The 288,358-nt window shown below is 36.5% G+C and overlaps 9 protein-coding genes and 1 pseudogene across 15 annotated transcripts; 8 read left to right on the top strand and 2 right to left on the bottom strand.

Moving 5' to 3' along the window:
• The first annotated feature begins 91,929 nt into the window (after positions 1 to 91,929).
• On the top strand, positions 91,930 to 96,582 carry LOC122137499 (neurogranin-like). Its single transcript, XM_042724946.1, has 3 exons — positions 91,930 to 92,089; positions 95,063 to 95,209; positions 96,089 to 96,582. The coding sequence occupies exons 1-3, from the start codon at positions 92,075 to 92,077 to the stop codon at positions 96,107 to 96,109; spliced, it is 183 nt and encodes a 60-aa protein (XP_042580880.1). The 5' UTR covers positions 91,930 to 92,074; the 3' UTR covers positions 96,110 to 96,582.
• A 6,826-nt stretch (positions 96,583 to 103,408) lies between these two features.
• LOC109065113 (hepatocyte cell adhesion molecule-like) lies at positions 103,409 to 111,109 on the top strand. The gene is made up of 7 exons (XM_019082125.2): positions 103,409 to 103,721; positions 108,009 to 108,350; positions 108,441 to 108,722; positions 108,812 to 108,905; positions 109,002 to 109,087; positions 110,135 to 110,205; positions 110,538 to 111,109. Exons 1-7 carry the CDS (start codon positions 103,634 to 103,636, stop codon positions 110,865 to 110,867), a joined length of 1,293 nt encoding a protein of 430 aa, XP_018937670.1. The 5' UTR covers positions 103,409 to 103,633; the 3' UTR covers positions 110,868 to 111,109.
• A 3,689-nt stretch (positions 111,110 to 114,798) lies between these two features.
• LOC109058024 (coiled-coil domain-containing protein 15-like) lies at positions 114,799 to 125,141 on the top strand. Its single transcript, XM_042723403.1, has 11 exons — positions 114,799 to 114,918; positions 115,004 to 115,015; positions 115,262 to 115,411; positions 115,565 to 115,643; positions 115,708 to 115,919; positions 116,009 to 116,185; positions 118,662 to 118,757; positions 119,857 to 119,960; positions 121,175 to 121,396; positions 122,284 to 122,431; positions 124,818 to 125,141. Exons 1-11 carry the CDS (start codon positions 114,799 to 114,801, stop codon positions 124,848 to 124,850), a joined length of 1,353 nt encoding a protein of 450 aa, XP_042579337.1. The 3' UTR covers positions 124,851 to 125,141.
• Positions 125,142 to 126,220: 1,079 nt separating this feature from the next.
• On the top strand, positions 126,221 to 139,146 carry LOC109058025 (glucose-6-phosphate exchanger SLC37A2). The gene is made up of 18 exons (XM_042724945.1): positions 126,221 to 126,830; positions 127,483 to 127,564; positions 127,742 to 127,832; positions 128,440 to 128,518; positions 128,607 to 128,742; positions 129,172 to 129,248; positions 130,136 to 130,302; positions 130,594 to 130,631; positions 131,669 to 131,806; positions 132,367 to 132,457; positions 132,536 to 132,598; positions 135,540 to 135,625; positions 136,118 to 136,166; positions 136,697 to 136,770; positions 136,964 to 137,042; positions 137,302 to 137,399; positions 137,545 to 137,609; positions 138,769 to 139,146. The coding sequence occupies exons 1-18, from the start codon at positions 126,775 to 126,777 to the stop codon at positions 138,782 to 138,784; spliced, it is 1,485 nt and encodes a 494-aa protein (XP_042580879.1). The 5' UTR covers positions 126,221 to 126,774; the 3' UTR covers positions 138,785 to 139,146.
• A 2,574-nt stretch (positions 139,147 to 141,720) lies between these two features.
• On the top strand, positions 141,721 to 149,242 carry LOC109058021 (high affinity cGMP-specific 3',5'-cyclic phosphodiesterase 9A-like). Its single transcript, XM_042723402.1, has 18 exons — positions 141,721 to 141,880; positions 142,068 to 142,144; positions 143,392 to 143,462; positions 143,548 to 143,625; positions 143,764 to 143,807; positions 143,946 to 144,000; positions 144,108 to 144,178; positions 144,258 to 144,345; positions 144,446 to 144,527; positions 145,159 to 145,233; positions 145,777 to 145,863; positions 145,947 to 146,051; positions 146,127 to 146,209; positions 146,348 to 146,504; positions 147,573 to 147,686; positions 147,770 to 147,985; positions 148,393 to 148,476; positions 149,129 to 149,242. Exons 2-18 carry the CDS (start codon positions 142,076 to 142,078, stop codon positions 149,240 to 149,242), a joined length of 1,593 nt encoding a protein of 530 aa, XP_042579336.1. The 5' UTR covers positions 141,721 to 141,880; positions 142,068 to 142,075.
• Positions 149,243 to 161,506: 12,264 nt separating this feature from the next.
• LOC109058018 (POU domain, class 2, transcription factor 3-like) lies at positions 161,507 to 174,492 on the top strand. Of its 3 annotated transcripts, XM_042724943.1 has the most exons (14): positions 161,507 to 161,568; positions 162,762 to 162,848; positions 163,235 to 163,291; positions 165,233 to 165,264; positions 165,733 to 165,834; positions 169,913 to 170,018; positions 170,146 to 170,234; positions 170,448 to 170,621; positions 171,301 to 171,442; positions 171,572 to 171,705; positions 172,701 to 172,865; positions 173,730 to 173,772; positions 173,968 to 174,082; positions 174,183 to 174,492. In XM_042724943.1, exons 3-14 carry the CDS (start codon positions 163,243 to 163,245, stop codon positions 174,220 to 174,222), a joined length of 1,191 nt encoding a protein of 396 aa, XP_042580877.1. In that variant the 5' UTR covers positions 161,507 to 161,568; positions 162,762 to 162,848; positions 163,235 to 163,242; the 3' UTR covers positions 174,223 to 174,492. The 3 variants fall into 3 exon arrangements, with proteins under 3 accessions (XP_042580877.1, XP_042580876.1, XP_042580878.1); XM_042724942.1 differs by lacking the exon at positions 161,507 to 161,568 and having other exon boundaries at positions 162,685 to 162,848; XM_042724944.1 differs by lacking the exons at positions 161,507 to 161,568; positions 162,762 to 162,848 and having other exon boundaries at positions 162,923 to 163,291.
• A 4,264-nt stretch (positions 174,493 to 178,756) lies between these two features.
• On the top strand, positions 178,757 to 181,443 carry LOC109084465 (forkhead box protein N5-like). The gene is made up of 6 exons (XM_042724941.1): positions 178,757 to 178,990; positions 179,080 to 179,199; positions 179,651 to 179,883; positions 180,050 to 180,318; positions 181,024 to 181,256; positions 181,341 to 181,443. The coding sequence occupies exons 1-6, from the start codon at positions 178,870 to 178,872 to the stop codon at positions 181,367 to 181,369; spliced, it is 1,005 nt and encodes a 334-aa protein (XP_042580875.1). The 5' UTR covers positions 178,757 to 178,869; the 3' UTR covers positions 181,370 to 181,443.
• A 1,391-nt stretch (positions 181,444 to 182,834) lies between these two features.
• LOC109107724 lies at positions 182,835 to 186,641 on the top strand (annotated as a pseudogene).
• An 84-nt stretch (positions 186,642 to 186,725) lies between these two features.
• Positions 186,726 to 263,243, bottom strand: LOC109107386 (rho guanine nucleotide exchange factor 12-like). Of its 5 annotated transcripts, none has more exons than XM_042724935.1 (39): positions 261,808 to 263,243; positions 227,445 to 227,465; positions 223,776 to 223,870; positions 215,511 to 215,609; positions 215,131 to 215,180; positions 213,821 to 213,878; positions 213,536 to 213,729; positions 211,841 to 211,960; positions 208,910 to 209,038; positions 208,672 to 208,797; positions 208,502 to 208,594; positions 207,113 to 207,223; positions 206,859 to 206,951; positions 206,710 to 206,752; positions 206,335 to 206,467; positions 206,063 to 206,200; positions 205,036 to 205,068; positions 204,093 to 204,207; positions 203,895 to 204,000; positions 202,432 to 202,638; positions 200,370 to 200,514; positions 198,810 to 198,845; positions 197,697 to 197,851; positions 194,261 to 194,407; positions 194,081 to 194,166; positions 193,741 to 193,866; positions 193,440 to 193,554; positions 192,573 to 192,673; positions 192,415 to 192,492; positions 191,998 to 192,073; positions 191,671 to 191,838; positions 191,427 to 191,514; positions 191,130 to 191,207; positions 190,950 to 191,044; positions 190,514 to 190,771; positions 190,103 to 190,345; positions 189,345 to 189,562; positions 188,196 to 188,271; positions 186,726 to 188,097 (listed from the first exon to the last, which is right to left on the bottom strand). In XM_042724935.1, exons 1-39 carry the CDS (start codon positions 261,837 to 261,839, stop codon positions 188,087 to 188,089), a joined length of 4,296 nt encoding a protein of 1,431 aa, XP_042580869.1. In that variant the 5' UTR covers positions 261,840 to 263,243; the 3' UTR covers positions 186,726 to 188,086. The 5 variants fall into 5 exon arrangements, with proteins under 5 accessions (XP_042580869.1, XP_042580870.1, XP_042580874.1 ...); XM_042724936.1 differs by having other exon boundaries at positions 197,697 to 197,848; XM_042724940.1 differs by lacking the exon at positions 261,808 to 263,243 and adding an exon at positions 258,513 to 258,772.
• Positions 263,244 to 264,579: 1,336 nt separating this feature from the next.
• Positions 264,580 to 272,230, bottom strand: LOC109071927 (TLC domain-containing protein 5-like). Its single transcript, XM_019088229.2, has 3 exons — positions 272,041 to 272,230; positions 268,566 to 268,765; positions 264,580 to 265,448 (listed from the first exon to the last, which is right to left on the bottom strand). The coding sequence occupies exons 1-3, from the start codon at positions 272,058 to 272,060 to the stop codon at positions 264,916 to 264,918; spliced, it is 753 nt and encodes a 250-aa protein (XP_018943774.2). The 5' UTR covers positions 272,061 to 272,230; the 3' UTR covers positions 264,580 to 264,915.
• Between the last annotated feature and the right edge of the window lie 16,128 nt (positions 272,231 to 288,358).

Raw genomic sequence — 288,358 nt, 5'->3', positions numbered from 1 at the left:
AAGATGTTTGTGTGCTACCAGGGACGGGGAGCGGCTGGAAACTAGCGACCTCTCCTGGTTAAAGATAGTATTAACATCATAAACTGAAAGCAATCTTCACGTGACTTACATTTCAAATATATACTGTATATATATATATTAGGGAGGGGAAATGGCTAATAAGCCTATAAGTACTTCTCTGCAGCCATCTACTAGTGGTAATTTAATGTCTTTTTTAAATTTTTAAATAAGTCTTTTCTTTCCTACACCATGCAACTTTTAGTTTTATAAATGGGGGCAACCTATGAAGCATGAACAAACAATGACATCACATTAAAAATAACTTTCAAATTCAAATTCAAAGTTGTGTCAGGCATTTAAAAACACTCAAACATTAGACCATTTCTGCCCCAAGTTGTTCCTGTAGATTTATATGTTAAATCCATGGTGAATGGTGGCGATTTGTTTATTCAACAGTATTTTTCCTGGCTTCCACATCAGTGGCGTTTGTTCTGATATCTAGCTTTAGCAGAATTCTGTGCTGAATTTGAATGCTTCTCACAAGATTTCACAGAGGTGTGATTGATTCTGTGGCGAATTCGACTGCTTTCTTCACTGTAGGCCTATCTTCCAGTGCTGTGTATAATGGTGTTGCATCGCATGATTGAGATCAGCCCACGGCTCCAGCCCAAGCAGATAAATGGTCTGCGCTGCGTAGCTCAAAGGAGTAGCGTGAATTCATTCTGCTTTCGGTTTGTTTGTCCAATGTAGCTCTTGTAAATCGGTCATGAAGAGAATGCAAGGTTAACATCATTCCATTTTTGGAACCTTTCTTTGACTGAATGCACATTCCGATGACGTCACGGGGCGCGTCTAAGCCCAAAATTTGCAGAAAATCAGTGGCAATTCTCAAAATTTGCGAGCTCTTGCAAAAATGGTAGAGTTTGCTTGATTTTGCAATAAATTCAGCGATCGCAAAATCCTGGAGGGATTGACTTTATGTAACAAAGACACTTAGTAGTAAGTACAGTAACACCGCCTCGGAGTTATGAGTTTCCAACTGTCGGTATACTTGAAAGAGGCAGAAAATGCCCCTAATGCTACCTGGCAACCCTCCTGTTCTCGTTTCTGCAGTAGAGTTCCACATAGCTTCAGGCCTTGGTTGGGAAGAAGCTGTTGCCCCATTTCCAGACACCCAGAAAACAGAAACGGATATGTACCCATTTTTATCCCATTTTTCAGCCTTATATCATATGCTTTTGGCTCAGATAAAAATATTATCATGTACTCATGGCAAGGTTAATTCACTGTTCCGTTGAAACTAAAGTGACCAGAGGAATGATGTTGCAAGGGCAGCTCTTTGTACATATACCTTGTATTCTTTGGTTCAGATTTCAGATGTCAGCATCTTCTAAGGCAACTCCGCATGTTTTGCCATCATAGTAATAAAATAATCCCATTACATTCCTGCAAATCATGCCTCCAGAGACATGCTCGACTTCAGGGGGTATACAAGAGTAGGCTATTAAACTGCTAGTATCAGTAGGCTAGCACCCCAGTATTATCATTATTCAGAATACTGTACTAAAAGACATTAATATTGATTGTAAAGTTACATAAAATGTTTTAGCAGAGACAGATATTCACGTAGATTTATTGTACAGGGAAGAAGGGAGCTATAGAGCAGAGAGCAACACAAAAATAATATGAGTCACAACCTAATAACTCAATAGTATGTTCAGTTTTGGAATTTTTCAACAAATATATTGTACTAATTTTAACATTTAGGCACATTATAAAATGTGTCTTAATATGCTACCAGTCAAAAGGTTTTGATCAGTAAGATTTTTTAATGTTTTTTAGAGCAGTCTCTTTTGCTCACCAAGCCTGCATTTATTTAATCCAAAATACAGCAAAAACAATAATATTGTGAAACATTTTTATTAAGATAACTGATTTCTATTTGTATATGCAGTATTTTAAAATGTGATTTATTCTTGTGATTTCAAAGCTGAATTTTCAGCATCATTACTCCAGTCTTCAGTGTCACATGATACTTCAGAAATCATTCTAATGCTGATTTGCTGCTAAAAAAAAGAAAAGAAAAAAAAAACCACTTATTATTATTATTATGTTGAAAACAGGGTAGATTTTTTTCTATGATGAATAAAAAGTTCAGAAGAACAGACTTTTGTAACATAATGTCTTTATCATCACGTTTGATCAATTTAAAGCATCCTTGTTAAATAAAAGTAATTTCTATAATTCCCCTTGTATTGTTATTATATTATTTCAAGATGAACATCTACTGGACTTAAGAGATTTGTTTACTTGATTACCTATAATTTTTTTGTTTGTTTGTTTTTTGAAAAAAATATGACATCAGGCTTTTGAAGAATGTTTATTTGCACACCGCTCAATGCATTGTAGTAATTAGCTCAAAAAGGGGAAATATTATGATTAATTATAACTGGTTATAAATAATTAGAAATATTTAGATTAGATTTTAGAATTAACTGTAGCAGAATCAAAATGACAATTATTTAATTTGTTCATCCACTAAGCAGACAGTATAATCATTTAACAATTCTAGGAAAGATTATCTTCCTGGCCAAGAAAGAACAGCTTTCCTACTTTATACAGTAATACCACTAACTTAGTATATACAGTAGCAAGATCAATGTTCAGTGACTCTAAATTGTAAGCAGCACACAGAGGCAACTGATCTTGAATATAAGGAATTTAATAAATGAAACTACAGACAACATACAAATGAACTAAGTAGAACAGATTAATGCAAAAATAAGAAAAGAGTGAGAGAGAAGAATAAAAGAATGGTAGTATTTAATATCAACAATCTAATGAGAATCAGAGAATCAACCCTTGATAAAGGGACCCAAACTTAGACATGCATCTAACTTCTTGGACACTGTTACTTGCACTGGCTTTGTTGCTGAACAAGAGTCTGGATACGGTATACAACGGAAGTTCTTTGATGAGTTCGTTAGGAGTGAGCTGAAGGCATTCATCGGGTTCTTCTGAAGATCAGAGGGTCCACAATGAATTGACAAAGTTATTTGAAAATAAACACTGCAAGAATGTCAGACCCAGATGTCATAGAGATGTCATTGTGTCTTTCTCAAAGGGTTTGAGCAAGGATTGGTTTGGGTTAGGGACTTTTAATGGTTCCCCAATCACACCCATCTTTGGTGGAGTGGCCAATACAAGGTGTGAATTTTGAGCGGGAGAATTCTTGTCTCCATTAACAGCCCATTAGCATGTTTATGGAGTATCTGTACAATATAATATACACCAAAGTGTGGTAAAAAAGAGCATGGTGCAAGTTATGGTGACGTACTATACACCATTAACCTGTTCAAGCAAAATGATGCTGTCATGTCAAAATCTCTGAGGAAAACATTTCAAAAACATTTTGAATATGCCACAAAAAATTTAGGCTGTTCTGAAGGCAAAAGGGGGTCCACAGTGTGGAGTGACAACTGATATTTATATGCATTTTCAGTAGTCTGATTTAATATATTAGACTACTTAAAATGCATCCACTTAAAACGCATCCATGTTACCAAACGCTGCCTTAAGTCGCTGGGGTATATTTGTAGCAATAGCCAAAAATACATTGTATGGGTCAAAATGATATATTTATCTTTTATGCCAAAAATCATTAAGATATTAAGTAAAGATCATGTTCCATGAAAATATTTTGCAAATTTCCTACCATAAATATATAAAAACTTATTTTTTGATTAGTAATATGCATTGCTAAGAACTTAATTTGGACAACTTTAAAGGTGATTTTCTCAATAGTTAGATTTTTTTGCACCCTCTGATTCCAGATTTTATAAATAGTTGTATCTCAGCCAAATATTGACTTTACAAGCCTTGAATTTGAGCTCCATATTTTCACTTTGTCTGATACAGAACCTAAAACAAATACAAAAACGTTTTAAAAAAGATTTTCTTTTATATTTGTCTAAACATTCAGTTATATTTATATATAAAGTGACATGACATACAGCCAAGTATGGTGACCTGCATTTAACCCATCCAAAGTGCACACACACACCATGAACACACACCCGGAGCAGTGGGTAGCCATTTATGCTGCGGCACCTAGGGAGCAGTTGGGGGTTCGGTGCCTTGCTCAAGGGCATCTCAGTCGTGGTATTGCTGGGCCGAGACTTGAACCCACAATCTTAGGGTTAGGAGTCATACTGTCACGGTTGGTAAACCGTGATCTCTGGGTTTTGCACTTTGTGGTGAAGTCGGTGTGTTTCATGTCTGCACTGATTTTTTTGTGGGCGTCTCCGTTAATTATCATCAGCAACAGCTGTCACTCATTACTCACTCTCTATATAATGGCTTGTCTTACGTCTTGTGTTTGTGAGATCGTTTGATGTCGTTTCCCCTGTCTGTTGGCTTCAGTGTTGTCTGCGTTTGGATGTTCGTGTTTTCCCGGAACCTCATCCACTCTCTGCACTATCACTCTGCCACAAAGACTTACCTTTGGCTCTATTCCCCGCAGTTCCTGTGCCGTCCTCTCCTGCTGCCTTCTCACCGTCATCATCCGGATTCCTCACCACCTCACCACCATCTTGGATTGTCGTCTTCCCAGCATCATTGTCTCATTCCTGTTTGTTTGTTTATTTTCATTAAATTGTATAACTCGCTATTGTTTCCAGTCCTTCATTCACCCCGCCGTCACACAAACTCTCTTTAACCATTAGGCCACAACTTCCCAGATATATATATATTCTGTCCTACCTGTCAACCAACAAAATGAGAAAATTCCAAATTTAAGGCTGCAGTAAAGTTGGTTTAAACGACTGTCCAAATTCTAGTCATTTATGAGCGTTATATGCATTTCTGTTCTGCTGTAGTTTATGGCAATGACATTTGGTTTATGTTCTTTTACAGCTCCTTTTGGAATAAAAGAAAGTTATTCTTCTTGTTTTTCCTCTCAGTGCTAAATGTTCATACACATTATGCAAACTATCACTGATAGTCAGGTTGAACTGTACAACCTCAATACCTTACAGATATTTTTGAGCTTGAACAAATTCTATGTTGAAAGGAAAAAAATACCTTGAATGAAATTACATGAAACAGCCCACTCCCCAAGAGGATTTACCTTTGAAAGCTTGTTTAATTCCCTAACATAAATTATTTCATTAGATTGTCTTCCATAGACAAAACAGTTCTTTTGTTGTAAAAATAAATAAAACTTAAGACAATGTAGGGCGGTCAGGGTACTGAGCATTCTCTGGTGCTTTGGTGCTGGCAGAGTGGATTAGGATTGTTTTATACAATTGACTAATTACAATACTTGTTGACCTTTTTTATATAAAAATATTTTACTGTTTAAAATTGGCTGGGTGAAGACAAGAAAAAAAATCACCATAGGACTTGGATGAAACAGTAAGGATTGTGACATTCAACTCCAAGGAACAACCAACATGGGAATGTGACCTAAATGTGCCTGTACAGTTTCACACGATGTGTAACACCTGCAACAAGGTTTGATGTGAACTGTTTGTATATCACAAGATCTTTGAGTCCAGCATCACAGGAAACACTGCTAATGTTTGTCCTGTGTAATTTATGCTTGCAATAACAATAAACACACACAGGAGTGCTGTGTTTTAATGTTTTATTCAGCGTTTGAGTTCAGCAAAGGTTCAAGTAATGAGACCCAGTAAGCAGAGATTCAGCTCATCTCCCCTTAAGATAAGCACTTCAAGGAGATTCAGTTCTCTATCGATACTTCACTCGTACTGCGTCTGCTAAGATGCTTTGGGGAAAACTTTTTTTCCCGGAATACTGAAGCCTTTTTCAATCACGCAGTGTAACTGCACAGCCATTGGTTCGTGCAGTGTATTAAAAATGAACCTATGGTGACACAGCCCGCCAGAGCCCACCAATATGTGCGGAGCATCTGGCTACATAAGCGTGCAATTCGCCATAGGATCCTCAGGTTACTTTGACTAAAGTGTCGACCGAGTCATGCAGCTACATAGCACGGCCAGCAACACAGTACTCGTTCCCGTATCTCAGGGAACCGAGGTTACGTTAGTAACCGAGTACGTTCCCTATTGATACTGTGTTTTGCTCTCGATGGCGCCGCAGACGGCTGCTTCAGTGCTTGGCTCTCCAGTCTTTGTGCTGTTTTTGTTCGTTTTTCCTGTTTTTTGTTTGTCAAACATGATCAGTTTCACCAGGGATGAACTGCTGAACATTCGGCAGAACACACCACAAAATCTTTTACCGGATTTCAATTATTCGGACGTTTTACTGAAAGTTGTTGTCGGTGGAGCAGCGGCGCTGATCAAATGTTTCAAGAAGCGCAGACGGAGGAAGCGAGCAGGTGCGCTCATTAGACTTAGGAAGCGCGGATTTCGAATGCCGTTGCCTAGCATCCATCTGGCAAATCTCCGCTCTCTACCCAACAAACGGATGAAATCCTTCTGCTCTCCCGGACAAATAAGGATTTCTCACACTCTGCTGCTCTTAACTGCAAGCCATTCTATTCACCACGGGAGTTTCACTCCTTCATTCTGGTGAGTGTTTACATCCCTCCGCAAGCGCACGTTAGCCTGGCTTTACAGAAACTCTATGATCAGATCACGGAGACAGAACAACAACACCCGGACTCTGTTTTAATCATTCTTGGGGACTTTAATAAAGCCAATCTCTCCCGTGAACTGCCAAAATACAGACAGCATGTTACATAAGCAACCGGGTCTGAGCGATCGCATGCCGGCACTGTACCCGCGTGCTCGCTCTCCCCGCTGCAATTTGATCCGCCACAGAAGGGCAGTGAGCTGCGCTTACTGAAACAGAATGATTACTCAGAGCATGAGTCTTGCACTTCTCCGCTCGCGGACCGCCTTCAATGAGGTAGCCCCGCTCTCCTGTTTCTCCTCTCTCAGCAAGCCTCAGAGAGAGAAACAGCGAAGTCTGGGAGCTAATCAACCATTTCTGAGTGATCTCACGCCGACACAGAGCTTGCGTGTTCACTCTGCCCACTGTACTTTGATCCGGGTCTTACACATGGAGATCAGCACCCTTTGTTCCATCGAGTGGCTCAATCTTCCTAGGTGGATTGAAGCAGAAAGCTGTCACTAACAGCTTCGAATTTGTGTGTGTCCCCATGGCTGCGCTCACAGAGACAGATTGCTTTTACCACGAAAGCAAGTGTGCCCCTTTTCGTTCGCAGAAGGCGGCCCCTCTCATGTTTCTCTCCTCCCAGATACCTCGGAGGAAGCAACGGCAAGCTCACGGGTTGAGTGATCAGCTGAGCAATTTCATGCTGGCACACATCATGCGTGCTTGATCTGCCAGTGTGTGTTACACATGAGGATCAGTGCCCCACATTACACTGAGCAGCTTAATCCTCCTAGAAAGATCAAAGCAGTACGCTGCCAGCTTCGCATTTGTGCCTGTGTCGCTGAGCCCCGCCTCCCCCACTCTTGTGTTTCTCTCCTCCCAGTTACTTGGAGGAAGAAATGGCGAACTTTCGGGGATGGGCGATCAGGCATGAGTGATTTAACGACGGCAAAGCCCCCGCGTGCATCACTCTCCACAGAGCTCTTTGATCTGCCAGTGTGTATACACGTGAGGATCGGCACAGAATGCTGTCACCAATGATTCAATATCCCTGTCAGCTTCGTATTTGAATGCGCCTCTCGCCTGGGCCCATTCACTCGAAGACCCCTGCGATTCAGCTGCGTGGATCCCATGAATTCAATTGGCGATAGGAGCCATAGAAATGGTTCCCCCAGCTCAAAGTGAGTCAGGATTTCACAGCCGCTATTTCCTCGTCCTCAAAAAAGATGGCAATCTAAGGCCCATTCTCAATCTCAGGCACCTGAACCTCACCCTCATGAAATGGATGTTCATGATTACATTTATACAGGTCATCTCACAAGTGTGCCCAGGGGATTTGTTCTTTTTGCTGGATCTGAAAGTTGCCTACTTTCACATCCAGATAGCCCCCCCCACCACAGATGATTTTTGAGATTCGCCTTCGAGGGAATGGCATATCAATACACAGACTGGACTGTCCCTAGCTCCTCGCACTTCTATGAAGTGCATGGATGCGGCTCTTTCTCCGCTGAGACAGATGGGAATCTGCATTTTGTATTACCTCGATGACTGGCTCATCTTGGCCCAGTTGGAGGATGAGCTACTATTTCACAGATCCTTCCTCCTCAGCCACTTAGAATGCCTGGCATTCAGGGTCAATTTTGCCAAGAGCGCGCTGTCCACCAGCCAATGGATATCGTTCCTGGGAACAGTTCTTGACTCAGCCTGATAGTCATGCCAGATTGTGCACTGGCTATTCAGCAGATCGTGGCCTCATTCAAGGATGGAGCCCCTCGACCTCTCAAGACATTTCAGAAAATGCTGGGCCACATGGCCTCCGTGTCTCCGGTACTTCAACTAGGGCCTGCTTCACATGTGGTCCTTTCAGTGCTGGCTGAAACAGCAAGTACCATTTCCACGCCTGGCATCTCGGACACCTTCATGTCAAGGTGGACCAGGCCTGCGTAGCAGCTCTGGCCTCTTGGAAAGATTCTCGGTGGATGGAAAGTGGCGTACTCCAGGGAATAATCTGCAGAAGGAAGGTGGTCTCAACAGACGCTTCCAGCACGGGTGTGCCGGGCAAGTTGAATCAAGGAGCGGACATGCTATCTTAGAGCAACATCTCCACAGAAGAGTGCAGGCTCCACCCACACATGGTTCAAAGAATCTGGGAGATCTTCAGCAAGGCAGAAGTTGACCTCTTTGCCTCAGAACGCAACTCTTACTGCCCTATTTAGTTTTCAAAGGACAGGGATGCATTGGCCCACGACTGGCCCAACCTCTTCCTTTATGCCTTTCCTCTGATCACCCTGATCCCACAGGTAATGAGTGGAAAATGCAAAGTTCTGTTGGTGGTCCCGCTCTGGAGGACCCAACACTGGTTCGCAGAGCTGTCTCAGCTGCTGCTACCAGCCAACTTCTCACCGAGAGCTCCCCATCCCCCTGAGACAAGACCTCCTCTCTCAGGCGAACAGAATGATATGGTACCCCCAGCCCGAGCTGTGGGCCCTGTATGGAGATAGAATTGTTGCTTGATTCCAAATAAATAGATTATTATCCACAAATAAATGTAAATAGATTTAAAAATATTAAACATATTGACAAATAAATATAATGAGATCCACAAATAAATCTTAAAGTTTCACAAATTTTTTTGCAATTGATTTGCAAATAAAAAACATATTCACAAATATATATTTGTGTCACAACCACAACTTTGTCTGGCATTTATTTGTGAATTGCGTCCCGTGCATTTGTAGATAGCTGCATTTGCGAATTGTGAAACATTTCTTGCGTCAAGACGTGCTGACAATCCACAAATACGTGGACTCCACCCACCGTCTACTCAAGCCAATCAGATAACAGCCACATTTTGCTGACCAATCGTAGCACAATCTCGCTATAGCCAATCACGTTTTGCTTTACAATCAGGGCGGTCTCGTCCTGAGATAACGTCATTCATCTGCTTTGGCTCAAATAGGTAATATAAGGGCCATAAAAGGGGTAACGTTACAGTAAAAGATGTTTAAAATTGGATTTCGTTAGACCATTAGACTGTGTATCATGCCAACCAAGCCAGAGTATTTTATGTTGCGTGCCTTTGAAAATGAAAGTGAAACAGTGCTTGATGAAGTGTAGTAGGTTAGACTAGTGCGCATTTACAGTTCGTTATTTTACTGTATTCAGTTTATTAAATAAATATAAATTATAAATGTATAAAAAGTTACATTTCGAATGATTACAAAATTCAAGATATGGGAGCAGAAAATGTCCATTTATATAATTTATTTAATATTGTTTATATAAATATAATTTATATATATATATATATATATATATATATATATATATATATATATATATATATATATATATATATATATATATATATATATATATATATATTACATTTAATCATTTAGCAGACCACAACAAAATCATGCTACCACAACAAAATTAACAACTGTTGTGACGCTCGGACACTCTTCAAAACTTTCTCTTCTCTTCTTAATCCGCCTCCACCTCCTCCTCCATCGACTCTTACAGGTGACGACTTTGCAGTTTTCTTCACAAATAAGAAAAGAACCATCAGTGACCAATTCTCCACACCGCAGACTGAGGATAACTTCACAACGACTAATGCACACTCTCTTTCCTCCTTCTCTCCACTCTCAGAGACGGACGTTTCCAAACTTCTCCTGTCCAGTCATCCTACCACTTGCCCACTTGATCCGATCCCCACTCACCTCCTTCCAGCAATTTCTTCTTCAGTCATACCTTCACTTACTCACATTATCAACTCTCTTCACTCTGGAACATTTCCCTCAGCATTTAAGCAGGCTCGGGTAAGCCCATTGCTGAAGAAACCATCTCTAAATCCAGCACTTCTATAAAACTACAGACCGGTATCCCTTCTTGCATTCATTGCAAAGACACTTGAACGAGCTGTGTTCAACCAGCTCTCTATGTTTCTTGTACAGACAACCTCCTGGACAGCAACCAATCTGGCTTCAAAAGCAGCCATTCAATTGAGACTGCCCTGCTCTCAGTTACTGAAGCCCTGCGACTGGCAAGAGCAGCTTCAAAATCCTCAGTACTCATTTTGCTGGACCTGTCTGCTGCTTTTGACACCGTTAATCACAAGATTCTCCTGTCCACCCTCAGAAAGATGGCCATCTCTGGAACCGCACTCCAGTGGTTTAAGTCCTACCTTTCTGATAGATCCTTCATGGTGTCTTGGAGGGGTGATATCGCTGTCATCCCCCACCAGCTTTGAACTGAGTCTGTTTGAGCTGGGTCAGTTGCACACGGTGTTGTGTGCGGTGGGTTTATCGGCCTCCCAAATTTAACAAAGACTTTTTAACGGACTTCTCTGTGTTTTTGGCGGATATTATGCCTAAATATGACCGGGTCCTTATTGTTGGTGATTGTAATATTCATGTATGCTGCCCTGAGAATCCATTAGCGAGAGACCGTGCCACCCGTGCTTCCAGACAGCAGTGTCGAAGAGCTGAGAGAAAGTGGAAAAAGGACAAATTACAAGTGTCTTTTCAAATATTGAGGGATCGCTGGCGCCGTTACCAATCCACTGTGAGAGAGGCTAAAAGAAAATATTTTTCTGATATTGTCCTGTTGAACTCCTGCAAGCCTCGTGTTTTGTTTAAGGTTATTAATTCTGCTCTGAATTGATGCTTCCCTGGCTGTGTGTGAAAACTTTCTCCATTTCTTCATTGATAAAGTATTTTCTGCCAGAGCACTTATTTCACCCCCTGGTTTCGATCCTTCAGTGTTTGTCCCCTGCTCTGCTGTTCTAGACACTTTTGAGCCTGTGACTCTGCCCTTTGTGCAGGAGATTGTTGATCATCTTATTCTGTTTTGTTTTTTTGGTTGTTTTTTCCCTCCTCGACTTCCTAAAGAGATTTTCCTGACTATTGGACCATCATTTACTACAGTTATTAATAGCAGTCTGTCCTAGGGAGTGGTTCCTGTTAATTTTAAACATGCCGTTGTGCAGCCCTTGTTGAAAAAACCTGGGCTGGATCCTACTGTTTTGGCTAATTTTAGGCCTATTTCCAAATTGCCTTTCCTTTCTAAAATTTTGGAAAAGATTGTCTATTCCCAGCTCATGGACTTTATAAATGAACATAATATTATTGAGATTTTCCAATCCGGTTTTAAAACATTACATAGCAACGAATCAGCACTTTTAAGAGTCTTTAATGACATTTTTTTAGCTACTGACTCGGGTCACTGTGTTGTCCTTGTACTTTCAGATTTGACTGCTGCTTTTGATACAGTAGATCATGAAATACTGATTACTCGTTTGGAGCAGTGGGTGGGCATCAGGGGTACAGCGTTAGAATGGTTTAGGTCCTACTTGTCCCAGCGAACTTTCTGTGTTGGCCTTGCTGACTCTGTTTCCTCGACTGCTCCCTTGTCACATGGGGTGCCACAGGGCTCTGTGCTTGGCCCTCTCTTATTTTCCCTCTATCTACTCCCACTTGGTTCAATTCTTAGGAAGCATGGTATTTATTTTCATTGCTATGCAGATGACAGTCAGATCTATGTCCCTCTTAGAAAGTCAGACTCCTACTGTGTTAAGCCATTTGTAGCGTGTTTACATGACATTAAGCCCTGGATGTCTCTTAATTTTTTAAATTTTAATGAAAAAAGACAGAAGTCATGGTCTTTAGTGGTAGTGGCACTTCTGTGACCCCGTTGGTTGATCTGGGTTCCTTAGCACAGTATCACAAGCAAATTATTACTAATCTAGGGGTAAAGGTGGACACTGACTTTAAGTTTGACAACCAGATTAACGCCGTAGTGAAGTCCAGCTTTTTCCAGTTAAGGCAGCTGGCAAAAAGTAAACTTCTAAGTGGTCCTTCAGAAACAGCACTTTGAGACAGTAATTCACGCCTTTGTGACCACTCGGCTGGATTACTGCAATGCACTTTATTTGGGGGTTAATGGGTCCTCCATTGCCCATCTGCAACTGTTTCAAAATGCTGCTGCTCGTCTTTTAACTGGCACAAGAAAGTATGAGCACATTTCACCTATTTTAGCTTCACTTCACTGGCTGCCTGTGCATTTTAGGATTCAATTTAAACTACTCTTATTTGCTTTTAAAGCCTTGAATGGCCTTGCCCCACCGTATCTCACCGAGTTGCTGCACCCCTACATTCCCAACCGCTCTCTCAGGTCAGCTGACCAGCTGCTCCTGACAGTGCCTAGAACTAGGCTAAAACTCAGAGGAGAAAGAGCTTTTGCTGTTGCAGCTCCAAAACTATGGAATGCATTGCCATTACACATCAGACAAGTCTCCTCACTGTTTCATTTTAAATCTCTGCTTAAAACCCATCTCTTTACTCTGGCTTTTAACACCAGGTAATCGTGATTAATGTGATTTAAATGTGTTGTGTGTGCAGTGCATTTTATTTATTTATTTTATTTTATTTCTATAATTTCATGTTGTTTTATCTTATTCTATTACTTTTATTTTATTGTGTTTATCTTTTTATCCTATTGTGTCTTTTATTGTTGTGGTGTACAGCACTTTGGAAACCTTGTGTTATTTAAATTGTGCTATATAAATAAAGCGGATTGGATTGGATTGGCTCAGTACTTGGACCACTTCTCTTCTCCATCTACATGACGTCATTAGGATCTGTCATTCAGAAGCATGGCTTTTCCTATCACTGCTACACTGATGACACTCAACTCTACTTCTCATTCCAACCAGATGACCCGATGGTAGTTGCTCGCATTTCAGCCTGTCTGAGTGACATTTCTAGCTGGATGAATGACCATCACCTTTAGCTCAACCTTACTGAGACTGAACTGCTGGTGGTTCCAGCTAACCCATTGTTTGATCACAACTTCTCTATACAGCTGGGTTCGTCAACCATAACTCCTTCCAGGACAGCCAGAAACCTAGGAGTTGTGATGGATCATCAGTTAAGCTTCACAGACCATATTGCTACAATGACCCGGTCCTGCAGATTTGCCTTATACAACATTAGGAAGATTAGACCCTTCCTGTCAGAGCAAGCCTGCTAAATTGTTGTGGTAGTTCTTGTTTTCTCTAGACTGGACTATTGTAATGCTCTCCTGGCGGGCCTTCCTGCATGTACTATCAAGCCTCTGCAACTGATCCAGAATGCAGCAGCGAGGGTCGTCTTCAATGAGCCAAAAACAGCTCATGTTACTCCTCTCCTCATCAGGTTACACTAGCTACCAGTAGCTGCTCGCATCAAATTCAAGGTACTGATGCTTGCCTACAAGACGACCACTGGCACGGCACCAACATATCTAAGCTCATTAGTTAAATCTTATGCGCCCTCCAGAAGTTTGCGCTCTGCAAGTGAACGACGCCTTGTGGTGCCATCCCAAAGATGTTCAAAATCACTCTCACCAACCTTTTCCTGAACTGCGCCCAGCTGGTGGAATGACCTCCCGATCTCTATTCGAACAGCTGAGTCTTTACTCATTTTCAAAAATCATCTAAAGACTCATCTTTTTCGCTTGCACTTAACCAACTAATACTAGTACTTACCTTTTCTTTTCTTGTCTATCATATTGATGGAAAAAAAAAAAAAAAAAAAACCCTGGCTACGTGTTCTGTACTAGACTAACTGAGACTTGTCATAGTACTTGTATACCATTGTTGTTCTCTTGTTGATCTGATTGCTTCCGTTGTTCTCATTTGTAAGTCCCTTTGGATAAAAGCGTCTGCTAAATGATTAAATGTAAATGTAATATATAAACATAATTAATATATATATATATATATATATATATATATATATATATATATATATATATATATATATATATATAAATATATATATATATCAATGTCGTTTCTTCTCTCCAAAAATCAAAATGATTTCAAATGTAGTATTAAAATTATGTGTTAATTAATATACAGTTCAATAAACAAAAAGTGAATTAAGAGACTTTTAGACACCATATTCCTTGTTTTTGCTCTATTTCGACAACAAAAATAACTCCTCTCTTTTCATTTTTTTTATAATTTCAAATGTCACTATTCGACATTTTATATGTTTAAAATATCAAAACATTATCTATGCATTTTTAACTGCAGGTTAATGACCTGCCCAACTCAATCTGAGTACCTGAGTCCTTGGCCATCTTCAAGAATCGGCTAAAAACACATCTCTTTCATCTTTATTTGACCCTCTAACTCTAGCACTCTCTATTCTAATTCTATTCTTAAAAAAAACACTTGTCCCTTTTAGACTTGCACTCTATTCACTTGCTGTTTGTTTTCTTAAAAAATGTCTAATCTTTTTGTATTCTATCTGTTTTCTTTTCATTTATTATAGAATTATTTTTGGATGAAAGTACATCTAATTTTAGTTTGCTAATTTCTTTTTCTATTCTATCTGTTTTCTTTTTATTTATTATATTATTTAAAAGCCCTTGCTATTTGTACTGTGTTAAGCTAACTGAGACTTGTTATAGCACTTGCATATCATTGCTCTTTTGTTGATTTTGATTGCTTCCATTGTCCTCATTTGTAAGTCGCTTTGAATAAAAGCGTCTGCTAAATGACTAAATGTAAATGTAAAGTTAAACCATCCCGTGTCCCTCTGCTGTATTAAACAGTGTGACATCTAAATGCCACTTCAGATGCACTTCTGTGTTTCCTCTTGCAAAGATTAATTTAATTGATATTTATACCATTTGCTCGGTAACAGCACAAATGTCTAATTATTCTAATTGACAAATTATATGCAAGAATTTGACTCAGAAAGGTGATGCACACTTTAAGAAAAAAATGGCTTTATAAATGTAAAAAATGCTTCTAAAAGGTAATATATATATATATATATATATATATATATATATATATATTTATATATATATATATATATATATATATATATATATATATATATATAAGCTTATTTTATATTTAATTTCTATCACTGGTGTGAACTGACCATCACAGAATATCAAACCTTCATACATCGTTAGATCCACATAGCAGCTCAAATACATCGGCTTGACTGAAAAACTGGGAAATGCTGTTGTGTGACTGCAATTTAACCTATTACACAAACAAATGTTTATTATGAGGTTGAGTTCAGTTATTTATTAGTCAGTTACTTATTGACGCTTTTATTTCCATATTGAATAACATGACGCTTCCATAATTTGAATCCAGTATAGCGTTGTTCCCATAGCCATGATTTAAAGCTCTGTTTCTCTGGCATTTTCAAAGGCACGCCACATAAAATACTGTAGCTTGGTTGGCATGATACACAGTCTAATGGTCTAACGAAAGCCAATTTTAAACATCTTTTACTGTAACGTTACCCCTTTTATGGCCCTTATATTACCTATTTGAGCCAAAGCAGATGAATGACGTTATCTCAGGACGAGACCGCCCTGATTGTAAAGCAAAACGTGATTGGCTATAGCGAGATCGTGCTACGAATGGTCAGCGAAATGTGGCTGTTATCTGATTGGCTTGAGTAGACGGTGGGTGGAGTCCACGACGTATCTGTGGATTGTCAGCACGTCTTGACGCAAGAAATGTTTCACAATTCGCAAATGCACAGGACGCGATTCACAAATGCATGCAGCTATCTACAAATGCACAGGACGCGATTCACAAATAAATTCCAGACAAAGTTGTGGTTGTGACATAAATATATATTTGTGAATATGTTTTTTATTTGCAAATCTCATTTTAATTATTTGTGAATTTAATTCTTATTTGTGAAACTTTAAGATTTATTTGTGGATCTCATTATATTTATTTGTCAATATGTTTAATATTTTTAAATCTCTTTACATTTATTTGTGGATCATAATCTATTTATTTGGAATTAAGCAACAATTCTATCTCCATAGCCCTGCATCTCTGGCCTCTCGATGGGAGCCTGCGGACCCTCCCAGTGAGCATGCTAAACACAAGCGTGACAAGCGTGACTGAAGCGCTGCAAGCAGATAGCTGTATATATGATTTCATTGTTGTTGTTGTTATTTTGTTTTCAGATTTTTTGTTTTGTTTTCTGTCTTTTTATAATGTTTTTGGAATTGTTGTTGTGTTTTCTGAATTGTTATTTTGTTTTTTAAAATTGCATTAGCATTTGTAATTTGTTAATTTGTTTTCAGAATTGTGATTTGTTTTGCACTTCTTGGCCACCATAGAAAACAGACAGAAATGTCACAGTTCTCCTCTGATGCATGTAAATCCACTATCCACGTCTGGACATTGTAAGTAGGTAAACTAAATAAACTAGTAAGATTGTTTACCTTTAACACAGTTTGCGTTCTAAAATACACAGTGCCAGAAGTGCCTGTATAACATCCATGTATCAGAATATCCTGGTTAATTTGACTGATGTACTGAATGCTGAGAGAATCCACATTGTAATATCAGCATTATTGCAGTAACAGATTCCCCTAACAATCTCAGCAAAATAAACATGCCTCGGTGAGTCTTTATTTGTTAATCTGGACAGAAATTGTGTCTGGAGAAGAAGAAAATTACACAATGTAGTCACATTATAACATGGTAAGCTTGAGAGAATTCCAATACAAACAGATCAGATGGCACAGAGACACAGATCATTCATATAGGCTATATATGATTTTATTTTTATTTTTTATTTTTTGCAAACACATTCTCAAAGCACTCTTGACATGCTTTCCTCTTCACGTTCCACCTTCCACTGATTATCAAATCAAAAACAAACAGTCCTGTCCCAAACTCACAGTTGAGGATATCACTATTCAAATGGTCAAACAAAACAGAGCAATGTTCCAAAAGTCCTATATTAATATTACAGAATGGCTATTGTGCAGTTGTTTTTGTATTTTAAAATTACTAAGGAGTATATATATATATATATATATATATATATATATATATATATATTTTTTTTTTTATTTTACTTCAAATAATAACATAAAAATTTGATATAATAAATTAATTCTAAATATGCAACTCCAATAAATTCAGTTTGTCAATATGCTCCCAAACCTCTGAAATGAGGCAGCTTTTATTTAGTTATGTTAACAAAATATAAAAAGGGTTGGTTTATGTTTTTAAATTGACCTGCAGGAAACACTTTGAATAAAAACTTTTCATATGATCTTTCTTCTTAATTGCTCTCTGTGCTGACATATTACTGCCCTTATATCAAGTAAACACACACACACTATCAGAGATAAACACAAAAGGTTTTGTGTCTCGAGGTGGATCATGAATCCAGAATAAGCCTATGAGAGTTACTCCACTGTGCCACGACATATTGAGCTGTGCCTGTGGCAGTCCTTCCTTGGGAGAAATTGCAGAAAAGAGAAAGTGCTCTCACCTCCAATTATGTTCCCATCTAGTTCCTCTCTCACTGGCTCAACTCCATCTGTCTGTCTTTTTCTGATTTCATACCTCCAGGTCACTGAGTGATACCTGAGGAATAGATTTAGTCCAGTCTGGTTGAGCAAACTGTTTCTAAATACTGCACAGGGACATTTGTTTGCACTTTGTGCTACAGCCTCCCCTGCTGTAGTGAGGGAGCAGTGGGTTATGGTATTTTGCTAAATGTTTGGGCATTGGGGTTGTCAGGTCACTTTCTTCATTACTTTTTGCTCAGGGGCAGATGAGCCAGGCAACCTGCAAATGTGAAAGTGCTGCATTGGCTAGAACAACCGGGAACAAGAAGAAACTTGTCGACACCAGACTAAAAGAAACAATGAGTCACAACAAAAAGTTGACCAAATCAAATGTCAACCAAGTCTCATTGGATATACATTACGGTAACGCATTACATTACAACCCGCAAAGACCTACGTAAGCATACTGAATTCACGGTGTACGTTTCTTCTGTACATTTTCATAAGTGTACCTATAAAGTACGTACAGTACGTGTATAAGGGAACATTGTGTTACCTTTGGGTAATAAGGGTGTAACAACCAAATATGCAACCTGCAAAGAACTGCATATGTAAACTGAAGTTATGGTGTATGTTTCGGTAATTATAGTGTTCCTAGGTATAAGGGAACAATGTGTTAAGGGCATAGCAACCAGATATACAAATGATTTATAATGGAATTATAAACTTAACCGGTACCTATTCTATTACTATGCCAGGCATAAATCGTACATTTGGTGTTCAGTATATAGGCTACATAAGCTTTTTAAAATTAACATTTTAGAGTACAGCACACAATTTACAACGCAAGTAAACAGAATTTACAGTGTAACTTTTTTGTAATTATAGTGTATCTATTCAGTACCTCCGTGTAGGTATAAGGGAATAATATGCAATGTTTGGGGAATAAGCGGGTAACAACCTGTAAAATTACAAATTATTTATACTTTAAGTATTTTGAAACTAAGGGGTACCTATTCTAATATTACGTGATATGTATGGCCTAAACAACAGTCTTATATTTGGAGTGATTTAGAAAGGCGATACACTTTTTATCATTTTATATTGGCATTTTATTATAGGCCTTGGTATTTTTTAACCATGAGGTACATATTCTATTATTAAAGGATACGTGATGGAGATTACTGAACAATACAATTAGACATCTAGTGAAATTATTTAATGAGTTTCAGCTATGATTTATAATTCACGAGTCCACTCACCTTATGAAAGCGTATTCGTCGATCTCAGCTGAGTCACACCAACAACTTCCCAACACCACTTTCACCAAATAACTTTGCATGATATACCATCAAGGTTCAGTGCAGCTTTAAACAAGCTTACCTCTTTCCAGCTGTTTGCAGAAAATACATGATATGACATCTGTATTTCAGTGGATGTATACTGTGACGCTTTTATAGCCAAAAAAAAGAGAGTTTAATTCGGACATCAAACAATTAAAATAAAACTAGTGCAATATTTTTCTCTGTAATTACTATGCAAATATACTCTTGTTCTGTGTTTGTCCGAATTGTTCCTCCCTTGTTCCATGTAGTTACAGGGTAAATACAACATTTGCGGGCTGTAAATTAAAGTGGTGCTTATTACCTCCCTGTTTCATGTAGTACAGTAGTAGTACAGGGCGATGCCCCGGATGGAACAGATGTTTGCGAGCTATCTGGTGCGGCATCATCCTTAAAGGCTCCGGCATTGCCCTCCAAGCCATTATGAAGAGGTATATGGCAGCAAGTCAGGCTGGTGCGTGTCTGCACACCATGGAGGTGTTACAGGTGTACCAAGCATTCCAAGTTTAAGGCACTTGGTTTTGATTAGAATTCTCTTAGGTGGGTTCAGTCCTAGCTTGATGATAGATGCCAGAGGGTTGACATTAAGGGTATATTGTCTATTCCTTTATTTATTAACTGTGGAGTTCCTCAAGGGAGTATTTTAGGTCCCTTATTTGTTTTCTTTTATGTATAAATGATCTTAAAGCACCATGTTCAGAGGAACTTATTCTGTATGCAGATGATGCGGCAGTTTTAGTGTTTCACCAGGATTAGGGGGTTGTAGAGGAAAATATGACTTTGCAGCTACAGGTGATGTCTAAATGGTTTTTAGATAATAAACTATCCCTACATGCAGGAAAGACTGAGGCCATATCTAGAAAGGTATTTATAAAAATATGTGGTAAAATTAGTTTTTTAGCGAGGCAAGCCGGTTTATTAGATGTTCATTCTTTAAAATTATTAGCAGGTGCCTTGATTCAACCCCATTTTGATTTTGCTTCCTCCTTTTGGTGTAGTAGTTGTTCCCAAGTTATGAAGAATAAATTGCAAAAGCTTCAAAACAAATTAGTTTGGATCATTTTAAAAGTGCATTCTAGATCGCATTTGCATAGTGAAAGTTTTAAGGGAATTTACATTGTGAAAGTTTTAAGTGGTTTTTTTTTTTTAAAAATGGGTATGATGCATAGAATTGTCAATAATGTGGTTCCAAGTTATTTAGAAAATTACTTTTATATGGTGAGTCAACAGCATTCCTATAAAACTAGGAGTAGCTATTTTTATCATTGTCCATGTAAATGTAAGACTTTGGTGGGGAAAAATAATTTTTTATATACTAGTGCTATAGCATGGAATAAATTACCAGTTTCAATAAAGGGAGTAAAAGATTTTTTGAGTTTTAAAAGATTGGTAAAAAGATGGGGTTTGATGAGGGTAGTTAGCGTATTTTGTGGTGATTTTGTTGTCAATTGTGTCAATTAGCTGTGTTTTAATTTCAATTGTGATTTTTATGTTTAATTGGTAAATTATCGCTAATATGTTGATAATAATTTGATTTTATAATATGATCAGAACAAGAAGTCAACACTCTCTTGAGGAAGGAGGCCATCGAGGTGGTCCCTCCTCATGACAGGGAGTCTGGGTTCTACAGCCAGTACTTCATTGTTCCGAAGAAGGATGGGGGGGCTGCGTCTCATATTAGATCTATGTCAGTTGAATCGCTCCCGAAGATTACCAATATCCGGTTCTTCCTTTCGGCCTTGCACTCTCACCCCATACTTTCACAAAGTGTGTGGATGCTGCTCTGGCTCCCCTGTGACTCCAGGGCATCGGCATACTGAATTACATTGACAATTGGTTGATTTTGGCTCAATCAGAGGAGATGACGGTTTAAAAAAGAAAAACTGAAATATCACATGGTCCTAAGTATTCAGACCCTTTGCTCAGTATATAGTAGAAGCACACTTTTGATCTAATACAGCCATGAGTCTTTTTGGGAAAGATACAACAAGTTTTTCACACCTGGATTTGGGGATCCTCTGCCATTCCTCCTTGCAGATCCTCTCCAGTTCTTTCAGGTTGGATGGTAAACGCTGGTGGACAGCCATTTTCAGGTCTCTCCAGAGATGCTCAATTGGGTTTAAGTCGGGGCTCTGGCTGGGCCATTCAAGAACAGTCACGGAGTTGTTGTGAAGCCACTCCTTCATTATTTTAGCTGTGTGCTTGGGTCATTTTCTTGTTGGAAGGTGAAGTTTCTGCCCAGTCTGAGGTCCTGAGCACTCTGGAGAAGGTTTTCGTCCAGGATATCACTGTACTTGGCCGCATTCATCTTTCCTTCGATTGCAACCAGTCGTCCTGTCCCTGCAGCTGAAAAACACCCCCACAGCATGGTGCTGCCACCACCATGCTTCACTGTTGGGACTGTATTGGACAGGTGATGAGCAGTGCCTGGTTTTCTCCACACATACCGCTTAGAATTAAGGCCAAAAAGTTCTATCTTGGTCTCATCAGACCAGAGAATCTTATTTCTCTGTTGACTTTCTACAACTTTTCTGTTGAATCTTATTTCTCTGTTGACTTTCTACAACTTTCTCCCATCTCCCGACTGCATCTCTGGAGCTCAGCCACGGTGATCTTTGGGTTCTTCTTTACCTCTTTCACCAAGGCTCTTCTCCCCGATAGGTCAGTTTGGCCTGACGGCCAGCTCTAGGAAGGGTTCTGGTCGTCCCAAACGTCTTCCATTTAAGGATTATGGAGGCCACTGTGCTCTTAGGAACCTTAAGTGCGGCAGAAATTTTTTTGTAACCTTGGTCAGATCTGTGCCTTGCCACAATTCTGTCTCTGAGCTCTTCAGGCAGTTCCTTTGACCTCATGATTCTCATTTGCTCTGACATGCACTGTGAGCTGTAAGGTCGTATATAGACAGGTGTGTGGCTTTCCTAATCAAGTCCAGTCAGTATAATCAAACACAGCTGGACTCAAATGAAGGTGTAGAACCATCTCAAGGATGATCAGAAGAAATCGACAGCAGCTGAGTTAAATATATGAGTGTCACAGCAAAGGGTCTGAATACTTAGGACCATGTGATATTTCAATTTTTCTTTTTTAATAAATCTGCAGAAATGTCAACAATTCTGTGTTTTTCTGTCAATATGGGGTACTGTGTGTAGCAGCTAATTAATGAGGAAATTAATTAATGATTGAGTGAAAAATTTAAGGGGGTCTGAATACTTTCCGTACCCACTATGTGTATATATATATATATATATATATATATATATATATATATATATATATATATATACATATGTGTGTGTTAATTTATAATATGTGTGCATGTGCCTGGTTGCAGCCCAATATGGGTATCATGTCAGTTCTTATATGGTCACATAAAAAAAGTATAGATAAAGATCAAGTATAGTTAAGATTAAGTAAAATAAATAGGCTTATCAATTTTTGAAAGAGAGAAGAAAAAACTTACCACATCTGTTGTTGACATGAAAGGCTGTATGTCCAATCTTGATATAGAGTAGCCAAAATGGGCACTTTGTTGTGTGACATGCCCTCACCCTTAAAAACTGCAAACAAAATTACAAAGGAAAAATACAAACCAGAATATATTAAATGCAGATTCAGTGGCAACAAGGGGCATGTTTTTTTTATTTATTTTTTTGTTACTTATTTTAATGAGTTGTTTATCGTGAATTATTGGCTTGCAAAAGCATTCAATTTTGTATGCTAAACAATTTTAGTGTTGTGTCGGGTTGCCACTTGACATCTAATTTGAGATTTGAGTTCTGAAGCAAAACCACTGTGAATTAATGTGCCCAAATTGTTTATTTATATTTTTTCAAAACTTCAAACTGTCTAAGCTATTTCACTTTTCAGGTGACTTTGTCTAATTAGACACACATTCCTTGCAATTAACTGACAAGTTCCTCCAATTATTTCTTCAGTTTAACCACATTTGAATACTGATTACTTCTTGTGTACTTCTTGTGTACTCAGAGCATAGAGTGTTATTTCAATATTTATATACTATTATAGGTTTGTATTATTGTTTTGTATTAGCTTTTATTATAATATTTTCAGGGTTTATTTATTTACTTATTTATTTTAGTAATTTTTTACTACTGTAATTTTTTATTAGTTTGTGTGTGTGTGTGTGTGTGTGTGTGTGTGTGTGTGTGTGTGTGTGTGTGTGTTATTTCAGTTGTTAAGTTTATAACTGAAACTTTTCAGAAACTTTTAATTAGTTGCCAAGCCAACATTTTTCATTTTTTATTTAGTTTTTTTAACTAATAGTTAAATTTCATTTTAGTTCAGCTTTATCTCAAACAACAAAAATGTTGCTAACACTGCAATAAGGTTCCATTTGTTATCATTTATCAACTACATTAGCTAATTTAATCTAACAAATAAAAATACATTTCACACTCTAAAAAACACTGGGTAAAAAACAACCCAATTTGGGTAGTTTTTAACTCAAGGGCTGTGTAAATATAGGACAGAACACATGTTGGGTTAATTTTGCCCAGCAAATTTGGTTGTTTATTTAACCCAGCATAATGGGTTGATTTAATATAGTTTTTACTATAGCTATGATTTTTACTATAATAAGCTACTAGCTTATTTTTTTTACTTAAGATATTAAATAATGTTTATAGAAAATTTACATTAACTTAAATCCTCTAAACTTTTGTAAAATACGCCACACAGCTACTGGTTTGCATGATAACTTCATTTTAGCCTATATCATTTGCAGTATTGTTTATGTCCTTTTTAATACATTGGATATACATATTGTCTATTTTTAAACTCGTTTAACAAACATTATAAGTAAAAGTTAAATATTAAACAGAAGTTATTCATGTGTAATCAACCAGTCTCTGATAATCTGTTTCCACCGTAATGGCACTGGTTTTTCGTGCCCGAGCTGGAATTGTGTTCAGCGGGGAACTGCTAACGGCTAAGACTGCCGACCTCCATAACCTGCCCATTAACAAACAGTAAACAACTCTGAGGACATATTTTAACATCCAAAGTATTTATATTCTGTATCTTTATAAATAAAATCATTTATTTTATGCAAAGGCTTTTCCATTACGCTCGTTTAGATGACTCACACCACGTGCCTGTATGAGGCTTTGCATAAAACTGAATGATATACAGCACAGTAACAATTTTATAGATAAAATAAAATGTACACAAACCTCTATTTTACCAAAGAAATGCATTAATTTGATGGCGCTTAGAACTGCTCTCTCCTGAAGAAGACATGAAATCCCCGCGATAAATAACTCAACCACTGGGTTACGTCTGACCCAGGATCTGAGTAACACAAAAACTACTCAAACATTGGGTTGTTAATAATGTATTAACTAACTTTAACTAATGGGACCTTATTCTATAGTCAAAGTTTTACCAATATTTTAATAGTTTTAGTTTAGTATACATTACTAATCCTGCACAGACCAGACCATAACATCATTCCTTTCACAAAGTACAACTGTTAACATTAGTTCTCATGTCATTTGAAACTGTATTTTGATGTGTTTTAAACACAATAATTCACACAAAGACCACCTTGGTTTAATTACAGAATTAATTTCAGAAAGAAAAAAAGTCATGACTCCAAAAGTCATGCAAGTCATATTTTTGGCCTTTTTTCCACATTTATTAGACAGGACAGTATAAAGGCAGGAAACAGTGAGAGTAAAGAGAGGAACAGGACTGGGAAAAGACCTCATGCTGGCACTCATACTGGGATCACCCAAACTGCAGCTGCACCATATGTTGGAGCACTGTACACAAGGTTATTAATTCGACATTATAAGATAGCTTTGTGTGAAGAAAAGACCCTGGTTTAAATTGATATTCATGAATAATCCAGTGAGCTGTCAGATAGTTGAAGTGGAATCAATGAACGAATCATTCTTTTTAGCTTGTTCTTTTTGGTAATTAATTTGCCATCCAACATTCAACGTCTCAATGATCCAGTCAAAGCATTTCTTGAGCTAACAGCTCACTGAAGGGAAGAACTATGCATCTGACAAAATTATCATATGGATTCATAAACCTTGAAATATAGATTCCTATGGAACACTTTAAAGGTGGTTTTTGACATTATTTAGACCTTATTTTACCACAGAAGAAAGTAAGTTGTATAGGGTTTGAATGAAATGAAAGAGAGTAAATGACAATTTTTATTCTTGGCTGAATTATCCCTTTTAAAATAGCTTAAATTAAATTAAATAAGTCATCTCTTTCAGGCAGACATGGCCTCTCTCATGTCCTGTTATTTTATTATCACCACACAACATATGTAACATGACTACTGACTAGTTGGACTGGAGCTCAGCAGGAAGGAAAATTTGATTCCTGCAGAGACTAAACCACTCAATCAGAATAACCATTTAAAGATTCCTTGTTGTACAGTAGATAAGTAATTTCCAATTTAGGAACATTTCTAAAGATGTGAGCCACAGGCAGCGTGGTGTCACACTCTTTGCACTGTAGATGCAGTTTGCCTTGCTGCAAAACACTTCATGTGGATGTGAAGGTCAGTGCAAGCCACAGGAGATCATTTTAGGCAGCGTTCATTTGGGTTTGTTTTTTAGTTTTTTGACAGTTGATATATTTTTATCGTTTTTCACAGTTACTCTATCATTCTCTCATTCTGTCATTTTCAAGAGTCAAGACAGAGATCACTTAAATTGGGGGTTACTCCCTGCCAGTGGCAAAAGGATTACATTAAAGAGAATTCTTTCTGTGAAAGCTTCCAGCATTTTTTTGATACAGAGCAGAGTGACATCCTTGAATTCTGGATTAAGCATCTAGCGACAAAACCTGTCAGAGCACAGCAGAAGAAAAGCATAACTGTATCTCTGGCACAACGTTGTAAATGTCTGGTATAGGTCCTGCACCTACAGTATGCATCCATAAAAGTCTGGGTAGGCTAGAATTATTTTATGGATTTCACTGTAACGCAGAGTGGGCGTATGAGTGATGGAGCAGAGGAGTGTGTGTCTGAGAACTGTGTCACCACTTTTGGTCATGTTTGAGTTGAAATGAACCAAAAGCCTGCAAGGGAGGTGATTTTAAATGTGAGAACTTTGCTCATTTAAATAAAAGCTGTCTCCTTTAAAATCTGTGCTGTCAGGATGTAAGATTTTGATATCCAGTTCCTGCATCTGTGTCCACATCTTTCTTTACAGTATTAATAGAGGATGTGTTTGTTACTAGTAATAATATTAATATAGATTATCAAAAAAATGCACATTTTTTAATTTATGTAAAAATTTACTACAATATATATATATATATATATATATATATATATATATATATATATATATATATGTGTGTGTATAAAATGAAAATTTGATGAAAATGTTCTCACTGTCTGACTATCCAAAATGTAGATGAAGTTCTCTATCCATAACATTGCTTTTAAAATTATATACAGTACTGTTGTCACCGTTACATTCTGTTTTGGTTGAGATTTCCCTGTGTTTCTGTTTTACCAGCCTGTGAAGTAGTTTTCCAGTGTTCTGATTAGTTCAGTCTTTGTCTGTTCTTGATTTGGATTTGTGTTGCTGAATGTTGGATTTACTCCTAGATTCTTGATTAAATACCCTTTTGACTCTGTTCCTTAGCCAGCTCACATGTTACAGGATAGCAGACCCACTAATTAGTAAAATATAGTGGTGTTTTTCTTTAGTTTCATTTCTTTTTTCTCCTATGCCTGCAGCAGTTGGACCATTCACTGAAGGAACATACCAGGGACTTTTTAGATCTGGTGTGCCTTATGCACAGTAGAGTAAGGCACACCTGCCAGTGAAATGTCCCCGAGAGGATTTTGAGTCTCCGCTGTTTCCGTCCAGCTCTCCTATGTCTCCTGGGTCTCCGCTGGTTTCGTCCAGCTCTCCTGTGTCTCCTAAGCTCCCTGTGACTTCTAAGCTTGCACCCAGTCTCCCTCTCCCGCTTCCTCCTCTAAAACCAGCCAGTTCCTCACTGCACTACAAAGTGTGATATATCAGGTGTCTACCATTTTGTATTGCTGTCCAAATTCTGAGATAACAAGTTAATTCCCTACATTCTTTCACTACTTTTACCCACAATCCTCTCTGATTGTACCAATGTACACCCACTGAAGCACTATTTCCCATAATCCTATGCGGAGAGGACTGTGCTGGAAGAGATACCGGGAGCGAGTTAGTTTGAATGAGAGATGCAGTTTACTTCTTTCTTTTTTCTGCTTTAATGTTTATTTCTTTGCATTATTAATATTAAAATGAATGCTGTCAAATGATTAATCATGATTAATGGCATCACGAATAAAAGTTTTTGTTTATGTATTATATGTGCGTGTACTGTGTATATTTATTATGTATATAAATACACACACATACAGTATGTATTTTGAAAAGATTTACATGTATTTACAAATATACAAATATAACATTTTTCTTAAATATATACATACATGTGTGTGTATACATAATAAATATACACAGTACACAGATATATATTACATAAACAAAAACTTTTATTTTGGATGCAATTAATTGTTTGACAGCACTAATTAAAATACTGGTAGCCAATGTTGATATTTCAAATCACCAAAACAAATATGCCCCTACCCCAAAAGGGTCTGGCCCCTATTTTGATAGCTCCGCCCCACACATATGTACACAACACAGGCAACGATTATATTGGAATCTGCTGTATTATTATCTGGTGTATTAAACATGTTATCTTACTATTCAGACACACTTTGGGAGCTGACGCTTGAAAAAGAAAGTGGAGGATGTTTAGACGCTCCAGGCTTATAGGGTGTGTAAATGAATGTGTCTTTATCATAGCTGAAGGGAACGGCAATACAATTGCAGATGAACAAACAAGTGAACATGACATACAAGCATATTTAAGCAAAATCTAGCATATATTAGTTCTTTGAAACCAATGTTACTCACCTATCGAGAAGAAACAAAGCAACCTCAGCGTCCAGTCGCAGGCCTTCCCACTCCTTGAGTCCTCTCCAGCGCTGGAAAGCTGATCCGAAATTTACATGGGTCTTACTTCTTGCCTTATCGTAAGCCTTCTTTTGTTCTGCAGATGTTTTCCTCTTTTGTTTTTTTATCTGTCATCTTTCTGTCGTCGCTCGTCTTGGCTAATGTCCGTCCTGTGTACTGAGTGCTCTCTTGTCCCCATCATGAGTAGACACGCCCCTTACTGCTGATTGGCTACAAGTTTGTTTTGGTACTCAACCCGAATCAGTTTTCTAAAGCATTTTTGAAAAAATACATACCCCACATTTAATGCCTAAATAGCCATTTAGGCAGTTTAATGTTTTACTAATTTACTGAGGTGGAGTTGTTGTTACCTTACAAGAGATGATGGAGATGTGATGATAATTTGGTGGATGATTAAAAAAAATATTAATTAATCACAGTAGGTAGCATAATGTAAAATTAATGGTCACCTGAGGGCACTCTAAAACCATTGTCATCTTATCTAGAGTGCAAACCCCTGCTCAAAGCTTCAAGATACTAAAAATAATATATACATAAAATTGTGTATGTTATATGTGGATGTGTAATATGTGTTTATTTTTGTTGCCAGCATTTTAATAGTAGGCTATTTAATTATAATGAACATATTAAGCATTAAACAAATTAGGTCTAATACCATCAATGAAACCACAAAGCTGGCGCGGAGGTATGTATAATTACACTATAAAGTCATCATGAGTGTTGTTGTTATTAATATTATTTTCTAAAATAAGGTACATGTAATATAGTAGTACACATGTGACAAAGATGTTTCTGCTACAGCTCAAATACCTAAGTGTCTGAAATTATTCTCTTCATTTCGTTCACTCCTTTCTAATATAGGCCTAGTGCACTATCTAAGCAAGGTACGAGAGGCCATGCTGTATTGTGAATAAGTCACGGTTGAAAGGTGTTGTTAGGCACAACGTGAAACGGTTACCACACAATAAAATATATTAAAACCAAAAAATTTAAGAAATGATACGTTACTTTTTGTAGCGAGTTTGTTGAATGGTGTCCTTCCGCTAAAGAAATACTCTGACAGTAACAGTAAATGGCAAGAGAAAGTTCCGATATGCCTCATCTAATGGAGCTCAAATAAAAACAGAGGATAGGAACTCTTCTCACCCGCTGTGCCATTTATTTTTTAACACCATATTTTCTCACACACATACATTCTGCTTATCTCAGCATGAGAAAACGTTTTTTAGTTTAAAACAGACCAATTTGCGAGTCATTAAATAAATAACAAACAGTTGCTTCAGCTGAAATACATAATACATGGAATAGTTTTGACACTATATTATTGATTGTTTATGTTTCTATGGGTGGTTGCTAAGGGTGTTGTGCAGTGATACACAAAACTGTTGGGTGAAGCGGTCTTAGCTGTGCTTTTAGTGTGAATAAAACACAGCTGCTGACCAACACAAATGAGGACTGGAACTAACCATTTTATAAATAGAGATTAGTGAATGAGTGAACGAGTGAGCGATTTCGGACAAAGCTGTTAGTTTCTTTTCGACAGAAGAAGGAAAGACATTTGATTCATTTTAAAATCTAATTAAACTGCAGGGCATTTTATGCACCTTCTCTGAAAAGCCTCTTTGCTGGATGCTTCCTATGTAATAGTGATTTTCAGGGAGGCAAATACATATTATAATTATGATATTATTCAAGGATGTGACATTTGAAAACTCTTTTGTAAGTTGCATCTACCATGGAGATGAGTCAGAGTACAGGAAGTTGGTGCTGGTGGTGAAGCTGGTGTGTACAGTATGTGGTGCAGGAAACAACAGCTGATCAAACACAGCAACAGGAGGCTGTGGATTTCTGATGCACCAGAGCCACAAACAACTGGACAAGACAGACAACTCAGATGCACTTTGCAATGCAGCAGCCTCTTCTTGCTGGGTTGAGCAGCAAAGAGCTTGTAGAATTAACAATCTCATCTCTATGTTTTTTGTCCTTGAGCATTTTTGTTCACCTGACTATTTCACCTTGGTATAAGAAAAACAGGATCTTTTCTGCCTGCAGCCATCAGACCAAACAACGTTGCCGCAAACTTATCTTGCAGTGGTTGTCTTTATGTTACTTCTATGTCGCTTAAAGCAAGAGTAAGAACCAAGTATATGTAATTTTTTTCTTTGAAGAAGTTGCCACTTAATGGAAAAATATTAAATATTAATTATTAATTAACTATAAAATATTTATTAACAGTGTTGTGCAAGTTACACTGAAAATGTAATCAAATTACTGATTGCTGATTACTCCTTTTAAAAGTAATCACGTTACTGTTCTGATTACTTACTTTATTTCAAAAGTAATTAGTATTCAGTAACATGAAAATTAGTTCTCTATGAAATTTATGAAATCTCAGCATACTCCCCCCCAATAAATATTTGTTATTAAAGCATCAATATTCACAGAACAGTGATATTTTTAACTACAGCAAGTGGCTGCTGCGTGCATGGTTTGGCATGGCAGAATGCCAGCAAAGAGCGCTGTATTTATCATCTCTAAAAGATATCTCAGTTCATTGCAGTCTCACAAATCTCTGTTATAACACAATAAATATATGCATAATGATTCTTTCATAATGTCTACAATTCATGTGTTATAATGAGAGGATTCGTGAGCACGCAAATTTCAGCACTGCATTGCTCAACACTGCAAACACATGTTAGAGCCTAAATAGAAACTCTGCCTACGCTTGCACCTGTTAATCGTTTATATGTTATATTAGGTCATGTTGCTTTTGTGCAATAGATGAATAACAATTTATTTGTTTTAGATATTTTATGTTTAGATATTTATATTTTCCATGAGTTCCGTGAGTCATTTTATTCTCCCGCATCCCGCATACACATGAGTCGCACTCGCCTATCAAGTCTTGTCCCGCGCTGCTCTCTGTTGTGCCGGACTCGGGTCTCGCGGGAGCAGGCCTCTAATCCACTGGCACTTGACTCGACAATGCGTGTGCTACATCCTTTTTACAATCTCTAGATTATAAAACATTGCATTCTGTCAGCAATATAACGCGGCAGTAACGTATAGAGACCTCGGCTTGTAACTATACTCTAATTACTTTTTTGAAAATTATAGCGCGTTAAATTACAGTAACACATTACTAAGTAATGCCTTACTGCCCAACACTGTTTATTACTACTACACTATTTCTAGGTCACTTATCAAACAAGTGACTTTGTGACACTGATCATGTGAACTTTGTAAAAAAAATTATATAATTGTGACTAAAACAAATCTAAAGTTTTGGCATGAAACTCTAGATGGTGCAGTCTGATAGGCCAACTCAATCTGACATAATGATATCATCACATGGCACAGCTGATTGGTTCTCTCCTGTATAGGTAGCCAATGAGCTTGCTGCTCAACATTCAAATAATTGGCTTGTGCTTGCCATAGCAGTTGCACCGCACTTCAGAAACCCTTCACCTTCCCCAGCTCCACCTGTATCTATCTGCTTAGGGGTGATTCATGGATGCTATAGGGGTTATTTCATATATGTTATATGTGCAGCAACAGTATTTCTCACATGCTCACAGCAGCATGTCTGTGGATGTATTGGCAGTAGCAAGTCTCAGTACAATTCTATTCCGCCAAGACCAAACAACATTATTATTTTTTTTTGTCTGTGGAACAAAAGTTAAATGTTTCCAGAATAGTTATCATGGTAGTGATAATTACATAAATTATAAACCAAGTATGAAAAATGTCTTGTACCAATTTGTACCAAGGGGGTGTTTTGCCCCACAGGTGAGGTAAAGTGTCTTACATAGCCATTTGCTTTATACATTTACAGCAAAATCTCAGTACAGGCAGTTTTAGCTTAAAATTAAAAAGATAATCAATAATTATGAATTAAACTGATAATAGTTTATTTAAAAAAAAAATATTGTTAACTGGTGCTAACTGGCTAGCTTACTAGCTACCTGATGCTAACGTGAGGTAATCTTTAAATGTAAAATCCAAATATTTTTATTCAACAAACTAGTTAACTTGTGGGATTGCTCCAAGGAAAATACAGCAGAAAATACATGTATAATATGTGCCTGTTTCACTGCACAAGATCTAAAGCACCCTGCTGTTTTCTGAGACTTTGTTGTGGAAAATCATCTTTTCTTTCCTATTCCTCAGTGTCATATTTACATAATGTATTTATTTCACATACATGCTGTGAATAATATTAACTAAGCAACAGAGTGCCACAGACCAGTATTCTGATTGATTGTCCTTCTGCTTTTCAAATTATTTTTAATTTTCTTTTATTATTATTATTTTTTTTTTATCTGGTTGCCAGGTGCATACAGCTGAAGTTAGAGATGCTTTCTCCTGTTCCAATTGCACATTTTATCAGCTTCAGTGTAATTGTAGTGACTGCAGAGCACAGCAGTGTAGGCATTGTGGAAATTTCTCTCAATTTAGTGCAGTCACTGTTTGATGAGCATGAACAATGTTATGTATGATGCACTTCATAAAGCCACTCTGTTCAAATTTGACCCCCATACTTTCACATAAAACAGTTTGCGGCAGAAATTCTCATGTGGACTTGAAACAAAACCTTCATGTTTGCACGAAGGACTCTGTTCGGACCTTAATAAATGTTAAGAAGGTTAAGTCTTGTTAGATTCATTAACATTTCAAATCAATTTACGACAGTCATTTACCTTACCATCTCCTGGCTCCTCCTGCTCTGGGCTCTTCCTTGGCTTCTCCCTCCATCTACTCCATCCTGGCCCTATGAAACATGTCCCTTTCCCATTGCCTGATCCTTGCCTGTCCCATGCCCACTTCCTACCTCCTCTGTTGGACTTCTTGTAACAAGGGAGGGGGCGATCTGTCATGGTTATATTCTGTTTTGGTTCAGTTTTTGTGTTCTCATTTTCCTGAGTTCTCTTGTTATTAGTTTCCATGGTTATGAATTAGTTTCACATCTGTTGTTTTTTTTTTTTCACTGATTGTTCTGACCTATTATTTAAGCCCTGTATTTTGCAGCATTTCCTCAATTCTGGGATTAATGTTATTGTTGTTGGTTTCCTGTGATTTTCTGTATGTTATTAAAGGACATTAGTTGTTTTTCTACTAGTGCGTCATGTGCTTTATATAGTCAGTGTAGCAGTGACATATGGTCAATAAGGAGAAACAACTCCAAGTAATGCTATATGCTACCCCTGTCAACAGGGAAATCTTGACAACTATTAATTGATCACTGAAAAGAAGGGTACACAGCAACTTAGGGTGTATTCACACCTGTCTTGTTTGGTTCGACTGAATAGAACTCAAGTTAGTTTCCCCTCTTGGTGCGGATCTTTTTGGGAGGTGTTAATACAGCAGTCGCACTCGGTGTGGACTAAACAACCGTACCAAGACTAGGGCTGTGTTTATATGTATGTGTGTTTGTATGGTGCGTATCACGATACAGAGGCCATGATACGATATGTTTCACGATGCGGGACTGCACTGAATTTCATTTCAGCAGAATTTAGTAAAACAGCTGTTTATTAAACACAGCATACTATAGGGCCATTTCTATATTTATTTAGGGCCAAATCTATATTTAACCCTTTGAGCGATACGGTCTCACATATGGGATTTAGGATGTTTGGTGACGTCGCATAACTGCCAAATTCAAACTGTGGTTTCGCGCGCTGGCTGGCGCTGAGCCAGAGAGAGACGTGCACTGCTTTTGTCATATTATCACAACTATGCAGTGTTATTAACCACATAATGTATATTTTAGGTTTCAGACATTTAAATACATATAAATACTATTAAAACAATACATTTAGAGATACACACACGTCTATGGGAGCAACGGTAACAATCCATTCAAATTTAATTTGCAGATGTTTTATTTTATCAGATACACATAGTGTAAGTAACTATAAAGTTCACTCTATTCTTCACCCAGTTCACCCACCACTTATTACATGTATTTTGGGAGAGATTGATGAATTCACATGCTGTAAATCTGACTGACAGGACTCTCTGCACTGGAGCGCCAACAAACATAGCGGCGCCCATCTTACATTACAGATCACGATCAAGATCATTTAGAAAGGTTTTTAAACTACAAAACACTCATTTACACATATTTAAGAAGTGGAATATCAGATTGTTCATGACATGGTATGCAAGTTTGTGAATATTTTAAATAAAAAAAGGAAAAACTAAATAAAAGCAATCCATCTGTCATAGTGTTATTGTAGATGCGGTGTGTCACGTGACAAGACTGACACGTCGCCATGGAAACAGTAAGAGGAACGTTCTAAAATAACAGTCGCCTTAAAAAAAAACTCACTCTGGGGGGACCGCTAGAATATTTTAAACTCACCACTGTAGCGTGAACCAGACAAATTAAAGATTCGATCGGGAGCCTGGTTGAAACATGAGCCGAATTCCACAGAAAGGCAGGATGTTGTAAATCAACTCCCAGCACCACAGTCTGATAACCGACCAACTCTTTCACAGAACAGCTTTCAACATTAACACCATTAGAACAATTATTGACAATTTCAATTCGAAGAAGAGATTGTCTAATTTGGGGCAAGTAATCGAAGAGATGGACAGTCTGACACTCACATGTAAAGCCATAACAGAGAAAACAAGATCGTTGGATTGACTTCCCCACCACCTAGCAAAACCAGACTGAAATTCCTAAGGAGACCTGTTAACCCCTCTGGTCTCCACAGGACATATCCTTACTCCCCAGAATGGCACAGAGAATGCCTTCCAATGCATATATGCACCAAAATGAACTCAAAAAAGACTTCTAAATGGATATCAGTCCATTGCTCAACTCCATATCATACATGTAACCCATACATTTGATTATAATGTTTCTAATCACTTATTGTGTATGTCTTTTTAAATAACTCTTGAATAGCTTAAGGGATCATATTCATGTTTAGTATGTGTGTGTTCGAATCTTCTTGCTTGAAACGTTTCTGACCATCAGTTATTTGTCAAATGTATCATATTCTTGTTATAGGAATCATGTCCAAATTATACTCTGCAAGAGCGGGAAAATTCGTACCATTGTGCTTGATAAGATAACATATGATTTATGAATGGGTGGGACAAAAACATCGCAACACACAGAGAAAAGACAATATCTAATTGGTCAAGACAACATTTGAGGTGTGGGCAAAAGGCCAGTTTAAATACTCAGGACACCATCAAATTTTGCTTTTAGCTTTGCTTGTAGTTTAGCTTTTAGTCATGCTTTGTCATCACTTTTAGCGTTCTTCGAGCACTGTTCCAGCATGCTTCGGCCTTCACGCCTGCTGCTACTTAGCCATGATGAGAAGAAACACCACCTAGTCTCGTCAAACTTTACTTCTTTTCTTTTCCGTTTGAGAGTTTTGTGTTCTGAGTTAAGTTTTGTAACGCCGTGTCTCCGAGTCTGACCTCGCGTGCCCGTCTGAAACTTCAACCAGCCCACAACTCTGCATCTTCAGCCAACGCCCAACCACGGGCTTCCCAAGACGTCACTTTCAACGACTACTGAACTTCCAGCCAGTCAGCAACTTCGGGAAACCCCCTTTTCAGCGACAACAAAGGGAACCCCGTTAAACAGGCAACGCAAGTAACCTCCAGACTCACATCTGTACTGGTGTTATCTAATATAATTTTTAACCTCATTGAGGAACTCAGTGCGAGGGTTAATTAAGTGATTAAATGGTTGTTCATGTCTATGCAATTTCACGTATTGCTGTAAACTTGGGATTTCACATTTTCATTCTCTTAAACTCACTCTTTCCTAACGTTCTATCCTCCTGCAACTTGTGTGAATGTGTGAGTGCGTGTGCTTATGTGTTAGATTAGTTTATATGTGTTAGATTTATCTAATAAAGCCTTATTTATATTGAAAAGAGAAGTATCTTGTGTTTTGTGCTCACAAGTTAATGTCTTAAACTGCCGATCTTGTGACTGTGCTAATTAATAGTGTTTTCACTATACTTTGGATATAAATATCCAGCACAGATTTGATGTTAAACGGCTCGTTCAGTGAATCGCTGGCCGTTTCAGTGATCAGCCGTGAAACAGTGATTCTGTTCAAATTCCCTTTAAAATCTTAAATGATTCCCTTTGAGCTAAATTGACCTGTTTCCCTTACACCACTGAAAAGGTAAAAAAAAAAATCATCTTTACATTGCTGGTAGGTTATCACCAGAGCCGGACAGTAACGGAGTACATTTACTTGAGTACAGTACTTAAATACAATTTTGAGGGATCTGTACTTTACTCGAGTATCATATTTGGGGAGTACTCATGACTTTACTCAAGTACATTTGAGAGGCAAATATTGTACAGTACTCTTTACTCCGCTACATTTCTATCCATAACCGTAAGTACCCCTTACTTCTTCGGCCCCGTCCACACGGAGCTTACCCCAGTCCGATCTTTTTTTTCCTCGTCTCAAGAAATATCCGCGTCCACACGAAACCGCAAACCGATGTAGTATACATGCCAGACCAGCATGTGGCGCTGTAATTCTGCCACAGAGATACACTAAAAACGGAGAAGAAGACTTGGACTATGCTCATAAACCTTGCGCGTGGTACACAAATGAACATGAACAATACATTTATTAATCTGTGTTAATGTTAGTTAATAAAAAGACAATCGTTCAGTGTTTGGTCATGTTTTTGTTGCTGTTACATGACGTAGCGGTGTCTGATTAGGGCGAGACGTGGGCTGATGACTTCATCATTTCAGAAAATATACGGATTCGCCGTCCAGACGAAAACGCAAAGGCGGCGTTTTCAAACTTATTCAGTCTGGGACGGATTCCGTGTGGACGAAACGCCTATTCGATAAAAAAAATTGTGCGACGGAAAAAAAAGAAAAATCTCGGAAATTTATTGTTTCCCTCTTAAACGTGATTGGATTGTGCAGGCGCCACTGATTGGGACACAGCCTATCAGCAATCCCCTTCAGCTATCCGCCAAAGACTTCATGACATTTCATTGAATTGAAGTACAGTACACACACACACACACAGACACGCACACAGAGTTGTCACACATAGATTGTGTGTGTGAGAATGGTGTTATTCAGCTGAAAGTATTTTCTCCTGCCTTTGCCTGTATGTCTGTGAGAGGAAGGGACTCAATACTGTCACTCAAATTAGCTGAATATTATTTTTCCTTCTTTGTACGCTGACCTAAACAGCTGATTAGCTGATTTTCTTTAATCATTATTATTTTCTCTTCTATGCTGCGTGTATAACACGGTCAGGTTCAGAGGTGTGTCAGAACTGTTTTTATACAGTCTATGGTCAGAACATTGCTATATTGCCTTCTTTGCTGATTTAGGTTTATTGATTTGATTGATGAAAAAACAGAGAAACTCACATGTACATACAATTCTTAGCTGAATTTTCTTTTCTGATATTACGCATTAATGTAAGCTGAGCATTTGCTTTGATGTTCTTGAGTATGTGGTGTGTTTAACATAGTCAGGTTCAAATGTGGGTGCAAAAATTCCATTAAAACTCTAGCAGAGGTTTGTCAGAGCGTTGCCATTGTGCGCAAGTGAGAAATGTTAAATAAAGCAACATGGTAAAAAGATGAAAATGACTTGATTTTACTTTCATTTCCTTTTACATTCTCCAAGGTATTAACATTAAAATGTTACATAACTCCATGTAGGACGTTTCTGTACATAAATGTAAGCACTGTGGCAGTAGTAATGCAATATTTAGAAAATGTACTCTTGATACTCAAGTACTTTTAAAAACAAGTACTTTAGTACTTTTACTTAAGTAGACATCTGACTGTAGTTCTTTTACTTGTACTTGAGTAAAATTTAGCAGGGGGTATCTGTACTTTTACTCAAGTAATGAAGCTGTGTACTCTGTCCGCCTCTGGTTATCACTGCACAAATTAACGACCTTTCTACATTTAAAAAAAAAAAATTAGAAGAGTTTTAAACTAATGCGCTATCTTTTTATCAAATAAAATAGTTAAATGGCTCAAGAGCTAAATTATCTTTCTCAACAAGGAGCTGGTAACATCATTGTTTCTAAAGGTATTAAAGCCATAACTTCACTGTTGATACGCAGCAAAATGGTGGTAATTCGTACAGCCTCTCTCTCTCACTCTCTCTCTCTCTCTCTCTCGTAGTGAATTACACTTTTCTGAGAATAGAATATTTAAGTGGATATCGCTAGAGCCCGGGATGGCGAGAGAGACGGTCGGGCTAGTTTGTTTGGTGTGTTCCACTCGTCGGCTCTGGTCGGGCTCACATCAGCGGCAGTTTGTTGAATTGGCGTCGGGCCATTGGCGAAAGTGAGAGCTCTGATTGGATGAAGGCGGTACAGACAGAAGGCTGTATAAATGTTACGTGATCTTTCCCAATCATTGTAATACGCAAATGTTTTCATAACATCTTGAGCTGCTTAAAATGATTAAAGTTATCAACGTTACTGATATTCAAAATGGTAAGCAAGTGCTGCTTTGTTTACATTTCGTATATCTGTGTTTATCTCGTATATCTTTGTTTCAGTTTTTCCTTTTGAATGACGAATATATACTATAATAGCTGTTGATATGAACAGCTCATTCCTCTCACGCAAGCGCAGAACGCATGTGTTAATTTGCAGTCGGCTGTAGTCTGTGCGGTGTGTTCCAGCGCAGCTTTTTGGTCCGACGCTGCAGACGCGAGGCGACGACACCTTCGGCTTTCATCACCGCTAGTTCTTTGAAGTCGGCTTGGTGTATCCCGGCCTTAAACTGCAAGCTTGCCGATGTTTTCTGTTTTCAGGAGGATTTATCATTCTGGGAGAGAGAGCGCATGCACAGGCTTGACAGGTTGACAAAGATAAGTAGATCACTTAGCAGACATTTCCATACTGTGCAAGTGGGAAGCTCTGTCTCGGGATTATGTCTCTTTATATCAGGCAACCCAGGTTACATTCCTCTGCTGCCAGACTGAAGCCTATATATTATGTTCTATTCATTGTTTTTTAGAAACCTTGCACTTTTCTACTCCATTTTAAATGTGTTCTTGTATTCAAATTAAACAGGGTCTACTGCTGCACACGTGCCATAATATAATATTGTATCATAATACTTGTATCGTCAAATCTCTGTGACGATACATCGTCGCATCGAAGTATCGAACACAGCACTAACCAAGACCCTGCTGAAGAGGTGGTCTCGGTCCACTTCCAAACGAACTCTGGTACGGTTCTTTTAAGGTATGAATATAACCCGACCTTGACCCGACCCAATTGCAGAAATCATGCGATGTATTGTTATAGATCAGTGGAGCATCTTGTTCCTGGAGATCTACCTTCCTACACAGTTCCAACTATGATTAAAGAAACCTGTCTGTATTTATCAAGTGCTCCTTCAGATCCTAACCAGTTGGTTCAGGTGTATATTTCTGACTAACTTTTTGCACTTTTGATTACAAATATTTGTTTAGTTATCACAAAAACTCATTATATTTTGTTGTACAGTAGATCATTAAACCGTTAGTTGCCTCAGAAGTTTGTCCGTTTCATGAGGTGCCTTTCTGGCAGCGAGCCTAAGTTTTCAGATGCAGCCATAGTGTGGGCTAAGTGAGGGCTGTCTGTGCAGGGCCAGCACTAAGGGGCCAACGTTTTGCCAATGAGCAAAATCTGCACTGGCAGCAAGCTGTGGGCCTTTAGGCTAGCCCTAAGTGGGCCTGTAAAGGGTCGGTGGAGGCTTGTTTGCAGGCTTCCTTAATAAAGAAGATGCATTACAAATCTAAATATAAAAATATAAACAACAAAAACAAACAATTAAATACAACCAAAGCATATACAACTGACCAACAAATTTAAACAAAACATAACGAGTAAAGCAAACAGCCACCAATAAAAAACAAACAGCTAAAATACAAATTTGCACCAAACAAAAGAAATAGAACAAGCTAAAGGACAAACTTCAGCAAAATAAATGTAGCCTACAAAACCAAACATAAAACAAACAGAAACAGTTTAAAACAAATTAACAACCAAGATAAACAAACAAATACTCACTAAAGCAGGATTAATTAAGAAACCAGATGATCAACACACGTTGAAGAGCCAGTGCAGTCATGGAGAAAACGATACCGACAAAGCAGCAGCACCAGCAAATGTCCCCCCGCAGGGCTTCGTTACACACAATGGGTCCAAATCAGATTATTCCTCCTAAGAAATAGAATTAAATCATTTATCACATAAAAAGAATCTGCCTCAATATCGGTTATTTCACATACCTTAATGTTATCATTGTTACTATGAATCCAATCGCTTGCAGCCGCGAACACAATAGGACATCAATGCACGAATTCATCACAGGATTACACAGAGAGAACGTTGAGGAAGAAAGAGAGAAAAGCCGCTGCCAACTAACGCATCTTGATGCTGCAGAAAATCTGCTCAAAGGGGTAATATGAATAATCAATCATAACTAGTTATGATTAATTATAAATATTTAGATCCGCTGTTAGTATTTACTTGACATCTCAGTGTCAGCTGTCTGTCAATTCTAAGAAAGTTACTTTCTCCTGCATTTGGACCCAGTCCTTGTTTTTCTATGGTGCTCCCTTACCGCACTGTGACAGAATTCAGCCAGCAAACATGGGTCCAGCAGGGAAACTCTTCAACATCCGTCAGGGAGACCAGAGTATTTAGGAGTACGCTGGGGACTTCTTTGGAGTGGCTCATTGGTCGGTGACTGGGGAGGCCTGGCCAAGCCCTTCAAGTCCCTGATGCCATTTTGGGTCCCCAAGGAGTCACTGGAGGACCACATTATCCTGGCTCTGCATTTGAGCGGCTCAGCCTTCAGGGTGAAGTTAGCTGAGGAGCCCACTCACAGTTCTCCGTAAGCGGCAATCCAAGGGGCATCAGAGGCCTCATCTGTCGCACTCAGTACCTCACGCCCATTCCGGGAGCTTCCCGGGCTGATACGCAATGTGCAGGAAAGCCCCTGAGGTGGCGGTGTCCACTCACAATCCCCCCCAGGTGGCGGTGTCCTCTCACAAAGCTCCAGAAGCAGTGGTGTCTGCTCACAGCCCTCCTGAGGCGGGGTTGTCCGTTCACAGTTCCCCCGAGGCGGCGGTGTCCACTCACAAAGCTCCAGAAGCAGCAGTGACCGCTCACAAATCTCTCAGGGCGGCGGTGTCCACTCAAGTTCCCCTGAGGCGGCGTGTCCGCTCACAGTTCCCCTGAGGTGGCGTTGTCCACTCACAATGCTCACGTGGTGGCAGCAGAGCTTGTTTCAGACCTTCCCAAAGCGGCGGAGCCCACTGATGTTTCCTCCGAGGCAGCGGGGCTCTTTTCAGCCTTCCCGAAGCAGCAGTGTCTGCTCGCACTTCCTCCAAGGCAGTGGAACTCGCCTCTGGTTTTCCCAAATTGGCAGTGCTCGCCTCTGGGGCTCCCGATGCGGCGGAGCCCGACTTTGCCCATTCCAAGGTGGCAGCTCCATACATACCGCTGTGGTGGTCACTGGTTCTGCCCTGGGTCCCCATCCCGCCAGCTCTGCCTCAGTCCTCATGTCCTCCTCCAGCACATGGACCTGATGTCATACCCAGATGTCAAGGCTTTGAGAGTCCCATTCTATGGTACTGTTAGATGGATTTAAAAAAAAAAAAATAAATAATAATATAGTTTTGTGCACTGTGTCATTTACATTTCACTAGGTTAAAATAATATCATTTATAATAAAATCAATTATGCTTGATTTATTTGTAACACATTAACCTCAAAACCTTTTCAGCTTTCTCTTTCTGCAAATTGTATTGTGTAGTGATACGATGACAGCACCCAAAATACTATCAAACACTCCAACGCAGCTCCATTCTTCGCGAAAGATGTATAAAAAGGCACACAGGGAACAAAAACCTCGAAAAATGATATACAACCTGGCAAATGTTTTTTCGCATGGGACTAATATTATCACAGGACCTCGGTGTTCTGCAAAATATGATAGGTCATTTGTGGAGGAACTTTTACTTTACAAATTACAGACATGGCTGATTTGCACGGGATTAAGATCACAGACAACCTCCGCAATTATTACAAATGATTGGAGGTCACCAGGTAATACTAATCCTGTGCGAATACTATAGGGCTTATGTTTGATACTTGCACGTCTTGTCTGTCTGAAAGATAGTCCTGATGCAATCTGAAGCCTCAACTTGATCCTTGCTGAAGTTGGTTCTGGTGCGCACCCGGGTTCGACTGATGCCAATGTTCGGTTCGTTTGGATGATGTGAACGATGTCTTCCGAACTCAGGTGCGCACCTGCGAATCATACCCAGGTCTGCTTAAAAAAGGGTGATCTGGGGTATGGTTCATGTGAACTCCGGTAGGTTCGCTGCTGATGTAAATGCAATCATACCAAATTGCGGAAGTGAACCACTATTAATGACGCATTACAGGTTTTTTTACAATCATTTTTGCACTAATAACAGAAACTTCATGTCATTTTTCAAAACTCTAGACATATAATTCACAACCAATGATCAAAATTCATATTTTCCAAAACACTTAACACTTTTTTCAAATGCTTGGATACAATACGCATGAACCAAAGATCTTTTGTTCATTGAATTAAACTTAACATGAAAGTTACAAAGAAAATTACTATTTCAAAATGCAACTCACGCATTACATCTGAATTGAGTGTCTATATATTTCATTACAACGATCTAACTATCAATTGATACAGCTGCTCAAAATGCTATGTAACTTTTGCATTGCTCCTGAAGCATAGTTTTAATGGAAAATGATGAACAAAAATTAAATGTTTAGATTCTGAAAGTGGAGCAACTGAGTATGTTCAGGTATGATCAGTTTCAAGATGCCTGTTGTTGGGAGAAAATAAATCCCCAAAAATTCTATATCATTGTTATCAGTATTTGTTTTTCCTACAATACAGTTAATGTCTTTTTAGAGGGTGATAGAGCTGGAAGCTGATGAAAGCCATTATTATTTTTGGATGAGGGAGGCTTTAACCTGGCCATGACATGGAGAAGAGGTTGAGAGTAGCCCAGAATGATGTTCGCTGGGTGGCCTGGCCCCCACTGAATGTGATTTTGAGGAGGCCAGAATTCCTAACAACAGCACCAAGTGCAATCATGGTTTCAGGCCCATCCACAGTTTATCGCCTTTTATTTACCCACATACTCCCCTTTCCTTCACAATAGGCACCCTCACAAACAAGTCACTCTTCCCCAGGCCATGAATTATGCATGCAATGACATCACAGGAGACCAATGTCAGGCCTTTATTTGCCATGCCAGAAGATGCAGATTTTCCAAGATTTCAGCTGCAGTAATGAAAACATACATTATGATGTGGCCAAAAACCTGTGGCCAAATCCACAAGACAGGGTTGATAAAAACATAGAAGTGCAGTGAGGAACACAGTTGACATTTTACTGTAGGCCTACTGTAGCTTTTGTTTTGTTTTGTTTTGTTTTGTTTATCTTTTTTTCTTATATTTTTTTTTCTTATTTAAAGTTTTTTGAAAAACCTGCTGTGCTCATGAAATCCTGAATCATTTCATCAATAATTTTCACATTTTGTTTAATGATTCAAGTGTCTGTACTTTTCTCTCTAGTATATTACTATGATGTATGAATGTGGAGAACCATAATAAAAGTTGCATTATGTGTTTTGAACAACTATATTTAATGATTGTATTAACAACTTAACAGTGTAACTATGGGTTTGTTGTGTGTGAGTGATCTAAAAATGTTTCTATGATATTTCATACGTTTTTTGAACCAATGCTTCTGCAAATGCAAGGCTTTATTTAAAGATATGAACGCAAAAGGCAACGTTTTGAAGACTGGACAGCCTGTGTTACAAATAATGTTTAAAAAAATTTGTGTCTAGAGTTTTGAAAAATGACATTAAGGTTCTGTTATTAGTGCAAAAATGATTGTAAAAGAAAAACTGTATTTGATAAAAATGTGTGTTTGTGTGTGTTTCACTCACTTTCCTGATGAGCATGACTGACGTGCTGCAAACAGTGTGCTTTATATCTAATTTCTGTTTGTCTTCAGTGTTCTTTAGAGCAATTGCAGTACATTCGCAAGACAGATGTAAGTGCCGTTATGTACCGAAGCTTTGTAAACAAAACGAATGGTTCAAAAACGTTTATTTATAAGGTTGCAGAGAGCAATGTTATGCATTTGCCGCCTTCTCCTGTGCCATCGTTACTAAGCAATGGGGTAAACAGCTGCTGGCTTGAAACCGTGGTTCGGACCCAAATAAATTAATGTGAACACATTCCACAACTCAGGTTCAGATTAGGCAAGCGAACCAAGTGTGAAAGCACCCTGAGTCAGAGGATATTGAAGTGGAAAGACTAGGCTGAAGCCTGGCACAAGCTTAGGTTGGGTTCTTGAGGACTCTTAGCTCTGCATTTTGCCCAGGAGTGTCACCATTTGAATAAAGCCGGGCTCATACTGTGCGATTTTTAAAAGTCCTTTAGGATTGTACTTTTCACACTGTATGAACCTGATGATCATGTCACACTGTGGGATCTCAGTTGTCATTAATGTCAGACTGTACAACTGTCAAGACGCGTTAAAAACTGGTGCGTGCAATAAAACTTGTCCAGAGTTCTACATTATCAACCCATACACGGTCAGCGACCGCGAGCTGCATTGCACTTGGGGCTGTAATGTTGACTATCATTAAAAGAATATGAATTGCGGCAATACTGGTGTATTTACGAAAAATAGTGCAAGCAGCACACACCTACATGAAAACAGCGGTGCAATTTGTGTTTTTCACAGCAAATGCAACGTATAATATGAATTCTGTGAGCGGTGGATGAGAGCGTGGCGTTTATGCGGTTAGAAGAGCTCTCTAGCATTAATTCTGATAATGACATATCTTGAAAAACGACAGTTTGATGTTCGTCGTAGGAGAAGTCACACTGCAGGACTGTGCGCCAAATCATCTGACACTGCCAGAATTTTGTCTGAGGTAAAATTTGATCGCAACAGCCATTAATCGGTTGTCTCTGAACATGTCAAACCAGAGATCAAAGACTACGGATTTTATCTTAGGAATATAGGAATCTTTTAGGATTTTTGAAATTTGTCTCAGACGATCAAAATCATGGGCAAAACCGCACATTGTGAGCCAGGCTTAACTCTGATTTTGTGATCTTTTAAACTGTGAGGATGTCTCACCCTTCAGGAGGCGAGTGATTAAATTTTACCTCAGATCAAATTTTACCTCAGATGAAATTCTGGCAGTGTCAGAAGATTTGGCGCACAGTCCTGCAGTGTGACTTCTCTGAGGGAAGGTTTATGACCCTTTGTCCTCAGGCATATGTTTTGCATATGGACTTTGATTGAATGTTGATGAAGAAACTATTAAAGATTCCGGTAACACTAATACCTTCCATTGGTATCAATATATAATATAAATGAACATTTAGACCATTAAAAATTCAGCTGAAAGATACTAAACATGGCAAACCTGTGATCTCTGTTAACAATAGTATGCCATTCTAAAGTGTTAATATTTAAAGAGTTTGTATCAATACATAAGCAAAACACTATAAGAAGAAAAATAATGAGATGGTGAAAATTGGGTACATGTCCCTACATTTCTCAAGTGGTTATATCTAGAAGGAGATAGATAGAATAAGGATGGCCTGTTTAGTACAAGGGTACATTTGTCTGTTTCAAAGTGAATTTAGAGTGAAAACTCTACATTCCATTGAGTTGTATATCAGTCTTATCTTGATGTGTGTCTTTGTTACCACGCTAACCAGAGGCCTGGTTCTCCCTACCACATGTTTTGCTTGTTGGGGAGTAGTATTGTCCACTATTTGTTAAATATAACAAATACTCATGTGTCTGATCCACCTCAATCATTACAATGCTAACGAGTTACCAAACAACTACTGACACACAAGCGTGCCCTAAAATTTTCTTTTATATATATACACTGAAATCATGTGATTGGACAACTCATGCATTGCTTATTAATGTAATATACACAGTTCCTCTCACTGCACCAGCAACAATATCCCTAAGTAAAGTTAGTCTAATCTGGCCTTGTTTGCACCTTGTGGTGAGCACTCTGTATTTGCTCTTGTGAAGTCTTCTCTTGATTGTAGACTTTGACAGTGACACATCTACCTCCTGGAGAGTGTTTTTCACTTGGCTGGATGTTGGAGAGGGTTTTTCTTTACTATGGAAAGGATCCTTCGATAATCCACTACTGTTGTCCTCTGTGGACCCAATTTTGATGTGACCCTCAAATTAAGGACCAGAGTGTGCACTTTAAGCCCATATTCATTATATAACTGTAACTTGAATATGTTTTGGTCAGCAGTTAAAATAATAAAAACTGTGCCTGTGTCCAAATATATGGACCTAACTGTATGTATATAAGAATTTTTTTTATGAAACCTTCTGTCCTTATTGGTTCCTGGGATATTTTTTTCCATCATTTGTTTCTGACACCTCACTAGTTCTAGTGCATCAAACACGTATGTTTGAGCTTCAGTTTACCATATTTGATGTGCTCTATGTATTTCATGTGCACTGATCCAAGTGGCTGTGTCTCTTCGGAAAGCTACCATTCACTTAATATGGATTTATTTTATGATGTCTTTATGATTTTGAAGCAGTGTGTGTGTGTGTGTGTGTGTGTGTGTGTGTGTGTGTGTGTGTGTGTGTGTGTGTGTGTAAACTTTCAATGGAGAGACAAAAAAACCTCTCTGTTTTCATGAAAAATATATAAAAGAAAAAAAATTGGGGGGGGGGGGGGTCTTGTTTGATAGCTCTGGTCACCATTTACTTTCATTTTATGGAAGAAAGTAACTTACGGCTCATTTCAACCAAGTGGTACAGGTCAGTACGGTACAGTACGATTCGGGTCAGTACACCCTGAACCAGCTTGCGCTTCCACTGCCAACAGTACCCTAACTTGACAGACATGGTGTATGCTGGGAAGTAGCAATCAACGTCATTCTTGCCCGAAAAAGAAAGCGTTATGTTGTCTGTGTGTATGTGTGTGAAAATATAAAATTGTAAAATAACCTGTTATATTTTTTTGTGTTTGTGCACTCTGATGTAAACAAGCTCAACACACATGAGAAGCATGGCAGAACAAGTGAAGGAGATGCTTCATTCCCCTTGTAGCACACGCAAGTGATGATTCTCTGTCAACCAATCAAAGTACCCCAGTGAGTTTATCTCCGCCTTATAGGTACCGAACTACTGTGCTAGGTACCCCAATAGAAAGGTACCAAAAAAGTGGTAATGTACAGTTCGCTATTTTGATATCATTCACAACTTCTGACAATGGAAATGGATATAATTGCATACCCTACTGTACTGAACCAAACCGAACCAAACTGCACAGTTGTAAAAAAAACCATTAGACAAAACAAAAGTCACATGTGTTGAATGCACATTTTGGATTTTTTGTCCTTTACAGGGCACACCAAATTTCATGTCATTGAGCTTTTTACTAACGAGCTAAAGGTTGAAATCAGGTGTCAGGTGTGTAAGATTACATCCAAAATATGCAGCAGTGGGGGTCCTAGAGGACAGGTTTGAAAAAACACTATTGTTTTCAGAATTAGACTGAAGATTTTCACAATATTGGCTATGCTGTTGTCTGGCATCACTCAATATGTCTGTTAAGCCAGCCTCACCTGCTTCCTGATCTAAATCCAAATTCATGTGGTGTCACCCAGCAGACAGATCTTTTCCATCTCTGTGGTGCTCTACTCAGTACTCTAGTCAATACTGCCCATGTTTCCATCTATCCTGCCCATCTGGGCCTTGCACAAGTTGCAGCCAACAGAAAAGATTAACGATGACACATGTCATGCCAAAGAAGCCATTCTCATCTGTTTCCAGGAGATGCATGTGTTTGCACAGCTACAATGAAAACAAATGGTATCTTTAATGCGATTCGAATGCCAGTTAGCATGAGATGAAGATCATGGTGTGATTTGAGCAAACCCTAATTTGAAAGAACACAGTGATTGGAAATTGTCCCAAATACAGAGTGGCTTGCTACTATGTCATTGTGAATTAACAAGGTGAATTAAAGGTCGTCATCACTGTCACCATACAACAGCCCCCTATTACAGGTCTGAAAAGGGCTCCATCTTCCACCCATCTCAGCCATTTATGGTGTACAAAGCCAGGTAACAAGTCTGCAAATCAATTTAATTGAAATCTGTGCTGGGAGTGGACATTTAAGGGTATTTACAGAATAATAAATTATGGAGAGAACTCTGATTTATGCTGGCGTTTGTGACCAGTTACATTTGCCTGTGGTTTTTATCGCTCCAGTTAAGGTTGTATAACTGAAAGTGCACTAAATGTGGGTACACAATTAATTTTTAATGCAAGGGTGCAGTGCAACATAATTTCACATCTGGCAACTTTGGATATTGCAACACAATACAAAAGGGTATTAAAGTTCAAAAAGTATATGTAAATGGCTTTACTCTGTAAAGTAACAACCACTTGGTTTGAGAACATTAATCATTCAAAAAGGTCAGCTGCAGATGGGGGGACAACATAAAAAAGCAATAAGAGCAGATTCTGAACCTCAGCCTGCTCACATCAAAAGCTACAATCATATCTTTGGACTAAAAATATTTTAGGGTTAGGGATCTCAAAATCTCACCCCTACACTTTCAAAAAAAAAAAAAAGATACAAAACTGTCATTGTGGTGGTTCACTTTCAAAAGATACTAATAAGTCCTTTAAAGCACTAAATGTGTGTTGGCAGTGTGCCTTTCTTTGTGACGTCACATGGATAGGCCCCTCCCACGATAGTTTGATTGACAGTGGCGTTTCAGCACAGACTGGATTGGCGTCTTACCTTAGACCCGCCCTGAGGGAGCTGTCATCAGTCCGCCACTGTTTCGACGCTGGACCAGATGTAGACAAGAATGTCTTCTAAGCGATTTAAGTGGTTTGTTGTTGGATATAATAATGAAGATAGCAGTCATCATTTACTCTCGACATCTCAGCCGCTGAAGACACAGTGGATTATGTTTGTTTTTGAAGGGAATGCATCCCCGATCTACATAAATGTGCCTATCTTCGCGTGAATCATTCGTGATCCAGCTTCACCAACAGAAGAAGTGAGTATATGTCAGACTCTGTTCCATGTTTTGTGTGTGTTCCTGTCCCCATTGTGTTCTTTCCAGGTGTTCCCCATTTGCATTGATTTCATTCTAGGTGTTTCCTATGTGTTTCTATTGAACCCAGGTGTGTCTTGTCATCCCCTCCTCCTGTCATGTCTTTAAATAGTGTTCCAGGTCTTGAATTCCTTTGTGTTCCCTCACAGTAGCAGCAAACCATGACAGAATACCGGACCCAACTGTAAGCGGCACCCCCTCTCCCCGCATTTATTTTCCGTTTTTCTGAAAAGTGTTTTGTTTGTTTTTCCCGTGCATTTCTCCTCGTCCTAAAGGAGGAGCGAGCGAGGTTTATTGCCGTGGCTCAAACGAGCCCCAGCCCAATCGTGTTCATGAGGGCGTTTGTGCCACTTGCCCTCACCAGCTCCCTCAAGGGGGAAACCCTTGCGATGCTGTTCCGGATCGGGATGATGTTCCATCATCCCACGGAGCTCCCAGACATCACCGACCTCGACTAGAATGAGACAGTCATCCGGTGTCTGGAGAGTTTCCAATCCCGATCCGGAACCCCTCCGCCGGCTGTTCCTAAATCAAGCCCACTGCTGTCCGCGGCTCACCCAAGCAAGCCAGTTGTTAAGGTGGCAAGCCAAAAGGATGTTTATGTGGCAAGTCCAAAGGACTTTAATGTAGCAAGCCCAAAGGACGTTAATGTGACAAGCCTGCCAGCCCCAAATCTCACTCCAGTGCCCGCTCCTTGTAAGCGCCTTCTAGAGTACCCTCCAGTGCCCACTCCTCAAAACTGCCTTCCAGAGTGCCCTCAAGTGCCCGCTTCTCCAGAGCTCGCTCCAGTGTGAGCTCCAGCCCTTGAGCTCACTCCAGTGTCAGCTCCAGCCCCAAAACTCACTCCAGTGCCAGCTCTCGAAAGCGCCTTGCTGTCCCTGCTCCTCCAGAGCGCCCTCCAGTGCCAGCACCATGAAAGTGCTATCCTGTTCCCAAGTTAAGCCCAGGATGGGCTCCTGTTCCTGAGTATAACCCACGGAGGGCTCCTGATCCCAAGGAGAGCCCAGGAAGGGCTCCTGATCCCCCGTTAAGCCCAGGGAGGGCTCCAGCCAAGTGGGGGCTGGGAGACCTCAGAGGCTGCTCTGCTATTGTCTCCGAAGTCCCCAGATCCACCATGACCTCCCAAGTCCCCTGATCTGCAATGGCCTCCCAAGTCTCCTGATCTGCCAAATGCATAGAATTAAATTATAAGTTGAGATTTTAAAGAAGCTTTTTGAAGCTTTTTTGAAACTTTTTTAAGCATTGTTAGGCTGTAAGGAAATCTTAACTTCAGATCACATATACTGACAGTAAGACTAAAGGCTCGCACTGCTCCAACATCAAAAGGCTATTGAGTTTTGGGTGTTAAATGTCTTCTTATTTGTTAGAGCAGTGTGAAAAAGCCAGCTGAGAATACAACACTGAGTCTAACATCTACTTGTTACATATATTTTTAGCAGTGGAACAAGCAACAGTGGGTAAAATTGCAAAGTTAAAGCAAAAGGGATATTATGTTCTAATAATAATTATTTCCCTCCATCTTTAAATACCTTTTCCAGCACCTCAGACAGAGGGGTCTTTAGAGATCTCAGAGCTTTGGCAAATTCTTCATGCCATCTGCTTGGGTTTTCATAAAGCCGTTGTTTACCACACTGTAATTTCGGTAGTTTCTAAACTTCATCTTCAGAGCTCTTCAGAATCTTACAGAAGGTTTCTGTAGTTTTACTTTGCTGAAGGTATAAGATTAGCCCTCTAGAGATATAATGACATTCAGAAGAGGGAGGTGGCTCATACACCTGACATACACCTGCACCAACACATCCAAACACTTTAACCCTTTAGCGCGTACGATCACACCGGTGTGATCAGTCTTGGCTGGTCCCTGAAGCGTACGATCACACCGGTGTGATTAGAACTTTCAGTGCGTCACGTCATCAACTGCTAAATTTAAATCCACTTTCGCGCTTTGGCTGGCGCAGAGCCAGATCGGATGCGCTGAGCACTGGACATATTATCACAAATATTCAGTGTTTTCAACCATATAATTCTTATTTTAGGTTTCAGATATTTAAAAACACATAAGTACTTGCAAAACCATACATTTACAGTTTGTAAAATACACGCTGATGTCTATGGAAACGGCAATAATGACCCTAACAAATATAATTTGACTACATGTTTTTATTGATATCATAAACAGATTGTGTAGGTAACTATAAAGTTTACTCTGCCCTTCTCCGAGTTTACCGGAGACCTACTTTAATGTGTTTCGGGAGGAAAGGATGAATTTGCGTGTTGTAAATCCCACAGCTCGGATTCAGCGTGAACTAACATGGTGGCGCCCATCACATGGTATAGATTAATTAACACGGTTGATATAAAAGTGTTTAAACTACCAAATATATTTACTTGCATATATTTTAGAATCGGAATATCAGATATACCATAATATAGTGAGCATGTTTGTGAATATTTTGAATAACACAGGAAAAACGAAATAAAAGCGATCCATGTGTCATAACGATCTATTTTGGCTTTGGTGTGTCACATGACAAGGATGACGCGTCGCCATGGAAACAGTAAGGCGGCACACTCTAAATAACGGTCGCCTGAAAAAGAACTCACGCCGGGGTCTCAGCTTGAATATTTTAACTCACGTGCGAAAGGGTTAAATAGGAAGAGAAAAGGGACAGAATTAGGATTGGAACTAGATAGAATAACATATTACAGAATTTTGCACATCATCATACTTTAAGAGAGGAACTCCCTTGTGAAAATGAAGTGTATTTAATTATATATAGAATAACAAAATAATGATTCCATGAGGGGGTTTTCTTAGTGAGGTCACAAAATAACCATTTTGGGAACCCAAAATGACCTTTTATTGAACAGTAAAGAAAAAAAAAAAAATTTCTTTGTGTGAAGAACATTTTAATAGTCCAAAATTATCTTAACCAAACTGCAAAATGAAGCACTGCAATTTTTTTCTAGTAATGGATTTATTAAAATTAAATATTAACATCAAATCTATAGGTGTGTTCTCTATTGATTTTAAAACGCATTCAGCTGTAGATGCACAAATATGCTAATGAAAATACATGTTTATTGCAATTATTCAAAAGGGGTTTTGTTTTATATATATTGTGTATATCTAAACAAAATAAAAATTGTTATCCAACACCTGCTATCTGTCAGGATTATGGACCTGTTTTGCCCCTGTTTCTGTTCTGGTTTCTCCTTATTTGATCATGTTCCTGTCCTTGTTTAGTTTGATTATGTTCCTATGTACCTGTGTTTCCGCAATTATCCTTTGTATTTAAATCTCTGCCTTTGCGTTCAGTGTTTGTCGGATCTACTTGTTTTCCATGTGTGTTGCTCAAGCTCCTGTTGTGGATTATTCCCAGTGTTTCCTTGATTAATTAAAGACTGTTAAACTGTTCCTCGTGCCTCCAGCATGCTCCCTGAACAGCGTAGCATGACACTATCACCCATGAGAAAAAAATGAATTGCCCCTTTAAACTTAAAATCTGTTTGTGCCACCTTTAGCACCAAGGACTGCAAACAAACTTTGTTGATAACTACAGATCATATATATATATAGAAGGTTGAATCCATGCCTGAAAAGCTCCTGTCTCAACATCTCCACAGGCCTGTTCCTTTGAAGCTGGTGATGTTGTTCTGGACCACCATGTCAACAATGCTCTTTTTTGTTTCAAAATTTTATTGATTGTCTTTTTTAATTATATATAAATTTGTTTGTGAAAATGTGTGTTGTTATTTTTTGATTATGAAAGAGTTTGTACATTTAGGAGTTGTAATCTGTACTATCAACAATCATAGTGCAACACTTTATTAGTGTTTTGACATCATATTTGTGTCATGCTTTACAAAAGTGTTGACACTGTTGAATAGCATAGCACATGTACTTGATTCTAAATTTAACTGTAGAGTGTTTTCTGAAATTACATTTAAAGTTTATGTATTTTCAAATTTACTAAATTATGATTTCATCATTACAAATGTTTAATTACTAATATGTAATAAATACATGATATACAAGTTTCAATATGACATTTTAATATTTAGTTTATCATAAATGCTTGTCAGTACATTCAGCAGCATATTTAAACCAGGGCTTGGGGAAAAAAATTACAAATTCAGTCAGTTCACTCAGAGCAGAATCAATATTTTAACGTTTCTGTTCTTGCATTCCTCTGTATTATTACCATTCCGTAACTGGTTAGAGTAAAAGAAAACTGGTTAATAACGTTATTTTTTTAAAAACAATTTTCTTTGCCTATATAATACAGTTTTTCTCAACTACTAACACACTATAACAGATTCATTTGGCCCAATTTTACAAACCATTCATACAGTTCTATAAAAAAAAGACACGTTTCTCAAAACTTTTAACACATTCCACCTGTTTGCAGACACGTTTCAATTTGCTCAGTGTTTTCTGCAAAACTCTACACAGAAACGCCATCATTTTGCAAAGGCTTAATCATGTTCTCATTCAGAAAACACATACACATAATATAATTAACTCAAGCTGTCACAAGCTGAACACAATCAACACACAATTATGCATGTGTTAACACTAAGTAGCAAAATTGATGACACAACCATCAGAATTTCAGGTTATATATAAAGGGTCACAGGTGATTATTTGCTTTGGAAAATGGACCCTAATGGTGAAATAGCAGAAAGAGGTTGGAGACAGAGAGGAAGGGGAAGGGGAAGAGGAAGAGGAAGAGGAAGAGGAAGAGGAAGAGGAAGAGGAAGAGACCAAAGACCATTTATTCCTGATTACATTTTTTCTCGATTGTTTAAACACATTTCTTGAAACTATGCCTCATATTCTCAAAACAGTAAACACAAATCCATAATGTCTCACCCAATTACCCAAACAACCTATTTTCAGGTCAAAATGAAACTCTACACTCAAAACCATTCACTCTTGCTGAAAAACCAAACTTTGCTCTCAAAAACACAAACACTACAACATAGTCTTACACACTGATGAGATAAATTCAAAACAATACTACAAAAAACAAAAACCAGTAATAAGTCGTTGCTTGTGGTTCTCCCCCTCAAAGAACATTTGACATGATGAGCATGTGTGTATTTGCACATTTTCTATTCCTTAATGTACTGTACAGTACAATACACCAAAAAACATCAACAAAATATTCGGCCCCAGCACATCTTTGGTCTGGGACAGACATCACAGGCTATACTGGCCCTAGCCAGGCAGCGGGAGTAAAATCCTCTTGCATGACTGATCCACCCCTGTCACACATCAACTGTAATGTCTAGTCAGGCTTCTTCCATTCTATCATCTCTGTGTCCTACAAAAATAGAAGTACTAATTTTACAAGAGTACTTTTTACAAAATGGAAGCAGACAGAAACTCTATCTGTATGTTAGGCAATTTGATGCATGTGTTGTAACAGTGTACAGCTTTCAAAAGTTACAGTAGAGTACACTGAGGTACACCTACCTGTTTTCCTCCCTGAATATTCTTATGATCGAGGCAACGGTGAGGCAACTTAAGTTTGGCTGAACTCATTGCCCAGCCTCCCTCATAGTCATACCATGGACAAGGACATGGTCAACTAGTGGCACAAATTTCATCTGAGACTCCTTGTCTCCATTGCCCCTCATCCTTGTCCTCCTCATCTTTCTCTTCCTTCACCTCTTCCCTCACTCCTACCTGCTCTTGTTCATCCTCTTCCTCCTCTTCCTCCTCTCTGGTGTCCTCAACCTTTTCAATCACGTCTCTCTGGATCCATTGTTCCAAAACTGAATGAACTGAATGGGGCTCTTTTATCTATCTATTGAAGGTTCTGACTGGTGTGTGATAAATTTTGACTCTTAGTGTTTCCACGTTTCCACGTGGGTATCTGTGTGCTAATTGAGCTCAAGTTATGCTAACTTGAGTGAACAGTATTGAATGCTAGTGCTTTATAAATGACCACATAGTGTAAGAACTGAGAAATGTAGGGATTTGTGTGTAGAGTTTTGCAGTAAGAGTTCACCAAATCTGACTCATGTGTTAAAGCAGGGGAATAGTGTTTATAGTTCAGCAAAATGGGTGTGCTTTCTGAAAAATGCCATTATGGTCTTGAAATTTTAGCTCAAAAGCCTGCGTATAGTGTTTAAGCAATCGAGAAAAACTGTAAATACTGGCAGCACTAGTTCACCATGTTCTTGCACATGGGATGACCATGTGGAAAGCTTGCCAGCGAGTTCAACCGAATGTGAGCAGATTCACAGTCGCATCTATCATTCGAACATTTAGAGAAGAAAACATGTACCTGGTATTTCCCAAAGACACTGTGCAGTAATCTACAGGGTTTTTATACAATTTAGATATACAGTTACAGATTTTCTTGATTGCTAACACACTATAACTGATTCGTTTGGCACAATTTACCAAACCATTCATACAGTTCCGGAAACAAAGACACGTTTCTCAAAACTTTTAACACATTTCACCATTTGCTTTTCAGCAAAACTCTACACAAGAATGGCATCATTTTGCACAGGTTTAACCATGTTCTCATTTAGAAAACACAAACACATAATATAACTACCTCAAGAATCACAAATTGAAAATAAACAGCACACATTTATCCACGTGTGAACATTAAGTAGCAAAACTGATGACACACCAGTCAGAATCTCAGTATGATATAAAAAGCAGTACAGGTGATTATGTGATTTGGAATTGAAAGAGGAAGGGAAAAGAAAAATGAAGGGGACGGGGTAAAAGAACATTTATTTCTGATGAAATACACAGCACTGTAGTTGATCATGTTCTTGTGCACGAGGACAGCTGGCCAACAGGCTCATCTACAGGCTTTCAATACTACTTACAGATAAAATATAATGACAGAACTGCAGTACTTCAGATGAGAGAACTTTTACTTTTTATATATATATGTACAGTAAATACTGAAGCACAAATTGTACATCCTCAAACTCATACTGTAACTGCTGAATTGATTTGTAGCCAAGTACTTCTTACATGTACTGTATTTTTGCAGAACTAAGACATGACTCTATACTCTGTTGTGTGTTCATATGCAATTCTGTGGTATTTGACCTTTTACTTTCTAGTGCTTTTCATCTACTGTATTGTAAGATCTCTTTACAGCAGTGTAATGAAAATAATATTTTCTTACTGTAAAGCTTTTTGTTGAATATCACTGTATCTGGTATATTTACTGTAACATGTATCTGCTCTAATTATGTTGTATACTGTAATAGACACTGAGCTGTAAAATGATACCTGATTGCCAAAAGAAGTGTGGAATTAATTGCATTTAAAATAAATTCACACTATTTGACATTTTCTTATACAGTTTTTCTCAATTGCTAACACACTATAACTGATTCATTTGACCCAATTTTCCAAACCACTTATACAGGTCTTGAAACAAAGATATGTTTCTCAAAACTTTTAACACATTTCACCTGTTTGCACACACATTCCAGTTTGCTCAGTGTTTTCTGCAAATTTCTACACAAAAACAACACCATTTTGGACAGGTTTAACCATGTTCTCATTCAGAAAACACAAACACACAATGTATTTAACTCGAGCATCAAAAATGAACTCAAACAGTGAACATTTGTTCATGTGTGAACATTCAGTCACAAAACTGAAGACACAGCAGTCAGAATCTCAGGATGATATGCACAGGAGAATAAGTGATTATGAGTTTTGGAAAATGAATCCTGGTAGTGGGAAACAAAGAAGAATAGGAGGGGAATATAAAAATGAAGGGGATGAGGTCAAAGGTAATTTGTTCCTGATGAAATACAAAGCACTATAGTTGAGCATGTTCTTCTGTATGCACTGACCATGAGGGAAGTTGGCCTACAGGCTCATCTACAGGGTTTCAATACTACTTACACAATACACATACAATATAATTACAGTACATAGCAGCACTACTACTACACTACAGAACTTTCATTATTCTATGTACAGTAAATACTCATGTTGTACACCCTCAAACTCATTACTGTTGAATTGATTTGTAACCAATTATGTATTGTATTTGTGCAGAACTGAGAGAAGACTGTCTAGGGGAGGCAGAGAAGTATATAACATAAATAATAACAAATAAGTATACTACCATTACTGTAATGCAAATTGGCAGAGGGTGCTGAATTTATGAATGAATGAATGAATTTACAGTTTTTCTCGATTGCTAACAATTCAAGAAACAATTCACCATCTCACAACTACACATCAACTTGTGCAAACTTCAAACTTCCCGGTCAAAATCAAATACTTTAGTCAAAAACATGTTCTCTTTTGTCAGACTCAAACTTTGGCCTCAGAAGACACACAAACCTGTCAAATACATACACTACTTCACTGCCTAGAGAACGCTAGTTAGATCAATTCAAAACACTTTTACAAAAACCTCCTTTTGGGAAACAGGAATCATTTTGCTAGTCAATGTCTGTTACAGTATACAACATAGATAGAGGGGTGCAGATACAAAAAAATTCAGCAATAAACTTTAAGAAAAGTTTTCTTCCATTACACTATTGTATAAAAGATCTTACAGTAAATGAAAAGCATTACAAGAGATAAGTTCAAGGCTAAACAACTGAATATACAGTAAAGACACATTTGAATATACTGTCAGTTACTTTACAGAAATTAATAAATAATGAATGAATGTATAAATAAGTAAATACTATAAATAAATGCATTAATTCATTCATTCATTCATTGGTAGTAACCTTATTTGTTATAGCAGTTTCTAAGTCTTCTGAAAAAAAAAGCTTTCTCTGCCTTCCCTAGACAGTCGTCTCTCAGTTCTGCACAAATACAGTACATATTTGGCTACAAATCAATTCAACAGTTATGAGTGTACAGCGTGTGTAAGTAGTATTGAAAACTTGTAGATGAGCCTGTAGGCCAACTTCCCTCATGGTCAGTGCATGCAGAAGAACATGCTCAACTAGTTCTTTGTATTTCATCAGGAACAAATGGCCTTTGACATCATCCCTTTCAATTTTATTTTCCCCTCCTATTCCTCTTTGTCTCCCACTACGAGGATTCATGTTCCAAAACTCATAATCACTTGTTCTCTTGTTCATATCATCCTAAGACTCTGACCTGTGTCATCAGTTTTGCTGAATGATAAATGTGTGCTGAGTTAATTTTTTGATATTGAGTTAATTATATTTTGTGTTTTCTGAATGAGAACATGGTTAAAACTGTGCAAAATGATGGCGTTTTTGTGTAGAGTTTTGCAGAAAACACTGAGCTAATTGGAACATGTGTGCAAACAGGTGAAATGTGTTAAAAGTTTTGAGAAACGTGTCTTTGTTTCGAGAACTTTATTTGAGCTTTGTTAGATTGTGTGGGGTGAATAGTTTATAGTGTTTTTGGAATGTATTAATACTTTGATTATGTATTTATTTCATATTTTTTATTTATTTTATTTTATTTATACTGTAACAGACATTGACTAGCAAGAGGATTCCTATTTCCCAAAAGTAGGTATTTGTAAAAGTGTTTTCTTTTGATATCGATTGATCTCACTAGTGTTCTCTAGGGAGTGAAGTAGTCTGTGGATTTGATAGGTTTGTGTATCATCTGAAGTCTGACAAAAGAGAACATGTTTTTGACTAAAGTATTTGATTTTGACTTGGAAGTCTGAAGTTTGCACAAGTTAGTGTGTAGTTTTGAGATTTTTTTATAGTTGTGAGAAAATTTTTAATTGTTTCATGAATTGTGTGTTAGCAATAGAGACAAACTTTAATTGCAAATAACATGCAGTTAAGGGTCTGAAAACATGACATTGAGTTTTCACTTTAGTATATTATTTCCATAATAAGTACTCTTTTTTTATAAGCATGTTAAAGTATATTTTTAATAAGGCTCTGTAATCAGAACTAGCCAGCCCATCATAAAATATTAGCTAAACATGTAAAATTCCAGTAGATTGGACATTTTCATGGGAAGGAAAAATTGTACCATCTTGCAGTAAAAAAGAAATGTTAGAATAAAATAATGAGCAAATATTGGTGTTGCACATTACTACAATTCATAAATAACTTCAAAGTATTGGCTTAATTTTGTTTTTAGGATAAATGTACTTTCCATTATGAGTGGTTTGAATGGCACTTTATTTTACAGTATGTATACTTACATGTACTTACAGTGTACTTGCCTAAGAAAGTACTGTAATATAAGGTAACTGCATAAGGTTAGGTTTAGGGGTAGGTTCAGAACAGGACTGTTAAATAAAGTGCTACTGTGGTTTGTAGGTTTCCTAAAATTGGTTGCATATGACAGCGTATAACATCAGTACCTTATATTTTTTTAAACAACTGTTTCAACAGGAGGTCAGAAAATGTCTTATTCTGTGACTAAAAAAGACAACCCTGCCAGGTAATTAGAGGACATGAGAAAATGATCAGAAGAGATCCAATTCATATTAAAGGGATAGTTCACCCAAAAATCAAAATTATGTCATTAATGACTCACCCTCATGTCGTTCCAAACCCGTGAGACCTCCGTTCATCTTTGGAACACAGTATAAGATATTTTAGATTTAGTCCGAGAGCTTTCTGTTCCTCCATTGAGAATGTATGTACGGTATACTGTCCACGTCCAGAAAGGTAATAAAAACATCTTCAAAGTAGTCCATGTGACATCAGAGGGTCCGTTAGAATTTTTTTTGAAGCATCGAAAATACATTTTGGTCCAAAAATATCAAAAAACTACGACTTTATTCAGCAATGACTTCTCTCCCGGGTCTGTTATGAGCACATTCACAGCACATCCGGTTCGCGAACGAATCACTCGATGTAACCGGATCTTCTTGAACCAGTTCACCAAATCGAACTGAATCGTTTGAAACGGTTCGCGTCAACAATAAGCATTAATCCACAAATGACTTAAGCTGTTAACTTTTTTAACATGGCTGACACTCCCTCTGAGTTCAAATAAACCAATATCCCGGAGTAATTCATTTACTCAAACAGTACACTGACTGAACCGAGCAAGATAACGAACGAAACATTGACTCGTTCTCGAGTCAAGAACCGTTTCTGTCGGATGCATCCGATTCGAGAACCGAGGAGCTGATGATACTGCGCATGCGTGATTCAGCGTGAAGCAGACTGACACACAGCGCGTCTGAACTGAACTGGTTCTTTTGGTGATTGATTCTGAACTGATTCTGTGCTAATGTTATGAGCGCGGGTAAACCGAAGGCTTGAATCAAGGGCAATCATCGCCAATTAAGTCATTTCGTCGAGCGCAAAAGAACTGGTGAACCGTTTTCAGCAACCGGTTTATTGAATCAAACTGTCCGAAAGAACCGGTTCGCGGAGAAGAACAGAACTTCCCATCACTACCGGTGATCCGAAAACCGATGCAACCGGTTCTTGACTCGAGAACGAGTCAATGTTTCGTTCGTTATCCGGCTCGGTCATCAGTTCAGTCAGTGTACTGTTTGAGTAAATGAATTACTCCGGGATATTGATTTTTTTTGAACTCAGAGGGAGTGTCAGCCATGTTAAAAAAAGTTAACAGCTTAAGTCATTTGTGGATTAATGCTTATTGTTGATGCGAACCGTTTCAAACGATTCAGTTCGATTTGGTGAACTGGTTCAAGAAGATCCGGTTACATCGAGTGATTCGTTCGGCGAACCGGATGTGCTGTGAACGCGCTCATAACAGACCCGGGAGAGAAGTCAATGCTGAATAAAGTCGTAGTTTTTGATATTTTTTGAACCAAAATGTATTTTCGATGCTTCAAAAAATTCTAACGGACCCTCTGATGTCACATGGACTACTTTGAAGATGTTTTTTATTACTTTTCTGGACGTGGACAGTATACCGTACATACATTCTCAATGGAGGGACAGAAAGCTCTCGGACTAAATCTAAAATATCTTATACTGTGTTCCGAAGATGAACGGAGGTCTCACGGGTTTGGAACGACATGAGGGTGAGTCATTAATGACATAATTTTGATTTTTGGGTGAACTATCCCTTTAAATTGTGCTGAGAGAACTGCTGAAAAACAAACACATCCCACATACTCACCTTAACTGTACAGGCCACTTACTTTGCTATTTAACTACAAAATTCCAGCACTCAGCGTCATTTGTACGGAACACAGTCATTCTAACAGGCATCTCACCCACTGAATGTCACAGTATTTTTCAAATTCAGTTATTATGATTGAGAGAACAAACTAAACTATAATAAAGTTGGCTACTAGCTGAAACTACAATGCAGATATAAACACTTGAAATGTTGCCACAGATCTGTCCAGAAAAATCTCATTAAACACATTTGCATTTTTTCTCATTAAAGCCTTGAGTATTAAACTAGTCATTAAAACAACCAAAGTGGTTCTTTTGTAAGTCTTCTCGTCTTTTGAGGTGTCAGTCATGGCCATGCAGTAATTTGTGCTTTGTGCAATGAACCCACGCAGGAAGTCAGTAAAAATAACACTGTAAATGGTCAGAGCCATTTAGAGAGCATGATGGTCAACGTCATGCTGCCCGCACAAATGCTTGATTGCTGTTATATAAAGTCAGTAATATAGATATTCACTGAAGGACTCCAAGGACTCACAGATAACATAGCCAAATAGTGGAGGCAATAATGTGAATGCTGTTAATAATGCAAGAACTTGAAAATTACTCAGACGTCAGTGAAGCTTTCCAAGAAAAAAGTCTTCCGAGAGAGAAAGCATTTAAAAAGAAAATGTTACTTTCAGAGATACCAAGGAAACTTTCACAACTTTTTATGTTATAATTTAGTTCAGAACAATGGCGTAGGTCTCGATTCAAATCTAAATGTAAATCAAATGTGCAAGTAAGCAAGCCGGATCAAGGTGCACAGTAACCCCCCAAAAAATACCGCACCATCCAGGCATGCATTTGTCTTCCACTGATAGTGACCTCATCCCAAAACCTCTGGTGATTAGAATTCGGTGCATTCAGCAACTTGAGAAAGTTAAGACAAATGTAACTTATTTAGTCAATGATCAGCTTTCGAGAGTGATAGCAAATACAAAAGACAGTGATCTCACATGATCCATCTCCAGTGACAAAACGATTGGAAGGAAATTTGATCCTTGCTGTTAGCAATTTTCTAATTTTATATGACATGCCTCTGACCATGTACAGGGACATTTTTAAGAAAAGTGAAAAAGCTTATCTGACATCATGAGAAGTTTAAATTACTGAACAGCCTGTAAAATGAACAAATAAATTAGTTGTTATTTGGACATTAATAATTTGTTTGTAAAATGTGCTACATGTATTAAAGCAAGCAAAATCATATAAGTCATTAGATGTAGTGAAAGCATGCACTATAGCTAAATACCTTTCTGATATTTAAAAAATATATATTTAGACTGTGAAGAAACAGCACATATGTCATGCAATCCACAGAAATACACATGTGTGGACAGGGTATAAGACAGCAGTGGTATTTCCTTGGCAGCAGTTGGTATGGATGCTCAGGTGGAGGCAACCAATTCCAACAGAGAGAGAAAATGGAAAGAAAATCAAAGCTGAATAAAAAAAGGAGATATTAAAAGACAATTTACTATGGAAGTAAAAAGGAAAACTGTTCTGCAAGGTTAAACAGAAATGTGAAAATGGCCTTCTTCTTCTTGTTCTTTTTATTTTTATTTATTTATTTATTTGGTGGGAGTACTTACGTACTTATCATTTAGACCTTCTGGTTTCAGTCCTGACTCAGACTCAACCCTTTTCTGGTCTCAGCCTGGACACATACTGTATGAGCTGGTCTTGACTAAAATACTGAATGTGTATATACTCTGAAACTGTAGGTGAGATCTACACAATGCTACAACAATCAAGTCAGAAGGCAATTACTGTATGTCCATATTTTATCATTACATTCCCATAGCAAAAAACAAGTGTCTTTTCTCTTGGTTTACATCAGGACCACAGCAGCAGCATACAGAAGTTTGTCTTCCATAACATCACAACCCATCACGATCTCATCACCAGCACAAACCTTTCAATCAGTCTGAAGCAAATAACTGGCACAAATACATTAATAATGCTCATCTTTGCCACCCATCACTAAATAATTCCTTCTTCTCAGCTTGTCCTTGAGGCTGCTGGATGATGATGATGATGAGACAGCTGTTCTGGATGATTCAGAGAACATGCCTCTCTGCTCCCCATCATTTTCTTGCAATTGACAGTATGTTGGAAAACCTGCAATATACTATACAGGACCCTGTTTTCACAGGCTCAATATTATATATCAGTGTGAAATTTTGTTCAGGTTCAGTTATTTGTCATTTGACAGACACTTTTTAATCCAAAGCATGTTAAACACACACTTATGACAGGGGCAGTCACCTTGAAGCATTCTGGGGTTAAGCACTTTGCTCAAGGGCACAATGATGGTTTTGTATTTATCACCACCTCCAAGGTCTGAACATACAACTGTTGGTTTATCAGCCAAAATCTTGAGCCACTGCATGAAATACAAGTGTATCCCCATCAGCTGGAAACAATGGGAATGGCCTAATTGACCATAGCACAATGGCAACAATGTACTGTTAGAATGGCACAGTAAATGTTCAGCAACAGACACCCAATCAGAAACTGAACATGTGAGTCATATCACAAACATTGTACCATAACAAAAACCATGCAGGTCGTAAAACAGCCAAGGATGATTTCTGTGTCTACAGTTTTGACAAAAAAGATATTACAGGGAAAAAAAAAAACTTCTTTTTTTTTACATGGTTACACTGGTTTTGGACTACATATTTTGCTTCCATAATATGTCTTATATCAGATTATATTGAAAAGAAAACTTCCAAAATACACATAAGTGTTCAGTTTATGAAACTATCTATATGCCGTTGAATTGCAAAACCTCTTTAAAAGCTTTAAAAATATATATATATATATATATTTTAATACACCAGAAATCTATGTACACCAAAATTTCCAGTTTAATTCCTGTCTATATTCTTAAGATTTTTAAAGAGGGGCTTGTTAATAGGCTACATTCATTAAGATTGTTTTATATAACTGAGGTTCAGAGTTCAGTGGTGCATGGGGAAAAAGAGGTGGGGGGGGCAAGGTCGGGAGGAAGTTCAGCTTCCTGACAGCCTGATGAATGATGCTGTCCTTCAGTCTGCTGGTCCTGGTCTGGAGACTCCGCAATCTCCTCCCTGATGGCAGCAGACTGAAGAAGCTGTTTGTTGGGAGGGTGGGATCACCTACGATGCAGAGGGCTTTACGGGTGAGACGGGTTCCATAAATGTCCTGGAGGGAGGGGAGGGTTCTCAGCTGCTCTCACTATGCGTTGAAGAGTCTTCCAGCAGGACGCGTTGCAGGCGCCATACCACACAGTGCTCGTCAGAATGCTCTCAATGGTGCCTCTGTAGAAGGTGCACATGATGTGGGCCGGGGCTTTGGCTCTTCTCAGTTTGCGAAGAAATTAGAGACGCTGCTGTGCTTTCTTTGCCAGTGCCAGGTCCAGGAGAGGTGCTCTGTGATGTGCACACCCAGGAACTTGGTGATGCTCACTCTCTCCACAGTCGCACCATTGATGGTCAGAGGAGCATGCTGAGTGTCCACTCTCCTGAAGTCAACAACAATCTCCTTCGTCCTCTCTACATTCAGAGAGAGATTGTTGTCACTGCACCACCCGGCCAGGCGGCTCACCTCGCTCGTGTAGTTTGTCTCATCTCTGTTGCTAATGAGACCCACCACAGTCGTGTCATCCACAAACTTAATAAAGGTGTAGGAGTTGTGTGACAGTGTGCAGTCGTGGGTCAGCAGAGTGAAGAGGAGAAGGCTCAGCACACATCGTTGGGGGGCCCCAGTGATGGTGCTGGATGTGTTGCCGCCGACCCGTACTGCCTGAGGAAAGTCTAGAAAGTCTAACAGCCAGTTGCACAGTGAAGTGTTGAGCCCCAGCTGGACTAGTTTGTTAATGAGCTGTTGAGGGATGATTGTGTTGAATGCTGAACTGAAGTCTATGAACAGCATTCTGAAGTATGAGTCTTTTTTTCTCTAGATGTGTGTATGCTGAGTGGAGGGTAGTGGCGATGGCATCATCGGTCGAGCCGTTGGACCAATATGCAAACTGGAAGGGGTCCAAGGAGGGGGGGGGGGGGGGGGGGGGGCGGGGGGGGGGGGGGGCAGACTTGATGTGGTGTGTGACTAGCCTTTCAAAGCACTTCATGAGAATAGAGGTAAGTGCACTGGACAGTAGTCATTGAAGCAAGATGGAGACGGCTTCTTCGGGACGGGAATGATGGTGGTAGCTTTGATGCATGTGGGAACAACAGCCTGACTAAGCGAGATGTTGAAAATGTCTGTGAAGACATCAGAGAGTTCCACTGCACAGTCTCTCAGTACATGCCCAGGAATGTTGTCAGGACCCGGAGCTTTGCATGCGTTTATCCTGCTCTGGGATCACCTGGTCGCCGAGAGGAGGTGGAGTCTTCTGTGCAGTGGTGCTGTTTTGTGCCTCAAAGCGAGCGAAGAATGCATTTAGCTCATTCAGCATGGAGATGGTGCTGTCACAGGTCTACGGTGGGGGCTTGTAGTCCGTAATGGTCTGTATCCCCTGCCACAGGCTCCAAGTGTCTCTGCTGTCACTGAATCGATGAGCTATCCTCCTGGAGTCTCTCAGCCTCTTAGCCTCTCTGATGCCGCAGGATAGGTTGGCCCTGGCTGTCCTCAGGCCCACCTCATCTCCAGCTCTGAAGGCAGCGTTCCGAGTCTTCAGGAGTCTGTAGACCTCCCCTGTAATCCACAGCTTCTGGTTGGCCCAGACAGTAATGGTCTTTGTGACTGTTACATCATCAATACACTTAGTAGGTAGTGACAGTCTCTGAGTACTCTTGGAGGTCTATGGAGTTATTGTATGTGGCAGCCTGCTTAAACATATTCCAGTAAGTGGTGTCAAAACAGTCTTGAAGAGCCTCTGATGACCCTTCAGGCCACACTTGTATCTGTTTATGAACTGGTTTGGTGACTTTAACGAGCAGTCTGTATACAGGCATTAGCATGACAGTGATGTGGTCTGAGGCACAGAGGTGGGAGAAGGGGAGGGCTTGGAAGCTCCTTTCTGGGTGGTGTAAACAAAATCCAAAATGTTTTTACCTTGTGTTGGAAAGTTAGTGTGTTGGTGTATTTTTGGGAACACACTCTTTAAGTCTGCGTAGTTGAAATCCCCAGCCAAGACGAGAAAAGCATCAGGGTGGGCTGTCTGCTGCTCACTGATGTGCTGGTACAGTTCATTCAGTGCCTCACTCCTGTTGTTGATGTTGGAGCATGGAGGATTGTAAACAGCAATGAGCAGTATGGCTGAATATTCCCTCGGCAGATAGAACAGCCGGCACATAATAATCATAAACTCCACCAGGGGTGAGCAGTGTTTGCAGACCACAACAGCATCGCGGCACCAGGCATCATTGATGTAAACAGAAAGCCCGCTCCATAGCATGTCAGCTCTCCGAGCTGAATAGCGCAGTCTGGAACGCTGTTGCTGAGCCATGTTTCCATGAACACAAAAACACAACAGTCTCCTACAGTCCTCTGAGTTGAGCGTAGTAATCGGATGTAGTCCAGTTTATTGTCCAAAGAGCGTTTGTTAGCCAATACAATGGTGGGGATAGCTGGCTTGTGTGGGTTAGCCATTAGTCTAACCCAGATACCTCTGCACTTACCCCTCTTCTGCTTCCTCTCACGCCGCTTGTGGCGCCTCTGCTGTGGGCGAGATAGAGCAGTGGGGGTCGGTGATGGTGAAGGCCTCCAGAGCAGACCGAGATCCCGCAGCTCTTTGGTGTGTGCAGAGTTTAACTCTAAAACAGTGGTTCTGCTGACATCGAGCAGAAACTCACGACTGTATGCGCGCTTAAAGACAGGTAGATGCGATGAAGACTTACAAAAACACTGCGACTCACAAGACAAAAAACACAAAAACACCGATCTGACAGGAGTGCGGGAGTGAGAGACGCCGCCGTCTTGAGCCATATTAAAACGTGCATCACATGGCTCCGGGAAGTGAATAAAGGCCTCCTGTAGCAAACCAATGCATTTGTGTAAGAAAATTATCCATATTTAAAATGATATAAACACCTTTTTCTCACTTTTGCTAACTGTCGTAGGTGGAAGCCATTCCGGCGGATGATGTATGCATTGTGCATGTGCTAGTGATAAATGATGAACAAGGAAGTGCGGTCACAAATTAGAAGCACAAAATGAGGATTTGTAAAGAAAAATGTCAGAGGATTTCGATATAAGCCAAGAGGAGACTAGTTTTCCTTTGGTAATGTAAGGAAACTTTGCTTCCTTTGCTCCTTTAAACAAACATTGGTTTTCACGAGACTCACTGGCGCATGCGCAGCGCTGACCTCCTACGTCATTAGCCCGGAGCTGCTTCCATGTACAACTGTTGGCGCAAGCTACATTAAAGTGATTATTATGTTTTGAATGTGGATATTTTTCTTACAAAAATGCATCGATTTGCTACAGGAGGCCACTTTTTTTACGGATGGGCACTTTTTATTTAACTTCTTTAACTTCTTTATTTAACTTGCATGCAACACCTGCTGAGTGCCATGATACAGCTTGAAAGATCAAAGACAATTTTTAATATAACTCCAACTGGATTCGTCAGAAAGAAGAAAGTCATATACACCTATGATGACTTAGGGTTGAGTAATTTATAGGCTAATTTTCATTTTTGGGTGAACTAACCCTTTAAGCAAACATTCACGCACTCCCGCACGTCCTGCTTACAGATCGTTTCTCCCAATCAGTCAGCAGGATGGATGTGCTTTATTTGACTGCTTTTGGACTGTTGAACAAAAACAGCCGCCTACTCCCATTCTAACGCTTGGAAGAGCCAGGACAATTTTTTATATAACTCTGACTGGATTTGTCTGAAAAAAGAAAGTCATACACCTAGGATGCCTCGAGGGTGAGTAAAACAATTTTCATTTTTGGGTGAACTAACCCTTTAAGGAGTGATGAAAAGAGACATCTAAAAACCCCTCTGTAAAAACCTTTTACTCTAATTTGTTGACAAAATGAAACAAGAATTTTGAACCTGATTATTCAATGTTCAGTCTTCTGCTCTGAAAATATATTAAAATATATTAAAGGGCACATTTAATTATATAATGCATCATTTGCATATTTAAACATAACAAACTTGCAAACTTGTACTACAAAACAATTGTCTTATGTACTATGATTTATTAACAAGGAGTTTATAGGATAGTCATATCAATTACAGTAGCTAAAACTTTTACTCTATTCACCTGCAGGTGTCTTGTTCTAAACCGGTTGCATGCTGTATTTATCCAGTCATGGTAGTTGGACACTGCAAATATGCAAATCAAGGTCAGTTTACACCAAGACGAATGTTCTGTGCTAAAAATTTGGTGTGATAAATATTTTAAATTTAAAAGAATGGCTGTTAATATGTTGTTGTTGTATTTTTTGTTGTTTTTTTGTGTTTTTTTTTTTTTTTTTCTAGAGTCATATGCCCAGAGCCACTGCTCTTACATAATCTACGACATGGTGCTCATGAAAAAAAAAAAAACTTCTTTGCTAAGCAACAGTATGTTGTGAATAAAACTGGAATAGTGTATAAAACATATGCAAATAAAGTACCTTTTTCCTTCTAATTATTCAAGAGAACAAAATATTTACTTCCTAGGAAACTGGCACAAAATATCAGTAATAAAATGATAAAAAGTTGCTTCAACCGTGAAAGCCTATGAGTTTTTTCCCTACATAATAAGAAACTTGTGCCTCAAAGCACACAGATGAAATGCAACAACAAACACTGCCATGTTATCTTTTGGAGGCATTAGAGACAGTTCTGGGAGGTAATTATACCGGATCGTTTTGATTAAAGGCTTTGGCTTAGGCATTTCAGAAAGACCAAAACAATATCTGAGACTGTGTACAATAATACAGTCTTTTTTGTTCCACATCCTGGAATTGACTCAGTAAATGTGCTTCCATTGTAGTTTTATGTAAAAATACATGAATGGAAACATAGTAAATGAATGGCAGAGAATGAGGAATTGACTCTTGTCGCTGTACTTTTGTATTTTGTGTTGTCCGGAAAACACCACAGTGAATACAAACATCTGAATCCCAGCATCTTTGGCCGTAGGCAGGGAAACTCCCTGAACGGATCCTTTAGTGAACCTTTAAATGATAAATAAGCAAATGACAAAAGAATTGCATTTGGCTCAACTGCTGTCACAGTGTATGCAGCCAAACAAGCAGCAAAAAGCAATTTAGTCATAATAGCGCTTGGAGTATTTCCCTTTGGTATCTATCAGCTTTTACAGTCCCCTGTGCAGGTATCCACACTAAAACAAATAAGCCAGAATGTGTGATGTACATGCAACATTTAACTCAAAGAATTGTTTCCCTAAGCTTTGGCATGTCCTAATGAATAGAAGTTTCTGAAAAGCCTCAGGATGACAGTTAGTATTTTTGTTTGACTCTTGAAATTACACAGTGGTAATGTTCAGGCGAACAGGTCATTTCATTATGTTGGCCACATATAAAATCTCTCCAGTATAATTACAAGGGCCAGTATGATAATCATGGTAATTCTGCCAAAACCATGGGTCAAACAGTCTTAAATCCACCCACGGAGGATTTTATAGCAATAAAAACATATGATTTATTTTAATCTAATGTATTTAAATGCTGTTTTTTTATACAATATTTTGAAATCGTAAGCCATACATTTTTCACAGGCACACAATTGTGGCTGACACTGTCAGTGTCAGTGACTCTTATTTGCTTCACTTTCTAACCTTCCCACATCTCTGATGTGAAGACATCAATTACACAATCTCCCAGTCGTGCTATTCGTAGTCTAAACTTCTATTCTCTCCTATTGGGATGGGATTTTACAGCGCTGACAACCAGGTGTTAATTTATTTCACAATAACCAGCACAGCACGATGCCCTCGACTCCAACTGGCCCTCAGAACATACTATTAGGAATTCCCCTTTCTCACATGCTACTGGGGAGGGGGGCATTATTGATGTTCTTTTTGTTTAAGCTCAAAAAGCCAACACAACTTATGGGAAATTCGAGTTACTTCATAAAAGGAGTCTGTCTTGTTTGGCTAGTTCTGGGAAGCCTGTGCAAGCATTCCATGGGGCTGCAAGATGACTAGGATAAAATCTGGGTTCAAAAGTGTTTCCCCTATAGCTTAACTCTAGAAAGCCTACTGTACAGTTTCATATTTGAATGTGTAAGTCTTCTAAATTAACAACACAATCAAAACCAGTTGTACACAATCTACAACATGCCTTCTGTCATCTGATTTATACTTTATAATTTTTATGAAGTAAAAGGCCTTTTGATAATCATAAAATATGTCCACCTTCAGGTCATTGTACATGTGTCTTTTTGCTGTGGAATGTTTACTGATTTTTATAAAGTAAGAACAACGTTCATTGCAGTTTCAAGATGAACACTTACTGGACTGAAACAAATCACGAAAGTAAATAATTTGAATAAATGAATAAATAAATAAATAAAAATAATGAAAATAAAAATTACACTCACTAAAAAAAACATGTTTACGTGTTATGCAAGCATTAACTGACATCAGAGAACCATCAACATGCAAAAGTGTTGAAATTATTGTAATGCCTTAACCTAGTAGAAACTTCTCGTGTTTATTACCATCCTATGAGGAATCACAGAATACTGTATTCCTCAACTGTTAGTCACTTTGGATAAAGCATCTGCCAAATCAATAAATGTAAATGTTAATATTAACTTAAAATGAACTTGGGGGATACATCAAGTAAATATTTTAGGTCAAAGTTCTTTTGCTAATTCTTCAGTTTGAGAATTCCTGCTCCACTGGATCCACAGAATGACGAAGCAGTTTAAAATATTAGCCTGCTTTGCTCCCATTGAGTCTACAGTTACAGAAATTAACTGCCTTAATTATGCTAACTACCTTAATTATGGTCCAGAGCCGTAGAGAGATCTCTCTATGGCTTTGGATTGGTCTACCATGTACAGCGCATGTCGGAAACAAAACGCCAATTGCCTTGACAGAATGACAGCCCTGGAGACTTGTCAATGCATAGAAAAGATTGTAAGGATTATAGTTTACCAACTCGAGCTGGATTCTGATGATGAAACGGTTGAAGTGGTTGATTGACAAGAGACAGATTTACAAGCACTGGAGTAGGACATTTCTCAGTGGTAAGTGTCAAGTGTTGACAAGTTTGTGGTAATTATGAGATGTGATCAAACAAATTTTCTCTCACAGTGAAGGATACAGCATCTTCTCGAAATGATGTTAACCACATAGAAACTTTACTGTTTGTGGTCAGGCAAGTTGGTGACCTAAAACGTGGGCGGACATTTTGCAAATGTGTTACTTCGTGACATAGAGCCATAACAGAATAAGATTCAAATTCCTGACAACTCGTTTCGGCAATTGCGAGTTGACTCTTTTTTTGACAGATAATAACTTTGTCTATCGTGCACTGTAGGTGTCACAACTTTGCAGATAGTTTATGTTCACATACAGCTACATGACACACTGCATGAAAGGTAATAGTCGAAAAGGCATAATAGGGGCACATTAAATGAATAAGAATGCTAACAAATGACTTTCTCCAGGTGTCATAAATCTATGCAAACTCCATAGAGTCTATTGGGGTTGTAAATATACCTTTTTCAGTATTTTCATATTAAAATATTTTATGTGTATTAAAGAAAGACATTCATTACATTGATTGCTCTTTAATCTTTTTTTAAATTCATAATTTGTCCATTATGTTTTTGTTTTCACAAAAAGTCACCAGTTTCTTTTCTTGTAAGAATATATTTATTTCACCCATGTCCAGAAGACAAAATGAACAAGACATTCATTAATTTATACTTCTCACTTCCTTACCTCTCAAGAAAGAAAGCCTCAGCCCATTTTCATTACTCCCAGTGCCTTAGTTGAAGGAAAGGACTAGTGGGCTTTTCAAGAGCTTCATGACATTCAGCAAAATAGCTTGGTGTGGAGGCCATGTATTTAATGCAGTTCCAACATCACAAAAGCATATGTTGCAATCTACCTCAAGTGCTATAACCATTTTATCCTCGTTTTCTGTTTGAATGTGCTGTGAGGTGAATTATTGTGCCTGTGGTACATTAACTACAAAGCAAAACAAAGCTCTTGGATGACTGTGACCTTCAGATGTATTTTTTTTTCAACAGATTGAAAATGTCAAAACATGTTAAGTTATACCTCTTAATGAAGATTACATATAACATACTCATGTTTTTGAGGTGTAAATTAGTTACACAATTAGTGCTTCATTGGTACATGGCAGTGGTAATATCAGAGTGCAATACTATTTGATATAGCCTACCATTTTTTTGTACTCCAAGGGTAGGTTAGATTTATAGGGTAAGATATGATAAAATTATGGTACGATTTAAGGGTTTTAGTGTAAATGTTTGTTTTTATAATGTTCCTTTCATCTTGTGTTACATGAAATTCACTTTGCAGCCTAAAAAGTATTTAAAGAAAATGATAAGCCAGTCAAGAAGACCTTTTTGCTCTTTTTATGCTCTTTCAAAAGGAGACCACCTGTGCAACCTTAAAAGACTTAATTTTCTGGTACAATAGACACACTCTAATAGATCAATGCTGCTGCCATTCAAAGGAAACAGGGGAGTTGGAAGCAGAGAAAACAACTTGATGCGAAAAACCTAGCAAATCTTGGTCTAAAGAAGCCGATTACAACCAGTGTTCATTGTGTTGTAGTTGTAGTTGTTGTTACTATTGTTGAGTTGTTGCAATAAGTTATGCAAGAAGGTATTTGATGGCCTAATACTGTACAACTGTTAACTTTGGCCATGCCCTTTAGTTTAAGTTGCTAACATTGTTGTCCCCATCTTATGTCAAAGACATTTTTTCTTCTAACTCTTAAAAACCATGCCACACAACTAATTTTCTCCAACACAAAAGAAACCGGCAGAGTATCAAAAAATAGGGCTGAACTTAAAAACCACGCTGTAAGAAGCTGTTAAACAACCACTACTCAAAGTTCTCAGTGTAAATGGGTCTTGGATGAGCCCTGAATCCTGATACGCTGATGCTCTTTAAAATCAATATACAGTAGCTGAGTTAGCCTCATAGCGGATTTTTAAGGAAACACCTAGTGTTTAAGTTAATAAAACACATGAGTACACTGTGGCCGTGTGCAGAATGGTATTTCCTTTTTTATTACTGAATACTGCACAGTATATACTCTATACTGCCTACTATTTATTAAAATAGTACGTGAAACTGCACACAATAGAAAAAAAAAAAATTCAAACATGACCTTATTAGGTTTCATGTTTAATTCAGTGAATAGCAGTTATTCTAACTAAATCCAGTTATAATCATTTTTGAATTGGCAGTCCAATCATATTATGATTCAAATCATAGTTGATTTACTCTCCAATTCACTCATAATTTTGTAAATGGAAAGTTAAGTGCACTGCAATGTGGGAAATATTTTTTGCAGTATGTTCTGTATTGCTACAGTATGTAACCTACCAGTAGAGTAAAGAAAATGTATTTCATTACTTTAAACAACTTTGAACATTTGGTAGCAAACATTGTCAGTGTGATTCTTCCTATGAACAGCCATTATTAATATGCAACACATCAAATAGCACCATGTTTGTCTTTTCATGTAACAGCATCAACAGCCAACATGCTGTGATGGTTTCTCCATGCCAGTGTAATGAAATGTACATATGAAAATATCAAGCATTTAATCATACCCATGTCTGAAAGCAACTTAAGACTAAAGGAATAGTTCACTCTAAAAATAAAAAAATAATAATATTTGCTGAACATTTACTCAAATTTACTATTCAAACTGTTGTTTGTCTTTTATTTCTAATAATGCTTTCTCCTAAACAAGAACGACTTAATGTTCTAAAATGTACCTTATACAAAACGACAAACTTATTTACAAAATAGCTGTGGACTATAGAACAATGAAATGTTTATTTTCCATAATACAGATTTAAACAGTCAATATATTGACTAAAACCTCTTTTTATGTCTATTCAGTGCTTTTGTCTGTCACAGCAATTTCTTTGAATCATTTGATATTTTCTCAGAAAATATTAACATATTAGATTGAAATATTAGATTTTGGTCACACTTATGTTTGGGGACCAGTTCTCACTATTAACTAACTCTTGAACTCCGAAACTCCAAAATAGTTAGCAAGGTAGTTGTCAAGTTTAGGTACTGGGTAGGATTAAGAGATAAAGAGGATATAAAATATGTCCGTGCAGGCTATGGAATTAACGTGATTTATAAGTAGTGTAAAAAAAAAAAAGGCCAGTATGCTAGTAAAATGCATGCTGATAAGCAACTAGTTATGAAAATTGAGAATAAGAATTGGTCCCTAAACTAAAGTGTTATTATTATTATTATTATTATTATTATTATTATTATTATTATTATTATTATTATTATTATTATTATCATTGTTGTTGTTATTATTGATTTGAAATGGATTGACAGGCCTAAAGATGTTCAGCTTATTTAACATCTACAATATTTTATTCATTTCAGAACTGTATTTGTAAAAACATGTTTTAGGGCTCACTGATTGTATTTTCCATCATGTAATATTGATCGGACACCTATCCGTTATTTGGCTTTCTCATCATTGGTGACTTGATTTATTTGTTTTGGTCAGGCCCACATAAACAGATGCACAAACACTCTTGGCCAGGAGAGAATCATTATAAGGTCTCATAAGCATTTATTATGTCTCCTGCATGGTAGAGAGAACAACAGCCCCTGTATCAGTGGCTAATGAGATAGAAGAGAATAAAGCGCAGGTTTTGCACGGGTCACTCAAAAGCGTCTGCTGCTGATTACATTTGCTTCCATGTGCTTGATATATTTATCAGCCTGGTGAAAAAGAAAAAGTATCCCATGCAAGCCTGTAGAGATTTAATCCAAAGTATAAATAAAGCTGAGGACTGTGTGGCTCTTAAGTGCATTACCATTTCAATCGCACCCAATTTTAGTTTTCATTTTCTTTGTAATGTTTTGGCTGTACTGCAAATCCACCTGTGTTTTGGCAAGACAAAGACTGAGATGCACTTCGCCATCCACATCAAACAGATTAGCACATTCAGGCTGACACAGAAAGGGTTTGGTATCATGCTGTGACTGTGAACAGATCTGAGATCTTCCCGTGCATTTGTGGTAATGTATGCAGTTTTCCCCTCAAAGCCTAAGTATTTATTGTGCCATGAGTGGGGGATAAGTTATTCCCAAATACACCAAAAGCTGTTTGTTGCTTGCAATTGAATCTCATGCAAGAGTGTTTTTGACTGAATTCACATTGAAGTTAGTTTTGTGTGTGAAGGTTCATCACAAGGCATAATTAATGCATAAACACTACTTTAAAAGTGTTACCAAGATTTTTGTTGTAACCCGCATTGATTTTCATTACTATAAAAGAAAATGTTTACATTTACATTTAATCATTTAGCAGAATTAGAATACAGAGTGCTAGAGTTATAGGGTCAAATAAAGATGGAAGAGATGTGTTTTTAGCCGATTCTTGAAGATGGCATACAAATAAGCTTTTAATGATTTGTTGGTCTGTTCATTTAAACTTTAGGTGAATTTTAATGTAAAAGTTCAGTACCTCTACCTCTACCTCTTCCAGTCAGACGAATTAATGCCTTGTGCGAAAAAGGGTTAATGCGAATTATTGGAGATGGAAATGCATTTTGCGAATAAATTCCTCCAAGCGCATCAAAAATGTCATGTGATTTTGCGCTATGGGATGGTAAATCCTGACTAACCAGTGGACTGATCTTGTTCCACAGCATCTGAAATGTTCTTATGGTCATTTGGAAATGTCCGTGCAAAGTCTGTCATCAAAGTATTTCTGTATAATTGCCTCCCAGAACTGTTAAACGACTGCATTCCCAAACAGCAGCATCCACCTCCAAAAGCAATAACCTGCTCAAAAGTCTGCTCATTCTGAGGTGCAAGTAATTTATAATATAGGAAAATTATTATATTCAGTAGCTTCTCCTACTTTTCTTAGTGATGTATAGTGCCAGTTTATCAGGAAGTGATTATTTTGTTCTCTTTGACTTGTTGGATGGAAACGGTGCTTGTTCGCAAATGTTTTGTGCGATATTACAATTTTGCGCATACATTACATTCGTAACTTTGGATGGAAACCCAGGTATTGATTGCTTTGTAAAGATAGCGTGACTGACTAAGGAACAGAGCGTGTCAGTGGTAAAAGACAGTCACAGCAAAAGACATTTTGTTCTTAATAACTTTCACGGTTTTAAAACAGCAGCTGAACCAGGAGATGATTCAGAAGGAAGAAATGGCCAGAAAGAGAGAGAGATTTTTACACCGTTGGGATCTAACAAAAAGACATGCAGGTCACTGTTTATGATATATATATATATATATATATATATCAAGAATGATCACATTATGCATAAAAACTGCTTATTGAAAATGTTATTATTTTATTATATTATTATTTAATATATTTAATTAATCATTGATTTTTGCATATATATATATATATATATATATATATATATATATATATATATATATATATATATATATAATAATAATTATAGTGTGTGTGTGTGTGTGTGTGTGTGTGTGTGTGTATATACCTTGCTAGTACCGGGTTGGACCCCCTTTTGCCTTCAGAACTGCCTTTATTCTTTGTGGCATAAATTCAACAAGGTGTTGGAAACATTCCTCAGAGATGTTGGTCCATATTGACATGATAGCATCACGCAGTTGCTGCAGATTTGTCGGCTGCACATCCATGATGTGAATCTCCTGTTCCACCACATCCCAAAGCTGCTCTATTGGATTAAGATCTGGTGACTGTGGAGGCCATTTTAGTAAAGTGAACTCATTGTCATGTTCAAGACTCCAGTCTGAGATGATTTGAGCTTTGTGACATGTGAAATGTGATAAATATGCATTCTATGAGAATGTCTTGGTTTCAGTTTTGACATAAACAACATCTTCTCCACACTGATGGTCCCGTTTTCTGCAACATATCGAATGGACAACGTAGCAGTGCCGCATCTAGTGGGTTCAACTGGATAGGCTAACAAAAGCATTAAAATGCAATGACACTTACATCGCTATCGCATTTCATGCGCCTCTGATAAGGCTGTTTGATGGCTGATGCAAACCTAAAATTCGAATGTGGATTTTTTTTTTTTTTTTTTAACAGCCCTAACTCCTAATACCAGCCCTTTCTTCCCCATTCTGATGCTCGGTTTGAACTTCAGCAAGTTGTCTTCACCATGTCTAGATGCATAAATGCATTGAGTTGCTGCCACGCGATTGGCTGATTAGAAATTTGTGTTACCAAGCAATAGAACAGGTGTACCTAATAAAGTGGCAGGTGAGTATACAGTATGTGTGTGTGTGTGTGTGTGTGTGTGTGTGTGTGTGTGTGTGCATATATATATATATATATATATATATATATATATATATATATATATATATATATATATATATATATATATATATATATATATATATATATATGTGCAAAAATCTATGTTAACACTTTATAATAGATGGTAATGATAAAAAATACATGCAAAAAAATAAAACATAAAATATGAAACATTTGTGTTCTTGACAGGTTTTGTGAAATCCTCCCTGTTATCGTATATGCTGCATCTGTTCACCCATACTGTAAAAAAGCATGTCAAGCATAAGCTGATCCACGGAACTAGAAGTAGGTGGTTTTGCTGTGCTAAAAGAAGAGAGCTGCCATACAAGAACATGCCCATTGTTCTACTGACACATCACCATGGTTACTCTTGGGTCCTACTTGCTTGCCTTAAAGAAAAGCCCACCTCTCTTTCTGACTATATCAGGGTCAACCAAAAATAGGCACAACTTATGGAAATGGCTTTCAGGATAAAAGTCATCTTTTAGCTAGTGGAAAATGAGATCTATAGTTGGCTATGTAAGTGTATTTATTGTTCTGCAGTTCCCGGAACTCAAAATGTTGCCTTTCCAAAATGGGCAATCAGTTATAATGACTCGCATTAAAATTTCCTTATGAACACTGCCCATGAGAGCTGCTGATTGGGATATTTTTTGATGACAGGATAAAAATAAATTTCCAGACACCATATTCAAGGGGCATTTAAGGACACTTCTACTTCTGAAGCAGTTTAGTCAGTGTAAAATCTTGGTGTAATAGGCAAGAGCTACTCTGGAATAAATGGATTCGTCAGGGCTTCTTTGCCAGCTAATTGATTGTAAACAATGCTCTTGTACTAGACAGTAAATGCCCTCCTTGAAGGAATATTAGTAGACAGTGTGTGGGATTAGTATTGAGCTTAGCATTACAGACTGAAATACTGAATCCAGGCTCAAACTGAGGGAGTAGTGCTTTTCTACAGCTCCACACATTTGTCCTCATGCAAATGGTACCTGAATCATCTTGTGCTCCTTTTCAATTTTTTTGTTTTAGATGAATATACATATCAAAGAGTATCGCAGACCTTTTAGTTTTTGACAGTGTGAAATATTGAGGGATTAAAGTTGTTTTATATTACATTTAAAGTTAATGTTTTGAATGTACTAAACTCTAACATCATCATTACAAATATTTTTAAATATATGACATTCATGTTTCAATAGAAATGACATTAAAATAGCCTATATTTTAGTTTACCATAAATGCTTGTCAGTACATACATTAGTACACGTCAGCCATATTTTTAAAGAAATTCAGAAAGAACACATGGTAGTCAGCCTAACAGCCTACACAGCTTATAAAGGATCATGCTTTTTTGTTTTATTATTTTACTTTATTGTATTATTTTATTTTATTTTTTAATACTGTATGTATGTGTGCATTAAAAATATCATTCCGGCAATAAGAATTGCACTGAGTCAAATGAAGATAAAGATGTGTTCTTGCGACTGGAGTGTTTATTGAACCAATCAGATAAGAGTAAATCGAAAGTCAGCGAAAGCCTCATTTGATTGGCTGCATGAAGAAGGTCCCGCCTTCCACTCACGCTTGCAAATCTGAAATCAGTGACAAATCATTGTGCCAAAACTGCAAGTGCAAAGACCCAGAAGTGCATCTGGTTATTTAGAGAGCATTTTGCCCTATGCACACAAGAAGTAATTTAGACATTTGCAACAGTTTATTTTTTACACACACATTGATTTTATGCAGTCAATCTGTTTTCCAGTTTTTGATACGATTGTTTTCGCTTGCAAAATGATTTGCACAGGCTTGAAATACTGTTGGCTGTATTTGGGCGGATCAACAGTGCGATAAAGTGTAAGCGTATAGATCATATTTATTTTGCCTTAGCATGAAGTTGCAGTTTCACAATACATGAATTACACTTACAAAAAGGCCGCAGATCTCTTTTTTTTTCTTACACTTGAAACGTAATTTACACTTTTACAAATATTTTCTTGCAAATGCAAAATTAATTTACATACATATTATCTTTTTATTTCACAATTCTTACCCTGCTAATGCAAATCTTTTAGGCATCATTTTATCTCCATGCATATCACAATGTTAGTTTAAATGTTTAACCTAGATAAATGTGTTATTACCAGTATGGTGTTTATAGTAGGTTTCTACTGAGGGGGCCCCCCACTCACGTTTTTTTTCTGATAACAATGGAAACAACTTAAAATACGCAATCATTTTTGCTCATATAGATAATAGTAACATATCATTCAAAACTGTAAAAGGTCTACTTTTATTTGTGACTCACAATAACAACAAAACATTGTACTTTTGTAAAATAAAGAAAACAAACAGGATGCGCTTTCTACCTTCTCGTTCACCACTCATAGACACAAGAAACATATCTATAGAAAACTTTAAATGTCTACTTTAAAATGAAAACTGAATTTAAAAAAAAAATCTTATTATGTAATCCATTTTAATTTCTCTCTGAAGGTGCGTCTACTGTACTGAACAAATTCATCTTTGCAGCTGATACTGACTCAGAAAACCCTAGTTTATTAATAAATAATAAAAATATGCTGGTATGCATGCGCATGAACACGGAATAGGCTAGTAACCCTATATATTAAAGGCTGATTGTTGTTTAGTAATTACTACTAGTCGAAAAATCTTTAGTCGGAACTGCCTTATTTGTAATTCAATCCTCCTTTCTTCTATAAATCTTTCAGGCATGTTGAAGTCATGCTCATTGCTACTGCTAGCTGTCTTGACAGTCGCGGTAGCATGGTTTCGTGTTGTTTCTTTTCCATCACATTTACTGATGGCTGTCTCAAACATAAAAAGGAAAAGCCTAAAACAGACCTGATGCCCGTCCCGTGTGTGAGAGCTATGAAAGTAAAAATTGGCCTGACACCCAACCCTAGGGGCTTAAATAAGTCGGACTCAGGCTGAAAATGCAGGGCTTTTTAAATTATAATAGTCCACATTTTCATTGAATTGCAATCAGCATTCAATTAAGTGTTTGAAAATATTACATTCACCTTACACCCATTGCTAAAGTGCACTTCTTTTTCACAAAGGAGTCTTTACAACCATGCAAATATTTCTGCTGTTCCCAGTAAGCCATATGTACGGGTGGTAAGAATGCATTATATTGAGCTTCTAAAATCCATTGTTTTACATTAAAAGTAGTGTATCATTGGGATACAGTGCAGAATTTCATTCTACAGTTTCTTTGGATTTCAATTTAATGGATTTTATTTTAATGGATTACAATTATTTTTCTGCAGTCATTTGACTGTCAAAAAGGCATGAACAATTCCCCACAGTTTTCCAGCCTTCCTGACCATGTGTCAATTGGATTAAGACATAACAAGTTCAAATCATTTGATGAGTATGTGCTTGCCCAGTTCAGTAGCAGTTTCAGGTATAATCCTTTGCCTTGTGGAGGACCATTCACAAAATCCATTTCTGCCTGTCATATAAACTCACCACATGAGAAGTGGTCATTCATCCTCTCATTTACTTACATACAAGTAAAAATGAAACATACAAGGCAAACAAGATGTGTTTCATGGAAGCTCTAGGATGCAACATAAGTAATATACAACAATACACAACAATAGATCAATAATGTACTGTAGCACACACTGTTGCCAAGTGACGGTGATAAAATGCGGGTAAACAATTTCTTGTTGCATGCTATGGAAGTGTTCCTCTTCAATACGGACTCACTCCCTTGGGAAAATCAGCCTCTTCTGGGCTTCATTTAAAAAATGCTTTCACTATATTTAGACAAGCTCTTGGGAAGATTTCTATGATGCATTGTTTTCTTCATGCAAATCATACATTCACCTCTTCTTTTCACATCACTATATTACCTTCTATAACTTTTTTACAGATCCTTCCTAAAACAATTACAGAAAGAAGGTCCCTTGGTATGGTTAGCAATTCAGTGTTAACAAGATTATTTGCCATAGCTTTGATCTTTTCACCACAGCTTTTGATGCTAATAGACTTTGTTGGTCTCATAATGAAAACAGACCCTTGATCAAACTACATCTGATAGTTGTGAAGCACCAAAATTGCTTCTGACACAGGTCACCTCCTATAGCTTCTACATTGTGTGTGTGCTTTGTCATAAATTCATTTAATAAGCCAAGCTAAACTCTTGATCATTACCTGATGAAAGCTTTTGTAGTCATTAAGAATGCATTATGGGTATGCATCTGCAGCATTACATTTAGATTAAGCAAGATAAATAGTGCCTATACGCTTGAAGCTGTATTCATGTCTCTCTAAGACAACAAGATGCATGTTAAGTGTGAATGGACCGAAATACTCTTATACACTAAGGAGCATCCATCGACTACCTGACATTTCTTCTATAAACAAACCACTGTGATATTGACATCTACAGAATGTATGAGTGTACTTTGCCCTCCAGTGGAGAATAGGATGTACAACACCATTACGAGTCTGGCTATCTGGCCTGCTGGTTACATATTCCAATTTTAGTGCTACCTTACTGTGCGATGCACTCTGCATGCCTCAGTCACTCCTCCCCAGCTAGTGATTAGGCTTGAGCCACGAAATGGTAGTAAGGTTTGCTAATGTTGCTGAAATGGATGATATCCACAATCAGTTTCTCAGCCTAGCACAGCTAATGACTATAGGCATGCGTGTGCTTTTGTGGATGTGTAGAAGCTCTTGGGCCCTCGCTCCCTCTCTCTAGGGGGTTAGGAGTAATGGCGCACAGCAGTGAAATCTAATAACAGCTGTGAAGAAATTAGCTGGGGTCTCTAGCCCCACATGCTGCTATAGTGATTTAATCTCACTTCAAAATCCACTGCTATGAAGATTAAATAGGCACTGTTTGCATGGTGGATACATATATGGTATAAATGGCCAGTGAGGATCATTAGTGTCTGGTCTGGTCCTAAAATAAAATTTTGTCACTGATTTGATGGGATATGATTCTGCTTACATTTGCATGCAGAATCACTAGTGTTTGCAGGATGGAAACTAGCATTCTGCTTAATGCATACCCTATTTCACAGCATGCTATTTTTTGCCAACTATTGAATTAAATAACAGGTGAAACAGTACAGCCAGGAAAAAAGGTACAGAAGCTTTCACTACCCCTAAAGAGTGTATATTTATACCTTAAAAGTAAATGTTAGCACCAAAAGTGCATATTATTACCTAAATTGTACATATTAGTACACTTTGAAAGGTTACCACCCCAGTGACTTTTACTGAGAGCATATGCAACAAACATTTTCTGAAAACGTATGTAACTGCACGATCAATGTCACATAACCTCCTTAGGTTGCAAAACAGTGTACTTTTTTACTGTAAATCCAGCTTTGTACAACAAAAAGTCATGAAAAAGATTACAAAGATCAATTTTTCTCAATTTTATTAACTCCCATGTCCCTAAAAAACTTGGCTGATATTAAATATCCTACCAAGAAACCACAAATTGATCTTTGTCAATTGGAAATTTAAAGACATAGATAGATCAATACATAATTACATCCTCTTGGGCAGATTGGAAAATTCAGTTTGCATTTGTGTATAGGCATTCCTATTTGTCCTTTTTGCATGATCGTTACCCTTTTTTGTATGTAAATGTTTGTGTGTAAGTCAAATCTTGCACAGGTGATTATATGGCATGCCACAAGGCTCTGTCTTAGGTCTTCTATTGTTTTCTTCATACATGTTTACCTTATAAAATATTATCAGGAAACATTGAACTAATTTTCATTATTATGCTTATGACATTCAAATTTATATTTCCCCCAGACTAGATGACATTTCTCAGTTTTCCAAGCTAGTGGAGTGTATTAATGACAATGGAAAGATTGGAATACCAGTAATTTCCTACTTCTAAATTCTGACAAAACAAAGATATTGTTCATTAGACCAAAATGTCTCATGATAAGCTGTTACAGCAGATGACAATTTACAAGAAAGAAGTATAATATCATTAGACCTGGGTGTCAAGCATGACAGCAATTTCTCTTGTGAAGAATATTTTCCAGTGTTTTTTACAACATTCTTTCACATGATGAATATTGCTAAGTTACAAAACATGCTCGCTTTTCCTGATACAAAAAAAAGTGCATGTATTCATGACCTCTAGATTACTGTAATGCATTACTGGCAGGAAATCCTGCAGTCTCCAAACACAAACTTCAGTTGATTAAAAAATCAGGTTTTAGAGTTCTTACCAGATTCAGAACATTTAAAAATAAAATATGAATTACCTATAAAGGTTAAAATATTTTAGCTTCTCAGTGGTTTTCTACCATGCTATAGTTCATCACACTCATTAAAGGGGTCATAGGATGACCCTTTTCCACAAGTTGATATGATTCTTTAGGGTCTTAATGAAAAGTCTGTAACATAGTATGGTTAAAATTTCTCAATGGTAGTGTAAAAAAACGAAATTTGTTACCCTGTGAAAAACAGCTCTTTTCAGATTAAGCCGTTTTTGTAGCGTTTTCCTTTAAATGTTAATGAGCTCTGCTGACCCCGCCCCTCTGTTCCGAGCTGCTTTCAGAGAGACTGTTTACTTTAGCCGCATTCATCGTGAAATTTGCTAATTAGCACATTATTAGGAAAGACGATTTGCAATGATTCATTACAAAACATTATACTCACTTCTTCTGTAGATAAGGGTGGATCATGAATGATTCGTGCGAACATAGATGCATTTAGGCAGATTGGGGCACATTCCCTTCAGAAACAAATGTAATCCACTGCGAGTTCAGCAGCTCAGATGTCGGGAGTAAATGAGGACTGCTATGTTCATTATTACATCCAACAACAAAACACCTCAATCGCTTAGGAGTCATTCTTCTCTACATCTGTTCCAGCGATGAAACAATGGCGGAGTGATGACAGCTCATTCAGGGCGGGTCTAAGGTAAGACGCCAGTCCGGTCTGTGCTGAAACACTACTGTCAATCAAACTATCGTGGGAGGGGCCTGTCTGTGTCACGTCACACAGACAGGCATCTGGGATCAGCCTGATTTGACAAAGGGGAAAACATTTAATGAGATTTAAAAAAAAACTCTGGGTCATTTTTTTTTTTTTTTTTTTTTTTGTATCATTATAGCGGTTGAATACACACACTGCCAACACACATTTCAGTTCAAACAACTTGTAAAAGTGCATGTAGCATCCTATGACCCTTTAAGGTCACAAATAGCCTGTTTGTGTTAGTACAAACAAACAAATAAATAAATAAAATTAAAAACAAAATAGGTTACATCTATATGACTCCTATATGATAATATTTGCAATAGCCTACCCAGCAAAGTACTGATTGGGACTTTTCATTACTTTCATCTCTTTTGCCTGGCATACATCAAACATAATTCTCAGTAATTTATTTCAGAACAAAAATAAATAAATAAATCACTCAGACTAATATTATTTTATTTGTTTTCTCTTCTTCTCCTTTGGGATAACCATCCCACATCATCTGTATTGCTGAGCAATGCTTACTGCCAACTGCAGTCTATACAAGACAGACAGCAAAGGATGCTTCAGTAACCACTTGCATGCATCTCTATCAGTCGTTTTAGGATGGGATTCAAAGACTGCAAAGTGCCAACACGCTTCTGATACTAGCCAAACACAAAGAGATGCTTCACAGACCACTGCTTGCATCTTTGCCTGTCATTCTAGGATGGGCAAAGACTGTAATGTGCCAAACCAGCCAATACTGGTAACCAAGCAGTTAAAATTAAGCGGTTGGGAATAGCTGAGGGGTCACTTCACAAAATGGCTACCACCCCAAAGACTTGTCATAAAATGGCTGCCAGCCCAGAGATTTTTTCAAAATGGCTACCATCCCAGAGACTTATCAAAAAATGGCTGCCAACACAGAGACTTTTCAAAAGATGGCTGCCAGTCCAGAGTGTCATCCCGTCATGGCCCCATCATGTCTCAGCTGATCATTATTACTCACTGTCATGTCATTCCAAACCCATAAGACCTTTGTTCATTTTCGGAACATAAATTAAGATATTTTTGATGAAATCCGAGAGCTCTCTGACCCTCCCATAGACATAAATGATCCTAACATGATCAAGGTCCAGAAACGTAGTAAGGACATCTTTAAAATAATCCATATGACAACAGTGGTTCAACCGTAATTTTACGAAGCTACGAGAGTACTTTTTGAGCACAAAGAAAACAAAAATAAGTACTTTATTCAACAATTTGTCTCCTCCGTGTCCCCCTATAGTGCCATTTTGGAAAATATCACATACATAAACAACGTATGCATGAATACGTTGCTTACGTTGTTTATGCTTTGATCTGAATGTAAACAACATATCCCCATTCATACATTGTTACTGAAACGACTTAAAAGAGTGGGTAATTAATGACAGAATTTTCATTTTTGGGTGAACTATCCCTTTAAATCCCACTACTCTTTAGCTCGTTGGAGAAGCCTATTTATCAGTTCTAAAAAATTTCTGACATGTCCAAAAGAAACTGTTCTTAGTTCAGTGTACTGTTGGCACAGGAACTTGTGTGATCTAATTCAGTTTGCAAACTGGATTAATTGGTTAATTGCAAACAAGTGTTAGCAAAAGCAAAATCACAAGGTTTTAGGATAACGTTACTTTATTTGAGAGATTAGAATTCATTATTGATCTGTGACACATGTGGACTTCAGACATGAACTGTTTTAAAACTGGTTAATCAGATTTGGTGTACTGATTCAACTGGTTAAATGAAAAGAACGGGTTCAAAAGAATGATCAGCTAAGAACCGGAAAACAGCATGCTAGCCTTATGCTGCCTTCACATGCTATCTGATTTACTGTAAATAAAAGTTTCCTAGTCCTAGAAATTGGCCATGAACGGCCTCTTAAGGTGTATCTAAGAGATAATGCTGATACCAGAGTTTCTGAGTTGGGTGGGCCATAAGCTAAAACATGGCGGAGGGGAGAAACATAGCCCTAGCTGTAGAACTGTAAAGTTTTATTCATTTTTTCTCACAATGTATACATTGCTTTCTCTTGTCATTACATTCTATTTATGTATATTTATGCATATTACAAGCTGAATCTAGTACACTGAAAGTGAATACACTTTAATCAAAACCTGCTGGATACTGGCTTAATATTCTCTATGCATTTTGGCTTTATTCTGCAAGAAATAGGCAAGCATGAACTGATGAATGGGCCGTACATTATGACTCCTGTTCTTTCTGACAACAAAGCACTTGAACTTGAAAAACTCATAATTCCAACTTCAGAAGTAGGGAAGTAAGGAAGTAGGAAATGTCTGATAGCATGTCAAGGCAGCATAGGTTAGGCCCCTTTGAGCATGATGAATTTACACATGAAAACTTTTCATGTTTGAGCAGATGTTTGCAAATCGGTGCATCTTTCTATGTATAATTTATTGCCTCATGGGGTTTGTTAAATACATTATAATTGTTCCTGCATTATTGTGTTTGTGGAAAGTGAAATCAGAGTCTCCAGAAGAACAAATGCTGTAGCACAAACTGAAAATTATGAGAGTCAGCAGCACAATCTATAGACGCACAGAAGTGACTCTTTCTGTATTTTTTGTATGTATTTGTGTCTACAAATGGAAAAGAGGTCTGTGTTTTGTGCCTCAAAATGAGACCGTTTATGTCATGTGTTTTCACATGACAAAATATATTTACATAGCATGTATTTAATGGCAAAACCTCATTTACATGTTTGTCCTTTAACTCATTCCTTTTTTATTAAATTATGAATCTCACTGAATATGTGGGCTTATCTGTTCCCCATGACCCACAGTAACTGCCATAAAGCTCTTGTCTCCTCCCGGGTGGATGATTAAAATGCCATGTCAATATGAATATGAGGCTCAAGGAAGTATCCAGCAGTTGTCCCTACAGTGGAGAAGCCCCAGGAACCAGCTGCTCTGTCACCTGATCAAGCACAAAACGTACAGCAACTGCACAGCTGGATATTCAGTGCACTACAGCCCAGGGAATATTACTCTCATCATCGCTGAGGTGAAGCAGGAGGATTTTGGGAGGCATGTGTGTTCTGTGAGCAAGCTTCATGAATTCTCAGACTTCAGCATCGACTTAAACCAGAAGGAAGGTGAGGAATGTGCATTAAATTTAGATTCACATGAATGCATTTTTGAATAGTGATGCAACAGTTATGAATGCATGAACTGTATCAAGTTCTGTAGCCTATAGCTCACAGTGTGAAATCTTGTAATATGTTTAGATCTCTCTACTGAATTACCAAAAGGCAAGGTAGATCAGTCAGGTACAGTATGTAATTGTGTTCAGTTAATTGAGAATTTAAAATTAAAGACCACTGATAAAGTTTCATGGGTACAGTTGTTGAGATGATATTAGTTTATTCATTGGGTGCCTAAATCTTACCCACAGGTTCTGCAAAGGATCATTTCTTCCTTCTTGGCTGCAGTCTTTTTGTGTCCATTTTTGGGTAATAAAACAAGAATTATGTTCATCATCACTTTTTTCACACTGAGATAGGGGATGTCTGGGACTTATACAGAATAAAAAGTCAGTGTTTTATAATTGGGTTTTTTTGTTTGTTTGTTTTTTTATTAAAGTACCACTGGATGGCAGTATACTCAAAAATATAACAATACACCATTTTTAAGCTATAAAGTCTACAATACTTGATGGTTAATGTTTAAATAACATTAATTAACTTTCTTTGTTTAAAATTACAATAAAAGTGCAATATTTAAAGAAAATGCATATTAATTTGTGTAATTTTGTGTGTGTATATATATATATATATATATATATATATATATATATATATATATATAAAAAATAATATATAATTATGATTTTTAATTAAATAATATAATTTTTAATTTTAGAATTATGCAATCTAATAATTGTATAGATAGATAGATAGATAGATAGATAGATAGATAGATAGAAATACGGAGTGACATGTTGTTTACCAATTTATTTGACTTTTTGATGCTTGATCGATGCTTCTTTAATCAGAATTAATCCAGAATGAATGCTCAGCAACCACTCATCTTTACAGACACATTGGCTTGTATTCATTATGGGTCTGTGACATGAGCTTGCATGAAACAGTTTCAGCACATAAACACGGATTGGGTGCCTGAAGGATTCTTGCCTGACATGACTGCATCCTTCTCAAAGACAATTCATTTAATGTTCGACTTGCTATTTTAGTGAAAGTCATAGAACATATCATAAGGACACTAATAGCTGGAAACAATGGCAGATGTTAATACATAAAGATGCTGTGATAACAAATAATATTTTCATTGTTATAAATTCATTGTGGCTAATGTAAACACATTAAGTTCTTGGTTAATAAGTGTATTGAATTACATATTATATTTAAAAATGCATAAAGTTGCTAATCTGGTTGTATAACAAAAATGAAGAAGATAAAGCTTCCATTTAAAGAAGATGCACCAGTAGTTGTACATGTGTAACTGGAATTAAGTATGTCATTTGAGATACAGCGCTCTTAAGTACCATGCATAAGACATTAGCTTTGTAAATTTTAACCTGTCAGCACAGAATAATACATTGGGCCTTGATGTACATTTTTTTTAAACTATAGTGGTGCAATAGCACACTGATTGAAACAGATTACTACTGTGTGGTACTTTACCATTGTACTTGCACTATATTGATCAAAAGTTTGAAGTCAGTAAAATTTTTACTTATTTTCTTCTTTTTGTTCAGCGAAGACGCTCAATTGATCAATAGTGGCAGTAAATAGATTTATAATGTTAAAAGATTTCTATTTCAAATAAATGTTGTTCTTCTGAACTTTCTAACTGATAAAGAATACAGGGGGAAATGTATTATGGTTTCTACCCAATATTAAGTAACAAAATCAGCATATTGTTTCTGAGGCATCATCTGAGACTGGGGTAGCCTAATAGCTGCTAAAACTCCATTGCCATCACAGAAATAAATCACATTTTAAAATATGGTAAAAATAAATAAATAAAACAATATTTCACAGTATTACTGTTTTTATTGCATTTTTATCAAAACATGCAGTCTTGGTGAGCATAAGAGACTTCTTTTAAACTTTCGAACAGTAGCAGGTAGTATTCATGGTACTTTAATGTACTTCCAAGAATACCGTGGTATTATAAGGGGGCAGCTGTGGCCTAATGGTTAGAGACTTGGACTTGTAACCAGAAGGTCGCAGGTTCGAGTCTCGGTGCTGGCAGGAGTTGTAGGTGGGAGGGAGTTAATGAACAGCGCGCTCTTCCACACTAACTACCCATGGCTGAAGTGCCCTTGAGCAAGGCACTGAACTCCCAGTTGGTCCCCGGGTGCTGGATATATAGCTGCCCACTGCTCCGGGTGTGTGTTTACGGTGTGTTCACTTCTCACTGCTGTGTGTGTGCACTTGGATGGGTTAAATTTCGAGTATGGGTTACCATACTTGACAAATGTCACGACTTTCACTTTCATAATGACAACCTTTCTAATAACCATAATGTTTTTTTTTTTTTTGTTTTTTTTTATGTTTTAACAACCAGCATACAACAAATATATATATATATATATATATATATATATATATATATATATATATATATATATATATATATATATATATATATATATGTATGTATGTATGTATGTATGTATAAGTGGAATATATGAAAACAATCCACTTTGGTGCATGATATTCAGGGAATCCTAATCAGTAATACCCTTAGAGACTTACCATAACCATAAGAGCCACCTTGTTGAGGGTGCTCTTGGGCTCTAGTAATTCTCTGAAGAATCAAGCGTTTATGGGAAGAAAAATTTATTCTGGGGTAAGGAAGTATCATTTCATTTCAGGCTTTTATTATGATTTGCCCTCATGGTATGGATGTTAAATGACAGAGTTGATAGCATCTGAATCATCAGATTCTCTCATTCAATTTGTTATATAACATCCACACAAGCTGTTCATTTACATCTAAACAAACTAGAAATATCTTATTTGACCAGACAGGGAGGGTTGTAACACTTTTCAGTGTATCTGCTGAATCCACAAAGGGTTCACAGATTAGGACAGTGTATACAGTAGGTTAGATTTCACACAGCTGTGAGAGTGACTAACACACACCCACGCTGTCTGTTGTGTTTTTAGAGTTTTTAGTCTTTGTTTTATGTATTTGTTTCCCAATTTAATTTGTTCTTTTTATTTCAAATGTTTCATATCTGTTGCCTATTTAAAATTAAATGAAATAGCATGGAGGTTGATGATTAAGTATAGCATAATAATGATTTTTAAGCAAATTTGATTACCACAATACATATATGCACATCTTATAAAATATTATAAATAGTTTTTTGTTTTTGTTTTTTTCCAACCCATCTGATAGTGGTAAAGGTTGATAAATCATAGGCCTACGTTGTTTATTTACAAGGTTTAGGGATGTAGCCATGTAAGTTGTAGATTTCTACATGTATACGATTTTGAGACGAATTTAGTTATGGACATTATGAAAACAAAATGTGTTGATTGCAATATCTGCCACGCCTGGCGAGCAAAATAAGCACAAATCTGCTCAAATAGACTTACACCGATTGCGTGTTGACAAACGGTTAAAACTTTAAGTGTTGCAAAATAATAATAATAATATTATTAATAAATAATATTCGACATTTAGAGTGTTTGCACCTTCTAATGTACTTAAACAATATGTAATCGTTAATAATCCGTGGAAAAACCCATGTGAAGAAAGCCGTGTGATAAGCGTTCGCCTGTGATGTGGAGTGTGTCGCGCACTCTGATTGGTCCATTCAGCTGAAGCGCACATCATCTACAGACAGGCAGAGCGCATTCAGAGAGCTCAACACACTGAAAGAGAGAGAGAGAGAGAGACAACATCTTTACCGATACATTCTTAAATCAAAGTTTTACTGGACCACAAATCTTAACCTTCACAAACCTGTCATCTCAAATAGCTATGGATTGTCGAAACGTAAGTGAAGTCCGTGTTTATGTGTGTACAGCTTCAAAAAGAAACTTATGAATTATGCAGATTTGTGTATATATGTTATATTACAGTGTTTGCGATATTCTAGACATTTTCAAAAGGTCTGCTGTTTAAAAATATGATCAATTTCTGGTTTCTAAACAGTTAAGGTAAAACTGAATTGTAAATGTCGTTGTAGGCTACATAATCCAGCAAGAACAACAATTAAGTGGAGTTAATATTTTAGGATTTACGGAACTGCTGGACACCAATTACATTAAAATATTAAACTTACAGATTGATTAAAAAGTGAGAGAGAATCTGCATTATGATTACAGAGCGAGATTAATCAGCTAAAACCAACCATTATCTAAGTGACTGTTAACAACAAGAGGATTTAAGAGAACCTGCTGTACTCAGTTGTATCAGTGTCCTGGCAGAGGAATCACAGCCTGCACATATTTGAGGAATATTAAAACTTTTACTGTTCATGTAAACAATTATTGACTTTTTTATTTTTTTGTTGTGTTTTTTTTTTTTTTTTTTTATGTTTTTATATTAACAGTACAGAGAAGGACACTTGGTAGTGTTAATTATTGGAGAAATATTTATTCATAGGCTTGTTACTGTGTGAAAGGATTGAAATGCCTTAAAGGAGATGTGCTGTGCATGCAGTTGTGTGATGCGGTGAGAAGGGTACTGGTTTGACATCTGGTCTTGTGCATTCATAAGTGCTGATTTTCAGAGTTGACATGTCTGTGTCTAAAAAATAACACTTGAATGCTTGATCAGTTTATCACAGCTCAAACACAAGCTTTGTACTACTATTTCCACATTACATATTGATTCAAATTATTAAATAAACTAGAGATGTTAACTAAGGCTGTGAATAAACTAAAGCTGTGACTGGTTAGTCAAGTTGGCAAAATTGTTCAGTCCCATTTGTTTTACCCTCTCTGTACAGAAGGACGACGAGCAGTCGTTGATTACACAAGTCATCCATTGCGTGGGCTTGGAGTTGTGTGTTTGTGGGAGGGCTCAGAACTTTCTAGAAACAGCAATTATCTGTGTATAATTTGAAGATGTGTCTGTGACTGATGAGACAGATGGTCATTTGCATGTTCCAAACTGATGGGAGATCTTTCTGATGAGACATAGAAGTAAAGTTCACACAAGATGTTCCTTGATTGATGATTGGTCTCAGGATCAGCTCCTGTCATGCTTGAGAAAGCTCTGTTGCTGGGAACATTCTCAGATCTTTGGTGTTGCAGTCAAATCTAAGAGCATGTAGGTAAAATGTCAAAGCTTTTTTTGACACACTTGTTGTGTAATAGATCATTGTTTATCCCTGCATAATAGTGAAGAAACCTCAGAGGAGTGTCAGGCTTCCACCTCACTCAGCTGGATCTTCACATTGTTAGCCTGCGAAGAACCGAATGCTTTCAGCTTCAGTCCCTTGACTGTGATGCACTCCCAGCAGGCAGGGAAAATTAGTTCGAGCTGTCAGAAACTCGAGGCTTGCTAGGGACCGCTGACAGCTTGGATCCCACTGGATGAGGAGAATAAAAGAATCAAAGAAATCAAAGAAAAAGAATGTGTATCCCCCACACATAATGATTTGCCTTTGAGATATCGTGTATTTTAATGATTTTAATTCTCAGAGAAAGAGAAACTCTTTTAGTGAGGGAAACTTAAAAGTTAATGGAAAACTATTAAGGGGTATAGTTCACCAAACTAAAAAAAAATCTGTCATCATTTACTCACCCTCATGTCATTGCAAACATATAAAGATATTTTGACAATATATCTTTTTATGAAATGTCATGGTAACGGTCTGGTTACCATGACATTTCATAAAATATCTTTTTTTACGTTCCACAGAAGAACGAAAGGTTTGTAATGACATGAGGGTGAATAAATGATGGCAGAATTAAAATTTTTATCCCTTGAATGTTAAAGAGTTTTATTTGTAGCAATTTACACCAGCTGGATGTTTTCATCAAAATGAAGCAGTAATATGAACAGTAATAGCAAAAGATTAAGTTCTTAAAGGACTCATATGATAGATATATAAGGCATTATAATAATACTGTAAATGCTGGAAACATCACACATCCAAAAATAACCTGTGTATAAAATCACATTTACCAATATCTAAACGTAAACCCAATGCACGGTTGCTCCCAAAGGAATTTTCTAATGGGACTTTCACCAAAAACTGGGCTTGTGAGAGTACGATTAAACAATTCCTTTGGGAGCAACAGAGTGCCAACTTTAGGTTTTGACATGACTATAACAGTTCTTTACCATTAGCCACTCCAACAAACAACACTGTAAAAGTGAAAAGATTCCACACATTCCACTATAGTCTTTAGAAGAACCAACATACTGTAATGGCAATTTCGTAACTATTTATTTTAGTAAGCTAATTCATTCATACAGGTTTTGTATGATCTGTTTACACCCCACTGTCAATTAGTTTTAGAGGTGGGTAGGTTTATACTTTATTTTTATTTATTTTATTTTTTTTCCGTACAAATCTAGTGAAACAAATCTACCTTGTAATACTGTATGTAATTACGTTATCTCATGAGATCAGATTAAAAGAACCTCTGTAGGCACCTTCTAAAGGTACTTCAAATATCATATTGTGTATTCAAGATCAATTTATAATTTCAGTATATATTTATAACCTCCCTCAAAGCCTTTCCATTGTGACAGGTTTAAAGAGGAACCATGGACAATCTTTGGAGTTCTTGCAGGAACTTACTGGGTTCCTTTTTGTAAGTTCCTCAAACATGCTCTGCAGTCTGCAATCATTTTACACTTGGTGTTCTTGATACAGATTGGTCTCATGTGGTATTACATAGTGTGAAAGTTCGTTGACACTTCAGGGTAGATCTTGACAAGGAACTGTAACCGTTCTTCTGCCATGCAATCATAGCTAAAATGGCTGACTGTGTTTTATCTGAACTGCAGGAGGGATGCACTCAACCGCAGGATGAGGACATCATGGACATTCCCCTTGATGACCCAGCTGCAAACAAGGCTGCTGCTAAGATTCAAGCTGGTTTTCGAGGTCACATGACCAGGAAGAAAATGAAGGATGACAAGCCTAGAGACGAGGTTAGCAGCATGGCCACTACATCAAAATACATTTGCCAAGAGACACACCCACAAAAAAACACAAAACAACAAAAAAACTAATTGCACAGAAATTCTGTTAAATTATTTAATATAAATACTTTGATTTATATAGGTTAGATTCACATTTGTAAAGTACACATATTCTTAATTCACTACTAAAATGATTTACGATATGTATGCTCTGTGTTATAGTTGTAGTACCACTTTGGTTACGCATTCATTTTCAATAACTCAGTGGCCCATCATTGTTTTTTGAGAGAAATACAATTCTGTGTTTAATTCATTAGTGTAATTTTTAAATCCATCAGCCAGTCTTGTAAGTCATTATCCAGTTAGTTGAACGTGTGTGTGTGAATGTTTTTATTTTTATTTTTTTATTTTTTTCACTCCTGGGGAAATTAAGGCTGATCGAAATCCTAATCAATCTTACATTATCTTGTAATCCATCTTGTATTGAAAGAACAATAACCATTAAAGCCATAAAGGTTCTTTGGAACTATTGTTATCACAAACTCTACACAGTCGTTTCTGTCTGGAATCAGAATTTCCACAGCAGACGTCAGAATGGTTAAAATGGTATCCTAGCAATACCGCCTTAATTGCTTGTTGCTAAGCAATAATACAGATGGTACCTAGTTAATGTCATGTGAGCACCCTTCTCAGTTGTATTGCCTATGTATGGTAATGTTTAAGACAAAAATAATTTTGATGAAATGCCTTTTGACAAATTTCTTGGTTTGAATGCAGCAGGTCTATTTCATGCACAGGAACACGACACAGTCATTTGTAATTGGCAGCCTTTCATAAGCATCTTTCAGGAGTTTTGTGCAAAACAAAAACATGTGTCATTTGTTTCAGAAACAACGAGAGCAGAAGTAGCTAGGAGGACCACCATCACCACCGCCCGATAGCACATCACTGCAATAACCAGAGCTCTTTTGTTTAAAAAGAACCCTTCAGTGTATGATATGAAAGCATCGACATTCAAACTACATGCAGAATTTGCCACCTGACTAGACTCTCTCACACTTTCCTCTTCTTCCTTTAGCATTTGAGTGGCTGTTTCTGACTTGAAACAGGTTCACAGCATGACATTATAAATTCGATTCATTTTAAGATAGAAGTTTGTTTGTGATCTGTCCGCTTTGAAATCTGAAGTGTTTTTCTTGTTGCTTCAAGCAAGGCAAGCCAAATACTCTGTCTGGGGATTTGTTGATTTGTTTGAAGTTGTGCTTTACTTCTTTGGCTGTACTGAAACTTACAATATACAAGTATGCATTTATTAAAAGTCAATGTTTTTTCTAGCATAAATTTTGTTTATGTCTGTTTAATAAACCATATTAAGTTCCTCATATAAGCTTTCTGTGTTCATTGGACCTGTTACTAATGGGATTTTTGTCTAATAATTATGTTAATTACTACTCAGATATCTTTTTAATTAGTCAAAAAACGTGGTTTACATGACAAATATATGCAAGCTGTTATACACTGAGAATATTGTTCGTATTTCCAGACACTGTGTGTCAGATCCATGTGATTCAGTGAAGTATTCCCACAGCTTAATCAATCTTTCAAACAGTGAGACTGTATCCTTCAAATAGCACAGATACTCATTAAAAATGGATTTGCTCAAATGCACTCCTTTCGTGCTGCCCTGCCTGTGTAAATGTTTTTTTGTGCATTTGTGTTTCTGTACCTGTCTATTTGTATCAGATCATCATCTGGTAAAATACAGCATTTTTACCTTGTGTTCTTGTAGCTCAACTAGTAGAGCATGGCATTAGTGGTGCCAAGGTCACATACTGATAAAATGTATAGGGCAGATGTGCTGAAAGTCACTTAGGATAAAAGCATCTGCGAAATGCATACAGATAAATGTAATGTAAATGTCACTGGACTGCATTCTTGAACTTATTGTTCAGGATTTTAAATGAGGTCTGTAATACCTGTAGAAAGCTCTGTTAGTATTCCCATTCATATCAATGGCAGTTGCTTGGCTGGTGCATGAAATCACAGAAGCACACAATTTGAAATGTGCTATCTTTAAAAAAAGTTAAAAGAATATAGAACTGCAAACTGAATGTAATGTTTTTGGACACTTAATTGCATTTTAACTTTGCTCAAGTAGAACATATGTAATTTCATAATTGCTTTTATTGTCTTTGAAATGTGGTTAAGTGTGCTGCGGAATATGTGGACAAGCATGTATTTAAATTAGTGCTGTCAAACAATTAATCACAATTAATCGCATCCAAAATCAAAGTTTTTGTTTACATAGTATATGTGTGTTTACAGTTTATATTTATTATGTTTATATAAACACACACATATGCATGTATAAATTTAAGAAAAATGTTACGTTTATATATTAAATATATTTATAATATAAATTATATGAATATGTAAATACATATATACATATATCAAAATATATGCTGTATGTGTGTGAATTTATATATACATGATAAATATACACAGTACACACATATATAAACAAAAACTTTGATTTTGGATGTGAATGATCATGATTAATGGTTGGACAGCACTAATTTAATTATATTTACATGTAATGTTTAGAAATATTTGTAATGAAGTTGTAATTTAGTACATCTAAAATCTATGGACTTAAATGTACTGCTGAAAGCACACTACAGTTAAAATTATAATCAAGTACTTTGCATATTGCTTAGTACATTAGTTGACATCAAAATAAGTGTACTTTAAAGCACAACAAAAGATTATTGAAACAGTTATTTGAAATTTACTTTAAACTTTTAATTTAAAATTATTACAAAGTTCACTTTTTAAAAGTGTGCCTAACTGTGTTAAAAACACAGTCTTGAAAGTGTTCTTTGCTTAAGTACACTTAAAGGGATAGTTCACTCAAAAATGACAATTCTGTCATCATTTCAGGGAAACAGAACAGGAAGTGCTGACAAGTTAAATGTCATTCTTGCGTCACTCTATAGTTCAGAAATAGACAAAAATGTCACAGGCCCATAAAATTGAGTCCTGCTTGAAGGGGTGTCTGTTTTTAATGCCTGACCAAAAAGGCATTAAAAAAACCTATTATGCATCCATCCATTTTCCAAAAAATGATTATCCTTTGTAGGGGAGTGGGACATGTTATCTCGCTCTAGAAAATCTAAATAGCTTTTCCGGTTGTGGTTTTGTAGCAGTAGTTACTTATTTAAGTAGCACTCTGTTATCTCTGTTATTTTTACGCATTTTATTATTATTATTATTATTATTATTATTATTATTATTATTTTATTTATTTTTAATTTTTGCACTATAACCTATAGTACTAAATACTAGGATTATGTGTGGTAACATAAATAAATAAGTTTTCCTGCTAGTTACCAGCAGGGGTTAACTAAAGTGACAGTAGTCTAAGGCTACGTCCACACGAAGCCAGAGCTTTCCCTATCCGATCTTTTTTTTTTTCTCATGTCAAGAAATATCTGCATCCACACGAAACCACAAAACGATGTAGTATAAATGCCAGACAAGCATGTGGCGCTGTAATTTTGCCACAGAGATACACTAAAAATGGAGAAGAAGACCTTGCACGCGGTATACAAATGAACATGGAACAATACATTTATTAATCTGTGTTAATGTTAGTTAATAAAAAGACAATTGTTTAGTGTTTTTTCATGTTTTTGTTGCTGTTACGTGACGTAGCGGTATCTGACTAGGGGCGAGACGTGGGCTGATGATGTCATCGTTTCAGAAAATATACGGATTCGCTGTCCACACAAAAACACACAGGGCAGCATTTTCAAATTTATCCACTCTGGAACCCGGTACCAAAAGAAATATTGGTTTCACTATTACAAAACGCCAGATTCTTATGGATGAAATACCTATACGATACAAAATGTATGCGTATACAGTGAAACAAGTCTCCGTGTGGACGGGGCCTAATATGCCTGCTGTCGGAGGAGGATCAATCCAGAGACTCAACTCATGTGCCAAATTAACCCTTTCAGTGGTATTACACAGAAAAAGAAAGAGTGGAATCATGGAGGAGATTAGGAGGTAGAGGGATGCTAGAATAATTGTTGCAGGGACTGCTCAATGGTTGCTGCTTATACGCTCATAATGATGACTGACAAGGATTAGGTTCCTCCTGTTTTAAATTCTTGTTTGCTAGTGTGTTTTTTTTTTTTTTTTGGTGGGGGGGTGGCGGGGTTAATGATTTTGAAGGTTAAATTAGGGGTCTCCTGGAAAAAAGGTTGGTAACCTCTGAACTAGACCATGCTAAACAGCCAAACCCTGACTCTTGTTGGTTGTAACATGGCTTGGTTAAACAGACATTTTACCAGCGGGTTATTTAGCTGACATTCCATTCTTCCCACAGAGAGCTCTTTGTTGGCAGTGATAGAGTGCCTCTAGAACTCATGTTTTAATTACAGTACACAACTCACAATGGGCAGGAGAAAGTAGAGCGTGTTGTAATTATCTCTTCCTGCCCTGTCCCCTGAAAGAGTTTTTATTACATCTACTCTGCCTCCTCAGTGATATCAAGCAGTTAAAATAGAGCAGTGGCACAAGACAGCTGCAAGCTATGTGAGTGTAAAAGACATTATATGTGGTTAAAAATCAGGGTGCAAATGTGGATAGATTCTGGGCCTATTGCACAGAATTTGCTATGAGGCCCCCTACGCCATGCTGAGAGAATGTATGCCTCACTAAGCTGTGAATATGAACAAACATTATAGGCATAGCATAAATTGACTCAATATGTCAATTCAATGGGTGCATCCCATGTGGGACATAGTGGTGATACTAGGGAGCATACACCCTTAACATTACTCAGGAAAGGGAGTCAAAAGAGAGCAATTCTAGGAGGGACAAAAAATGACAATGCAGAGTCTGTGTTTATTGCTGCTGGACCTGCGTACCATCCAACTGCCCACTCTCATAACCTCTCAGCTATATGCTGGAGGAGAGCTGATGGAATGCTTGTATGTCATCAGTCCCAGAGTCTCTGAAGGAGCTTGAGGGAAAAGATTATTTTATCTGCCTTCAATCTCAAGACTCTGATCCAGTAGAAGAAGGAAACTGGAACCAGAATGGATGGCAACCAACCAGCAACCAACCTCCTTATCCATTACCTCAGCACTGTACTGAACTTACCAAATGAGTAGTGCAATATCCATTATTGCGACACACGTTTCTTACATCATTAATCCAGTCTCAGAGACTGATGTAAGCACTTAACCTCTTGTGCCCCCAGCACCCTCCCTGAGCACATATGCTTGCATCTTTGAACTCTCCCACTACTGTCTCAACAGGAGTGCCAAAAAGTCAAAAGTGGCGATACCGGTGCATCAAGAAGGACAGACAAGTCTTTGGTGTGAAGCAGTTCAACAACTGTTCAGGGGTTGTACAATCATGGCTTCCTTACACAGATCCAATCTAGCTGTGGCGTGGGTTCATAACATCCAACAGTTTCCCACATGTGCGGCTGATAGAAGGTGAGGGCTTGCTGCATACAGTTTCTTTGCCATCTCCAACCACAGCCAGCACCTCAGAGACAGATGGCACCAGCAACATGCTTTCTGCTGCATCAGAAGATGCCAAAGACTGGGCCTCCTGATCCACCAGATGGTTCAAGCCAGCAATCGAGGATTGAGAAAGAGTGACCACTGTCTAAAAACCTTTGCTATCCCCACAATATAAGTCTTCAAGCTGCCTCGGCAGACATTTGTCCCTGATCCCTCAAGAAGAGGGACAAGTGGGACTATCGTAGCTACCTCAGTGTGAGCTTGTCTCAGTAAGTTCATCCAGCAACCTTGAATGCTGTATGTGTGTACTCTACTTCCAAGCAAACAACCTGCACATCATAGGATTCCTCAGGTGTCAAATAACAAGCACATGGATGCACACACATTCTGAAACACTTGCTGACTGAATTCTCCATTGTCTTCAATAACATGTGTTACAAACAAATGGCTCCTGAAGATAAAAAGCTAATGGAGCGTTTGATGTTATGGACCGTCATCGCAATGGATATTGGCGTGAGGTTACACATGCACATAGACACCGGTCACATGAATGGTGTTCCCCACTCCATGACACGCTGTCAAAGTTCTACTTCAAAAGGGAACCAGTTAATTTAGATATTAGGCACATATTTAGGTTACATGACATTTTTTTAAAGAGCTGAGGAAGTTTGTCTCTGTTTGATGTGGCATTTCATCTTTAATGAACAAAATGCACTTGAGCATATCACAGAAGTGTGTGTGTTTATCATAAAATGTTATTTCCTTTTCTTTCACATATTAACACATATCTAGATAAAATACTATTTTCTGATCTAAAAATACTCTTTTAAGAGCCATTCTCAAAAATAGGCGCTTAAGGGCACATAGTTCAAATCAAAGCAAATCACAACTCAAGGAATTCATCATAGCAACAACCCAAGCATGTCTGAATCCATGAGTAGTAACTGAATATCCTGCTCTGTGTTGCACTGTGGGATGAGAGCCTTAAGTTGCTTTGGAGCCTCTGAGCCCACTTTACGCCCACGTTGGCTCCCACTCGCTCTGACACGTCCAGGGACTCAGCCGGGGGTGGGAGAGTTATGAAATATGAATTTCACTCAGGTTTCTAATGGCAACACAGACAAAATCTGCTATAGTGTTGCCTCCTGCTTCTGTAGGCTCATATGTTCGCCTTTCATATCTCATTTTTGTTGGTAAATATGGCTTTTGTTTATTACAGAAACCATGTTCATGCTGACATATACAAGCTTGTTAATGACAAGAGGTCATTACACCTACACTGATTTACAGTATATGGAAAATGAATTAGTCACTGGCCTAATTACTCCCTGTATAGTATGTGTATTTGTTAAAGGGAAATGTCTTTCTTTCTTTCTTTCTTTCTTTCTTTCTTTCTTTCTTTCTTTCTTTCTTTCTTTCCTTCCTTCCTTCCTTTTTTCTTGTGTGCCCCAGTTTAATTAAGATAAAGTCAACCTGGAGACCCTGAAGAAACACTATCCATTTTATAGTGGGACAGAGAAGGAAGGGTCAATTTGGTGCTTTCAAACCAGTGGAGGGCAGCATTGTATAAACGTGCCCCATGAAACCCCGGCTGCATATCTAAACTGTTTAAAAGGTTACTGGCATTAAAAGAATCTCTAAACTTGTGGGGTATTTTGCATAACAAAATCTTTCCTACAGTTTTATTACAGCATGTTTGAATTGATAAAAACATGCACAGAGATGAGTGCAGCTTATAACTTAAACAAGGTTCAAAAGAGACAGATGGGCAGATGTATCCGTATCATACAAAGGTTTCAATACTGTATGTAGAAAATTACTAATAATCAACAAAAGTTGGACAGACTGTGTAACTGTTGTGTTTGTCAAATTTTGGGGGTAAAAATTACATATCAAATAAATTCAGTAACGTTACTGGAAATAAATGACAAATCACTGACAAAAGAGATTTTAATTCAAATTCTGTTCTTGTATTGACTGATTTTCATTTAGGCATTATACGACATCATAACTCTAACATTATTTTTAAACTATTAAAATACATTTCAACCTAAAATCTTGAACAACTTTGTCCATGCTATTTTGTCAATTGCCCATTTGCACAGTCTAAAATCAGCTGGTTCTTGTTCTATGTCTTGTGGTCAGAGTCTTAAAGAGATAGTTCATCCAAAAATATGGGCAAAAATACAATGGAAGTTAATGGGAACTGCTGTAAAACTGTTTGGTGTTCTGCAGAAGAATTAAAGTCATACATGTTTGGAACAACGTGAGGGCATATAAACGATGATGGAATTTTTGTTATTGTTTGGATTATCCCTTCAAAATACTGCTAATGCTGCTTTGTCATTGTCATCGTTTTTATTTTATTGTATTCTTTTTTAATACCATTATTTTCATTTCTCAAATTTTTATTCACTTAATATAAGATAATATAATATATATAAGTCCTGTTGCACAATTATACATATTTTTTTTTTAAGAATCCTGTTATTTCATTATATTATTATCTTAAATACTCAAAGAAAAAAAAAATTGTGAAATACAATAAACTGTCAGGCCATGAAGCAACAACAACCTCCCCACACATATATGAGCACCCCCTTCTCCCCCCTTACACAAACAAACTCATTCAGCGATTCACACACATGCCATCATAGTGCACTGGTTGTGAGAATTCATGCACACATCCACATGTGTGTGTGAGTGCACATCCGTGTGTGATTATGTTTGTGTGTGTGTGTGTGTGTGTGTGTGTGTGTGTGTGTTTGTCAGCAGCATGGCATAGCCCAGCCTCGGAAGGAATGGGAAGACTCTGAGTTGAGGGACGTGCTCAGAGTGAACAAATCATGCTAATTGTTTTGGGAAGACTGTGAAAGTTAGTCCCAAGATGAAGGCACAGAAGGAGGCTTTCTCTTGGGCATCAGCTGCTTTTGCTGCTCCTCTCCTCCTGATCTTTGCAGTTCTGATTCATTCAGGTAAGAGGGACAAATGTAACTTTTTATCGAATAACAATGCTGCACTGTTGGCCTTGACTGAGGGCTTATGGCGTAGTTATGGCTGGAAGTTAAAGAAAATTGTTCCTTTTATATTGTATTTATGTCATTGCCGGTCAATGTCTAGTTCGGACTGATTTATTAATGAATAGAAACCAGCACATAACTATATTATCTATTGACGTAGACTAATAAATACTGTATTTAAACCCTTTTAGGCTCTTCTATCACACCTGTGATATATAAGTTTCATAGCATAAGGTAAAAAATATCAAATCAAGTGGCAAACAAAAAATGCTAAAGTTTTCTTCTAAACTGGTATTGCTTTTTGAACTTTTCTGGAATCTTTTAATCTGTTAACTGGAATCAGTGTGATGTTTTTGTGGATGTTTGGCAGCCAAAAAGTGTCACATTACTTCTTATCTTAATAACAAAATATCCATGGATTTATCATTTGAAATAAAATGTCTTTTTATGAAATGCTATGCTTGAAAAAGTATTATTGCACTTTCTTTAAGCCTATAAAGCCTACTGTATCATATTTGATACGCAAATGTCTGAGGCCTTAAATGACCATCATAATCTAAATTTTGTTGAAAAGAATATGCAGAATAAGGCATTAATATGTGCTTTATAAGTACTAATAAACAGCCAATATGCTATTAATATGCATGTTAGTAAGCAGAAAGTTAATAGGGAGAACTGGTCCTTAAAATAAAGTGTTACCAATGACTATATTATTGGTAATATTTAAAGAAAAAAACTTACTGGACTGAAGCAAATTAGGTTTAATTGACTGTCCATACATGTTTTTTTTTTTTTTTTTTTTTTTTTTTTTTTTTTTTTTTTAGAAAAATCACATTAAAATAATATCAAAAGTAAAATTGTATCAAAAGTCAAAAATTATACATCAGACTTTTGAGGAACATTTATTTGTGATAAGGGTACATTTTTTGAAAGTGAGATTTATACACCGTCTGAAAGCTGAATAAATAATCTTTCCATTGATGTATAGTTTGTTAGGATAGGACAATATTTGTGTCACTATTTGAAAATCTGGAATCTGAGGGTGCAAAAAACTCAAAATATTGAGAAAATCACCTTTAAAGTTGTCCAAATTAAGTTCTTAGCAATGCATATTACTAATCAAAAATTGATAATAATATGCATAATTGATAAGTTTTGACATATTTACAGTAGGTAATTTACAAAATATCTTCTTAGTTAATATCCTAATGATTTTTGGCATAAAATAAAAATCAATAATTTTGACCCATACAATGTATTTTTGGCTATTGCTATAAAATTATCGATTTTCCTTTTATGATTCATTAGGATATTAAGTCAAAATCACGTTCCATGATATTTTATAAATTTACTACCATAAATATATCAAAACTTAATTTTTGATTAGTAATAATATGCATTGCTAAGGACTTCATTTGGCCAAATATAAAGGCGATTTTCTGAATATTTAGATTTTTTTGCACCCTCAGATTCCAGATTCTCAAATAGTTGTCTTTTCAGTCAGCCTAATGTATCAAATATTATACTCAAAAAAATGTATGTAATAAAAAAGAAAGTGGGAGGGGGGGTATATTTTTCTGACTATAATTTTTTTATTGAATATTATGGGTTGTTATAATTTATTTTTTTTTTTTTATTAGTTTGTATAATGCAATGATATTTAAACATTCAAATGAAAAAAAATGATTCTATTGGTTTTTGTAGTCTAGTGTTACAGTGTAATGCTGTGCCTGTCTGGAGCAGTGTTAGAGCAGATAGCAGCATTAGATAGCAGAGACAATATGTTACTAAAAGGACAAAGACGACTTTCAATGTACTTTATATTGCTATTTACAACATCATGAAAACCCATTCCTATCCTCACATCATGATACTTTAGAAGCTGTTTGTGTTGTACAATTGGCCAATGTTGTCATCAACAGAGTCACAGGAGCCCCGTGTGTCACTTTTCATCTAATCAAACTGATTGTTTGTCGCTCTGTAGGTCCTTTTCATGCCAGGAAATTGGGCCAAACAATTCAAGCTTTTGTGTGCTCATCTCTGGCAGCCCTTTCGCACTGTAAGCAGTTACCAAGGAGATGGGCTGTTTCCACACAGGCTTTATTCTGCTGGTTATCAGACAGAGAATGAGAATCTTTGATGCTTTACGTTAGAATTCTAACAGCTTTAAAAGGTGACCAACAAAAATACAGTACAAAAGTAAAACAAATCTTCTTTAAAATTAAGCATTGACATTTATTAATATCATGTTTGGCACAAGCCAATAAGGAAAACTGACAGTGATGTGTGAACCTACTATTTAACGAAGTCTGGGTAGTTGTTGTGGTTGTTTTTAATACTTTAGTGTGTGATTAAAAATATTAAGCAGCACAAATGTTTTCAACATTTATAGTAATACAAAATGTTTCTTAAGCAAAAAAGCATATTAGAATGATTTCTGAAGGATCATGTGACACTGAAGACTGGAGTAATGATGCTGAATAATCAGCTTTGCCCTCACATAATTTAAATTTTAAAATATTCAAATAGAATATATATATATATATATATATATATATATATATATATATATATATATATATATATATATATATATATATATATATATATATATATTGCAATAATACTTCACAATATTACTGTTGTCTTTTTAATCAAATAAATGCTACCACAGCGAGCATAAAACACTCCTTCCAAAAACAGTAAACTTTTGCATTTAAATTGAAATTGTAGTGTATATTGCTATAACTATGCTTGATTATATAGTTAGTTTAATTTTATTATTTGTCATTACTTCTCCCGCTGTTCCTGAGAGTGTCATAACAAAGTTGTGACCCATTTTTGGCTTGAATGTGCTCAAATGTGAGTCATCAATATCTTAAGATCTGGATTGTAAAAGGTGTCTTGGACTGTGCAAATGTACTTTCTGTAAGTTATGTTGTTGCCCTCTCTGGCAATGGGATCTGATGAGTGTTATTATAGCTTTATGTGCAGTGACAGTCAGATAGAAGACAGAGTGATGCCTTACCAAACTGACAAATTAAGTATAATCTTCCCTGTATGTGGAAACAATAGGGGAATGCTAATGAACCATCATCTAAAGTGAACACAACATGAAACAGAAATAGAAGAGAGAGAGAGAGAGATCAAGAGAAAGTTTCACTCAAATATACAAAACAGAATAAAAGGTCTGTCTGTCACTACTTCCGTTACATATAACGAAATAAATAAAATGCTAAATTTAAAAATTCCATTATTTTACCGGACCAGTCATATTTATTTTATGTAATAATTATGTACTTGTGTAATTATGTAAGTAGTAATTTAGCATACATTTTAATCCTTAGTGTCCTACAGTGCACTTACTTTATAGGTTCAACCCTCATAGAGGAGCCTGAGGTCAAGTGTTTTGCTCAAGAGTATGGCTAATAGCACAGGTCAATCCATGTGGGAACAAAACCATCAGACTTATGATTATGAGCTCTGATAATGAACCCTGAGCTGTATAGAATAATTATAGAATTATCTGTATAGAAAATTGAATTAAATTTGAGATGTATGCATTTGAATTGCATAGAAAGTTCCTATCCATTTGGATAACACAATTGTTACATAAAATAAATAATAAACTTCATGGGATGCATATATGTCAGTCATAGATTAACAAAAAAGGTTAAAAATCATGACATGATTAAAATACGGAATGAGCATTATTCAGTTAAAATGTATGAGATTATAAGATTTGTTGATGATAAATACTAAAACACGATTGTGCATTTAAAATACTTTCACACTCCTATGGGAAGCCTGTTTATTACCTATTTCATTAATATATGGCTCACAACTATGCATAACATTTAAAGGATTGGTTCACTTCCAGAATAAAAAAATCCCTGATAATTTACTTACCCCCATGTCATCCAAGATGTTCATAACTTTCTTCAGTCGAAAAGAAATTATGGTTTTTGGGGAAAAATAGTGGACTTCAATATAAAATAAAATTGGTAAAAATGTATATACTTTCAATACATCTTTTCTCCTACAGATTTTACATGCAATTCAAAAACAGAAATCTTAAATTTAGGCCTACATATTTTTTGAGTGCAGTCAACAACAGTTTAGGTAATGACTCTTTATAAACTTTTTGATAATGACTTCACTGCTGACTTGGTCTCTTCACATTTTGGCAAACTAACATTAATCTCATAAATCAGATTTTAAATGAGATTGTTTGTGTCACAGCATGTGTTCAGGGAGTGAACATCACCAGTCTTGAAACTCTAATCAGAGGGACGGTGGGTGGAGAAGCTCTGCTCTCCGTCCGATACTCAAGCACCAGTCAGGATCCTCCTGTAATCAAATGGCAGTTGAAGAGGGACAAACCCGTTACAGTGGTCCAGTCCATCGGCACGGAGATCATCGGTAACCTGCGACCGGAATACAGAGACCGTATCCTTGTTTTTGAGAACGGGACACTGCTGCTCCATAACCTCAGGCTGTCTGATGAGGGCACTTATGAAGTAGAGATCTCCATCACCGACGACACCTTCACTGGAGAAAGCAGCATTGATCTGACGGTGGATGGTAAGAAAAATCAAACATTAAAGAATCATAATCGGTATTAATCTACTGATACCAGTAACTCATAACAAACCATACCTAAAATTTTGCCAGAGCCAATCTCTAAGCCACACGTCCACATGGTCACCTCTACCGTGCTGGAACTGACGGAGAATTTCACACTAAACTGCACCCATGAAACAGGCACTAAGACCACCTACAGCTGGGCAAAAGGTGGTCATCCATTACTAAACGAGACCCGTCTGCTGCTGTCACCGGACCAGAAGGTCCTGACCATCACACGTGTTCAGATTGTTGATGATGATGTCTACAGCTGTATGGTGGAGAACCCTATTAGTAGCATGAGAAGTCTACCAGTCAGACTCACCGTTTACAGTAAGGACGGGTTATTTGAACATAATTCATTCGTTTGTGTCATGTTTGCAGAAGTAAAATGGCTTAAAAAAATGTTCTTTTGTTTCCAGAAAGAAGCTCTCTTTATATCATATTGTCTACAGTGGGCATCTTCGTCCTTGTCACTCTTGTAACTGTTTGTGCTTGCTGGAAGCCGTCAAAGAAGTATGACTTTTTTTTTTTCTTTGCCCCTTGAGTCCATTCTTAAGTTAACAATGTTGGTGTAAATTGACATGTCACCACAAATACTTTCATTAACAGATCAAAAAGACAGAAGTCCAAAACTATTAAACCAAGATCTATTCAACAAAACCATCACATCAGGTATCAAGACGTCAAGCCAGAGGGTATGTATAATTATGTTTCTTCATATAGATTTACTGTACATTTTAAATGTTAATCATAGCGATACACACTATGCAAACAGGCCCATGTGCGGTATGACATTTGTAATGAATTATGATAGTAATTAAAAGAAATGTTCTGATGTATTGTTGATTGCCATAAAACATAAACCTCAGTATGTACAACTGACAAAATTATCAGTTAAAATGTCTGCTTTATTGTTTACTACCACAGGAAAAAATAAATAAAAATGTGAACTCGTCCCTTAATTCAAAAGAAGAAAAATATTCTGTTAAACAGACTGTTGTACTGTTGCCTTCCTGTGCTATTGAAAATTTCCTACTTAACGCTTCTGAAGTTTTAATTACAAGTTTGCATGTTCAACTGTTTTATTGTTGGAAAGATCAGGAATCACTGAGGACAGCTCATTCACGAGTACATTTTTATTAAAGCCAACATGTAAAAAGTTTTTAATCAGTATCCAAGAGATTTTCAACAAAATGTAGCGTCCCATTCATTGGCAACCATTTAAACATTCACCATATCAATATATATTCAGCTTGCTGACAATGCCGAAATTTTGGTCAAACATGCTATTTTCAAGTGTACAATACATACAATTTGCAACAAATGGTTATTTATATAGTAAATATACGAGTGTAACAACAACAGAAAGCAATAAAACTTATCAGTACTACCGCTATGTTTCTCTGCTCCGTCATTTTTAAAACTGAGCTATTAACAAACACAATTACATTCTTGACTAAAAACTCTTAAAACTACATTCTGTGGCACCACAACAGTAGTATTTGTAATATTATAGTGTGTTTGGTTGTCTGCCATAACACTCGCTGTGAGAAATGCAGCAAGTGGAGAGGAGTGGATAGACCTCTCAGCCAATCAGATTCCAGGACCAGAAGTAACTGTTGATATGATATGATATGATATGATATGATATGATATGATATCATATCATATGATATCATATCATATCATATCATATATCATAACATATCATATTATGCAGTTTTTTTTATTTATGTTTCTAGATGATGTTATCCCAATAATGATTGATCGTGAGCTCAGGAATCCTGTATCACTCTACATCCTAAAAGAGAAGGTATTATCACGTCATTGTTTAATTTCCCTCTCCCAGCACACTTGCTTTATGTTTAAAAATAGCTTTTCAAGTGGTTGAGTGCTTCATTACCTCAGTAGAGCTGTCTATGATTCAGAAAGCAAAGGTTGAACCAGCATTCACCTGACTGCAACATTTCTTTACATTAGACATTAATATTTATGTTTTCACCGCACATTCTAATATACTGTGTAGCAGAATATGTTAGGAGATTATCATATTTCTGTGCTACAAGAACAGCGTGTCTTGATAAAATGAAAGTGCATTGATGTAGGCGTGTAAAGACTGTAAATGCCTGCACTTGACATCCTCAGGATTCTCCTCCTGGCGAACCAGCGTCAATATGTGAAACATGCACCTCCAACAGCAGCAGCCCTCCGAGCTACAGCAGCTCAATACCTCCTCCATCCGACTCACTTGAGCTGCCAGCGCGCTCCTCTCGCAGATACCCTCGCACCCCCACTAAATCTCCACCGCACCATCGCCGGAGGAAGGGACAGAGTCAGAGCCCACCAGCCCCCTCCTCGTCTCGCAACCGAGGGTCCGGTCGTGCCTCTCAGCGCCCTGCGTCATCGTCTCCAGCCAGGATACCTGAGAATCGATCCACCCCTCCACAGGAACCCAGAGGCTCCCCAAAAACATAGATGATAGCACTGACCATTTTTGCCAAGCACATGCTGCAAAAAGACAGATACTCTATTGACCTGCACAAATACTTTTGCATTAATGTATGTAAATTTGTAAAGACACATATATATGTTTATGCTCCAAAACTATGCTTTTCAAACTTGTTTAGCTTTATCATATTAAAGGGATGAAAAAAAGAGAAAATTATGTAATTAATTACTCACCCTCATGTCGTTCCAAACCCGTAAGATCTTTTTTCATCTTCAGAACACAAATTAAGATATTTTTAATGAAATCCGAGAGCTCTCTGACCCTCCATAGACAGCAATGCAACTGACACATTTAAGGCCCAGAAAGGTAGTAAGGATATCGTTTAAATAGACCATGTGACATCAGTGGTTCAATCTTAATGTTATGAATCTATGAAAGTATTTTATCTGTGAAAAGAAAACAAAAATAATGAATTTTTTCAAAAGTGTATTTTCTTCTGTGTCAGTCTTCAACACAATTCACGAGAGTACCACGAATAAATGGCGGCAGAGACTGACCAGAAGAGAAGAATTCATTAAATTAAGTCATTATTTTTTGTATTCTTTGCACACAAAAAGTATTCTTGTAGCTTAATACGTCTGCTGTCTATGCAGGGTCAGAAAGCTCTCATATTTCATCAAAAATATCTTAATTTGTGTTCTGAAGATAAACAAAGGTCTTACTGGTTTGGAACAACATGAGGATGATTACATTTAATGACAACATTTTCATTTTTGGGTGAACTAGCCCTTTAAGACACTTTTTCAAAAGCACATTGTGAATGTTTAGTTGATTTAACACGCTAGGATAGATTCACTTTCAGAGATGTCTGGGTACTTCAATGTGATTGCGCTGGCTTGACAAAGCCTTCAAGCTAAATCCACCAATTCAGCACAGTCCTTCAGATTAATTATAGTTTAATTATGTTTGTTTAATTACAACTATGGGCTTTTCATTACCAATTTGACATTATCAAACATGTGCGGTGGAGGGGGGATAAAACAATATTTGATTACATGCTTTACACAACAACTATAATAGACATATAAAAGCAATAACAAATAAAAACGACAAAAAAAAACATATTTACTAAAATTTTCATTAAAATAAAAAATATATAAAATGCAAAATGATTACATTTTTAAAATTTGGGGAAAGTCGTGATTACCACGACTGAGGTGCCCTTGAGCAAGGCACCGAACCCCCAACTGCTCCCCGGGCGCCGCAGCATAAATGGCTGCCCACTGCTCCGGGTGTGTGTTCACGTTGTGTGTGTGCACTTTGGATGGGTTAAATGCAGAGCACGAATTCTGAGTATGGGTCACCATACTTGGCTATATGTCACGTCACTTTTGGGTTAAATTTAAAATAAAAAATATATAAAATGCAAAAATAAACACTAATCCAAATATTCCAAATCTGTAGTAGTATTTAAAAATAACTGAAACAAAAATGTAATAAATTAAGTTAATTTTTTTTTTTTGTATATTTTTTTTAAGGTAAGGTAGCCAGTGTCTGCGCTACTAGTGTCATCTAGCAGAACTACAAAATAAAGTTTTCAAACAGTTTTAGCAAACATCCCTTTCACGCATCACGACTCATACATCGCAAACAACTCTTACGGGTCTATAATGTTATCAAGTGTCTGCAGGTTTGTTTGAATGTTAGCAAATAAAAGCAGGCAATATTTTTTAACTTTACATTTAGCTTACCTGCTAGTATCAGTATACAGTATTGTTCAACCAGTATAACATTTTTTGGGGAAAAAATAACTTCTGAATACCATAGCAACCATTTAGCAGAATACTCTACTGTAATTGCATAACAACCAGTTCTCTAGCAAAAGTAACCACCTAACTAGGTCTATATGTGTTTGAACTACCCATGTATTCAAACTACACTCTAAAAAAGGCCTGGTTGTTTCACCCCAGCTTTGGGTCAAATATGGATTAACCCAACTTTTGGATTAAAAAATTAATTGAAAAAAATAAACCCATCAATTGGGTTAGTCTATATTTGACCCAAATTTGAGCTGAAACAACCCTGTTGTACACTTCAAGAGACTTTGTCAAGCCAACGGTGAATGTTTGTCTTTCCTTTTCTAGTTTTTCCATTTCCTGTTTTTATTTTGGTGAATGTAAATCACAAGTAGAGTTGATCTGTAATAAAGATGTTAAATAGAAGTCCAAAGACCTAAGTCCAATCTTTCACACATTTGTTGTTATTTTGTCCAGTGTTTCTTCTGCTCATAATCTGAGCATTATGTAATCTTTCTCACTGAAGTTCATACTGTTCCTGAAAAGGGAGAGACAATGTGCTTGCTGATTCACACAAAGGACACAGTAGGCTCCTTGTTATGCAAGGGCACGGCCGTTGAGAACAGGCATTGTAAAGGGAGCAGGCTGTTCTTGTGTTGATTCATACCCATGCATAAATGTATAAGTTGGAGACAGAACCCCAAATAAGTGCAGGGAATGCTAATAAATTACCCTGTGGAAAAACAATGCCTCCAAAACAGTTTCAAGCATGAACAAAAGTTTTAAAATACTAGCATAAGTAGGCATGGAAGCATAAAAAATAAAAAAAAAAAAATAATAATAATAATAATATATTATATAATAATAATAATAATAATAATAATAATAATAAAAGAAAAAGTAATTGCGACTTTTTATCTTACAACTCGGGAGTTTGTTTGTTTGTTTATTTGTTTATCTCGCAGTTCTGAGTTTAAATCTCATTCGTTATAACCTCGTAAAGAAAGGACCCCATTATGAGACTTTTTTATTATTATTTCTTGCTGGAAAAGAGCATGCAGTGTTAAAAACAGTGGCCATTTAAAATGATAACACGAAGTTTCAAGTTATTTTTATAATAATAATAATAACATAGATACACAATATAAATCAGATTTATAAGAATTTGAAGGATATGGAATTCCATATTTAATTTTAGTCACTGTGGAACTAAAACGAGCAGGTTTTCTTTTTCCCATCGAACATTCATTTAGGAGCACATCGGGCGTGACCTAATCGCTACTAGTTTTAAATGGCGTTTCTTTCGACGAATAAAAGCTTACATTTACAAGCTGTAGCCAATAGAAGCATAAATGGGCGTGTCTAAAAGTTGTTATTCTGTTAGCGTCATTGACAACGGAGCTTTAATTCTGACAGTTACAGCAATTAACGTTATTAGTATGAGGACAGTAACAATATTATGAACCGCTATACTGTAAAAAGACTCCTATAAAGAAGTTCTGTTTTTGCTTGAAGGAACCCGGCTGTGGCGCCTGTGGCTGTTTAGATGGAAAGCATCCCGCGGTAAGAATGTAGAGATGTTGTTGAACACGAGCCTCCTTGACTGGCACTCTCCACTATCACTGTACATGTTGCTGTCTCATTAAGTATATGCATACCAGGATGGTTTTGGTCTGTCCAGCAATGGAAGGGAAATTTATAGGAAAAGAGAATAAAAATAAAAAATAAAAAAATAGCAGTAATGTAACAAAGTAAAGCTGCTACTGAGTAAAATCTCAATTTTGGTTAAAAGAACTGTTTACTTTGCCATTATCAGAGTAACTATCATTAACTAAAACTTATATAAACTATAAAACTAAAAGAAAAAAGAAGAAGAAGAAGAAAAGCTTTAAGTTCCACTTAGTTGCCCAGGCAGCATTTTTATTTTTCAGTTTTTTAATTAAAGTTGAAGTATTAAAACTAAAACTGAAAAATAAATAAATAAATACATTTAAAAAACTATAGACATTAAAAAATACATACATAAATAAATAAATAAATAATAACAATAAAAATAATACAAATAAAAAACAAAACCAATAAAAATAAAAATCCTAATAAAAACGTTAATAGTATATCAGTGATTCTAAAATACTACTGGTCATTACTTATATATGATGACATGAAGAAACAGAAACGGAGACAGACTAAATCCAGAAGAAGAACTGTGGCACCGTCTCCAAGACGCTTCAAGAAACCTACCTGCATAGCTCCACTACTGTTAAAAGTTTCAGGCACTTGTGTACAAATGCTGTAAAATGAGGATGCTGTCAAAAATAATGTCATGAATAGATTTTCTTTATCAATTAAGAATAATCGTTTTTCAGGTAGCTTTGCAGGTAAGTTTCTTGAAGCATCTTGGAGACGTGTTTTTAGGATATTTTTGGAGACACAGTTTTTAGACATACAGTAACTCAAATTAGGGTTACACAATTTGTAAACCCAAATCAATAGACCCATATAAAATGACCTCTTGAGACTAAAGAAGATTTATGGAAAGTTCCTACTAGTGGGTATCTGATGCAGACGGCTAAGGGTTTCACAGCCACACATGTCCTGTAAATGTATCCCTGTGTGCTTGGAAGGTCCGGGCTTTGCTCACAGAAGAGCTTCTAGAGGAGACCAGACGAGAGAAAGAAGAGAGTCTGCGCCGATTTCAGGATGCAGTTTGTGAACGTGTGTCGCAGCAGGCCCGTCTGCGCAAACAACAGCAGCTACTGAAATCATATGAGACAGTAAGAAATCACCTCATGACACCTTGAACCAAACCAACCAAACTTGGCTTTGCTTTACTTGCAGCTATATATGTAGTGAAAATTCCAAATGTGTCCTAACAAATTCTTAAATACCCACACTTATAAAATTATTCATGTGAACACTATCTTCAGGTTGAATGTGACAGCAAAGTATCACAACAAACCATCAATTTATTCCCTTCCTGGACACATGGGGAGCGAGCAATCTGCAGTCCCAGCTCCCGCTGTGTCAGCGCTCTGGGGACGGATCACATCACCATACACATAATGTACAGGAATTTACAGAGCCTTATACATCTATGTGGATCATATTGCTTGTGTGATTCGGCAGAATAGAGGTGTAAGGGTGAGTTTCTTTACACTCGTCCAGGTCAGTAAAGTCAGGAAGCAGGTGAGACACAGACTAGCTGCTCATCAGACAGTGCAAGAGGGTGATGAACTTTCACAGCTGGCTGGTGGGAGATGGAAAAGATCCACAGCTAGAGAAGTGAGTCATGCATGATGCATTAGGGTCATTTTTGAGACCTGAACATTCAGTGTTGCAGTATTAATATCTTTGCATTTTGTTATATACAGAATCCTGAATCACACACTTGGAAAGATCAGAAGGATTATACTGAAAGTACAAATGATGGAGGAGAGAAGAACGAGCAGGATGTTGAAGTGGAAGATGAGATGCTGTTGGGGCAGCATGATCAACCTCTTCATTTGCATCGCCACCGAAGCAAGACTGTAACTTTTCAGAATGATACAGTAAGAATATCTTATGTGGTTTAAAGGGATAGTTCACACCAAAATGAAAATTCTGTCATTAATTACTAACCCTCATGTCTTTTCAAACCTGTAAGACCTTCGTCCATCTTCGGAACACAAATTAAGATGTTTTGATGAAATCCTAGAGCTTTCTAACCCTCCACAGACCGCAAGGGTCCTACCACGGTCAACGAACAGACAACTTAGTGAGGACATCGTTAATGGTGCTGTATGTAAGATTTTGACTCTACTAAAGCATAAAAATACCATAATATGTTTGCAGATATTTAAGAAACATGCTAAATTAACATAATTGTTTATCTGAAAAACAATGCTACAGTCAGTTATTCTACTTTGAAAATGTATGTCCCGGACGGGAATGCTGGTCTTTGTTTTGGTTTGTGAAACCTGCCCACTGCCAGTTTACCCAATTGTATTTCAGCACCCAGGGTTGCCAGTTGGCGGATAACACAGCGTATTTCATTTCATTCATCGTCAAGTGTGCTCGTTCCTGTTTGTGTCATCAATCTGGCAACCTGCATGTGCATCAAGTCTGAGGAGGAGGGGCTGGGTAAAAAAAACCCTCTCCAATATTTTTAATGTGGATTGCAATACCAAGTTCAACCACTCGGTGTCAATCCTACATACAGCACCTTTAAAGTAGTTCATGTAAAATCAGTGGTTCAACCATAATTTTATGAAGCTACGAGAATACTTTTTATGTGCCATTTTGGAGACTATCACGACGCATGCACGTGCTTTTTCAACATGTGAACAACGCATGCATCGTGATACTCTCCAAAATTGCACTAGGGTGACACGGAGGAGAAGATTTGTTAAATAAAGTCGTTATTTTTGTTTTCTTTGCATGCAAAAAAATTGGTAAAATTACGGTTGAACCCCTGATGTCACATGGATTATTTTAACGATGTCCTTACTACGTTTCTGTGCCTTAATCATTTAAGGACCCTTGCGGTCTATGAAGGGTCAGAGAGCTCTCAGATTTCATCAGAGATATCTTAATTTCTGTTCTGAAGAAGAACAAAGGTCTTACAGGTTTGGAACGACATTTTTGTGAGTAATTAATGACAGAATTTTCATTTTTGGGTGAACGATCCCTTTAAATGTAGTCTCAGACGGCACACCCACATTCATAGACATACAAGTTTAGAGGTTTTTATCAGTACACTTTGCTTACAAGTGACCTGGCTGCTACAATTCAGTAAGTGCCTCTGCGGAAGAACCAGTATTTTGCAAAGTGTTTGAGGCTTGTGGCATAGGATATTTGAAAGACATGAAGAGTTAACAAGATCCTTGAGAATAACATTATATTATGCTTTCTTATGTTTGTTAAAAGCATGTAAAGGCAGCTATGTTTATTTTTGGATAAAGACTCAATTTATACATTGAATTATTCATCTAAAATATTATATTAAATATTTAGATTCTAATATGTTACATTATTAAATTTTTTCTACTCGCTATAGTACTATAATTATAATTATTTTATCATTTTAATTTATATATATATATATATATATATATATATATATATATATATATATATATATATATATATATATATATATATATATATTCTAAGTATTATGAGATTTTGTTTTCTCCAAACCTTCCTATGACACAACAACCTTGCGTACCCCTGGTGGTCCCTGGACAACTGTTTGAAAACCTCTGGTCTATTGTTTTTATTTTTGATGGTTTGTTTGTTTGTTTTTAAATGGGGTGAGGTACTAGAGATATTTTAGGGCTGTCACGTTTTAACATTTAATTAAATACATTTAACTTTTTTCTACATTCATGTTTTCCAAATTTGATAATATTACTATCTCATTCTGCTTTTAACTATAATTGTGATTATTTTATTATATTAGCAGCACTAGTTTTTAGATTAAGAAAAAACAACAAATCTGCATATAATTTTATGGGGGGAAAGTTAATAAAAAAGTAATTAGCTTCAGGCAATGACATTATAAAACCAAATTACTTCATTTGGAAACAATTATGTGTCTCTTCTTTATCACATCACACATAATATTCTTTTCAAACAGTACAAATGGATTTAAATACATGATAATGTATAGCTGTCTTTATATTTCAGGGATGGGGTCCCTCACAAGGGGATCGTCATATAGGAAGGGTTCTTGGTATCCAAAACTCCTAATACTACTACTGTGCCATTATTTTAATGAGCTACAAGTTTGTTGCTTACTTAATTATAATTGTAATATCATTGATTTTTAAATTCACCTGTCACTAAACATCAGGCACTGGTTGGTGGTTTTACATATAGCTTGAGATTCTCTACCTGTTTTAGTGGGTGCTTCAGAATAATGATGTGCTTTCTGAATCAGTGCTGTTCAAGCTGTCTTACACCAAATGACCCTTATACATTTTTTTACATAATATAATAATATTATATAATACAATTCTTGCATCCATATTGGTGTCTCTGCAGGTGTATGAGCCAGATCCCACTGTTTCCTTCACAACTGACTACAGAGCTTCCCAAGTGCTTTGGCCTCATGAGAATCAGGAGGAGCTGAAGAGGCAGGTGGGGAATTATGCTTTATAATCCTTTTTATTAGGGAGATCAATGTACATTTTTATAATTGTGGCAAATAAATGTAAAAAATATAAATACATTTTATAATAAATAAATTATAATTTAAAATATACATTATTTTAATAATTATTCAAATAAATTAAATAAAAGCAATAATATTAAAGCAATTAAATTATTCTAATTCTATTCTTTAAATAAAACTTGCAATCTGTTCTTTTCACTAACTGCTTGTTTTCTTAAAAAAATAAATAGATAAACTAACACTAGCTTTTCTAATCTTTTTGTATTCTATCTATTGGTTATCTTTTTATTTATTTTACAATTAACAAAAGCAAAACAGGCCTCTAACACCGACTTGCTTTATTCTTTTTCTATTCTATGTTTTATTTTTATTTAACATATAATTGAAAAAAGGAAAGCTTTGCTATGTTAGCACTTGTATATCATTGCTCTTTTGTTGATTTTGATTGCTTCCATTGTCCTCATCTGTAAATCGCTTTGGATAAAAGTGTCTGCTAAATGACTAAATATATTTTAAAATCAAGTCATGTCACCTTTATTTATACACTGCTTTTAACAATACAGATTGTGCCAAAGCAGCTTTACAGTATCAAATAGGAAAATAGTGTGTCAATGAAAAAAGGACACTAGTAAACACTCAATTTTCTGTTAAACGCAGTTCATCATTGAATTCAGTGATGTCATCGTCCAGCTCAGCTCAGTTCAGTTTAAATAGTATCTGTGCAATCAAGTCGACGATTTGCTGGAAATTAAGTGCCATGATTCATACAAATTCATTCTAATATGCTGATTTGCTGCTCAAGAAACAGCTTAATATTTTTGCACAGATGGTGATAAATTTTTCAGTATTATCTGATGAATAGAAAGTTCAAAAGAACCACATTAACTTGAGATAATAATATTTCTATTGAATAAATATTTTCATTGAATAAATTATTTTGAATATTGAATAAATGTTTTCATTGGCTTTTACATTAAAAATATCATTTCTGGTAGTGTATTTAGTGTTTAGTCTTGATTTAGGTGGAATCTTGTTTTCTTCAAAGCGCTAACTGTATTGTTTCAGAGACAGTCTCAGTTCCTCATGTATCGACGCCACTTCATGGACATTGAGCGAGAGCAAGTGAAGGAGCACCAAAGGCACAGGAAACATCTGAAGAGAACTGCAAGGTCAAATCTCACCACATGTTTACAAGTATCTTCTCTACAACAGCATCACATTTACATTGCTTATCTCACTTCTACTAAAAAGCATGTCTATTTTCATTTCTTTCCGCATAATGGTTTCTCACTTCTCTTTTGGTATCTCTCTTTTGTTCATGCTACAGTAAATAGTTTACATGTCTGACTAGTTACTGTAAAACAGCGGTTCTCAATTCCAGTCCTTTCTCTTATGGCTTCAGATGTTTGTTCTATTCAAACGTAAGTGCCCTGCGAAGTGGACATCACAGGATATTCTGCCATGATTCCAGTTTGAAGCAAACGTATATGTTCCATTCAAAGTGCGAGATGTGAATTTAAATTGTATTTATTCACAGAGGTATGTGATGTCACACTTATCCGTGTGTGAAGACGTTGCACAGCGCAAAACCATGAATGAATGTTCCGAAGTGAGGTACACAACAGATTTCCCCTGCTCAGGGAGTAGGGAGCAATGAACACTGTGTAGGGACCATGTCAGTTGGAACACAGTTCATGCACAGAGCTCACTTCTAACGAGCTGATTATCTGAAGCAGGTGTGTTAACAAAGAGAGACATGCAAAATATGCAGAGCTGGGGGGGGGGGGGGGGGGAGGACTGGAATTGAGAACCGCTGGTGTAAAATAATGATAATACTGGACTAAAAATAAGCCTGTTGGAATGATTGCTAGGTCTTCAACACAAAGACCAATATAAAAAAAAGACATGAATATTACTCAAAACTTTCACTCCCATAACAAATACACGTATTTTAAACTTCCTAACTATTATGGATTTTCTTATTACTTAACTGGTAAATGCTAAATTCAAGGGTTTTATTCCCAGGAAAAAACACATCAAAATGTATACCCTTTATATATGATATAAAGTTTAGTTAAAAATAAATTATTTCAAACTTAATTTATATGTATGTGCACATATTCTCTACAATTATTTTAATGTAAAAATTAAACATTCTTTTTAAATTTATAATATTTTTTTAAATATTTTATTAAAATTTACCAAAAAGTTGTTTTAGTTTATTTTAATAATCGGTCCTTAAGACTAAGTACATTTTTTTGTACTGTTGAAGCAAGTAACCACACATTTTTCTTTTATTAAGTTGTCCAAGAACACAAAAGACTTCATGTTGCGCTTTATACTTTCTTTTATAACCTCTGAGAACTTTTTTTTCTGTGTGTAGGATTAAGAATGAAAAAGAACAACTCAGGAAAGCAGAGGAGAAGGAGATGGAGAGGCAGCGACAGCAGGAGGAAGAAAGAAAAGACATGGCTGAGAGGGAGTATTTGATTTTGGAGCGACTGATGCTTGATGAGGAGGAGGCAGAGAAGGTAGAGAGACGAGAGAAAACAAAGAGGAACAAAGAAAGCAAACGGTACATACTGCACAAGTTATCTTGCTATGAGTATGTTCATTATAAGCATAAATACATCAAAAGTTTGGGGTGGGAAGTTTGAAAAAAAACTAATCTGTTATACTCACTGAGGCTTCATTTATTTGATCATGAATACAGTAAAAACAGTTATATTGTAATATGTTTTAAAATGCTATTTATTTCTGTGCTAGCAAAGCTGAATTTTTAGCAGTCAGTGTCACATGATCCTTCAGAAATCATTCTAATATGCTAAATTGGTGCTTAACTCTTTCCCTGCCATTGACGAGTTTTTACGGCTTTCTGTGTTTTCACTGTTATACACTCGGGGGTGGTATTACACATCTTCTAACATGTACAAAACCTCCAAAACAAAAATGTTATGTGTTCTGGACGGTTATTGTAGTTATTTCTTATGTAAACATATGCATATAAAAAATAATGCAATCATCAGCAATAGACCGCATATAAATGCATAATGTTATGGATAATTTTAAAAAATGCTGGCAGGGAAAGAGTTAAAAACATTTATTATTATTATTATTATTATTTTTTATTATTATTATTATTATTATTATTATTATTATCCATATTAAAAACAGTTGTGCTGCTTAGTATTATTGAAGAAACCATGGTGTATTTTTTTAGGGTTCTTTAATGAAAAGAAAGTTCAAAAGAACAGCATTAATTTAAAATACAAATCTTTTGTAACATTGTAAATGCCTTTATTGTCACTTTCAATCAATTTAATGCATCCTTGCTGACTAAAAGTATTAATTTCTTTTAAAAAAAATCTTTAACATCTTACTGACCCCAAAATATAAACAAAACATAAATGCACCATAACTTCTGTTGTTTTCCAGAATTGTGCTCTAATCGTATGTAAAGAGCTGTTGTGGTATGTGATGATTGTGTGACAGATACATTGAGGCCATGCAGGCTCTAATGAAAGAGAAGCTGGAGAAGGATAAACACAACTGCCTCCTCTATGCTGCTGTGGAGACTCTTTCTGGGAGCGTCATCCGGATACCTGTGCCAACAACTGCATCTTTTACAACAATCCAAAAGGTCAACTACTCACTCTGTGTCCTCCGTTTTTATAATAATTACAGAGTATTCTGCTTTTCTTTGTCTTGTTACACTGTGTATTGGGTAATTCTGAGTTTTTGTCCAAGTGACAACATTTTGTTAGGTGCTTGGTTCCAGGGCCGTGCACAGGTGGGTGGCCCGATGGCTAGAGCTACTGCCCCTTTGCCCTCATCATTGGTAGTTTGTTTGTTTTGTGGGTAATGACTCGGCCTTCTAAAAGTGTTGTACAAAATATCCATGTTCTTAAAATTAGAATGTCTAATCAAATTATTGTACCTGATCAGATCTAATATAGATAATACCAAATTCACTGTTGAAGGCACACTTTGTAGACAAAAAAATAAATAAAATGCCTTCACAAAAAAGAAGACAGACAGAGAAAGAGTGAAGTGAGGCTGCTAAAGGCAGTTCAACATTGCAAACATGAATACAAAGCTCCAGAAATCCAGCAGGTAAATCATCATATTGAATATTTAGCAATTTGTCACACTTTAATTCTTGTAATTAAGTATATATCCCATTATAATCACTTGTCTTGATACTAGTAATCTATACATCATTTTATTAAAACCATATTAATAGTAGACCTATAAATAGCTAAAAATAAAGTATAAATGTTCTAAATTAGTTGTTTATTAGTATATAATATAGATTTATGCTGTAAAATATTAAATTAAAGGTCTAATACTTATAGGGGAGAGTGGGATAAGATTAGCCAATTTTTACTATTGTGGTCCAAGATAAGGGAAAATGACGCAGAAGTAAAATGAAAGTATCTATCCAATCCTATCCTAATGAAAGTATTCATATCACTTTAAATGTTCAGTGGGTAAGATGCACCATCTGGGTGTAAAATGACCATCTGACCGAATCTGATTCAAACCCATGTGAAATAAATAATAATTTAAAAACTAATTTAAGAATTTCCTTTTACAGACAGTCATATTTATTTTCTTAAAGTTAACCTTAAAGACATAAAAACAACCAAATGAAGTTTAAATTTCAATATTTAATTGTTTGCATTTCTGAAACAATATTTTGAACACCAAAGTTGTAGGCCTCCTAAAAAACAGACTGAACAGAGAGTTTGTTGGCCATTAGTGACTACAGGTGGAAAGATATTTTTATTTATTTATATTTGTTTTCATAGCAATATCTGGCAACACTGCCAGAACTTGAACTGATAGTAATCAAAAGAGCCCACAGACATGTTATTGCTGACAGGATACCACATTCGGTAAGGCAAACCCAAAAAAAACAAAAAAAAACCTCATGAAATTATCTGACAGAAACGTTAGCAACGCTATCAAAACAGTAGCATATAACACTAGTGCAGAGATCTGTAGAACAAGTATGTTGCATCTATGCTATATCATATTGTAGTTAAATTTTCACAAAGTCGTGTCAACAACATTCATAAGGGCACTATATAAAGTTATCTATAAAGCAATGGTTATTCATGAAAACTATAACAGTAATAGGCCTATATATTGCTGAATGAATAATAAACAACTTATAAAATTACATAGCTCATTACAGAGAGTTTGCTGTCTTCTCTCTTAATTGTATATTTGTAACAACTGGATAATTTGTATTAACAAGCACACACCCTCCTTGTGCCCCCTATTTTGGTTTGGGCCACTGCCCCTCAAAATGTCTGTGCACAGCCCTGCTTGGTTCCTATTTCTGTAGTGTTGTGTGTAGCATAGCCCCACCCACAGAGAAATATCATTGGTCCATAATCCTGCTTCTCATAACTGAACTTCAAAAAAGTTCTGATTGGTTGTGATTGTGTTGCTGGGAAACTTGTCACGTCGTGCCTGTTTTTATGTCACAAATGTTCTTACTCACAGTACCATGACTTGACAGACAATGCATGTGGGACCGGTCACAACTGACATCTTTTGTTTTTCCACTTTCCATGACAGAGTATAACGGTACAGGTTTTTACCAGACAGTCTGAATTTAATCATGGATTTGGTTCATCACAGCAACAGTCTTATTTTATAAAAAGATAAAAACTATATTTAAATACTCTTCTGAAAAAAGATGTCATACTTTTAAAAAAGAGTACTTATTATGAAGGAATATACTTCAAAACAATATATTCAAGTGAAAATGAATCTAATGTTTTACAATCATACAATTAAATGAAAATATATTATATTGTGTATCTTTAAAATATGGTTAACGTTTACTGCTAAATGAACTGACAAGCTTAATTTTTTTTAATGTTATCATTTAATTAAATTAAAATATATTTCTTCACAAGGGTAATCGTGACCACACTGCTCAACTTTTTTGACACTGACATTTATTCAACATAAGAGTTTATTTATTGGTCATTTATGATTGTTTTCTGCAGCATATGCCCAGGCTCTGCAGTCTATCTTGCTAAGCTGTGATCTGAAGGAAGGAGGCTTTGGACAGCATTCATCCACCTGGAAGGCGTCCTCTATGGATGTCCATTTTCAAAGGAAGTGATTGTATTCCATCTTTAGAGTCATTATTGAACTTGTTTTAAGACTGGGCAGCCTGGAGTGTTGTGTTGTAATAATGTAATGATTTCATGGTGTGATATGTTTTCATTGTTCTCATAGATGGTTTTTAAAATACCTGACATACCTCTATGTAATTTTTTACAGAATTTTTACTGTTTTAATAAACCTTACTGAACTGGGAAAATCAACTGCTGTGATTGTTTATTGTGTCACAACTTGGTTTTCTTAACCTAAATGCATGTAAATGTGTATGTGACCTTTGTACAGTTATTCAGCCATTATCCACATATAGTCCCTCATTATATGCTTCAGGTTGAGAAGACAGTAAATGAATGGCAGTCACGTTTATTTCTGTCTTCATCTGTGGAAATAAGAAGTATTTATTTCCATTCCAGAAAGCAACATCCTAATTTCTAGTCAAGGGTGTTAGGTTTGATAGGTAAAATATTGGGCTTATTACATACAGTATACAACTATATAAAAAAGTATATTGTCAGTGCAAGCAGATGCTCATGAATTGAAAGGATTTGTGTAATATAGTATAGAACATAAAGGCATAAACACTGTACTAAAGGTTTGTTAAAGTTATTTTTTTATGAAACGGATAGTTCTAAACTAAAGTAAATATTTTCGATCAGGTATTATTATTTATTATTATTATTATGAATTGAAAATAAAGTTACAGGGTACAAAAAAAGTTTAAGTAATTTATAAGAAAAGTAATTTACCCTATTAAATATTTAGATGACAATGTCACACTTTTCTTCCATGGCATGTTATCAAAAACTGGCCATTCCAGTAGGACACAATGTATGGATCTCAGCCTGAAATAGTTCATTCATCTGCTCAGATAAAATATATATATATATATATATATGACACAATGTATGGATCTCATTTTATATTATTTATTTATATATATATTTAATTTTTATGAATATAGAATATCACCATTATTACAAATAAAATAACCCTGAGGACTAAAATTATGTTTATAAATTAGGTGCCACGTCAAAAGCACTTTATGAAAACTGGATTATTTAAGAGGAAATTTATGATATTGTAATTACATTGTAGTTACAGTAAGAAATGGAGACCTCCCACCCTCGATAAAACAATATTGGTAAAAATATTCCAAAATGAATCAGGGTTTGTTAAGTACTGCTTTAAACAATTTATCTTAAAAGTATAATAGAAAAGCCGAAGAATAAAGGGTTAATTTGAGCCCTGGTGACGTCACGATGTATCACATGTTTACGCCGCCAGATCCAGTGTGTGTGACAGAGAGAGTGTGTGTGTGCCGCAGGCAGACCTGTATGGAAAATGGAGACGCTACACCAGCACTGCACGAGCTAAAGATCAATTAGGTCTAGCTAATACTCATGTGATTTGTAAGACCAGACAAACGGGTATTAATAGCAGCCAGGCTGAAGCGCAGATGGACACCGGCCAAGGCAACCATGGAAATCTTTGGGAATTCAGACCGCTTTATGGTTTTTCCACCTCTGGAACTGGGAAGTGACAACACGTCTCCGATACTTTAAATGCAACTTTTTCATCTGGTTTAGGATCGCCGGCTTTCAACGAACATGATTATAGACTCGTAGTTTTAGGTCGTAAGAAATGAGCGCAAACTGATCGGAGACACAAAACGATTAGTCAGCTAGTTTCGTTGCATATTTTAGTTGTTATTTTTGAAGTCTTAATAGATATGGGATTTTTTTATATATATATACATAATTTATAACGTAGATAAAAAAAAATTTGATTTTTTTTTTTTTTTTTTTTTTTGCAACGAGTCAAACGACTTTAACTGTAAAAATGAGATCTCTGGCCCCGGGAATCAAACTCATTACTTCTTTCTCTAGAGACAGCTGGTGAGTAACAGGCCCATGTCAACACAACAGACTATACAGATAACATGCTCTGTGATGTTAAATGTGTGTCCCATCATGTGAGATTTTATTGTATCAGACATGATTACTGATTTTCGATTAGGCTATTGAGTTTTAGCGCTGCTTAAGAATTCCTCATCATACATTCCTAATATACTGTACATTTCACCTTGTTGAATACAGGCAAATAATATATATATGAAACTAACACAACTTCATTTATTACTTTTTTATTTTATTTATTAAGAATCTTAAATTACAATTTAAACATGATTTATGAATATATGCGTACCTCATGAATGGAAAATTAGTACTTAAGTTAAAGTACAGTACTGTGACCTAAATGTTCGAGGTTTCTGTTCTGCTGCAAGCATCGCCCTCAGAACTGATGTTCACTGTGTAAAGCGTGCTTCCCCCACAGGAAATGTATCAAAACTTATAGATAGATCATTCAGTGTGTGTGTTTGCCTTAGGTGAGGCTGTTTTCCTGTAAGTCACATAGTGTGGTTTCATTTCTATCACTGCCTGGCTGTTTTATTTAATACTACAGACATCTCCAGGTTTCACTTTAACCACTGTTGGTGCTTTTTGACTTGTAAATCTTTTATTTCAAGAACTTATTCCTTTTGATTAGGTACCGGTTCTTCATCCTCCTCCTTACGTTTGTCTTCTACACCACCTACCACCTCTCTCGAAAGCCTATCAGTATTATCAAGGTAATAAAAAGTCAGAGGACCTGGCAACTAAACATTAACTAGCTGCCTGATAGGCCTAACCTAAAAAGAAGACATGCAACAAACAGGATTTTGTTATACTGATAAATCACATGGTTGTGTTTACATGAAATAAATTAAGAGTAAAATGTGTTAAATAATAATTTTATGTTGTGACAGAGTCAGCTGCACAGAAACTGCTCTAATGTTATTCATCCAGCAGACCTCAACATCACTGACAATGACACCTGGTGTGATTGGGCTCCTTTTGGTGAGTTTGATTCTTTGCTTAAAATATTTTGTGTTCTTGCCTATATCACATATGTCCTGCACTTAATCCCTCCATAAACTGCTGTTCAAAAGTTTGGGGTCAGTGAGATTCTTTTTTTTTTTTTTTAAGTCTCTTATGCTCACATTTAATTGATCAAAAAATACAGTACAAACTTAAATGGTGACACATTAATGCAATTTAAAATATCTGTTTTCTATATTTCTAATATATTTAAAAATGTAATTTATTCATGTGATGGCAAAGCTGATTTTTCAGCAGCCAGTCTTCAGTGTCACATGATCCTTCAAAAATCATTCTAATATGCTGATTTGGTGCTCAAGAAACATTTCTTTTAAACTGTTATCAGTGTTGAAAACAATTGTGCTGCTTAATATTTTTGTGGAAACTGTGATCAGTTTTTTTTAGGATTCTTTGATGAATAAAAAGTTCAAAAGAACAGAATTTATTTAAAATCAGAATCTTTTGTTGGATTACAAATGTTTTACTTTCAGTTTTGACCAGTTAATGTGCCCTTGCTGATATATATAAAACTTACTTTTTACTAGTTTATATTAACCCATCAATGTATTTCTTTGTTTAAATTCAGACCAGAACAATTACCAGAACCTGTTTGGAGTCTTGGACAACTGCTTTCTTGTTGCATATGCAATCGGCATGTTCTTTAGGTATGATATTGGGTTTTATTGTTTACACTTTCTTGGTTAGTGTGTTTTGCTTGAGGTATAACAGCTGGTTTTGAAATATTTTTGACAGTGGGATATTTGGAGAGCGATTGCCCTTGCGTTACTACCTGAGCTCAGGAATGATTCTCAGTGGCATTTTCACTGCTCTGTTTGGCCTGGGCTTTTACTGGCAAATCCACTCTTTGTGGTATTACTGCTTAGTTCAGGTAAATGAGTTCTCCTTTCTAAATTTAAGCCAATGTATCTCCAAAGGTGTATCGGTTCATCAAAAACTTCATTTAAAGTACCAGACCGAGCACCAGAATTTTACAATATGAAACCAAAAAAACAGAAGTGATTCTTTTCCAATGACACATTTCTTGTGACGAGAGAGTTTTTCAAAATTAAATTAAAAGTATGTTTGAGTATTATCAAATAAAAACCTTATCAGTGCGTGGTTGACGTGTCCATTACGTTCTTTCCTTAACTCACTGTATTTCAGTCTTACAGCCCCAGAGTTATTTCATAGTAAATCTTTAGTCATATGCTAGTATGAGTCACACGGATAACACATGACCAAATCTTGAACATGTCTGACCCATGTGCTATTCAGACTCGCTGAATCCTGTTTTTTTTTTTTCTTTTTTCTTTTACAGGCCTTAAATGGGCTGGTGCAGACGACAGGCTGGCCGGCAGTGGTAGCGTGTGTTGGGAACTGGTTTGGGAAGGGAAAGTAGGTGACTGTTGTGTTATTTGCTGCTTCTCAGTTTGTGTGCTGTTGCCAAGTGCATGACAAGTTTCAGAGTGAAAAAGGACATTTCACAAGAAAAATCGTGGCAATTCTTGATTTTTTTATCCATCAGGAATAGTTTGGATGATGAAAACAGGGTATTTAATTTGGGAACTAAGCCAGATGTGAACTTGAGTTAACAAAACAATTCCTAAATCACTATTTATAAAGAGTTTATTAACGTTATCCAATAGCCTGCATGGCCTAAGTGATGTCAAAGGATGGCAGAGTTGTTTTTAAGGCAGGGCAAGTTATTAAACTTGATTTTAAACAACTTCACTGATGAACTGTGCACATTAAGATGTACACAATCGTTCAAAAGTTTGGGATCAGTAATTAATCAGTAATTGATCAGAAATGACAGTACAGTAATGTGTGATGTTACAAAAGTCTATTTTGAACAATGCTATTAAACTTCATAATCATCCAAAATTTCTTAAAATTCAAATTACAGTTTCCAAAATTATCAAGCAGCACAACTGTTGTTGAGATCAATTATTATAAGAAGAAATGTTTCACTGTGATTTCTGAAGACTTGTATAATACCTGCAGGAAATTCAGATTTGTCTTCACAGGAGGAGTAAATTACACTTTAAGATATATTAAAATAGAACAGTCCGTTTTAATTGTAAGAACATTTTACAATATTACCGTTGTGACTGTATTACTGATCACATGAATGCAACCTTGGTGAGTATAAAAGACTTTGAAAAAAATATCTTAATCTTAAACAGACTTTTAAATGGTAGTGTATTAATAAGCTGATTTCATGTTGAATTCACTCTTCCCAAGTTGAATTTTAAAAATTCCAAAATTGCTTTCTGATGCAGGCGTGGATTTATCATGGGCATCTGGAATTCTCACACCTCAGTAGGAAACATTCTAGGCTCCCTCATTGCTGGGGTCTATGTGTCGTCCGCGTGGGGCCTGTCATTCATTGTGCCTGGGATCATCATCGCTGCTGCTGGAGTCATCTGCTTTTTGTTCCTGGTTGAAAGTAAGTAACACCTTAGATTAGAGGGAAATTTGCCATTATATGCAAGACAGGAACAGAAAGGAAACAATAAACATAAATGTCCCATTACTTCAACTTAGAGATGTTTGGTGGTTAGGGTGTGTTTTTTTATTGTAACCACTTCTGATAGTTGCTATTTTATGATTAAATTAAATAAAGACAACACAAACACAATACTGACTATCTGCAGATATAAAAGATATGTTTAACAAACTCAAGATTCATTTTGTGGAAAAAAAAAAAAAGTGCTACCTAAAGTTTATTTTCTTACAGAACCTGAAGATGTGAACTGTACTCAACCACAACACCATGTGAGTTCATTTAAAACTTAAAAAACTAAGCAAAATATTTAGGAGTTTGACTCTGTGACCTGCAAAACCATTATTTCACTTAATTAACCAGCTAAACAGCAGTGCTCCCCTCCCATTTGTGTTTTGTTTCTGTGATTTTCCGAAGTTGCATTATTTGCAAATTGATTATGTGAAAAGGCTGGCTAACACTCATTTACTGTCATTTGGTTACGATCAATAACATTTTGTTGCCAAAATGAAAGCAAAATTAAATATTTGCAATACATTTGTCCTATTTTTGCAGCAAGGGAATTGAGCAAATGAATGTAACATTGTCATGCTGTGCGCCTGTAGTTCACAACACTGTAGTGGATCTGGTTGAGAAATGACCTTAGAATCGAAAGCAGAAGTAATTGTGTACATAGAAAAATCACATGCAACAATCTGCAAGTATTTACAAGCGTGAGAAGAGCTATGATAAATCTGTTGATCTATGTGATGATCTATGTTGGTCTCAATGATTAAAGGCTGGATAACTTAAAATCTGAACAGATTTTAAACTCTAGGCATCATACACTTGCTGACATATGAAAAACTAAATGAGTGAGGATCATAAGCTGAGAGTCTCTCAAACACAACAAATTTAAACATAAATATAAAAATTGTTGACACTGCCACTATATTCTATTTCTATTCTGTCTACTTGTTTTCTTTATATTCATTAAAAATTACCCTCAAAACAGCATCTCTAAAGCGTCTGCTAAATGATTAAATGTAATGTAAATGTTGATAGGAGACACATGACCAGTAAAAACGGTATTTGTTCTAATCAAAATATCAAATATGATTGATATCCTCTGACTGAAGGTAAAAAAGCCACACTGTAATATCCTGTGAAACTCAAAATCTGCAGGCTGACTTTTCCAGACTGAAAATTGTGGCAAAAATATATGCAAATTCCGTGTAGTGTACTTAAAGTACTGTCACTTAATGTTCTTCCTTCAACAAACACTTTTTATCTTCACTGATATAACACTAACAGTCTGTAATGTGTTTAGGAGAGTGTGGAGCAGGAGCCTCTGCTGAGGAACTCGTCCAGTAATGAGGAGATCTTCAGCGCTAACACCTCCACAGCCGTGGAGACGGTGGAGGATCACACAGAAGCCATCAGCTTCTGCGGAGCGCTCCGGATTCCTGTGAGTGACCTGTTCTTCTCAGTTTTCCACCCACAGCTGTTAGTCAGCGAATGTAAGGTGTTATTTTGAAGAGACTGAGAGAGGAGCCAATCCTGTGAATTGTCTGGGGTTCTTGGATCAGAAATAATGCTTTTGCTTTCCCAATCTAAATATCATTTTTTTCTTAAAATAATAAAATGTTTTAGATTAAATCTGCTCTTAAAATATGAAGTCTTATCTAATGGTGTTTAATCATAATACTCTGTTTGGGTCATTTGTCAGAGAATTTTTGTATTTACATTTATTTTTTTAGCAGTTGCTTTTTTATGCCAAGTAACTAACACAAGGAATGCTACAAAATAAGCACTTCATCCTAATGAGTAATGTTAGAAATCAGGCAATATGATGTTGCAAATTTGGTTACAAGTGTACAAGTTGATAGAGAACAGTATCATTTACATTCAGTTGTTGCTAGGCGTGTCGTGAGATTGTCTTTTATCTTTTATCTGCCGATACCGAGTAATCACAGGAGTAAATACCATCCTGTCATTTTTGCTCATCGTGTTGTTTTCATCCTGCAGGGTGTGGTGGAGTTCTCCTTGTGTTTGCTTTTTGCCAAGCTGGTCAGCTACACCTTCCTCTACTGGCTTCCTTTATACATCGCTAATGTTGGTAAGAATGCTTCATCAGATTCTCTCATATTTACTCAGTTCTTAGGCAAAAAGTCACTGAGTCTCCTCTCTCTCTCAGCTCATTTTGATCCTAAAAAAGCTGGGGACCTGTCTACGCTGTTTGATGTCGGAGGGATTGTGGGTAAGTATGTGGTATTTAAAGGGGTCATATGATGTGATTTCAACTTTTCCTTTTTCTTTGGAGTGTTACAAGCTCTTGGTGCATAAAGAAGATCTGTAATGTTGCAAAGACTAAAGTCTCAAACCCAAAGAGATATTCTTTATAAAAGTTAAGTAAGTAAGTAAGTAAGCAACGCGTAAAAAGACAGTATAAGTCAGCGGTTCTAAATTCCAGTCCTCGCGCCCCCATGCTCTGCACATTTATTATGTTTCTCTTATGACTTCAGACGTTTGTTCTATTTGAACGTAAGTGCCCTGCGAAGTGGACATCAAGGGATATTCCACCATGATTCCAGTTCGAAGTGAACGTATATTTTCCATTCAAAGTGCATTGAAGTGTGCGAGACATGAATTTAAATTGTATTTAGAGCTCACTTCTAACAAGCTGATTTTCTGAATCAGGTGTGTTAACAAAGAGAGACATGCAAAATATGAAGAGCTGGGGGGTTCGAGGACTGGAACTGAGAACTGCTAGTATTGTCATTATAATCCGTAATTATGTCCCCACTGGATGCAACAAATGCCTCGTTTATAATGAGTTTTAATATTTTTGTCTCGGCGCTCCGGGGCACACAGTATGGTAAGGGGCGTAACATTTCCGTCACTCCTGCATTATGGCCACAATGGATGTGGAGTCTCTATACAGCAATATTGTACATAACGAGGGTTTAGAGGCTTTGAAACACTTTCTCTCATCCAGACCTGAACATTTGATGCCTCCCAGTGACTTTATAGTGCAACTTACTGAGTGGACTTTAAAGAACAACATCTTTCTCTTTCAAGACAAATTGTATAGACAAGAAAAGGGGACTGCAATGGGTGCTTGTTTTGCTCCCAACTATGCCAATCTGTTTCTAGGCTTATGGGAGGAGCGCTATATATTTTCCCACGTCAACCCTTTTAAAGATAAAATCTTGTGGTGGGGTAGATATATTGACGATGTGATTTTGATGTTCTCAGGTTCAGAAAAAGAACTTGTAGACTTCCATGTATATGTTAATAGCTTAAATGAGAACCTAAAATTTAGTCTGGACTATGATTTACACACTATTAACTTTCTTGATCTACGGATCTCAAAAAGATAATGAGGGATTCTTACATACATCTATCTTCAGAAAGTCAACAGATCGTAATACCTTGCTGCATGCTAATAGTTTTCATCCCCCATGGCTTATTGATAACATACCCCTTTGGACAGATCCAGAGACTAAGGCGTATATGTGATTCAGATCAGGATTTCCAGTATCAGTCTTTGGATATGCAGCGGTGTTTTCAACAAAGAGGTTATCAAACAAAAACTCTTGTTCAAGCTCATAATCGAGCCCAATCACTTGAAAGGACAGAGCTTGCTTCAGTCTAGACCCAATAGAGTATCAACACAGAAACCCTATTTTGTTACTCATTACAGCAAGGAGGCGGTCCAGATTAAACACATTATAAAGAAAAACTGGAACATTATTGAATGTGACCCGACTTTACGGGAAATATTCACGGAACCCCCCGGAATCAGTTTTTAGGAGGGCCCCCACACTTAAGGACAAGCTAGTAAGAAGTCACCTCCCTGCTCCTAAACGTGAAACTTGGCTTCGTCAACCCAAGGGTAACTTTCCTTGTGGTAATTGTAATTATTGTGAGAATATTGCTAAAACTGACAAATTTATGGATGTTTTTAGCAATAAGACTTACACTATTAATAGTTTTATAAATTGCAATTCTACCCATGTTGTTTATCGTTTAGAGTGTACTTGTGGCTGTTTTTTATATAGGCCTTACTAAAAGGAGACTAAGAGACAGGGTAGCTGAACATAGATATGCCATTCGGACTGGAAATATGAACTATCCAATGGCCAAACATTATATAGACGCAAAACATGGGAGTGATTCGACCCTAAGAGTAGTGGGCATTGAGGCTGTTCGCCTGGATGCCAGGGGTGGGGATATCATCAAACGCCTTAAACAAGGGAGACATATTGGATCTATTCCTTGAGGGCCACCAGTCATCCAGGTCTTAATGAAGACTTTGACCTCTCACCTTTTTTGTAAAGGTTGTGTCTCAATAGGGACAGTGTATTGTTGTCCGTGAATGTTGACTGTTCTTTTAATGTACTGTAATGCCCATAATAATATTTTTCTCCTGTTGTTTTAGAACTATCTTGACAATGAATTTGGAAGTAAGATGGGTAACTAGCCTCTACACATTTATTGACTTTAGGGATATAATTGTGTGGAGTACACAAGATGTTTGTATTGGTGTTACTCTTTTTTTTTCCACTTGGAGATCCCTTATCTTGTATTTGTATGGTTTGACCTTTGGTATTAGCCATTATCTGAACTATTGCCTCTAGTGGCCAAAAATTGTGTTGCAAGTACCAGAGTGGCACACCTGAAACCAATGCAACTATAAGTATTGCGTGATTCTGTCTGTTTGTTACCAACACCCTGATGAAGGCCAATGGGCCGATACGCGTTGGTGGTTTTAATGCTTTAGCCCAACTATTAAAGGCTTTTTAACTTTTGCATCCTATTGAGTGCCTGGACTTGGATTTTTTTTCCAAAATCTTTTTCTCCATTTCCGTCACACGCTTGAGGTATTCGGCCAATCACAAACCACTGTATAGCTGGCCAATCAGAGCACACCTTTCTTTTCAGAATGATGAGCTTTGTAAAAATCAACGCGTTTCAGAAGGCAGGGCACAGAGAAGCAACAATAATGTACAGTATGTGGAAAATAATGTGTTTTTTGAAACTTAAACCGCATAAACATATTGCATTACACCAAATACACAAAATAATGTTCTTTTTAGCAACATCATATGACCCCTTTAAATTATTTATAGGAATAAGAAATACCTAAGGGTGATACTTGAGATTGGTGGTGCTATAAAGGTTTTTTTCTGTGTTAGGTGGGATCCTGGCTGGACTGATATCTGACTACAGTGGAGGCAGAGCCACTACTTGCTGTGCCATGTTGATCATTGCTGCTCCAATGGTTAGTCAAACTTTTTTCTTTCTTTCTTTCTTTGCTCAGACTTCGGGCAAAATGCAAACATCTGTTTCAACAAGATGTTGCAGATTGATTTAATCTATGTATGTAAAAGCATTATTAAAACACATGCATGTTTATTTGCTAGCTTTATGGACCATAAAATTTACACTTGGGAGTTTATATCAGTTTTAATATGCAATGCTTATGTCCAGTGGCACTGTAAATGTTTGTTGTAACAGATTGTACTTCCTAGAGTACTATTCGCCTTGTCAAAAAAAAAAAAAAAGAGCAAAGCTGGCTAGTTTTGCGCAGCTACAGAATCTGAAGTGCTGTCGGTAAATCTTGAAGTTTGCTCAGAGTTTTTACAGACATTTGTAATCTTGTGCACACAAAACCCTCAAGCTCGAGTTTACCTGTGAACCTGTGTAAACGCATGGACAGGTTTCTCTTTCCTTTGAGAACTTCTGCTTATTCATGTTTGCTTTTCTTCCTCAACTGTTCCTGTTCAATAAGATCGGGCAGAACGGCTTGCCAACCACCATTGGTGAGTATGGAGTACATGGCTTTTGTACTTGCACATAAATTAATAATTTGATACAATGCACTTATCGTGTACATAAAAATTTTTGTATTGTACTTATATTTAAAAAATGCCTGCATGTAATTGTATCTTAATTTAATTCTGTAGTTACATTTATAATCACACTGTTGAGCTATCCCTTACACCTTAAACCTACCCATAACCTAACCTTACCCGTATCCCACCTCAATAGCAGCAAAAATGATTTGCAATACAATATGAACACAATAAATACATAGTACATATTTTTTGATGTAAGTACATAGTAGTTAAGGCCACCTAATATAAAGTGGGACCAGTTTTTTAAATAAAATTTTTAAACCTTAAGTTTGGCTTTGAAACATCTTAATAGTAATCATAATATTGTATAATGTGAAGTATAAGGAGATCAGATGATCTTGTAAATTATTAAATAAGGTGCCATATTGACAACAGATAAACAATCTCTTTTTTTTTTGTCTGTATCTCCTCCTCTGCCCTTTTCGGACCTGCAGGCATGTTGCTGTGGTGTGGTGCTCTCGTGAATGGACCCTACGCCCTCATCACCACTGCTGTATCAGCTGACTTAGTAAGCGCCGGGCACCTTTCCTCCATGTGCTCTTCACATGGATATTTGTAAAGTCTTTAAAAAAAGGTTCAAAACTGATACGTTGGGACCAGCCTACAAGTCCTGCCGTCAATAACTGATCAATAAACTATTTTGTAATGCAACAAGCATTTTGTGTTGTACATTTCATAATGTTTTTTTTTTTCTCTTTTAGGGAACCCATGAGTGCCTGAGAGGGAACTCCAGAGCACTGTCCACTGTGACCGCCATTATTGACGGCACTGGATCAATAGGTATGCCGAGAGTGAGGCTTGTTTTTTTTTTTTTTTTTTTTTTTTTTGAGCTTGATACTGACTTAATAAAGTCAAACATTGAATGCATTTGTGTTATAATCTGGCAGTAAATATATCATTCGCAGATCGAGCAACATTTATAAAAGTTTATTGACAGTCAATTAAAATGTAACATTCAGAAACCAGTGTTTGTTTTGAAAACTTCACACTGTCCTGTGATGGCAGTCACATGTTGTGAAATGTGTTTGATGGGCTCTAGGTGCCGCTGTTGGACCTCTGTTGGCTGGTCTGATCTCTCCCACCGGATGGAATAATGTTTTCTATATGCTCATTGCTGCTGATGTGCTGGCCTGTCTGGTGAGACTAAAAGCTGATGTGTATTATTATTTTTGTATTATTGCTATTAATATTTATAATATTATCAAATAAATAATAGGTCATTTTCGGTTGTCAGGATGAACGTGTGTTTTCAACGAGTTTCCTCTTGTTCTTGTTTGTGTAGCTGTTGTCCAGGCTCGTGTATAAGGAGGTCAGAGGATGGTGTGGATACACTACAAGGCTGAGAGGGTAAACATCCCTAATTTACTCTTGTTCTTTGTGTTCATGGTGAAATATGTAAGAAGCTTGTGAAAACATGCATATAAATACATTATATACACTACCGGTCAAAAGTTTGGAATAATTAAAAATGTATTTATTTTTATGTATTTGAAAAATGACTCTTATTGCTCAACAAGGCTGTATTTATTTGATGCATAACACAGTAAAAATAGTAATATTGTGAAATATTATTACAATTTAAAATAACCATTTTCTATTTGAATATAATTTAGAATGTAATATATTCCTGTGGTGGCAAAGCTGAATTTTCAGCATCATTGCTTTAGTCGTCAGTGTCACATGATCTTTCAGAAATGATTCTAACATGCTGCTATTATTATTAATGTTGAAAACCACTTTTTGATGCTTAATGTGGTTGTGCAAACAATGTTCCACAATAATTCAATAGTTTGGAATAATAATAAAAAATAAAGTAAAGAAAAGGGGGAGGGGGGGTAGTGACGTTATTGGCAGATGACTTCATTAAGGTTTATATCTGACCTTCTATTTTTAGCTAGGGGCTTTTAAATATCCTAAATGGTGCTGATTGGGCTGATTGGCAGTACATGTACTTGATATTAATGGCTGCCAAAAATGTAGCGCGTCATGACCAAAGAGACGCTGTACTTGAATTAATTGGACCTTCCTGCCTTTAATATGATTCAGTGGAGGCTATTTTTAGTGGTTGCAATGCAATCACAATTACTCCAAGAGGCTGCGACCCGCCTCGGGATTTATTAGTTTTCCCTGTGTTCCCAAATGACTGGCAGAGATCTGTGTGTCGAGGTGGAAAATGATGTATGCACTTAAAGTGCAATATCATTACATTTCTGACACCCTTGTAATTATCAGTCAATTTTTGGCTTGAACAAAATCCGGTTATGAATTTTCCATAAAAAAAAAGCTTGATTTGTTCTAAGCCATTTTATTGGGCTTTTTTTATTGTATTGAAATGCATGCATTACACTAATGGTCTCCGTGATCCACTTTAGACATTTTGTCAAATGAGCAGGCGGTAATTATTTGGTCTTGTTTGTATTTTTTTTTTAGAATCTGGAGATTAAAAGGGAAGCGTTTAATTTTGCACCATGTGTTTGCAGTGGTTTCATCTGCTCTTTTCTTTCAGGTTCAAAGAGATCTGAGCCTCCCGTAGAATAAGAGAATATCACACCTGCGACAGAAAATTACCTGCAGCATAACGACAAAAAGGGACCAAGGATTGATGCAACACACCAAGCCTTTTTATGCCCAAGGGTTATTTTATATGAAAATTGTAACATGAGACTTTCATCCTTTTATACTGACAATGGAACAAAGCTCAGCTGCTGCAGTGAAGGAGGAGGAGAGTTACACACACCCTCATTCACACGTAGCCTGAGCGGGACCAAAAACAACTGGATCACTAAGCTTCTTCATTTTAATACATGATGTTTTTAATGACTGCTCAATACAAATGAACCTTGTTTCTAGCATTAAAATATGCCATCGGTGCTTTGTCCTTTTATCTGCTTGGTTTCTGCGTGGTCATTTGTACATTTCCTGTTTGTTATTGGCCTGGCTAGCTGTGAATCTTATCAGCAGTAATGATTAAACAGAGCCTGGATATGCATTTTAATAGATACTAAGGTCATATTCATGTGCATACACACGTAATCACTCTCAACTTCATTAAAATACCAGGTAGCTCCAAGCATCCCAAGAGAACCTCTCGGCTTTATTCTCTGAGGCTTTGTATGTATGGATGCACGTTACTGGTAGCTGGTTTTCAAGCTTAAGGGCATAGATACTATCAGTCCTGTCAAAATGAGAAATCGTGTGAAAGGCAAACAGTCATATCTGCAAAATAATGCTCTGTGATAAATATTTTCTGGACAGTTTAAGGTGTGTTTTTTTTCCAAATATACAGTTATGATTAATAATGTTACTTTATTAAATTATGTTAATTTATTGATTATAAAAAGGTAATGTCCAGGTCATGTTGTACTGTATGGGGCAGGTTGTTAAAATACTACAAATTCTTAACAGTAAAACATGAGAAACATTGAAAAACTATTAATTAAACAGTAAAAATGTACAAGATAACATGAAAGTATAACGCCATTGTTTTGTACAACAGAAAACATAATCAGTTTTGTAATTAATGGATTAATTACACTGAAAAAAATGTTTCATTCATCCAATTAAAAAAATTTAGGGTAATGATTCACATCTATATTTTTTAACTTGAGCCAATGGGGAAAAAATAAATCGCCCTAAGAGTAAGTTATTTATTTTTCATTGGCTCAATTTAAAAAATATAGATGTGAATCATTACCCTAACTTTTTTTAATTGGATGAATGAAACATTTTTTTCAGTGTAATAAATTATAAATGTATACATTTCAACATTTTTAGTTTGCCCTAACCTGATATTTATGAAAATTATACACTTTGATTAAAATCTACACTACCAAATAAAAATTTTTTAATGAGGTTTTTTTTTTTTTTTGAAAGAAAGAAATTATATTTATTTTAGCAAGGACACATTAATTTAATTAAACATCGCAATAAACACACAATATTACATGTATTTACTGTATTTTATAAATAATTGTAGTTGTGTAAATTCATTAATTGGAGGTGGGACCATACCATGCTAAATTGTATACACAAGAAAAATATCTGCAAATTTTATCTTATTTTCCCATAAAAACCCATATTTAGTTAAGATTATAGAGTGATGGTATAAATTAGACCTTTTATCCAATGTTTTCAAGCCTGCTTATAAAGTCTTTCTATTGGTTGTAAAGTAGTCACACCTGTCTGTGTCCAACTGGTGAGACAGTAATTTGTGTGTGAAAAAAACATAGCATTTATCTAAAACGTTTAAGCTTCAGTGGTTATTACTGTATACCTAAATATTTATACTTATGTACTACTGATAACCTTCTACCTGCTGCTGTAACATCTGGGTCCAGATCTCTATTTGCAGAATTAAAAAAAAAAAAAACATACAGTACATACAGTTTTTATAATTTTGATGTGTAAATGTATTTTTTTTTTAAGTTGTTAGTATTATTAATTTTTGTTGTTATTTTTTCTGCAGCTTGCTTTTTTAGTTTACCTTTTAGTATGCAAGTATATAACTGTATCACAAACATCAGGCAAGTCATTAATATAGAAACTGAATAACAAAGGACCTGATATTGAACCTTGAGGTACACCAACTGAATTAGTAACTAATTGTGAAATTGTATGAACTACAGTACTCAAACACACTGTTGTCTGTCAGTTAAACATGATCTTATCTATTTAATTACTTTTGTTGAAAAATGCTAATTTGATAACTTAATAATTATAACTACATAATTTACTGTCAAATGCTTACTGTGTTAAACAGCTCAAACCATGCCACCTTTATCCGATTTCGATTTAATACTTTCTAAAAGAAAACAATTCGTAGCTTCTGCTGAATGATATAGAAAACCAAATTGCACCGGATGCGATGAGAATGGAGTAAAATCTTTCTGAATCTGTTCAGAAATCCATTTTTCTGCCATTTTTAAAGCTGCTGGAAGAGTGCTAATGGGTCTATAATTGCTTATCATTTAAGTGTAATTATTAAAGTACAGTATACACAAACACATACTGTATGTATACAGAGCTGGGTAGATTACTTACAAATTGTAATCTGTTACTGATTCCAAATTACATGACAAAAATGTTATTTAGGAATGGAGGAACTGCAGGGGGGAATTTAAAAGATGAAAAAGTGGAATTTGGGAGAATCAATAATTATGAATAATGTATTGCTATTATGTAAATCATATGTAATCATGTAATCCATAAAAAAGTCCATACTTTAAAATGGAATTTAATCTAATTACAAGTACTCAAATTCGTAATCCAGATTTTAAAAAATTAAAAATTTCTAATCATAATTGATGAAGTATAAGGAAAATTGTAAACAACACAGCAAGCATCCAAGTATTCTTTATTGAGAAAGTTTGGGTAGATAGATATTGCATGTGTCATGAAAAGGAGCAGTGCTGTATGGATACGTGTGTCACCTCCAAGCAGTAGATGACATGGAGTACATCGTCAGCTCTCTGCTCTAACAGTTCCTTGGCAACGCTGGAGAGCAGGGGAGTGAGTGATAGCCTACTTAAAGGGCAGAGCTGTGACTCATGGTGAAGCCGACCGCATCCATCAGCGTCTCGGAGTGAGCAGCTGCACCAGATTTAATGGCACATGCTGAGGTATGGTTTTATTTATGCTCTGTCAATTATCATTCTACAAATGCCTGTTGTAGTGCCATAGATCCACTTTATATCCTATTAAATGAAAGTAACTAATTTTGTTTGTTTGTTTTGAAGTGTTATTTGCTGTTCCTGAGGAGGTAGCTATAGTGATATTGTGTATCTGTTGGTCATCTGTTGGTATCAGAGGTCATCATGGGTTCGAGTTCTTCATCTTATGCCCCTAAAACTATTTATCTGGATGTGGATGGAAAGGTGCAAAGAGTGAGTCTCAAGATTTCAAATAAAAAAGCTGTATGTTTAAGATTTGATTAAAATGAGATGCATTTTAATTGTAAAAGTGCAATTGCAAACATATTATTAGATATATTTAAGGGTTTTATCCAAACATTCAATGAACCTAAAAAGTATTGGGTGGCACACATAAAAATGCATGAATGTCATGGACTGATGGGGTTAGTAAGCAAATGATGCTAGAGCTTCTCTGAACTAACTTCAGCTTTAAAGAATAATTTTTTACAGTAATTTTTAATAGACTGGTGTGGCAATAGCTTCAAGCAATTCTCTAAAAGTTCACACATGTTTCAGAGTAACCACAGGAGTAATTCATCACATTATCTATGAATATTGTTTACCAAAGTTCGACAAACAAAAATTGAAACTTTTTTAGTGAAAATTCTGGATGAAAGTATGCTTGTCCTGGCTTTCATTAAGATAAATGCCATTGCTTGACATTTTTGTATCTGATACTTTAAGGCTAACATGTCCAAATACTTATTAGAGCAACCACGGACAATCTCAATCACAGAAAACTGATTGTAAGATGTGTTTTCTGTTTGTACTGTTTAACAGTTTTGAGGTTGGTGAGATTTGTAATGTTTTTGAACATAAGAAGAATCTTATGCTCACTACAGCTGCATTTAATTGATACAATAAAAATATAATGAAATGTTATGTATTATTAGCTCGAGATAAAAAAATTCAAAAGTGCAGCATTTATTTGAAATAGAAATATTTTCTTTTAAATGTCTTTAGTGTCACTTTTGATTAATTTAATCCATCAGTGATGAATTCTCATTGTATTCATTAGTATTGCATTTTATTAGTATTGTAATTAGTATTAATTTATTTTCTTTAAAAAAAAAATTTACTAGTAGTGTAACTACTTGTATAATAGGGACAACATTTTATTAATATTAATATTATTATACTTAAAGGCTATGATCATTTAATGTTTTTTATGATAGGCCCCCTTTTTTGGGATAACTGCTTGTGTTAAAAATATATTGAGGGTCATTGAGGGTGACAGGTGCCTTTGACACCTGCCAAGGGCAAATCCAGCCCTGCTCACTAGAGCCACAGTGTCATGATGACATATTCAGTGCCTCACTGAGAGCAAGACTCATGATTAGTAAATTATTTGCAAACAATGCCCTTTGATTTCTATTTCTTTATCATCTCATTAAGAAAATTAATCACTTAGCTGTCATGTATGATCTCTCATGTTTTAGGTGATTTTCAGTCCACACTGTAGCCCATGTGATATTAAGGAACTTCTTTGTTCATCATCCAACATTGCCAGGTCAGTATCTTCTCATATATGAAGTGTTTAATGCAGATTATCATCTCAAAAGTGTCTCAGATAGGTTGTTCTCATGTTTCTACAGAAACACGGCTATACTTCTGATTGACTCAGAAGGAGCAATGATATCTATTGACCCCACCATGCCTGCAAATACACCAAAGTAAGAACTCAACATAGTAATAATAATACCATTTGTTGTTGTTGTTGTTGTTGTTGTTATAATAATTATATCATTGTAATTTAATGAATAATTCAAAGCGCATTCATTGCTTTGCTTTCATTCTTTCTTTGTTTCAAGCAACTTATATAAGGTTATGCCTCATTCCACAAACCAAGGAGGAGGTATGGAAACAATTGTACTCATTAAATTGTAACTAATTAGCCAAAGGCAATGCCGATTACATGTGTTAAGTAAAACTAGATTAGAAATGAATGCAACTGACAGTAACATTCCCTATAAACAACTTTTTTCCCCTCAAGAGAAGGAAGACATGTTCCAGAACGTCCTGTCACAAGTGGCAGAGCAGTTCAGCAGGTGAGCCGTATGTCATATTCTGTTAAAATGAGACTGCATTTGTTTTAAAGTAAATGTTATGATTCAGATCAGTGTGTGCATGGTAATGAATGTTCTATTTGTTTCAGGGCTTTCAGGATCAATGAGCTGAAGACAGAAGTGACCAACAGACTAGCCATGCTGGAGAAGAGAGTGGAGCGTGAGTGATTCTCTGAGGGCTAATGCATGTCACAACTCACACCTGATGCTGTGAGCTAATAGTCTTTGTATATGTACAGTGGAGGGACTGAAAGTGGTGGAAATTGAGAAATGTAAAAATGATCTGAAGAAATTAAGGGATGAAATGACCTCTAGAGGAGGAGTGAGGTAAGAGCAACTCATTTTATTTTATTTTATTTTATCATTTTTTTTGCACTGTAATTCCATTAGGAAATTGGTTAATTGGTTGTTTATCTCTTACAACCAGAGTGAACTGCAATTGCAAATACAATTTTACTGATGATGGGAAGAAACTGTCTCCCAGGCGAGATGTCCCAAGCTACCCAAAGGTAAAATAAATAAGTAAACAAACAAACTTTTTTTTTTCTTGGCTTACATACTGCAACCATATAAAATATACCATATAACTCCATATAACCATATATCACCTTGCACTGCCTACCGGCTGGGGCTCGCATCAAGTTCAAGACATTGATGCTTGCATATAGAACAGCCATAGGCTCAGCACCCTCCTACAGTACTTCCACTCACTACTACTTATCTACATCCCCTCCAGAAGTCTGCGATACCATCACAGAGAGGCTCAAAATCACTTTCCAGAACATTCTCGTTCACCATTCCTGGCTGGTGGAATGATCCGGAATGCGGAACCCCTGACAGTTTTCAAGTGAAAGCTGAAAACTCATCTCTTTCGAAGCTACTTGACTTCATCATAAAAGAAAGAGAACTGTCTTTCTCTTTATTTATTCCTTCTCTTTCTAGCTTGTACTTATCTGAACAATGTCTAAAACTTGGTATTACAAGCACTTCCTGTGTCTGTTTGCCTCTTTAAGAAGAATCGCCTTACGTATCCCCCAATTGTAAGTCGCTTTGGATAAAAGCGTCTGCAAAATGACTAAATGTAAAATAATTGCAGTACTGTTATAATCATAGTAAATGGTGTGTTTTGTGTTTGTGCAGTACACGCTTTCTCAGGAAACCATAGAGGCTCTGAAAAAGCCTACCTTTGATGTATGGCATTGGGAACATAACGAGGTTTGTCATCTTTTTTTGTGTTCAAGATATTTTGAGACATGCATGTTTTTATTTTTGTAGAAGTTCCCGGTATAGGGAATTACAGTTGCGTTTCACTTAAGTAAAAAAATAAAAAAAAAATAAAAAAAATAAAAAAATAATAATTAAAAAAAAAAATTACCCACTCAGGTAGGACTGAAGTACAGCTTTATATTTAATTGTATAATTATTTCTATTGTCTTTGAAATATGGTTAATGTGTACTGCCAACAAGCATTTATAGTAAACCAAAATGCACTTTAATGTAATTCTATCACTTCTATCATCAGTTGTATAATTTCTATCCTATTCTGTCATGTATTTAAGTATATTTGTAATTACATATTTGTAATGCTGAAGTTCCAATTTAGTACATTTAAACTTTAAATGTTGCATAACACACTACAGCTATAATGGTAGTAAAAAATATATATATATTTTTTTGCTTATTAGCATTAGTTGTTTTATCAGTCACAAAGGTCATGTGGTGAATTGTGTTTGTTAATTAAATGAATACTGTCTACAGATGCTTAGCTGTCTGGAGTATATGTATCATGACCTTGGACTGGTTAAGGAGTTTAACATTAACCCCATAACTCTCAAAAGATGGCTGGTAAGATATACTTTCCTGCATATTTCATTTTCTGAATTAACTGAAGCACTTAAACTCACCTGCTGTATCTCTGCTAAATAAAGCTTGGAATTCAAGAAAACTACCGTGACAACCCTTTCCACAATTTCCGCCACTGCTTTTGTGTGAGCCAGATGATGTATGGAATGATCCATCTGTGTAACCTTCAGGTGAGGTTCTGTCCTCAGGAGAGTGTGCTTGTGTGCATTTGTCAGATCAACACACTACTTGCTTTTGTTCCTTAGGAGAGGCTGACTATGACAGACATGTGTATTTTGATGACTGCAGCCATGTGCCATGACTTGGACCACCCGGGATACAACAACACGTATGTCACTGACATGTCCACCCTCTCAGAGACCAATACCACTGACAACACAGACTGTCTTATCATATGCAGCAGTTTGCCAATGTATCTAGAATTAATACAGTAGGAACTGCTCAAATTTTTGCCCTCTGCAACCAGGTATCAGATTAATGCTCGCACTGAGCTGGCCGTGCGCTATAATGACATCTCTCCACTGGAGAACCATCACTGTGCTGTGGCCTTCCAGATCATCTCTATGCCCGAGTGCAACATATTCGCCAACGTGGAGCCTGACTCCTTCAAACAGATACGACAGGTACTTCCAGTCCACCATATGTACACTTCATGCTGCAGATGCCATTTCTACACAGAGGAACACTGTATAGTGCTCAGATTCATAGCTTCATGAAACCAGTTACGCTAGTGTTCAAAGGTTTGCTGTTGGTTTTTAAAAAGAAGTCTCTTATGCACACCAAGGCAGCCTTATTTGATCCATTATTTGATCCAAAATACAGTGAAAATAGTAATATTGTGAAGTAATATTTCAATGTATTTTAAAATGTAATTTATTCTTGTGATGGCAAAGCTGAATTTTCAGCATCATTTACTTCAGTCTTAAGTGTCACATGATCCTTCAGAAATCATTCTAATATGCTGATTTGCTGCTTTTAAGATACATCTAATGTTATTATTCATTTTGAAAACAGCTTTGCTGCCTAATATTTGTATGGAAACTGTGATACATTTTTTTTCAAGATTCTTTGCTGAATGGAAAGTCCAAAAGAACAGCATTTATTAGAAACATTTTTAGTAACAGAAAAAGTCATACTGATCACCAACATTATACAGTCAAACCAAAATCTATTCAGACACCTTCAACATTTCTCACATTATCACAGTCACAGTCGCTTTAATTTAGAAAATGGTAATAAAATATGACAAGAACTCACTGTGTCAGAGCAAATTCATCTTGATAATGTCAGATAACTTTGATAGAAAGGTATGGAATGAATCAGGCTGAATAGCTGTCAGCTGTTAGTATACCAATTTAGGTCAACCAATTACCAAGCAATGCTTAATTTTGTTCAGGCTGTGGTGTAAAAAGATCACATTAGCAATTAAAGAAAAAAAACTTAAGCAAAACATGGTCAGGTCTAAGTGTCTGAATAATTTTTGTACCATAATTTGATCATTTTTACTGGTAGATGGGTATGTGCTATCCTTACTTACATTAATGAACTACAGTGTCCTCCACCCACTAGTAAAAAGATATAAAAAATTATATCTAGTGTCTGAATAATTTTTGGTTTGACTTTAGTAAAAAATCTGCTGGCCATGCTAAACAATCCGGAATTCTTTTTTTGTTTTTTTTTTTCTGTTGTAGGCGATCATTACTCTTATCCTGGCCACAGATATGGCCAGGCACGGAGAGATACTGGACTCCTTCAAACAGAAAGTGGACAACTTTGACTTTACCAATGAGGAGCATGTTAAATGCGTATGTGTTTCCTGCTATGAATTCAATTGCATGCTAAAAACTTGATGGCTTTGCCTTGTATTAGATATTCTGTGTCTTTACAGCTGAAGATGGTGTTGATCAAGTGTTGTGACATCTCCAACGAGGTCAGACCCACCGAGGTGGCAGAGCCGTGGGTGGACTGTCTCCTGGAGGAGTACTTCATCCAGGTACCTCAATACATGCAGCTTCTGCTTACAAGTGCTTTGAAAATGAATATGGTAAAAGGCTTATTATTATGCTTCTATTATTTCGAAATTTACTTATATTACCATTCAAAAGTTTGGGGTTACTATGTTTCTTTGCTTTTCTTTTAATCAGCGTGGACACCCCTAAATATTTAATTTCCTTTGTTTAACATACAACTTTCTGATAGAACTTCCTATAGAAGATTTTGATCTGATCAACCCTTTGGACTCCATTGTATGTTATAGTTTGCGTTTTGGTTTGTTTTGGTTTGTTTTGGGAGAGTGAGTGAGAAGGTTTTGATGTTCCTCCATTTATGGATCGTGATAAAGTCACCAAACCAACGGCACAAATTGGCTTCATTAAATTCGTCCTCATCCCAATGTTTGAGACGGTCATGAAGGTTTGTACACCAGTTATACAGACTGACGTGAACTGAAACTTTGAACTGAAGTTACGTAACATATAGAAATACTGTGTCTGTGTTCAGCTCTTTCCACAGATTGAGGAGATCATGGTGCAGCCTTTGAGGGACTCCCGTGATCACTATGAAGAACTCAAGCAGATAGATGATGCAATGTCAGAGGTAACAAACTGAGCATGTAGAGGAAGCAGTGGCCTTGTGTCCAGAATGCAAATCAGAAGGTGCAAATTCCAAAAAGGGTGATTCCTTAGAAGAACCATTTCTTAAAAGAAACTTTTCTTAAAAGAAGCATTTTTCTCTTAGTGTGAAAGACAATAAATCTAAAGAAACTTTTTCGACTATAAAGAATGGAATGAAATGGAAAGGTTCCATGGATGTTAAAGGTTCTTCATGAAACCATTTACTTCATTTAAGATTGTAAGATACTTGCATTATGGTTTGCTGTCTTTTCAGGCACAGAAGAAGAAAACAGAGAGTATGTCTTTAGGTGGAAAGAAGAAATAGGCGACTTGCTTCTTTTATGGTATGAAGGAAGAACATTCAAAACATTTGAACGTTTATTGAAACAACTATAGAAGTCGTTCATACTTCAGATTCTTCAGATTTGAGTTAAAGGGATAATTCACCCAAAAATAAAAATTCTGTCATCATTTACTTGTCAGTTACCATCATGTTCTTCCAAACCTCTAGGACTTTTAATCAATGATATACTGAAGAGTATTTCACCTGCCTTTGTCCATGTAGTGAAACAGACTATCATTGAATGGGCAAAAAAATAAATAATTTGACTCACTGTCTTGTTTATTTCCTTTAGGGTTCTCAGGCTAACCCAGCTCCCAGTTTCCTGAAAACTGAGGTTTTTAACTGTTTGGGCTCTCCAAGCACCCAATTTCTGAAGGAGAGCGTTGGACCCCCTTCTGTGTATTGAGACATCAAGAATGTCCAGAAAAGGCGGTCATCAGTAGTAAAGAGTGGGTCAAGATGACTGATTCTGTTAATTTTGCTGGTCTAATTATTCTTCACAGATGTTTGCACTATTGAGATGAAGTGCTTGGTCCTGAAATATTGTTTTATTGTCACAGGCTAGACTAAAATAAACACTTTTCAGAAATGAGCAGTCAAGATTTATAACTTGAAGATGCTTGATCAGATAATGGCATTATATGACAACATATTGATTTATACTTTGGTATGTACTATTTTTAACTTTGGCACTGAGTGAGTTTTGCAGAAACTGATTTCACTAAGGCAGCTATTAATAAAATGTATTTAGTAATAACTCAGGAAAATGTGGAGCATTGTTCCAACAGAAAACCTTACAAATGAATTTTAAAAAAGAAAGCAAACCAATAAAATATACATTAATCATGAATATGTCAAAATTTGGTGTTGTGATTATGTATTTTTTTTTTAGTGGGAATGTAGTGGGAATGTACAAATTCACATCTTTCCACTAAGAAAGCTGTAAAATATTTATTTCTTTTTCTTTAAAATGAAATGAATCCCCAGAAGAAGAAGAAAAACAGTGAAGCATGTTTCAAGAAAGGCTTTTGTAAGGCAATGTGTCTGAGACACCTGTTTAAAGGTACAGGTGTTTTCGAGGGCTGCAGGTGAAAGAGACATGTCTGTTGCGCTCTGTCATCTCTGCATCTGGATGTGACAGTTTTTACACAGCCGTCATTTACAGAATTACAGCTTTAAGGAAGCAGTGAATGAAATACTTTTCTCACATACTGTTTTCATGATGATGTTTCCTATTACCTTGAAAAACATACAAGAAATGCAAGGGGTATAAAATCATCAGAAATAGCTAATCCAAACATCAATCCAAGACACACAGTAAATATGGACTGCAATTGTCTGCAATGAAAAATAACAAACATTAGGAGTTTCTTTTATTTATTCTTTCTTTTTCTGATACAATGTGCAATAGGTAAGGGATATACGATAAATATTATATTTGCATTACCTTTATGGGCCACAATTGGAGGCTTTTCACAGCTTTCTCCATCTTATGAAAATCAACAATTTCTGTTTTAGTGTTCTTTAAACTTAAAGGGATACTCCACCCCAAAATGAAAATGTTGTCATTAATCACTTACCCCCATGTCGTTCCAAACCCATAAAAGCTCAGTTCGTCTTCAGAACACAATTTAAGATATTTTGGATGAAAACCGGGAGGCCTGTGACTGTCCCATAGACTGCCAAGTAAATAACAGTGTCAAGGCCCATAAAAGGTATGAAAAAGTCGTCGTCAGAATATTCCATCTCTATCTTCCATCTGCCATCAGACGTGCAATCTGGGTTATATGAAGCGGCGGGAACACTTTTTGCAAGCGAAGAAAACAAAAATAATGACTTTATTAAACAATTCCTTTATCAACAGTCTCCTCTGTGTCTCTCTATATCACCGTATGCTGTGTGTGCTCTTCTGTATCATCCGCGCTACAAGGATGCCTGTTTTCTTTTAAATCAAAGCTAAATACACGTAGAAACAGCGCATCCTTGTGGCATCTTATTGTTGGCAAATCTGTGAATGAGATGCATTTTTTGGTATTAATTTTAAAAAGTATTGGGGAAAGATATTTAAAAAACCTATTTGATGAAAGAGATGGAAGTATATAATATAATTTACAGGGTACTAAACTTTATATTATTTGACAGGTTTAACTTTATTATTGTCTAATGGAAAAACAACAATAACAACACCATATTTAAATACATTTTTAAAAATATATAAAAAATTAGGCTATGTTTTTATGAAAATATAAACCAGTGTGCATGCCCTAGGTTTATATGTGGCATTATATTTAATGGGTTATAAAACTAGGGCTAACTTGAAACAAAAATAATGAAATTTCTTATGATCCTCCTTCCTATGGTAAGTTCAGAAGAGGTTATTTCAGTCTTGAAATTTGAGCCTGTGCCTTTAAGAAGTGGCCCCATGCAGGGGAGCCTGAGGCGCCTTTAGCCAAATTACTAAAGTTCAGAGGAAGTGATGGGAATACAGGAGCTTTCTTTAATAGTTTGTAGTTCAACGAACAGAAAAAAAGTATAGAGAGAAGGCTTTTAAAAAGAGACTGTTTGTGTATAATTTAAGTTTATACGTTTTAAGTAATTTACTCTGACGATATGCCCCGTTGTTGTGTTAAATTATGTTTTATTAACAAGGTTCGGGAGGAGCGCGTCAGATAATTAGCCTAATCAACACCGGTGGACCACAATCAAGTAATCAATACCACAGCATAAATACCGCTGACTTACCTCTATCCATTGACGGTTTATTAGCATCCCTCCTCCACCCAAACGCCTCACTCCAATTTCACTTTACAGCTAGACGGGGAAGGGTGGGGGGGTTCTCTAGGTTCGGGCCCTTCCCCAGCTCGGGGATACTCTAGGTTCGGGCCCTTCCCCAGCTCGGAGCCCTTCCCTGGACAGCACGCCAAATACGCATTTCATTAATAATATGATAGCATGAACTAGTGAAATGAGTTCAGATCCTTGGTGTCCTTTGTAACGAAGGCAAGTGACTTTAGTCCAGATAGCGTTCGTTGTGTTTACACTGCTATTATCAGTAAGTGTTTGCTCACAGTTGATGGTGCTTGTTCGTCTCGACGATTGGTCAAATAATGGAGCAGCTATTAGAGGCGGATAGTGAGAAGGACATTATAACAGTGGAGTTCAGGCAGACAGATGTGAGTCTCATCACATTCCTGTCTGATTTTAAGCGCGTGAGTATAAATTCAACACAGCTGTGATTGAACTTGAAAATAATCAAAGACTTGCACCTTGATATCCCAATGCAGCCCTGCAATACAGCTGTATTAGCCTACTATAAGTCAAGGGGTTTTTTTTGTTTGTTTTTTTGTTTTTTGGATGTGCACGATACTAAGTATATAAGTAATACTAAAGTAAATACTCTGCTAAATAAAATTCAATACTATGGTGTCTCAGAGTACCATTATTATCTGATGCATGTTGCATTTTTCTGAAAAGTACAGTTTCAAAATATATGGTATATTCCAAAAACATAGACTTACCATGATACATTTTGGTAGATTTTGTAAGGTTGTTGTTGTTGTTGTTGTTGTTGTTGTTGTTTTTGTTACACTTTATTTTAAGGTGTCATTGTTACAGTGTAATTTGACATTTAAGTACTGAGTAATATTAATTAATGTACTTAGTATATGGTTAGGGTTTGGCTTAGGGTTACTTGCATGTAATTATGCATGATTTATTGTTATTATAATAGTAAGTACATGTAACATGTAAGAAGGAGGCCTTAAAATAAAGTGTTAGCCTATATTTTTCTATTATGGTAAATGAATATCATTATGATAGCATCATTTGCTATTATGGTGCTGTATCAACAGCATCAACATACCATGGTATTACCATCTGATGCTGCACCATGGTACTTTTTAAAATGGTGATATAAAAACCTAGATGGCACTACTTACCATCACTAGGTTTAATAACAGAGCTTTTAAAATGCTTTTCAGTGAGACATAAGATCTACTTTTATGAATCACACAATACATGCATTTATCAGCTTGAATGTTATTTTAAAGGTTTGAGAGGACTTTAAAGTGGCTTTGTTAGATTTATATTGAGTCATCTATATAACAGATGGATTTGTTTGTGCTGATGTAAATTACTATCTGAAAATCATATTTTGGCCATAAAATTTACAATACTTTTGCACTCTGAAAGTGCAGTTTTTTTTTTTTACTTAAATGTAGAAACATTTTTACAGATTCACATTTTATTTTGTCTGTTTTCTTTCATCCATGGAAAGTTGGATGAAATAAAGCTGCCAGTTGCCAGTTGTCATACAGCCAAAGTCATGCTGTGGACTGTATGGGAAACATTATGCAATATGCAAAGCAGCCAAAGAAACACAGCATGGAACATCCATGATTGTATATTATATAACGTCATAATTTTTCCAATTGTGATTTAAAGGAGTTTTTGCACTAATTACCTCTAAACATTAAAGCACATGATTTGAATGCATTTAAAAGAATGTTCTGGGTTCAGTACAAGTTATTGTTCGCATAGTATTGATTACCACAAAATTACTTATAGGTTGCAAAAAAATATTTAGGTTACAGCAGGTTTGCCAGGTCTGCGTAACAAAACCTGCTACATTGGTTTTTAAAACTGGCTTGGTTCAGCCCACAGACAAAAAAAACCTTGGAAACAGTATAAAAGTATCCCAAAATTCTGCTGGAAAACACAGATTTGGCAGTATTAGGTTAGAGTGAGGCACTTGGAATGGAAGTGAACAGGGCCAGTTTTTAAACATTAAAATACTTAATGTTTTAAGACTTTAGCTACTAGATATAAACGGTACTGTATGTGTTAACATGATTATTGTGAGGAAAATATCCAATACTAACATTTTCTGTATAAGAGTTGTGACAAATCAAAGTTATTTTTTTGGTGTGATCAATATTATGCCACAAATGCTGCCGACTGAGCTGTACTGAACCCAAAATATTCTTTTAAAAGTAGCAGTTATGACTAATCTCATCTATCAGGTCCTTGCTGTCTTGAAAACATTGTGTCTATGAAGTACTTCCTCCCACTCCATATAGTGTCATTTTGATGGCCTCACAACAATTTGAGCATCACACACACATTCCTCTCTACATTCAAGAAGCCATTAGCTTTTAGTGAAGCAATGCCAATTTTTCTGAAACTGGCACTGAAACTACCAGACCTTTTAAAAACAAAGTCTATTCTCCTAGTTTTTTGAGGAAAACAAGCCTGTTTTCTAGCTGATGTTCACACTGCTCCAGTCATATTCAGTGTGAATGCTGTAGTGCAGTTACCACTAGGACAGAGGCAAAGAAAAGCAGTATTGTTGTCATGAAAGAGAGGCTGTATTCTTGGTTATGTGCATATGGGAGAAGTGGATCTGCTGATGCTCAGGGTCATGGTAAGAGGTTACGCTTGAGATGCTGGTCTGTTTATAGACAGGGGTCTCTATTTTGTTTTAGTGTTCACAAAATAAAGGCTTTAAAAAATTGTATAACAAGTAACTTTTGGAATTCGGATGCCTCTCCCAGTCTATAAAATTATTTGTTCACATTAATTATTTATAATTCTTTATTAAAGTGAAAGTGACGTGACATTCAGCCAAGTATGGTGACCCATACTCAGAATTCGTGCTCTGCATTTAACCCATCCGAAGTGCACACACACAGAGCAGTGAACACACACACACACAATGTGAGCACACACCCAGAGCAGTGGGCAGCCATTTTTATGCTGCGGCGCCCGGGGAGCAGTAATAGAACTTAAATAATACAAAAAAATATAGTAAAACTTAAAAAATTGCTTCTAAGGTAAATCCATTTTGCTTTGAGCTAGATGTTAATGATGGAGATGTATGTTGTTGTGATCTGGATGAGTATTACATGAAGGGTTGCCTGTTGTGTTGATATTTAGGGGGGATGGGTACTTTAGTTTTTCTTTATTACATCTAATAATATTTGTTAGGGTTTATATTTTTAAAAAGAAAAATTAAACTTACATTAACAACTTCCCAATGAATCCCAAGTAAATGCATATTATTTAAGGATTAATTTTTATTTTTTTCTGGAAAATAATATACACCGCATGGATAATTATTAGGCACGGTGATATTCTGATGATATTTGCGTCTTTTCTTCTCCACCTGTTTTTTCTGACCCCGGTGTCCCAGTGAGCATTTTGCAATTTCTGTATTACATTAGTTTTGAATATTTCTCATGTGAATTTAATAACTTTTGATATTCTGGGTTAAACCTCTTTTTGTTTGGCTCATTTTATCTATAAAAGAAAAAATGCCTAAAAAATCTTTAAGGAGTTTTTCACTTCCAGCCTTCATGGACAATTATATATCACTCATAAATGATTAAATACTAAATCAATAGCAGTTATTAAGATTGATGTGGTTTGGAATTGGTAAAATGTGCTTGGGAAAAAAAAATATCATATCAGAATATCATACCTAATAATTATGCACACTATGGACAGTCTGTATACTGTATGTGAGCCTGTTCTTCCAATTTGCATATCCTGTAATTTCATAGGAAAGACATCCTGGTAATACACTCCCTAATTCACTGATAAAATGTAGGTTTGTCTTATGACTGTGTGTCTAAGTGCACATTTTCTTTCTTTCTTTCGTTCTTTCTTTCTTTCTTTTTTCTAACAGCATGTGAAGATCTTTCATGCACTGGTGCTTGGGGAGCCAGAGAAGGGCCAATCTGGAACATCATCCCAATTGAGGCAGGTCAAAATTTAAAGAATTTTAAAGCAGCATCTGTGGCACCTTGCTGAAAAGACCAGCTTAAGCTAGCTTTCATGCTGGTTGTGGCTTAAAGAGATAGTTCACCCCAAAATTAAAATTCTGTCGTCATTCACTCAGATTGTTGTATTTAAAATTATGTTTTTGTTTTTTTTTTTTTTTTTTTTTTTTTTGGAGTGTGGACAAAGATAACTTCTTCTTTTTTTTTTCAAAATGCCCAATGCATAGCACAGGAATAAATGTTAGTCACAAAGAAAGTCATACATTATGTATTGATAATCAGCAGGGAGAGAATAATTGAACCATTGATTGTTTAATGTCAGTATTTTTGTGTTTTGTTTCTTAGTATTAACCTTATGCCCTGAGACGTTTTTGTGTGAACCCAACAGAAAAACCCTCATGTGGTGCGAAGTGCGGACGAGAGATGTAGTGTGGAACAGTTCACTATGAATGCAGTGCTCAACGTGAGTCTTTTCTTTTATTATTATTTCTTTGGTTCAGACAGACAGTCATGTTGATCTATATTCTATGTGACTCTTAGGACACGCCTCAGTCTCTGTAGTGCTGTGATATGTCATATTCACGTAGCAGCAGTGATGATGAGAGAATGCGCTTAAGAAACAGTTTAGAGAGGAGAAATCAATCTACATATAAAATACTGGTCACAAATTATTGGTCAATTCCTAAATAATAAAAGTATAGCAGATCTACTAATAATTATATCTAAATAAATCGTTTTTTCCTGATGCAAATATGTTAGAAACGATGCATCGTGATACTTGTATTTGATGCACACTTTTGCATCGCATCGTTATCTTTTATGCGGATGCACCGATGCGAATCGGTGAATCTTACCATCCCTTCTCTATATTATTTACATTCAGTTTGTTTTGTGCCAAGAGCAAAAAAAAATTTCCCTGTCAAAATTAGATTTTTAAACTATTATTTATTTTTGAAAATGACCATGATTGCATGCTGGGCCTTTTAACAAAGTCTTTTTCTCTTAACAGGGGTTGAAGGTTCAATATTTGATGTCTTTCCTCAGAGTTTGAATGTTACTGACTTGCAGAGTTTGGTGTTTTTACTAAGAGCAGCTCCCCTGCAGACCCTGGGGCAGACCCCCTGCGCCTGCAGTTACAGATAAACCTGTGAGTGGTTCCCCTGTCAGATTTTTCTGAAGGTACTGCCGGGGCCAGCGTCTGAAAACCCTTTATTTGAAAATGTGGCAACAGGGAAGTGCTGCAGCAAGGCTGGAACCGCTTCACAAAGGCTACCGCTTGGAAAGGCTACCGCTTGGACTTCTACATGCCTCATAAACAGCTGTGCATTTAGGATGAGGACAATTAGCAGCACAAAGGAAATTCTAGTGTTGTGGGAAACATTTTTACAAAAGGTTTACAATATGACGTCTGAATATGGGTATCTCTGTTTTTTCCTTTGTATTTTAAACTTATTTACTTGGTTTTACTATGTTACCTTGACTTTAAAGGAATAGTTCAGACATAAATAAAAATTTACTTAGCCTCAAGCTATCCAAGATGTAGATACGTTTTATTATTCTTCATCGAACAAATTTGGAGAAAGTTAGTATTACATCACTTGCTCACCAATGGATCCTCTGCAGTGAATGGGTGCCGTCAGAATGAGAGTTTAAACAGCCGATAAAAAGATCACAATAATCCACAAGTAATTCACACAACTCTAGTTGATCAATTAATGTATTGTAAAGTGAAAAAATATGTGAGAACCAATTGTTTTTTTGGTGAACTATTTCTTAAGTGATTCTGCCTACTGCATTGTCAAAAGTATTCTAATGCAATAATCTGCGACAGTTTAACTGCTGCAAAATTAAATCTTCAACTTTTCAATACCAACATCAACATTTTCCAGACAATTCACATCTTTGAATGTAAAGCTGCCAAAAAAGGCCTAAGTGGCTGCTAAAATAGTGTCTCTGAACATATTGTGATGTCAATTTATTGCAAATTTATTCAGTAGATGTCAAATTTCTTATTCTCGGCTAAGTTGCTCTCTATAGCCTTGACTTATTCTAATTTACATTTCAACTGCAGCTGTTTTATGAAGATTCTTTTGTTCTAAAATGATCTAAAAATCATACAGTCATTTCTGGAAAGTGTTTTTTTTTAAATTTCAACTGCAGCTGTTTTATGAAGAGTCTCTGAAGAAAAAGTTTAATGCAAACAAACAAGTACTCGTGAGCAACCATCACAAACATGATCTGGCAGGTAACCACACGCTAGTATAAGACCAAGGGAGGATTTTTCTGACAGACCAAAAGTTTGGCATTACATGTTTTTAACCATTCATACAGAAAAAAACAGTAATATTGTGAAATATTATTACAACTTAAAATAATAGTTTTCTATTTGAATATACTTAAAAAAAAAAAATTTATTCCTCGTGCATCATTAGCAACCCATCATAACATCCAGTCTATCACATGACATTTAGAAATCATTCTAATATTCTGATTTATTATGAGTTTGGAAACAGTTCTGCTGTCTAATATATTGATGAATTAAAAAGAACTGCATTTATTCAAAAAAACAAAAAAAAGTCTAACGCATATTCTAATAATATATTTTCTTTAATCAATCAAAGGATTTTTTTTCACCCCAAATTACTGAAGTGTATATTGTTATTTTGATATTTTAAAACATAGCTTTTTTTTTTTTTTTTTTTTACTTTTTTTATTCAATCCTAAAAAAAATTATCATGAAAAAATATAAATTCAACTTTTTGTGGATTTCTAAAGGATCATGTTATAATGATCCTAAAAAATTCAGCTAAAGTATAATAAATTTAAAAACAATTATTATCACAATATTACATTTTTTTCTGTATTTTTGATCAAATAAATGCAGGCTTGATGAGCAGAAGAAACTTCTTTCAAAAACATTAAAAATAGTAATGTTTCCAAACTTTTGACCTGTACTGTATATATACATAAATTCGTCTTGTGGACTAAATGTAAACATATTTTATGTAAAATATCTTAGGACAGTACTTAATAAAAAATAACATGCATTTTGTATGATCTCTCTTATTTTAATAAAATTACTCACATTTTCACAGATTCTGCAAGGGGTTCACAAACTTTCAAGTGTCAGTGTATATACATTGTCACATTTTTCTAGTTAAATATTACAAAAGAGAACAAATATAATTCTATTTGGTATTTTATTCATATTATTTTTATTTTATTTAATATTTTAATACTAATTATACATTTCATAGTGTTTTTATGCATAATTACATTTATTCCAAAATAATAACTAAAGGCAGTAACAATTTGAACAATATTTTGGAAACAATTTACAATAAGGTTACATTAGTTAACTACTTTAGTAGCATGAACTAAGCCTACTTCAACAGAATTTATTATGCTTAGTTAATATTCATTTTAACATTTACTAATGCATTATTAAAATCAAAAGTTGTGTTTGTTAACATTAGTTTATGCACTGTGAACTTACATGAACTAACAATGAACAACTGTATTTGTATTTACTGTATACTCTGTAAACAAAGATGAATAAATACTGTAATAAATGTTCATTGTTTGTTCAAGTTAGTTAATAAATGAAATGACACCTTATTGTAAAATGTTACCAATATTTTTTTATTTGTGAACTGATCTTCAACTGTTCTTTTTAATAGTCAATTTATTTTTAGATCATCATTTTAAAAGCTCTGTAAACACTGCCACAGACACAAAGATATATCTTTCTTTTTATTATGCTTTTTATTAAATTGAATGTTATGTAGTTTTAATTTTTTATGATGTTTTCAGGTTTTTTTTTGTTTTTATATTAAGTAGTTGTATCTAAGCAGGAGAGTTTATAATTAATTTATAATTAGTCAATAAAGGCATAATTTTCTTCATTCAGGCCGAGAGCTTGCACGAAAACAAGAATCGGGATTTATCGCACAAACCAATGACATTCAATCGTAACCGATCATATCCAATTATAGCGGGATGGAGGTTTTGCCTCCTCTCTCACTTTACTTTCCCCCATTCATTCCCAAAAACCAATGGCCCACTAAGGGGTCTCTGCTGAAAGTCTATGGACTGAAGGGAGGCAAGCCTCTGCTGTAACTTTACTTGCGGGTGTCGCTGTTGGACAGTGTTACTTTATAAAAACTGTGACTTTTATACTTTTAATGCCATATTTAGTAACATTTGCGTGCAAATATACATATATATATATATAACAGATATATATATATATATTAATAATATAATACATATATATATATATATATATACCTAATATATATATATAAGCTTATAAATAAAATAGACTTTCAAGACGCAGGTGCAGGGAAGGTCTTCTATTCAGTATGAGTCAGGTGTGTCATCAGGACCCATGATCTGTATATAAAGGTCTGTCTGGGACACTGAACACACGCTCACTTTGTGGTGAGCCTCTGGGTGTCTTGTGAACAATTCATTATTATGGCATTTTCATTGTAACTCTCAGACAATTCAATATACCTGTAGTTTGGGGGGGTGGGGGGGGTAGTTGGGGTGGTAACCCCCCAGTTACTAAAACTAGCAGGTACAATTCTGTTGAGAAACTGCCACTTTAAACATTCAGTCGAACATTATCTAATCGAACATATTAAAACTAAAAAGACTGATGAAAAAAGGAGAAAACATAATCTTGCACCAACACTTACATATATTAAAATCTTTTAAACTTACATTAATTTATCACGTTTTATTGTTTAAGAACTACATTTTCATAATAAGTGCAAGTCAGAATCAAGAGCCATGTGTAAAATGGGTTCTAATGACAAGTGATGGAAAAACCTGGCCTTCACATAATCCAAGAGATGCGTGGCACAGATTAAATTAAGAACATGATGAAAGAAAAAAACAATATCAATATAAGAAAATGTTTAGGTAGACTGAGTTCCCATGGTATGTTGCACTTAAACATTCTGTCAAACTATAGCCTGTAAGTGCCAAAATAATATTATGTATACTATCTAAACAAGTAATTGTTAACTAGGCTATTAGGCTACTTTATTGCAGTTATGTTATCAACCAAATTTCAACCAGCACAAAAGACCACCTTACAAAAATAAACATATAAGCAAACAAACAAATAAATAAGCCTTATGAGGGAGCATGGCTCCACTAAAACAGTTCACACTTCAACCCCCCTCAATGTTTAAACCAGAACTACACCCTTGCCTGCCACACTGAAAGACACACACAAAAATAAAACATTAAAAATCATCTTTCCCTGAGTGTTTAAAGCAAATTTCTATAGTTGAAATACATCTATAGTTGAAATAGTATCTAGCCTACTATTTTCAAAGTATCAAAGTATTTTTAATTACAACTTTATAGTGAAAACATTAAATTAAACTGAGATATAAAGTATCTGTAATTTATGTAGGCCTACATTAGAAATGTGTGTAGGATAATCTAGCATTGCTTGTGCACATGTGCATACCTGCACTTCATCTATAACACAGTACACTGGCTTTTTATGTGTGATGTATATATATATAAAGAAAGAAAAACAAGAAACAATGTGCTCAAAGTAGACATTTGTTTATTTTCCTTAAACCACATTCTACGTACAGCTTATATGCAAAACAACATTACGAGCATGCTGTGCCTCATCATCTCCTTAGAGCAGGGATCTCCATCCCTGCTCCTGGAGAGCTACTATCCTGCAGACTTCAGTTCCAACCCTGCTCCACCGCACCTGTCTGTAATTATCAAGTAGCCCTGAACACTTTGATTAGCTGGTTCATGTGTGTTTGATTAGGGTTGGAGCTGAAATCTGTAGGACAGTATCTCTCCAGGAGCAGGGTTGGAGACCACTGCTTTAGAGACTGAATGCTGCCCTCTAGTGTAAGTCTTCTATTATGTTTACGCTGGATGGTGTGACAGTAAAATTCATCTTAAGAAGGTAAAGTTACAACTTGTTAACGTAACGTGGTTAATTCGTGAATGTACAGTAGAGGTGGAGTTTACCAGCCAGAGTGTAAATCTGCACAAACACACGCTCTGACAAACGCAGCTGTGTACACTAACTGCATTAACTAACCGATGTTACTCGCTGGCAGGGTTAACGTTTTTAACTTTAATTTTAGGATAAACGTTTAGTTGTCATGAAATCTTCGAAATGCAGTAAAATGACACATGGAACGAATGTGACCACATGTGACATGGATATTATTGTTATAAAATGATGGTGTCATCAACATAATAGGAACACATTTCTACATAGTACACAAATTAATGTAACAGAATTATTAGGCTAATAATATTATAATAATATATTATTATTATTATTATTATTATTATTATTATTATTATTATTATTATTATTATTATCATAAGTCATGAGAAAACTAGTGGGCTAATTCACTGGAATGGTGTGGGGTACATAAACAAAATCTCGTTGGATACAGTTTAAAAACTGCAACCCGTCACTAATGAGAATAAAATACAAGCGTAACTGAATCAAATTAATTATGTCACAATAATTTCGGTGATTTAAAAACCCCAAGAGACACTTTTTATTGGCAGTTTGGCTTTCAGATCCGTTTTCACATTTCCACGGAACTCTGGCTACAGTAACAGTCTCTTGATATCTGTTGCGCAATGAACTGTAACCTTTTTATTGCCAGAATAATGAGGTAGGCTACACTTCTGAGATGTAGGCTATGTTTGAAAAACAAAAAATACATTTGACACAAGTTTAAAATTCAAATCACTTTGGGAATGCATGTAGGCTATCTTCAGTCAAATCTGTTCTCATAGACTAGTGAAAAGAACAATCATAATTCCAGCCTTCATGCAGAGTGATGTATTTGAATAAATAGAGCTATGCAATGTTCAATCAAAGACCAAGCACACTTTAAGTTTGCCAATGTACATAGACACATGCAGAGTTGCACGCATGCTCTTATTCTCAAGCTTTTCGAAGTTTGCTGTCTGCCTATTGTTGTTTTATGCAAAAAGTCAGAGTCTGGATAGGACACACGAGGGCCTTATGCAAATGATGTGTCTATCGGCTGGTGTGGGATACTGAAGAGGTGAATGCTCTTCTACTAACCCACTTTGGTAAATGTGTTTCTCTGAACCTTTTTGAGAAAGGTTCTTCATCGAAGACCTGAGAATAGCACCACGGACACAGGGATATAATCTACAGAGCCTGGATCTGTGGGGCTTTCCTGCTATAAGGTAAGTGTAGATGTATTTCTTAAAGATTTTATTTAAAATACCAAGCTTTGTCTCCCAGATGCCTGCTCTCTTCTCAAGCAGTGACCGTTTTGTGGAATCATATTGTTTTGCATTGTACCTGTTCACAGCTCTCTATATTGGCAGATTTAAATGTTTTTGACTAGAAGAGATTAGGGTGGAGAGACAGAGTGATTGTGGTGAATGGGGATACCCTTGCTCTTATGAATATTACAACAAGCCCTTTACATAAAGGAGAGCATTTGAAAGCTGGACACATTAGAATAAACCTCAAGATCATTTTACTGGCCGGGCCATGGCATCAATTGCCCCAGTGTCTGCATAAAGTTGTGATCCTGTAGGAAAATCAGCTGTATTTATCATTACAGATATTAAGATGAGCACAGAAGCTGTTGAACAGACAGAATCTCAGCATGAACAAGCTGGTAAGGAGACTTTTCACTCTCTGGAATATTGACAATTGCCTTGAAATGGTAAAATTACCTCTTGACTAATGTTTGGTGACATTTGAACGTAAATAACTTCACACATATGCTAATTATAGATGCTTTTTAATGTTGTAAAATAGTCTTCATACAGACTGTAGTAAGACAAATATTTAATTCAAAAAACATTAAATACATATATGTAGTTAAATGTTAAAATATTCTTTGCTACATTTCAAATATTATGTCATTATATTCTTAAATATTTAAAATAATTTCACTGCTTTTAGTGACATCCAAAGGTTAATTTTAATTTACATTTTCTCACAAATGGTTCACTTTCCAGTTATGGAGTCTTTTTTGATACTGTGGTTAACTGTACAGTACAGTGTTTGTGATTCAGTTTTACGTTCCTTCGGAATGAGGATCATAATTTCACGAACTGCCACTGGGCTTCTTCACAACAACCGTTTGTGGTTATGACCAAAAGTTTAACTCTTTGTGTTGATGGGACACTGGTCACACACTCACACGTGAAAGTCTGTGCAAGTGGCTTTGTGCCAAAGTCATTTTTAGGTGGATTTCTAACTCTAAAATTAATTTTATTTTCCTCCCCACATTTTTGTACTTGTAAAATAAAAAGGTTTTCTTGCAACGTATGTTGAGTTGAATACACAGTTAGGTGCGAGATGAGTGCAGGCTGATGGATGAGAAGTCTACCAGGATGTATGTGGCGGTTTGTTTGCAGTGAAGCGCTCGTAGCCTCAGGCGGCACTGAATCATGGTCTGCTTACAATGGCTTCTGTACGGAACCGTCTTCTTCAAATGAGGAACCTGAGAGAAATGACAATTCAGAGAGAGCAGAGTATTGCCACTGAATGTTAAATATATATTTCATTTATGTTCCATCACCTCTATGGTGTGAATTGTTTGAGTATGGATTAAGGTTAAGGTTAGACCTATCAGATGTCCCATCAGGTCGTGTGATAACTACAAATATTTGGATTAAATGAAAAATGTTGTTCATGTTTACAAATAGTCTTGTTACATAAACCCTACGTGAACACTACTAAAGTCTAAATCTAATTTTTTATGTTTAGTTTTGAGGACATTTTATTATTTTGGAAATGCAAAGACACAATTTTCACTTAGAAATTGCTTATAAATTCATTACAAAGAAAAGGCTTACTTTTTGACTATAGATTAAAACAGACTGAAACAGCATTTTATTATAAAATACACTCCAGTAATCTTTTATTATTATTATTATTGAATCATTTTAAAAGTATCACAGTTTATGTGCAAACACGTGACTGGATGAATCTAAACATTCTGAATTTAAAATCAGTGATTTTAAAATGATATAATGTCATTAAAATACAGAGAATATGTTACAGCAGGTTTTATAATCACATTATTTTTTTTATTTCAAATTGTGTCTGAGAGAGAGAGAGAGAGAGAGAGAGAGAGAGAGAGAGAGAGAGAGAGAGAGAGAGTAAGAGATGCACCTGGAGGTCTGCAAGTATTCAAATGTGAAGGCCTCTAAAGGTTGCCATGGAAACTCATTTGCATGATCTGATGATTTCCATACTGGAAGTTTGGCTCAGGAGAAGGGTAGATTTCCATATTGTGGAGTGAGTGAGTGCCGTTCTAACCACAGACTCATAGAGACGGATTTGAATTTCAAATGAAGAGAGATTACCTGGTATTGACGACCTTTGAACCCCCGACTAACCCTCCTCGCTCAGTTTAATGGAACATTTGAGAGTTTGTTTTCATGGTATGGTCCATTATAAGTCTTATGATGAACACCCTTTAAAAGAAATCATAATAAAAGTTTAAATGCAAACTAAAATGTTTTGTGAAATTAGCTGCATCTGGTGGGAGGCGGTTTGAATATTAATGCATAACTCTAAGTGTGATTTATTTTTCATTTTCCAGACATTGAACAAAACGGCATTGGCTTCAGACAAGTGAGTACAAACAATGTTTGACTTAATGTTCATCATCTGTAAACAGCTGTTTTGGTATTTAGAGCAGCTCATTGCTCCTCTTATGAAGAGAAACTGGAGAGTTCAAGGGCAAACAGCTTGAAAGTTTATTAAAATTTTCTACTGTTACAGTATGTGAGATATTTGAGCAATAATACTATATTAGTTCATCAGATCAGCCTGTCATACGATCTAGTGTTGAGGACAGTAAAAAGTTTCGTGCACAGGAACTAGCTATGCTTGTGAGGGCATTTGCATACTGTGCCTGCGGGAAGGGAAGGAATGTTTGTTAAAGGCCCTCTCCGGCAGAACGAGTCCAGCAGCCTTACTGGTCTCAGAGTGCACACAAAGAGCATGTGTATACACACACAAACACACATGCCTGAGGACCAAAACACAGCAGTGTTCACAGGTTTGTGTTGTCTAACAAAGTCTTTGTTTCATGTGCAGATTAAGACTGAGAACCTGAATGATTCGCCTCATTCTGTTTCATCACACAAGACATGCCACCTAACTCAGGGATCCCCGGTGCCTGGAGGCCAGCTTACTGGGGTACATCCTTATAAACCCAGCCATAGGGAGTCATGAAATCCATCAAGAGCATGTTCGGGTCATATATTTTGCACAAAAATTTCCAAAAAGATGAAAATTAAGCCTTTTTTGAGGCACTGTAACAGTACTATTTTAATAACAGTTAAGCAACACTTAAGTTAATTTAACTTAATTTTAAAATGTTTTCATTTATGAGAAATGTTTTCATTCAGATTTAATGAGAAACATTTTTTTTTTGTATTTATTTATTTTATTATTCAAGTATTTATAAAACGTGGTAGCATTTGTTGATAATTTATAATTATTTGAATAAATTCCTAAAATACAGTAAAATATAATCTAATGCAATTAAAATTACATTAAAAAATATATATTAAATATATATTCTGTTATTCAAGTATTTATGAATATATACAGTACAGACCAAAAGTTTGGAAACATTACTATTTTTAATGTTTTTGAAAGAAGTTTCTTCTGCTCATCAAGCCTGCATTTATTTGATCAAAAATACAGAAAAAAATGTAATATTGTGATATATTATTACAATTTAAAATAATTGTTTTTAAATTTATTATACTTTAAATTATCATTTATTTCTGTGATGCAAAGCTGAATTTTTAGGATCATTATCACATGATCCTTTAGAAATCATTCTAATATGAAGATTCATTACAAAGTTGGAAACAGTTCAGCTGCTTAATATTTTTTCAGAACATGTGATACTTTTTTAGGATACTTTGATGAATAAAAAGTAAAAAAAAAAAAAAAAAAAAAAAAAAAAAAAAAGAAGCTATGTTTTTATAAAATATAAATATTTTGTAATAACAATATACACTACTGGTCAGTAATTTGGGTCAGTAATTTTTTTTTCTTTCTTTTTTTTAAATAAAATCAATACTTTTATTCAGCAAGGATGTGTTAAATTGATAAAAAGTGATAGTAAAGAAAATATATTATTAGAATATATATTATTAGAATTTTTTTTTATTTTGAATAAATGCAGTTCTTTTTAACCTTTTATTCATCAAATAATATTAGACAGCAGAACTGTTTCCAACACTCATAATAAATCAGAATATTAGAATGATTTCTAAATGATCATGTGATAGACTGGATGTTACATGTGACACTGAAGGCTGGAGTAATGATGCTGAAAATTCAGCTTTGCATCACAGGAATAAATTATTTTTTTTAAAGTATATTCAAATAGAAAACTATTATTTTAAGTTGTAATAATATTTCACAATATTACTGTTTTTTCTGTATTTTTGATCAAATAAATGCAGGCTTGATGAGCAGAAGAAACTTCTTTCAGAAACATTAAAAATAGTAATTATTAAAAACCTTAATATATATATATATATATATATATATATATATATATATATATATATATATATATATATATATGTGTGTGTGTGTGTGTGTGTGTGTGTGTGTGTGTGTGTGTGTGTGTATTAAATATTTATCAATATTATTAAGTACTTATAAAACTTTGTAGTATTTGTTAACTTTAAAAGTTCACCCAAAAATGAAAAATTTGTCTTCATTTACTCTCCCTCATGTCGTTCCAAACTTGTACGAGTTTCTTTCTTATGTTTTATGTAAAAGTAGATATTTTGAAGAATGCTGGTAATCAAACAGTTGATGGTCCCCACTGACTTCCATAGTATTTCTTGCCCTACCAATGGAAGTCAATGGGGACCAACAACTGTTTAGTTCTTCAAAATTCTTCAGAATATCATCTTTTGTGTTCAACATAAGAAAGAAACTCCTATAGGTTTGAGTAAATGATGGCAAAAATTTCATTTTTGGGTGATCTATTCCTTTCATTTATAATGATTTAAAAAAGGAAATTGTTTTAATACAGTAAAATATAATCTAATGCAACAAATTTATATATTATATATATTATATATATATATATATATATATATATTATATATATATATATATATATATATTATATATATATATATATATATATATATTTATTTATACAAAATCCCACGGGTCCTTGAAATCCTGAAAAAGTTTGTGAATCTGAAAAAATTCATTTCAAGGCCCAGGAAAGTATTTGAAAATAAACATACATAAATACAGGTCCTTGAAAGTGCTTGAATTTATTTTGTGTAAAAAAAAATCCGTATCATTCCCTGTGGTCCGCTAATGTGTTATTTCGCCAATCCTTTGTGGCCTATGCATACGTTAGTTACGCGCATTTACGCTTTACGTTAAGTTTTTCCTGCGTGAGGTACTTTGTGTTGTATCGCGCGCACGAAACTACTACGATGGTACCTCAACGTTTCACAGACAAACCGTGAAATTACAGTTGATTTGCTTTGCTTGTTAAGATAATGTAAACCCATGAGGCATGAAAAACTTAAAAGCATATTCATTTATCTTAAAACTTATGGTTATATGGGCATAAGCTATCGTTCCGTTTAATACGGAATTATCCCGTATTTATGGCATCAGAGAAGCGTTCCGTGTGAAAGCTATACGAAACGCAGTTTCTCCCGTATTGGCAGGCATACGCCGTATGGCCATCTAGACCATACAAATAACAAATTAATAATTCTTTTCTCACAAATCATTGTTTGAATTGCGAGCGTAGCCACTGGAGGAAGGCTTTAAGACCTTGAGGAATCCTCTGCCGCCTGCTGGCTCCCACTTCACTCGCGCTAAAGGCAATCCCCTTCACCATCCGCGTTCTGATTTCGCCAAATCAGTTTGGGTGAATGCAAAGAAGGTGATTATTGATCATAAGCACACATCCAGCTAGGCAAGAAAACATGCAATCTACCTGAGGGAAGACGTCTTTCAGTATTAAAAGTTAATGTTTTTCAATAGAGAAACAAAATTACACATTTAATGATAAACCTGTACCATTAATATTGAAGAACAAATTCAAGCGTCAAAAGCAGCCCACATACTCCAAGTTCTCTTTTACTGAAAAATATTCATTTTCACGAACTGATAGGCTACATGGTTGCAATAATATTTGAGTTCAACATTTTAAATGTCATTGTAAAAAAAAAAATTACTGAAGTTCATAGACGTTCAGTTGTTATACTTTCAAATGTTATGCCATATTGTATGTAATTTCACAGTATATTCAGTATATAATTACTACACCACTTGTGCAGTCACAATTCTTTAGTGGTAATATGTACTCAGGCCGATGCTTTGTTTATAACGTGCATGACATTTTTTGTAAGACATCAAAATTTATTTTTTAGAATAATTGTACATAGGTTAAGCAAAACACCTTATACACCTTATATACACATGCTTAACTGTAGAGACGGAAATGACGTACTCTGTGTGGTACAGAACAAGTATTTTGAGCGTCCCTTATTCTGTTCCTTATTTTCCTATAAAGAATCACAGTTGTCCCTTATTTTCATTTTCTGAAGTTGCCAACCCTAATGCAAAAGTTAGTATCAGATCATTTTAGAATACAGTATAGGATGTACCGAATATTCTTCAGTTTTATTCACAACAGAAATGTGACAAATAGAATATCAGAACTCTGTCATATGGCCAAAAAAAAGTTTTTTTTACACAGTTGTGTTTGACACATGAAAACTGTAACAATGTATCTTACAAGGTAACATGATGTAACCTTGCTCTCACTTAAAATGTGTCACATTAAGTCCTTGAATTTGAGGCTACTGGACCCGGAAAGTCTTTAAAATGTTTTTGAATTTGAAGTTAACCAAGGTGTGGGAATATAGTATTTCACTGTCTTGTATTTATAATGATTTAAATTAATAATTTAAATGAAATGAATTGTATTAATGGAGCAAAATAGAATCTAATAGATATAACCATTAAGAGTAATGTAAATTAAAAACAAAAGCAAAAAGCATTAGGGTAATGAGATTTTGGGGGAAATGTGCTTAATATTGCAAAACATCTTAATAGACTTTATGCAAAATCTGTTTTCTTTCTTTCTTTTCTGTTTTTGTTCTGGACAAAATGTGACCTGAGCATGTTTTTGTGGGATTCAATCCTCTAAAGTTTACACAAAGTGGAATTGTGGTGAAATATGGCTGATGATTGGTGTTTTTAGGAGCTGCCCTCGCTGCACCCTCTGCCCCAGCTAGTCCTGATGCCTGGATCTCACCTGTCCTCTCCTTCATCATTTCTCCTCTCACAGGCCCAATCAGGACACCAAGGTCAGTGGATGTACTGGGAAACTGGTCATATTAGGGTTAATGCTGTTCATCAGTTTGCATCCAAGAGAACGTTCTGTTTTTCTGCTGTAACTACAGTACAAACATATTTAAATACTGTTTTATACAGCACTGCTGCAGCCCAATCTGCTTTCCTTGCCCTCCCAGTCCCAGACAGGACTCCTACCACACCAGCCTGGCATCGCACTCACTCCTCAGGTACATCACAGCCTAATGCTGGATTACTTGGGCTTCTTTACATTTCAAACAAATAAATAAAACAAAACTTTTTTATGGGCATGAGAAAAGGAAAACACAAAAAGAGAGTGCATTAATAAAATAAACAAAAATAAAGAATCAGCCAATAAGACAAATAGCATGTAAGCAAACAAAACTAATTACCTAGACCCTAACAGTTTTAATTTTCTCATGGCAATGGGCAGGTCAGGTCTGGCCGGCTCCTCTATGGACGGACACCTGGATATGTCTCACTTACAGGTGCCTAAACATGTGGGATCACCTCAAGATGAACCCAATGACCTGGAGGAACTCGAGCTGTTTGCTAAAGCCTTCAAACAGAGACGCATCAAACTCGGCTTTACTCAGGTAAGACTGTGTCTGATTTTATAACTCTTTTAGCTGTATATTTGAAAGTTGTTTTTTTTTTTTTACCTTTATCTCTTTAATAATAGTATTGATTTCCCATTTATATGAACTTTTTCATTTATTATTCTCTTTTTTCATACATCTCTATTTGAAAATAGACTGTAAGTTATAAATATCAGCAGCAGAACTGAATTGAGAATGCATTTTTTTAAATTCTGTGACAGTTCCTGAATTCGATCTAATTGTAAAGCAGAAAACATGATGCAGAATAATAATTCAAATTTGAATTTTAGGAAGTAGAATTAAAATAGAATAATATTTAAATAAGATTATAATAAGTAAGTACTTTTTTATTAATGCATTTAATTACATATGGGGACTATGTATTTTTCAGTCTATAGAAGTCACCATTTAATTTAAATACATTTCAGTATGTTTAATACACGTACTTCTGTTTTTCTGGACTTAACATTGTTTGTGTGTATTCAGTCAATAAAAAAAGCATATTTAGCCAAAATTTATGATGTGTTTATGTTTGTCAGGCCAACAAAATGAGCTGGGTGGGTCTTAGAAACTCATATTTGAACTGAAAAGAAGCCAATAATTGTTATAGTGAATGTTGCCCAGCCCTGTTGTGGACCTAATCCAGTTCTCAAACACGTGTGTGTTGTGGCTGCAGGGTGACGTGGGTCTGGCCATGGGAAAGCTGTATGGAAATGACTTCAGTCAGACTACCATCTCACGCTTTGAGGCTCTCAATCTTAGCTTCAAAAACATGTGCAAGCTCAAGCCCTTGCTGGAGAAGTGGCTGAGTGACGCAGGTATGTGCTGCTGCCCTCTCGTGGACAGAACTGACTGATGGTTTCTCTCTAAGCATCAGCAGGCTTTTGTTTTGTGGCCTGCTGTGCACTGTAAATATCTGCGATCTTAAACCTTCACTTCCCTCTCAGAGAACTCACCATCCGACTCCATGACCAACCCCAGCACCCTGCCTCCCCTTATGGAGGGTTATGGAAGGAAGAGGAAAAAGAGAACAAGCATCGAAACTAACATCAAACTCACACTAGAGAAACGCTTTGTAGATGTGAGTCTGTGTATGTTTTATTGAGATACTATTATATTTTTATTACTATTTTTTTTTAGTTTTTTTTTTTATTTTTTTTTTTTTCTTTTTTTTTTTTTTTTTTTGTTTTTGCATTTGTTTGTGTGTGTGTGTGTGTGTGTGTGTGTGTGTGTGTGTGTGTGTGTGTGTGTGTGTGTGTGTGTGTGTGTGTGTGTGTGTGTGTGAAGAGTTAATTTGCAAATCAGATTTTAAAAATGTTCAGAAATCATGTTTTTTTTTTATTTATTTAAACTGCTGGTTTGTGTTGTTTTGATTAAATAATAATAAACAAATAAAAATACAGCTTACTAATACATTAAAACACAATAAAAACATGATAACTATAAAAAACTAAATATATATTATTATTAGTTTAAGTTACTTATTTATAGTTACTTATTATTTATTTTAATACATGTATTTAAACTAAACAAAAATGAGAAAGGTTGCCTTGCCAAATTGCTGAAATTAAGAAAAAAAGTTCAAGGTTATTTATTTTATTTTATTATTATTATTTTAGCTATATGATAACCCTGATATGAATTTGCAGTTTTAACTTATTTTCAGATGCTTCAGGCCCTCATTTACAGCATATGACCATGATTTATTATTTACTTGTTTTTATTGCTAGTGGTGTCAGGCCAATTGATTAGGGAGAGTGACATTCACATTCTAGAGAGCATCTGATTAATACAATAAGCAAGAAGAATGATTTTTGATTTGGACAGAGATCAAAAAATTTAATTGTCTAAATTATAGTAATATAGAATAATGTAGCATTTATAATCTGTTACTGAAAGTAAATTTCATCAAATTTGTGGAGGTTTTATCTTTAACCGTTTTAAAAAATTTTAACTTTTGCTCAAGACAGGTAACCCTAACCTGTCTTTTTCATTCGGCAATGACAAAGTGCAGCAGTTTGCTTGCAGTGCCACCTGCTGCCTGTGATACATAAACACACTTTCTATCCCAAACAGAACCCAAAACCCAACTCTGAAGAGATCACACTCATCTCAGAGCAGCTATCCATGGAGAAAGAAGTAGTGCGAGTCTGGTTCTGCAACCGACGGCAGAAAGAGAAGAGGATATACTGCCCTATTTCCACTTCACCTATGAAGTCTCACAACTACAACCCTCGTCTGGTGAGTCTGAGCAACCATTACTGAAATTTAGCAAAACGTTAGAACATGATCCATAATGCACATGTGACACACTGTCATAACAGTCCAATCTAAATGGTGACTATCAAGTCTTGTTACTAATAATCTCTGGTTCAACATGGATAAAGACAGATCTTGTTTCAAACAGGAAGTTTTTAAGGAAAGTTGGAATTTATTTAATAAAACGTTGAGATTTGGCTATATTTTCCACTAGAAGACAGTCCTAAACATTATATTATATTAGATTATATTTTATTATATTATATTATATTATATTATATTATATTATATTATATTATATTATATTATATTATATTATATTACACAATTTTATGTTTTGTTGTATTTTGTTTTTTTGTATTGTTTTTTTTATTTATATATATTTTTATTTATATATATATATATATACTTTTATTCAGTAAGGATGAAATAAATTGCTCAAAAGTGACAGCAAATGCACTCAAGACTGACGTAATGATTGCTGAAAATGCAGCTTTGCCATCAAAACAATAAATTACATTTTAAAATATGTATTTAAATAGAAAAGTTATTTTTAATTATAATGATATTTCACAATATTACTGTATTTCTATATTATTTCTGTAGCGTTCATGCTTTTTTTCTTTGCTTTTTTTGAAGAAATGAGATGAATAGTCACAATATGTTATAATAAAACGTAAAATAAAAAAATAAAAAAATAAAAAAAATCTGTTTAGAATATTTATAAGATTATCATCCTCTCCAAAGTGAGTGTGTTTTGGAATGCTTTTGTGGTTGAAGTGATGTTTGTTTCCCTTAAAAATGTTCTCCACCTGATTTCCCACTTTGGTTTATTTTCTGTTTCAGCCTTCAACTTCCCGCTCATTCAGTCCACTCGCCACTGGAGGTGGTAAGTATTGAGCTGGCATTGATCTTTTTTTTTCTGATTTTTCGCCTACAATATCCAGTCATATTTTCATGAATACTGGAGCACCAAGGCATTACAAACATAACAGCATGACTTCCTGTAAAGCTGCTTTGTAATTCTATGTGTTGTATATAGCTCTATATACAAAAAAAATTGACCTGATTGTTGTTCCGGCAGTGTCATCAAGCTCCTCCCCCAGCAGCCCTGGTCGAGGCTCCTCCCCCAGCACTCTGTCCACTACATCCAGTCCACTGACCGCACAGGGGGTCAATCAGACGTTCAACACCCCAGGGTAAAACCACAGCAAGTTACTTCACACATACAGCCATCTTAACTTGAGCTAACTAGACAATCAGTAAAATGTACAAATGATGAATTTGACTCTTTCTTAGATCCTGGTACCGCTGGAACACCACATCATACCACCACTGAGCCCCATCTGAAGGCAACAGCTTCACTTCATAACTTACCAAACGAGAGAGAAATACTTATTCTGTAATGTTTACAAGCTGCACTAAATAAGGAGGCAGAACACAGGGAACCACTATTCTGCTTCTCATGGTCTTATGTTCAAAGGGCTTGTGAATAGAGCTTCACTGCTAATTACCGAAGGGAAAAAGCACTAATATGCAACGGCACATTGTTTAGATATGCAATCTTGCTACAAAGAACATGACAGACATGTTTGGCATTTTTTTCAGAGGTTTTTTTGTTGTTTTTTTTTTTTTTTTTGTATATTTTTTGTGACTTTTTTTTTGGATGTGGGTTTTTATATGTCTTTTTGTGGATTGATAACGTTGATGTGGAAAAACTCTACATAACCAAAAACAAAACCAATGATTTTGAAATATCTTGTTTACATATTGCTTTATTAGAGACTTGTTTTAAAGTATGTAAAAGGGTACTTTTATGATGAAGTTACATACGCTGGTGTTCTTGAGCGTTATTGGCCCTGCTCAAGGTCAAGACTGGAACAGCTGGCTCTGATATGTGTAGTAATGTTGAGACAACATTTAGTGGATTGGTCAACAGTTTACAATTCTCAATATATTTTCGGCATACACCTAGTTTTGTGTTTCTGGACATTTCTGAGGATTTCTGGCAGGGAAAGAGTTTTATATGCAGTTCACACTAATTTTATGCAACATTGTCCAAAGCATTTGAAGTTCCTTGAGTTTCACATTTTAGCTTTTATGTATGAATAATAATATTATCTAGATATTGTTTGTTTGTTTGTTAAGTTGGTTGTTCTTTGCTTTTTTAAAATTTGAATAACACTGTTGTATATTTCTGTTTCTCTGTTTGACTTATTAAAATTTGCACTTAAATTTGTTTTTGTTTTTTAACACAATATAGTGTATAGTTTCTAGTTTAGAACTTTTGTGGTTGTGCTCACAATACTTAAGCACAATTAAAGTCATAAAATCATAATTATGAAAAAAAAATCATAATTTTAAGACAAGTAGACAATCATGCAATAGTGTTATTTACAAAGTATAAAGATTAAATTATAAGAAATCATAATTATGACAAAAAAAACTCAATTTCTTTTTTGTAATTAGTATCTCAAAAAATTCAACTTTTCATCATCATTTCATCAACATTTTCTAACACAATTTTCTAACAAAAAAACAAAAAATATGATGGTAACACCTCCAAAAGTCAATAACTTCACCCGAGTGTCCTGAAGAACTGAATGCTACTGAACTATGATTTACTGCAACCTTAAATCGTCAAAACATCATCTACGTAAAAACAGTGAACAGAACATCAGATCCTTAGACAAACTATAAATCCGTCACATGCAACCTAAGAATAAACATTAAAACAGTTTATCAGAGGTGAAGGTACTTCAGATACTTCATGAATAACGATAAATACTAAAATGACAGAATGGCAAATGACAAAGTAACTAAAGCCTATATGATTTCACAAGAAGACATATACCCTGCAAAAATATTTTTGTCTGTTTGCAACACGTACAAAGCTACAGTTTGACTGTAGAAGATGTAAAATTAGTGGTACTTACTTTTAAAGCTGAAAAATGTCTTATTTTATGTTCCACATGGTTTGGAAAGACATAGGGACTAAAGTCATTTCCTGTAAAAACGGTCAGGTTTTAGCTGTACTGTTACTCGGTTATTTCCCATCCCACAGTTGTATCCAGAGCATTCACACTGACAGTGTACAGGACAATATGCTGGCTGTTCTCTTCATTCTTGGGACCTTGTATCCCCTAAATTTTGCAGATAAAAACATTTTTATGGCTTCAAATTGCTAAAACTACTTTTTGTGTAATATTTGTTGTCAGTAAACTATATTTAAAGCTGCAGTCAGTAACTTTTTTGGTTAAAAATGATCCGAAATCAATATTTGATCAAGTAGGCTACATAACCAGCCAGTGTTCAAAACTATCGCCATACTTTAGCCTGTTTCACAACGGTTCGTTTATAATAATGTTTTCTCATTTGAGTGGTACTGGTAGGTTTTCACGGGAAATTTGCACATGTTGCCGCGTCATTACGTCACATCTGTAAACATAAAGAAGTAGTCTCGGCTACAAGGCTATCGCATGTGAGGATCCTGGAGGTGGAAGGGAGCATAATTTGCTTTTTGGGTTAAACAATTTCTTAATATGAAATTCGAGTGGTATGACAATTAAAGATTAGACTGTACAGAAATTGAAATCTACTCGCTTATACACACTATTCACATAGTGAAGTAATGCTGATGTTGTTAACATTAACGATTTGAAAATAAAGTATAACAATAATAATAATTTGCATGGTTTGATGTGATAGGAGCTAATTTAGTTTAAATCACCTGGTAGCACGATTTATTGTAATGTGTTAGACAGAACAAACGTGGCAGACTTTGTTCAGATGACAATATCTGGTGAAAATTCTTATTTGGGTCATACTGTATATTCCAAGAGGTGGGCTAGAATCTGTGATTCTGAAGTACAGTGAATATCCACACTGATGTGGTGACTGACTGCCACACATAGGCTACTGTACTCCTCAAAATATTAGATTCATCCACTGGAGCCGTGCCGCACAACCCACACAAGGAAGATAATTCCACAAATAGCTGCAATTGCAGGTTTTCAAACGGAGATGGCGACAAAGAGGCAAAACTACACTGAAGTGCCCTCCAAAGAAAGCAGTATGCATCACATTCATCCTCAATGTGGCTCACATGGCATTGTTTAAATATTAAGCTTTATGATGTATGTGTCCTGCAGAAACAGAGAATTTTCCCGTTCCATCTTGCCCTGTCAGACAGCTGGGTTACTTCCGCAAAACCTCAAAAATGGTACAAAATACATGTAAGTGTGTGCTTGTGTGGGTATGGGTGTACAGGTTTGTTTCATATATCAGCTTTTGATTTAAATCACATAATGTCAGCAGGTTTCTATGAGGTTTTTAGGGATATGGTGTAGCTATACACTGTAGTAATTAGCATTATATTATTATGGAAACCCTTTAATCCATGGGAGTTCCTTAATATAATGTCTAAGGTCTCTCAGTGTGTGTAACCATCTCTCAGCAAATCAAATCTCATTAACAACCATCTTAATTGTCTTTCTCTTTCAGCATGCAGTTCCAAATTGCAAATGAAACAAGCCCAAACTTGACTATGAACACTACCAATGGTAACAGTATTATATATACAGAAAAAAATATAGGCCAACAGTCATTTTAAATGAGCATCTTGTAATATATGATGTAGGTCTATATGTTATATAATTGTATACAATATAATAATTGTAATATATCTTGTTTTTCTTCCTAGTCCTTGATTACCAACGGATAGACAGTGGTCTTGAAGCACGCAGTGGAGCCATGGTGGTCATCACCGTCATTCTGTCTTCGGCTGTACTGATCCTCCTCGTGGGCCTCATTATTAGCATCTTCTTTTCCAGCCATGCTGAACATGATGCACTTCAAATATACATGATGTCTGTTTAATTTCAAAAAGAATACAGACACATTTCAGATATTTTCAGAAATGACCTTCTTTTCATTTTGTCTATAAAAAACAGTGTACCTATAATGTAACAAAGAATTACACAAATGTATATATTTATCAGTTATTTGAAACTGAATTTCATAAAATTTTAATGGTGTGCTGCATTTCAAATAAATACTGTAACGTGTGTTTTAACAAATGTCAAGTTTGGACAAGTAGTCACGTTTTAATAGTTTTTGTGTTTCAATACAGATAATTTACCACAACTTCTTTTGTAGTCAAACAAAAGTTTATCTTTTTATTATTTGTTTATTATATTTGTTTTTCTTTATTTGGTATTTCAGATAGTGTAATATTTGCTATCTCAAATAAAGGTAGGCTATATTTCTCAAATAAGTGTCATTAAACAAAAGAGATATGCATTTTGTCACAAAAAGAGAACATGCATTTCATTTATTTAACACAGAAATAAGTTTCTTTACCATAACTGCAAGTATAGAATTTAAAGGCTGAAATGTGTCTTGTTGTTGTTGTTGTTGTTGTTGTTGTTGTTGTTGTTGTTGTATGTATGTATGTATGTATGTATATATATATATATATATATATATATATATATACATACAACATAAAAAATGTTGTATATATAAAAAATGTATATAAAAAAGAGGAAAAAAATCTATAAAATAGCCTATATATATTATTAGGCTATTTTATAGATTTTTTTTTCTCTCTTTTTTGCCATTTTAGACAGATATCTAAAATAAAGGTAGGCTATTTTACTTCAAATTTTTTCCTTTTATTTTTTTTTCTCGGAAATATTACACGGCATTTTGTAGTCAAAATGTATCTGCATATGGACAAACTGACTAAATAAAAAATAAAAATCAATTCGCACAATAATAATACTCACAATTAGCGTGACAATGAACCTTCAATGAAAACTTGTTAAACCTTTGATTGCTAATAATGGATCTTAATGATTTCCACCTGTTTTAATGAACGATATCGTCACAGTTTGTCTATACTGCCGCTACGACATTTCTTCGAATAAAAGAGATACTAGGGTTTGTTTACAAACGTTTGCGAGCTGTTCTTACAGTCGACGACATGTATTTACAGCTTCAATCCAAAAGCAGATTTCTGGACCTTCATTTGACCAGCGGTTTACATGACTGGGACATGAACGAGGAAATAAAGTTAACGACGACGACTGATCAGTTTTACCACGGTAAAATAATTGTGTTTCAGTGAGTAATTGATTCAAGTATGCGAAAGAGAGGCGTGCTTGAGTGTGGATGATGTGTGGTGCTTTGGCAGACGATAAGCGGACTGACCAGTATCTGGCGCAGTGGCACTACGCGAGGATCTCCAGAAGATCATTACCAGCAGCAGCAGAAGCAGCGCACAGCGGCTACCAGCTGCCCCTCAGCAGCAGAGGTGTGTTCAACAAGCTCGTGACAGCACACTAATCAACAAAACACAAAACTCCTTATCAAAGCTTTTCACTGTTTTCAATGCCAGAGACCCCATGGAAATGTTATGGAACTTACAAATGTACTTGTTGTTGTTTATAAATGACTTTATTTGAAACCATAAACATTGCAATATTGCAAAGACAAATTATTTTACAAAATAAACAATAAGTTTTTTTTTTTGAATGATTATAAAACGTCTATTTCCAACCACAAAATAATTTATGAAACCATTATCTGAAAAAAATATTTGCTTTGTAAAACAGTTGGCAGTTTTTGTTTTCTGCCCACTAAACTACTACTACTACCAATTATTATTAAATGTGTATGCCCCCCCACCCCCACCCGCCTCCAGCTCGGTTTCTTAAACTCTTGTCACTGTGCACTTCAAATGCATTTGTTTCTGTCTTTTAAAGAGCCTGAAATACAACCGAATCTGTGGCTGATGGTGAATCCCAGTTTAGCCTGCCCCATAAAGTACCCTAGTAATTACCCCAAAGCCCCAACTCCCCCAAAACCGACACCGCAGTCAGCGCTACCAAGAACCGCAACACCTGTTCTGGAACCCAGTCTGCACCCAGCGATACTGCCTGATGAGACCTGCGTGAACGAGTCCACGCACGAAACCTCCCTCTCCAGCGAGTATCAGGTATGATAAAAAGCTGCACTGCATACTTGGCTTGTTTGCCACCTTGATATTATGTCATGCAAACTTTAGAGAATTATGTCTAGGAGAAAGGTACATATGAAAAGAATAAACTGGGTGAAAGATTCTAGATATCTGATGTAGTTGACCCATCTCCACCTTGTCCCAGTTCACAGACGAAGATGACGCTTCTTCTGTAGATGTGCCTGTTTGTCGTAAGGTGAAGGGTGTGCGGAAGGGGAGGACACCCAAAGCGTCTACTCGCAAACTGGGTCTGACACAGAACAGAAGGCTTCAGAGAGCTCTGCAGGACAGCATGAACCTGAAGAACGGCGGGTGGCCTCGGCCTCCTGTTAACTACTGCATCCTCATTGCAATGGCGCTCAGCAGCAGCCGTAACGGCAGTCTTAACGTACAGCAGATCTATAACTTCACCAGGTCTCTTTCATATACTTAACAATGTGAACACTGACGGTACATTCTTAAATTCATTCTAAAAATAAAGCTTCCAGAAAGTTGATTTTGCAATGATGCCGTAGAATAACAATCAGTTCTGGCTCCCCAAAGAACCTTTCACTCTTCTAAATAAAGGTGCTTAAAAGGTTCTTCACAGCAATGCCATAGAAAAACCATTTTTGGTTCCACAAAGAACCATTAAGTCAAAGGTTCTTTAAAGAACCATCTCTTTCTTAGCTTTTTTTTTTTTTTTTTTTTTTTTTTTTTTTTTTTTTTTTTTTTTTTTTAAGAACGTTTCACCACAAAGAACCTTTTGTGAAACAGAAAGGTTCTTCAGATGATAAAGGTTCTTTATGGGACTATTTGGACAAAAAGGTTCTTCTATGGCATTGTGAAGCACTTATTAAGAGCGTTTAGTGAAGTTGTTTTAAAAAGGGTTCTTTTCAGAACATTTTCTACAAAGAAATTTTTGTAGAATGCAAAGATTCCATGGATGTTAAAGGTTCCTCATGGACTAAAGATGCACATAAAGAACCTTTACTATTGCATGAATTACTTTGCTTGTTTTTTTTTTTTTTTTCTTCTCTCCCCTCATAATGGCTTCACTCACCGTCTCTCTAACACGCACACAAATCCCAAATTTTGAAAGATTTGTTTTTCATTATTCTATTTTCTTTGTCTTTCTAGAGAGCACTTCCCCTTTTTCCTTACAGCTCCAGATGGGTGGAAAAACACAATCCGCCATAATCTGTGTTTCAGCAACAGTTTTAAAAAGACCCCGCAGCAGGTGTCTGGAGACGGCAAGAGGAAGTCGTGTCTGTGGCATCTTACGCTGGATGGCCGACAGAGACTGAGAGATGAAATTAACACGCTTACGGGAGATTCCTTCAGAATGCTGAAGAGGAGCATGAACTATCCAGGTCAGGGCTTGGAACTGAGTGAGTGGTGAGGTAAATGGCAAAATCTATTCAAACTGATTTCATTCTCTTGTACTCGTGTTACAGATATGATTCAAGCACTGTTAGTGCTGTGATCCAACTTTGACCTCTATGATATCATCAGGCTGGACAACTCAACCTGCTGTGATTTTGATTTCCTTATGAACTTGTGAATGATAGCACTTTTTGTTATTACTATTATCGTGTAACTTTCTTTTTTTTTATTTTTAATTTTTTTCTCCAATGACACATTGTGCCTTATAAAATAAACAAATGCATTTATGGACTTTTGTAGTTTCTCTCAAGTGGCTGCTATTTCCTTAAAGCCGGTGGAAAAAAATAATGCCTAAAAGTCTGAAACATCTAAATTAACTATATATACATCAATCAATCATATTATACAAGTATGTCAAAGGTTTAGATAAAAAAATATATATATAAAGTCTTTGCTCACGAAGTCTTTATTTTTATAATAAAAGTATCAAATTATTTATGATTTATAACACTTTTCCAAACAAACCAATACAGTTCAAAGAGCTTTACAGGCAATATTATTTGGTAACAAACCCTAATATTGTGAAATTATTACAATTGAAATAAAGGTTTTAAAACAAAATAACGATTTTCTATTTTAATAGATTTTAAAATGTCATTTATTCCTGTGTCAACAAAGCTGATTTTTTTTTAGCATAATTACTCCAAACTTGTCACATGATCCTTCAGAAGTCATTCTAATCTCCTGATTTGGAGCTTATGTCATTATCAGTGCTTACGATCAATGTTAAAAATTATTTTTTGCTGCTTAATATTTGTGTAAACCATAATATTTCAGGATTGTTGGATGAATGGATTCATAGATCGGATGAATAAAAGTTCAAACAAACAATTTAATTGTCCTTGTTGAACAAAAGTGTTTTTTTTAATTTTTTTTATATTACCCCAAACTTGTTCAAAATTGATAAATTATTCTTGAGCAACAAATCTGATGTCTGAGATTTCTCTCAATTCATATTGCTTTATTGGCATGACATTCTGTTACATATTGCCAAAACATTGTACATAGCAGAATAAAAACAACACAAAAACACATATAAAACACATCCATATACTTCTATAAACATTAATGGTATTACTAATGTGTTCACTCTTTGCCTCTTAGTTTGTGGCATTTATAAATACAGTATGATGTGCTGCTAAGGAGTAAGAAGGTCCTTCAAGTACTATTCCCAATTTGTCATTTTCATATCGTGACTGGAAGAATCTGCTGTATGCTGTCCAGCGAGTCTCTTAATGATGTGTATTTGTCACTGTGGAGGATACATGCATTATTAGGTGTGTTTCTGTGGAACTGTAGACCAGGGTTATTCAAATCTTACCCTCAAGGGCCAGTGCACTGCAGAGTTTAGCTCCAACCCTGATCAAACACACCTGAGCATGCTAATCAGTGTCTTCAGGATCATTAGAAAATCACAGGTAGGTGAGTTTGAGTTTTTAAAAACCCTTTCCTTGTTAAATAAAGGTTTAATAAAATCAAGTGGCTTCAGGTATGCTTAGCTATGAACAGGTTTCAGTTGGTGGTTGACAACCACAAAATGTCATAGATAGATATTCATTGATATTAAGTGTGACTTGAATGTTAAAATACAGTTTGGTGCCATGAACTGTAATAAATTATTTGTTGTTCTGCATGTTATTACAGGTCAAAGAAGTGAAGCGGACCATTAAAAGTCCTCAGGTAGAGAAATACAGTCCCGATCATGACGAGAAGTTCTGGTGTTACTGCTGCGTGCTGGAGATGCAGAAACACGTGACTGACTGTAACATCAGTGTGCTGTACGGAGGACTGCTGGAGCACATGAGCACGTAAGATCACACGACACAACCTCTGAGAAACACATGCAGAGCTCGCAGTGAATTTACTGAGTGCTTTTATTTCAGCCCAGAGCACAGGACAAACACACACAAGTTCTGGTGGGACAATAAAGCAGATCCTGAACTGCGAGACAAGTTTATCATAACAGAAGAGGAAACCGAGAGGTTATTGCTTGCTTATTTATGTTTGGGCACATGGATGTGTTCATTGTAGCATTTCTGCAGTACATTAGCACATTGATACCATCACTGTAAAAGTTTGCAGATGTTCTAAAGAGAAATAAATGAAGAATACCTTTTTTGTAGATTCAAGTCTGAGGTTTCCAAGGCTCTGGAACATTTTGAGGAAAAAGAAGATGTGTTTATTAAACAGGTAAAGGTGTTTTACATGTACTTTAATTGTTGTTGGTTTAACCAAATCTGAGCTTCAAAACGTTTCTTCTCTTCTTTCATCCTCCACAAGCTGCAGTGATTCGATAACAGGAGCAGCACAGACTGGAGGTCCTTCAGTCATTATCAGAGGTTTGTTTTCCTGGGAATCTCCAAGCGTATCCATATCTCAGTATTTGTTTGTTCGATGAAAAAAAAAATTGGAAATGTTATTTGTGACTTTTCAAACTCTATTGCTAATTAGCAAGTAATTCCTTTGCTGGAAAATGATGTTTAAAAGACATGGAGCATTACTGTTGACTTTCCTGAATCAAACTTGGCCTGATCCAGACCTGGTACATCCTGCTGAAGTGGACCAACACAGCAGTAAACATACAGCCAGGTAAAATAAATGTAAAAATTATGTCATTTTAAAACTGTTGCACCAATACTCATTTATTAAAATGCTCCAATACCTATATGTGTCCCTGGACCACAAAACCAGTCTTAAGTCGCTGGGGTATATTTGTAGCAATGGCCAAAAATACATTGTATGGGTCAAAATTATTGATTTTTCTTTTATGCCAAAAATCATTAGGATATTAAGTAAAGATCATGTTCCATGAAGATATTTTGTAAATTCCCTACCGTGAATATATCAAAACGTAATTTTTGATTAGTAATATGCATTGCTAAGAATGAATCTGGACAACTTTAAAGGCGGTTTGATTTTTTTGCACTGTCAGATTCCAGATTTTCAAATAGTTGTATCTCAGCCAAATATTGTCCTATCCTAACAAACCATACATCAATGGAAAGATTATTTATTCAGCTTTCAGATTATGTATATATCTCAATTTCGAAAAATTTACACTTAAGACTGGTTTTGTGGTCCAGGGCCACATATATATCCATTCCAGTACATTAGTATGCAAAATTTGGAGTATATATGTATATTCCATTTACATATATGGAAAGAAAGTTAGCTTGTAAAGAAATGGATACTTTCATTGCATAAGGATGCATTAAACTGATCAAAAGTAACAAAAAAACAGTTATAAAATTAGTCTTTTTGTTTTAAAAACAATAAAAAAAAACTGTTCTTTTGAACTTTCTATTAATCACAGAATCGTTCTTATTTATATGTATTTTAACCCCTTAACTGTCACTCACATTTTTGAACATAGACTTGAAAGTGCACTTTCCAAACTAAAATTTTTATAATTCATGAACAAAAACATTTTATAACATGATATTGATGTACCATTTTCGTGGTAATGCAGTGTCTGATTTTAAAATGGGTTTTAAAGGATGAATTTTGAGATTTTAAGTTTTCAGTTGATATATCATTTCTGATTATTTCTAAAGTGTGACTGAGAAAAAGGCAACGAAAAAGACTTTTTTTTTTAACAAGGTCAGAACTCCTGTTATGATGTAGGTTTTTGAGGGTGCACTCTTGTCATAAATTAATCTATTACTTTTCCTACATAATTTTTAACAAAAAACATTGGTAAAATATCTATTTAGGAGTCTTAGACCTTTCCAACGATATATAGTTTATTGTGATTAGATAAGGATTTAGTGAAGTAAACGTAGGCGTCCTGTATACGGGACGGGGTGACCGTTAACAGGTTAATAAATAAATGCAGCCTTGGTGAGCATATTAAACTTGTTTTAAAAACCATCTTACCGACCCCAAATTTTTAAGTTACTGTATATTTTTGTTGTGAGATATGTCGCAGAGTTGTATAGTCAATATTTTTTTTTTTATAGATGATGAAAATACTATGTCATCCTTAGAATGAAGCGTTAGTAGAAAGTGTAAAAAGGAAATATCAGGTTTTTTTTTTTTTTACTGTTTGGTTCATCTTTAATCTTTATGCAAATATAAAGTACAAAATTGGTTTTGTAGACAAAATGCATCTATATATGAATAACTTTTTTTTAGGTTTTTTTTTTTTGTTGTTGTTGTTTAACATTTTTTTTAATCACTACACAATTCCTCAGTTTTGATGAATGTCTTATGAATATGAGTAGGTGTCCAAATGTTTTGCTAGTGTGAATACAGAAGTTGTATAAGATTAAATGCCGCTTTAGTGCCATCAAAATGAGTTTTTCTTCATACAGTATAATCTGGAACTAACAGAGTTTGTAATGTCTAAAGCATGAGTTTTGATGTTTGACATGAAGTTCCCACAGTTACTTTTATGAAATGGAGCCACAACCAGGGCCGAGCCATGAGGCTTTGTCCTCACACAGTCAGAATGATTGATTAGATTGATAAACAAGGTCAGGGATCACTTTGGCTTGTTGCCCCTATTTGCAGGACTCGTCCAGCAGTGGAAATGTTCATATTGGTGAGTAAAACCGATTTGGTTTGGGGTTATTCTTTGAGAAGATACTGAGCAGGTTGTGTTGAATTGTAGGAGCTGTACCACCGTGGCTACTGGAGGAGCGTGATGAAGCCTCAGGCAGTGGACAGCAGGAAACTGCTGTAATACTATGGCTATTAGTAACATGGGAAATTATGGTACTGCTTATTGAATACTACCATATACACTGTGTGTACTAGCAAACTTAATCCAGTGTTTAACAGTAGTATGCTACATTTTTGTTTACAAAAGTGGTATTAACTATTTTAGTAACATTTTAAATATAAAACACTCTTCCCATTTATATATTAAATGTCTTAAATCTTGAATTACAGAGGAGCAGGAGAAGCTCAAGAAGCTTCCGCCCAACCGTGTGGGTGCAAACTTTGACCACAGCTCACATACTGACGCCAACTGGCTGCCATCTTTTGGACGTGTGTGGAATAGTGGCAGGCGCTGGCAGTCTAGGTGAGCTCTAACTACTGCACATTAGTAGGTTCAAATTTGCTTTTGTAGACACATCTAAATAAGAATTACTTTTACAGTGTATAGATTTTGTTTTTATTGACACTCTTTTCCACCCTCAGGCATCAGTTCAGAGAGGAAGAGGGAAGGTGATGGGAAAGTAACAAAGAAGCAAAAAGACCTCAGTAATGGAGAGTTATGAAGTGGATGCCCCAAATATATACTTGCAGTGTTGGAAAAATGGCCTATTGGTTTTCTCATATTGAGAATGAGTATTTAAAGGACTTGACACCAGTTTTGAACATTTGATGCGTTTGTTTCAGCTTGTGCATTTCTGAAACTATTTAGAAATAATTTTTACAAGAAATTAACATCATTTGTGTTTCCAGTTTATTGAATACATTTTTGCTACAGATGTTGTGTAATTTATTTTTTTGGTCATAAACCCAAAACAAAATATCCCTTCCACTCTTCTCAAAAGGTAAATGTGATAAAATGAAGACACAATGTGCAATATCTTCTTTCCATTTTGAACCATACATCAGTTCAGTCAAATTTAATAGAATCTCATCTATTAGAGCTATTTCATGTTCTCAACAAAAAGCCAAGACCATATTAATGTTCCATAATATAATAAAATACCTCAAACGTCTAGACAGAATAATAAAAATACAGATTACATTAATATTAAAGGATACCTTGCAGTCTTTTATTTTTCTTCTTTTTTTTTAGTAGTTTCTGTTAAAATAATACATGACTTAATGCAATAGAAGAAAAAAAGGTCTCTGTAAGAGATGCAGTGTTGGTCATAATTGTACAATACATTACATTTAAAATGGACCGTTAAGGGTCTTCATCAAGTTCCTGCACTGAAGCTTCTTTCTATTTAACTTCATTCTCAAAACCAAGAAAATCCGAAAGATAGATCGGGCCGAGCTGCCTGACGTGTCGTATCAGCTCGACCCGACGACATTGCGAAAGGTCTGGTTTTCCCGTGGCCACAAGCCAGAGAAAACACTTTCAGTAGCTTCATTAAATAGCATGTGGTTTATTAAGAGAGGAGGAATGAGGAGAGACACCACCACAATCATCAGCCCATCCTCCGACTCATTACCTCACTAGTATCATTGCCTTCATCATCAGTCCACAAACGTTGGCCGTTCCTCTTAGAGAGCTCATTTTAGGCTCACGTGATAATCAAGATCTAATTATGGGCTCTAGCGGGACAGGACTTCAATAAGAAGTTTTTCACGCTACTCACCGCTGATGTCAAACACGGTTTCTACATCATAAAATCACATATACCGCACGCCGTATCAAAACAGAAGTCAGGCATTCGGTTTATGCTAGTGAGGTTAAAGATCTGCGGAGCTACCTTGGTAAAGATCATGTGACCACTCACGCTGTACTTTTATTTGACTAATATAGATTAATATCTTAGGAGGTTTGCTGAAGGAATGATGAGTCTTCTGTCTTCTGAATGCAGATGGTGGAGTGAGGAAACGTCCTTACATGGCAATCTTTCTGAAAGTACCATGACCACACTGGTGTGCAGAAGGACAGAGATTTGGAGCGAGTGACTGGGGTCGTCCTGTAGTGTGGTGGGAACAGAAACTCCAGATCTCCTGTCCATTCTGTCCGTCTCCGTCCATGCATGAGCGATGTTTAAGGAGGGGCATCCCAGTGTCTCTGTGTCTCCTCCCGTCTCAATAAACAGAAAGACAGCTAACTTCACTAACTTTTATCTGAGAGAAGGATAAAACAGAAAGAGAACTATGAATGAAAGCTCTTTAAGGGCATCTATACTGGCAGCACATCATCAAACCATTACCAGCTGCACTACCTTTGTTTTCCTCTGTGTCAGTAGCTGTTTCCTCTGATAGCCTTTGGCGTAGCTGGTTATACTTGATTTCTGTATCCTGCAGAAGAGATTTGATTATTGTTTAAATGTGTATACGAAGGACCAAAAAGACATTTACCTGATTTTTGTTTTTATATAGTCCGACACTTGGTCACATATTTAAATGAATGAATCTTCTCACATTATTATTATTTTTTTTTTTAATCTTTTAATTATTTTAAGGTTGCCTTTATATTTTAGGAAAGTGATATATTTATATTGGGAATATAATGAAACTATGCAATGATTTAATATAAAAAATGTAAACATAGTATTTCTTGCCCTACTATGGAAGTCAATGGGGATCAACAACTGCTTGATTCTTTAACAATCTTGAAAATATTTTTTGTGTTCAACAAACTTCTACAGGTTTGGAACAACATGCAGGTGAGTAAATGATGACGTTTTCATTTTTTGGATGAACTATTCCTGGCATTTAATAATCAAATATTAAAATATTATTGGGACAAAATTAACACTAATTACAGCACATACATGTATATATATAATTTTTTTTTTTATATAGAGAATTTTAGTTTTTTTGTTCCTGCTATTTGAATATTAAAATATTTTAGCAATTTTGACAAATTCCAAATAGCCATCCAGCCAGCAAGTGAGAGATTTAATATAGGAAGAGTTAATTCTGAGAAACATTCTAGCACCATTTGTAAGCAGATGCCATTAAATGGATAGTTCACCAAAAAAACGAAAATTTTGTCATCATTTACTCTCCCTGATGACGTTCCAAACCTGTATGAGTTTCTTTCTTATGTTGAACATGGAAGAAGATATTTTGAGGAATGCTGGTAATCATACAGCTGATGGTCCCCATTGACTTCCATAGTATTTCTTTCCCTACTATGAAAGCCAATGGGGACCAACAACTGTTTAGTTCTTCAAAATATCATCTTTCGTGCTCCACATAAAGAAACTTCAGGTGAGTAAATGATGACAAAATTTTTGGCTAAAGTGTTACTTTAGGTTTTGACATGTTACTTGATTCAACAAAACGGATGCCTTGTATGCATTCATATACTTTTTGGTGACTGTATATTGGCCTATCTGACCATTTTTAAGGAAGCAACACATCACCTTCAGATGCTGCAGGTTGGCCTGTAGTAGACGTATGTGTGTCATGATCTGTCTGTTGAGGTTTGGTCCTCCGCTGCTCTGAGAGGAGCAAGAGAGGAGCTTCTTCAAGTCAATGCCTGAGTCTCCCGCAGCCACTGGCTCCCCGCTGCTGCCCTGCACATCATCATCAGTGTTGCTCTCGCCATACGCCTCCAGCACCATGTAACTGCCTGCAGAGACTGACAGAAAACAAGAGGAATGGTTACAGGACGTGGCCAGGTTGAGATTAAAAAATGTAAATGTAGTGTAAAATGTAGGCCAAATCTGAATATGCATACTACCCTACTATAAAGTAGGTGAAAGCAGGCTGCATCTTCCAGAATATATAATTATATTTTTAAATCATCTGAAACATGACATTCCAACGTGAATTATACAATGCAATTAATGTCCAGCATGCAAAACGTGTGCAGAAAAGCACACATTTGTGGTGGTGAGTGAGCGCTAGGTTATTTGTAAAGATAATTTCCCACATGCTGGCAGTTTCACATCACACAAAAAATTTTCTATAACATTTATAAATAATGATTGTTCCAGGAAACCATTGTCCTACACAGCTGTGCTAGTTTCAGGTTTCTCCTTTTACTCTGTGGCCTTTCTTTTCAGATTCAGATTGCTTATTAATTTGTAACAGTCTTATATTAAGTGGCACAATGTGCGGTCAGCTGGCCATTATCAAGTCCCTTGCGTTTCCTGATGACTTAAAAAGGACAACACACCACAATCCTCAGACGTCTCAAAGAAGCCTGTGTCTCCGGAGGGCAGTTCCTGTGCGTTCTCCCGTCTGTTCTCGGCCCTCTCTGAGCCATTCTCAACAGGAGACCTGATCGTAGTGCTGTCCTCCGCCCCCTGCTGAGAGCCTGTCCTCGCCAAATCTTCCTGTTGCTCTCGCCTCTCAATGTCTCTGTCTGTGTCCTCCTGACTGGACATTTGGTTGATCAGGAGCTGCCTTAGTGTTGCCACTAAAAAAAAAAAAAACATGAGTAGAGAAATTGACAGACTCGCAGGGTTGGAGTGAATCCAATGTGGCTTTAGTTGTTTAATTGTTGGATTTTAGTAGGTATACACAAATGAATTTTTCAGTGAGAAGGACAGCTCATAGCAGCACTAGAGTCGTGTCTTCTACTCACGTGTTCTGAGAGCTTCATCAGCTCGGAGTGGCTGGAGCTCGAAGGCCTCGGCCTCGTCCTCGTCTATGGCGATGCCTAACCTCGAGCGCTGCTTCAGGAATGTAAGTCGATCGGTCATATCAGCCACCACGAACGCTTCATCATCTTCAGCCTGATCCTGTAGTGAGTTTTCTTCTCCTCCATCCTCCTCATCAGATTTGGTCTCGAATGGGTTGGTGCTACATGGTGGGGTTGGCATGACCTCAGTGCCATCTTTTTCTACAGAGAATATACAGCAAAACTGAGGCCTACAATTATTTGAAAGATGTTTCTGAGGATGGATACTGCTATAACTACTCTATTTGAATTAACTATCTTATTGCCAGACTATTATTACGGTCTCAAACTAGTCACACTCACAAACATCTTTAAAAAATAAATGAAAGAAACAGTTTACCTGGAGACTGAATGCTCACTAAAGAAATAGGCTCAGAGTCTTTGTTTAGTTTCTGAACACCAGAGTTTATTAACTCGACCGCTTCACGCTCCCCGCTGCAAAACATGTCATGTTTAACATCACCTTACTGCTTATAAAACACTTCTCATATTATAAATGATACAGAAAACTTCAACTCACTCAGTCTGAGGTAATGGAATGATGTTGTGTAGTTTGGTCTTCATACAATCGGCTCTTTGTGTGATCAGACACTGCCACCTAGTGATTGAAAAAAATATATATATAAGTATAATATACAATATGCAAAAAACAAACATACAAACAAAAATTATAACTGAATAAATACAAATAAAATTCTAAATATTAAAAATAAGCTAAACATACTGAGGTAAATTTTGAGCTCTTAATAGCAGATAGGAACACTCTAAAAGGGCATATAAAATGGAACTATGGGTAAAACAAAAATGCAGCACTCACGTCTTTTGCTCAGAAACGGTTTGAGCCATTAGTTCATAGATCTGGGCTCCATTATCAGACATAGAGATCACAAAGAATGACCTGTTGTCTGTAATACATTCAGACAATAATGTTAGTTCAGCTTGCTTTTGAATATGCTTTATCGAGAATCCATTAAATACCTGTTCTACGCATTTTGACAAACATATGATGTAATGCATTTCACCCACTTTTCTTGTCTGTTTTTAAAAGCAACACTTCTTACCGGTGGCGACCGAGCGCACCATCACAGTGCTGAGTTTGATGATGGGGCTGAAGATGTGTTTGGTCTCAGCAGTGCCCGCCAGATTCTTACTGTGGCATTTTAAGATCAGCTTCTCATCTTGTCTTTGAAGTAGCACCAATATATCCTCCAGCAGCAATGTGTACAGCTCTGAATACACACACACAAAAACATTTCACAATAACATGACATATTATACACTTTTGCAGCATTTAATTTGTGCGCTGATGTTTTCCATGAAGTCAGCACTAGAAGACATTTCTAATATGAGTCTGGTCTACAGTGGATTCCGTGACAGGCCACACCCACCAATAGTTTTGTCTTTGTTGACCTTCCAGGACAGCGGTCCCTCATGCACCATCTTCCTCTTAGTCAAGTCCAGGTTCTAGATGGAGAGTAAAATCAATTTTGTTTACAATGTGTTTCCAAGTTTTCACAACAAAACCCGACCAATTACTACCCAAACTAGACCAATCGCGTTTCGAGGAGGGTCCCCTGCGTTCTGGCGGGTAAAATGCATGTTTTATGATGGGGTTTCCCTGGTCAAATTCACATTTCAGGGGCTAAATATGTTATTGGGGTTGCTTTAACTGGCGGACATGAAGAACAACCCGCGGCAACAGTGTTAAAGTAGCCTAATTCCACGGGAAAACTATGGACTTGGCAACACTGGTTGTCAGTTACAGGTTTATTAAATGGATTTCAAATATTTAAATATGGAGTCACCTTGAACTCAGCGATCATGGGGTTCTCACTCTGCTTCAGTGAGGACAGGTCCAGTCGTCTCTGGTAGTCCTCCAACCTCTGGGGGCAGCAGAGGATCAGGGATCAGCTCAGAATGATTGAGTTCAGCACTGATTTGAGGTCAGGTACTATTTACACACCTGTTTGTTCTCGGCTTCCTTCACCTCCTGGTTGACGTGAGTGAGAATCTTTCGACAGCATTCGCCAGCCTGTTTCACTTTACTTCTCTCCTCAGGATCCTCTGCAGGCAAAAGACAAGTCAATTATATATAAATCACAGACTAACTGTGCACCAAAACAGCTTTTATATAATCACAATAATGCACAGAACTATTTTAACATATCAGATGTTTCGTCCCGTCTTTAAAGGGGTAGTTCACCCAAAATAAAAATTCTGTCATTAATTATACATCCTCAAGTTGTTCCAATCCCCTAAGACTTCCTTTCATCCTCGGAAGTCAGAACACAACTGAAGATATTTTAAATGAAAGTCTCTCCATTGACAGCCTAAGCAACTTTCACATCGAAGGCCCAGAAAAGGTAGTGAAAACATGCAAGTAGTCCATGTTGCTTTTTGTGCACCAGAAAAAAAGAAGAAAAAAAAAAACACTATATGCAACATTTTTATAATTAAATTCAGAAGTGGCAGAAATTCTGCATTTGTACAGCAGTATGAAGAAAAAACTGAAATACCTCTGAGTGAAACATTTCTCACAGCGAATATCCTGTGTAGTGAAGCGTTATGCAAATTTCTACACTTGTTCGATGTTACATGTGTGCTTGTGTATAAGAAAACAGAATACGACTCTCTATCGCATACAAGCTCATGCAGAAAAAAACTGAGCTCAGATTTGATTCTGAAATTTCTGATTCTGAATCACGTCTGAGATTCGACCCCCCCCACCCCTGTATTAATGTAACACTGAACAACAAGCCTAATATTATTTTTTGCAATCAATTGTGACAAGTGTAATTTGGGTGTTAAGAAAAAGAAGAAATTGCTGTACCTGTGTATTTGGCGATGTTCTCCAGCAGGAGGGGATACTTTGTGAGTCTTTGTGTCTCCACAGGAATAATGTCCTTTAACTGTAGCCTGCGACAATGTCGGTTACTCTCTGCCTCCTGCAATACAAACACTTCCATATTAATTACAGTTACTTACATTTATAGTGTATTAAATTTATAATTGTAATTACATTTACTATATTTTCCATCTGGAATGGCCAGATAAAACACACACACACGACTAAAAGCAAGTAGAGTTACTTATAATTATGAAAGCAGCCACTGCTCTATTAGGCCACTGACCTGTATGAAGGAGGTGAAGCGCTGGTCTTTCTTCTGTTTGCTCTTGATGAGTTCCAGGGCGAAAGGCTGATTACTGCAGTACATGCCAGCAGCTCTCTTGATCTTCGCTTCTTCTTCTCCACTGAACTGTGGGTAAAGACACAATTTAGGTGTAAAACATCCCTGCTAGAAAATCTAATAATAACTGAATTTAGATTCAAGCTGGTTTAGTTGGAAGATCATATCAATTTGATACAGCAACAAACCAGCTACCATGCTCGTGAGCTGGTCTACCTTAGACTAGTACAACCTGGATTATCAAGCAGGAAATTTTCTTTAATGCATATTTGCAGTTTCTTACCCAGGAAAGCAAATCATCTCCTATCGAGTCAATGAGTGCCGTCTCATTTTTCTTCCGAACCGCAGTCATTTGTTCTGTTAAAGACACTGATGTGAAACGAGAAGGAAGAGAGTATTTAGAAGGAATCTTTACTTTAGATGTGTTCCAGAATTTGGGGTTTTTTGAAGTTGCGAGACTTACAGTGCAGCTGAACGATCTCCTCGAGGTTGCTGAATATGTTTTTGATGTCTGCAGGAGGGAGGATGGCCTCTCGGATCAGCGGCTGGTAAAACAAATTCTCCAGAACCTTCATCATTCGAACGTGTGCTCTCTCTGTGTAGAACAACTCTGTGAAAGCAATGACAGGAAGGAGAGTGGTGGTTACACAGGATGGTTTGCTCCTCAAGTTTGTGCTGGGACTAATCAGAATATTTTAATCTAATCTAATCAGAACATTGTTTAAATCAAAATCAAAAATAAATTGTACTACTAGCATAAAAAACTAATTGCGAGAGATCCATGTAGCCTAAGAGATCCATAAGTCTGGAATTGTGCATCTGATATTTAATAAAGAAAAAAATAAAATTTGGTGTTCATTGTTCATCCATATCATGCAACTTGATTTAAGTTTATGAGAAATTAAAATTAGAAAAGAAATTATTTTAGGGAGACACTTCCCAAATAGGGCTGTGCGATTAATCGAAATCGTAATAAAATCACGATTTTATTACGATTTATCGTAATAAAATCACGAAAAGCGTGCGCGATTTCTAAATCGCTTTATAGCACGATTTTCCGTGGTTCCGACCTCCCGCAGTATGCTATCCGATCCAATCAGAATGCAGCGCACCTAAGTGGGAGAACAGAAAAGACTGGGCATATGCCTAACTCCAGGTTCACACACTCTGTCTGTGATGCGTATTTTTTTTCGAGCCCATGTTAATGGATCAGAAGGTTCACACTGCACGCGGTAAAAGATGTGAACAGAAAAGGTTAGAAATCGAAAGGTGCGAAAAGAATAAATATCTAGCGCATGAGCATAGAGAGAGTTGTGAGTGAGAGGAGACATGTTTAAATTGCGCGCACTCTCTGGACGAGAGCAGCGTGTATCTGAGCATGCGTGTCTGGTTTTGTGACAAAGCAAAGGAAATATGCGAGCGAGCGGAGAAATTCGCACATGCGCATTCTTTTAATGTGCCTTCGCGTTACAATAATGCGCTCTCGCTGCTGCTTCTGCACATATACATATACTGTATACGCACTGCAGACGGAGTACGCTACGTGTGAACGGCAATAAATATATTTCAGCACCTGAGGCACCGCAACTATGACCAATGCATGGCCAAAAAAAATAAAAAAAACAAGCCCTGGACACGGGTTTTATTTTATTTTATTTATTTTTTTTGCCATATGTCTAGACATTTTGTTTGACATCTTTACTTTGTGATTATTTTGACTTATGTCTGTTCTAGAGGCATGTTACAACTTTTTGATAAAGCTCTCATTGGTTTTCTTTTGGAAATATGTTTCAAATTCATACTGAATGCATTTAATACTGTAAAGCATGTCTGTGTGTGTCAAAATCGTGATTAAAATCGAAATCGCAAAATTGATCAAAAAATCGTGATAGGTTTTTTTTGTCCATATCGCACAGCCCTATTCCCAAACCACCGCTCATACGGTAAACCACACTTCCTGGCTCATTTCCTACATCAGTGATAGGAAATATTATATCACCATACAAGGGTATAAATCTGTCACTGCTCCAGTCTTATAGGGTGTTCCTCAAGGTTCAGTTCTTGGCCCACTTCTGTTTATCATTTATATATATCCACTTGGTGACATCATACCCATGCATGGACTTCAGTTTCATTGCTATGCTGATGACATTCACATTTACCTAAACACCAGCTCTGATAGACCATCATTGCCTGACTCACTCACTGCATGCATCAGGGATATTAAGCAATGGATGTCTTTGAATTTCCTAAAACTAAATAATAATAAAATGGAAATTCTAATAATTGGCTCTGTTACATCAGTCAGAAGGATGGACCTGCCCTGTGAAATTGATGGGGTTCATGTTAAGCCTTCTTCATCTGTCATTTAGTGTTAATGCTCCTAAACTATGGAATTTGCTACCCCTTACACTTCATAATATATCTTCTTTGTCAACCTTCAAGACTCAGGTAAAAACTTATCTTTTTAATATGTATTTTGGATTATATGGATATACAGTGGGTACGAAAAGTATTCAGACCCCCTTAAATATATCACTCTGTTACATTGCAGCCATTTGCTAAAATCATTTAAGTTCATACTTTTTCCTCATTAATGTACACACAGCACCCCATATTGACAGAAAAACACAGAATTGTTGACTTTTTGCACATTTATTAAAAAAGAAAATTTTTAAATATCACATGGTCCTAAGTATTCAGACCCTTTGCTCAGTATTTAGTAGAAGCACACTTTTGATCTAATACAGCCATGAGTCTTTTTGGGAAAGATGCAACAAAGTTTTTCACACTTGTATTTGGGGATCCTCTGCCATTCCTCCTTGCAGATCCTCTCCAGTTCTGTCAGGTTGGATGGTAAACGTTGGTGGACAGCCATTTTCAGGTCTCTCCAGAGATGTTCAATTGGGTTTAAGTCAGGGCTCTGGCTGGGCCATTCAAGAACAGTCACGGAGTTGTTGTGAAGCCACTCCTTCATTATTTTAGCTGTGTGCTTAGGGTCATTGTCTTGTTGGAAGGTGAACCTTCGGCCCAGTCTGAGGTCCTGAGCACTCTGAAGATGGTTTTCGTTCAGGATATCCCTGTACTTGGCTGCATTCATCTTTCCCTGGATTGCAACCAGTCGTCCTGTCCCTGCAGCTAAAAAAACACCCCCACAGCATGATGCTGCCACCACCATGCTTCACTGTTGGGACTGTATTGGACAGGTGAGTGAGCAGTGCCTGGTTTTCTCCACACATACTGCTTAGAATTAAGGCCAAAAAGTTCTATCTTTGTCTCATCAGACCAGAGAATCTTTTTTGTAACCTTGGCCAGATCTGTGCCTTGCCACAATTCTGTCTCTGAGCTCTTCAGGCAGTTGACCTCATGATTCTCATTTGCTCTGACATGCACTGTGAGCTGTAAGGTCTTATATAGACAGGTGTGTGGCTTTCCTAATCAAGTCCAATCAGTATAATCAAACACAGCTGGACTCAAATGAAGGTGTAGAAATATCATTGTGATGTTCTGTGTTATTTGGAAAGGTGTGTGTTAAATATATGAGTGTCACAGCAAAGGGTCTGAATACTTAGGACCATGTGATATTTCAGTTTTTCTTTTTTAATAAATCTGCAAAAATGTCAACAATTCTGTGTTTTTCTGTCAATATGGGGTGCTGTGTGTACATTAATGAGGAAAAAAAAAAGAACTTAAATGATTTTAGCAAATGGCTGCAATATAACAAAGAGTGAAAAATTTAAGGGGGTCTGAATACTTTCCGCACCCACTGTATGTGGCCTTATGTGCCTGTACTGTGTATGTGGGTGTGTAAATGTCTCGTATAGCATTATGTTAAAGTGACCTTGAACTATGGAAAGGCACTATATAAATAAAACTACTTCTTCACACTTGTCACTTACCGTTGATGACTTCCTGTCTCTTGATTTCCTGAGGGGTAAGTGTGGACAGGACGTCCCTGCTCACCAGCGTCTGCCAGTTCAGAGGTTCCAGCTCTACCTCAGCACACTGATCATCTTCACTCTGCACCTCTCCAGAGCCCAGCGGCTCCATCCTCCTGCATAAACACGGCAAACGCAATGAGAACACATCAAAATGTATGTCTAATAATTTAAATTCATAAAACGTTAAAAAATGATTAATTTATTACATTTTGAAAAAATAATAGAGCCCTACAATATCTGTAATTTTTACTGTTTTATAATTTAATGCTCATTTATAGTAACTTTAACAGTTTAATCAATCTTAAAATGCAATCAACTAGTAGCATTTTTTAACATTTAAATATATTATTAATTAAAATATTCCATAAAAACATGTTATAATGAATGTTATTATTATTATGTTGAGAAGTAGATTTTACAATACAAATAGTAATATATTTGTCATAATTACATCAAGGTTTTTTTTTTTTTAATTATTAAGAAATTATATGGTGAAATGCTCAAGAAATTAACTCTTAGAGCAGCTCTGGAGACAAAGTTTATGTAGAGTGTGCCTACAGTGTCCTTATATGGTTATAGAGTTAAAAAAAAATATATATATATTATATATAGAGAAATCATAGAAGCCTAGCAAGGAACACATACTAAATGCCCTTTACAGTAGGTCAGACAAACTAAATTCTATCAGAGCTGTACCATGGTTCCCACCTTCATAAAAATATCACTTGGAATGTTATATTTAAATGTATTACATACATTTTATTGTATGTTATCATATTACATTGTCATTTAAAGATTATATGTATATACTGTATAACATTACTGGGGTCATTATGTAAGTCTTAAATGTTTATGTGTATTTTATGTGTATTGAACACAACCTTATATTTTGCATTGTTATACAATGGGATTCAAAAGACTGAGAACACTACTGAAAATTCTTCTGTTGTATTACATGTTTGTTTTGTTACATTAATGCTTTTATTTTGATCTGAAATGGCCAAGAAGTGATATCAGCATCGACCACTGAAAAAAACACAAAGGTCAACCAACCAAAAAGAGAGCACTCACCTCCTGTCAGGCCTGGGGGTGCCGGTGTCCTGTGTCCTGAAAAATAAATCACATTCTAATTACCCAACAGCAGTAAGAATCCCAACATCCCAAACGCTGCATGGTGTCAGCACTCTCTTTCTCTTCCCAAGAGCCCCAAGTCATGAGGCACAATCTTCCTTCTCTGTCTGTCCCAGTAAGATCATTTACAGAGCAGAGCATCACAGAGTAAAGCTTTGTTTCAAATGTTGTATGTGCATCGTCACTACAGAGACTTAAAGAACAAAAATAGCTGTGAGGCCTGTATCGTGGCTGCTGAGACAGATGAGACCGCTCTTACTCAAAACAGCCTGATTATGAGACAGCGACTGCTCGTCTTAAATCCAATGTAAAAGGAGTGACAATTTTTAGGCTTATTTACAGCACCATTTATTTAAAAATTCAGTAAAACAGGAAGATTGTAAAATACTATTACGATTTAAAAAATTGCTGTTTTAATACATTCTATATATGGCAAAGCTACGGTGCCCGGCACGTCACCTGTAGGAGAAAAAAAATCAATCCGTGGCGACGGTTTTGCAATCCATCCCCTCAGTTTATGAATGCTCACGAATTCTTAAACTGTTACCTCAGTTTAACAAATCGTGCCCACGGATTAATAAACCGTACCCACGAATTTCCAATCTGTGCACTCAGATTTTGTAAACCGTACCTTCGGTTTTTGAATCCGTACCCACAATTTCATAATCCGTACGCACGCTTTCGCAATCCGTTCCTCGGATTTGTAAACTGTACTCACGGATTAATGCAGCAAGCTCCTAGGTAGCCTACGTGTTAATAGTTTGATAGTTTTATTGAATATTATTATGTGGAATAGGCCTACAGCAAAGGGTCTTAAGTGATTCTCTATCAAGTGTAGTACGAGGTGCAATACAACGATTTAATAAGAAAGATGTGCATCAAAATCTTGTTTAATTTGTGATAGTCTCAGAACTTGATTATTATTGTAAAATAAACCTGGCATTGTGACTGACTCTAGAGTAATTTGTTCCTCTTTTGTAGGTCGTTTTGGATAAAAGTTTCTTATGCATAACCTGTATAATAATATATAATAGGCCTAATGATAAAAATAAGTTATTTTTATTATTATTATTTAAATTTATAGGCTAAATAAATGAGTGCACTGAAGACAGTAAAATTGTTTGTCATAAAATAATTCATGAATGCTTTATTTTTAAATAACCTTGTACAGTTTTGGAAATGTTTGTGTACTATTCTTTCTTAACACGAAGACTTATTTTGGTGATTTTATTATACTAATATACTATTGCAGTCTAAACAGCAAAAATGTGCACAAAATCTCATAAAACAATATCTAAATGTGGTTTAAAGGTTTATATGTGATATTTAGAAATCCTGTCAGTATAAAATGCCTCATTCAGGATGCTAATTATATTGTTTTACTATCTGCTGAGGACATACCAGATAATAACTGAGATGTGATTTAATAAATCTGGATTGTGTGCAGTGTGAAAAAGTGATTTTATTAATATAAGCCTGGATGGTGATCACTTGACTCACTTGTCTGTCTCAGCTTCCTCCTCCTGTAGATGCTCCAGTGTACAGGGGCTGAAGTCGAAGTGAGTGTTTGAAGAGGACGAGTCCTGCAGATCTCCCGGGACGACACCGTCTCCCAGTCTAGGTAGTGCAGAAGAGGGAACTCCACCTAAGTCCACAGCCAGTGAGAGAGACAGTGTGTCAGAAAATGAAAAGCTTTTGAAATCACTGCTGAATAGAAGAAGCTTCATAAGGAAAGGCAACTTGAAACTGGCATTTGCTGGGCTTTGAAAGTTTAAAGTTGAACCAAAAAAACAAACACAAAAACCCATACAATTATGCACACAATGAATGAACTCTCCCATTGAAGCATGTAAGAAATCTCTCTCTCTCTCTCTCTCTAAATGTGGGCACAATCTGACCATCTCCAATTAAAATGCAAAAAAATAAATAAATAAATAAATAAATAAATTAAAACAGGCCAGGTATTTTCTGAAAAAATGTAGTCAGCAGATTTAAGCTTGGACCCCAATAACCAGGAGAACACTGAGAGAGCTCAGACAAAGCAAACATATAAAACTAAAAAAAAATCTGGGGTTTTATTTCATAAACTCTACTCTCAAATTAGAATCCTATCCTATTTAGTAATTTCACTTAGAGCTAGATATTCTTCAAATCTTGAGTCAAGAAATAAGATTCTAAGTATATGTAATACAGCTGCTGGAAAATAAGTAGAAATATTATGCAAGGGAGAGGACAGAACGAGTAATCATTAAGGGTGGATAACTATGAGAGGGGACATTGGAAGGGGAAAAAAAGAGAGAAAGATTAAAGACATAAAAGAATGAGGTAACCGTTTACAATAAGTTCCCATTAGTTAACATTAGTTAATGCAGTATTTGTTTTTATTTAAATATAGTATTTATTCATCTTTGGTAACGTTAATAAACATACAACTCACTGTTCGTTGTTTACTTAATAATATTAAAGGTCCAACTTCTGATTTGAATAATGTATTAGCAAATGTTAAAAATTAACATTACAATTAATAAATTCTTTGTGGAAAAAATTAAAACCTTTTTATTGTTGGTTCACGTTCATTAACCTACTTAAAGGGATACTCCACCCCAAAATGAATATTTTGTCATTAATCACTTACCCCCATGTCTTTCCAAACCCGTAAAAGCTCCGTTTGTCTTCGAAACACAATTTAAGATATTTTGGATGAAAACCGGGAGGCTTGAGACTGTCCCATAGACTGCCAAGTAAATAACAGTGTCAAGGTCCATAAAAGGTATGAAAGTCATCGTCAGAATACTTCATCTGCCACCAGACGTGCAATCTGGGTTATATGAAGTGACGGGAACACTTTTTGTAAGCGAAGAAAACAAAAGTAACAACTTTATTCAATAATTCCTTTTTCAACGGCCTCCTCTGTGTCTCTCCATATCACTGTATGCTGCGTATGCTCTTGTGTGTTATCTGCGCCACAAGGCTGCGCTGTTTTCTTTCAAATCAAGGCTAAATACACGTAGAAACAACGCATCCTTGTGGTGCGGATGATACAGAAGAGCATACGCAGCATACGGTGATATGGAGAGACCCAGATTGCACGTCTGATGGCAGATGTAGTATTCTGACGATGACTTTCGTACCTTTTATGGACCTTGACACTGTTAATTATTTTGCAGTCTATGGGACAGTAACAAGCCTCCAGGTTTCCATCCAAAATATCTTAAATTGTGTTCAGAAGACGAACGAAGCTTTTACGGGCTTGGAACGACATGGGGGTAAGTGATTAATGACAAAATTTTCATTTTGGGGTGGAGTATCCCTTTAACTAATGGAACTTTATTGTAAAGTGTTGGCAAGAAAATAATCATGGCTGATCATCTTTATGGGGCTTTTCTCAGCCAAAATTCAAATTTAAATGATCAGTTAGATTATTAATTAGCATATAAGGTAATTAATTTGATCTAAATTGGTAATCAACTGATAGTCCCAAAAATATCAATAAAGTTTTGGAGAAGGAAAACTTTTAAAAGCACAGACACATGACAACAATGATCTGTGAAGCGTCTCTCACCAGCCTCAGACTCTCGGCTGATGCCGTCTGTGCCCTGTGTTGCTGGAGCACTGTAAGGGGGTGACGTGACCAGGGCAGTGGTGCCATCTGAGCCTTCACACGACTGACTGCTCCGTACGGGAGGTGACGACCCGTCTGCCTGATCTCCAGCGCCCAACGGCAGCTGAGGCTTTCTCGGATGCTGCTTCGGCTCCAGAGCCCTGCTGACTACAGGGCAAGAGAAAGAGAGAGAACAACATCAGTGTCAGGGCTCACCAGTAAGGAATGCCTGTTTGCTGTCAGGACAGTTGATGGAATTATTGTTATATATAAACACATATAAAATTGGGAGAAAACATTTAATTCAGAGAGGACAGAGCAGTGATTATTTTACACTGATTACCTTATTTAATTTTTTTTAATATTTCTTTCCTCTGCATACTAGTGTTAGACCTACCTGAAAAACTCAAACTCATTTTATTTGCTCTATTGTTCTTCTTATTTTATTACTGACTGTTTACTTGTCTTCACTAATGTTTAACCTTTATAATAGTTAAGATAGTAATTTTTGCTGTGATATCGAAACTGGAAAAGGGAATTGTGAAATTTCACTGGTATCTAAAAGGTTGGTGTTGTGACAACATTATTTACAAAAAAAAAAAAAAAAAACTAAACATGCAATTTATGCTTTTTATTTATTTATTTTGTGGCAGGGCCATTAGAAAAAAAAAATAGCATTGAGTACTGAATGGTATTTGTCTCTTCAAAATAAAGGAGATTACAAGTGTGTGGTTGTCTGTATAAAATGGTTACAAACAGGGAAGTAAAATAAACCCACAAGGAGCTTCACAAGTAACAAAATTATGCCACACAGAGATTTCACCCTAACAGAAACTGACACAAAATTCATTTTTTCTACGAAATGAACCAGTTTTACCCCTCATCAATTTTATCCCTTTAAGTTCACTTATAGTATTCCTCTAGGTTTGAGAAATATTATTTAATTCATTTCAAATCCCATTTCACCATCTCTAAATCATAGAATTAAACAGGCCTCTCTTTTTTGCTACTGTACCTTTAAGGCTATATGTACACGACCTCGTTTATGAATAGCTGACATTTCTGCTACTGTCTGCATAACTACAAAACTAAACCTGTGTTGTAATCCAGTGGTTCTCAAGGCCAGATTAAAAAAGCATATCAATAAAAAAAACAAAAAACTAAATAAAAAATAAATAAAAAATAAAATATTAAACACACACACACACACTTTTGGTTACTTTATTATATCAACACTCCCAGTTTCTGTTAACAAAAGAGTCTGAAAACAAGCAGCATTATCATTATTACAGCAGAAATATAGGACAAATTATATTAGCCAATATGGGCAGGGCCTTTAAAACATTTTGTAGGCCTATAGGGGTCTTTGAATCAAAAAGGTTGAGAGCCACTGGTTTAACTGTTAATGAAATGAATCAGCTTACTTGCTGAAGTGTCAATCCTGCTCGGTCGTCTCTGAGGAAAGACACTAGGAAATCGTGTTTTCTTTGATTTCTCCTCACTTCCATCTTTCTCAGGCTTTATACTTTTCTGTTTAGGGAGCACAGAGACAATAGTTAGGTTTCTTTGGTTTCACAGAGTCATTTGGAGACAGAGTCAGGAAGTTTGCTGAGAGTTTGTACCTTGATCTTAGGGAAAAGATTCATTAGCTTGGGCTTGTGCTCCAGCCCTCGAGACTCCTTCACTTTTACGCCGAGCTGCTTCATATATGACAGTATCACAAACTGCATGGTGCTACTGTGAAAGAGAATGACAGTATGAGAAAAAAATACTTGGAAATTGTTCACATCCCTAAGTTTGAACAGTAGTATTAAAAATGGCATTATTACATCAGTATATATACCAAGGTGTTGATGATTCGGCCAAAACTAGAGTCTAGCTGATGTTTTTCTAATCCAGCCTTAGACTTAAACTTAGTTTCACTCACTGTGGTAGTTTAAAATGGACTATTCTGAGAAATCATTATCTGTCATTTCCAGCAGGGGGAGCAAGAGCTTAGTTCAGTCCATGCTGAAATACTTTACAGCGTGCAGAAAATTATTCTGACAGCTAGGACCCCAGCTGAAGAACTCACAAAGCTGTTCTCACAAACACTTACAAGCCAAACAGATGACTTGTACAATGTGTAACCACAGTCAGTGCCAGAGCAGAAATAGCCCTCACAAGCTCCTGTCAGAGGCTTCATGAGGCTCCACTCTCTTGTATGCCATCTGGGCGGACACACAACGCCTCAGTCCCTTCTGCTGCCGCCCATATGGGCTCCTGACCGATCATATGCTGCAACTACACACCACTCACAAGACTGCAACAAAATCTGGGAGGGAAACTGCAGGGCTAGTGTGACTTGAAGCAGGTTTTTGCCTTTAAAATGTACCTTTTCACTTTAAGGTTTTGTTTTACTACTTTATAAAGTAATGTAAAACTGTACCATTTTACTAAATACTCAGTTTCTGTGTGACCTTGGATTTAGTTTCAATCTGTAAGGCAGGACAGTGTTTCAGGGGTTAATATGGGGTGATGTAATATGTCATTTATGGAGGGAGAGGACATGAGAATTCCCCTTACCACTTATCTTCCTCTGTGGCCTGTGACGTCAATCTGAAACAAAACATAAGTTGCTGAAGTGTGAGAGACACACACAACTTCCAGTGTGTTTTCCTTCTCGTTTGAATAGTGTAACATGTAATATTTACCCATTTTGGATTTAACCTAAAGATGTTATCATAATTAGTTTAATTTCAATACAATCACATTAGTCTAGGTTTAATCTTAGTCAATCTTTGGGTAAAATGGGAACTTGTTAAATAATGAATAACAATGAATGGCTGTCGGCTGATGCCAATATGACCAATAACCCCTTTTAAAATAATGTTAATATTCTATAAATCAACAAATTTGGTCAAAATGACATCATTATCCTTTAAGGAAGTGGACACAGCTAAGAAAAGTAAATCCTACCTCTTTTTTCCCCACTTTATTTTTCAGTTTTGTTAAATTTGTCCGTTGGGAACAATTTATTTATTAAAAAGTGTGTATAGTACTTACCCCAGCATTATATTAGCATTCATTTCTATTTCTAAAAAGCCCCTTGCAAACATTTATAAATCACCTGTTATCTTTTTGAAGGCATATACACCTCAGTTAACATACTGGTCCCTTGCAAAAATATAGTATTTACCTTTTACAAAATGTACATACTCCTTAATCATGTATATTTACATAAAAGAAGAGGACTGAGAACAGAGCCCTGTGGGACACCCTGAGTTAGGGGAGTAGTGCAAGACTTAAATTCATGGACAGCAATCAAGTGTTGTCTATCAGTGAGCTATGATTACAACCATGAAAGCCCATGAAGCTAAATGATATATTGGCATTTTTTAAATACAATTCTGAACATCTTAAAAATTCTATAAGAGCTTTGCAAACATGATAAAATGGGTATTTAAATGGTAGTGATCTGTAGTGTGTAAGCAATAACTACCATACACAGAGAGACAACAAAGAAGAGAAGGACAAGAAACCTTTCAAGAGAACAAATGGCATCATCTAAAAGTATATTCACATACATGTTAGCATGAACAAGTGCACTTACAGTACATCCTCAATCTTAGAGATAATGTGCTCTGCACAGGATCGCTCTTTTTCCAGAGCCACGCGATCTCTCATTCTCTCTGTATCCAGACGGGCTAGCTCTGCTTCAGCCAGGGTCAGACCCATACTGCGCTTGTGCCTGTAACATACAGATAATACACAAGTGAATTTAGTGGAAGAGATGGTTTTGACTGACACTTGTGCTGGTAAACTGGAGATGAAGAGTGCGTGTTGGGGTCTTTATCTGATCTGTATTAGATGAGTGCATCTCACCTGAAGTCTTCTAGGTTCTTCTGGATGTCAGGTAGTAGTGTGTCCTGCAGCTGCTGCACATATTGACGGTGGACGTCCTCTGAGATGGGTTCCGGCCTCTTCCGTTCTGCATTATTTGAGTGTGCAGTCCGTTCTATGCAAACACAAACAGGTATAAAAGTCATGCAAAGTTACACTAAAATGAGGTGCACAGTATATTGGCACCATTATCGATAATCAGAATTATCTTATTTAACAATAAATCAGCAAATACAGATTAATTTAAAAATAATAAACTAAATATCAGACAGTTAAATTGTTGTTTTATTCAGCCAATATATTTTGTTCTTTTATTTTTTAAAAACAGCCCCCTAGTATTTAGAGTTTTGAACTTACCCAGGTCAGCGATGATGGATTCTGGCACTGTTACTTTCAAGCTCTGTTAAAAAAAACAAAACAAAACAAAAAAAATATTTAACTCTTAATCAGAAACCACATCATCTATCACAACCTAAACAAGCTGAGACTGCTTTAAAGTTCCTCACAGCTGTTTTATCTATGAAGAAGGTATCCATGAGGATTCGTCGTGTCTCTTTGGAGCTGGTCTGTTTGTAAATTTCAGCATAGAGGTAGCACAGCTGAGGAGCGAGAAGAGAAACAAGTGATGTGACTCATCTGGTCTGAGACGAAGCCGTAAGCATGCAAGAGAGATTCACGGAACATGGAAAGTAATTTATAAACATTTTGTTAGATTCCTGGAAATTCCAGGTTTGTGGGTAAGAGCGGTGATCGATCTCACCAGCGGTGCAGGGTCAAACTGAGAGACCACATGATGGATGAAAGCTGCCAGGTGAGCAGGCCGAGATTTCAGGAGGTCTACGCTCTGAAAACAGCTACACTGGCCATTCATCTAGAGACAGAGAGAGTTAACTTACATTACTAGTACACATTAATATATTATTCAACTTTATGATTTAATGCATAACTTAAATGTGGGCTTGTGAATGTAAATGTGTATTTTATTTTGCTATTTTCCATGAATAACCACTGGGCTCTGTTTAAAATGCTAGTAGGCTTCCTTCTTATCAACTGTCTACCTAGGCAGCTACCTTCTAAGATGACATTATAAGCAGGGTCTCAGAAAAGAGGGGAAAGTGGAACTCCTAGGCATTACTTACGTAGAGCCAAACTGGACTGTGGATTAGGGTCCCTGCAGAGGGATCACTATTTCAAATGAGAAAGACCCTAAAAACGCAATGTAGTCATCTCCAGCAACACAACATCATTAAGAAAAGTTAGTGACTTTACGCATACTGTATGAGAAATTATTTGATGCATCAATCCAGTAGGAGATGAAGATTGTGTGATATGTCTCCTGTAATGGATTTATATATACTGGGAATTATATTGGCTTTAATGTAAACTATAATGGTGTCTACTGGTATTTGATGGATTCTATTGGTGGGATGTAATCTGGCAGATGGGAAACAAAAGAATAATAGTAATTCCTATTGGAATAATGGCCAAAACACACTACAAAAAGGAATTATGTAATTGTTTTAATGGAAACCATAAGAATTCTGTGATGGTTTCTACTGTTGCAGGGGTGTCCAAACTCAGTCCTGGAGGGCCGGTGTCCTGCAGAGTTTAGCTCCAACTTGCCTCAACACACCTGCCTGGAAGTTTCTAGTAAAAGCTTGATTAGCTGGTTAGGGTTGGGGCTAAACTCTGCAGGACACCGGCCCTCCAGGACCGAATTTGGACACCCCTGCTTTAAAGCTATCTATTTTATAAAGTACTATATAAATAAACGTGATGCAACTTTAGTTAAGTGGAGTGCCAAATTGCAGAGCATATCCAGATCACTATGAACAAATGCTTTCTTAACTGCTGTTTTCTCACCACCGTCATTTTGTTGTGTTTATTTGTTATTAAGAGGAAAGCCTGAAGTACATATTACATAATCATCTAAACACCACTCTCAGCACAGGCGGTGCTGGGATGTTTGCTAGCATTATATCGCTGCTCAGGTATTTCAAACTTTGTTTTACCTCTAAGCTAAGAACAAAAAAGAACTTTGTCATGAGTTATATCTAGGCAGCTCACTAGTGTTTGAAGCAGAGCCTGTGAGTACAAGAATCAAAAGGCAGTAATGTACAGACTATATCCAAGCCACGGTCAGCCCTACCTGTTCCTGCTCTGTGTCAAAGTCTTCGTCCTCAGCACCAATGATGGGTGCTACCGGACGAGAGGAGGGGCTCCCCACACTCGACTGAGAATCCTAAATGAGAAGCATTCAAATTATGCACAGCACTGAGAAACTACAAATGAAGACATGAGGTCAAAGAGGTCCCTCACAAGGTCAGGTGTATCTTCGGCGTCCGGTGAAGGACAGGAGTTGAGGCTGTCTCGGGGTGTGGTCTTTGGGCTGTGGCAGGGGGTCTCTCTTTGGCATGGACTCTCTGGGACAGGACTGGGAGTGACCTGCACAGATCAATTGACAGCAAATTTTACACAAAGGAACCATAAATCAGCATCCAAGCAAATGTGAAATGAGGAAGGTGAGTCTGACGGGAAGCAGGTCTGCTGTACTGACAGGGGTTGTGGTATTGTTGGACAACGGTGGCTCCATTCCAGCATCGCCCTGCCATGAAGGGGGCTGATTCAAATCTCCCCCTCCATCCTCTTGCTCTCCTTCTCCTGGCCTTGGAGATAAGGAGCCATCCTACAACAAACACAAAAAAACATTTATTAGAACTGCAAAATCATGACATTTCCAGAATGTGAAGTGTAGTTTCCGCACCACTAGTTAAAATAAGGACTGTTAATGAAGACCACAGAGGTCAGGAATTATTATTTTTCTGCATAGTTTTGTTGATGATGTAACAACAACATGCAAAAAAAAAAAAAAAAAAGGCATCTTATCCTTGTTAACTAGTTTTTTGCCACGGCAACAATGCAATGAGTGACAGGGAATTCCATTTGAAACGTTTTTATTTGGTACAGATCAGTAACTAATTGTTCTTTGTATAATATTAAAATGGTTTCTTTTTTGTAATTTGATTATGTATTCATTCATCTTATTGCGAGACAGCCGTGTGCTTGCAGAGAGAGAGAGACTGCCCACACGCTTTTCTGTCTGGCTTTGATTTGTAATAGATTTTGTAGATACTTTGCATCTAGTGTGAACAAAATGCTCGTCTTTTGAATCTTATTGTTGCATCATGCATGTCAGGTCATTTTAAATTTAGTTCAAGTTTTGGTAGTTTTGTTGTGTTTTTATATAGCTTTGATTATACATATTACAGCTTTTGATCTATGCGTTCGACACCATAGACCACGACATACTCATAGATAGATTACAAAACTATACAGGTATTTGAGGGCAGGCTTTAAGATGGTTTAGATCCTACCTGTCTGATCGCTACCACTTTGTTTATTTAAATGGGGAGTCATCTCATTTATCACCAGTAAAATATGAAGTGCCACAAGGATCTGTCCTAGGTCCTCTGCTATTTTCAATATACATGTTGCCCCTTGGTAATATCATTAGAAAATACGGGATTAGTTTCCACTGTTATGCTGATGATACTCAACTATATATCTCAATGAGACCAGATGAAATTTCTAAATTATCTAAGCTAACAGAGTGTGTTAAAAATGTAAAAGATTGGATGACCAATAATTTTCTCCTATTAAATTCAGGTAAGACAAAGATATTACTTATTGGACCAAAAAACATTACACAGAATATCGTAGATTACAATTTGCAATTAGACTGGTACTGTTACTTCCTCTTCTGTCAAAAATCTGGGTGTTATATTAGACAGTAACGTGTCTTTTGAAAATCATATTTCCCATGTTACAAAAAAAGCATTCTTTCATCTTAGAAACATTGCCAAGCTACGAAACATGTTACCTGTTTCTGATGCAGAAAAGCTAGTTCATGCATTCATGACCTCTAGACAGGACTATTGTAATGCACTGTTAGGTGGTTGTCCTGCATCTTCAATAAACAAGCTACAGGTAGTCCAAAATGCAGCGGCTAGAGTCCTTACCAGGTCAAGAAAATATGATCATATTACCCCAATTTTACAGTCTCTGCACTGGCTACCTATTAAGTTCCGTATCAGTTAGAAAAAAAATTATTACTTACTTATAAGGCCCTTAATGGTTTAGCTCCTGCATACCTAACTAGTCTTCTACAATGCTGCAATCCATCACACTCCCTAAGGTCACAAAACGCTGGACTTTTGATAGTACCTAGGATAGCAAAGTCCACTAAAGGAGGGCATTTGGCTCCCAAACTCTGGAATAGCCTTCCTGATAATGTTCGGGGTTCAGACACACTTCCTCTGTTTAAATCTAGATTAAAAACACACCTCTTTGGCCAAGCATTCAAATAATGCATCTCATAATTTTGGACTGCAGTTCTGCAGTATCTGATCAAATGCGCATTATTATTCTTTAGCTTGGGTTAAACTAATTAATTTTATTTGGCTGGAACAGCAACTACGCTAATTATGTCTCTATTTGTTTCTCTGTTTTGCAAGCTCCAGTCTGGATCTAGAACACCTGAGAAGAGATGATGCCAACCCCTTAGAGGACCTCAGATGATGCTAACCAAGAGACAACATACAGAACTACCACATTTTTTACCACAAGTTCGATTGCATAATTGCTGTTAACAGTGTTAATCATCTGTTTGTTTACGTCTTTTATTGATTTTTCTGAACATTTCTGCCGTATGCACATAAACTGACAGTCACCACTGATAAGCTACTACTAAATATTGTAGAAACTTAATTTTCTGTAAAATTGCTCTGCAATGATTTGTATCGTAAAAAGCGCTATACAAAAACTTGAATTCAATTGATTAAATTTTAGTTATTTTAGTGCTTCAACAAACTAAATTAAAAAAAAAAAAAGAAATGTTGCCTTGGCAACAAGCCAAAATTAAGTGTGTTTCGGTTCTTTTGATTTCAGTAAGTGAAAATGTTTGTATGGTTTTAGCTTTAGTTATCCCTAGACTAGACTATCTAAATGTACAATGGAAGCTGAAACAGGGCTTCCTGTTTGAAATACACTGTAAGATGTTATATGCTCCATGTGTTTTACTGACAAATTAAATTTCATGTTATGAGCACTACTAATATTAGTTGTTAAAAAGCAAATGAATGGTGTAAACATGGTTAATTTTCTCAGTTGCCTCCACACGTTGTGTTACATATAGTGTCACTAGCAAAAAATTAATGATTTACATGAACAAACTTTTCCATCAATTCGAATTTTAGTGAACTTGAAATTATATCAAGTTCAAATGTGTGAAATGTGTATTTAGACCAAATCAAAAAATAACAAATAAATATTATATTAAACATTACATTAACATCTATTAATAGAGTATATTTTTTTTTTTTTTGACATTTTAGAACTGAGAATTCCTCTGAATCACAGCTTGGTGGTTGTTGTTTTGTGTGTGTGTGTGTGTGTGTGTGTGTGTGTGTGTGTGTGTGTGTGTGTGTACCTGTCCAGTCCCAGAGGGCTTGCTGAGCTGCTCCTGGTGCTGTGGAATGTGCTTCTTGGCGTCCTGGATTTCCTTCAGTAGTTTAGGTGTAGGGTTCCTGCTGTGCTCCTCCATCATGGCCTGTAATTTATCAAACATCACATTGGCTCTGATCATTCCCACGTCTCTTGTCATAGAGGATGTGAGATTGAAAACTCAGAGAGTGCTGTCACAACATCACGTGGTTGATACAAGTACACTTATATGCATGAGCGCAATGATGGTCAAAATCACGTAAGTCAGTCTATAACAATAGCTTCAGTTCAGCAAATTACGCCAATACTTTCCAACGGTTCTAAACTGAATGCGTGCTAACATACCGCACACATTTACACATACTAATAGATCACAGTATTCATGCTATATTTATAAGCAACTCTGCAAGGCAGCAACATTTCAAGTAGGGTTTCAGTTCTCAAAACTTGATAGAAAATATGCTAAAGATGCACAGCAACTTAATCAGCACCATAGTCATCTACTACAATAAATTTCTTTAAGAAAAAAGTAATGGATTATATTTAAAAAAAATCCACAAATGTCAGTCTTGATTTGTAGGTTTAACTACACCAAGGCTGAATTTATTTGATCAAAAATACTGTGTGAAATATCACAATTTAACATAACTGTGTTCTATTTTAATATATTTTAAAGTATAATTTACTCCTGTGATGGCAAAGCTGAATTTCCAGCAGTCATTCTCCAGTCTTCAGGCTTAAATGAACCTTCAGAAATCATTCTAATATGCTGATTTGCTGCTCAAGAAACAATTCTTACTATTATCAGTGTTGAAAATAGTTGTGCTGCTTAATATTATTGTGGAAACCGTTATACATTTTTTTTTTCAGGATTCTTGATTAAACAATTTCAGGATTCTTGAGCTGCATTCTTGAGCATCTCGATTCAAACACACACAATCTTATTCCCAATGACAATAATTGTATTGTATTGTATTGATCATCTCGTTATGCCAGTAGGTGGCAAAAAAAAAGTATTTGTCATTGACTCATTTATTCAAGAGATTCATTTAGAAACACTGATTCAACCAATAACTAAAGACTTCATAAATGAGACACTGGCTACTTCATTCAATTTTTTTTTTTTAATTATTTAATTCAAATGAATATATTTTCATAGACTGAAGCAAAGAACATTTTGTCAGAACCTCTAGTAAATTTAATGTCTAATGATTTTCTTCAGAATAGTAGAAAAATCACAATCTCTTTTTACAAAAAAGGGGGGGGGGGGTTCAATTTATCCTGATTTGTGCAGCTCTAATGAAAGTTCTAAGGAAACTCAAATTAATAAATTATTTGAAACACAAATATTTTGCAAAATTAATTATATGTGTATTTTCTGTTAATTTTGTTCAATTTAAAGCATCTGTGCTGAATAAAAAAATTATAATAATAAAAAAACTACAATTTAAACCATTATGAAAGAAAGTACAGAGAGTAACCCAGAAATCACTTTCGTATAGAGCCACAGCTCTCTTACGTGTTCAAGACACTGTCTGTATGAAAGCATGTGACTGCTGTCGCTGGTTTGCTGCTGTGACACTTCAAATACAAGCAGTAGTAAAAGGCATACAGTGCTATGAAAGACTGAAGGCAGATGATATGGTGCTGATGGAGATCAAGGCTGTTTATCAGCTCTTACCCATACAGACAGAGGGGTCGGTTTGCGCTCCGAGGGGCTGGGGGAGGAAGACAAGCGGTCTGGACCGATGGGCCCCGGGGAATGAGGGGAGGTGGGTGAGAAGAGAGGCCCCTCCTCCCCCTCGCCGTCTGAGAGGGGGATCTGAGGCAGGCCCGGCGGTCTCCCCAGAACTGTCAGGGCCACATAGGAGCCCGCTGTACACAAACACACCAACAACTGTACAGTATTGTTCATTTTAAATGTGAATAACCTAATAAACTCAGTAAAAAGACACAAGCTACTTACATTTTATTAGCTTTACAACTTCTACATGATTTGAATGTGTAACTAATGTCCCATTGACCTGCATGAAAAAAAAGAAAGAAAAAAAAATTAATAAAACACATTGATTAAATAAAATTCATAGATGCTACTTAAAGCAGATTGATGCATTATTCTTTAGTTTGTGCTGTATTTACTTAATAAACCTTTTTTTTTTTTTACATAAACTTATTAGAAAGTTGCTTCTTAACATTAAGAACAATATTTAAAAGTTGCTTCATAACATTAAGAACAATATTGCCAGTTACTGTCTATTTCTGTACCAGCAATGTGCTAAAAAATAATTATACTGTTTTCAGTGTTATTATATATACTTGTATACTATATGTTTTTTATTAATATTTTGAATAAGTTTTTATTTTTGTGTTTTTAAATTGCATTTTACTTTTAGTTGACAATAATTTTGAGTATTTTTTTTTTATATTTTGTATTATATTTTGTATTTTGTATAATATAGACTTAACTGTATTAAGTCTATACAGTTTTTATTCATTTTTATTTTCAGTTACTTAAGTGCAATTTAAAAAAATGAAAATTTAAATAAAAATTGCTTTGGTACCTTGCAGGAAAAAAAAACATCTATGAGTTGACAGGCTTGCATGATCAAACTACATTTCCCATCATTCTACTGCAGTGCTCCAAAAAGCTTCCTGTAATTGCTGGGCTGAGAAAAAAACTGGTCAAAATGGCCAGAATATTCTGACGAATATGATATGAGAATACATTACCATTCAAAACCATTCAGGGTTTTTTATTTACTTTTTTGAATATTTATTATTGATATTTTTATCGAGCAAGGAAATATGAAACTGGTCAAAAATAACAAAAAATACAATTGGCATGGTAATATTGTGAAATAATTTTAAAATAACTTTTCCATTAACCATTTTCTACACACACACACACTATATGTATGTTTGTGTGTGTAGAAAACCTATTTTAAAACTATTTCACAATATTACCATTTTCACTGTATTTCTGAGCAAATATATGCAGCCTTGGCTAGCATAAGATAATACACCTTTGAATGGTAGTGTAAGTCACATCATAATTATGATTTCTGAACTAATAAGTAGGGCCAGAGATATAGAGACCAGAGACATCCTGCCGACATCAGGTGAGCTGTCTGGAGAGGATGTGTGTATGGTAGCCTCAGGGCTTAAAGACACAAGCTGTGCTCATTTTGAACTAAATCTCGACAATCTACATTAAAATCTACTTCTCTGATTATTAATTCTGATCTTCATCACGGTGGAGCCCCTGATGATCATCACCTTTATGATCCGGTCACCTGTCTGAACACCAGCTCGCATGGCAGCTCCATCTACATGCAAAATAAGAAAAAGAGAAATCATGCATTCGGCTGAAAAATATACTACGGTACCATCTGACATCATCAGTGCAGAGTAAGGATGTAGCTTGAATACACATTTTCACTGTCTCACTGTAGCGACGTGAAAAGCAACTATGTATTTAGCACTGTTAGTGTCGTAATTATACTGTGCTGTGGTGCTACACAACCAGATAATTATCCATGCCTTGATAGTTAAAGGAGACAAGTGTGTGTTTTAGTCACTTGTGAAACTCTTCTACATGTGCATGTTATGGAGGGTAAAACAAGGACAATGAACAACAGGGATTGTGTCTTTCTTACCCTCTTTTACAAGCTGTACAAACACAGGGTTATCGCCACTCACTGTCAGCCCAAAGCCATTCTCATCTTTCTGGATGATAACACAACGCTGCACAAGCCCTGCAAGACAGAAAGAGGGAGAGAGAGAGGGGGATAAAGCAATGGAAAGATGTGGAGAGTGCATGAGAGAGGATGAGGACTTGCTAAGTAGCACTCAAGGAGCTGGATAAAGAAGAGTGTGTTATTCCTGGTCACATACAGTATAGTGGTTGCGTGTATGTAAAACCAGATCAAACGGCTGAGAGACAGTGGATAAACACGGCAAAAATGATTTCTTAAAAGGCCTGGAGATGCACTCAGTCATGAAAGAGCTTAGGAAACGACATAAACAACAAAAACCGGTTTCTTTTCTAGCATGCTTGTGACTTTGCAGGAAGTCCATGTGAGAAAATGTAAGAAAGCTACTCAAACCTGCACTACCGTTCAAAAGCTTGGGGGCACTAAGATACACACACACACACACACACACACACACACACACACACACACACACACACACACACACACATATATATATATATATATATATTTTTTTTTTTTACTTTTTTTTTTTTCCAAAGAAATCAAATAAATTGTATATTAATAATAAGAGATGTTTTTTGAGCACCATTTCAACATATTAATTATTTTTAAAGGATAATTTGACACGGAAGACGGATTTGCCATAACAGGAATAAATAACATTTTAAAATATATTAAGAGAGTTACTTTAAATTGTACTAATATCAACAATTTTACTATTTTACTGTATTTAAAAAAATAAATGAATAAATAAATAAACATATCCTTGGTGACTTCTTTTTAAAAAACTCATACCGACTAGGGCTGCACGATTAATCATATTGTAATCTCGATAACGATATCACCCTTTCTCGATTCATCAAAAATAATCGTCATGATATTGGCCGGCTTGTTATTTATCCTGAAACGTGTTTTTAGTTTGGCATTTGCGTTATATTGCATTGCTAACAAGCCTTCACTAGCGTTCATGCTTGTGGTTGCCAGATGTGAAGAGCTTTAAGCCCCAAAACAGAACTTTTCTCCTTTAAGGATACACGTTCTGCCCGGTGTTTTAATTTGTGCAATCTGGCAACCCTGTGCGCGCTCACTGATGGCAGAACAAGCGCTGATGATGATGATATGAAAACGATCTCTTCACAGCAATATTCTGCTTACATGAAAGTGTCATATAGACAATTTGTGTTTTTTCACAAGCTACCTGTGACATTACAATGGGGAAAAATGTACATAAATTGGAATTGTTGGAATTTATATTAAGAGTTTCTAAAGTTTTTACCAGTTTTCGAGTTGGCATGGCAATGTTAGTTTTCAGTGTGTATTAACAATCTTTGAGCAAATTTACTGTGCGATCTGAGTGGCTTTTTTCTCATTTGCGAACAAATTGTCACTTATAAAATGTGATGTGTATACAGATGACAAAACACTTACCAAAACCATGAGTTTTGTATTATCATAGTTGGTTAAATGAAGTCAGTGTATAGTCAGTGAAGGTTGGTTAAAGGACACATGAAATGTTATTGCATTTCCCTGCTGAATAAAAAAAAAAAACACCTTAAAACCAGCCTAGGCTGGATGACTGATTTTAGTTTGTCATCCAGCCCAGACTTTGCTGGTCAAAGCTGGTCAGAAGGCTGGTTTTAGAGGGGTTTTGACCACTTCCTTAGCTGGTCAGGCTGGGAGACCAGCTAGAACAACCAGCTAAAACCACCTTGACCAAGCTGGGAGACCAGCTTAAACCAGCTAAGTTTAGGCTGGTTTTAGCAGTTTTTTTCTCAGTAGGATAGAACAATCGTTATTAAGAATCGTGATTATAATTTTAATTAAAATAATCATGATAATGAGTTTAACCATTAACGTGCAGCCCTAATACTGACCACAGACTTTTGACTCATTTCACAATATAAATATGCTTAGAATCCTAGAAAGAATTTAGTATATATCAAAGCATGAAATGGTGTTTTCAACTAATTTTACTTCTGGAATCAGACATTTTTCTAAATCTAATAAAGCCGCGACACACCAAGCTGACTTGTGTCTGGCACTATCACATGCGTTCTCCTCCTGCGTGGAAGGAATTAACTGGCTATATCAGCAAAACTATAGCCTGTTTGTCATTCAAAAGAAAACGAAACAGGGATATATACAAAACGTAAATAAAGTGGTGCTTGCTTACCCTTATGAACATCAGTTATGCTGATAACTTTCTTTTAAATGGCTCATATTGTTATGAAAATATTCGCATACTGGATTGCTCAGATAAGACAACGTAACATTAGAATAGCCTCTGTCTGTGCTGCTAAACTGAACATCCAATCAGAGATCCGAACTGGGCAAACTGCCGCCAAAGTGTGGAACACTGCAAAAATAAGCCCCACAGACAACAAGAAAAAAGAAAATGATCACTATTTAGCAAAAACTTAAAAATTGAAAGATGTTTTAGAATTAGATCAGTTATTACATTATGATGAAAGATTACAGAAACATTTTCTTCTTAGGAATAACAATGTTTATTACAAATTTACAATAGGATCTTGAATGTGTATTGATAAAGTAAATGGGATCAATTTTGATTTGAAGATGACTATATAATACTATGAAATACTATGAAAAGCAAATTAGATGGAAATTAAGACATACCCCGCAATCAAGCAGGCATATCTGTTCCAGCATCACATAAGAATAAATCCTTCACAATAAATCCGTCACATAAGAATAAATCAACTATGAGCAATGAAGTATTAAACTAGAAACAATCCATTAAAAATGCATGTTTAATATAATAAAATCATGGTCCTTGAAAAATAAATAAATCATAATACAGCTGGAAGGAGCTGTTGAGATACAAAACACTCGTGTACAAAGTATACAAATGAAGATTTATTCAGTACAGATAAGAGTTTTTTTTTTCTTTTCTTAATTTAAGCACACTGTCATTCAGGATCTGCCAATGCATATGTATACCACAAAAATAAAATAAAATAAAATAAAATACACCTCTGTAGACAGGTGTCTGTTAACAGTTTTAACACGGAAACTGCTTGTGTGAAGAGTGGACATGTAAAAAACAAAAACACGTCAGACGAGTATCTCACAAGACTGGATCAGTCAGCAATGTGTTTCGCTGAAATGCTTTGGTGCAGCTCTTAAGCCATTCATGTGTGATGGCTACAAAAGTGCATCTTCCTCCATTTGTGCTACTAACACAAAAACACACACATTCACAAACACTCTGGCTGAGTGTAGCCATTTTATTAATTGATACATTCTGGATAAATAATATAATACACATTTTAAATATTATTAAATATACATTTATAATTTTTTGGAGTTTATATGATAGAGTAAATTCTTAATTAACAAATTAGTTGGGCAGGGTGTACTTGGTCAACTAACAACAGAGAACTGACTCAATGAAATGTTTCAAGCATCTGTTCATTCATTCTGTTCACTTACATCAAACAGATGACTGTAAAATAAGATTAAAAGGAAACTAAAGGCATGAACTCAACAGAATAGATGAAAAGAGCCAGATGGAGTCAGCGAGAAAGAGACTACTGCAGAAAGGTTAAGGTGTGTGAGGACAAGGCACAGCACGCCTCCTCAATAATGCAAAAGGCTCCAGATCGCTAACAATTAAACATGTCTTTGATCAAGTCCAGCTCCACCAAGGTACAGCCCAACAACAAGACTAGGGTTGGGCGATGTCTTTACCAAACTGGCATAGGACGATGTCTACAGTCAAACATTGTGGGAGGCGGGGTTAGGGGTGTGCCCAAAGTGTGAAACAAATAACACGTTCTATGAGCCACTAAAAGGTTAACCGCTTGCTAGCGGTAGCCTGTTGCATTACAGTACATGGAAGTTCACTTACCACATACACAGAGTTAGGAGAAATGTCTGATATGACGATGGCGAATGATTTGCAGATCCTGAGCACCAATGACAAACATTTAATCTAGTCAAATGTGTGGTAAGTACTGCCGTTCCATAGTATAGAGTCCTTGTGATCGCGAATCTCAAAAGTGAAAGTGAACATAAAATGAGAGCACGCAATCTAAAGCAGTTTCAATAGCGGCTCCCTGATGCCCGCAATTTACATACAGTCGCTTATACTTACAAAATTATATAATTGCGAGACAAAGTATTGAAATAAATTTTTTTATCCTCCCATCTGTCAACTTAACATCGTGATGTCTGTCAGTCATCGGCGATGGACGATGGCATTGTCTATCGGCTCAACCCTAACCAAGACATGCTAAGAAATCAGTTCAGGCCAAGTTTGAGCGGCGGGCACAAAAGAAAACGAATGATGCTCACACAAACACACACACAAACCACAGCAAACCCCCAGAGCAGCGGCAGTGACCCTTACCGCAGGACTCTGGCCTTCCGTCGGCTTCTACACTTTGAACAGCCAGTTCTGACAGCAGAAAACATGCGGCACACACATACAAACAGCAAGAGAAAGAACACAATTGAAAAAAAATACACTAAAAAGAGAAAAAGTAACAGGCTCCATATGGAAGTGATGTGTGGAATTCTGCCGAATTAATTAATTTAAGCTTTTCCCTCAAAATAATAGGAAAAAGGTTTTTAAAAAATTAAAAAGTTATAATAAATAATAATAAAATGATAAAACAATAATAAAACATTATTTCTTAATCTCAGTATCACTTGCGTTTACAAAATGTCACTTTTACCAAATTTGAGACCATTTATCCATGACCAATAAACATTGCTTCCTTTTCCTCCAGACTCAATTTATAAAACGATGACTCAAACCCATCTGAGACACACCCTGTATATCCTCCTTGATGACTCAGCTAGATCCCTTACTAAAATAAACTGATGGCCGCACAGCTGTGTGTCCCCGCAGCAGGAAGAGAGAGAGAGGGATTACAGTCCTGTGACAACATCCGGAGCTTGTGATGAGATGGGCCTCCCACATAATGGTATAACCAGGCCGCTAAAACCATATCAAGAGTTAAACTTCCATACTGCATGGCAACATGGGCTCTGGTGTGCTTGATTTGATAACTTCAGTCATGTCTGGTTAATCCCAAGAAAGATTATAAATTTAATTCAAGACTTCAAATCAAGGTTTGAAACACAGGTTTGAAACACAGATGTGTGATAAATTCACTTCAGTATACTAAGAGCACATTTTCACTGCTATTATATATTCCCATGGAGCTTTTTCCACTGAGTGTGAACATTAACACAGTGACAATGGGCTATTTTTATATTGCTCACTTTTGGTTCATGTGTCTGGAATCAACATTTGATAATGCTGTCCGCAGTGAAACATTAAAGAATTAAAAATAAAAATAAAAGCCTCTTCTTTTTCTTCTCTATATTTCTCCCCAGCTCTAGCTTGTCTCCTAATTTAGATTTCTAATAAATGTAGCATTGTATACTGAAAATACTGTTGGTTCTGTAATTAATTGCTTATTTTCCTCCATTGTAAGTTGCTTTAGAAAAAACGTGTCTGCTAAATGCATACGTAAACATAAAAGTAACATTTAAAATCCATATGGATAAACAGAGTAAAAAAATGACAAAATTAGAAAGTGCTTAAACTAGTTCACACAAAACTGAAAAATGTGTCATAATGTGTCACAATTTCTCTAAATGCTGCAGCTTCAAACCTCATTTGCACTTAAACATTTAAATTTCACATTTTTGATTCAAATTGGAAAGCTGTGGTGAAGGGAAGGATTTTTAGTGAATTTAAAGTTCAGTCAAAGTAATGTGCGAGTTGTGTGGACTATGTTTTTAGTGGTATTTTTGCTGTCTTTTTTAGGCTTGACACGCTCAGTTCTCATTCATTTTTATTTTATGGAAAAGACTGAATTGGAACTGAATTGAATACATGTCATGTTGAGCATGACATTTTCAAATTATTTAAAATTTAAAGCAGTAAAATATTTGTTAGTGCAAAATGCTGCACTTTTTTAAGCTTTATGTTTTTGTTTTTCCATTGTTTTATTCTCATTTTCATATGCTACAATTCAAAAGTTTGGGGTCAGTAGGATTTTTGTAATATTTTTGAATGAGGTCTCTGCACCAAAGGCTGCATTTATTTAATCAAAAAATATATTAAAAATCCTAATTTTCTGTATCACTTGATCTTTTAGAAATCTTTCTAACATACTGATTTGGTGCTCAAAAACATTGCTTAGGGATGCACCGAATATACCAAAAGTGCATTTTCGGTTTTCTCAAACAGAAACCGCGACATTGCGCGTGCACCAGCATAACGCAGACCACGAGCTCCCCTCGACATTCACTTCTAACCAGTGGGTCTTAATAGAGAACATTCTCTCTCTTCTTGCCCCCTTTGAGCAGCTAACTAAAGGGATCAGCTCCTCTTTGCATCTGTAGCGGACGTTATTCCTTTAATTGCAGCACAAAAGCGTATCATAAGCAAAGAGGTTGAGACGGACCACGGAGTAAAAAAAGAAAAGTACACTCTTGGAGTCTGTCAGCACACGTTTCACAATGAGATCTATTCGGATCCTCTGCACTTCATCGCGACTGTACTTTATCCGCGTTATAAAGACCATTACTTGAATGCGGAAATAAAGCAGCGCGCACGAGAAATGATCCAGGCCGCGATGGATGCGGAGAACACGCGTGGAGACGGAGCAGCGCACGGAGAAAGAGATCATAGCGCAGAAAAAAAGACTCGTCTCTCTGCACACTCGTTGTCTGATATGTTAAGTGAAATCCTGCAAGAAAGTGGCTCAAATAATAATAATACGTAGGCTATTCTGTTCTTAGGCTACTATATATGTGACTATCAGATTGTAGCCATATTTCTGCTAGATATGTTTTTAAATTTATATAAATGTTTATTTATGCCCTGGCCCTATTTAAATACACTCTCTCAAATCTTTCTCAAATGTCAGGCAGATGACAAGCTCAACAGCTAGATGGTTATCTGTCTGAAGCCCCCATCCCCAGAAGTGATAACCCTCTTGCCTACTGGAGAAGTAATGCACTTTCTTGTAGTAGTCCTACAGAGAAAAATTTCAAATGCACTTGACCTAAATGCTCTTTGTTTTTATGAGAGAACATTTCATTTTAAAACCTTTCTGCAGGCCAGTAGGCCTGTACATTATTTTTCAATGTACACATGAGTGGGGTCAAGTTAAACATTTTAGCTTTTGAATTTTATTTATATACTGTGCATTGTTGCAATGTGCTAAATAAATATTTGCAAAATTTGTAATTGATTTATTATTTGAAACTTTAATATTAATTTATGCACCGTGCAATGCCTGCTTAATTTTAGTAAAGTTAGTACTTAATTTTAGAATGCAATGGTACTAATAATCGGCATAATTTCTTTCGGTGTTTCGGTTTTCGGTTTTCGGCCTTGGTTTGGTTTTTTTTTTTTTTGTTTCGGGAATTTTTTTTTATTTGGGTGCATAACTTTGATTGTTTTTTTTTATGATGAAAACAGCTGTGCTGCTTAACATATTTTAGTGAAAACTGTGATACATTTTTTTTCAGGATTCTCTGATGAACGGACCGCTCAAAAGAACAGCATTTATTAGACATTTTTGTAACAATATACAATTTTTTACTGTCACCTATTTAATACATCCTTTCTGAATAAAACAGTAATTTCTAAGATGTAAAAAAAAAAAAAATATTGCTGATATTTTTAATGGCAGGTTCTATTGTTTATAGGTGAACTATCCCTTTAAGAGCTGCACTGAGTCTTATCCATGAACACATTACTCAGCAGTGACCAGTAGTCAAAGTCAGTGTTAAACCTTTAAACAAGGTGCTACTCCAGCATTTAAATGATGATTGAGGTCCCTGTGGTCCCTCTGATGTCACAGCTGACATGTTCCTGCTGTAATTATCTTCATACAAACTGAAGCAGTCCAGAAGCAGCACACTGGGTCTGCATTCAATCTCTCAGCTACAATAAATCTACTGATATACAGTTCACTGGTCTTTAGAGCAACGTGCACTGTATCTGCACACTATCCAAGCTGTCACAACCCAGATATAAGCATTTGACTATAAATAACCTGATTAAATTGGTCAGTTACTTTTAGTTTTCAAACAAAGTAACATTGAAACATTGTGTTTTGCACCACAAAATACTCTTGGAGTGGGGAAAATGTCAGAAAGAGTTATGCATTATTTAGATGTCTTTCAAAAGGAGACAAACGGACGGGTTCTTACCTGTGGGGTCAAACTCATGCGAGGGGGGGACTGACGCCTTGTCGCTTTTGGGCTTTTTGTCTGGGGGATGATCCTTGCTGAGAATACTTCCTGTCCTGTGCACACATACACATAAATGGGAAAAAAGGGTCACCGTCACTTCCACGTCATGCTATTCTTATCCAGCAGCACACAAAAACTAGACAGGAAAAGTGGATCCAATTACAAAAGGTCACACTCATGCCCCCCGTCCAAAAACTGGCCCAGAGAGAGTAGACAAAACATTTCTGACCAACACAATGCAAACTACTGTTGACTATGAATTTGAAGTGGGAGAAAGTGAGGGGGGCGGGGTTGGGAACGGTGCTACATGTCGGCACACTTCCCACAAGGCTATTGTTGCCAACATATTGTGTAAAATTTAATTTGATTTGATTTTGAATTATTTTATTTTTTTTAATTAAAATGGTTTCTGTCTCTACGACTGCAATTATTTAGCTATTTTTGCACACTTAATAAATGCAATTATCTACCCATCTGTCACAAAAATGTAAAGGGATAGTTCATCCAAAAATGCTAATTCTGACATTAATTACTCACCCTCATGTTGTTCCAAACCCGTTAAACTTTCGTTCATCTTTAGAACACAAATTAAGATATTTTTGATGAAATCCGAAAGCTTTCTGACTCTGCATAGACAGCAACACAACTGACATGTTTGAGGCCCAGAAAGGTAGTAAGAACATCGTTAAAATAGTCCATGTGACATCAGTTGTTCATGTTGTTTCGTAATTATATGAAGCTATGAGAATACTTTTTATGCTCAAAGAAAACAAGTATAATGACTTTATTCAACGATTTTTCTAGGGCTGTCCCCTAATAGTCGAATAAATGTTAGTCAACCAGAAGAGGCTTGGTCGACCAAAATTTTATTAGTCAGTCAGTCGCAGAAAAAAAATCCACAGGAAGTGCCAAAGTCACGCAATCCGTGACGGACAGATCGTTAATTGCTGGTCTATGTGGTAAGGACATCCATACGCTCGCCTATCATTCATAGACCTCAAATATGGCTTTTTATCTGAAATATATAAGTTTTAGCAACTTTACATGGCCGCTCAATCTAACGTTAACCTAGAGAAATATCTGCTATTCAAGTGTCTGTGTGGAGTGAGGAATCTGAACAGTATCGCGCTTACTGCAGGACAGATGGAGGTGCCGGTGCGGTCACTTGCTCCTAAAATACTCTTTCATTTTTGGTCATACAGATAAGAGTAATACATCTTTCGAATCTGTAAAAAGTGTGTGTAAAAATAAATTTGTGTGTAGGCTTGGGTATCGTTTGAATTTTATCGATTCCGATTTCAATTCTGATTCTGCTTATCGATTCCAATTCTTTTCGATTCCCAGTTTTGATTGCAGTGTGATTGAATAATGATATCAAACATTTATTCTCTCTTTTTTGCAAACCATTTATTGGAGCTGAATACCATGAAAAAAAATTAACAGGTTACATAAAAACTGGACTCCTTAAGAGCTGTTTGTGTGCGAAATAGAACTGTATGATTCTGGATAAATTTAGGTGTTTTTTTTTTTTCTTTTTTCCCAGTGGAAGTTGTGGTTCTCTCCTGATTCTAAAGAAAAAAACATTAGCCGACTAAACGAAATGTAATTTATGAATTAATGATTAAATTACTCACTCAAGATGTACTTGTTTCATTACTGGATAAATCAGCGTTCTTTTTATGAATTAATGTATGAACAATTAAAGACAAATATTATGATTTAACAGCCCTTTATAGCCACCTAAATGTTTGCGATTAGTCTGCTTGTGGCTGTCAAGAGCTATGAAGCTGTTACGTCATGCGACAGGTACACTCTTTAGGTGAATGCATCGCAAACGAAAATTAAAAAGTTTGTTGAATCACAGTCATGTGATTTTTGTTTTCTTTGAGCACCAACAAGTGATCACAACTTGTATCTCATAAAATTACAGAATGAACCAAAGATGTCAATCATTGAATTTAGGAATAGAATCATGTTGGTCTTTTTACGTGTTCTGGGCCTTACAATCTAATAAATGGCAGTCCTGTCTTGTATGGTTGGACAGAAAGCTTTTGCAACTTTTAGCTCAAATGATATTATAACAAATGTTTGGCAAATGTGTTCGCAAATGTAGCCTTTTGTTTTTTGTTTGGAATGTTATGAGTGTTAGGAATTTGTTCCAAAGATGAGTCCCCACAAATGAAAAAAAAAAAAAAAAAAAAAACAATTACACCCGATGTTGTCGCAAACCCATTTTGACAACTTCGTTCCGACTTCTGACCATAAGTTTATCCATATTTTCTGAAAACCGGAATCGGCCTGTGACTGTCCCATATTTGTGCCACTCAATAACACAACAAAATATTGCCTTTAGAAAATATGAAAGTCAAACAGAAAACTGCCATCTGCCATCTTATGTGTCTCTGACTTGATATGAAACGTGACGGGAACACTTTGTAAGCGAAGAATTTAAAAATGAACGAAATTATTCAATGCATCCTTGTGTCAACGGTCTCCAGAAGAGCTCTCTCTCGCAGCATACGGTGATATCCGCGCCACAAGGAGACCGTTTTATAAAGAATCATAGAAAAAAAATTATTTTTGTTTTCTTCGCTTGTGGTGCCATTGATACAGAAGACCCATATTAAATACACGCAGAAATCCTTGTGGTGCGGATGATACAGAAGAGCATACACCTTGACACTGTTATTTACTTGGCAGTCTATGGGACAGTCTCAAGCCTCCAGGTTTTCATCCAAAATATCTTAAATTGTGTTCCGAAGACAAACTGAGCTTTTTTACTTTTACTTTTTTTTTTATCCCTTTAATGACAGAATTTAAATTTTTGGGTGAACTATCCCTTTAAAGACACAATGTGGTTTTCTTTCTCATACTTTGTTGGCTTAACGCAAATACATCTCTACCATTCAAACATTTGAGATGAGTAAATAATTTAATTTGAAAAGAAATATCTTTATTCGATTCATCAAGGACACATTAAATTGATCAGAAGTTTGTAATGTTCCATTTCAAATAAATACTATTCTTTTGTACTTTCTATCAAAGATTTCTGACAAAATATATTTAGACTTTAAAATATATTTAGAACAAAAGTTATTTCAAATAGAAATATTTCACAATATTACAGTTTTTGCTATATTTTTGACAAAATAAATGCAGCTTTGGTGAGCATCTTACAGACCTCAAACTTCTGAACATTAGTGTTAATTCAGGGAAAAGAAAAACTTTTTTTCCTCCAAGTAAAACTTTGTTTGAATGCAATCAGATTATGATTCTTACAACTAGATTATATATAAACTGGTGAGTTTTGTGAACCTGTCAATGGCAATTTTTTAATTCACATTTGTACATTTTGGATCCTGCTCAAGCAAATATACAAGGCAAAACTGCAAGAAAAGATTTAACTCAACCTCTACAAGTATGTAAAGTCTGAGCTAATGCTGTGAATCTGAGCATTTTATTATCACATGTTCATATCAGCGGCTGCATCAGTGTTGTGTCTAGGCTCAACCTGCCCATATCGCTGTCTGCAGAGAACTGCCATTAGCTGTCTGACTGCCGCACTTCTCTCTGGGGCTATGAGGGTTTCACTAGGAAAGAGCAACAGGAAGGAGGTACTGCACTCACCTGCTCGCTTTTTTGGGAAACCTGAAAGACAAAAGCAATTTTTTTAGAAAAAGTGTTTGAAACAATATGCTAATGGAATATTAACAATAGTAAGTTGATTTTCACAGTACACTACCATTCAAAAGGTAGAAATATTTTTTTGTAACAGTACCTAAGGTCACCAAAGCTGCATTTAATCAAAAATACAGTAAAAACTGCAATACTGGGAAATATTATTACAGTATAAAATAACTGTTTTCTATGTGAACATATGTTAAAATGTCATTTATTCCTGTGATGGCAAAGCTGAATTTTCAGCAGTTATTACTCCAGTCTTCAGTGCTACACGATCCTTCAAAAATCTTTCTAATATATTGATTTCTGTTAAAGAAACATTTCTTACTGTTGAAAATGGTTATACTGATTATTATTTTTGTAGAAACCACAATACATTTCTTTTAAGACACTTTGATTAAAATAAAGTTCAAAAGACCAGCATTAATTTGAACAAGACATCATTTGTAACAATGTAAATGTCTATTACTTTTGATCAATTGAATGCACCTTTGCTCAATAATTTTTATTTATTTTTTTAAATCACTGACCTCAATCTTTTGAATGGTAGTGTATATGTGTGGCAAATTAACATTATTTTAAAATAACATTAAACATGAAATTACTACTTACAACTATGTCACCACCCAAATCTCAATAATATGTATACATTAATTGATATAAATAATATTTTTTGGTTTAATTTTACATTTTTTATAAATTATTTTCATTAAATATTAAATGTTTTAATTAAATCATACAACAAGCGCATACAACAATGCAGCCAGTACTGCAGGTAATTCAACCCAGAAATGTTTTAAATGCTACATAACTATATACTGATAATCTAGTAAATTATAATCCATAAAGATAAACAGTATAGTGGAATCACTACTGGTTGACATACTGTCCTCAGCAAGCACCATGATAGTGATAGTTGATAGTGATATTCAAAAAAGTATACAAGGGAAGTGCGTTGTTATTTTTGTTATTTTATTTTTCTGTCTTGTTTTCTCAGAAACATTACATCATTATTTTTTTAGTTCTGCAGAAATTACACACTTCAGCATCAATTTGATCTGCCTTACGTCAACTGTTATGCTGTAACTGCCTATAGAATCTTTGCACCGCTGATGGTGGTGTTGCACAATAAATTTGTGTATTTGACTTTCCATCACCCTAAACTTTCCCCTTCCCCGTGTGCTGCCCATAATCTGTTTAGTGTGTCTTGCCAATGGCTTCATGTACTGTACCAGGACCAGATTCAGCTGTAAGTACTCCCTTGTGACCCGGCATTACCTCTGTCAGAATTTAGTCTGCTTTCAAAACAAAGCCTCATCCTCTACATAAAGGACACAGATTGGAATTGCTAAAACATTTTGTGTTTGTGAATGTTGATAATTGCTAAGGGGTAGATTTGATATGTTTTGTTTTAGATTAACTTGTTTAGTTTGTTTATTTTATGGTATTTTATTTAATTTGATTATCTGATCTGGTCTGGTTAGTATAGTTGACCAACAGACTAGCAACTTGTGAATACCGTTTCGTCCTGGTAGAATGCTAAGACTAGTTAGAGCTAACAGACCACCTTTGACCAGCAGGCCAACTACCATGGCTGAAATAAGGGAGTTTTCAAATATTTAAAGTTTAATGATTTTGTTGTGAGAGTTTTACTTTCACTGCATGAAAAAATAAATACTCAGCTTTCATACTGTTATTGCACTGAAGCCAAAGAAAATTATGAAGGTTTCTGTAAAATCTAACAAATAAACATTTGCAGAACTGTATGGAGATTCAGATTTTTTTTTCTTGTTCCTAAAATGTGTTCCTAATTTTTTTTCTTGTACAAAAATAAATAATTATGATTAATCTATTGATTTCTAAACAGTGTTTAGAAAGCACAATCAAAAAGCAATTATGTCAAATGTAGTAAATATGATAATTTATCAACTAAATGTTTATTGCAATAATGTAACATTTATTTGGACATAAGACAACACAATTTGGGGAGATTTATTGTTAATAAACAAAATAAATGTCTATTGCAATATTTCACTGAAGTTATTATTGCGGTTGTTGTAATAATTAACTACAATACTAAACGAAATAAGAAATTATGATTGTAATTTACCACTGTAAAATAGTTGCTGCTGTTATATTATTCTTATTTTTATTATTATATTTTATAGTACAACTGTAAATTTACAATACTATTATTTATGACTGTCTTAGGTATTTTGGTATAAAAGACTGCCCAGCTTCACTCTGAAACAAATAGCACATACATGTATTTAAATAAATCGTAGCCTTTGTGATATAATAAAGCCATATTGCGATTTCAGGTTTAATGTGATTAATTGCGCAGCCCCAAAAATACACAAAATCTTTTTTTCCTTCCCTCCTACCCCCTGGAGGTCCTATGACTCCAGATTGAAAAACTACATTTTAATTAACATGCTAACAATGTGCAGTGCTTTAGATTTCAGTTTGCACAGTAAAATATTCTTGGAACAGCCTTTTTCGCCTTTCATATCCTTTAAAGCGCCACAGTCATACACATTCAGACAGAATGGTTGCATCATTAAATCTTGCACTGTAGTTTGAACATACTACTACAAGAGTTGACAAGTTAAAAATGTGTCTGGAGGTCTTAAACCCATAACATATCCGACCCCAAAATCACCTTAATTATACAAGCCTCGCTTCAAGAACAATGAATCGACCAGTTGATTTTGAAAGTATGTATTTTTTTTACTCTCCTACTTCAAAAAAAAAACTAAAAACAGCCTGAACATGTTAAGCTGGTGTGACATGGTTTTTCCAGCAGGGATTTCTGCCCTTGACCACAGAGCGGAAAAGACATTGCTTGTGTACAGTAAGGCTTTCATCAAACACACAAGTTGTGATGTTTCCACAGACATCAGATCCTCCATTCTCATGAGTCACATGTATTTTTGGATATGTGCGTCAGCCTTAACATGACATACTCCTGAGATAGATCACAGTGATAAACTCTGCAGCTGAACATGCTAGAGTCACCGTATCTCATCAGCGAGCAGGCTGCTCTTGGGGAAGGAGCCACTTTACAGAAATAGCTCAGACATCTCGTCCTCCCTCCCTCTCAGCTCCTTCCGCGGGTGTTTTTTGTTTTTGCTGCTGTTCCTTCCCCTGCACAATGGAGCTCCGCATGGGAACAATAGCCTTCACGTCAGAGCCGGCCCACTACACAGCAGCCCTGTGGGCCTGATTCCCGGAAACAGAAAGGGCTTCTGGCAGGGTCTCCTGTTTCCTGAATGTGTGAATGAGAGAGGGAGGGGGGAAGGGGCGTTTGGGGTGGCTAAGAGTGAAGGCAGGGGGCAGGACTGGGCCAAAATAAAAATTCTCAGGGCTTTGCTCCCTCACGCTTTCTACTTCTCTCTCTTCCAAGGAGCTTCTCTATCATTCTCTGGAAAACTGTCTTTAAGCTTTTAGTGGCCAAAAGACAAAATCACAGGTTAAACATTCGGAAGCGCTGCCGATCCAGGCCACAACAATCAAAGAGGAGAACATTAATCCATCCGAGGAGAAATCAAATGGACATTTTTCTTAATGCCAAGTGAAAATAAAAGAACTATGGACTGAAAAGTTTTCAATAAGAAGGGGAAATCTGTAATTATTTTGCATGACTTTGTGGAAACAGGAAGAGCTTCATAATCCAGTTCACAAGAGATTCGAGAGGAAAAGAGAGAATTAATGTTACTTTTCTTACTGAGCTGTCTGAGTGATTCAGACGGTTTTGTTTAGCTGATTCAGTATAGGCAAAGACGTTTTCAGGAATTTTGGACGTATTATCCAGTAAAAAGATAGAATCCCAAACTGAATCAGACTGTATCTGAAGAGTGAGTCATCTGCATCGAGGCAATGCTGCTTTTGATTCAGAAAAAAAAAAAGACTGATTGATAAAATAACATGCCCGATAAAAGTCAACAAAAATGTTTCACTTGGTAGTCTTCCTCATCAGAGAAGGATTTTATCAGTAAATCCTTACTTATTATCCAATAAAGAATCTAATGACACCCACAACTGAGATCATACAACAATAATAATCTGGTTAAAAATGTTTACACTATGTTTGTCTTGACATTAGGAAAAAATAGATATTGTTCCCTCGTTTTATTTAAATTATGGCCATGTTGTTCTAATTTTTTGCATCGTTTTAATTCAGTTTAAAAGTATTGTGGGAACAAATTCACAGTATCTTGTGTGCCAATATCTTAGACTACGCAGACTTCAGTTCCTTAAAAAAATAAAAAAATTAAAATTTTAAATATTCTCAGGGATAATAAAAACACATCCAAGCCAATAAAGTGTATTCGGAGTGACATGAACCTGTGCCACAACCTGATACTCAACAGCTTTTGCCAGCTAAATTTGAACATAAATCACTATATATTAGAGATTACTACATTAGCAATTAAAATAGTTGATAATGAAGAGATGAAGTAAATAATGATATCAATTTTGGTCTATTCGTCTCACAAAGAAATTGTATCACAGAAACGGCATTAGCATTTCTTCCAATATGTGATGTACATCCTAATGCAACAGATTATGGTGGGAAGATCTGAATCTGAATGACAGCTTGAGGTTTTAAGAAAGGGCTGGTGTTTAAGCAGATAATTTTATTCTAGCAGTCCAGTATATGTCACCAGGGAGAAGTCGGTCATTTAGGACAAACTAAAAATTAATTTGCATTCAAATATTACAATTTTTAACTGCATGCTTTCCCTTGGAATCGACCTTGGCATCACTAGCACCACTGTCTACTGTTTGAGCTACAAGAAGGCTGAACACATGAATGGATGAATTGTTAGCAGTAAGATCATTAATACGCATTTTTAAAATGAATTTCCGTTTCATGCCATTTTTAAGACTTGGGAAGATACAGCACAAGCCCTAGGGTTCTGTTTTTTGGAACACAGTCCACTTTCGCCGTATGAAAAAGAGCAGCTTGCACATTCTGAGAAGTTTCTCCTACTTCTGTTCCACAGAAGAAAGTAAGTCACACTGGTTTGAAACAAAGTAAGTGTTTGGGCGAACTATCCCTTTAACACTGCACAAGTTACTCATGTCATAAAACCATTTCAGATAAACAAATTATAGAACAAAACAATTTCTCAAACCCTTAATTCATTAAACTATTACTGATCCCCAATCAATCAAACAGCAGCTGGTTCCCAAGCCGTGTCTCTCAAAAACACCATTAGCAAGCTGATTTAGCAGCAGTGTTAATCACTCAACAATAGCAGTAGATCTGTAATATGATGCCACTGTAACAGAGGAATAATGATTATGCTAAGCTGCTCAGAAAACATTTAGCACCTCATTTTTCCTTTATTTGATGGCCAACAGCAGCCTCTGTATTAAAGAGTCATTAGCGGGTTTTTGGTTGCATTTGAAATGATTTGTCCGTCTTTGCCTCTCTGAGCTCTTAAGCTTATTACTATGAGACTGGACTTTAACCAAACAAGTTATCAATGAAATGCACACAGAAAGTCACACAGAAGCACTGCTACACAGGATGTTATTAAAAAAAAAAACACACACACATACATTTTCATTTAGTTATTTAACAGACGCTTTTATCCAAAGCTACTTACAAATGAGGACAATGAAAGCAATCAAAAACAACAAAAGAGAAATGATACGCAAGTGCTATAACAAGTCTCAGTTAGCTTAACGTAGTACACATAGAAAGTTTTTTTTATTATATAATAAGAAATCAGATAGAATAGAAAAAGAATAGAGCAAACCATATGATCCAACTATGTTACTTCAAAGAATCATTTAAGAAAGAAAAAACATAGTAATAACATTTATTTTTTTAAATAAAAATATTTATGTTTTTATTTTAATATGGTGCAATGACAGAGCCATGATTTTGGAAGCACCCTTTTACAAAAAAGTACTGAGGTGATACAATGGCAACCGATGCTTTCAGATGGCAATACCATGGTAAATGCCCACAAAACATAATAGTACCATGGGAATTTCTTGTGTGACCTGGTAATATGCTGTTTATTTAGATATGTTTTTGATATCATGTTTTTGAACATCTACCATGGAAGTACTGTGGTTTTCTTTGAAGTATACTGGAGTGCTTTGAATAGGTTAACTAAAGAACAATAACTAACTGATATCATCAATGTACCATGGTAAAGCCTTTTTGTCTTTACTGGAGAAGGATCACCACATTTGTTTTAATCAATTTAATGGAAATGAGCTAATGAGGAAAAAAACATTGGGTTTCTTCCTCTTTGTTTCCATCTATTTTGTGGGTTACACTTTCCTTGAATCCCATTGGCTGGCAGGTCTTAAAATATGTATGATCACAGCAGAACATGCCTCAAGCATAACAGCGACCACACCTTCTGTCCTATTGCCCCCTTTCACTGTCTCCAAGTGCTTGAAGGATGGGGTCTCATCTCCAGAGCAATCCTCATTCTGCCCCAATAAACCCGATGAGAGCGACAGAACGAGTGTGCTCGGGGACGCGCATTTCTTCACGCTACACTGTCTCTTCACGTTTTATGATGATTAGGATGGGCTGGTGGGGGCAGGGACTTAGAGAGGGTGAGAGGAACATATATATTCATTGAAACTTGAAGCAATCCTGTTCTCTTCATTCCCTAGATAACTGGAACACAACAGTACAATACAAACATGAACCTACATTACACCCAGAGGATACAGAAACAATGCCAAACACAAACAAAACATGACTGTCATGAACAGGAAATTTGGGCCGTTTATTAATATTATTAATATATTATAATTAAATATACACATACTACAGTTAAACAGTGTGGGGTTGATCTTTATGTTTTTGATAGAAGTCTTTTCTGGTGAACAAGGCTGCATTTATTTGCTCACAAATACAGTAAAACCTTTAATATTGTGAAATATTATTGCAATTCCAAATTACTGTTTTCTATGTTAATATATTTTGAAATTGATTTTTATTCCTCTGATGGAATAGCTGATTTTTCATTACTCCAGTCTTTACTTTCACATGATCCTTCAGAAAACATTCTAATATGCTGATTTGCTACTCCCCTGGTAAAAAAAGTAATATATTTAAAATACATTTATTTCATACTAAGTAGAGTTCAAATCTATTAACATATTTACTGACATATTGCTTGAGATTTACTGATTGAATTATAATGAAACTTTTTTGGAGAACAACTTTTTTATATATATTTCTTAATATTAAGCCTAAAATGTGTTTTTATGTCACTTTTGATGAAGACTGTACGATCTTTCAATAATATCGGGCTTTGATTTCTGTATAACTTAAGTCTTAAATTAAAGTTTTTTTGAGTTTGTTCCTGTTTTGTACTTTCAATTGTTCTTCTTTTTATCTTTAGTTGTATTTTTGAGGTTATTTTGATTTATGTGTATTTTGTACAAAGTTAGTTGTTCCAATTTAGCAGACTTTAAGTATACCAGTTTATTAAGTACAATTGCAGGGTATTTTATTAAGAACAACAATATTTAAATGTATTTGTAGTACACTTAGCATGAAATAAATGTAAGTAAAATACATTTTAGCATATTTATTATTTTACTATATTATCTATGTTGAATACAGTTGTGCTGTCTAATATTTTTGTGGAAACTGATATTTTTCAGAATTCTTTAACAGAATGTTGAACTAATTTAATGTCTTCTACTTATGACCAGATAATTTCTTAAAAAGTAAATCTTACTAAACACAAACTTTTAAACGGCAGTATATATATATATAAGAAAAATAAGCCCTATATTTACTTTGAACTTGAAAACATATGATTTCCTTTAAGTACTGTAAACAAATATTGGATTGTGTTGAATCAATGAATACCAAATGCCCATCTGATGCATACTCTACATATTTTCATAAGCTCCAACCTTCAGCTGAGAGCAAAGACCAAATGTGATTGGTTGTTTTTTAATGTTAGCCAGACAGCTGCTTCCTGTTTGAGTGGGCAGAGCTTGGTCTGAAAGCTGTAAAGTGAATGAGACTTCATAAACATAATTAACAGTCTGGGTATGCAACACTATTCAATCATTTACATGAAAGTGATTCTGAGGCTGGGCGACTTGAAATAGTTTGTATAGCTTAAATATGGAAAGCCCTCTTTTATTTCTGCTCTGAAGCAGCTTAAATGATTATACAAATGCACAAACCTACAACGGTCAAGAGAAAGTCTAACAGACATGATACAGACTGTTTGTGAATGCAGATATGCATTTGAGAGATGAACTGTGATTATTAAAGGGAGACTCCAGTGCTTTTTCTGTCTAGTTCCTTTGTTGACATTGTCAACAACACATGCAAATGTTGCGGTCAGAGACCATAACACCTCCAAAGAAACCAACTTTAAAACCATATCAAAGATTTCAAATAAACACAGAAGATGAGACGATTTCATGAAATTCTTCACGAACCTCTGACTGCAGAAAACTCATTTTCATTCATGTTGGCAGTGTGAAGACAGACACGCATGTGATGCTGAAAACTGAGTGGCACTTTAACATCCTTGCAGTTTAAACAAGAACGAGACCAATCAAACGTTACAAACTTCACTACAGAGCAGAATTATCCCATTAAAGTTACAAGAGGTCCTGTTATTAATATTATTAATAACTGTAATCAAAAACCAAGAATCAATAGACTTTGATTAAAGAAATATATTAACAAATAAATTACAATTATGACAATTTAATACAAATTTTGGGAGTTGGGGATTAAGTATTAAACATATGTATAACATTAAAATAATGATATAATAACTTGCATAATATATCATACATAATATCATTTAATTTGCACCACTCATGTAGGTAACCTACTTTGTGGGGGGGGCAGTGAATTGACAAAATATGAGCAGTTTGCAACTCTGTTAAATAGATTAATTAAGATCAATAAGTCAGTAATTACAATACCTTAAAATAATAAATCTGAACTTATTAAAATTGTCTACGCAAGATGATTTTCTAGTATAGATTTGAAAATAATTTACAAGTCTGTTTTATTTGTACTGGTCACAATGTTGAAATCTACCTGCAAATGGTTTACTTATTAAACCACAAGCAGCATTTTAACATCAAAAAATGCACAAGCCTAATGGCAGGTCAGGGATCAAAGGTCAAAGAATCAGGAGGAGCACAAGCTAAGGCAAACAGCTGACTCACCAGCAGCTGACCTGAGCTGCCCATCGGCTGCATAGCAATACAGTCACCAGACATGAGATTCTGCCTCAAGAAAACGAGTGCAAAAAATTGCTTTAGGTCTCAAAACAAACATGATTTACACTTCAGAAGCTACAGTCCGGTCACAGCGGTGTGTGAAAGATTTATAATGTTGCGTGAGAGTGTAGAAAATACAGCGTTCATGACAGATGCGGCAGTTTCTTCAGGTCAATCCCTTCAGGCCTTAAATCAATTCTTTAATTGACAGCATACATGCAAGAAACACGCTTGACATGAGTCGAGACTTGCTCTGTGTGCCACTCATTAGATAGTTTTTCAAGGTTTTGTGATACATTATGGTTAGAACTGTATGTCTGACCCCAGGCTACTGTTACTCATTAAAACTAATGACACATACAGTAACGCACAGTAAGGCAATATTACATTATGTAACTTTCATCATTACAGGCAAGTAAATAATTGAGCTCAGATGTTATAAAAACACAAATGGCTGGTTGTTCAGCTTTTTATAACTGAAAGACATCAGTGTCATTGGAGCATTTTAAAATATGCAGAAACGATAATGCAACTACCTGTAGTGCAATGGTGGGTAAAACAGAATGCTTGTAGTGCAATGGTGGGTGTAAAAAAAAAAAAAAAAAGGAACAGGAAAATAAATGATTGAATGATTATTATTATTATTAATAATATATATTTTAATAATTAATATTTTCATTTTATTTTTTGTCTAGGTTTTAGTCATTTTAAACAAATATATCTATTTAGCTTTTTTATTTCAGCTTTAGTAATTTTAGAACTTATATCATTTAGTTGAAGCCGACATAATTTTATTTCAGCTTTTATTTCAATTACAAAAATGATTTTAATAGTTTTAATTATAGTTAACAATAACAACACTTCTGTATTTTCAATATACTGCTCAGTTATAATCCTTTTTGTCATTTTAGAACACACAGCTTACAGAGTATATACATACTATGCTGCTTCAGTGATGAAGTAAGCGACTGGCTCTGTCACAGCAGTGTTGCTGTCAGTGTCTGTTGTTTGGCAGCATTATGTGGGATTTTCCACATCATCTCAAAGATCAATATTTCAAGCATGCTCCAATTACACCAGCTCAATTATATCTGTCTCAACCCTACTGAACCATCCGGTTCATTGAACCAAATGCCAACCATTGAGCGTCCAGCAGGGAAATAATTTGATACCAGTAACCAGACAGACAAAGAGCTCAACACAACATTTAGTGCCAATCCAAACAACAGTATACAGAGCCAAAAATCCATACCAACTCTACAAGAGATTAGGGCTGGGCGATATATATATATATATATATATATATATATATATATATATATATATATATATATATATATAAAAAAAATCTTGATATTGTCAAAATTTTTACGATATCCGATATATATCTCGATGTGTTTGCATTTGCATAAAAAAAAAAAAAAAAAAAATCAAACACAATTTAGATTGAACAGCTAAATTAAGCAGTTAAAAAGTCTAGACCAAGTGATCCCTTACTGCTTTTTATTAAATGAACACATGTAGGGCTATATGTAACTGAAGTAGTGCAAAACAAGTACAGAAAGTGCATTGTCAACTTTTTTAGTGCATGCAATTCTCAATTTAAACTATGCAACCGGGGGAAATAATTAAACTGGGATAAGTGTTTTATTGAGAAAAATAAATAAATAAAAAATTATAAGTTTTTTAAGCTAACAACACAAGTCTGTCAACTGTCTGCGGTTTTAAGAGTATCTCTGTGGCATGAAACTATGTTCTCACTGACACTAAAAACCCTCTTAGATGGGGAGCTAGTTGCTGAAGCAAAAACTGTTAAAAATGAAAACCGTTAAATATAACAGTGAAATTCGCTAATAGTAATTCCAAATGGCCATAGCCTATGTTTCTCTATTCAAACTTCAGCGGTCGAGCAAGTGCATTTATTCAGCGATCACAATTGCAAACAATACAGTCGAGATCTCATGAAAGAGCACAAACCGGCTGAATGATGCTTTCATTAGATCGCTAAACTCCAGCTTGTTAGTGTTTTCAGATCATTGGCGGTGGCGCGTCCGCAATGAGGAGTGAGCACATGCGAATGGTTGCCAGATTGCTTAAAATAAGAAAACACCATGCAGAAAATGTATCCTTGTAACAGCGAAGCTCTGATTTGGGGATTTAAACTCTTGTTATCTGGCAACCACTCTCATGAAAGCTCTCATAGTAGAGGTGTGTGGAGCAGTCCACAGCTACATGTTCCTTTTTTGGACGTTTGGCGCACTCCTTTGGGAAAGTATTCTTGAATTTGAAATATTCGATATTCACAATATTTTCAAATTTTACATCGTCGTCAAAATTATTCCAACATTATCGCTTATATTCGATATATCGCCCACCCCTACAAGAGACACATTAATGCCTGAGAAAAATGTATACATCAAAAGAGAAAACTATTAAAATGTATTAATGTAATCTAAGACAACAATCAGAATCAAAAGAGAAAAAGAGAATGCATGCGTTGCTTACAGAAAAATCAAGCCAATTCAGATTTTTGCAATGTGGCACTAACTCCCCTCCAATTTTCATTGCGAAATGTTAAAAAAGCTATTAATGATGAGTAAATCATTTATACATTACTGTTACAGCAGTTATATGATTCCAATTTGTGTCTATTTAAAATAGGGTTGTGCTGATAAATGAAAGTATTGTGTATCGATGATAGTCAGAGATATCGCCTGTGGCTGATGTCTTTTACGATATCAAGATTATTTTCAGGCAAGTATTATCATGTAATTAATACCAGGGCTTATTTGTTTCATCATATTTCAATATATCATTTATATATGCAAGTTTATGAATGCAATGACCAATTAGATGTGTACAGATGCGTTAGCTGCTGTTTGAAAAACTGTGGAAATATAAGCATTAGAATTAGTAAAAGGCATGGGCCGGTATGAGATTTTGACGGTATGATAACCTTAACCAAAAATATCACGGTTTTACGGTATCACGGTATTGTTACAGCTCTGAAATGTGTTATTTTTAAATGACTGGGTAATTTATTTATTTTTTTTCGCTGGACAATATATTTTGTTTTTGAGCAACATACAGAATATTAGAAACAGTAGAATTTAATTTTTTTCTTTGATTTGTTTCCTAACAATAAAAAAATAAAGACTGACCTCCTTATTTAACCTAGATATGTAATTACAGTTATTTAATTTTAGTGATATAATTCATATACATATAATTTATATAATTTCATATTTAGTTATATAACAATAATCATACACATAATTTGATTTAATAATAACCCAATTTGAAGCAAAAACAGAATGTTCTGACAAGCTTTGTGAAATTATACCACGTAAACTTCAGAAGACAGTCAGCTCCCCTCAGAAACACATTCATATAAACCCCCCAAATCAATATCGAGGATTTTCTTCCAATAGTTCGTGCATCATGAACAGTTTGTGATCTGCCTGCTACAATATTTTTCTCTGTGCGTCCATCTTCAGCGTCTCGGGTGTTAACAGACATCATATTTTCACATAAATTACATTTTGGAAAATGACTGCATTGCAACGCAGTTTTTGCAAGTCAAGAACAGAGAGTTGCAATAAGGCAAAAAACGTCCGGTTACCGATTGCGTAAAGGCCAAAGTATTTTCCATTCCGCCGTACACTGTCGGCATTACGTTATTTTCATCATCAAGAGGGCTCGCGGACAGCCGCGCACCCCATGTTACTGCGCATGTGTTGAGCTCATCCTTCCACGCTCATCTGCGGTTGAGTATACTTTTGAAAGCTGTGCGGACGCAGCTGTGCGCGAGACGGAAAGGAACGCTGAATGTGAAGTTTACCCGGGCCATCCTACACACACGTGACTGACCACTCACTCACACCAACAGGAGGAGGAGGGGTCAGTGTTACTCTCTACACCAGTGGTTCCCAACCTCGTTCCTGGAGGCCCCCCAACACTGCACATTTTGCATCTCTCCTTTGTCTGACACACCAAATTCAGGTCTTGGAGTCTCTACCCATTGACTGCCATGTAAATTACACCGTCAAGGTCCAGAAAAGCATCGTCAGAATAGTCCATCTGTCATCAGTGGTTTAGTCGTTATTTTTGTTTTATTCGCATACAAAAAGTATTCTCATCGCTTCATAACGTTACGGTTGAACCACTGATGGCAGATGGACTATTCTGATGATGTCTTTCATCCTTTACTGGACCTTGACATTGTAATTTTACTTTCCAATGTCTCCAGCACCTCAGGGTACATAGTAAGTGAAAATCCTGCTCAACAGAGACTGCACTGGAGAGCACTTGTCAGATTCATAGTAAACACACACAGGACATAATCCTTTACTAGCTAAAACAGGCTTCAGCCACAGTCAAAAACATCAGATGGCTGCTGTCTCTTTTGGTGTAGAGATCAGCATGATGCTTTCCTGGCACTGTGAGCATAAGAGCTCTATTTTAAGAGTTGATAGAAAGGAACAGATTTTGGAAGTAGTCACAGAAACATGTTTTATGGCTGTGTGTATTAGTGTTGGGTGATATGGTCATTTGTCAAATTTTCATCTCGTCAGCCTGTGAGATCGACGATACACGATATTATCATGCATGGGTGGAGCAAGAGAGAGACTCTGTACTTGTCATAGCATAACCATTTGGTGTTTTAAACCGTGCAGGTGCACAAGAGTGAGCCTATGGAATCACCAATAATAAAAAAATATATACTTTCAAACATACTGATAAACTAACGTTAAATATAAAAATAATATATTTAAAACAGCTAGTTCATATATAGTCGGACACAACTGTCATATCGCGCATCCTGTGACAAATTTGCCGCATTTGCGCAGGGAAGTTATCAGTCTAAATGTTCTGCAAAATCAGTCAACGGAGAAAATCAATAGTAGATTTCATTTAAAGACCAACAATTTAACACTAAATATTGGACATAAACGAACACGTTAAATATAAAGTATTTAAAACAGGTAAGTTCATATATTTGGAGTAAAGTTAAATTGAATGGATGCTTCAGTCATACAGCGCTTCGGACCGTGCGCCCCATGACGAGCCCGAAGCAACCCCAACAGAAACGAATGAGATGCAATCTCACGTAACTATGGCATTAAACTCAGTTAGTGAGGACTCGTTTAAAATATTGTACATATATAGGCCGTTCAGATTAATTGTTAAAGTGCAATGAAATACGTTATATCTGCAGACGATGTAGGCTATGTCTGTTTGCGGATGGAGACTTCTTCACCAGCTACAGGCTCTAATCATCATTTGCGCGCGTGTGTGTGAAATGCGGTGCTGAAGATAAATAGCGAAATTTATAGTGAAATTTTATATACTGCCCAGCCCTAGTGTACGCATGCTTCAACTGTACACGATCTGAATAAGCGCATGTCAGAACAGCACACGAATTAAATGTTTAACCGGCATGACTGATTGCATGCAAACACACCCCACACATGCACATTAATATCAAACAAACGCACATCGAGCAAACGTCGGCCACATCATTCAGTGAAGGAAAATGACAAGCAGCAGCTTCTAATTCGTCATTAACACTGAAGTATACGGAGATAAAACAATGCAAGTGTCGATTACAGTATAGTTTGTCCTGAAGCCTATCGGTAGTCCATTACTGAACCAATTATGTACCGGTCCAACAAAATACTGGTTCTCGGTACCCATCCCTAGACTTGAGGCGATATGATCATTGGAACAAAGAATGAACAATGGCTCCAGTTTCCCACAGCGGTAAATGGAATCTTTACGATTGTTATGTTGGTTTGTGGTGGGGAGATTTAAATGCAAAATGTGGTGTTATGTTCATTGGGATTTAGATTGAGAGGTTTTGAGTTTTGGAGTTGTAAGGGTTTTGGGTTTTGAATTCAGAATTATGTTCTCTATTCTGGCCAGAATGCTCCGACACTGAGCCAGTAGGTTAAATGCTCTGAAAGTCTCTGGGAGTGTCCAGAACCCTGCTCTATTTATAGCAACTTGATTACGAAAAAGGAAAAAAAAAAGAAAAAAAAAAAGGCACAACAACAATACTCTCATGTCTTGAATGCCAAAAATACCAGACAATTCCTGAGGGGTGATTCAATCGCAGGCCTTTCACAGCCTGGTGCTAGAGTCATATGGTTTTTATCTACTCAAGTCTAAAACTATCCGTTACAACACACCCTTCTACCATTAATTAGAGAAAACTAGTATGGCAAATCTACTAACAAATAAACTAATCCTAAAACACATCCTTGATTTCTCAAAATGGCTTTCATATGTGATCCTAAATCTGATTCAGGTCAATGCAATGCAATGCCTCTGTCTGAATGTTCATATACCATAAACTCACTTCGATGGCCTCTATGTTTACTTTCGTATGACAACGTCCTTCATGCTGTCTTGTTATCATTCTTGCATGCAAAAATGCTGCAAATGAATCATAATTTTGTTGTGTTTGAACCGAGGTCCGACACATTTCTGAATGCTACAATTAGGGCTAGGTGATTTTTCAGATTTTATCAATTAATTCGAATTAAATTTTTATCCACGATTTTATTTTTTAGAAATTGAGGAAGCACAATTTTGAACAGAAATATTACACTTTGATAATATGCCAATGTTAACAGTAAACAGAAAAGAATGATCCAACCGCATATCGGCACACGTGATTAACCGCTTATCGCTAGGTGCCATTCACACAGAATGCACTTTTGTGTTGCACAAAAACCTATGAACAAGATGCGATGCGGAAGGTGGAATAAGGAAAAAATGCAAGATGATGTAGAGTGAACTTCTTTTAACTTTAGCACCACATTTTTAGAATGCCGCTTCATGCATGAGGCACTGCAAGAGATGTGAGTGCTACAGTCAAACGCATCCATGTTTACATAGAAAAACAATGGAAAAGCAGCACAATCGAATAAAAAACCCGTAGAGAACTACTGTTGAATGTCTGATATTTCATGTTTGCATCATGGTGACAGGCTGAAAGCTGCTGTTCATTGTTTTAACAGAACTAGGGCTGTCGCGGTGAGGGAATTTTCCTTGCTGTAATTTTGAGTGGCTCATTAGCGTGGTATGCAGTATTATCGCCATACATACATACATACATACATATATATACACATACATGCATATATATATATATATTATCTTTGTATGTATGTGTTACGATATAACTAACAAGGTCATAATCAGAAAACAATGAAATCGAAGGCAAATAGTGTTGAAACAGGAAGTGAAGCAAACAGAAGAGAATGACAAAATAACGGTCCACATAACAGAACATAAACCTGACAATAAGATTGCTAGGCTATCATTAACCTAAATGGATAACAGTTAGTTCTAATTTGATCTCCTAATCTGACTGGACAAGAGACTTTCTACTGATATTTCCCCCTGCGCGCGTTCTAGACAGGCTGTCAGTCAGTGCGGTAAGACTGTTGTGCCACAAGGTGGTGGAAAGGTACTGTCATTCAACTACATGTTCAAAAACGCTGATTCATTCGTTCAAAGAGAGACGTAATGAAACGCGCTGTTGGAATCATTTTAACTTTGAGAGTCACTTTAGAAGACTCAGCTGACCAGCAATGTGTCAGTGCTAAGACAGAGATTTCCCTTTCCTTGGACATGACAACTTATTTTCACAAATATATATGACACGGTCCTGGAGGACAGATGCAAGTAATCGCATGGTACACATTATGTTATCATTACTAACTTGTTTAATATTCAGTCCACATGCATGAAGTGTAAAACAAGAAGGGCATAACCTTACAAAAAAATAAAACGCAGAAATCGCGGTTGCTGCGGTTCTTGCATTCCTCTGTGGTTTGCTCGTCAATATTGCGATATTGCAGTTACCACGACAGCCCTAAACAGAACATTTAGGGCCGTTTCATAGTCAACGCATCTGTACGCATGCGCGTCCCCAAGACTGCGCATCGTTATGCTTCGGCCGCCATTATGCATCAGTGCATAGCCAAATGTGTTGTCCTAGTTTTTGATACGCGACACGCCGATGCATGCAATACTATGCGTTGTCGGTGGGGCAGACATTGCAAGTATTGTACATTAATTCAAGTATATTATGTTTACAGAAGAAGAAGGTTTGAATACAATGGCGGGCGAAGAGGAAAAATGATGCGAGCTTATACGTATAACATACCACCGCCTATCTCTGCGCTGCCTTTGTTGCCGCCGATGTAAAATCAGCAATAGAATGCACTCCTCTTCAGTTGTCATTGTGATCTGAATATCACGTGACCCGTCTCTACTACCCCCTGTCAGGTGAGCGGTGTATTGCATACACGCATGGCCCGTGACGCTTGCGTCCACTGTTTAGACTATGAAAGGGAGCGCGTCGTTCGCGTCCCTCGCATTGCTTGCTCGCGTTGACTATGTAACCGCCCTTATAGTTCATAGTAGTCTGCTGGTGTTATACCTTGTATAAACTACCTTGACTTTTGGGATTTTTTAGGCATTTTCCTGGTATTATTTCTGAACATAAAATATGTATTAAGTTTATACAAGATGTATCAGTAGTTCATGCATCTTTTCTGCAAATATACTTAAGTGATTTGTTTAACATTCATTGTCATTCATTAACATCTTGTTGACAACTTCACTTGTAGTGCACTTAGAACAGAATTTTCTGTAACTAGAGGATTAATAAAGAAAAAGTTACTTTGTTGTCATTACATTTTCAAGTTGACGTGCACTTAGAACAGAATTTTCTGTAACTAGAGGATTAATAAAGAAAAAGTTACTTTGTTGTCATTCCGTTACTGCATGTTTCAGGACAGTTTAGTAGGAAGAGCAGCTGTTGTCGTTTGATTTTTAGGTTGGATTGTTTTTAAAAAATGTACAGTCTTCCGTGTACAGATTGCTCCAAAATAAAAAAGCCCAAAAACTTTCAACAACCAATAAAACAACTGCTGCTTAATTTGAGCGGATGAAATTTGAAGTATGGATGGAGAAAAGAGGGAGCAAGAGATCTGAGCACTGGAGGAAAGAATGCTTTCATGACCAGATAAGCACTGCAGCAGGAATGAGACAGCGTGAACAGCGAGAGATATACGGAATACCAAAATCTCTCAGTTCACGTCTCGGCTATGAAGTAGTTTCCAGGCAACTCCCAGGTCTGTCAGTAGCCTCTGCCTCCTCTAGTTGATGGATTTCAGTAGCACAGGCATGTCCCCAGTGCTGTAACACCAGGGGAGGTTGGCTTGTGCACTTTGTTGGGAGAACAAAAACAAAAGGCTGGGCTCAGCAGTTGCTTTTGTCACCAGTTACTTAGAGAGAGAGTACGCTGAAATTTTAACAGCGCCCTATAGCTGGGGCCTATTCAGGTATAGCGACATACCTCTATGACTCTCACTCTCTGCAATGTACGATCACAAGGATCACTTGTCCCTTGATTTTTGACATTTGCTGAACTCAATGGAAGCCATTTTTACCTATGTGCCACAAGTCTGACCATTACTTCGATAAAATATTGTTTGAAAATGGTGTAGTTATGACTCTGATATAACTTAGTAAAGAAAATCTCAAAGCAATGCCACTGGGATGACAAAACGGTAAATATACATTCCTGTGTTAAGACCTTTTGTTGCTCCTGGAACATAAATAATGCCAAACAACAATTCAAAACCATAATCATAAAAGCCTCACCCAAACACAACCCCTAACACAGAGGTGTCAAGTCCTGATCCTGGACCACTACTAGAGTTTTGCTACAATCTATACAATGCTACAATACATTTTTTTACAATCCATAAAATTCCAGGCAAGTGTATTTGGCCAGGGTGGAACTAAACTCTCAAGGACTTTGGCTATCCAAGAGCAGGACTGGACACCCTTGCCAGTGTTGCCAAGTCTATGGTTTTCCTACAGAAATGGGCTACTTTTACACTACTGCCACGGGTCAATTTTTTTAGTCCACAGGTTAAAGTGAAACCCCCACCCCCACGGAATGCGATTTCAACCAAGGTGGAACCCCTGGAAGGACGTTTTGACCTGATGGAATGCGATTCTGGATCAATTTTGAAATCGTGAAAGTGTCCCCTAAAATGCAATTGGGCTGGTTTTGTTACAGACCCCAGCCTAAAATCATAGGGAAATTATACATTGATATGAAAGTTGTTCAATCATCTAAGCCTTCCTTAAAATCATACTGGCTGATTGGATAGTGTTGCTTTAGAACCAAACAAAGATGTTGATTCGGTAATGTCCCGAATGTTAATCGGGGAATATTTGGTGAAATGAATGAAAACTAAGGATCTAGCTGTGTCCCAAATGACGCACTATTAGGGCTGTGCAATTAATCGAAAACCGGTTTCGATTTTGGCCTCCAGCGATTATGAAAATACAATAATCAAGATGAAATTATTATTGCGCCCTATTCCACCCCCTTTTGCAGCGCTGCACATTTGTTCCTCCATAAAAGCCCAATTTTACATGCAAATCAGTCAAATCCTGTAACGTGATTTTTGCAAATGGGACATGCTTCATTTATAGAAGTATATTTATTCATTTTTTTAAAAGTGTGAAAGAGAACTTGCATTGCTCCTCAGGAAGATATATGCACTCAGAAATGGAACAAAACATGGACATGTCAAGTCATCTTTTAGCTCAGGGTGCACGCCTCAACAGTCAAATACATGCAAAAATGTGTCAAAAATGCGGCGCTTAGTGATTAATCATGTATACCTTTGCCGGTCATGTAATAATTGAATGTAAAGAGTTGAGAATGAAAATAAGCGTGTAACGGTAAATCGGATCCCTGCGGCTCTTAAAGGGACTGTGTCCTTATCAAACAACAAGACAAATTCAAAATCACACACTGCTCTTGAGTGAAGGATTTTTGTAGCTTTAAGAAACAAAGAAAAAAAAAAAGTTTAATTCTTACAGTGAAGACTATGCGGTTTTATTTTACATTTGATTATTCATTTCTGTGGTAGGCTGTAAACTGCTTGAGACCTGCATTAAAAAAAAACTTTAAAGCACAATTTGTTTCATTTGTATCTTTTTATGCTATTGTATTTGTCCTTTGCTTTTTTATTACTGACAGTTAAATATTTGTCATTCACCATCAGCGTTTGATAGCCATGAAGCAGTGAATGTTTTATTTGAATTTAAACTTGAAATGTCACTTTTCTGACAAAAATATGCAAAATATAACACTAAAATTACACTGTTCACGTCCCACAGTGGCAACAAGCTGCTCAAACCGAAAGCAGAGATTCACAATGACAATTTCCTGTTAATTATTGTCATACACACATTCTGATGTCCTGGCAGATGTCGGGCAAAGTCTGAATCCCTGCGTCATGCCGTCATCTGGGAGAGTCCTACAGAGACAAAGGCGGCAGACGTACAGTGCTATGGTTCTGTGGCTAGGTTTGGTAATGGTCTGTTGGAGCAGGAAGCAGACGGGCACGGATGTTGTGTGGAACGTGTGGCAGGGTGGAGCGGCCACGCCCTTCTTATCTCCCTCTCAGGAGCAGATGTTGCCAGCTGTGTGGAGCAGAGATAGTGATCAGGGTGCACCTCCTGTTGAAACTTGCTCCAATGGACTGGAGAACAAAGAGGTGGGGAGAACGCGAGATGCAGGAATACAGCTTTTGCCCAACCACAGGTACTGACAGCAGCAGAGATACTCCTGAACACTGACTCACTCAAACTAAAGTGGATCCAAACTGTGTTTCTTAAAATGTTCACCATGAACCTAGTGTTGATTCAAAACCAATGATATTAAAATTGGCATGCTTGGACATGAATCATATCTCAGCCAATTCTAATCTAAGTGAGATTTTGGAGTGTCACTTGGGGTGACAATTTTACATTTTGAATGTGTTCTCAGCTTTGTATCTGACAACTGAATACAACAGTACAACACATTAATCTGACTCTATGTTGTGTTTTCTTTCAAGTAAAATGAAATATGTAATCTAGCCCTGACCTAAGTCCATTAAAATGCTTCACATTTCTCAGGCAATTATCTGTATGATGTACGACGCACAATGGTTTAGGAATGCAACAACTGCTGTCAACATGATCAGGTACTTCATCAGGTACTACAGGTGACTATCAAGTAATGTCGGCATATAACAGCAACATGTACAACCTTGTCTGGAGCAACATGGGGCGCCTTACTCAAGGGCACCGTGGTCATGATTTTAGTTGGGACTGAACCAGCAATCTTAATTTCCTGTTTGATGGCAGTTCATTACTAATAATACTAATTTAAACATTTGTGTTGACAACATCGTATCCACTAGTGAAGTATGCAGCTTTCCTAAAAACACCAGTTCCTTAAAGGCTCTACTAAGTGACTGAGACTCTTAAAAAAGGAAACAGGGAAGAGATAAGTGGTACAAAGAAAACTTAAACTGAGGGAAAGCAGGGACACCTAACAGTAGAAAAGTAGAGAGCAAGCAGCAGGAAAATAAGTTGAAGGATATTTTTGGGGGAGTAGCAAGAAGAACCTGGAGATGGCCAACAGGCTGAACCAGTTTAATGGAATTTAGTCAAGGTCCTCTGTGGTTCACCACACCCTATGACCACCAGCTCCTTCAGAGCTCCAAATACCTTTTGCCTCCATCTCCTCTGAGCCTTCGGCTAGTAAGCAGCCAGACTCACCCACAACACTGCAGCTGTCAATCTTTCACATCTCTTCCTCTGGCACCGGCAATCCTTGACAACTCAGTTCAAGCTGAAAGTCACAGCAGACCAGGTTCAGAGGGAACTGAGAAGCACCTGTTATCTTTAGCCTCTGCCTGTAGAGAGTCCCTGTCCACTGGGAAACAACATACTTGGTCCAGATACCAAAGCACCCCACTGTCACAACCAGTCAACCAGACACTGAATCCTTACGTTATGAAGACTGTGGAGAGGAATGGTTTTGGCACATTCAGTTGACCCCAATTCTACCTAAACCCTAATAACTTTGCTATTGTGAGATATATTAATGGTGGCATGAGTCAGAGTATAGATGACTGGTTGACAAAAAAGAAAAAGGAGTTGGTGGTGCACTTCAAAAACACCCCTTTATATCCACAGAGATTGTGAATATGTTTTAGAATTTACTTTGACATCAACTTGCACAACTTAACTGAAAATATAGAGATAAACAGCAGTATAAAACTAAATAATTACTCCTTAAAAAATGCCCACAGGGAAATTTTTGAGTGATGATTCAAATTAACTGCAAGCTGCTGCACTTAAACTTTTTAAACAAATTGACTTCTGAAAATAAATAAGACATGAGGTTTGCTGAAATGAATTTCCCATTTGTGCCTCTGTTAGCTTGATGTGTTTAGTACTGGGCACCACTTAATACAATGCAATGCATCACAATAGGTTTGAGATTAAAATGATGGCAAATGCATGAGAGTCCAAGTAAGAGATGAATCCACAAATTTAGATTTAAACTCTCTTGTGCCTCATACAATTAGCCTGATTGCATCAAGAAATAATAAGTCTTGGTTCATTCACATACTTGTGCTAAATGATATGATTATATGAAAATAATAACAAAAATGTGTTAATAAAACAATTGTGGTGGACTGTCCCAGAGAGAAGAAATTTGAATAAAGTCATTGTTTTTGTTTTCTTTGCACACACAAAGTGTTCTCGTAGCTTCATAAAATTAGTTGAACAACTGATGTCACATGGACTATTTTAAAGATGTCCTTACTACCTTCCTGGGCCTTGAACATATCAGTTACATTGCTGTCTATAGAGGGTCAGAAAACTCTCTGATTTCATCAAAAATATCTGAATTTGAGTTCCGTACATAAACAAAGGTCTTACAGGTTTGGAACGACATGAGGGTGGGAAATTTATGACAACTGTCATTTTTGGGTAAACTATCCCTTTAAGTTACTCCTCAACAATGCACCATTTGTCCTTTAAGTTACCGAAGGACATCAATTCACCACATAAACAATATCCTCTACAGACTCTGCACCTACAACCAACCCACAGAGCCTGGCATTGATATCTGCATGACAAATCCTAAGCCACTTTTTATTTTCACACCCTATGGACACTGAGATTTTCATCCAACTGTGTATATCTTCACAGCACAGCTTGCATCAAACTCTGTATTACTTGATCTAATAAGCCACTTAAATACTCTTATGGTGAAAACATTTCAAGGTCACATTTTACCTCAAAAACAAAATTTAAAAACGCACCATTTAGGACCACATTATCACCAGGACTTGTTGACAGATCCTCACATAGGTAACAATAATACTTAGGTTTTGACCTCAACTATTAAATTACAGTTAAAACTGCACAATGCAGTCAGTCAGTGTCATGGGTCATTTTGGCTGTACAGTGGCTCCAAAATCTTTTGGCTTTGTCTGGGCTTTGGTCTCATACAAAATGAATGGCCTTTGCCAATCCATAAATCCTATGGCTCTGAGGCTGATGCTTCTAACGAGGAAAGCAGCTCAAAGTTCATTTGTTTTCCCCATTCTCATATTCTTACATACTTTGTTACATTAAGTAAAGCATCAAATCCTCTTGAGCGTCACATACTTTTATCTATGCTTTAACAAGACTGATGTAACTGACCTTTCACAAGTCTGGCTCGCTGAGGGAATACCACAATAGTGAGACAAAGATGATCAAAGAATTATTGTAGAAAATAAATTTGATAAACAAGGATAATGCTTGACTGAATGTTTTAAAAAAAAAAACTATACTTTTTCCTTCCCAACTCTCACTATAACTCACAAAGATCTGGAGCTGATCGCAATAAACCAGTAAACTTCAACGAGCACCTCATCCCCAAGACTGCAGTATGTCAGCAGGTTGATGAGCTGTGTAGTCGGCGAGCAGCATGTACAAAGGTTGGATCTGAGGAGGTCAATTTCTTTCCTAACTACTCGTCTGGCACAGGAGGATGGGAAAGCAGCAGCAACATTACTTGCAGTTTCCAAGGTGACGCAGCTGGGAGAGTCAAAGGGCCTGTCACGTGTGTGTAGCACGAGGACTCTGTGTGCTGTTCTGGCCCCAATAACTTCAGCCTCCAAAAGCAGACTGGCTCCCACAGCCACTTCCTACTTTTTCAACACGGGTCTTTAACCCCGTCGCTGTCTCTCTGGCTCACTCTCTCTCCCCGGCCACACTTCCTGTGGGAACTGTAGGCAGCAAAGCCATTTAAGAGATTAACATCCTACAGTCCTTTCAATTTAAACAGGCCTACTACTGCAGTTATTAAACTCATGATAATTACACTGAGATAACATTAAACACGTACTGTCAGTCAGTAATATGGTGCAACTGTGTATTGGCCTTACCCATATTAAAGAAGTGTTACCCATATTGAAGAAAGCCTTTTCTCTATGGAGAATATTCTGTAGGGGTGTAAAGGTACATGGGTCTTTTGGTCTTTCGGTTCAGTACGCATGTGTACCGAACAAATACAGCATTGATTTAACCACCGCACAAGTGGAACTTCATTGGAAACTTCTTTATATATCATTACTTATGAAAAGAAACAAAGTCCCATCTTTCAAATGATGGTCATTTTTCAGGAAATTCAAACAATACATGCTGTTTTGACGCTTTTTGATGACAGATCGCTGGCGCCTCAGTTCAAACAGCAGCATGGAGTGCGACCATCTCTTCTTTACTAGGCCTACTAGTTTTAACACAAAATAAACATGAATGAACACCTCATGTAATCACTCAATTAAGTGTTTTAACCACGGAAAGATGTCAATAAAACAGCTTGTAAACAAAAGTCATGTAGCATTTCATTGACCACAGGCAAGAATGTGCATCCATCAACAGAAACATATTATCAGCTGAACCCTGTTTTTTTTTTTTTTTTTTTTACTTTTTATTTATAGCAAACCATTTTACAGATGCGTTGTCAGATTTAAGTTGAACCGCGGTCCTTGCTCATGCTGAACCGTGTGTGGAGAACCATACGGTTAAATTTTTTTCCTCAAACCGTTCCATCCCTAGGGCTCATCCATACAAAACCAGAGCTTTCCCTATCCAACCTTTTTTTTTTTCCCTCATTCGAAATAAAAATCTGTAAACAGGCCGTCGTCTCAAGAAATAGCTGATTACACACGAAACCACTGAAACTGACTCAAAACCGACTCACGAAATCGCATGCAATGTCTCATTCAGTAAAGCCGGTATAGCGGTAAAAAATCTGACCAGTTTTCAAACGGGAGTGGCAGTTAATACCACAGAGTGTAGTTCTGCCACAGATCGTGTTCATAATCGAATGCGATTAACAGATGAACAGAAAGTACAGTTGAACTATGGCTCTGCACTGCCGCTCCCGTTTGAAAACAGGTGACAGACATTTGCTAATCACGGAACCGGCTTTACTGATGAGACAAGCTGACAAATGCATGCGATTAATCGTGCAGCCTGACTCAAAACAATGCAGTATACATGCCAGACCAGTATGTGGCGCTGTTATTCTGCCACAGAGATACACTAAAAACGGAGAAGAAGACTTGGAGCATGTGCATAAGCCTTGCAAGCTGTATACAAACTCAACACAACAACAAGACGACAAACATGGAACAATACAATTATTACACTATTTATTAATCTGTGTTAATGTTAGTTAAAAATACAGTCGCTAATTCATTGTTTGTTCATGTTGTTGTTGTTGCTGTTACATATCATAGCGGTGTCTGACCAGAGTCAAGACACAGGGTGATGATGTCATCAATACACAAACTATACGGATTGGCTGTACACACGAAAACGTAAGGGTGTCGTTTTCAGATTTATACACTCTGGGACCCGGTTTCAAAAAATAGCATTTTCAGGCTCCCAAAATGCTGATATGATACAAACTTTTTATGTATACAGCTAAACGTGTCTCCGTGTGGATGGGCCCAATGACTAGTTAAATTTATCACCTGAAACTGAAACCCTAGTTCAATTAGCCAATAACTAAATTAATACAATTACCAAAAACTGAAGTTTTTATTTTCATCTAAATGCAAACTCATTTCAGAATCATTTTTGTTTTTGCATTACTATCAAATTGCTATTAAATCTAGTGATTATATCAGAAAGTTAGTGGAGCAAAGCAAATCACTTGCACATATCCCTTTCAACAGTGTAGTCTAAAGACTTCTGCTTCTGATCATACATACATACTCAGTGGAGCGACATTTGTAAGAAATCCCAGTGTTTAATAGTCTAGTTTAAATCTTTAAAGCCATGACATTGTGTTATTTCCTGCTGTACTCAAGCTCCACCCCTCCCGCACTTCTTCTGCTCTGTGCCAGGATTCACTATGACCAAAGTGAGATCTCTCTATTTGTTTTCTAATTTCTCCCAACTCTTTCCAATAGCCCATGTTTACTCAATTATACAATCAAAAGCTTTCTGAAGCACATTTGTTTTTAATTCAGAAATGAAAATAGTAGCAGTAGTATATATTTATCTAATGCCATGTCAGCATATAAGGCAATTTTCATGGCAAATACAATAAAAACTAGCAAACAAACAAACACAAGTTACAGTACACAAGATTTTTTACATTAACATATGATAAAAATTCTAAAATGTTTCTGCCAAAATTATACTAAACTCTTTGAGTGAGTTCGGAATAAACAATAAAGTGCATTTGTGAGTGAACTCTTCTCCTCCAGTGTCTGGCTCACTTGGGTGTGGGCCATGATTAGTACAGGTTTCTATCTACTCAGCAAGCTGAGGCATGTCAGACACACTAAAGAGTAGGTATTTAATTAAATGGGCCAAAATTACCACGTGGAACTGCTCATACATTACTCATCCTTTTTCATGTCATTTGTATTTACAGTAGGTGAAATGTTCAAGAACGCAGGTCTATATTTATGTGATACTGAATGGGGTCCTCATTACTAACAGTTCATGCTATCGACTCCCGTACACTGATGCAAAACATTTTTAATATTGTAATAGTATAGTACCTTGATGTTGTATAGATTTTTAAATTTTAATTTTTTGCAGCAACATAATTTTGTATCCCAAAACACAATGCACAAAGATTGACCTCTTATGACCTGACTCAGTATTTGATCAAATGTCAAAAATTGGATTACAAAAGCCAAATAACAGATGAAAACTGGTAGCACAGGTAGGGTTTGAAATGTTTGTAGTATAATGCATTTTTTTGTTCACATACTATTTTCATTATTTCCCCCAAACCAGTTCAGTACAAGCCCTGCCTCACAGACGATTCAAAAGATTTCACTGGTCATGATATTAACAGGGGTGATTAAACTAAAAGAAACACTCCATTATTTTTGAAAACAGGCTCATTTTCCAACTCCCCTAGAGTTAAACAGTAGAGTTTTACCGTTTTTGAATACATTCAGCCAATCTCCTGGTCTAGCGGTAGCACTTTTAGCTTAGCTTAGCATAGATCATTGAATCTTATTAGACCATTAGCATCTCGCTCAAAAATGACCAAAGAGTTTCGATAAAACTTGACTCTTCTGTAGTTACATTGTGTACTAAAACCGACGGAAAATGAAAAGTTGCGATTTTCTAGGCCCATATGGCTAGGAACTATACTCTCAATCCGGCGTAATAATCAAGGAACTTTGCTACCGTACATGGGTGCAGCAGGCGCAATGATATTACGCAGTGCCTGAAATTTGCTGGCAGCAGCTCTGCAACTACACAAACTAGCTGGGGACTATTTCAGGCACTGCATAATATCATTGCACCCATGTACGGCTTTTTTTTTTTTTTTTTTAGATTTACCGCTGATTATAGAACCAGCTTTACTGACGAGATGCGCATTAAATGTCATGCCAATATTTATTGTGGATACCTAATTAAAAGCTTGAATAAAAGTAGAAGACTAGAAAAGATCTGATTCTGAGAAAGAAAATTGAGAAAGATGATCTCATGTTATTTAAGAGATCACCATTGCGGCATTATTCAGAATATCTGTTTTTTAAGAATTTCTCAATGTCTCACAGACAAACACAAACACGCTCGCACACATTTTCTGTGCAGCCAATGAGAGTGGCACATAATATGCTGACTAGAGCCGCCGACCATCAGCTGACCAAACAAAGCAAAGCCTGCCTTCCATCAACAAAACCAGCCTAGCTGGGAAAAGCTTGGCAGGTAGCCCTGCTCCATACATCATCTCCATTCTCTGCTGATTTAAATCTATAAAACATGAAAAAGATTGAACCCTATATAGAATGAATCAGATTCATATCAAATAGGCCCAATGTCATTTACAACTGGTTGGTTGTAAATCGTCACATGAATGTGAGTCTAAAAATGATTTGTCAGAAACTAGATACCAGCAAGACCTGCAAGATTAGTGTCCATGTAACTTTATATGGAGCGAGCATCTGTCATCGTAGCAGGATGTACCTGATGGTATCTTTCCCACAATCCTGTGTCATGTGCTGAGGGTCTGATCTTTCAGAACCATAGCAAAGCATGGCTCCCCTCCAACCATTTGTCCAAAATGTTGTGTTGGTGACAACTAATCGTCCAATAAAGATCACGACAGACAGCCAAGAGTTAAAATGCTGGGTCAAATTCAGGTTTGTGAAGATCATGTTCCTGCAGGTCCTGTACAGGAACTTCATCTGACAAGACGAATAATAAGCAAAAATAAGCTTCAGTTAAAATAAGCAAATGCTTTATTGTTAACAAAAAGTCATTTGCAAGGACAATATGCTTGGTAAGATTTCATAATCAGTTAGTTTTAGTTTCGATCAACAGATATGCATTATTTTTTATTTCTGCCATTATTATTTCTACCAGTTATCACTATTATATTTTAAAAAGTTTTCAAATCTATTTCAAGTATTCTAAAATTAATTTAGAAAATGTAAATTAAAACTGAAATAAAAAGATTATTTTATTAAATATTTTTTCCTGTTTTGATCTAATGTTAAGCTGAATGCTGTGGAATAAGTAAAAAAAATAAAAATAAAAAACACAGTATAAAGTATATGTGGTTTAAATGTGCCAATTTATGCAAATAATTAGTTACTATACCTGTAAACACTGATGTTTAGCTAAAACCTATTATAAGCTTTATTAAACATGTTACATGACATTATACTGTACATCAGTGTAAAGATGCACTTATTGAGGCTGCAATTTCCTAATACATTCACACCAACATAGAGCCAGGAATTTGTGAACAAACACTTCAACTTGTTCTGTTGTTAGACTTTTTAAAGTGAAGTCTAAAGAACATGTCTGTATCTTAATGGGGGAAAAAATTACACCATATCATTGTGCTAAACAACAAATAGGTGTGCTATTCTTTCTTTAACTAAACGTGTTTGTTAATGGCTGCATGGAGAGGGCCTGTGCTTCACTGTTTTTTTAATAATGAAATACAGTGGGTTGTGGTGTTTAGATTACTTGTATGTTGACACTTTTAAGGTGATTAATGTAGGAGTTTTATTGGCCTGTTCAGACCAGAGGTTATTTATAAATGAATTAATCCATTATGTATCTTGCCACAAAGACCATTTTAACCAGCCTTAATATTTTAAAAACCTAAACATCCATCTTGGACTTCTTTACATAATTAAAGTACTGCTAATATTCAATAATAATAAAAAAGTAATGTCATAAGACATAAAATCGTTTAAAAGTATATTGATACAGATTTACACACAGAAATTAATGAATTATTGATTAAAGAAAATGCTAAAAATACAAGTTACAGTGACTAACTGTAATTTTTAACATACAGAATGGCTGTGTCATAAATAAAGCAGCTCCATTTCTTCCCATGATGCACTGCTGGTGGCCGGCAGCTCTGTCAGGAAGAGCTTGTGGCCTGGCCCAGTTGACAGACATGGTTTATTAGTGATGTCACCACTTCCCGAGAGGGCCTCGGGGTTAAAAAAAAAAGGGCCACAGATCAGCAAAATGCTGTGACAAAGAGCAAGCTGTACGGTACAACCTTCATTTAGGTTTTTTTGGGGTGATGATTGTTGTTAGATGATTGATTAATCTACTACTAATAATAAGAAAGAAGTTTTTTTTGTTGTTTTAGTGAATGTTAGTGCAGTTAACTAACACATTTCAGAAAACATTACAGTCCTGGAGGGTTATGAGGACTCAAGCTCATATTTGGAATGACTTCTTATAGTTAACATTTAGTTGAGGTTACAGTACAGACTACAATATTATGCATACACAACAAAAACAAGTTTTTCTTTTTTTCTTAGGTGAGGTTCTTTTAGAAGAACACGAGGGTTAATGTCACTTTTCATTTTTAGGTTAATTATTCCTTAAAGAAATCATAAGTAACATTTTCCTTCAAAACCTATAAATGGAAAAGAAAAGTCTGAATCCAAGGGCTGTTAAAAATTTAGCTTTAGTTAAAAGAAGTTAATTAAAACATTTTAATTTTTTCCAACTTATGATTTGTTGCAAGAAATATGTATTACAGTCATTAAACATTTGCTTGGCTATGATGAGTAATTTTGTTCTTTCATTTGTTCTAGATCATTAAACATGATGCTATGATGTCTGAACCTAGTTTCCTTATTAGGTGATTTACAAAAGAAATCCACCTATTTAGTCATCAAGGCCACAGCCTTAAGTTTCGGACACAGCCATTATGTTACTATGAAAAACAATATACATACCTTGAGTTTCTTCTTCACACCTGCACTATTTAAAAAAACATTTAACACTTTTGTGAAGCTTTGAGATTAAAGTAGTGACGTACAAAAGATTTCCAGGAGAAAAAGGCTTCTGACTCACTCGCTACTGCCAGGCAGAGAGTTATTCAGACAAATGACGAGAGCTGAGTGGAGCTTTGCTTTGGTGACACATCTTCGGAGAAGAGACTGGAGAAGCCAGTATACAATTTAATACAAGAGCCGCCTGAAGAATAATTCTCCACCAAAAATGCCAACATGCTCTCTGATCTCACTGCCAAACCTCTAGCTGCCCAGTGGAGGAAATCAAAATACCACTCCAGCAAATGAATGCCATTGATACATCATCTTAGGCACTGTCTATTAGGGGTGCACGGTAAATATCGGCCGATAATTAATGTGCATCATGTCAGTAAAGCCGGTTCTCTAATTAGCGGTAAATTCCATCAGGTGCGTGATTTCACACAGAGCAGCTGTTACTACACAGAGCCGTTGTTAACTGACAAGCTGCGCAAATCCACACTGATAATGAACGTAACGAATTTACCGCAGATTAGAGAACCGGCTTTACTAACGAGATGCGCATTAATTATCGGCCGATATTTATCGTGCACCCCTACTGTCTATCCATCAAGTAGGTTTGGTCATATATATTTATATTTATTTATAAATATACAGACCAGCACCACCATTTATATGCATTTAAGGTGTATTACTGACCCAGATTTTCACTTTGACTGAAGTTCAAACCAAAAAATTGGAATTCAAAATTGTCTTATTAATTTATGCCATAAATAATTATTATATACCAATATAAGTAGTGTCTTATGCCCACCAAGACTGCATTCATTAGAGCAAAAATACAGTTAACTAGTAATATTGTGAAATACTAAAATTTAAAACAAATGTTTTGTAAAGCTGAATTTTTGTGCAGCCATTACTCCAGACTTCAGTGTTTGGATCATCACTAAAAACATGATGGCACATCATGATTTTGTATGCGTCATCACATGGTGGTTTGGAGCAGAATATGTAGGTAATCTAAATAAACTTGCAATGGCACATTTATTGCTAAATATGCTCAAGTCGCAACAATTATTTTGTCTAGTTCACAGTTATTTGGCCTGATTCACTCAAGTTATTTACATCAGCAATTCATCTGCAGTTTCTATTAAGGCTACTTGCCAACTGGCAGGTAATTTACTTTCCAAATCTTTTATAATAATACAGATCTGAATAAATTTATGAAATTCAAATGACTTTTTTTTTTAACTATAAACTGATTATTTGGGGGAAAAGGATTGTTTACCCTTATTTTGATGGAAACTATAATGGTATTGCAACCACACCACCATTTTAGCAGGATTTTAAAGGACTCCATTTTTGAATTTCTATGCAGCCAGTTTAATGTATAAAAAAAACAAACGCAAATATACAAAGGTAGAATACAAAGGTTCAGTAGCAATGAACATAAATACAGATTACCGTAAGAGCCTTTACACATGAAACACTGATGCTTATCCAAACTTTCCTTTTCAAAATAAATAGGTCTCAAATAACACAAACAAATGTCCATCTGATAATCACTGACAGCAGACGGTGACGTCTAACTGAGAGCAGGTGGCCTGTTCTTGCCTTTGAAGGAGATGACCTGTCTTTCCTGATCACTATCACAGAACATCACCTTACAAAACCAGCTATACCCTGCTCAGATTCTGACACTAAACTGAGAGTTTCCGCCCTGCTGCACACCTCTTATGTATTCACGCAGTTTGCACGATGGATATAATCAAAAAAGAGTGGGTGTGAAAACAAAGAAGTGTCAGCACATGCATCAAGGCACAACTCTGCACACAGATGACAACACATTAGCTTACCCAGCATGCTTCTGTGTTTTGTTCTTTGAAATGTGTGTCCCTGGCCTAGTAATACAGGTAAAAACTCAAGAGGTGGAAACCACAACAAGAGAGTCTCACATCGAGGCCAGCTGTGCTCTTAAGAGCAGCATAAGCAGAACATAGCGAGATACCTGGAGTGACATGCATACCGACCACATATCTAAAGTCTTTCTTGTCACAAGCTGTGTGCTCACAGGTGTGCGCAATCAACACACATCAGTCAGTCCTCCGGCTCCTGAGTGACTAATGCATCGCCATAACACAAAAAAAAAAAGAATGAGTACTTTGACAGCACCTTTCAAAGTGAGTCTGCTTTGAAAAATATTCACATACACTGAGTTCATCTGAAAGACAGACATGTAAATTTGCGCTGCAAGGTCATAAGGTCACCTATCAGTCTTCTTATCAACTCGACTTATTTGTGGAAATTGAGGTTTGACTGCACATATTAGCTACACATAAAAGACCAGACCGAATGACTTGAAATAAAAATGCATCACACTTATGATAATGTTACCTAGCATGCATTAAATTTGTTTGTGTTCTATTATATGGGGATATTTATTCTGATTTTCTACTCACCCATTTCAACAGGTGACTAACTTGAATTATATAAACAGCACTGGCACTATGGTACAGTAATTGCATGGTACACTGATGTGTATTGGAATACTAAATTATTAATGCAATAAAATACTGGGGCAGCTGTGGCCTAATGGTGAGAGAGTTGGACTTGTAACCCGAAGGTCGCAGGTTCGAGTCTCGGTGCTGGCAGGAGTTGTAGGTGGGAGGGAGTGAATGAACAGCGCTCTCTTCCACCCTCACTACCCATGGCTGAAGTGCCCTTGAGCAAGGCACTGAATCCCCAGTTGCTCCCCGGGTGCTGGATATATAGCGGCCCACTGCTCCGGGTGTGTGTTCACGGTGTGTTCACTTCTCACTGCTGTGTGTGTGCACTTGGATGGGTTAAATGCAGAGCACCAATTTCGAGTATGGATCACCATACTTGACAAATGTCACGACTTTCACTTTCACTTTTTTTACTTACATGGTACAACAAAGTACCATGTAAAGAATACTATGGGGTACCAAAACCCTGGCAGTACCATAGTACATTTCTGAAAATATTTGAGCTCTTAAAGACAACACCTTTATAAAAAATAAATTAAAAAAAATGACTATGACAGCAGTACCATAGTGAAGCATGTTAATAGTATCTTATTTTGACATATACTAGCGAATGACAACTATTCATATACCAAAGGTTTTACTTAGTATCCCGAGAATACTATGGTATTACTATGGTACATGTCCAAACATCAGGGTCTTACCATGGAACTGTGTAAGTGAATTGTGTAGCATATATTTTGTTGAAGTGTGGCAGATTAATCTCAACCATACAGTGTTTTGGATATGTATACATGTATAAACAGAGTCATAAACCTAAGACAGTTCATCATTATAAACACAACCATGTAAATATTATATGTCATCATTTACCTCTCAGCAAGCGTGGACTGTGTGCCGCTCATTGGGCTTTCCTTTCTTGATTTTCTTCAGCTCTTATCCAATTAGCATTTTACCAAGGTAAAACACCTTTGCATTTGAAAAAAAAAAAAAAAAATAAACACAAAACAACAACAGCCGGGTGACACTTTTCAATTTTGACAGTTCCGTCTTGATGTGAATGGTAAAGTCTCCTCTTGAACAGAACAGAAACAAACAAGCTTATGTTTTATATTTCCACGGTTTGTCTGCGTTGGTCTCAGTAGTCTGTGTCATTTGACTGTAGCGCTACACAATACAAGAGTTAGCAAAGAAAACCGACGCTAAACGCAAACACATAGAGGATCAATGGAGAAAAACACTTTCTGTTGTCTGAGACGCTTCATCATTTTCCCAGCCAAAATGCCACCACACAGACCGACAGGCTTCCCCCTCGCCTCTGTCTGGATACAGACGCCTTTGTCAATCCCGAAGCACGGCTGGAAGTAAAGCCAGAGAAACAATCTTTTGTTAATGTGTTGCCTTACGAATGAAGGGGACTGTCCGGCTGCATTTCGCGTCAGTCCAAAAGATCTTCGCAAAAGCTCTACTTCGTAAATCTCGACGGGTTTCTATCATTCCCCCCACTGAAACACTTCCAACTCGGCATTCCTAAACTCAACCTTATCTTAAACGCGGGATTTTCACTGCTGCACAAAACGTCAGTTTGCAGTACAAACCACACCATTAATTGAATTGGTAGTGCAAAGTAAGTCTGTTAACTAAATATACATCCTTTTAGGCCTCTTACACGCTGAATGGACTTTTTCTCCAGAAGAATGTGTCCTGGCCACTCCGAATGTGTGAAAATCTGGGGGAATTCAGCATCCACACGGTTCAACCTTTCATTGTAATTCCTTCCCTACCTATTTCAACTTCTAGAATTTTATATTGCATATTTTCCACTGCAAACTTTACGAATCGTTTGATGTTTGCTCTGGGGCAGCGGCGGGGTTAGTTCCCAGTTCAGGAATTCTGCTCAAAACAGCTTCGTTTCAAAGCGGCAAAAAAATACAATCCAAACTTTACGGATGTGCAACAACACATATTTTCCTCTCGCGAACGGATTCCTTCTGTTCTTGGAATAATTTGTTTTGAAACTTTGGTTTAGTCCAGTCCTTCCCTTCTAGTCTCCATGTTTTCCGAAATTCAGTAGCTTTTAGCCGTTCTTTTTCCAACAAAATCCGTACACCAAGAATTCCGTCTCTATACAAGCGCAAATAAAGAAAACACACACATGCGCGTTGTCACATGTGTCAGTCTGGCGCTGTACGAAGATTAAAAACGATTAAGAAGAAATCACAAAAATCCAGATAATTCCCGAGTTTCAGTAAAATCACATCCCGGATTCCTACGCCTGCGACGCTTCACCACTTTTTGGCGTATCCTTCCGCAAACAGCACTATCAAGTGTTGTAGACTTGCCTACTAGTTGTCATTGGTAAAGTACTGACAACTAGTAGGCGGTAAATAAGGAGCATTATTCACTCACTTAAACCAGTAAATCAAACAAGGTGTTTTACAGATTAGCCAGAATCTGCGATGAATAAACAAAATCATTATGTTTAAGAGGCATTCTGATGAAGAAGCGGATCAATATTTAAATATCACTTATAATTGAATGATAAAATCAAATTAGGAGAAGAATAAAATAAATACAGAAAACAAACATATTCTGGAATGAAAGACAGACTGATACAATAAAGCTGTGATTTATTTGTCAATATTTATCAGAATGAGCATATTTAAATCTTTCGCGCCACCTACCGGTTCATTCCTACTGGTGGTTCTGCAGTGCCAAACCAACTACAAACATGATCAGTGTTCAGAAGACTTCAAAGCAATGGGTGAATATCATATTTTCAATGTTTGTATACCCAGCAACATTTAGCAATAATCCCTAATTAAAATAATATGTAAACAGAGATAATTAAAGAGATATTATTTTCATTTGACAATAAAAATATGTATATAAGCTACTGTAAAAATACTTGCAGTGGTGAGATGATAATCACAAGGTGTAGGCCCGGAGAATATTTTGACAAAATATTTCTTGTGTAGCACATTCTTTTAATAATCAGACCAACAAATAAGCAGGTGGTTAAAAACTACACTTTTCATCTGAATCCACAAATTTATCTTTAGTGTTTTGTTTGTCCAAAAAAAAAAAAAAAAAAAAAAAAGGCTTTATTCATATGGACTCATGCAGCATACTGTCTAAAAGATCTGCATGGTACCACATTCTCCTTTAATCTCAAAACAGCCCTCTTTCATCATCAAAAAAGTTTGCCACTTTTTACATTTCAAAATTCCTCTGCTGTTTGGATTTAGTGGCAACTAATCACATACATATGGCTTCCTCCTGTTTGAGTAAGTCCTGTTTGCACTTTCATGATAATGTGTAGTTGTGTTTTCGAGCACTTTGGTAAAATATCAATGTCATGGAAATTCATGGAAATTGGAAAAGTCATGGAAAATTAACAATAACTTAATATTTCATAGAAATGTCATGCAATGTAAAACAATCTTAAATCTTAAAATAAATATTAATTATTTTTAAATATTTTATATAAATTAATAAATCTTAGTATGTCATGGGAAAGTTATTAAAATGAAAGTTTTAATATGTCATGCAAAAGTTATGAAAATTAATAAAATCATAATATGTTATGGAAAAAAATGTGAAAATGAATAAAACTTTAATATGTTTTGAAAGATTCGTGGAAAATGAATAATATCTTAATTTGCTTTGGATAAATTTGTGGAAGTCAATAAAATCTTAATATGTAGTGGAAATAAATAATATCTTAAGTCTTTGAAAAAATGTGGAAATTTAATTGGTGGACTAATTAATAAAACTCAAGAAAGTCAGAAATGATAGAAGTAGCTATATTGAATTTATATTTTTCTAACTGTGTTTTAGAGGTTTCACCTTTTGTGCAGATTTTATATATATACTGTATATATCTATTAAAAATGAACCCTGTAAACTAACAAAGTGCTACATAGAGCTATGTATATCAGCAAAAATGCCACTTTTCCCAGTCCTAATGCACAGAGAGGCCTATTTCACTTTAACAGCATGTCCATTAGCTTCATCCAGCTTGTACTGTTCCTTCCATCGCCTGTATTTGACACGAGTTTTCTTGCAGGCAAAACGTGCAATATCTATCATGAAGATCCAGGAGAGAGTGTAAATAGCCACCCCACCAACTTTCACTATAAGCAATGGTTTCGGAGAAGCTAATACACAATAAAGCATTCTACTCCCAACACCAATCCTCACAGAGGCAAACAGAAGAATGAAGAGCAGGTCCACCACATCTCCGGCTAAACTGTCATAGCGGCCCATGCGCTTGAGGAACCAGCGGGCCTGCAGGAGCGGGTTGGTGATCTCGCTGCCGAAGAGGACAGCGCAGGTCTCGATGCCCGACTCGCCGAGCTCTAGTGCCAGCACTATCCCGAGGATGCTCATAGTATGGTGGGCCAGCATCACCGGACCCTCAGTGCGGAAATACACACACCAAGCCATGTCAAAGAGGAAGTATCCTAAACTGAGAACAAGAGCCAGGATCTGGAGAGATGTGTTTTCAGTGCCTGGAAACAAAAGGAAGAGATCTCAAAAGTCACATCCAATTAATTCTTGAAGAATTATTTACATTTAACTTACATATTATCCTTACAAAGCCCTTACTTTAAAAACGTTTCAAAAAATAAGACCACATTTAGTTTTCTTGACTTGAAGAAGTAATACTTGTGTCTGATGGTATTACTTGCTTGGGGATGTGTAGTTAGAATAGTTATTTATATATTGTTTTAATATTTAGATTTACTTTTTATATTTATAATTTTGTAGGAATATTGATTAGAAATGTTTTAGGAAAATTCATAAGACATTTTGTAAGAAACATTTTCTAATAAAAATTTGTAAGTAAACTTTGTAAGAAAATTAGGAATTTTTCTGTGGAAAATTCATAAGAAAAATTTTAGTTTTTTTTTTTTTTTTTTTTTTTTAAGAATTTATATGACAATTCAGGAATTTTGTTAGAAAAATTCTAGTAAATGTATAGTGGACCGGTCAGACCTGGAAGAATGGCCCTGTATTGCTGCTGGGAATGGGTCAAAGGCAGGGGATACATCTGTAAAACGAATATGTGTACTGAATTTTGTACTGTAAAATTGTTGAATAAAGTCGTTTTCTTTGCACACAAAAAGTATTTTTGTAGCATAACATTATGATTAAAGCACTGATGTCACATGGACTATTTTACCACATTTTAGGGCCTTGAACATGGTAGTTGCGTTGCAGTCTATGAAGTGCTTGGATTTCATTATATATATATATATTATTTTTTTTTTTTATTTTTTTTTTTTCAAACATTTGTGTTCTGAAGATAAAAGAAGCTCTTACGGGTTTGGAACGGCATGAGGGTGAGTAATAAGTGACAGAATTTTCATTTTTGGGTGAACTATCCCTTTAAGTGTTATTTTTTTTTCAGTAGTAGCTCCCCCTATTGGCAGAATTTTATTAAACTTCTTGCGCATCCTGAGACTGTCCTGTTGTCAATGTGTGTCAAGTTTTGTTAAGCTTGAACCTTACATACAGAAGATATAGGTCAGCTCATTAAAAAAAAAAAAAAAAAAAAAATCCTTGTACTTTTTAGCCATATAACTAATAGTAAATGCAACAGACTGCATATTTGTATGTATAAACCCGATTCCAAAAAAGTTGGGACACTTTACAAATTGTGAGTAAAAAGGGAATGGAATAATTTACAAATCTCATAAACTTAAATTTTATTCACAATAGAATATAGATAACATATCAAATGTTGAAAGTGAGACATTTTGAAATGTCATGACAAATATTGGCTCATTTTGAATTTCATGAAATCTACACATTCCAAAAAAGTTGGGACAGGTAGCAATAAGAGGCCGGAAAAGTTAAATGTACATATTAGGAACAGCTGGAGGACCAATTTGCAACTTATTGGGTCAATTGGCAACATGATTGGGCATAAAAAGAGCCTCTCAGAGTGGCAGTGTCTCTCAGAAGTCAAGATGGGCAGAGGATCACCAATTCCCCCAATGCTGCGGCGAAAAATAGTGGAGCAATATCAGAAAGGAGTTTCTCAGAGAAAAACTGCAAAGAGTTTGAAGTTATCATCATCAACAGTGCATGATATCATCCAAAGCTTCAGAGAATCTGAAACAATCTCTGTGCGTAAGGGTCAAGGCCGGAAAACCATACTGGATGCCCGTGATCTTCGGGCCCTTAGACGGCACTGCATCACATACAGGAATGCTGCTGTAATGGAAATCACAACATGGGCTCAGGAATACTTCCAGAAAACATTGTCGGTGAACACAATCCAACGTGACTTTCGTTGTTGATTGCTGGATATATATATGTAGGCGAAAAAGAAGCCATAACTAAACATGATCCAGAAGCGCAGGCGTTTTCTCTGGGCTAAGGCTCATTTATGGTGTGTTGCAAAGTGGAAAACTGTTCTGTGGTCAGACGAATCAAAATTTGAAGTTCTTTTTGGAAAACTGGTACGCATGTCATCCGGACTAAAGAGGACAAGGACAACCCAAGTTGTTATCAGCGCTCAGTTCAGTAGCCTGCATCTCTGATGGCATGGGGTTGCATGAGTGTGTGTAACATGGGCAGCTTACACATCTGGAAAAGCACCATCAATGCTGAAAGGTATATCCAAGTTCTAGAACAACATATGCTCCCATCCAGATGTCGTCTCTTTCAGGGAAGACCTTGCATTTTCCAACATGACAATACCAGACCACATACTGCATCAATTACAACATCATGGCTGCGTAGTAGAAGGATCCGGGTACTGAAATGGCCAGCCTGCAGTCCAGATCTTTCACCCATAGAAAACATTTGGCACATCTTAAAGAGGAAGACGCGACAAAGAAGACCTAAGACAGTTGAGCAACTAGAAGCCTGTATTAGACAAGAATGGGACAACATTCCTATTCCTAAACTTGAGCAACTTGTCTCCTCAGTCCCCAGTCGTTTGCAGACTGTTAAAAAAAGAAGAGGGGATGCCACACAGTGGTAAACATGGCCTTGTCCCAACTTTTTTGAGATGTGTTGATGCCATGAAATTTAAAATCAACTTATTTTTCCCTAAAAATGATAAATTTTCTCAGTTTAAACATTTGATATGTCATTTATGTTGTATTCTGAATAAAATATTGAAATTTGAAACTTGCACATCATTGCATTCTGTTTTTATTCACAGTTTGTACAGTGTCCCAAATTTTTGGAATCGGGTTTGTAGTTTGGGCCTCTGAATAAAACTGAGGTGCTCTGTAGTCCTTTATCATACAGTATATGAGCCATATATGCATTATCAAACATGTCAACAAAGGTATTATTTGGAATAAACCCCTTGAGATGCATCATCTTGTTTTCAATATGATACTCTACAAATAAGGTTGAGTACACTTTTTTTTAATGTTTTGTTTGAAAGTTTCAGTAAAGTGTTACATTTTTAAATAAAATGTTTTGTTTTTCTAAATATTATTCAGTATGTCATATTTAGATGGTTACAACTTTATCTGGAAAATTACTCTTTGTCCTCTTGCATTACTGACAAACCATTTTCCTTTTGACACTGTAAAGCTGCTTTGACACAATCAGCTACATAAATAAAGGTGACTTGATTAAAACCTTCCAGGACAACTTACCTGGGTGTGTGAAAGGCCATGGCCCAGCAATGAAACTAATGTAGGCAGTCACACAGACGATCAGGATGCCGTGGAGCAGAGTTACCAGCCTGCAGTTCCACTCACAATCTCTTTCACTGTTCAAGTGACACAGCAGCACATACAGAAAGAGCCAGCCAATCAGACTGCAGCTCGTCTCCACAATCAAAGGCATCTTTGCACTGAAAGATGAAATATTAATAAGACATTCACAGTTGTGCAGCAAATATTTGAAATTCCTGTCTGCATCAGGTTTATAGTTAAATAAAACTGATGTCACAGTGCGTTACTATGTAAGAGCGCAGTGTCACAGGAGAATTTTAACACTTTTAATCATCCAAAGGAAACAGGGAAACACACGTAGCAATGTAGACAAACAATACCGGACAAAGGAATTGGGAAGTGAACACTCTTTAAATACAGAGAAAAAGGGGACTACAGACTAGACACACCTAGGATCAATGGAACAACATAGGAAACACCTGGAATTAAATCAACACAATGGGGACAGGAACACACACAAAACACAGGACAGAGTCTGACATAACGCCCTCCTCCGGAAGGCGTGACCTCATGCCACATAACATCCAACGGGGATGGGTGGCGGGCACTCTGGGCACTCTTTGGGGTGCAGTGGTGGATCTGGGTACTCGGGCGGCCATGGCGGAGCAGCCTCTGAGGCCGCGGCCCCTGCCCCCGCCTTGGCCTCTACGGCTGGAACCCTAGTACCTAGTAACGGGGAATCGGGAGCCCTGACTAGGGTTAACTCGGGAACGGGAGCCCATCCTGGGCTTGGCTTGGGAACGGGAGTCCTCCCTGGGCTTGACTCAGGAACGGGAGCCCTCCCTGAGCTTGACTGGGGATCGGGAGTCCTTCCTGGGCTTTGCTCTGGGGCTACTGGGGATCGGGAGTTCTTCTTATCCCTAGTTTCCTCTTCTGGATCGGGGGGAAAAGGCATGGTCTGGCCCAACACTGGAGCAATCTCTGGGGCCTGGGCTGACACCGGAGCAAACTCTGGAAGGTGCTTATGAGGAGTGGGCACTGGAGGGCGCTCTGGGCTTAACTCGGGAACGGGAGCCCTCTGTGGGCTTAACTGGGGATTGGGAGCCCTTCCTGGGCTTTGCTCTGGGCCGACACCCTTCTCCTCACCCCTAGTTTCCTCTTCTGGATCGGGGGGAAATGGCGTGGTCTGGGCCAGCACTGGAGCAAACTCTGGGGCTTGGGCCAGCACTGGAGCAAACTCTGGAAGGCACTTAGGAGAAACAGGCACTGGAGGGTTCTCTGGAAAGCGCTTTTGAGGAGCGGGCACTTACGAGGAGCGGGCACTGGAGGGAGCTTTGGGGCTGGCAGGATTGCCACATTAACGTCCTTTTGGCTTGCCAAATTAACAACCAGCGTGCTTGAGAGAGCCTCTAATGGGTGCAGGCGTGGGTGAGCCACGGACGGCAGGCTTGACTTGGGAATGGCTGGCAAATTTGACTCGGAAACTGCCGGCGGAGGGGTTCCGGATGACGGTCTCCTTCCAGCCGAGGTTGGTGGTGTCTGGGAGCTCCATGGGATGATGGAATGTCATTCCAATCCGGAATAGCGTCGCAAGGGTTTCCCCCTTGAGGGAGCTGGTGAGGGCCAGCGGCACAAACGCCCTCGCGAAAATGACGGGGTCTGGGCTTGCCTGAGCCTCTGTGATGAACCTCGCTCATTCATCCATGTAGGCATGACGGTTTGAGCAGAAAAAACAAAACAAAACACTTTTCAAAAAACAGAAAATAAACGTGGGGAGAGGGGGTGCTGCTTACAGTTTGGGTCCGGTATTCTGTCACGGTCCGCTACTGTGTAGGAGCACGGAGCAAAGGAGGGAGGAGTCGTAGAAGAAATTTACCACTTTTAATCATCCAAAAGAAACAGGGAAACACATGTAGCAATGTAGACATAAACAATACCGGACAAAGGAATTGGGAACTGAACCATCTTTAAATGCACAGACAAAGGGGCCTGCAGATAGACACACCTGGGATCAATGAAACAACATAGGAAACACCTGAAATTAAATCAATCAACACAATGGCGACAGGAACACATACAAAACACGGGACAGAGTCTGACAACTGAAACCTTAAAAAATATATTTTCGCAACTTGAAATAAAATAAGCTTTAACTGAATTTTTTTAAACAAACTAGTTGCCAAGTCAACAGTTTTCATTTTTGTTTCATGTAACTTGATTTACAAAAATAACTAACATGAAACGAGTACTATAAATATTTTTTAAAAGCAAAAACGCAGCAAAATGACTAAAACTTTAAGTAAAATTAAAATGCAAACAGAAAATATGAAAATAAACTAATAACTCATTTAAAATATTAATAAGTACTCTCGTAGTATCATAGTGATAATAACACTGGTGTGCATACAATATTGTAATTTGACAATATTTGACAATATTTTGCTCCTTAATTAAGAGATCAAAATGACCAATTAATTTAATCTCAGCAAAAGACAAAATAGATAGAAAGTTTAAGATATGAATAATCTGTGTAGAAAATACTTAAAATTTCTGTCTGCATCAGACATTGTGAATCGAAATAAAATAAAGGTTAACTGATATAAAATAAAATATATAAAAAAAACTATATTATTCAGCTAGTTTCCAAAGCACCATCTGTTATTTTCATTTAAAAATAAATAAATAATAATATATATATATATATATATATATATATATATATATATATATATATATATATATATATATATATATACACACACACACACACACACACACACACACACACTTATACATATACATGCAAATGACCCTGGACCACAAAACCAGTCCTAAGTGTCAACTTTTTGAAATTTAGATTTATACATCATATGAAAGCTGAATAAATAAGCTTTCCATTGATATATGGTTTATTTGGATCAGACAATATTTGGCCGAGATACAACTATTTGAAAATCTGGAATCTGAGGGTGCAAAGAAATCTAAATACTGAGTAAATCGCCTTTGAATTTATCCAAATTAATTCTTATCAATGCATATTACTAATGAAAATTTATGTTTTGATATATTTATGGTAGGAAATTTACAAAATATCTTCATAGAACATGATCTTTACTTAATATCCTAATGATTTTTGGCATAAAAGAAAAATCAATACAATGTTTTTTGGCTGTTGTTAAAAATATACCCCAGCACTTAAGACTGGTTTTGTGGTCCAGGGTCACGCACACACACATACACACACACACACACACATTATATATCATATATAATAATTCAAAACTATAATAATGATAGTATGATACTAAAAAGCACATGGTCTGCATACAATCAAGACATTTTCTTTCAGATAAATGTTTCTCTATTTTTGAATTTGACATATTACAATGCTGAATATCATCTCAGTTGAGACTTAACTGCTCAAAAGGATTTTGCGCTAATCTTATTTACCAACCTCAGATACAACTCATGCATAAGGACCTAAACATCCTGGTAAATCCATGAAGTAGCTCCTCAGCCAATTGCATTCTCAGTGCATTGCAGCGTCACATCAGGACATCCAACTGCGAGTGACAACCCCATCAGAAAAATCCTGAAAGTGGTGTGACACAACAGACACAATCACAGTTTAAAACTACAATGCTTCTGATCACTCACTTCCTCTTCTCTACCCGGCCTCAAGCGGGTTGAGCCTCTTATGAGATTAGACTCTGCACTCCCAATATACCCCCGGCTAAATTCCACACTACATTCATGGGCAATTCATCTGCCCATCCTATGGCCTAAGAGTGGGGTGATTTGTGTCCTCATCAGTGGTGGACGAAGTACACAAATTAAGTACTTGAGTAAAAGTACAGATACGTATAATAAAATATTACTCCAGTAAAAGTACTCCTTTTTCAATTTTACTCGAGTGAAAGTACAAAAGTACTCAATTTTTTATGTACTTAAGTAAAAAAATACTGATAGATAGATTTATTTTGCAATTGTATATAGGCTACTTAATTTAATTTTATATTAGCACATATTTTTATAATCCTATACTGCTCAAAATGCCTGGGATTTTCCCAAAATAACCAACATATGGATTCAAGATATATTTTTGTTGTTGACATGGACTACGTTGATGAGAGTAATGTAGTAATGTTCACTGTGAAGCTTACACTGCCATGTACTTGAGAGAAAATAGATTTGACCATCTGATTTTCACCAGTAAGAAAAAAAGTGTTTTAAAGTTTGTTGTTTTGCAGAACATCACAGTTATATATGACATGAGAATAAGGCCTTTAGATAGGAAGAACATAATTATATTTTATATAATATAATTATATTTTCATAATGATTTTTTTCTTCTCAAACCTTGTCTGTGGTCTAAGCACCCCTGGCCAAATGCGGGCATCACTTGCCACTTTGATAATTACTGCAGTTACCATGTTCTGAACATCTCATCCTTTCTTTTTCCCCCAGATGTAATCTATCTAGGTGGTTGAATATAAATATTTAGACTTTATATCTAAAAATTACCTCAACTTATCACCCGCAAGCTTGTTAGCTAGACAGTTAGCATCAGCTAACAATATTTAATTTTCAATATGGTTATGAAGAAACTTTCTACTCGACAAGTTAATCCAAACAATATAAAAATGTATACTGTTGATAAACAATATAAAAACAGACATCACATGTAGCATTTTAATAAAACTGTAAATGTTACGGCAGCGGGGAATTTGAACGTGCATAAGTTATTTTATTTAATCTGTGTTATTTTAATGTTTCCTTTTTTGACCTAAAACATGACACGGATGTTGATGTGTCTGCATTCAAGCATTTCAATGGGCTTAAATAGATCACCCTTTACAGCAGATTTAGTTCACAAACAACTGATAATTTTGACCTTAATATTGGTTTTCAATTACAATAATTAATCCTAAAATTCGACATTAGTAACTTACTTTTAGCAGCATCAGTCGCATGCACGCTCACAAGATCTCCCGGTTCTTACTTGTGAATTCAGTTCACTAGAGACTCGCACTAAACGGATCATTTGAATCCGTGAGTTGTCGACTCGAGAACATCTGCAATTGGATCATTTCAATTCGTGAATGAATCGTTTGGCGCAATTTGCGAACCGATTTAAAAGGTTCACTGAAAAGAATCAGATCGTTCTTGAATCAGGCACCGCTTCTGCGTGACAAGTCCCCCCCAATAATTAAAAGTCGCCAACCCCCCCCACAAATATTTAAATTCTTGCATTGATCTGCTGCACTCCATTATGCAGCGCTCTTGTTAGGATGACAAAAACCTTTAAAAGTTATATCTTCAGCCTGCTCTGCTTCTGCGGTCTAACAGAGCTCATCATGGGGAAGTCATGGCCTAATGGTTAGAGAGTTTAACTCCTAACCCTAAGGTTGTGGGTTCGAGTCTCGGACCGGTAATTCCATGACTTAGGTGCCCTTGAGCAAGGCACCGAACCCCCAACTGCTCCCTGGGTGCCGCAGCATAAATGGCTGCCCACTGCTCCAGATGTGTGTTCACAATGTCACAATAACTGAGATTGCCAATCAAATCAAAGTAGGCAGGTTTTACCATTTGCGATTTTCAGCGCAAAGCCTGAGTTTAACCTTGAAACAAGACATAGAGATAAGATGTGGAAGTCGCAAATCATTTAATTCACTGTTTTTTACGTAAAAATATGGAAATTTGAGAGAGAGAGAGAGAGAGAGAGAGAGAGAGACAAAAAAGCTCACAGAAAACCCAGAGACTTTATTTGCAGACCTTCATAAAGATGGCAGCATTAGTAACCTGATCTTCTACACCAACAAGCCCCATACATGGCACAAGGGCATCATCTCACAATTCCCCAATGCAGAAAGAAAGGGTATCTGTGGAGGTTTCCAGGTGAAAGTAAAAAAATAGGAAGACATAACAACCATTAATGTTATCATATACAAAATAACAGGGATAATTGTGGTGAAGAGCATCCAAGGGCATTTTGAACAGAACTTCTCCAAAATCCAAAAAGGAGCACAACAGGAGCCCAAAATCAACGAGCAACTCCCCACCCCAGAGGAATCAGACAGAACCCCAGCTCCACACGAGCAGGTAGACCAGAAAGACCCTCCCAGCTCAGAACAAACCAAAGACCCCTATCCACACTGTTATTGTACTGACATGAGGGAGAAATTCACAGCACTGGAAATTGAACTGGTGCAGTTCAGAGAGATGACCATCTCTTGCCTTGCTGCTCAAAGCACAGACCAGCCCAGCAACAACACCACAATCAAGCACAAAGAGAAAGACGATCTCAGGAGAGAACTGTCCTCACTACAGGCAGAAGTGAAGCAGCTACAGCAAGAGAGGGACAGGCTAAAGGCCCAACTGGCATCACTGAATTCCCAGCACTCACAGCAGACTCAGAGCCACTGGGCCCTGATAACAGCCCTAAGAGAGGAGATGAGAGAACTGAAAGAGGAGAAAGACACCCATTGCAAAGACCTCACACCCACAGAGGACACCCCCACACTGACCACAACTCCCAGAACACAGTGGCAGAGCCCAGCCAAAACCTTCCTTCCTCACCAAACCATCTACCCAGCTCACAGCCAGCCTCAGAATCAGACACTTCTTCAGCACCCCTGGAACACACAAAAAAACAGAAACTGTTCTCCGAATTGACTCAAATGGGAAGTTTATAGACGAGGAGAAGCTCTTCCCCAAACACAGAGTGGCCAAACTCTGGTGCCCAAATACCCATAGTGCCCTCAAACTGCTGGACGTGGACAAACTTGGGTCACCAAGCCACATAATAATTCACAAGACACAAACGACCTGAGAACACAACAGGAAAGAGTGGCAACAGCACTACAGACGGTGGTTGAAAAAGCCACAACCACCTTTCCAAGTGCAAAAATCACCATCTCCACACTGCTGCCACGAAAGGACTTCCACCCAGATACAGTTCAGCGGGTGAATGCAAACCTCTCCAGAGCCTGTGCACTCAAACCACTCGTACACCTGGCACATCACCCCTCCCTGGACCTCACATGCCTCTACGACCACATCCACCTGTACAGAGCAACTGTTCCTGCCTTTGCAAAGACACAGAAAAGATGTTGCACTAAACCGTAGCATCCACACCACTCCCAGAAGCAGCAGAGTATCCTCGTCCAGCACCTGATCAAAGCCTGCGATCGACTCTCTACCCCACCCACAGTCAACAGACCAGAGCACAACCTCTCCTGCCTACACCCCCAACCCAGCACATGCAGCAGAGCCCTGGCAACCTCATCTATGCCCAGACAGTGAGCAGAAACCCCACACCAGCACCTGCACAAGTCCCAACAACTAAGCTGAAAGACATTCACCAGATGCTTAACCTGGTCTGCTCACACATACTGTCCTAGGACAAAACCTGCCAACAAAAGCAATATCCCATGGATAACAAAGCATTTATCATATCATGTTGGAATATTCAAGGCCTGAAGTCATCTGCTTTCAGACTGAAAAGCAAAAACACAGACTTCACCACAGAAATAAAAAACTCAGACATAATCAGCCTTCAGGAGACATGGAGCAGAGGAGATGGACCCACTGGTTACCCTACATCATCCCATGCACCAAACTGCCTGGAGTGGCTCAGGGAAGAGACTCAGGAAGGAATGCTTATCTGGTATAAGTCTGATTTAGCCCACTCTATTAATATTGTTAAAACGGGCCAATTTTATACATCGATAGAAATTAACAAGGGCCATCACCTCAGCGGAGAAGAACATCTTCCTGTGTGCAACTTACATACCTCCAAAAGAGTCACCCTACTTCAACGAAGACAGTTTCCCCACCTTAGAAGGAGAGATCAGCTACTTCCAGTCACAGGGCAACATACTGATCTGTGGAGACTTAAATGCCAGAACAGGTGAAGAACTGGACACACTTCATTCCCAGGGGGACAAACACATACCAGGAGGTGACATCCTTTCATCACCAACACAATCCGCAAGACTCAGCCATGATAAAACAACAAACAAAAATGGAACACAACGGCAGACTGCGAGGAGATTCGTATGGTAGGTACACTTATAGCTCAGTGCTGGGTAACAGTACAGTAGATTATTTCATCACCGACCTAAATCCAAATTCTAGAAAAGAAGTAAGAACTTTATCAAATCAGAAACACAGAGATGGTGACAATGTATGTAAACGCAAGCTATATCTTGAGTGACTTAAACAATATAAGAACATCCTAAGAACGAAAAAGAAACAAAATATACAAAATCAGCCCAAAGTAATAGAACAATCTCTAGAATCAAACTGTTTCTGGGAACATTGGAACACACTTAACCAATCTAACCATGAAGAGTTACCCATCCAGAATGGAGATGTGTGGATAAACCACTTCTCTAACCTCTTCTGCAATTTAAACAAAAACCATGAACAAAACTCACTATACAATAGACTAAGTGTTCTAGAGTCAATCATTAAAGAGTACCAGAACACCCTAGATTATCCCGTTACACTAGCTGAACTGTGCAATAATATACAAACACTTAAATCCCAAAAAGTATGGAGACAGATTAGTCTCAAATATAATTCACGCAAAAAACACGATTCACACATGCGTAGACAATTTCACATGCATGAAAACCTAATTCACGTACACACACAAAAAAAACAATCACGTGCATGAAAAAATATATATATATTCACAAAAAGCAATTCACATGCGTAAAATAAAATTATATATTCATAAAATACATTTCACAAATGCAAAACACAATTCGAAGATATAAAAGTGTGCACAAAAACCTTTTAAAATGTACGAGTGTCTGAATGTACAAATCGTCATTTACTACGAATCCACTCGGATTTGTGTGTGTGTGTTTTTGAGACTTTCCTGGCAGAGCTCTCTTTCCGTCGTGGGTCTGTCGTACTCTTTAGCCAATCAGATGGGAGCTTACCATTCAACCAATCATATCATAAGCCACCGAGAGTGCATTCAGAAGCTCGCAGTCAATCGGGGAGACGTCAAGAGAGAAGCCCATAGAAGCCCTGGCGTTACATTTTAAAATACTATACAAAATAATTAATCAGAATACTTACTCCTGCTCACTCACACCAAAGAACTCCCCGCTCAAGCTCGCTGTCTCTGCAAGATTAACGATGGCAGTTTGCATGCACAGCTAATAGAAGATTTACATCTGTCAGACAGGTTGCTGACGTCATCAAGCTTAGTTTGAGTCTGCTCGTCAGAAACGGAAGTTCTAAAAATCGCTAAAAATGGGCTTCACTTGTCTCAATTGAGTTCCAATTGGGTCGCTGTGTCGTTTTCTTTTACTGTCTATGGGATTACTGATGTAAAGTGCTTAATTTCCGTTCTAATTAATCCATATTGCGCAAAAGGTGCGCAGAATCGTGCTCCTTGAATGGACTCTCAGTGGCTTATGATATGATTGGTTGAATGGTAAGCTCGCATCTGATTGGCTAAAGAGTACGACAGACCCACTTGGAAAGAGAGCTCTGCCAGGAAAGTCTCAAAAACACACACACACAAATCCGAGTGGATTCGTAGTAAATGACGATTTGTACATTCAGACACTCGTACTTTTTTAACATTCAAAGGTTTTTGTGCACAGTTGTATATCTACGAATTGTGTTTTGCATTTGTGAAATGTATTTTATGAATATATAATTTTATTTTGCGCATGTGAATTGCTTTTGTGAATATATTTTTTTTTTTCACGCACGTGAATTTTTTTGTGTGTACGTGAATTAGGTTTCATGCATGTGAAATTGTCTACGCATGTGTGAATCGTGTTTTTTGCGTGAATTATATTTGAGACTAATCTGTCTCCATAAAAAAGCATGTGGTATCGATGGCATTCTGAATGAAATGATTAAATGCACAGACCAAAAATTCAAACTGGCCATTCTTAAACTGTTTAATATCATCCTTAGTTCAGGTGTATTTCCCAGCACCTGGAACCAGGGCCTCGTCACCCCAATTCATAAAAGCGGAGACAAATTCGACCCTAATAACAATCGCAGAATATGTGTAAACAGCAACTTAGGTAAACTCTTCTGTAACATCCTAAACAGCAGACTCCTTCATTACCTTACTGACAGAAATGTCCTGAGTAAATGTCAAATTGGCTTCCAACCAAAATACCACAAATCAGACCATATATTCTGTTACGTCCCAGGACGTATGTCATTGTTGTTAATACTGTGAAACTATGTGTGTAATATTGTGCTTCCCTGATGCCTAACATCCTGTTGGGAAGTGTAGTTTTTGCCTGTTTTCCTCTGTTCCTCCCTGTCCTCTCACAGAAGCTTAATTGATGTCACCTGTTCCTCGTCAGAGCTTTGAAGAGGAGCTTGTATTTAAACAGATGGAACAGACTGTTCACCAGAGAGAGTTTGGCCTGTCTGTTTTCCTAGATGGTGTTCTCTGAGTAGTAGTGCTGCTTTAAGAAAGTCTGTTGTATTTGTTCACTATTGTGTGCTCAGGGCCTTAGTGTTTCTTCAAGAAAGCCTGTTGTACCAGCTGTAGTGATTGTGTTATTTTTCTGCCTGCAGATGCAGTAAGGAGGTGGGTGCCACTTTTATTTTATCAACACATGCTTTTCTCCTGATTTTGTTGGAACAGTGAGGAAGTCAGGGAAGAGACATGTTATTTTGTTTGCTAGGTAAGTTAGATTCCCTTACTCCCAGGTAGCATCCTTTTTTGTTTGTTATTTTGGCCTTAACCCCCTCTTGAAGCGTCTTATCTTTTCTGAATTATCCATATTGTTAAACCTTTAATTTTCCTTTCCCCCTTTACTGCTGTACAAAGACTTTACATTGTAAATAAAATCTTGAAGAGTTTCCATGTGTGAGTGCTGGGATTACAGATTATCTATTTTATTTTTTCCTTGCCCATTGGTTTTTATGTTCACCGACACAATCTCATTTTTCTTAAGTAGTATATGTTACTCCCCTTGTCACCCCTAGACAAGGAGGGGGATGTAACAATACACCCTACATACCCTAATTGACAAAGAAACCAAACAAAATTAAAAAAAATATATTTCTTGCTTTGACTTCAAAAAAGCTTTTGACTCCATTTGGCATGAGGGGCTTTTACTTCAACTAATCCAATGTGGCATCGGAGGAAAAACATACGACATCATTAAATGCATGTACACTAATAACAAATTTGCAGTTAAAATTGGCAACAAACACAAGATTTGTGGCATGAGACAGGGCTGTATCTTAAGCCCTACACTATTCAATATCTACAACAATGAACTAGCAAGAGCCCTAGAACAGTCCACAGCACCCAGTCTTACCCTACTAGACACTGAAGTTAAATGTCTTCTGTTTGCAGAGGATCTAGTGCTGCTGTCACCCACAAAAGAGGCTACAAATAATCCAATCAGTTACGGAACCAATCACACTCTATTGATGTAAGGTCTGGGGTCCAATCACAAACCAAGACTTCACCAAATGGGACTAACACCCAATAGAGACTCTGCAGGCAGAATTCTGTAAAAATATTTGTGTACAACGAAAAGCTCCACACAATTCCTGGAGAGCAGAATTAGGGCTGTACCCACTAATAATAATAATTAAAAAAAAAGCCATTAAATTCCATGCGCACCTAAAAAGCAGTCATACTGAGACCCTCCACCATAAAGCCTTAAGCTACCAAGAACTGAACCCAGAGAAAAGCCCCCTCAGCCAGTTGGTCTCAGAACTGACTTTACAATCCAAAACCCCAGCTAGACTAAATCAAATCATTAAAACACAGAAAGAGAAATATCTGAAACACTGGGCAGAAGCAACAGCTCAGCAAAGCAAATTAGAATGCTATCTGTCTCTAAACAGAGAATATAAATTGGCAGAATACCTAAATACAGTGGCAGACCCTAAATTAAGAAAAGTCCTGACCATGTACAGACTCAGTGACCATAACCTCACTTTAGAGAAAGGCAGACACAGACAGACCTGGCTACCAAAATAAGACAGATTGTGTCCACACTGCACACAACATGAAGTGGAAACAGAACTGCACTTTAACAACATGCCCTAATTATACACAAATTAAGGAAACTTTCTTCCACCAATTCACAAACCAGCATAAAGACTTCAACCAGATACAACAAAAGGACAAACTGCTGTACATTCTGGGAGAAACTGCAACAAGCTCTAACCTGGCTGCAAGGTACGTCAAGTCCTGCAGTAGAACAGAACCACAAGTCACAGCTGGAAGAAAACACTGTACAACACACATAAACTGACATGACAGGATCCATTCCTTCTCCTGTCTCTTAATTGGAATTTTTATTAGTACTTACTTTCGTTTGACTGAATACAGATATATAAACTCTATATGCTATAGGCTACTTCTATTCTTATGTATACAGGTGCTGGTCATATAATTAGAATATCATCAAAAAGTTGATTTATTTTATTAATTACATTCAAAAAGTGAAACTTGTATATTATATTCATTCATTACACACAGACTGATATATTTCAAATGTTTATTTCTTTTAATTTTGATAATTATAACTGACAACTAAGGAAAATCCCAAATTCAGTATTTTAGAAAGTTAGAATATAATTTAAGACCAATACAAAGAAAGGAGTTTTAGAAATCTTGGCCGACTAAAAAGTATAAAAATGAAAAGTATGAGCACGTACAGCACTCAATACTTAGTTGGGGGTCCTTTTGCCTGAATTACTGCAGCAATGCGGCGTGGCATGGAGTCGATCAGTCTGTGGCACTGCTCAGGTGTTATGAGAGCCCAGGTTGCTATGGCCTTCAGCTCTTCTGCATTGTTGGGTCTGGCATATCGCATCTTCCTCTTCCCAATACCCCATAGATTTTCTATGGGGTTAAGGTCCGGGGAGTTTGCTGGCCGATTAAGAACAGGGATACCATGGTCCTTAAACCAGGTACTGGAAGCTTTGGCACTGTGTGCTGGGGCCAAGTCCTGTTGGAAAATGAAATCTGCATCTCCATAAAGTTGGTCAGCAGGAGAAAGCATGAAGTGCTCTAAAACTTCCTGGTATACGGCCTTGTTGACCTTAGACCTCAGAAAACACAGTGGACCAACACCAGCAGATGACATGGCACCGCAAACCATCACTGACTGTGGAAACTTTACACTGGACCTCAAGCAATGTGGATTGTGTGCCTCTCCTCTCTTCCTGCAGACTCTGGGACCCTGATATCCAAAGGAAATGCAAAATTTACTTTCATCAGAGCACATACCTTTGGACTATTTAGCAGCAGTCCAGTCATTTTTGAAGAGAGACGCTTCTGATGCTGTCTGTTGTTCAAGAGTGGCTTGACACAAGGAATGCGACAGCTGAAACCCATGTCTTGCATACATCTTTGTGTAGTGGTTCTTGAAGCACTTACTCCAGCTGCAGTCCCATCGTTGTGAATCTCCCCCACATTTTTGAATGGGTTTTGTTTCACAATCCTCTCCAGGGTGCGGTTATCCCTATTGCTTGTACACTTTTTTCTACCACATCTTTTCCTTCCCTTCACCTCTCTATTAATGTGCTTGGACACAGAGCTCTGTGAACAGCCAGCCTCTTTTGCAATGACCTTTTGTGTCTTGCCCTCCTTGTGCAAGGTGTCAATTGTCGTCTTTTGGACAGCTGTTAATTCAGCAGTCTTCCCGATGATTCTGTAGCCTACAGAAATAGACTGAGAGACCATTTAAAGGCTTTGCAGGTGTTTTGAGTTAATTAACTGATTAGAGTGTGGCACCAGGTGTCTTCAATATTGAACCTTTTCACAATATTCTAATTTTCTAAGATACTGAATTTGGGATTTTCCTTAGTTGTCAGTTGTAAACATCAAAATTAAAAGAAATAAACATTTGAAATATGTATGTATGTCTGTCTGTAATGAATGAATATAATATACAAGTTTCACTTTTTGAATGGAATTAATAAAATAAATCAACTTTTTGATGATATTCTAATTATATGACCAGCACCTGCATTTGTGTTAAGTGTCTTTTAAAATGTTTCTATGCTTTGGCAATGTAAAAATACTTTTTACCATGCCAGTGAAGCTAGTTGAATCTTGAATCTTGAGAGAGAGAGAGATGAAAGTTGTGCTTGTGAATTATCTGCATCTGTACATCTCTTTCAACAAAAATGAAGCTGTGAGTTTAGTTAGTTAAAAACAGTGATTTTACCTCCTCGTAGTTGAGTATTATAATGTAGTGTAAGTACATTATAGTATCAAAGCTATTTTATTAATGAAAGTCGCGGGGCAGCGGGCCATACACAACAAGTTTCTCTGCTCTGATTTGTGTGCCAGTGGTGTGTGTTTATTCTGTGGGCTATTTATGTGTGCTTTTTTATCTTGTGTTGCCAGTTTCTGTCTCCTGTGTATGGTTTGATTAGTTCCCAGGTATGCCTAGTTTACACTGCTTAAAATGCTAAGCAAACTTTTTTTTTTTGACCTCATTCTCACACCTTAACCTCTCTTCTGCATTATGCTGGCTGTGCATTGATTGAGTGGTGCACTCTGTTAAGCCGCAGGTTCTGAACCTCTGAGGTTGTGGGTTCAAATCCCGGGTTGTCCATGTAACTTCTGTTCCAGATTTTGGATTTTCACTTTGTGTTTATATTGAATCAGAAATGTGTTTGTGTCCATTCTCATCTGAACCCCTCTTTGATTTCGACTTTTGACCTCATTCTCACACCTTAACCTCTCCTCTGCAGTCAGTTCAATGTGCATTGACTGAGTGGTGCACTTGGTTAAGCCGCTGTTTCTGAACCTCTAAGGTCATGGGTTCAAATCCAGGTTGGTTAATGTTGCTTCTTTTTAAGACATTGGATTTTCAGTGTGTGTTCGCATTGAATCAAAAATCTCTTTTTGGTCATTCTCATCTGAAGTTCTGTTCGATTTCAAACTTCTCTACTTCTGAACCGATCTGTTGTCCTGACTTGCGTTCTGTTTCTGCCGTTTTTCTTCCTCCCGCTCCGCTCTCGGAAGACTGGAGTAATAATGCTGAAAATTCAGCTTTGTTTCACAGGAATAAATTATATTTTAAAGTATATTAAAATATAAAACTGATATTTTAAATTGCAATAATATTTCACAAAATTACGTTTTTGTTCCGTATTTTTGATCAAATAAATGCAGCCTTGATGAAAGAAATGTATTTAAAAAAACATTAAAAAACGTACTGATTCCAAACTTTTGAACGGCAGTGTGTGTTGCCCCCCCATTGTGAACCACTGTGTTACATTACTTATAAGACACAGGATTAGTGTGATAGTCACTGTAAGCTCCAATAAGACAGGGACACATTACTGCTGGTAGAAAAAAATGTTTTTGAAATTTGAAAAATACACATAATAAAATGCACAGTTTTCAAAAGAGAATTTTTGCATCCAAGCCATAGATGAAGCATATTATGATTCCACAAAAAACTGATCAGTTTTCAAAGGAACCATATTTTTCTTAGTGTAAAGGACATTTTGATAACCTAAAGAACCTTTTCCGCTATAAAGAACCGTTTGTGTAATGGAAAGGTTGCATTGATGTTAAAGCAGCTGCATGTAGTTCTGTGTATTGTTGCATCTTTGGAGCCCCCTACAGTAAAATGAGCAGAATTTACTGTCATAAACAACAGCTGTTGTAATTACCAGCAGGCCTACATGAACAGAAGTGAGCATATGATGGACACTTTACTATTTCACGAGGCAACGTGAGAGCACTTTTAAATGTGAAGTGACACAACTGATGCTGGTGGATCTCATGACAATGACAACATGCTCTGGTCTGTATTATTTATACTACACATATTTATTAGAAGTCGATGTACCATCAGAAAAATTATTTAAATGATTCTTTCTGATCTTTAAGCTTCTTCTTTTCTTCTTCTGAGCCAAAAAGTAAACCCTAACTCCTCCTACAGCTTTAAAGGTAAAACCACCAAACTTGGGTTAGACCTTAAGACTAGTCTGGCTTGGTTAGCTATATCTTTTCTAGCATGTTAGTCACTTTCTCAAGTCAACCTCAAAGTTTGTTCTCAAACTTTACTCATCTAATATGTCAAGGTAAAAACAAACAAACAAAAAACTTTTGTCTAAGTCAACTTATTCTGTTTTATTTTATTTTTATTTTTAAAGCAAGCATGTTTTTTGGTACCTCAGTGACTGACTTAAAGACCACAATCAGAACACTTCACAATCAGAACACGTTCCCAGCATTCTCCCTCTATGGGCTACCCTTGAAGAGTGTCCTGAGGATGGGGGACGGCCAGGTATCTGAGCCCCAGCATTAACCCACATCCGGCTTAGTTATAATCTGGGACAGAGCAAGGTTATTACCTCCCAACAGAGACCTGGAAGAAATAACTTGTAATTTTCAATCTTTTAAACATATATTTTGGTTGTATAATGTAAATAAAAACATCTACTGTATGCTGTCACTTTTCAAGTTCATTCAGGAAGATCCAATGGTTTATAATGATTGATAAAGCAATACATGTGCATTAAGGTCATTTTTTTCAGACATTTGTTCTGCCCTCATAAATGAACACTTATTATGCTCAGTGTTCAGAGAGATAAATATTAAAATGATAACAAAATATATATTAAACTCACAATTGTAAACATAGAAAGATTGTTTCCTGCTGCTCTCATACACGTACAACAAATGTAATATTAAACATGGTAAAATAGTAACCCCAACATTTTTAAAGACATAAATCATATTAACTGCCTTTTTGCCAGGTTCTTGGGTATTTTGCACTGGCTTTCTAAAATGCACGATTGTCATTTGGTCTCACTGAATATATTTTTCCTAATTACTGTGTTATTTTGAGTTTAATTCTGTAGTGCTGAATCAGAAAGAACTACACCACACACATAATTGTTATAATGGCATGGTAAACTTGAGTCATCATTTATAACAGTAACGTCTGAAAAATATCACCAAAATCATGAAAAATATTTAACCCAAAGCAAATATTAAATATGGTTAAATATTAAACTAAATTTTTTAAATGTCATAGTTGTTGTTATTCCAGGTATGTCCTTATGGAGGACCACGGGTGTCACAGAAATAGTAATAAAGAATTTCATTAATTAATAACAAATTGTACAATAAAAATAGACATTAATAAATGAGTTAACAAATTAATTAACTAATCTGTAAATAAATGGACTAAATTTATTGTTTGACTTTTTAAATAAGCAATAAAAGCAGTAATTATAAAAACAATTTATAAATGAAATATTAATCCATCAGTAAATGGTTTATTGTGGTCCTCCATATGTCCTCAGATATTTTGCAGACTTATAAAATCACTGGGCCGCTATTTCTAAACATTCCAACATTTTTTTAGAACTTTAATTTTTTTTTTCTTTTTTTTTTTTTTTGGTAATTTGTGTAAATTGGTAATCACTTTTATTTGGATCTATCGGTCTATCTATCTATCTATCTATCTATCTATCTATCTATCTATCTATCTATCTATCTATCTATCTATCTAACATTTACAGACAAAACAATATAGACAGTAACAAATAACAGCAATGAGAAACAAAATAAAACAAGAGAAAAATAACACAATATTGACAAGTTTTAAGAATTAAGTCACTAAAAAACTGGAAGAGAATTTACAAACAGATTTTTAAAGTTTTCAATTAGACATCTTAATCAGTGGTCTCACACACACACACACACACACATGCAAAAACAAACAAAAAAGATAAAAAGAGATTAAAAGGTAGGCTACCGATCAGGTGACCCACATGCACGAACGTCTCACAGAGTTCAAGTCGATAATGAGTCATGTTTAAATAAATCCTGATCCAGGACAGCTCGAGCCCGGTGTGTTATTTTAGCGAACTGTAGAGGGCAGACTTCCTCTTCTTCCCTTTCTTTCAGTTTCACCCAGTTATAAACCTGAGTAAAGAGTGAGTCTGAAAACTAAATTAGGTTGAATGAAATATATTTCAAGACTTTGGTCATGACTTTCAGACATTTCTAATTACCGTTATAATCAAGAGTGACTCAATAGTTTTCTTATTTCATTATTACAATTATCTCTCTGGTATAGCCTACATATTTTACATTCAGCACTACATAATTAAACTCTGAATAACACAATAATTAAGAGCAATAGCTTCAGTGAGACTGAATGACAAATTTAAATGTACCCTTTGCAAGTAGTCATCTCAGTAACAGATATCATGGAAATGTTTATTTAAACAAAACCAGCTTGTATCAGCAGATACTCCTCAGCAGACAGAGCCTCTGTAAAAACACTCTTCTGGATTCAGATCTTCCACAACTGAGGAAAGACCTGCACTGAAAATTATGTAACAAAAGTGAAGCTTTCCAAGAAGTGGAGACAAACACTGAATGTAACATATCTTTATTTTTTGGCCAAAAAATGATATAAAAATGCAAGCATCAAACGCATACCACAAGTACTTAATTTACAAACCATAAGTGAAATCAAACATAAAACACTGCGTAACTGTGTTTGCCAACAATCTACAATGAGAATGATAGTTTGCGCTATTACAACATAATTTGCTCTCGAGGACAGGCAGGGGAAAGGTGCCAGTGTAGTATGCAGTGGTTCGACAGTGTTCTGACAGTCTCAAATGGCTCACACTAATATTTAGACAATGGAAGTTTATTAAACTACAAAAAAGGTGCCTGTGTTTCTGTTATACTTGGATAAACACAAAGGAACATGTAGTGGAAAAGCTAAACACAAGAATGGACAAAATCAGCTTACTTTTTTAGATTTTTCAATGGAATTTAAGCATAACACAACTTGAGGCTAAAAGAATGCATGATCACAGCTATAATCAAATATGAATTGTCCAAGCGTGTTGTAGTGTGGTAACAATAGTCCTGAAGTTATTAGAGTTCAGCGTCCTCAAGCTCTGATGTAGATAACGTGTGTCATGTCTTTAATGTACAAAAGTAAAAGCCAAAGCCACATTCAACAACATTATACAAGAAAACTCTGCACACTAGAACAAATTACATGAATGATCGGCCTCAATAATGAGCTTTTCGAAATCTGTAAAAGTGACAAATTCAAAGGAGCCTTACGTTTTTAAATGCACTGCTTCTCTTTATAAAAAGTATTATTATTCATGGCATTTATGAAAACAACAAAACTTTCCCTTCACCAAATACAAAGACATGCGCAAAACAAACAAGACAGCACAAAGGTTTCAGTGTAACTAGGACTGATGTGAAATGAAGACACATTTCCGCAGGCACTGCAGTTGAGGCAGAAACAGAGGGAGCTGCAATTCCCCTCAGCAGTCAAAACACAAAGAGTTACAATTTCCTTCCCTACGACTATTTACAAACAGTACATGAGCTCTGCAGTAGTTTGAGTTGGACCGTACACACACTATTAAGTGTCAGCTCAGTATTACTGACTGAATCCCGGGGTCATGTTTATCCGTTTATCCAAGTTGGATGGGGTTCCTTGATATTGTGAAGGGCTGTGTGTTTATGAAGCCTTCACAGTTGTTATTCTCAGTGTCTTAATCTGGGGTTTTTAATTAACGGCCTTTGAAACTGAACTTACAGTTATTATTTGGTCTATTGGGATTTACTGGAAAATCAGGAGACGACTAACTGTTCTGTACATATAAAACAAAATCCACTTTTTTTGTTCATAGAATATATAAAAAAAAAATTTAAAAAAAAATCTAAGTAAGCTTTCTGCAGCATTATGCAAGGACCGAAAAACTAAAATATTTTCTGAACAGAG

The sequence above is a fragment of the Cyprinus carpio genome, chromosome B5 (genome assembly GCF_018340385.1).
Source record: "Cyprinus carpio isolate SPL01 chromosome B5, ASM1834038v1, whole genome shotgun sequence".
Taxonomy (NCBI): Eukaryota; Metazoa; Chordata; class Actinopteri; order Cypriniformes; family Cyprinidae; genus Cyprinus; species Cyprinus carpio.
This window is presented reverse-complemented; position numbering and strand designations above follow the sequence as displayed.

Coding starts and splice junctions, on each gene's coding strand:
- LOC122137499 (XM_042724946.1), top strand. Junction 95,210..96,088: donor ATGACAAGCCTAGAGACGAG/GTTAGCAGCATG, acceptor CATTTGTTTCAG/AAACAACGAGAGCAGAAGTA.
- LOC109065113 (XM_019082125.2), top strand. CDS start 103,634: ATGAAGGCACAGAAGGAGGCTTTCTCTTGGGCATCAGCTGCTTTTGCT. Junction 103,722..108,008: donor TGCAGTTCTGATTCATTCAG/GTAAGAGGGACA, acceptor TTTGTGTCACAG/CATGTGTTCAGGGAGTGAAC. Junction 110,206..110,537: donor TCTACATCCTAAAAGAGAAG/GTATTATCACGT, acceptor TGACATCCTCAG/GATTCTCCTCCTGGCGAACC.
- LOC109058024 (XM_042723403.1), top strand. CDS start 114,799: ATGAAGAAACAGAAACGGAGACAGACTAAATCCAGAAGAAGAACTGTG. Junction 115,644..115,707: donor TGGGGAGCGAGCAATCTGCA/GTCCCAGCTCCC, acceptor CATAATGTACAG/GAATTTACAGAGCCTTATAC. Junction 121,397..122,283: donor CACAAGTTATCTTGCTATGA/GTATGTTCATTA, acceptor ATTGTGTGACAG/ATACATTGAGGCCATGCAGG.
- LOC109058025 (XM_042724945.1), top strand. CDS start 126,775: ATGAGATCTCTGGCCCCGGGAATCAAACTCATTACTTCTTTCTCTAGA. Junction 135,626..136,117: donor TGATCATTGCTGCTCCAATG/GTTAGTCAAACT, acceptor TTTCTTCCTCAA/CTGTTCCTGTTCAATAAGAT. Junction 136,167..136,696: donor CGGCTTGCCAACCACCATTG/GTGAGTATGGAG, acceptor TCGGACCTGCAG/GCATGTTGCTGTGGTGTGGT.
- LOC109058021 (XM_042723402.1), top strand. CDS start 142,076: ATGGGTTCGAGTTCTTCATCTTATGCCCCTAAAACTATTTATCTGGAT. Junction 142,145..143,391: donor TGGATGGAAAGGTGCAAAGA/GTGAGTCTCAAG, acceptor CTCATGTTTTAG/GTGATTTTCAGTCCACACTG. Junction 146,052..146,126: donor TCCATCTGTGTAACCTTCAG/GTGAGGTTCTGT, acceptor TTTGTTCCTTAG/GAGAGGCTGACTATGACAGA.
- LOC109058018 (XM_042724943.1), top strand. CDS start 163,243: ATGAGCACAGAAGCTGTTGAACAGACAGAATCTCAGCATGAACAAGCT. Junction 165,265..165,732: donor ACGGCATTGGCTTCAGACAA/GTGAGTACAAAC, acceptor TTTCATGTGCAG/ATTAAGACTGAGAACCTGAA. Junction 171,706..172,700: donor TAGAGAAACGCTTTGTAGAT/GTGAGTCTGTGT, acceptor TATCCCAAACAG/AACCCAAAACCCAACTCTGA.
- LOC109084465 (XM_042724941.1), top strand. CDS start 178,870: ATGTATTTACAGCTTCAATCCAAAAGCAGATTTCTGGACCTTCATTTG. Junction 178,991..179,079: donor GACTGATCAGTTTTACCACG/GTAAAATAATTG, acceptor GTGCTTTGGCAG/ACGATAAGCGGACTGACCAG. Junction 179,884..180,049: donor CCCTCTCCAGCGAGTATCAG/GTATGATAAAAA, acceptor ACCTTGTCCCAG/TTCACAGACGAAGATGACGC.
- LOC109107386 (XM_042724935.1), bottom strand. CDS start 261,839: ATGAGCGGCACACAGTCCACGCTTGCTGAGAG. Junction 213,879..215,130: donor CAGGTGACCGGATCATAAAG/GTGATGATCATC, acceptor TTTTTCATGCAG/GTCAATGGGACATTAGTTAC. Junction 204,001..204,092: donor ATCTTTTCCCTAAGATCAAG/GTACAAACTCTC, acceptor CTCCCTAAACAG/AAAAGTATAAAGCCTGAGAA.
- LOC109071927 (XM_019088229.2), bottom strand. CDS start 272,060: ATGCATGAGTTGTATCTGAG. Junction 268,766..272,040: donor ATGCATGAGTTGTATCTGAG/GTTGGTAAATAA, acceptor TTCATCTTTCAG/TGCAAAGATGCCTTTGATTG. Junction 265,449..268,565: donor ATGGCCTTTCACACACCCAG/GTAAGTTGTCCT, acceptor TTTTGTTTCCAG/GCACTGAAAACACATCTCTC.